Source organism: Molossus molossus, unplaced genomic scaffold (assembly GCF_014108415.1).
Source record: "Molossus molossus isolate mMolMol1 unplaced genomic scaffold, mMolMol1.p scaffold_m16_p_12, whole genome shotgun sequence".
NCBI lineage: Eukaryota > Metazoa > Chordata > Mammalia > Chiroptera > Molossidae > Molossus > Molossus molossus.
Window position 1 is genome coordinate 30,913,923 of NW_023425347.1, and position 288,358 is coordinate 31,202,280.

The window sequence follows — 288,358 nt, forward strand, 5'->3', positions numbered from 1 at the left end:
ACTGTTGCTACAGTGTGCAGAAGGGGTATGATAAATTTATTTATTTTAATGAATAAATAACAAATATAAAATTTGTTTTACTAATAAAAATTTTGCCTTTGCTGCAATTATCTTGAGTAGAGGACAGTTATATAATGGAAATTTAAAGCACTAATTCTTGAAAGTTGTACGTATATTTGAAATTAATGGTATTATTAAAAAGAAGCCTTTTTTTTCTATAAATTTTACATAGTAGGTTTTCTGTTTTAAAATATGGTGTGCTTTTGAGATGCAAATTAGTGCCATCTTCACAATAGAATTTGTAGTTCTAAGTATGTAGAGATCAGTAGGATAACAAATCATAGTAGGCTATCTTGTTGTCTACAATTTCCTGGCATAAAGGTAGTGCTGGCTAAGTTATTCCTTGGTTTCTATCTGGTCTTTTTCCCTGATGAACTGTGCTGTTGAAAGGTATGAATTGATGAGGACTTACTTTACCTGGAAGGCTAATGATTTGCCCCTTGCTTCTCTTGCTTGGGTCCCATACTTCATCTTGCTTGTCTTTCTTGGAAGTTCTTCCCTCAATAGTAAGAGCCCCCTAATCCAATCTATATATAATACTATTCCCAAGAGAAGTAAGTTCTAAAAGGGGAAAGTTATTGGAAAAAAAAAAAAAAGAGATATCATCAGGTTAATAAAATTGTTGCTCCTATTCAACACTTGTAATCAAATCTTTGTCTTAGCAGTTCCAGCTTTATGTTGAGTTGCTTAACTGTGCCCTTAGAATCTCTTTTCCATGTTATCCTTTTCCTACACTGAATTTTTTTGCTGGGTTGAATTTTGGAAGTGGGAGCAGAAGATAGAGAGAGTCCTGTGTATATTGAGGTAAGGAGGAAAGCTTTGGCAACCCACGAGGACAATAGCTATCTGCCAAGATAGTCTAGGTAGGATTTTTAATTTGTGTGTATATGAATTGCTTTATTTAACCAAGGCTGGCTGAGAATATGCTGATTCAGAAAATAATTTATAGTATGCTAGCCATTTACTTATATTGCATAAAATTGAAGATCTTCTCAATGCACATAAAAGCACTCTGTAGTTTTCAGTTTTTATATATGTTTAATGACTTACAATCAAGAAGCTCTTTTTATGATAGTTTTATAAAAGTACAGTCCCTTAAAAATTTACCTTATTATAAACTCATATATCATTACAAATATTTAGTTTTATAGTAATATTCAAATATGGTTATTGTTCACATTGTTTTTCGTTACTGAAATGATAATGTCTTGTTTGAATATTATTTTTATGTATTATATCTTTCAGTTGAATTTGTTGTATTCATATTTGCTTAGGTTGGTCTGATTTATGACAAATATTTGGACATATGTGTAATTCATTGAATCTTGAATTATAGAGGAGGAATCATAAAGGCTTTTCTAATCCTGATTGCCCACTTAAAACAGAAACTCATCTTCAACCAAGTTTTGATATTCAGATCTTATAATTGCTGCTTTATTGTAGCCATTGGTAGGGAATGTATTCTTTTTAGGGATTCCATTCTACATTGGTAGGAATGTATTCTTTTTAGGGATTCCATTCTACATTGGTAGGAATGTATTCTTTTTAGGGATTCCATTCTATTTCTGAATAGTTGTAACTATTTGAAAATTATACCTTGAATCTCTCTCACTGTGTTACCTCAACTGTTTATCATAATTTTGTTCTTTTAGAACTAGACATTCTTCTATAAAAATGTTCTTCAGTGGTTTGAAGACAGATGTTGTGGGTCTCACATCTTATTTATGTCAAGAAAACCCAGTTTTTTATTTATTTTTTAATTGTTAGTCATGTTACAGGATTTCTCTATCATCATCACTTAATGGACATGTTTGGCTTTCTTGGCTTTAAAAGTTTTTTTTTTTAATATATATACATATATTTTTATTTTTGTTACAGATGTTTCTCCTTTTCCCCCCATTGACAGCCTCCTCCCCATTACCCCCCAACCCCTACTCCACCCCATCATTGTTGTCTGTGTCCATTGGTTATGCATACATGCATATAAGTTCTTTGGTTTATCTCTTCCCTCCCCCCTCAACCCCCTCTTCTGAGGTCTGTCATCTGTACCCTACTACTATGTCTCTGGGTCTATTTTGTTCATCAGCTTATTTTGTTCATTATATTCCACAAATAAGTGAGATCATGTGATATTTGTCTTTTATTGATTGGCTTATTTTGCTAAGCATAATACTCTCTTGGTCCCTCCATGTCATCTCAAAGGATAAGAGATCTTTCTTACAGCTGCATAGTACTCCATTGTGTATATGTACCACAACTTTTTTATTCATTTGTCTATTGATGGACACTTGGGCTGTTTCTAGATCTTAGCTATTGTAAATAGTGGTACATATATTTACAATAGGGGTACATATATTCTTTCTGATTGGTGTTTCAGGCTTCTTAGGGTATATTCCTAGAAGTGGGAAAATGGCACTTCAATTTTTAATTTTTTGAGAAAACACTATGGTGTTTTCCATAGTGGCTGCACCAGTCTGCATTCCCACCAGCAGTGTACTAGAGTCCCCTTTTCTCCACACCCTCACCAACACTTGTTGTTTGATGATTTGTTGATGGCGACCATTCTGGCAGGTGTGAGGTGATACCTCATAGTTGTTTTAATTTGCATCTCGCTGATGATTAGTGACTTTGAGCATTTTTTCATATGTGTCTTGGCCATTTGTATGTGTCTTGGTCCTGTTTTGAGAGGTGTCTCTTTAGGTCCTCTGCCCATTTCCTAATTGGGTTCTTTGTCTTCCTTTTGTTGAGTTATATGAGTACTCTATATATTTTGGAGATTAACCCCTTATCTGATGTATCATTGGCTATTATGGTCTCCCATATAGTGGGTTCCATTTCCATTTTTTAAAATTTTTATCCTCACCCAAGGACATTCTTCCATTTTTTGTTCAGATGGAGTGGAAAGGAGAGAGAGGAAGAGAGAGAGAAACATCGACGTGAAAGGGACACATGGAGTGGCTGCCTCCTGCAGGGCCCAACCAGGGCCAGGGACAAACTGCAACTGAAGTATGTGCCCTTAGCAGGAACTGAACCCGGGTCTCTCTGGACCTCAGTTCGACGCTCTAACCACTGAGCCAAACCGGCCAGGGCTCCCTTTCCATTTTGATGGTTATTTCTTTGGCTGTGCAGAAGCTTTTTAGTTTGATGTAGTTCCACGTGTTCATTTTTTCCTTTGTTTGTTTTGCCTTAGGCGTTGTATCAGAGAAAATTCTGCTGCGTATGATGTCTGAAATTTTGTTGCCTATATTTGTTTGTAGGTTTTTTATAGATTCATGAGTCACAGTTAAGTCTTTTGTCCATTTTGAATTTATTATTGTGTATGGTGTAAGTTGGTGGTGTTGTTCATGGTCATTTTTTTGCATGTAGCTGACTAATTTTCTCAGCACCATTTATTGAAGAGACTGTCTTGACTCCACTGTATGCTCTTGCCACTTTTGTCAAATATTAATTGAGCATATTGTCTTGGGTTCATTTCTGGGTTCTCTATTCTGTTCCATTGATCTATCTACCTGTTTTTGTACCAGTACCAGGCTGTTTTGATTATTATGGCTTTGTAGCATAACCTGATATCTGGTATTGTGATCCCTCCTACTTTGTTCTTCTTTTTCAACATTGCTGTGGCTATTTGGGATCTATTTTGGTTTCATATAAACTTTGGGAGTGTTTGTTCTAGTTCTGTGAAATATGTTGTTGGTATTTTGATGGGGATTGCATTGAGGCTATATATTGCTTTGGGTAGTATGGACATTTTAATGATGTTAATTCTTTCAATCTATGAACATGGTATATACTTTCACTTTTTTATATCTTCCTCTATTTCTTTTTTCAATGACCTGTAGTTTTCTGTGAAGAGATCCTTTACTTCTTTGGTTAAGTTTATTCCTAGGTATCTTAATTTTTTTTTTTGCTGCAGTGGTAAATGGGATTTTTTTTTTTAGTTTCTCTTTCTGTGTGTTCATCGTTGGTGTATAAGAATGTTGTCAATTTCTTGTCGTTAATTTTTTATCCTGCTATTTTGCCCAATTTATTTATTAGCTCTAGTAGATTTTTGATGGAGTCTTTAGGGTTTTCTGTGTACAATATCATGTCATCTGCAAATAAGGACAGTTTCACTTTTTCCTTTCCAATTTGGATCCTTTTTATTTTTCTTTCTTGTCTAATTGCTGTGGCTAAGATTTACAGTACTATGATAAATAAGAGTGGCAAAAGTGGGCATCCCTGTCTTGTTCCTGTTCTTAAGGCAAATGCTTTTAGTTTTTGCCTATTGAGTATGATGGTGGCTGTAGGTTTTTCATATATGGCTTTTATTATGTTGAGATATGATCCCTCTATTTCCATATTGCTGAGTGTTTTTATCAGAAATGGGTGCTGGATTTTGTCGAATGCTTTTTTAGCACCTATTGCTATGATTATATGGTTCTTATCTTTCATTTTGTTTATGTGGTATATCACTTTGATTGATTTGCAAATATTGTACCAGACTTGCGTCCCTTGGATGAATCCCACTTGATCATGGTGAATAATTTTTTTTAATGTATTGCTGGATCTGATTTGCTAGTATTTTGTTTAGGATTTTGGCATCTATGTTCATCAGGGATATTGGCGTGTAGTTTTCTCTTTTTGTAGTGTCTTTATCTGGTTTTGGAATTAGAATTATGCTGGCCTCATAAAATGAGTTTGGAAGTATTCCTTCTTAGATTTTTTTTTTTGAATAGTTTAAGGAGAATGGGTGTTAGGTCTTTGAATGTTCGGTAGAACTCCCCCATGAAGCCATCCGGGCCTGGGCTTTTGTTTGTTGGGAGTTTCTTGATTACATCTTCAATTTCTATTGTTGTTATTGGTCTGTTCAAGTTTTCTATCTCTTTCTGGTTCAGTGTTGGGAGACTGTGTTTTCTAGAAATTTGTCCATTTCGCCTAGATTGTCCAATTTGTTGGCGTATAATTGTTCATAGTATTTTTAACTATCCTTTGTATTTCTGTGGACGCTCATTCCACTGAGCCACACTGACCAGGCTGTTCTTTTTAATTTTTAAAAAATGCTAGTATTACCCATTAAATTGATTTTATCACTCCCTGATGGATTTCAACCTGTAGTTTGGAAAACACTGTTCTAGTTTGCTCATGCTGCAGGACTGACAGCTGGATGTTAGGATAATCACTGCTAAAACAGGTTTTACCTTTATCACCTCAAAGAGAATATCCTGATGGTGATTACCAAAGGAAAGTTAACAGGATTATCAAGTTGTGGGTGGTGAATGCCATAAAACTAAAATACACGTAACTTGTATTTTTATCCTTAGGTGGCTACAGACAAGGTTGCAGAAAAGTTGAGTTCTACTCTCTCATGGGTGAAGAACACAGTATCATATACAGTCAGTCAGATGGCCAGTCAGGTGGCAAGTCCATCTGCTTCATTACACACTACATCCTCATCTACCACACTATCAACGCCAACCCTTTCACCATCTTCTCCGTCACAGCTGAGCCCAGACGACTTAGAACTCCTGGCTAAACTGGAGGAACAAAATAGGTAAGTGAGGTTGCTTGGTTTTTCTCTCCAATTATCATACAAACTCAACCATTGATATATGTATATATGTCACTATCAAATTTTAAATATTTACTCATATTAAGAATGTTTATTTTCTTGTGTTTGGCTCATTGTTTTATCAAAATTACTTAAAAGTATTAAAGTCTTTTTTGGAGTTGGTCTTAAAACAACTGTTGGACTGAAACTTTTTTTTTTTTTGGCTCACATTGCTTTATATGTTTCTTTTCTTTATTTTATTATTATTTTTCCATTACCATTTTATATACTCTTCCACCTCCACCCACTACTCTCCCTGTATATTTATTTTCTTAGTATAGAATATTCCCTAAATTCTTTCTGAATTTTAGAAAAGAAACTAAAGGCCAATAAAACCACCATTTTTGTTTTAAACTCTCTAAATAGTCCCCTTTGATTAAGTTGTAAAATAATTTAATCAGGATGGATGTCTGATTTGTGTTTTAGAGTGGGAAATGTCTTCATAAATTTAGTCATTGAAGGCAGAGTATCCTTTTCTGTTGATGGATATGAAATAGTTGTTCGCTTTTCTAGGAATGTGTGCTCTGGACCCTGTGTGCCCTTTTACTATATTATTGAAAGCTCTTTAGGGTATCAGTTACAAAAGAATTATTGGAAGAGCAACTTTTTGTGTTTAGTCAAGGTATATATCACCACTCACTTTAAAGTGTTATAGCAGAGATAATTTCTGACAGCTTTTTTGATATATAATTGACATGATAATAAGGTATATAATTTGATAGGTTTAACATATGTATATTCCATGAAATTATCACCAAAATCAAGAAAATGAACATTATTTCCTTTCCCATCCCCAGGAAGCCATTGATCTGTTTTCAAACTAGATTAATTTGTATTTTCTAGAATTTAATAGAAATGAAACCATGCACTATGTACTCTTTTTTTAAATGGATTATTTTACTCAGCATAATTATTTTGAGATTCACCCATGTTGTAGCACACAAATAGTTCATTTTTATTGTTTAGTAGTATTCCATTGTATAGGTATATCATAGTTTACATACTCATTTGTTGTTATGAAATGCTATAAACATTTGTGTACAGATTGCTTTGTTTAGAATGGACATTTTAATGATGTTAATTCTTGCTATTCATGAACACAGTATATGCTTCCACTTATTTGTATCTTCTTCAATTTTTTTCTTCAGTGTCTTACAGTTTTCAGAGTCCAGGTCTTTTATATCCTTGGTTAAATTTATCACCAGGTATTTTTTTAAATGGAATTGTTTTCTTACTTTCCCTTTCATGATAGTTCATTATTGATGTATAAAAATACAGCCAATTTCTGTATATTTATTTTGTATCCTGCTACTTTACTGAATTTATTAGTTCTAGTAGGTTTTTGGTGGAATCTTTAGTGTTCTCTATATACAGTATCATGTCATCTGCAAATAGTGACAGTTTTACTTTTTTCTTTCCAATTTGGATGCCTTTTATTTCTTCTTCTTGTCTGATTGCTGTGGCTGGAACTTCCAGTATTATGTTTGAATAAGAGTGGTGAATGTCGACATCCTGTCTTGTTCCTGATCTTAATGGAAATGCTTTTCATTTTTGCCCATTTAGTATAATGTTGACTGTGGGTTTGTGATATATAGCCTTTATTACACTGAGGTTTGCTCCCTCTATTCCCACTTTGCTGAGAGTTTTTATAATAAATAAGTGCTAGATTTTATCAAATGCTTTTTCTGCATCTGTTGATAAGATCATGTAATTTTTATCTTTCATTTTGTTTATGTGGTGTATCACGTTTATTGATTTGCAGATACTGTATCAACCCTGAATTCCCAGAATAAATGCCACTTGATCATGGTGTATGATTTTTTTAAAAAATATATCTTTTTATTTTATTTTATTTTATTTTTTTGAGAGAGAGGAAGGGAGGAGAGATAGAAACATCAGTGTGAGAGAGAAACATTGATTGGCTGCCTCCTGCACACCCCCTTCTGAAGGTCGAGCCTGCAACCCAGGCATGTGCCCCACCAAGAATGGAACCGGGTCCTCTCCGTCCATTGGAGCCACACCGGCTGGACTATGATCTTTTCAAAGAATTGCCAGATCTGGTTTGCTAATATTTTGTTGAGGATTTTAGCATCTATATTCATTAGGGATATTGGCCTATAATTTTCTTTCCCCCCCTTTATAACAAGTTTTATAAACCTATCAAGCCATTTTTCATTAAATAGTAAGATTCTCATTGAAAACAAGCTTCAAGTTTACAAGTTAGAAGAGTGCTCCATCTTTCCCAACAGCTTGATGCTGCCCCCTAGTGCTTTGTTCCTCTTGAAGTTTTATTGAGTTGAGCTTCACCTTCCCTTTCTTCACCTTTTCCTAAAACAAGATCTATTTATATTATGATTGGATTCCTTAGCGCTATATGTCTAGTCTACTGGGCATTTCCTCCAGCTGCTGGTTAGTGTTTCTAATAAGATAGACGTAGTCATTTTGAATTGGTTAATTTTGATTGCTTTTAGCCCCTAGTTTTCCAAATAGGTGGTGAGTTTTGTGTGGAGATAAAAGAGTATAATGCCAAATTTCCTTGCAAGAGTATATAGGGGATTTTTCAAAGCTAGAAGAGGGATATACGTTAGTGGTGTAGCTATGAAATTAGCTTTGTATATGAATAACAGCAATTTTATTAATTTAATCTGTGATTTGTCTTGAAAAGAGTGATAAAAATTTGCTTTCTAGCCCACGCTGGTGGAGCATCATAATGTTCACCAAAAGGTGATGGGTTCAATTCCCAGTCAGGTCACTTTACCTAGGTTTTGGGTTCGATCCCAGGTTGGGGCAGAGGCAACCAGTTGATGTTTCTCTTTTTTGTAATGTCTTTATCTGATTTTTGAATTAGGATAATCCTAGCCTCATAAAATGAGCTTGGGAGTCTTTCTTACTCTTGAATTTTTTGGAACAGTTTGAGAAGGATAGGTTTTAGTTCTTTGAATGTATGATAAAATTCACCTGTGAAGCCATCCATTCTAGGACTTTTTTTGTTGGAAGTTATTTTTATTGCCACTTCAATTTTTTAGTTATAATTGGTCTATTCAGATTTTCTGATTCTTCCTGATTTAGTTTTGGAAGATTATACATTTGCAGGAATTTATCCATTTCGTCCAGATTGTTTAATTTGTTGGCATATAGTTATGTGTAATTTTTTCTTACAATCCTTCACATTTCTTTGGTGTCAGTTATTCTCTTTTATTTCTGATTTTATATATTTGGTTCCTCTTTTTTCTTGATGAGTCTGGTTAAAGGTTTGTCAATCTTATTTATTTTGTCTAAGAACCAGCTCTTGGTTTCATTGATCTCTTGTATTATTGTTATTTTTTATTGTTTACTTCTGTTCTGATCTTTATTATTTCCTTTCTACTTCTCACTTTGGGCTTTGTTGTTTTACTCTAGTTCCTCTGAGTATAATGTTAGATTGTTTATTTGAGATTTTTCTTGTTTCTTGAGGTAGGACTGTAATGCTATGAATTTCCCTTTCAGGACTGCTTTTGCTGTGTCCCATAAGCTTTGGGTTGTTGTGTTCTCATTTTCATTTGATTTCTTCCTTCGTCTCATTGTTAACCCATTCATTGTTTAGTAACATGTTATTTAGCCTCCATGTCTTTGTGTATTTTTCAGTTTATTTCTCGGGATTGATATGTAATTTCGTACCATTATGGTCAGAGAAAGTGCTTGATGTGACTTCAGTCTCTTAAATTTATTGAGCCTTTTTTTGTGTCCTAACATGTTTTGTGTCCTAACATTTTCTATCCTGAAACATGTGCACCTGAAACAATGTATATTCTGCTGCTTTGGAATGAAATACTCTGAAGATATCAATTAAATCCATCCAATCTAGTATGTCATTTTAAGGCCACTGTTTCCTTGTTGATTTTCTATCTTGAAGATCTACTGATGTCAATGGGGTGTTAAAATCTCCTGCTATTACTATATTACTGTCAGTCTCTTCCTATATGTCCATCAAGATTTGCTTTATATACTTAGGTGCTCCTGTGTTGGACGCATAAATGTTTAACCTCTTGTTGGATTGCTCCCTTTATAAATCATTATGTAGTGTAATTGTTTCATATCATTTGTTGAAAAGACTATTCTTTCTCCACTTAATTACTTTTGCATTTTTGTAAAAAATCAGTTGTCCATGTATATATTGACCTGTTTCTGTACTCAGTTCTGTTCTATTGATCTATTTGTGTATCTTAATGCCAATATTATACTGTCTTGATTATTGGAACTTTATAATAAGTTTTAAAATCACATAGTCTTAATTCTCCATCTTTGTTCTTTCATTTTGATTATTTTTGGTTCTTAGCATTCCCATATGAATTTTATATCAAGTTGTTAATTTCTACAAAAATACTTGCTGAGATTGTGATTGGAATTATATTGAATCCCTGACAATACTGCCTTCCACCTATGAACACAACCTATTTTTTATTATTACTTGTGCATGATATTATTTCTGTAAGTTTAATATTTTATTGTTCATTGCTAGCATATAGAAATGCAATTGTTTCTCTTTTATTAATCATGTATCCTGCTGCCTTGTTAAACTCACGTTATTCTGGTAGGTTTTTTGTTCTTGTTGTTTTACATTTTATTAGATTTTCTATATAGATGAGCATGTTGACAGTGAGTGAAATCACTTTTACTTTTTTCTTTTCAAACTGGATGCCTTTGATCTCTTTTTTTTTTGCCTTATTGCAATGGGCTATTTGTACCTACAATAACAGAGTATAAATGGTGAACAGACATCCTTTTTGTTAGGGATAGGGTTAGGATTTTATGTGTATGAAGGTATTGGTTTTTCCTTCTTGCTTATTATGTCTGAAAGATTTTGAGCAAAATCTGTTTGTTTTTTTTTTTATCCTCACCTGAGGACATTTTTTCTTTTCTTTTTTTTTTTTTTTGTTTGTTCAGATAGAGTGGGAGGGAGAGAGAGAGAAACATTGATGTGAAAGGGACACATCGAGTGGCTGCTACCCGCACAACCCAACCAGGGCCGGGGACAAACTGAAACCGAGGTACGCGGCCTTAACGGAAACTGAACCTGGGTCTCTCTGGACCGCAGGCTGATGCCCTAACCGCTGAGCCAAACTGGCCAGGGCTGAGCAAAATCTTTTGTGTGAGGTTTTGAGAGGAGATAGTCTTCTAACATAGTATGTAGATTGGCAAAGTTTTTTGGATAAGATAAATTTGGAAGAGGGTTTTAAAAGAGCAAAGTAGGCCCTGGCCGGTTTGGCTCAGCGGTTAGAGCATCAGCCTGTGGTCCAGAGAGACCGTGGTTCGGTTCCCGCTAAGGGCATGCGTGGTTCGGTTCCCGCTAAGGGCATGTACCTTGGTTGCAGTTTGTCCCCGGCCCTGGTTGGTCGCGTGGGTGGCAGCCACTCGATGTGTCCCTTTCTTTTTTTTCTTTTTATTTTTTTATCCTCACCCGAGGACATTTTTCCATTTTTTGTTCAGATAGAGTGGGGGGGGAGAGAGAGGAACAGAGAGAGAGAAACATCGATGTGAAAGGGACACATCGAGTGGCTGCCACCCGCACAACCAACCAGGGCCGGGGACAAACTGCAACCGAGGTACGCGCCCTTAGCGGGAACCGAACCCGGGTCTCTCAGGACCGCAGGCCGACGCTCTAACCGCTGAGCCAAACCGGCCAGGGCTCGATGTGTCCCTTTCACATCGATGTTTCTCTCTCTCTCTCTCTCTCCCTCCCACTCTATCTGAACAAAAAATGGAAAAATGTCCTCGGGTGAGGATTTTAAAAAAAAAAAGAGCAAAGTAGAACATTAGGTTATATGAAGACAGTTATGAACAAATACATCCTCAGAGAAAATCAAATGACAAGGACTATTATAAAGAATAAAAGGAGGGCCCTGGCCGGTTTGGCTCAGCAGTTAGATCATCTGCCTGCGGACCAAAGACTCACGGGTTTGATTACAGTCAAGGGCAAGTACCTTCGGTTGCGTTCAATCCCCGGCCCTGGGGTAGTGTGGGAGGCAACCTATCAATGTGTCTCTCTGGCACCTATATTTATATCTGTCTCTCTCCCACCCTCCTTCTTTTCCTTCCTCCCACTCTATCTGAAAATCAATAGTAAAATACCATCGGGTGAGGATTAAAAAAATAAATAAATAAAAGGAGCAGGAGCTTGTCACTTTTTCTTCTTAAGTAGAATTTCTAAAAAAATATGTAGTTTTTTTTTTTTTTGTGGTACATGCCTCTAGAGGGAGCTGAACCTGGGACTCTCTGGTCTGCAGGCCAACGCTCAACTGCTGAGCCAAACTGGCCAGGGCAAAAATATGCAGTTTTTTGAGTTTGAATTTTAAATCTTTCTCTCTCTCCCTCTTCCCCCACCTCCTTTTTCCCTCTTCCTCCTCTTCTCAATTATTGAAACCCAGAATCCATGGGAAGGATTTTTGTGTGGAGAATAGGTGAATGTAGTGACATCATTTTTGCCTTAGGAGAATAATCATAGTGCGAAAACACATCTTTCTGGCTGTAGTAAAAAATTAAATGACGGAGCATTTCAAATTTTGCTCCCTGGCATATGTTGTCAGTTTTACACAAATAAACTCTTTTAAAAATTATTTTTTTAAAAAATGACAAACACTAAGATCTAGCTTTCCTCCCCTTGTACTCCCCTACCAATGTATTAAGTCCAAGGAAAAAGTGTAAGAATAATTACTTAAATTTTTTCTGAGCATTTCTGTGGTTTGTAATGTAGATATGCAAATTTTATATGTAAATATTATGAGACACCACTACTACTTTTAACAGGGAGATGCTTGTTTTTAGTTTTTTTCCTTCTCTTCCCTACATGTAGATGAGTCTCTGATTATATTACTTAACTCTCTTTGATTCAGGAAATATAAAAATGGCAGTATTTTAGAAAATTAAAATAAGAGAAACATGAAAATATCAGATTCTATAAAGATACTTTTTCCCATAATTTTACTGCAGTTGTCACTTTTGAAAAATGAGTGCATGTGGCAGTCCCAGAAAGATGTGAAGAAATAGTTCAATACAGTGTCAAAGATCTGTTTGATGAAGGTTAATAATTCATAGCCTTAGAGTTGAAATGGGACAGCTATTTTTTTCTATGTGTTAAATGTGCTTTTATTTTTCAAAATACAAAGGATTTGTATTTTCGAGTTTGGCAGAGATGAATTTCAGAAGGTATGGTTCAAGTGTAAAAGCAGTGCATTTTCATTAAGGAGGTGAATGTTGCTGATGTAAATTTTGAGTGGGCCATTATTTGCATAGTTTAAAACTTTGGCAATGTGACCATGTTTGTTTCATTTTACATTCTATTATTTGAATCAGATTTTGCTTTTTAGCAGATTTTGAGGGGTGAGATAGGAGGATGAGGAAATGAGAAGGGCTGTTTTAAACTAAAGTAAATGCATTTTATTTTTTGATATGGTAAACAGGAATGTTTGAAACTTTAATTTACATATCTTTGTACTATCCATTATGGTAGCCACTAGCCATATGTGGCAAATGAGCACCTGAAATTTGACTGATCTAAATTGTGATATGCTCTAAGTAAAATATGCACCAGATTTTGAAGAGTTGATTTAAAAATAGAAAAGCTCATTAATTAAAATTTGTCATTACATGTTAAAGTGTTATGGTGTTTATATTTGATGAAATGTCCAAATTAATTGCACCTGTTTCTTTTTGCTTTAAATGCAGCTACTAGAACATTTAAAATTATATAAGAGTTTTGCGTTATATTTCTGTTGGACAATCCTGACTTAGATAATCTTTAATCTAATATTTATACTTTTACTGCCACAGCATTGCTACCTCAGTTTTCCTGAGGATTTGATCTGTAATATAGCCACGAACATTAAGGACGTAAAAAGCAGACATTTTTAAGTCTCTGTGTTAAAAATTCATGTATTTTTAATCATAGGAGAGGCCTTTAGATCTTCGCTCAAACTCTATTCTTTTTCTTTTCACTGAGGATTGTTTAAAATTTTTTATCAATTGTCTGATTTCCAGAGGAATTTGATGATATAATTAATTAAAATAATTTATTGTACTACTGTTTTAGCTGCAACTAGCATAGCTTCAAATCATCTCTTTTTAAATGAAAGAGTCCAGGAAGTTAATTCTGCCTGGAACTGTTTGTCTGGAATGTCTGTATAAAGTAAACTCCAAACCATCAGTTTCTGATCAGAATATTTGGGAGGGGGCTGTGAGACTCATTTATTTACCTTCTCTAATATCTCTTCTTAAAGAAACAAAACCAAAAGAAAAACCCTGGTGCTTTCAGAACTGGAGAGATCCCTGTCTCTTCTTTTGTTAATCCTCACCTGGGATGTTTTTTCATTGATTTTTTTTTTTAGAGAGAGTGGGAGGGAGGGAGAGAGAGATTCATCAGTGTGAGGGAGACACATCGATTGGTTGCTTCCCTCACCCAGGGCCCAGCGTGTGCCTTTGACCAGGAAACCCTTGACCCTTCAATGTGAGTGCCTACCCTCTAATCACCAAGCCACACCTGTCAGGGGCTAGGCATTCTCTACTGAGTTGTCTCTGAATTATTTCCTCTGCTAATTCCTTGTGCTTCTCTTCATTCTCTTTTCTTTGTTTCTGTTGCTCTGAGACCCGAATTTGTGCTTGGTGATGTTGATGAGAAAGTGTGAGTGACTCCTCTCTGAGTCAGGCATGTATTTTGTTGCTACTGATTTGCCTTTCTTTGGCCTAGCTGGTTGCTCTTTATCCCCCAGCATATTCATATCCTGTTTCTCTGGTGTAATGTTACAAGAGATGTTTGAACCCCATTTTGAAAAGTTATTCCCTCTTTCATCACCACCAAACCAGTATTATATGAAATGTTGACGGGTCTTCTTGAAAAGTTGCTCCCTCTGTAGTAGTATACCAGTGTATTTAGCTTTCCAAGTGTTTTCTCCTGGAGCAGTTTTCTTCCTTAGCTTTCTTAGATTCTTCTTTAGCTCTTTATAAATTATCTTAGCAGTTTACACATTACCAAATGTCATGTTGACCTCTTGTTTATCCTTCTCTCTTAAGTTCTGGAATTTATAGGAAAACATTATGCTGAGTACAATAGAATCTTTTAAAAGTTTACTATCAACTCTTCATAAATAATTGCCACATTTCTATTTGTAGGCTTCACCTCCCTTCTGAGCTTCAGACTCATCTTTTCTTTTTTTTTAAATTTTTTAAAAAGTTTTTTTTATCCTCACCTGAGGACATTTTTGCATTTATCTTCAGATAGAGCAAGATGAAGAGAGGGATGAAGAGAGAGGGAGAGAAACATCGATGTGAGAGAGACACATCAAGTGGTTGCCACCCACATGACCCCAATGGGGCCTGGGCACAAACTGCAACCGAGGTACATGCCCTTAGCGGGAACCGAACTCAGGACTCTCTGGTCTGCAGGCCGACACTCTAACCTCTGAGCCAAACTGGCCATGGCCAGACTCATCTTTTTATTCCCCAAGCACTTCAAATCCAAATACCCAAAAGAGAACTCACTCTTTTTCCTCCCCTTTTTTATATTTTTCAATCATAGTATTGTAGAAAGAGAGGCTTTTTCTTTGATGTTTATCACAAGCTGCTCTTTTTACCCCTATGCCCATCATGAAGGGCACACTCTGCCATTTTCCTTATGTAGGGCATCCATTTGGTGAGGAGAAGATTCAATTCCCAATAGCAAAGATATGGCAAAGGTACTTTGTCTAAGACAAGACCCAGACTACTGTGTGAGTGTTGGCATATTCCTTTGTTAGCAATTTAGTCTTGAGTCCTGTCCATCAGAGAACTGGAAATATTTTTCTCTCCGCCAAGTTATCTAAGCTTCTGAAAGCAACTAATCCTAGACTTCATTCTTAATACTATTTGAAGTCCACTCAATAATTGGCTGTAGCACCCCCGTCTCAGATAATGTGGGATTGTAGCTATTTTGAATGCTATCCTTAGAGCTAGAGCTACTTTAACAGAAACTTAGAATTACTTAGTTATGAGACTGAGGATTACATATTCCCCAGTTAAGAGACCAATCTCTGATGTCTTAGTCTGGGAGTATTCTAAGAGGGTCAATACACTTTGGTTTCTGAATTGTTGTATAATAGTGGCAGATAAGAAATGGCCAGGAGGGCACACAAACCGATGGAAATGCCTTTGATTGTAGCATACAATATTCCTGCTGGGCCAGCATTTTTTCTGTTAATCTGATAAATTTCTTCTTGTATTAGTTATAAGGAGATTATGATAGGGCAGGAAGGTAGATTATTGCAATAAATCCATGCAACCTGGTGAACCCACCTGTTCTGAGAAGAGAAAAATAAGTAAGTCTTAAATAGACTTCTCAATAACCTGCAGACCTATGTGTAATTCTAAATTACCATTTTCCCAGTTGCCAGCCTTAAGTCTTTAGAGCTTGTTGACTTTTTCAGGCAGTGTGCACCCTCCACTACCATGTCAGAAAATTTTAATTATCTTGACACTAGGTGGCAATCTATTTAAGTGTCTTCCTGAGTTATTTCATCAGAGCTTTTAGCAGTAAGGAATAAAAATATGTGATTCTAAATACATATTCTATAAACTATTATTATGTTTATAGAATGTCTCATCATAAATATAAATATGAATATGTTTATCTGTATTCTTAGTGAATATGTGAATCTTTCTCTGCATACCATGACTAAGTAGCTCAGTGGGGAGATATTTTATTGTATCAGTTCAAGATTTAACATCTACTGGAAAATGTTCTAACTCAGACTGGACTTCTTTATATCTATAGCATTGAAAAAAAATTCTGAAGGTTTTCATTAGAAAATTCTAAAATTTGCTAGAATGACCAACACATTTGAAAAGGAAGGAATGAAGTAATGTTTATACCTTTCTTCTTTACAAAATAGATACACTTACTATGTAAAAAAAAACCAGTCCTTTACAAAGTAATAGTTCTGGTTTTTTAAAAAGTTCTTAAGGGCTTCCAGTATAAAAAGCAGTAATTTCTTACCTGTTCTCACTACCTGTAGTGTCACTAGCCAGAGAAATTTATTATACATTTTTATAAAGTTGATAGATAATTTGTAATCAGAGAAATGCACAGTTCTTTCTTGTTTTTACTTTTTCAGAAATTCACAGTTCTTAAATGTACAGTTTTAGTTTTGACAAGTATATACATCTGTCCATTAAGATGTAGACAATTTCTATCATCTCAAAAAATTCCCATCATTCCAGACAATTCACTTGTGCCCTTTCTAGCAACCTCACTCCCAGAAACCTTTTTCAGATTTTTATTGCCAGACAGATTTTGCCTGCTTTTTTTATGTAACAGCTTTATTGAGCTATAATTCATATACCATACAATTCACCCATCTAAAGTGTACATTTTAGTGATTTTTCACATATTCAGAATTGTTAAAACATCGCCACAATTTTAGAACCTTTTCATCACCTTTAAAAGAAACTATTAGCAGTCACTGCCTTTCCCTCCTGCTCCCTTCACTCCCACTTTAGTCCTCAGCAACAGCTAATCTATTTTCTGTATTCTAGAGATTTCATGTAAATGAAATCACATGTTCACTTTCGTGACTGGCTTCCTTCGTCCATGTTGTAGCATGTATCAGTGTTCATTTTTATGACTGAATAATATTTCATTCTGTGGATATACCAATGTTTTTTTTTTATCCATTTGATAGTTGATGAACATTCCAGTGTTTCCACTTTTTGCCTATTATGAATAATGCTGTCATAAACATTCACTGTGTAAGTTTTATATGGGCATAGATTTTAATTTCTCTTGGATATATATGTAGGAATGGAATTAATTGCTGGTTCATTTGGTAATTCTGTGTTTAACCATTTGAGGAATTGCCAGACTGTTTTCTGAAGTGGTTTTACCATTTTTACATTCCCATCAGCAATGTCTAAGAGTTCCTGTGTCTCCTTATCTTCACTCGCACTTATTATTGTTTGTCTTTGGTCATAGCCATCCTAGTGGTTGGGAAGTAGTGGCTCATTATGGTTTTGATTTGCATTTTCCTAATGACTAGTGATGTTGAGCATATTTTTATGTGCTTATTACTACTTTATATCTCTTTGGAGAAGTGTTTATTCTGATTCTTTGCCCATTTTTAAATTGGGTTGTCTTTTTATTATTGAATTATAAGAGTTCTTTATATATTCTAGGTACAGGTCTTATGTGTTGCAAATATTTTTTTCCCATTCTGTGGGGTTTTCTTTTCACTTTTTGATGGCATCCGGTGAGGTATAAAACATTTTTAATTCTGATGAAGTTCACTTTATATATCTTTTTATTTTGTCACTTGTGCTTTTGGTATCACATTTAAGAAGACTTTACCTAATCCAAGCTCATGAGGATTTACTTCTGTATTATGCTTGTTCTTGAACGTCATATAAGTGGAAACATATAGTATGTACTCTTTTGCATCTGGCTTCTTTCACTCAACTTGATGTTTATAAGATTCATCCACATTAGTGTATGTATCAGCAGTTTGTTTATTTTTGATAAATTGATAGTAGTATTGAGTTTATTTTTATTTGATGAGTAGTATTGCAGTGAATGAATATATCACAACTTCATTATTTATTTTCTGGCTGTTGAGGTTGTTTCTGTGTTTTGCCTATTAAGAATAAAACGTCTATGGACTTCAACTGCAAGTCTTTTTGTGGACACGTTTTCATTTCTGTTGCTGGGTCATATGAAAATGTATTTAAACTTTATAAAGAATTGCCAAACAGTTCTTCAAATTCTTCAAAGTGGTTGAACTGTTATATACTCTTGATGTCAGTATTTGAGTTACAATTGTTCCCATCCTGGGCAACACTTGGTGTGTCATTCTAATGTGTCCATAGTGTGATTTTAACTTGCATTTCCTGATTACTGATGATGTTGAACGCTCAATTGCTTCTTGGCCACTTGATTATCCTGTTTTGGAAATTGTGTCAGTTTAAGTCTTTTACTCATTTAAAAATTGTGTTATTTGCCTTCTTAATTATTGATTTTAAGGGTTCTTCATATATTCTGGATACTAGTCTTTTGTCAGTAATATATGTTGAAAAAATGTTTTTTCAGTTATGGCTTACCTTTTTATTTTCTTAATGGTATCTTTTGAAGGCTAGAGCATTTTAAGTTTGAAGTCCAATTTATTTTTTAATCATTTTTTCTTTTATGGTTAATATTTCTTTTTGTTCCATTAACAAATTTTGCCTACTCCAAGGTTGTGAAGACTTTTTCCTGTTTTCTTCAAGGTCTTTTACAGTTTAGCTTTTATATTCAGCTCCTATTGTCCATTTTGAGTCATTTTTATATATCATGTGAGTTAAGACAGGGACAATATCTTTAATAATGTGATGCCTTTACTTGGAATATTTCCTTTGTAAATATTTCTCACAATTTTGTATGTTTGTATATGTTATTTCAGTTTTCCTCTGAAGGTGAACTGCTTAGCCTTCTTCTCTAACCCACCCATGAGTTTCACTTGGCATTTCCTATTCATCCTTAAAGTTGCAATTTGGCAATGTGAGACCATTCTGACTCTCTAAAAGCCTTCTGTTTAGGTACCTTTTTATTTATACTACCATTGTATCTCAAACTTATGTTTAGCTTAGGAGCCATCATTATGTTCTTTTAAAGTGAATGTCTCTCTGTTGATGGCAATGATACAGTTAATTATTTGGCAGATAGCAAGCATTCAATGAATAATTAAGTGAAACGAAGAACTTAGGTTCAGGTTATTTTAGTAAAATTTGTTTCTCTATTCCATTTGGAATTTATAGGGTTTAGAGTCATATATAAAATTACTTACGTACAATGATTTTTCCATAAGATATATTATGGACTTACTGAAATAATATCCATGGGGAAAAATACTTAAAGTAAAACATCTTTAATTATGTTTTTCTAATAAAGAATATTTATGGCAATATTTGACCCTTAATTTGACTGCTTTCTACATTTTTCTGTTTCTAGCAATATTGGGAACATCTCATTTAAATTATTGTTGCCATGAAAATGTATTATATTATTCCGTGAATAAAGGTAGTAGTTGTTCAATTTATATTATTGTTATTGAACATGACATCTTGAATTCGAAGGCTTTTTAACATGAGGGTTTTCATTTTACATCAATTCAGTCAATATTTTATGTTATTTACACTGAGCTAAAATGCTTTTAGAGATATCAAGATGAGTAAGATATAAATCTGTTTCTCAAAGGGTATTTCTTTCTATAATCTGGTAAATAGTATAATTTTTTTCTTTATTTACTTGAGAGGGAGAGGGAGAGGGAGAGAGAGAGAAACATCGATGAGAGAGAACATCACTTTGCTGCCTCTTGCATGCCTCCCACTGGGGATTGGGCCCACAACCTGGACATGTGCCCTGACCGGAAATTGAACCAGTGACCTCCTGGTGCATGGGTTTGATGTTCAACTACTGAGCCACACTGGCTGGGCTGTATTAGTCTTTAGTATATCATAAATTAGTATTGGGAGCATTTCTTGTACCTTTAGCATACAACTTTTTTTTTAAATGTGTTTGAGCCCAGCCAGTATAGCTCAGTGGTTGAGCATTGACCCATGCACCAGGAGGTCACCGGTTCGATTCCCAGTCAAGGTATATGCCCAGGTTGTGGGCCTGATCCCCAGTCAGGGGCATGCAGGAGGCAGCCAATCGATGTTTCTATCTCTCCCCCCTCTCCCTTCCTCTCTCTCTAAAATCAATAAAGAAAAAAAATTTTAATAAAAAAATGTAGCCCTGGCTGGTTTGGTTCAGCGGTTAGAGCGTGAGCCTGCAGTCCAGAGAGACCCGGGTTCGGTTCCCGCTAAGGGCATGTACCTTGGTTGCAGTTTGTCCCCAGCCCTGGTTGGTTGTTTGGGTGGCAGCCACTCGATGTGTCCCTTTCACGATGATGTTTCTCTCTCTCTCTCTTTTCCTCTCCCTCCCTCCCGCTCTACCTGAACAAAAAATGGAAAAATGTCCTTGGGTAAGGATAAAAAAATAAATAAATAAATAAATAAAAATGTATTTAAATTATCTTATTAAATTTGGTACAATAATTCAAAAAACAACATTCATAAATACAATAACATATTTTAATAGTAATCTTTCAACTATAATGCATGTGGATAACAAGTTTGTACTCATACAAAGGTGTTAATTAGTGAACAGCGAACCTTTGCCAATTATTGACCCAGTCTTCTCTAATTATTATATGAATCATTCTGATGAAGTCTAGTTTATAACTAATGATATACTTTTTTTTTTTTTTTTTATCCTCACCCGAGGACATTTTTCCATTTTTTGTTCAGGTAGAGTGGGGGAGGAGAGAGAGGAACAGAGAGAGAGAGAGAAACATCGATGTGAAAGGGACACATCGAGTGGCTGCCACCCGCACAACCGACCAGGGTCGGGGACAAACTGCAACCGAGGTACATGCCCTTAGCGGGAACCGAACCCGGGTCTCTCAGGACCGCAGGCCGACGCTCTAACCGCTGAGCCAAACTGGCCAGGGCGATACACTTTTTTTGTTTTGTTAATCCTCACCTGAGGATTTTTTTTTATTGATTTTTGTTTTAGAGCATAAATGAGGGAGGGAGAAAGAGAGGAAGGGAGGGAGAACATACAACTTTCTGAAGAAGTTCTGGAAGTGAGGAGTAACCATGTTCAATACACAAATAGATGTTTTAGGACCCTAATTAGAATGACATACAATTTACATCTTTATAATGATAGAGCCTCATTTTCCAATCTTTCTTTATAGTCTGTGTATATGTGAAAGAGATAATGGATTTGTTATTGTGATGAGTCCTGGAATGGATCTCTAAAATTATTTTAATCCATCTTTCTACAGATAAGGAAGAGACCTAATACAGGGTTGCAAACTCAAAGGCCAACAGGACTTTCTGAATGAAGAGGTCTCAGTTTGACAGTGTGAGCCCACTGATAAATAACAGCTGTTAGTTGGCCTGAGTTTTTGGGAGATTGAGTTTATTAAAGCTCCTGCTCCCTACACCCTGTTGTTCATATGTAGGATTATAGGCCCGATTTTGCCTTATTTTATAAGAGAATCCAGAATTATACATACATACAAATGTATATGTATATAAACAAAAAATCAAATCTTCCAATTTTATTATTAGTATTATTCAGGTATTTTTTTTTGTTGTTGTTTTATAAAAAATTGCATGGGCCAAACAAAACACTTTTTGTTTTAGGCAGATTAGTTATACATGGGTGAAGCAAAATGAAAAAAGAGAAGGGATTTGGTTAATTTGTGTTTTTTTCTTACTTTTTTTTTTATAGCCCTGGACACATTGTAAACATAATAGGATTAGTTCTTCGATAGAATTTGTTATAGCTCTTGCAAGTATAGTTTTGTTATGTTTTTTTCTGAAGTCCTTCCAACCACTTTTCCCACCAGATTTCCTCTAATTAGAATTTTAATTGGAGATGAAGGGAAATTATGATGCAATTTATGGGACTAAAATATTTAACATAATTTGCTATTTCAATTTTTTTTTTAATCCTCACCTGAGGACATTTTTCCATTGATTTATTTAGATAGAGTGGAAGGGAGGGAGGGAGAGACAGAGAAACATCGATGTGAGAGAGACACACTGGCTGGCTGCCTCCTGCATGACCCCGACTAGAGCTGGGTATGTGCCCTTGACCAGGAATAGAACCTGTGACCTTTTGGTCTAAAGGCTGAGTCTCTAACAGCTGAGCCAAACCAGCCAGTGCTACTATTTCAATTTGTGAAATTACTATGCTTAGATGAAAAATACAGCAGTAATTTTATAGATGCCAAATATTATTAAAACTATGCATATTTTAAAACTATGGCTAAATTACTATAGTGCAACTCTAAGTATCATCATTACTTCATCTAGTATCACTGTGAGATTACATCTTGAGCAATTTTTAATTATGTTTTAGATTGTTAGAGACGGATAGTAAGTCTTTAAGATCTGTAAATGGGTCAAGAAGAAACAGTGGCTCCTCCCTTGTATCAAGTTCATCAGCCTCTAGCAACCTCAGCCACCTTGAAGAAGATTCTTGGATACTTTGGGGAAGAGTTGTTAATGAATGGGAAGATGTGCGAAAAAAGAAGGAAAAGCAAGTTAAGGTATTCATATTCTGTGTTGAAGTTCTTCCTCTTATCTCAAAAGGCATTAGGTATGAATTGATAGAAGATTAAAAATAAGGTACGAGTACTTTCCAAGTACTGTAATAAGGAAGTATCCTCTAGATGTTTTTATTTATTTGTGCCCACAGTTTTGATTTGTAGATATCAGTTGTTGTAGAAGTCTCCTAATTGTAGAAATATATGGGTGAAAATTATTTTAGAAATTAAATTCTATCATTTTATAAAATCAGAGTTGAAGTGATAGCCTATATCCTAGAATTATTAATATACCTTTTTTTTTGTTCCCTGATGACAACCCTCTATAAGATGATGGTTACTGTATTATAATTCACAGCTCTGCAGATTATCAAATCTTTAGTAACCTTTAGAGAGCATACTTTGAGTGAGATTATAAGAATTTATAACACTGTAGCCTCTCCTCCCTGACCAAAACAGGATACACTCAAGGGCCAAATCTTTGTTTTGGTTAAAAGGTTCCCTAGTCTTATTATAAAAGTAGTAGGTTTGTGAATTATAAATTTGATAAAGTCTTTTATTCAACTCCACTCCCCAATAAGTCTTCTTTAGCTTTCAAGGTCGGACACTTAAATAATTCATTTAAATTTTTGTACTTTTATTTTTAGGAACTTGTTCGTAAAGGGATACCCCACCATTTTAGAGCAATAGTTTGGCAACTTTTATGCAGTGCACAAAGTATGCCAATTAAGGATCAGTATTCAGAACTCCTGAAAATGACTTCGCCTTGTGAAAAATTGATCCGAAGGGACATTGCTAGAACTTATCCTGAACACAATTTTTTTAAGGAAAAAGATAGCTTTGGACAGGAGGTTTTATTTAATGTAATGAAGGTAAGTTCTATTATTTATTTTTGAAATGAAGTGAATTCTCAGAAGGTTGAAATTATACATTTTTCACAATGAAGCATGAACGCACCCCAAAAATCAGTTTTTTGGCAATAAATTTGGCTACATAAGCATAATTTTTGCTTTAATTTTGATGCTACATTACAGTCTAGTTTAGAGAACTTATTAGAAGATTCATTACACTGCTCAGTACTAGTTGGCCAAAATCAAATAACCTAAAAATTACTATACATTGAGAGATTCTCTATGAAAATGAATACTTCACCTTCTATGAGTTTCACTATCTGGGAGAAGATGTTTCTACTTGCTATGGTCAGTGTTGTTAAGAGCTCTTAGCCCTTGAAAGTGTGTAGCATTGTAATTTTTTCTTTAATATTGCCTTTTCCTTTTGCATAGTTTTTCCCCCTTCCAGCTACCTCTGTGAAATACTGATTTATTGTTAAAACATTTCAATTTTGCCAGCACTTTCTTTACCTTAACCTACTCTGGTTTTATCTTTATCATATTAAATGATTTTTTTTCTTTCTTTTTTTGGTTAATCCTCACCGGAGGACATTTTTCCATTGATTTTTAGATACAGTAGGAGGGAGGGAGAAAGAGACACACACACACACATTGATTGGTTGCTTTCCTCATGACCCTGACCAGGGCCAGAGATTGAACATGCAACCCAGGTCTGTGCCCTTGTCCGGGAATCAAACCTGTGCTTTTCCAGTTTTCAGGCCTATGTTCTAACCACTGACCCAAGCCGGGCAGGGCCATATTAAATTATTTTAAAGTGCTGTTAACTTTCCCGAGTACAAACTTCTTTATATTTTTGTTCTTAGGAGCTGTTAGTTTCTAACTGGGAAATTGTCAAAAGAAAATTTTATGTAGTAAATCATTTGCTTTTTAAATATTTATAGGATAACATCTACAACAAGCAAGTAAGAGCTTTTCTGAAAAATAAATGGTCTTTAATTTACTTGTTTCACTATGTTTAGGTTTTTAGAGAAGGTATGTTAAAGTATTTTGAACAATATTTTTTACTTTTTAGGCTTATTCTTTAGTGGATCGTGAGGTTGGTTACTGTCAAGGAAGTGCTTTTATAGTTGGATTGCTGCTTATGCAGGTAAGTTAGTACAAATATTAAATGTCCAATTAAGTTCTTTTTTTAAAACATTTTTTTTTAACTTTTTGTTCTTTATTGATTTTAGAGAGAGAGAAAGGGAGAGGGAGATAGAAACATGGATGAGAGAGAACATCGATTGGCCGTCTCTTGATGTTCTCTCTCATCCATGTTTCTATCTCTCTCTCCCTTCCTCGCTCTCTCTCAAATCAATAAGGAAAAAAAAATATATTAAAAACAAAACAAAACAATACCACAATTCTTGTTGTTATAGTTAATCTTTGCCCTTGACCAGGAATTGAACCAGAGACCCTTTGGTCCACAGGCCAACACTCTTAACCATTGAGTCAAACTGACCAGGGCAAATATCATAATATTTTAAACCTCCCCCAATTTTTTTTTCAATGCTATTACAGAGGGATAGGGGTAAAACCTTTTTTGATATGTTCATAAGAGAAGAAATTCTTATAAGATAAAAAAAAAGGAAGATTAATTGATTGATTCACACTGAAACTGGTGTGAGGGTTTGGGGGAGAAGTGGGAAGGGGAAGGTATAGTGGTAGGAGATGGGGTTGGAGAAGTAGTAAGAGGTCATGTCATATAAGACCTATAAGGATTTTGGCTTTTGAGGATATGTTTTGTTTTCAGCAGTGGAGTAAAATGATTAAAATTATGATGTGAAAGGATCACTCTGGCAGGTCTATGATGTATGGAGAACAGATTGTTGGGAAGGAAGTGCAAGGGAGGCAGCAAAGTGACCAGTGAGGAAGCTCCTGCAGTTGTCCAGACAATGGACTATTCCCTTGATGGTGGTTTGGACTAGGTGTTATGATGAGAAGTGATCGGTTCTTTAAATATTTTTAATAAAGAGCCAGCAGAATTTGCTGATAGATTGGATGTAGTGTAAAAGACAAAGGAAGATGTCCAGGCTGATAGAAAAGAGACTAAAATAAAAATGGGTACAGATGTGCAGGTACAATGGTCGATGTGGTGATGTGAGAATGGGATAATTATCTTTTAATTGCTTCTGTTTAAAAAAAATGAAATAGCAAACAAGGTTATTAACCTTGAGATGAATGGGGAGGAGATTTTGGAAGCTTGAGGACAGGGAAGAAAATTTGCAATGGTCTAGACTCTAGAATGAGAGTGATTGAATTACAGAAATAAAATATACCAGACAGCATTAAAGATCCACTAAGATTAGTGATCCTAAATTAAGTGAGACCAGCAAGCATGGATAAGTGTTTTTATTTTACCCAGACACTTTCCGCTGCTAAATGTAGTTTTAGAGTTGGATTTATCCAAAGGTAGAATTTTGCAGTTGGAATTATAACTGAGAGAGAAAGATAAAGTGATTGTGGATTTAAATGAGTGAATACATGTAACAGTGAAAACTGATCAATGGAGAGGTTAAATAATTTACAGAAGGTCATATAGCTGTTAGTGGGATTTGAACCTTAGATGGTGTGGCTCTAGAGCCTGAGCTAGTAACCGCCTGCCAAGATCATTTGAGCAAGGAAGTCAGAGATGTGCTAGGCCAGGGAATTAATCCATACGAAAACGAGTGGGGTTTGAGGGGATGACCCAGAGCTTTGTAGATGCTGCAGAAAAGAGGAGACATGGGTAATGTCTGCTGGTATGGGTTTCAAGCAGAATGGGAGTTAATCTGAAGAAGTGGCAATGAGGTTCAAGAAGGGACACACCTCTCTCCCCCAGGCTTCTTCCAGTACTTTGGGAGAGAAAACAGCCCCGTCAAGGGAGAGTCAGGTTTTGGTGTCAAACTGTTCTTAGGGAAAAGCCAGATTTCAGTTAGAGGAAGAAGGTGAAAGAACATTTGATAAAGAGATTGAGGATATAGTTAGGATATTTTATTGATGGCAGATTATGAGTTCCAGAAAGTGCTGCGGAAGAGGTTTTGGGAAGTTTGAGAGTGGGATTAGGTTAGGGGAGCCGTAGAATTACATAGGATGAGAATTCAGGGATGTCAAGTTTTTGTAGTGACTGACTGAAATCAGTGGGGCTGTAGGGCTTAAGAGGACTAATGAGGATGGTTTCCAAGGCAGAATTGTGGGTATGTGCATTATGAGGAAGGAAGGAAGGAAGGAAGGAAGGAAGGAAGGAGGGAGGGAGGGAGGGAGGGAAGGAAGGAAGGAGGGAAGGAGGGAGGGAGGGAAGGAGGGAGGGAGGGAAGGAGGGAGGGAGGTACAGGTTGTGCCAAGAGAATCTCTTGGCTCCTGTAATGGTTGTGTCAAGGCCAGGAAAAATGTGGTGTTATTAGAAGCAGTCTCAGTAAGGAGAATGCCTAGAGATTCTTTGAGGTTTTCTCTTTTGAAACACACTAGTATAATATGAGTGAATGAGCATTAGAAAATTTTATCTTTTTGAGAAAGATGACTTAATAATTTAAATAAATGTTATTTGCTTAAATATTATGAATATCTGTGCAGCTCTTTACAGAGCTTTTAAATTTATTCTTGTTTGGTTAATTTTCCAGTGAGGTACACATAAAATGTGAAGTTGATAGCATTAAACCCCAATTACAGATTCTTTGGAAACTTATTTTACAAGTTTTTGTAACACACCTTATCATTTCTGCTCTGAACCTTTAAAAGGCTTTCCATCTCACTTAAGGTAAAAGTTCAAATCCTTACAGTGGCCTCCAAAGTCCTGTGTTCCCTGTTATTTCTCCTCTACAACCTAATTACCACTTGTAACATTATTCCTAACTTTGTAGTCCCCTATATGCTGTTCCTTGAGCATGCTGATCTTGATTCCATTTCAAGTCCTTTGTATTATTCTCCCAGGACTGTTTTCTCAGTTGTTCTCTTCCTTTCTTCAGTATTCTGCTCAAATGTTATCTTATCAAGGCACTTTTCCCTGGCCTACCTACGTAAATAGCATCTCCCCAGCATTCCCCGTTACTTTACTTTGTTTTATTTTTGTAGTTCTCATCACCACCTCACTTATATTAATTGATTTCTTCCATGTATTGTCTCTCTCCCCCCACTAGAAAGAACAAATTCCTTGCCCTGGCTGGTTTGACTCAGCAGTTAGAGCGTCGGCATGCGGTCCAGAGAGACCCGGGTTCGGTTCCCACTAAGGGCGCATACCTTGGTTGCAGTTTGTCCCCAGCCCTAGTTGGTCATGCGGATGGCAGCCATTCGATGTGTCCCTTTCACATCAATGTTTCTCTCTCTCTCTCCCTCCCACTCTACCTGAACAAAAAATGGAAAAATGTTCTTGGGTGAGGATAAAAAATAATAATAATAATAAAAAATAAAATTGGTAAAGAAAAAATATTAAAAGAATTAAAAAAAAAGAACAAATTCCTTGAGGGTAGAGATTGTGATTATTTTGTTCACTGGTATATACCCAAAGAGAGAGAAGTATCTGGCTCTAAATGAATATTTGTTGGTAGAATTAATGAATTAGGCAAGTAAGACTATTAGTTTCAGAGATTGTTTAGATTTGTCTAACTTTCATTCACTGTGATAGACTGGAAGATTAAAACCTTCTGATTTCTAGTCTGTTACTCTTAACATTGTATCACATGGCCACTCAAAATAGTGTTTATCATTGGATGGGTACTTAGTTTAAATATACTTTAGCTTATTAGTGTATCACAGAACATTAACCTATGTTGCTTTTTTTCTCCTAATATAGATGCCAGAAGAAGAAGCTTTCTGTGTATTTGTTAAATTAATGCAAGATTATAGACTTCGTGAACTTTTTAAACCAAGTATGGCAGAATTGGGCCTTTGTATGTACCAGTTTGAATGCATGATACAGGTAAAAGTGTAGTGTTTTAAAAAAAGGCATATTGCCTTTATATTTTTGTCATCTTGGTTTGAGTGACACCTGAGCAAATTTAATGTTAAAAGCATTACAGCAATTGAAAACAAAAATAGTGTTTTAATCACATGATCATTTGTTGATTTATTAACACACAATTTAGACCTACTTTCCATTTAGGCACTATCTGCAGATATCTGTACTATTGCAGTCTGAAAATTGACTGCAGTTTTCATATTCAGACCTTCAGCATATGTGCTAAATGTATCATAACCCCATTGCCTACATGCATGCGTTTCCTTATTATGCCCTATTATATCCTATTATTGTTATGTAAACTATACTCTCTTACAGTAGCCCATGACATTATGGCGCTGACATCAGTTCACTTCCTTTGAGATTGCCTCTTCTGTCTCTTCCAATCCTCTCCCCTGCCTTTCCCTCCCTTTTTGTTTTCATTTTTTAATCTTCACCCGAGGACATTTTTCTATTTATCATCAGATAGAGTGGAAGGGAGGGGGAGGGGGGGAGACCGAGAGAGAGAGAGAGAGAGAGAGAGAGAAAGAGAGAAGCATCGATGTGAGAGGGACACATTGACCGGTTGCCTCCTGCATGACCTGACCAGGGCCGGGACGAACCGCAACCAAGGTATGTGCCCTTGACCAGAATCGAACCCCTAACTCACTGGTCCATAGGCCAATGCTCTAACCACTGCTCAGGGACCCTGCCTTTCCCTTTTATCTCAATTTTTAAAAACAATAATGTGTCCATCCTTTTCTTTTACTAGTTTATGACTCAAAGCCTAGTGACTACTTGGGGGTAAAAAGGAGAGGAATCAAAATTAAGTGAAAAATACCTTTGAAATATTTTATCTTTCTGGATTTAATTTTGATTTATATATATATATATATATATATATATATATATATATATAAAATCTTCTCAACTGAGGATATGTTTATTGATTTGAGAGAGAGAGGAAGGGAGATAGAGAGAGAGAAAAACAGTGATGTGAGAGAGAAACATAGATCAGTTGCCTCCCATATGTGCCCTGACCAGGGATTGAACCTGCAACCTTTTGGTGTATGGGATGATATTCCAACCAACTGAGACTCCTGGCCAGGGCTAATTTTTATATTTTACGTGTAAAAATATGTTTACTATATTGTCCTGTAAAATAATGGTGTAGGTATTCTCATTTACTTAAATGTCAAATTAGATAAGCAGAATTTAAGAATATAGGTTAATGATTGAGCTAGCATGAGAGCCATTTTTACCAGTCTCCTTTTCTCTGGTAACCTTACCCACAGGAAAAATTTTTAAATATCTGTTTTTATTGATTTTAGAGAGGGAGAGAGAAAACATCAATGTGAGTGAAACATGGATTGGCTGCTTCCTGCATGCCCCCTACTGGGAATTGAGCCCTCCACCCGGCATGTGCCCTGACCAGCAGTTGAACCCCATAATCTCTTGGTGCATGGGACAATGCTCAACTAACTGAGCCACAGGGGCCAGGGCACCCACAGGAATTTTCAAGTCCTCTATCTTTTTCTGTGTGTGATGAGAGGAAGGGAATATGAAAAAGGTTTTTACATTGAAAAGATGAAGTAGGTCTTGAGATGATTCTTAAATTCCTTTTCTAAAATAGTAAGCTTGTTTGGTATCAACCCTTAAATGCTCTTGGTTTATTTTCTGTTAATGTGTCGTTTATGTTTTGAATTACTAGAGTTTCTGAAGCATCTGTATTGTTGGTGAGAAGGTAGGCAGATAAAGTGAACAATGGTAGCTAGCACCTGAAAGTATTTAAAAATAGCATTTCTTTCCTTTTTAAAAATTTTTTGAAAAAGTACAGTTTATAGAAAATATCAGACACCCATCTACCACCTATCAACAAGGTTAAATAAATATAAAAGTTTTACTTACTTGCTTTAATTTTTCTTTTTATTAATAAATCAAATGTTATAGATACAGCCAAAGTCCTAACTCCACTTTCCCTTCTCAGGTAGTAACCGTTATCCTGAACATACCAATTTCTACATCTTAACTTTTCTGTATGATGCCTGATCTTATCTTGTGTTTGGTATAGGCTAATTTAGTGTATATGAAATGATCTGGTTTAAAATAATCAGCTTTACTTACTATATTTTAACTAATCATTTTCTTCTCTTTAGGAACATCTTCCAGAGCTCTTTGTACATTTTCAGTCTCAGAGTTTTCATACCTCAATGTATGCATCATCGTGGTTTCTGACTATCTTTCTAACAACTTTTCCACTACCAATTGCGACAAGGATATTTGATATCTTTATGTCTGAGGTAAGCTAATGGGCATACTGAGCTAGAGTAGAACAGTGAGAACAATAAAGGAGACTCATGTGTCCCATGCTAAACTGCTTCCATGGATTATTTCATTTAAACCTGTAACACCCCTATCAGGTGCCATTCATTTCCCCATTTCATAGATGAGGAAGTCAAGACTTACAGAAATGTTAAGTAACTAGCTTATCTATGGACACATAGCACATAAGTAGGTATAATAATCAGGATTCAAATCTAGGCAGTCAAAATCTGGAGCCTACACTCTTTTTTTTTCTTTTTAAACTTATCTTTATTGTTGAATGTATTACAGATGTCCTCCCCACCTTTTTTCGCCCCCATTAACCCGCTCCTCCCCACTTCCACCACACTCCTGCTTTCCCTACACAATTGTCTGTGTCCATTGGTTATGCATATATGTATAGAAGTTCTGTGGTTTATATCTTCTTGCCCACCCACCCTGCCATTTGAGGTTCCTCAGTCTAACAACCAATTTGTACTTAATTCCTTCACTTTTTCACCCATCCCCTCAACCCCCTACCATCTGGCAACCAACAAAAAGTTCTCATATCCATGAGTCTGTATTCTGCTTGCTCATTTTGTTTGTAGATTAAATTGCTGATAGATGTGTATTTATTGCCATTTTACTGTTTATATATTTTTTTCTTCTTCTTCAAGAAGACCCTTCAACATTTTATATAATACTGGTTTGGTGTTGATGAACTCTTTTAGCTTTTTCTTGCCTGGGAAACTCTTTTATATGTCCATTGATTCTAAATGATAGCTTTGCAGGATAGAGTAATCTTGGTCATAGGTCCTTTCTCTCTCTTTTTTTTTTGTTTTGTTGTTCAGATAGAGTGGGAGGGTGAGGGAGAGAGAGAAACATTGATGTGAAAGGTACACATCGAGTGGCTGCCACCCACACAACCCAACCAGGGCTGGGGACAAACTGCAACCAAGGTACATGCTCTTAGCGGGAACTGAACCCGGGTCTCTCTGGACCACAGGTCGATGCTCTCACCGCTGAGCCAAACTGGCCAGGGCTGTAGGTCCTTTCTTTTCATCACTTTGAATATCTCTTGCCACTACTTTCTGGCCTGCAAAGTTTCTTTTGAGAAATCAACTAACAGTCTTATGGGAGCTCCTTTGTAGGTAACAAACTGCTTTTCTCTTGCTGCTTTTAAGATTCTCTATTTGTCTTGAACCTTCTGCATTTTGATGATGATGTGTCTTGGTGTTGACCTCTTTTGGTTCATCTTGTTTGGGACTCTCTGTTTCCTGGACTTGTATGTCTGTTTTCTTCACCAAGTTAGGGAAGTTTTCTGTCATTATTTTTTCAATTAGGTTTTCAATTTCTTGCTTTCTGTCTTCTCCTTCTGGCACCCCCATGATGTGAATGTTGGTATGTTTGAAGTTGTCCCAGAAGCTCCTTATAATATCCTCATTTTTTTGGATTCATTTTTCTGATTGGGTGTTTTTTGCTTTTTTTGCTCTTGAGGTCCTTACTAAATTTCTTGAAATTCTCACTAAGTTTCTTGAGCATCCTTATAAACAGTGTTTTGAACTCTGCATCTGTTAGATTGCTTATCTCTGTTTCATGTAGTTCTTTTCCTGGAATTTTGTTCTATTTCATTTGGGACATGTTTCTTTGTCTCCTCATTTTGGCTGCCTCCCTGTGTTTGTTTCTATGTATTAGGTAGAGTTCCTATGTCTCCTAGGCTTTGTAGGATGGCTTATTATAGTAGGTATCCTGTAGGGCCCAGTAGCACAGCCTCTCTGATCACCCCAGCTGGGCCCTTGAGGTGCACTCCTTATGTGGACTGTCCACCTTTCTTGTAATTGAGTCTTGATTGCGGTTGGCATGTCAGTGGGAGGGAGGGATTTACTCAGGTGATCAGCTGCAAGGACTAGCTGTGTCCACTGACCACTGACCTCTGACTACCTTGGAGGATCAGCTGTGCAGGGGCCCACCACACAGAGCAATACTTACTTCAACAGGGCTCTGGTACCCACTGAGTCCATTCCTTGAGTGTATCACTTGTGGAGGTGGTTGGGTTGTGGTGCTTTGATGTGTTCTGGAGCTGTCCACTGGATGTGCTGGCTCTGGGGCAAGGTCAGCCACTGCCTGTGTTCTACCCAGAGCCACCAGGCATAAGCTACAAAGTCACCTGCAGATGGCTGCTTCTTGTGCTGGGCTTGGCCCAGGCAAAGCCAACCGGTGAACCAAGGCTGGCTGCTTCTAGTGCTAGGCCTGGGGCCACTTAGTGAGAGAGGTATGGGGCTCGCTGAGGCCAGATGCTGTTTGTTTGAGAGAATTTTGGAAAATCTGAAGCAGATCCAACACAGACCAATCCTATGGTAATGCCACTGGAAACAGGTTGGGTGGGCCTGAAAGTTGGGTGGGGCAGAGCCTCAGGAAATCATCAGGGTGGAGCAAACAGTGTGAGCCAGGTTGCTGGAGTCCCAGATATGGCGCCATCTACCTGACTTGGAGCCTATACTCTTAAACCTCTATATCACTTCCTGATTGATTTAATGAGAATTAGTGAGAGATAAAATTTGCCGTACAGTCAATATGTTCTAATGCATCTGTTATCCATAGAGCAAGAAGTAATGAATCTAATTAACCTAACTAAATTTCTTCTATTCCAGGAACACATTACGGGTAGCCCCTTTAATTGTCATTGACATGTAGTAGTGATCCTTTGTCTTATATATTTTGGATAAGAAAGTAGGAAGGTAAGGATAGGTGATTAGTGCTAGATAGCACCTGAAAGTAATATTAATATTTTAAATTACATCTTAATCAAACCTAATGTTAATTGTTATTAATTACATCTTTAGAAGATTAATTTGTATTACTTAGCTAAATTAGTTTAGTCTGGAGCTGGCAAACTATGATTTGGGTACTGGTTTACATGCCATATCTGTTCTACTTGTTTTTGTAAATAAAATTTTATTGGAACACAGCCATGCCCTTTTGGTGATGTGTTGTATATGTCTGCTTTTGTGCTACAGTGGCAGAGTTGAGTATTTGTGACAGTGACCATATGGTCCACAAAACCTAAAATATTTACTATCTGACCTTATGGAAAATGTTTGCCAACTTCTAACAGAAGCAGTTTAGATCCCTAAGTGTTTGCCTTATTATTCTTTTGAATGATTAGTTTGTGTTGATGGAAGAGTAAGACAAATTTGGCTTTATATAATTTGTTTCCCCAGGGTTTAGAAATAGTGTTTCGAGTAGGATTAGCACTTCTTCAAATGAATCAGGCAGAACTGATGCAACTTGACATGGAAGGGATGTTACAGGTACGTCAGTTCATGATTTCTTGAATGCCTTTAGAGTTTATTATTAATTAGTAAATAATAAAGGGCACTAAGTAGTTCTTATGTTTTTCTTTTATTGTTTTTAGCACTTTCAGAAGGTCATCCCACATCAGTTTGATGGAAGTCCAGACAAATTAATCCAGGCAGCTTACCAAGTCAAGTATAACTCAAAAAAAATGAAAAAGTAAGTATTTTATATTTTGGTTTTTAGTAATAGGGGTTGTTGGAGCATATAGGAAATTAAATAGAAGTGGTAAAACATTTTAATGATAAATGCAGTTTTTCTCTTCAGTTTATACAACTGTAGTATTTTAGTTGGTGGTAATGATTTTATTTATTTATTTAAATTTTATGTAATTTTTTTTTTTTTTTTATCACCATTTATCCCCTCTATGCCCTCTTTCACCTCCCTGTCCTTTCCCACCCCCCCATAATCACCACTCTGTTAGTCTGGTGGAAATGGTTTTTGTTTGTGTTTTTTAAAACATTTTTTAATTTTTCAATTATAGTTGAAATACAAGATTATATTAGTTTCAGATGTTAGATTTTGTAACAGTTACTAAATGATCATCTCCCCAAATGTCATACCTATCTGACACCATACCTAGTTATTAGAATATTACTGACTATATTTCCAATGCTGTACGTTACATCCCCATAACTATATTATAATGACTAATTTATACTTATAAATTTCTTCACCTTTTTCACCCATTCCCCTAAACACTCTTCCATCTGGCAACCATCAAAATGTTCTTTGTATCTATTTCTGTTCTGCTTGTTCATTTATTTTAATTTTTAGATTCAGTTGTTGATAGGTATATATTTATTGCTATTTTATTCATATTTTTATCTTTTTCTTAAAGAAGACCCTTTAACACAGTGGTTCTCAACCTTTCCAATGCTGCGACCCTTGAATACAGTTCTTCATGTTGTATGTGGGCGTATCTGCATGTGGGTGGACCTGCCTAGAGACGGATAGAGGAGCGGTGTCTCGGTTCCTAAGACCATCAGAAATATGTGTTTTCTGATGGCCTTACACAACCCCTGTGAAAGGGTCATTCGACCCCCAAAGGGGTCATGACCCACAGGTTGAGAACCATTGCTTTAACATTTTGTGTAATACTGGTTTGGTGGCAGTGAACTCCTTTTTCTTTTTCTTTTTCTTGTCTGGGAAACTCTTTATCAGCCATTTGATTCTAAATGATAGCTTTGCTTGTAGAGCAATCTTGGTTGTAGGTCCTTGCATTTCATCACTTTGAATATTTCTTTCCATTCCCTTCTGCCCTGCAAAGTTTGTGTTGAGAAATCAGTTGACAGTCTTATGATCACTCCCTTGTAGGTAACTAACTGCTTTTCTCTTGCTGCTTTTAAGATTCCCTCTTTGTTTTTAATCTTTGGCATTTTATTTATGATGTGTCGTGGTGTGGACCTCTTCGGATTCATCTTGTTTGGGATACTCTGTGCTTCCTGGACTTGTATGTCTATTTCTTTCATCAGGTAAGGAAAGTTTTCTGTCATTATTTTTTCAAATAGGTTTTCAATTTCTTGCTCCCTCTCATCTCCTTCTGACATCCCCGTGATGTGAATGTTGCTATGCTTGAAATTGTCCCAGAGGCTTCTTACACTATTTTCATATTTTTGTATTCTTCTTTTTTCTGTTCTGATTGGGTGCTTTTTGCTTCCTCATATTCCAAACCACTAATTTGATTCTTGGCATCCTCTACTCTACTGTTGATTCCTTGTAAATTACTCTTCATTTCAGTTAGTACATCTTACATTTCCGACTGGTTATTATGTTTTCTAAGTCTTTTTTCATGCTGTTGAAGTTGTCCCTAAGTTCTTTGAAGTTCTCAGTAAGTTTCTTAAGCATCCTTATAACCATTGTTTTGAATTCAGATCAGGTAGTTTGCTTGCTTTCATTTCATTTAGTTGTTTTTCTGAAGATTTCTCCTGTTCTTTCAGTTGTGACATGTTTCTTTTTCCATATTTTGGTTGCTTTCCTGTATTTGTTCTATGTATAGGTAGAACTGCTGTTTCTCCCAGACTTGTAGAGTGGCCTGGAGTACTAGGTGTCCTATAGGATCCAGTGGCGCAGCCTCCCCAGTCTCCTGAGCTGGGCACTCCAGGTGTGGCCCTATTTGGGCTGTGTGCACTGTCCTGTTGTAGTTGAGCCTTGATCACTGTTGGCATTACTGGCAAGGACTGATCCCCAGGTTAATCAGCTGTGAGGACCAGCTGCGACTACAGCCTAATAACTGCTGCGCAGGACTTGCTTCAGTGGGGCTTTTGTGCTCACCGAGTCCTCCCCTTGAGTGTGTTGCTCAAGAGATGGTAAAGTTGTAATCTGGCTGGGTCTGAAGCTGTCCACCAGGTGCACTGGCTCTGAGGCCTCCTGGGAGGAGCAAAGTCAGCCACTCCCAGTGCCCTGCCTGAGGCTCATCTGACCCAAGCCACTGATTGATCTGCAGATGGCTGCTACTTGTGATGGGCTTGGAGATACCCAGGAGAGGCCAAGCTGTGAACCAAGGCGGGACTGCCAGTAGTCCCAGTCCTGGGGCCACTTAGCAAGAGGTACAGAGCATGTTGAGGCCAGCTGCTGCTTGTTTGAGAGATTTTAAGAAAGTCTGAAGCATGAGGCAAGAGAGGCCAGCTCTGTGGAAAAGCCACTGGAAATGGCTTGGATGAGCCCACAAGTTGGATGGGGCAGGGTCATAGGGAATCGCTGGGAATCACCGGGGCAGGGTCATAGGGAATCGCTGGGAATCTCCAGGGCAGGGCAAACAGTGTGAGCCATTTCCATAGAGTCTCAGATATGGTGCCCCCCTGTCGTTGCTGTGGTGGGGAGGGCTCAGCAAAGGAATAATGGCCTCTGCCAGCACTTTTCTCTGGGAGAAAGCTGCCCCCCCAACTCTTGCCTGATGCCAGACAATTTAGTTCTCCCCCATATGTCCCTAGTTCCTTTCAGGCTGCTGCCCCAGTGCTAGAGCTCAGAGGGAGTGAGTCCGAGTAAATTTGTGGGCAGGACCTTTAAAAGGAACTGCCTGGGACTCCAACAGCTTCTTTATCACTCAGCCACAATCCCTGCTGGTTTTTACTGCCCGAAGTTATAAGGACTTCTCTTCTCGGCACTGGAACCCTGGGCTGAGGGGTCTAGTGTGGGGCTGGGAACCCTTGCTCCTCAGGGGGACCTCCACAGCCAGGATATCCCTCCTGATTAAAAACTGCCGTATGTGGCTGTAGGACCAGCCTGTTCAGTGCGGCATCTTTAATTCCCTAGTTGTAGGACTTCCATTCAGCTAGATTTCAAATGGTGTTGGATGATGGTTGTTCTGAAGATTAGTTGTGTTTTTGATGTGGTTATGGGAGGATTTTAGTACAGCATTTACCTATGCTGCCATTTTGACTGGAAGCCCCTGGTCCATGGTGGAAATGGTTTCAGTGTAACAAATTTAATATTAGAATCTCATACTGCTCTTTTTTTTTTTTTATCCTCACCCGAGGACATTTCTCCATTGTACAGATAGAGTGGGAGGGAGAGAGAGGAACAGAGAGAGAAACATCGATATGAAAGGGACATATCGAGTGGTTGCCACCCGCACGACCCAACCAGGGCCGGGGACAAACTGCAACCGAGGTACATGCCCTTAGCGGGAACCGAACCCGGGTCTTTCTGGACCGCAGGCTGACACTCTAACTGCTGAGCCAAACCGGCCAGGGCTCATACTGCTCTTAATAGCAATGCATGGGACCATAGTGGATTACCTTTAAAACTCCCCCTTCCCATTCCACATGGGTTAGAATTAGGAACCTGGTAAGTATATATGTGTGAATATGCTATTATTTTAAAAACCACTTTTATGGTGTGGTCCAGTTCACTGACATTCTTTTCCTCTCTGTTGACCCCAGAGTGTCATTTAAATTAAAGGTTAGCATAATAGCAAGAAAGGCATGAAATATGGATTAAGAACTTACATTTTTATTTATTTTATGTTACTTTCTAGTGAAACTTTTCTTGCTATGTATTTCATAGAAGATCAAGATAAGCAGTCAGCTCGTAAATACTAATTTTTGAAATATGCTAAAAGTGTTAATTAAGAATGACAACTCTGCCCTGGCTGGTTTGATTCAGTAGTTAGAGCATCGGCCCTCAGAACAAAGAGTCACAGGTTCAATTTCTGGTCAAGGGCATGTACCTGGGTTGCAGGTTTGATCCCCGGCCCTGATCGGGGTTGTATGGGAGGCAACCAATTTACATGTCTCTCTCACATTGATGTTTGTCTCTCTTTCGTCTCTCCCTCCCTCCCTTCCACTCCATCTAAAAATTAATGGAAAAATATCCTTGGGTGAGGATTAACACAGCAAAGAATGACAGCTCTTATTCTTCTAGATTTTAGTACTTAAATAAATCTTAGCCTGAAGTCATAGTTAGCATTCCTGACATTAGTCTCTATGGTCATAAAATGCTTTCAAATGATAGCAGTACTGTATGCTAACAGTTCTCAATATCTTGGCTGCTGCAACATGAAACTACATTAACATGGAGAACATACTTTTATGGATGTTCCTACTCCAGAAAGTATATTAGAATGCAAATGAGAATTATGTTATTAAAAATCATTGCAAAAAATAAAGTTAGTTGCAAAATTAAGTCAGTGTATGAGCTTCACCTATTACTATTAATAAATTACTTGTGAAATTCCTAATAACCACATTACACCATCATGTTGAGACATTATAAACCAAAAAGCTGATTTGTTCTGTAACTGATAAAAACCGTAAGGGGCCCTCTCAATTTCCTCTGCCTCTTGGGAAAACCATGATTAAATCACACTAGCCAGAAAGAAAATTTATTTTACTTTAGTAAAGGCGTATAGAGAACAAGATAACAGATTATCCTTTTAGATCTTATTTATCACAAGTATAATTCCATTTCTGAAATTTCAGTTATCCTACTTATCAAACTTCTGACCCTCTAGATCTTTTACTCACTCATATCATTTCTGTTATGCTTTGTCAAGGTCATCACTAGGTGGTAACTAATAACTTTCCTCTGGTCTGAATAAGTATACATCCTCTGATGTTTTGTACCCTATACCATGTAGCCAAGTGTTGGAGAAAATTGCAGGTAGCGAGATTCTGACAGTAAGGTGTGTCTACAGTGCCAACCCATGTATATTATTATTGACCTTGATTATTAATTCTCCCATCCCCCATGCTGATTATTTCAGACCTTACTATTCTTCTCAAAATCCCATCCCTATTTTGCTCTATCCATCTAACTCTTCAGCAGATTACCTTAATTCTTAATTCATCAGCCTTTATTTTAAAAAATTCTGAACTTTTTTCCCCTGTAACTTTCACCTTATAGACTTAGCATATTTATTTTCTCTCCTTTTCTGAATACAGTATTTCTGTGCCTTTATAACACTAAATCAGAATACAGTACAAGATGTTATCTATTCCCATCTCTTCCAGGTCCTTGCTTCATTAATTGTTTCTTCTGTCTTTTATCTTCAGCCCCTCTTTGTTTTTCATTTTCTTCAGTATATGAAGGCATTTTTGAGTTCTGACTTAAAAGCAACAAAAACAAAACCTTCCTCAATATAATGTTCTGTTCTCCTTTTGTGAAACTTGACTGTGAAGGAAAGAATAGTTTAATAGTTTATACTCATTAGCTCCAGATCATATTTCTGTACCCCCCCTTTTTTTCAAATGTGACATTTTTCAAGCATACAGAAAAATAGAGAGACTAGAATAATAAAGAAATATCCATATGCTTATCTAGATTTAAGGGTTATGTCATATTTCCTTCATGTATTCTTTCTTAGGTATTTCAAAGTAAATTATAGAAACCATGATATTTACTCCTTAATGCTTCAGTATTCATCCTATAAGATAAAGGCATTTGCCTCCCTTACGACATTGCTTTCACCACTTAATAATTCCACGATACTGTCTAATACCCAGTCTGTGTTCATATTTCTCCAATTGTGCCAAATATGTCTTTAAAATTTTTTTTTTCTTTATTGATTTTAGAGAGAGAGGAAGGGGAAGAGAGAGAGAGAGATAAACATTGATTGGCCTCCTCCTGATTGCCCCCCCACTGGGGATCTGGCCCACGACCCGGGCATGTGCCCTGACTGGGAATCAAACCGGCCACCTCTGGGTGAATGGGTTGATGCTGAACCATTGAGCCACACTGGCTGGGCCCAAATATGTCTTTTAACATTAACTTCATTTCATTAAGCTATGTTCTTATATTTCTTTGAATTTAGATCAGCACTGCCCATTCCAAATCCTCTTTTTAATATACTGATTTGTAGAAGGGAGCAAGTTAGTTTTATGGAGAATATCTGTCTAGTCTTAAGGATTTGTCTGATCATCCTCATTATCTCATTTAACTTCTGTGTTCCTTGTATTTTCTGTAAACTAGAAGCTAAATTTAAAGGCTTAATTAGATTAAGCGAGGCATTTTGGGCAAGAATACTTAATAGGTGGTATTGTGTACTTCATTCATACTCACTTAAAGAAATGTATAATGTCTGTCTGTCCCACTATTATTACTGATGCATTGACTGATGACTGGATTAAGTAATGACAATCAGATTTTTAATTTTTATTTCAAAGTTATGTTTTTTGCCTTTTAACCATTGAACCATTGAATAATCTATATTTGATATTTGGGCACCATGAGAATATATAGTTCATCATGACCTTCCACCTAATTGCTTTGGCATCCATTTGGCAATGATACTTTTCATGTTTAAGTTACTGCCTTTGGAATAGCAAACTCATGATTTTTGAATACATTTATTAGTTGGCTTTATTGATTAACACTTTCTTCATTAACTGGAACTAACTGCACCTTACTGGAAACAGAAATAAGTGCTTCATTGTTCCCCTTTTATTACCAATATCCAGAAAAGGAAGTTATTAACAGAAGTGATGGATTTTTTTGTTTTTTTTTTTTTTTTGGTACATGCCTCTAGCGGGAATCGAACCCGAGACTCTCTGGTCCACAGGCCTACACTCCAATCATTGAGCCAAACCGGCCAGGGCTGAAGTGATGTTCTTTTAAATTATTATTATTATTATTATTATTATTATTATTTAGCAGGGACATTGTTAAGGACTTACAAAATTATATTCGGTATGTTTTAACCTAACATAGCATTATTTTTGTTGTTCATATAGACTCAATTTTGGCTGCAGGAGCCTTTAAAAAGACTCCTATGTCTTTTTAAAACATGATTCTAGCCCTGGTCAGTTTGGCTCAGCAGTTAGAGTGTCGGCCTGAGGTCCCGAGAGACCCGGTTCGGTTCCCACTAGGGGCATGTACCTCGGTTGCAGTTTGTCCCCAGCCCTGGTTGGTCGTGCGGGTGGCAGCCACTTGATGTGTCCCTTTCACGTTGATGTTTCTCTCTCTCTCTCTGTTCCTCTCTCTTCCACTCTACCTGAACAAAAAAATGGAAAAATGTCCTCGGGTGAGGATGAAAAAAAACAAACATGATTCTATTAGTCCCTAAGCACTTTCTTGTTATAGGAACAAAAGATGTCCCAGCCTCATTATGTATATTGGTTCCTTTTAGTGAGGAGTAGTATTTAGAGGACAAAATCAGGTGTGAGAGGTGCTCACTATTATTTAGGGTATCATAGCTTTGAGGATCTTTCAGTGGACAGAGGTTCAGTGTATATATTGGGGAACAACATAACTTCATAGCAATGTCTGAACCATTTCTTAACCCTTTGTAATCTGTTATTTCCTCTTACACTTCTACTAAAACCACTCATTTTGAATTCTTTTTACCCGTTTAAGAAATATTTTTTGTGTACTCAGTACATGCTGACATTGTTCTAAGTGCCGGAAATAAAATATTGAACCAAATAAACAAAATCCCTGCTTTCACAGTGTGTGTATGATGAGACAGAAATTAAAATTACATGTCAAGTGGTGATAAGTGCTATAAAGAAAGATAATCTGTATTAGGAGACCGGAGAGTAACAGGTGGGTAGATGCTATTTTTCTTTTTAGTAGGATGGTGGGCAAAGGCCTTTCTTAAATGGTGGCATTTATGAAGAAACCTAAAAAAGTAAGAGGCAAGCCATGCAGATAACTGAAAGAGTTTTTCAGATATGAGAGGACAACTGTACAAAGATCTCGAGGCAGAAGTATGCTTGGCATATTTGACAAATACCATTGTAGCCAAGATAGTGGGAGAAGAGTGGGCCAAGAGAACAGAGCGGGGGAAGATGAGATGGAGAGGTAACAGGGTTTTACAGCCCTTGGGACAGACTTTTGTTGTTGTGGGTTTTTTTTTTTTCCTTCATTGATTTTAGAGAGAAAGGAAGGGAGAGGTAGAGAGATAGAAACATCGATGAGAGAGAACATCTATTGGCCACCTCCTGCATACCCCCCACTAGGATTTGGCTCACAACCTGGGCGTGTGCCCTGTTTGGGGATCGAACTGACAACCTCTTGGTGCATACATCGATACTCAACCACTGAGCCACACCGGCTGGGCCAGAATTTTGTTTTTTTTTGAGTATGGGCAGAGGAAGAATTTACTTTTTTTTTTTAATCCTCATCCGAGGATATGTTTCCATTTATCTTCAGATAGAGTTGGGGGGGGGGGGCGGGCGGCAGAGAGAGAGAGACAGAAATATCGATGTGAAAGAGACACATAAATTGGTTGCTTCCTGCGCGATCCTGAACATGGCCGGGGACCACACTGCAGCAAAGGTGCCTACCTTTGACCTGAATTGAACCCGCGACTCTTTGGTCCATGGGCCAACGCTCTAATCGCGTAGCCAATCTGGCCAATGCAGAATTTACATTTTAACAAAACCACCTTGGCTGCTGTGTGGAGAAGGTAGGGTCAGGGTAGACTCAGGGAAAGGAGTAGACTATTAAAAGAATTCAGACTAAAAGAATAATGAAACTTTAGATGAGGTGTTAAGAAATAATTATTTCCCAGTTGCAAATCAAATATATGTTTTTTATTCCTAATCATACTTGATATATTAACTTTGGGTATGGGTGATCATTTCCTCTTTATTTATTTATTTTTTTCCTATCCTCACTCGAGGACATTTTTCCATTTTTTGTTCAGATAGAGTGGGAAGAAGAGAGAGGAACAGAGAGAGAGAGAGACATCGATGTGAAAGGGACACATTGAGTGGTTGCCACCTGCACGACCCAACCAGGGCCAGGGACAAACCGCAACCGAGGCACATGCCTTTAGTGGGAACCGAACCCGGGCCTCCCTGGACCGCAGGCTGATGCTCTACTGCTGAGCCAAACCGGCCAGGGCTCCTCTTTATTTTTTATTAAATTTATTGGGGTAACGTTGGTTAATAACATGTTTCAGGTATACAATTTCATAAGGTGTCATCTGTATATTGCATTGTATGTTCACCACCCAAAGTCTAGTCTCTTTCTGTCACCATATAGTTTACCCCTTTATACCGTCTTCATCTTTCTCCCATCCTCTTTCCCTGATGTTGTCTGTGTCTGTGAGTTTATTTTGTTTGTTTGCTGCTTTCTGTTTGATGTTCCATATATGAGTGAAATCATATGGTTCTTGTTCTTTTCCTGACTCATTTCACTTAGCATGGTGTTCTCAAGATACATCCATGTTATCACAAATGACAATATTTTATCATTTTTTTTTATGACTAAGTAGTAGTCTATCGTATATACGTACATCTTCTTCATCCAATCGTTTGTTGAAGGACACTTAGGTTGTTTCCATAGCTTGGCTTTTATGAATAATGGTACATTGAACATAAGGGTATATATATCCTTAAGAATAAGTGTTTTCAGAATTTATGGGTAGATTCCCAAAAGACAGATTTCTGGGTCATATGGTAACTCTAGTCTTAATTTTGTTGTTGTTAATCCTTACCTGAGGATATTTTGTCATTGATTTTTAGGTAGAGTGGAGGGAGAGAGGGAGAGAGAGAGAAAGAATCATTGACATGAGAGAGACACATTGATCAGTTGCCTCTTACACGCTCCCCAACCGGGGATTGAACCTGGAACCTAGGTATGTTTCCTGGCTGGGAATCAAACCTGCAACCTTCTGGTGCATGGGACAACGCTCCAAACAACTGAGTCACACCAGTCAGGGCTACCATAATGTTTTGATTATTGTAGCTTTGTAATACAATTTGAAATAGAAGTGTGATATCTCTGGCTTGGTTCTTTTCTCAGGATTACTTTGACTTTTTGAGGTCTTTTGTAGTTCAATACAATTTTGAGGATTTTTTTTGTTTCATTTGTTTGAAAATGCCATTGGAATTTTGATGGGGATTGCATTAACTCTGTATATTGCTTTGAGTAATATGGTCATTTTAGCTATGTTAATTCTTTCAATCCATGAACACAGAATATCTTTCCATTTATTTGTGTCTGCTTCAATTTTTGTTAATAGTATTTTATAGTTTTCAGTGTATAGGTTCCTCACTTCCTTTGTTAGGTTTATTATTAGGTATTTTATCCTTTTTGTTGCAGTCATAAATGGGATTCATTTTCTTTTCTGATAGTTCATTGTTAGTATATAGGAACACAGTAGATTTTTGTACATTGATTTTGTATTTTGCATCTTTACTGTATTTGTTTATTGTTTCTAATAGTCTCTTGGTACAGTCCTTAGGGTTTTCTATATAGAGAGAATTATGTCATCTGCATATAGTGACAGTTTTACTTCTTTATTCCCAAATTGAATGCCTTTTATTTCTTTCTCTTTTCTGATTGCTCTGGCTAGGACTTACAGTACTATGTTGAATAACAGTGCAAGAACAACTGTTGTCTTGTTCCTGAACTTAGAGGAAAAACTTTCAGTTTTTCCCCATTGAGTATGATATTATTAGAGGGTTTGTCATATATGGCCTTTATTATATTGAGGTACTTTCCTTCTATATCCATCTTATTGAGTGTTTTAATCATAAATGGATGTTGTGTCTTGTCTACAGATGCTTTTTTCTGTGTCCATTGATGAGATCATATGATTTTTTTTTTTTTTTAATTTTTTTTTTTATCCTCACCCGAGGACATTTTTCCATTTTTTGTTCAGGTAGAGCGGGAGGGAGAGAGAGAGAGAAACATCGACGTGAAGGGACACATCGAGTGGCTGCCACCCGCACGACCAACCAGGGCCGGGGACAAACTGCATCCGAGGTACGTGCCCTTAGCGGGAACCGAACCCGGGTCTCTCTGTACCGCAGGCCGACGCTCCAACCGCTGAGCCAAACTGGCCAGGGCGAGATCATATGATTTTTATCTTTTATTTTGTTAATACAGTATACACATTGAACCATCCTTGCATCTCTGAAAAGAACTCCACTTGATCAAGATGTATTATCTTTTTAATGTACTGTATTCAATTTGCTAGTATTTTGTTAGGCTTTTTGTATCTATGTTCATCAGAAATATTGACCTGTAAGACTTTTTTTGGAAGTTTTTGATGACTGTTTCAATTTCCTTTTTATTGATTGGTCTATTTAGGTTTGCCAGTTCTTTAGGGTTCAGTAAAGGAAGGTTATATATGTCTAACTATTTGTCCATTTCTTCTAGGTTATCGAATTTGGTGGCACATAGCCTTTCATAGTATTCTTGTATAATCCTTTGTATTTCTGTGTGGTCCTTTGTAATATCTCCTTTTTCATTTCTGATTTTGTTTATTTGAGTCTTTTTTCGTTTTTGCTTGGAGAATCTAGCTAGAGGTTTGTCAATTTTATTATCTTTTCAAAGAACCAGCTCCTTCTTTCATTAATTTTTCTAGTTTGTTTTTTGTTCTTTATTAGTTTTAATTCTGCTCTGATTTGGGGCTTTGTTATTTTTTTTCTGGTTCTTTAAGGTGAAGTGTTAGATTGTTAATTTGAGATTTTTCTTGTTTCTTGAGGTAGACCTGTAATGCTCTGAATTTCCCTCTTAGTACTGCTTTTGTTGCATCTTCCAAATTTTGAAATGTCCTATTGTCATTTTCATTAGTTTATATGTATCTGTTTGTCTCTTTTAAAATTTTTTCTTTCACTCAACAGTTGTTCAGTAGCATGTTTAATCTCCATATATTTGTGGTTTTCTCAGCTTTTTTCTTATGGATGATTTTGAATTTTATACCACTGTGGTCAGAAAATGTGCTTGGTGTGATTTCAGTTCTCTTAAATTAATTGAGACTAGTTTTGTGTCCCAACATATGGTCTGTCCTTGAGAATGTTCCATGTACACTAAAGAATGTATATTCTGTTGTCTTGGGATGGAAAACTGTAAATATTGATCATGTTTATTTGGCTTAATGTATCATTTAAGACCCCTTTAAAAATGTTTTATCATATACACACAAAAGAATATTTATAACATGTTTGATAAACACAAAGAATATGTACAATAAGTTTTTAAGTTATAAAGTACAACAGTAAAACATGCTTATGAACCCTTCACATAACCTAAGTGCCCTGCTGCAAGAGATGATCACTATTCTGAATTTGGGATTTATCATTTATTTTCTTGCTTTTTAAAAATAGTCTCACTACATATATAAGTAGTTATGCTTATTTTTGAGTGTTACAAAAATTGTATCATGCTATATATATATATATATAGTCATCTGTGACTTGTGTTTATTGATAGACACTATGATGGTCCAATCTATTAGATTTTTTTTAAATCCTCACCTAAGGATACTTTTTTTTCTCTTTATCTTCAAATAGAGTGGGGTGGAGGGAGACAGATCGACATGAGAGAGACACATCAATTTGTTGCCTCCTGCCATGACCCCTATTAGGGCTGGGACTGAACCACAACTGAGGCACGTGTGCTCGACCAGAATCGAACCTGCAACTCTCTGGTCCACGGGCTGACGCTCTAACCACTGAGCAAAACTGGCCAGGGCTATTAGATTTTTTTATGTTGCTATAGTTAATTTTCACTGCTGTATAATTTGCCATTGAGTAAACCTGCTATAATGTATCCATTTTCTTTTCTTTTTTGTATCCTCACTCCAGGACATTTTTGCAGATAGAGTGGGAGGGAGAGAGGGAAGAAGAGAGAGAGAGAGAGAGAAACATCAATGTGAGAGAGACACATTGACTGGTTGCCACCCACACAACCCCAGCTGGGGCCAGGAACAAACTGCAACCGAGGTACGTGCCCTTAGCGGGAACCGAACCTGGGTCTCTATGATCCGCGGGCTGATGCTCTTAACTGCTGAGCCAAGCTGGCCAGGGCATGTATCCATTTTCTTGATGGTCATGTCAGGCATTTGTTTGTTTGTTTGCTGTTATGCTATTTAAATATGAATATATGTGTGATAATTTTTCATTATACATATTTAGGAATAGGATTCCTAGACTGCAGAGTAGATCATGCTTAACATTATAAAATTTGTTGTAGTACTACTACATTATAATCACCCCCAGCAATGTATAAACGTTTTCATTGTTCTACTTCATCAGCAATACTTATTATTCTTAATTTTCGCTAAACTATTGAGTATAAAATATGGTATCTCATTTTGGACTTAATTTGCATTTCCCTAATTATTAATGAGACTAAGCATCTTTTCATATGTTAATTGGCTATATGTTTTTCCTCCTTTTTCTGTTGCAGTATCTACTTCTTACTACTATTTAGGGGTTAGTAGCTGTTTATATATATTTTGGTTAGTAATCCTTTATCAGTATTAAAAGGTGAGTATCTTTTACTCTTGGAATATGTTCCAAAGTTAGACTTGGCTTTGAAAAAGGTTCAGGCTTCCTGTAGATTGATGGGTGGCAGAATAAAAAAATAAATAACTTGTTACAATTACAGTTTGGTAGTGCCAGTATATGAGGTTCTTAATATGTAAGAGATGCCTAATCTGTATGTCTTTAAACTTCATACATAGTCTATTCGGGGTCAGTAAAGTATTCAAGACATGAAAGCTATATTTTTTATTTCCATCTCTATTCTTTCCTCACATTTATCTGCCTGATAATATTCCTATGGTTGAGATATCTTGGTTCTCCTTTCCATCTCCCCTTTCACAGTTCGCCTACTGCCACTTTATAAAAGAAAGGCCAATGTGTCACACTCCAAATCTTACAATGATATATTACTGCAGGGTCAAAAATCATTGGGGAACCAAACAAAAGGGAAAATTTTAGAATGCCTTTCTCCACAGGGAGTGTCACCTGAGATAGCAAAGCAAGAAAAATTGAATGGAGCAGATTCTTATTTCATCCAGCTGACATATGTTTGGCAGGACTGCCTTATCTTTAGTATAATTGAATACTTCAAACCTTGAACAGAAAGAAATATTATAGTAATAACACTGTCCAATTTAAATTGCATCAAATTTAAAATATATAATATCATAAACTACAGAAAGACTGCTTTATCTTTCTTACAATTAGAACTGAAAATAGAATGGTGATCCTGGGGGCAAATATTAACGTATATTTTATTTGAGTTGAAAATGAAGGCAGACTTTCATGATAGGAAACAAGTATAATTTGACTCATTGGTTTAATAGCAATGACTGCCTTTGCCACTTAGGTTATAGAATAGACATTATTCATAAATTAAATAAGATTAAGTCTCATTTAAAGTTTAGTGGAAAAAATTTAGAGCACATATAAATTACATTCTTTGCAAATATATACATTTCAGGTAAAATATTATAGTCTTAAAATGTATTGGAAAACATTCTTTTAGCAGGTACACGAAGAGAAAAATTGGAAAACCATTGACATGGTTGGGTCAGGGGATGGCAGAGGCTGAAGATTCAGGTCGTTTTCTGAAGAAGATGGTACCAGTTTACTTTTTTAAAGAACTTATGTTTCTATTGCTGGGGTTTAAATGATGACCACAACAGGAAGTCCCTCCTGTGGGAAACGTAAAGAAGTGCAAGAAACGGACACAATAAATATACCATATAACATCCATCAGTGAAAGTGCTGTCAAGGAAAAATAAAGCAGGATGAAGGACACAGAGCATTGGGATACTATTTTAGATAGAGTATTCAAGGATAGGGTACACAAACAAATGAGGTGCCATTTGAGCAGACACCTGAAGTGAAAGAGGGAAACGCGTGATTATCTGGGGGAAGTGTATTTCACACTGAGAGAACAGTTAATATAGTGACTGAGGCAAGAATATGATTGGTATGTTTAAAGAACAGCAAAAGGCTCGGCCCGTGTAGCTCAGTGGTTGAGCGTCGACCCATGCACCAAAAGGTCACCGGTTCAATTCCTGGTCAGGGCACATGCCCAGGTTGTGGCATGCAGGAGGCGGCCAGTTGATGTTCTCTCTCATCGATGTTTCTATCTCTTTCTCCCTCTCCTTTCCTCTCTCTCTAAAAAAAAAAAAAAAAAATCACTAAAGAAAAATATTTAAAGAACAGTAAAAGGCCAGTGTGACTAAGTTTAGGCAAATGGGAGTGTAGTGGGCAATGAGGGGGGGTGGATATTAGGGTCTTCAAATCCGTGCTGTGCTATATGGTAACCACTGCATACATGTAGGTATTTAAATTAAATACAATTAAAGATTCACTTCAGCCCTGTCTGGTTTGGCTCAGCGGTTAGAGCGTCCACCTGTGGTCCAGAGAGACCCGGGTTCGGTTGCCACTAATGGCACGTACCTCGGTTGCAGTTTGTCCCTGGCTCTGGTTGGGTCATGCAGGAGGCAGCCACTTGATGTGTCCCTTTCACATGGATGTTTCTCTTTCTCTCTCTCTCTGTTCCTCTCTCTCCTTCCCACTCTATCTGAACAATAAATGGAAAAATGTCCTCGGGTGAGGATTAAAAAAAAAAAAGAAAAAAAATTTACTTCATCACTTATGTCAGACACACTTCAAATGCTTATTCGTAGATAATGACTACTATATTGGACAGCACACATTTAGAACATTTTCAAAGGTTCTATTGGACATTGTTGGCTTCCTCGGGGATCAGAGTTATATTGTAGGTCTGAGGGGAAACCATTAGAGAATTTTGATAAAAGTGACATCATCTGGTTTTAAAAGTTTCACTAGTTTTGCTGTTTAGAAGGGTAACTAGAGCTTTTTTAGAAGGATAACTAGGTGAAGAGAAGGGGGGGGCATTTAAGGTGATTAGTCTTACCCTTTGAATCTTTGTTGTTGTTTTGTAATTTTTATTTTGGTATACTTTTAAACTTTTTAAAAAGTTACAAATATAGTACCAGGAACACCTGTATACCATTTATCCAAACTCACCCGTTGTTTACATTTTGCCCCATTTGTTTTATTATCCTGTCTCCTTCCATATATCAGAAAGGTAAGTTGTATGTGTGTGCAAATGTATGTAAGTAAAATCCATATCTATTTTTTGTTGGGGGAATCCATTTGAGAATAACTTGAGATACTGTGCCTTTTATCCTTAGATACTTGAATGTGTACTTCCTAAGAACATGGACATTTTTTTAAAAATATGACCCAGTAGTTAATCAAAATCAGGAATGATCATAGATACAATACTATTATCTAATCTAAAGTGCATGTTCAAATTTACCACTTGTCTTAATAATATACTTTATAACTGTCTATTCCTCTCACCTACCCCAGCTCCTACCTTTACCCACTCTCCACCCCTTTACCCCCTGTAGTGGATCCAGACCAGGGTCATGTATTGCATTTAGTTGTTGTGTCACTTTGATTTCCTTTAATATGAAACACTCTGAATCTTTCTTTGTGTTTCTTGACATTGATATATTTGAAGAGTACAGGAAATTCCACAGTTTTTTTTTCTTTCAGTGTTTTCTCATGATTCAGACTGTACATTTTTTGGTATGCCAATGATGTTGTATCTTCTCAGTTCACCAAACAAGGGGTATATGATATCAATATGTCTTTTCAAGGACAAATGGAATGTTTTCCTAGAGACCATAGACAAATGGAATGTTTTCCTAGAGACCATACATTAGACCACAAATGAAGTCTCAATAGATTTAAAAAGATATATCATACAAAGTGTCTTTCCAGCTACAAGAAGATGAAAGTAGAAATCAATAACAGAAGTAAAACTGGAAATTTCACCATTTTTTTGGAAATTAAATAACACACTCTTAAATAACCAATGGATCAAAAGAGAAATCACAAGGGAAATTAAAAAATACTTAATGATGAATGAAAAAAACCCACAACATACCAAAACTCATGCAATGTAATGAAAGCAGTGCTAAAGGAGAAATTTATAGCTATAAATGCTTATGCTAAAAAACAAGAAAGATCTCTGGTCAACAACCTAATTTACAACTTAGGAAACTAGAAAAAGAAGAACAAGCTAAACCCAAAGCTAGCAGAAGGAAGGAAATAAAGATTAGAGCAGAGATAAAATAGAGAATAGAAAAACAATAGAGAAAACAAAACTAAAAGTTGATTCTTTGAAAAGATCAACAGAACACAGGGAGAATACTATATGAATGAGAAGACAGAGATCAGGGTGATGAAACTACAAGCCAAGGAACTCCAAAAATTGCCAGCAAATCACTAGAAACTAGACAAGAGGCATGGAACGTATTGGACCTCACAGCCCTCAAACCCTGCTTTGGCTGGTGTGGCTTAGTGGTTGAGCATTGTCCCATGCACCTAAAGGTCACCAGTTGTATTCCCAGTCAGGGCACATGCTCAGGATGCAGGCTCTATCCCTGGTCAGGAGTGTGCAGGAGGCAGCTAACGGATGTTTCACTCTCACATACATCAGTGTTTCTTTCTCCTTCTCCCTCTCTCTCTAAAAGTCAATGAAAAATATTTTTTAAAAAGAAAAGAAAATTAGACTCTTACATATGTTGTCTACAAGGGACTCTCGTCAGATCAAAATACAAAGAAGGACCCAGCCTAGCCGGTGTGGCTCAGTGGATTGAGTGTCGTCCCATGGACTGAGAGTTCCTGGTTCGATTCCCAGTCAGAGCATTTGCCCAGGTTGCAGACTCGATCTCTGGTAGGATGCATGCAGGAGGCAGCCAATTGAGGTTTCGCTCTCACATTGATATTTCTCTCTCTCTCCCTGTTTCTCTAAAAAACCAATAAAAACATTTTTAAAAACAAAGGACTCAGCAATTCCACTTCTGGTTATTTATCTGAGGAAGCCTAGGATACTGGTTTGTGGAGATGTGTGCATCCATATGTTTATTGCAGTGTTGTTTGCAGTAGCCAAGATATGGAGGCAGCCTAGGTGTCCTCATTAAATGAATGGACGGAGAAGAGATAGTGCATATATACAATGGAATATTACTCAGCCATAGAGAAGAATGAAATTTTGCCATCTGTGTTGGCACATGTGAACTTAGAGGGTATTGTGGTGTGTGAGGTGGGTCAGACAGAAAAAGAAATACAATGAGATTTCATTCGTGTGTAGAATCTGAAAGACAGGATGGGCAAAAAAAGCAGAGGAAAAATCATAGATTCATAGAAAATGTTGATGGTTGCCAGATGGGAGAGGGTTGGATGAAAAGGGAAGGAATTAGGAGGTACAAATTAGTAGTTACAGAATTAACTACTGGGGACGTAGACTCTAGCATAGGGAATATAGTCAGTGATGCTGTGACAACTATGTATGGTGTCAGATAGGTACCAGATTTATCAGGGTGATTACTTCATAAGTTATATAAATATCTACTATGTTGTACACCTGAAACTAATATTATATGTCAATTATAATTGAAAAATAAAAAATTATAATAAAAAAGAACACGAAAGCTGGAGAACTTATACTTATTTCAAACTTGCTGCCCAGCCCTGGCCAGTTTGACTCAGTGGTTAGAGGGTCGGCCTGCAGACCAATGAGTCCCAGGTTCAATTCCGGTCAAGGGCACGTACCTCAGTTGCGGTTTGTCCCCAGCCCTGGTTGGGGTCATGCGGGAGGCAGCCACTCGATGTTTCCCTTTCACATTGATGTTTCTCTCTCTCTCTCTCTGTTCCTCTCTCTCCTCCCACTCTATCTGAACAAAATTGGAAAATGTCCTCGGGTGAGGACTAAAAAAAACAAAAAACTTGCTGCCCAGATGGTATGGCTCAGGAGTTGAGCATCGACCCATGCATCAAGAGGTCACTAGTTCAATTCCCAGTCAGGGTCCATGCCCAGGTTACAGGGCTCAATCCTCAGTGGGGAATATGCAAGAGGCAGTCGATTGATGTTTCTGTTTATCAATGTTTCACTCTCTTCCTCTCCCTTCTCTCTCTAAAAAAATCAATGAAAACATTTTAAAAATTAAAAAACAACAAAAAACACTTGCTGCAAAGTTACAGTAATTAAAACATTTGGTACTAGAATAAAGACAGATATATAGGCCAATGGAGTAGAATAGATAGCCCAGAAACAAACCCTCGCATATATTCACATGCAAAAGAATGAAGTTGAACCCTTACCTAACACCATATGCAAAATTGAAATAAAAATGGATCAAAGATCTCAATGTAAGAATTTAAACTATAAAAGTCTTCGTTGAAAACATTGGGCAGAAGCTTCATTACATTAGATTTGGTGATGATTTCTTGGGTATGACACCCAATGCACAAAGAAAAAATAGACAAATTGGATTTCATGGATTTTTAAAATTTTGTGCAACCTAAGACACTTTTTTGTGTGTGTAATTTTTTAAATTTCATTTTTGTTAAGATTTTTCTCCTTTATTTTTTTTTCCATTGACACCTTCCTCCCCATCCTTCCCACCCCATCCCTGACTTTGTTTTCCGTGTCCATCGGATATGCGTACATACATATACGTTCTGTGGTTTATCTCTTCCCTCCCCCCACGACCCCCTCTCCTGAGAGTTGTCAGTCTGTACCCTACTTCCACTTCTCTGGGTCTACCCTATTCCTCAGACTGTTCTCTTCATTATATTCCACAAATAAGTGAAATCATGAGGTATCTGTCTTTTTCTGCTTGGCTTGTTTTGCTTAGGAAAATACTTTCCAGGTCCCTTCATGTCGTCTCAAAGGAGAAGAGATCTTTCTTACAGCTGTATAGTACTCCATTGTGTATATGTATCACAGCTTTTTTATCCATTTGTCTACTGATGGATACTTGGGCTGTTTTCAGATCTTAGCTATTGTAAATAGTGCTGCTGTGAACACAGGGGTACATATATTTTTTCTGATTGGTGTTTCAGGCTTTTTAAGGTATTCCTAGAAGTGGCATCACTGGGTCAAATGGCAATTCAATTTTTAATTTTTTGAGAAAACACCATATTGTTTTCCATAGTGACTGCACAAGTCTGCATTCCCACCAGCAGTGTACTAGAGTCCCCTTTTGTCCACACCCTCGCCAACACTTGTTGCTTGATGATTTGTTGATGGCAGCCATTCTGACAGGTGTGAGGTGATACCTCATTATTGTTTTAATTTGCATCTCTCTGATGATTAGTGATGTTGAGCATTTCTTCATGTCTCTTGGCCAATTGTATGTCCTGTTTGAAGAGGTGTCTGTTTAGCACCTCTGCCCATTTTTTAATTGGTTTCTTTGTCTTCCTTTTGTTGAGTTGTATGTGTACTCTATGTATTTTGGAAATTAACCCCTTATCTGATGTATCATTGGCTGTTATGGTCTCCATATAGTGCGTTCCCTTTCCATTTTGATGGTTGTTTCTTTTGCTGTGCAGAAGCTTTTGAGTTTGATGTAGTCCCATGTGTTCATTTTTTCCTTTGTTTCTGTTGCGTCAGGTGATGTATCAGTGAAAATTTTGCTGCATATGATGTCCGGAATTTTGTTGCCTACATTTTCTTCTAAGATTTTTATGGATTCATGGGTCACATTTAAGTTTTTTATCCATTTTGAATTTATTCTTGTGTATAATGTAAGTTGATGGTCTACTTTCATTTTTTTGCATGTAGCTGTCCAATTTCCCAACACTATTTATTAAAGAGGCTGTCTTTACTCCATTGTATGCTCTTGCCTCCTTTGTCAAATATTAATTGAGCATAATGTCTTGGGTCCATTTCTGGGTTCTCTGTTCTGTTCCACTGGTCTATATGCCTGTTCTTGTGCCAGTACCAGGCTGTTTTGATTACAGTCGCTTTGTAGTATAACCTGATATCTGGTATTGTGATCCCACCTACTTTGTCCTTTTTCAAGATTGCTGTGGCTATTCAGGGTCTTTTTCAGTTCCATATGAACTTTTGAAGTATTTGTTGTAGTTCTGTGAAATATGTTGTTGGTATTATGATGGGGGTTGCATTGAATCTGTAGATTGCTTCGGGTAATATGGACATTTTAATGATGTTAATTCTTATAATCCATGAACAAGGTATGTGCTTCCACTCTTTTATATCTTCCTCTATTTCTTTTTTCAATGTCCTGTAGTTTTCTGCAAATAGGTCCTTTACTTCTTTGGTTAAGTTTTTTCCTAGGTATCTTAATTTTTTTGCTGTGATGGTTAATGGGATTTTTTCAGTTTCTCTTTCTGTGAGTTCATCATTGGTATATAAGAATGCCACTGATTTCTTGACGTTAATTTTGTATCCTGCTACTTTGCCAAATTCATTTATTAAGTCTAGTAGATTTTTGATGGAGTCTTTAGGGTTTTCTATGTATCATATCATGTCATTTGCGAATAATGACAGTTTCACGTCCTCCTTTCCAATTTGGATCCCTTTTACTTTTTACTTCATGTCTGATTGCTGTGGCTAAGACTTCCAGTACTATGTTGAATAAGAGTGGCGAAAGTGGGCATCCCTGTTCTTGTTCCTGTTCTTAAGGGAAATGCTTTGAGTTTCTGCCCATTGAGTGTGCTGTTGGCTGTAGGTCTTTTATATATGGCCTTTATTATGTCAAGATATGATCCCTCTATTTTCACATTGATGAGCGTTTTTATCAGAAATGGATGCTGGATTTTGTTGAATGCTTTTTCAGCATCTATTGATATGATCATGTGGTTTTTATTCTTCATTTCATTTATGTGGTGTATCACATTTGTTGATTTGCGAATATTGTACCAGCCTTGTATCCCTGGGATGAATCCCACTTGGTCATGGTGAATAATTTTTTTGATTATTGCTGGATCTAATTTGCTAGTATTTTGTTCAGGATTTTGACATCTATGTTCATCAGGGATATTGGCCTGTAGATTTCTTTCTTTGTAGTGTCTTTTTCTGGTTTTGGAATTAGAATTATGCTGGCCTCATAAAACGAGTTTGAAGTCTTTTCTTCTTGGATTTTTTGAAATAGTTTGAAGAGAATGGGTGTTAGTTCTGTTTTGAATGATTGGTAAAACTCCCCCGTGAAGCCATCCAGGCCTGGGCTTTTGTTTGCTGGGAGAGTCTTGATTACCTCTTCAATGTCCTTAGTTGTTATTGGTCTGTTCAAGTTTTCTATCTCTTCCCGGTCCAGTTTTGGGAGACACTGTGTTTCTAGAAATTTTTTCAATATAATTGTTCATAGTAGTTGTTAACGATCTTTTGTATTTCTGTGGTATCAGTTGTTACTTCCCTTTCATTTCTGATTTTGTGTATTTGGGTTCTCTTTGTTTCTAGGTGAGTCTAGCTAAGAGTCCATCAATCTTGTTTATCTTTTCAAAAAGACAGCTCTTTGTTTCATTGATTCTTTGAATTGTTTTTTGTTCTCTATGTCATTTATTTCTGCTCTGATCTTTACTATTTCCTTCCTTCTACTTGCTCTGGGGTTTTCTTTTTGTTTGCTTTCTTGTTCTTTAAGTTGTGAGGTTAGATAGTCTGTTAGAAATTTTTCTTGTTTCTGGAGGTAGGCCTGTAGTGCTATGAACTTCACTCTCAGAACTGCTTTCACTGTATCCCATAGATTTTGTGTTGTGTGTTCATTTTCATTGGTTTTCAGGAAGTTTTTAATTTCTTCCTTGATCTCCTTGGTAACCCATTCATTGTTTAATAACATGCTATTTAGCCTCCATGTGTTCCAATGTCTTTGCGTGTTTTTGTTGCAATTGATTTCTAATTTCATGCCATTGTGATCTGAGAAGATGCTTGACATGATTTCAGTCTTCTTGAACTTGTAGAGACTTAGTTTGTGTCCTAACATGTGGTCTATCTTTGAACATGTCCCATGTGCATTTGAGAAGAATATGAATTCTATAGTTTTGGGGTGTAATTCTCTGTAAATATCTATTAAATCCAATTGGTCTAGTGCTTCATTTAGAGTCTGTGTTTCCTTGCTAATTTTTTGTCTAGAGGATGTATCCAGTGATGTCAGCGGAGTGTTGAAATCCCCTGCTATGATTTTATTGCTGTTGATTTCTCCTTGGAGGTCCTCCAGAAGATTTTTAATATATTTTGGTGCTCTTACATTGGGTGCATATATGTTTATCAAGGTTATATCTTCCTGTTGGATAGATCCTTTCAATATTTTGTAGTGGCCTTCTTTGTCTCTTGTTATGGCCTTCATTTTGAAATCTATTTGATCAGATATGAGTGTTGCTACCCCAGCTTTTTTTTCTTTTCCGTTTGCTTGGAAGATGTTTTTCCATCCCTTCTATTTCAACCTATGTGAGTCTTTTGTTGTGAGGTGGTTCTCTTGTAAACAATATATAGATGAGTCATGCTTTCTTATCCAATCAGCGACTCTGTGTCTTTTTATTCAATCCATTTACATTTAAGGTGATTACTGATATGTACTCATTTATTGCCATTTTTGTTTAGTGTGCTTATATTTTTCTTTCTATTTTTTCTGCTAATTACAGCAGTCCTTTTAACATTTCTTGCAGTGCTGGTTTGGTGCGAATGTATTCCCTTAGCCTTTTTTTGTCTGGTAAGCTCTTTATTTGACTTTCTATTTTGAATGATAGCCTTGCTGGATAGAGTAGTCTTAGATTCAGAGCCTTATTTTTCATGACATTGATTACTTCGTGCCATTCTCTTCTGGCCTGTAGTGTTTCTGTTGAGAAGTTAGCTGAGAGCCTTATAGGCGTTCCTTTGTAGGTAACCTGTTACTTATGTCTTGCTGCTTTTAGGATTCTCTCTTTGTCTTTTGATTTTTGGCATTTTAATTACTATGTGTCTTGGTGTGGGCCTGTTGGGTTCTTCTTAGTTGTGGCTCTCTGTCCTTCTTGAACTTGAATGCCTCCTTCCTTCACTAAATTAGGGAAGTTTTCTGTCACTATTTCTTCAAATATATTCTCTAAGCCTTGCCCATTTTCTTCCTCTTCGGGGACTCCTATGATAGAATATTATTACATTTCCAGTTGTCCCACAGTTCTCTTAAGCTGTCTTCCTGTTTTTTAATCGTTTTTTCCTTTTGGTTTTCTGATTGGTTGATTTTTTTTTCTACCCTGTCTTTTAATTCACCGATCTGGTTTTCACCTTTCTCTACTCTGCTGTTTAGACCTTTCAATGTGTTCTTTATTTCTGCTATGTCATTTATGATTTCTTCATGGTGGTTTTTAATTTCTAATTGGTTGATTTTCAACATTTCTATGTCTTTATTCATGCTGTTGAGCTTCCTCAAGATCTTGGCTCTGAATTCTAGTTCTGTTAACTTGTTTAACTGCACCTCATTTATCTCATCTTCAGTAGAGGTCTCTTGTTCTTTCATTTGTCATTTGTTTCTTTGTTTCACCATTTTGGCCAGCTCAGTGGGCTTTGGAGCCTGCCAAATTTTCCCTGTGGGTGTTGGTGTGCTCCTGTTTGTGGTTCACTCTACTGGGTTTGGATGAGCCTGTGAGGACCCATGTTAAACACCACTGTCAAGTCTTACTTTCTTGGGTAGAGTTGCAAGCCCAGGAATGGTTCAGTTATTCTCTAGCTTTTTACCTGGAGGGTATTAGTCGAGGTTACTTGAAGAACCTTGGGTTCTCAGTTGAATGAAAAACTCCCTCAGGTGTTCAGCTTAAGGGGATTTCCACAGGGGGGGGGCAGATGCTGGTTGTTAATGAGCCTCAATTTGCATTTCAATGGCCCACCAGGGTGGGCTTGAGTCTTCAATGGAGGGGCCGCCACCTCTCCCCAGAGCCCTGGGAAAGAGTAAGATGGCCACTATCCTGTGTGGCCGCAACTCAGCAAAAGCTCTGAGTGCCCTCCAAATCCCGAGTGTCCCCACACAGTTCCAGTCCAGTCCATCCTCTCTCTGTCAGAGCCCAAGGTGAGTGGCTGTGGCTATTTTAGGGTCTGTCCCGGCTCTGCACTGTGGTGCTGCTTGGGAGTTTAACCCAAGGGCACTGCTCACAGCTAAGACCGCTGCTGTCTGTGGGCTCCCAGCCCCCCTCTCGCTCCTCCACAATCCTACCAGGATCGATTTAGTGTCCCTGGTTATATGGTCCTTGCAAGCTGCTTTTCAGTTGCTCTGTTCCTACGTGTTGTCTTTATTTTAGTTGTAATTCCAATTTGGTCCTGGGATATGGTCTGTATAGCTTCCATTCACTCTGCCGCCATTTTGGAATCCTCTTTAAGATACTTTCATCAGTAAATAGGCAACCCAGAGAATAGAAGACAATATTTTCAAATTATATATTTGATAAGGGATTAATATGCAGGATATATAGAGAACTAAAACTCAACAACAACAAAAAACAAACATCAGATTTAAAAAATGGGCACAGGACTTGACTATATATGTTGTCTACAAGAGACCCACCTCAGAACAAAGGATACACGGACTGAAAGTGAAGGAATGGGAAAAAATATTACATGCATTTGGAAATGAAAAAAAAAAATCTGGGGTAGCAATACTTCTGTCAGATAAAACAGACTTCAAAACAAATGTCCTAATAAGACAAAAAGGTCACTGCATAATACTAAAGTAATCAATCTAACGAGGATATAATCCTTGTAAACATATGCACCCAACATAGGAGCACCTAACTACATAAAAATAATTTTTTTTGTGGACATTAAGTGGGAGATTGTTATCAATATAGTCATAGTAGGGGATTTTATCACCCCACTAACATCAGTGGATCTTTCAGACAAAAAGTCAACAAGGTGACAGTGACCTTAAATGACACACTAGATCAGATGGATTTAATTGATATTTACAGGACATTTCATCCCGAAGCAGCAGCATATACATCTTTCTCAATTGCAGATAGAACATTCTCAAAGATAGACCATACGTTAGTACACAAAATAGGTCTTAATAAATTCAAGAAGACTGTAATCCTATGAAGCAGCTTCTCTGACCACAGTGATATGAAACTAGAAATCAGTTACAATAAAAAAAAAACTGAAAAACATTCAAACACATGGAAGCTAAATAACATGTTATTGAACAATGAGTGGGTTAGCAATGAGATCAAGGAAGAAATAAAAAATTACCTGGAGACAAATGAAAATGTACAAAACAACCCCAATCTGTGGGACACATCAAAAGCAGTCCTAAGAGGGAAGTTCATAGCATTACAAGCCTACCTCAAGAAGTAAGAACAACCTCAAACAGTCTACCCTATACCTAAAATAACTTGAAAAAGAACAACAAACAAAGCCAGAGTAAGTAGAAGGAAAAAAATAATATTAGGGCAGAAATAAGTGACATAGAGACTAAAAAATACTACAAAACATCAGTGAAACTAAAAGCTGGTTCTTTGAAAAGATAAACAAGATTGACAAGCCTTTAACAGATTCATCAAGAAAAAAGTAAGAGGAACCAAATATATAAAATCAGAAATGAAAGAGGGGAAGTCTGACACCAAAGAAATACAAAGATTGTAAGAGAATATTATGAACAAGTACAGTGCCAACAAATTGGACAACCCAGGCAAATTGGATAAATTTCTAGAAACATACAATCTTCCAAAACTGAATCAGGAAGAATCAGAAAATTTGAGTAGACAAATTACAACTAATGAAAACGAAGTAGTAATAAAAAATAAACAAACTAACAAAAAAACTCTCAGCAAACAAAAGTCCTGGACTGTATGGCTTCACAAGTGAATTTTACCAAACATTCAAAGAAGAACTAACACCAGTCTTCCTCAAACTATTCCAAACAATGCAAGAGGAGGGAAGACTTCCAAGCTCTTTTTACAAGGCCAACATTATCCTAATTCCAAAACCAGTTAAAGACACTACAAAGGAAGAAAATTAATAGGCCAATATCCCTGATGAACATAGATGCTAAAATCCTCAACAAAATATTAGCAAACTGGATCCAGTAATACATTAGAAAGATCAAACACCATGATCAAGTGAGATTTATTTCAGGGATGCAAGGTTGGTACAATATTTGCAAATCAATAAACGTGATACAGCCCTGGCCGGTTTGGCTGAGTGGTAGAGCGTCAGCCCATGAACCAATGAGTTGTGGGTTCAATTCCGGCCAAGGGCACTTACCTTGGTTGTGGTTCATCCCTGACCCTGATCAGGGTTGTGCAGGAGGCAACCAGTCAATGTGTCCCTCTCAATGTTTCTCTCTCTCTCCTTTTCTCTCCCTCTCTCTCCCTCCCACTCTATCTGAAAATAAATGTTAAAATATCCTCAGGTAAGGATTAAAAGAATAATAATAAGAAAAAACAATAAATAAATGTGATACATCACATAAACAAAATAAAGGATAAAAATCATGTTATCACATCAATAGATAGAAAAAGCATTTGATAAAATACAGCACTCATTTATGATAAAACCTGTCAGCAATGTGAGAATAGAGGGATCATACCTCAACATAACGAAGGCCATATATGACAAACCTACAGCCAACATCATACTCAATGGGCAAAAACTACAAGTGTTATCCTTAAGATCAGGAACAAGACAGGGATGCCTGCTTTCACCACTCTTATTCAACATAATACTGGAAGTCCTGGCTGCAACAGTCAGAGAATAAGAAGAAATAAAAGGCATCCAAATAGGAAAGGACGAAGTAAAACAGTCATTATTCACAGATGACATGATACTGTATATAGAAAACCTAAAGACTCCACCAAAAAACTAGTAGATCTAATAAGTGAATTCAACAAAGTAGCATGATACAAAATTAATATTCAGAAATTGGAATTTTTTACACAATAATGAACTATCAGAAAGGGAAACTAAGAAAAAATTCTATTAACTATTGCAACAATAAAGGCACCTAGGAATAAATTTAACCAAGGGAGTAGAAAGACCTGTACTCAGAAAATTATAAGATACTGAAGAAAGAAATTGAGGAAGATAGAAACAAGTGGAATCATATACCATGTTCATGGATAGGAAAAATTAACATCATTAAAATGTCTATACTTCCCAAAGCAATCTACAGATTTAGTGCAATTCCTATTAAAATACCAATTGCATATCTCACAGGTCTAAATAAATATTCCAAAAATGTATATTGGAACCAAAAAAGACCCCGAATAACCTCAGCAATCTTGAGAAAGAAGAACAAAGTTGGAGGTATCACATCCCCTGATATCAAACTATACTACAAAGCCATAGTAATCAAAACAGCATGATACTGGCACAAAAACAGACATAAGATCAATGGAACAGAATAGAGAGCAGAATGGACAGAATAGAACAGAATGGACATACATAGACCTACACCTTTATGGTCAATTAATATTTGATAAAGAAGGCAAGAACATACAGTGGGGTAAAAACAGCCTCTTCAATAAATTGTGTTGGGAAAATTGGACAGATACATGCAAAAAAATTAAACTAGACCACCAGCCTACACCATATACAAGAATTAACTCAAGCCCTAGCTGGTGTTGCTCAGTGGTTAGAGTAGCAGTCCACACACCAAAGGGTCACAGGTTCAATTTCAGTCAAGGGCACGTACCTGGGTTGCAGGTTTGATCCCCAGCCCCAGTTGAGGCACGTGTGGGAGGTAACTAATCGATGTATCTCTCACACATTGATGTTTCTCTCTCTCTCTCTCTCTCCCTCTCTTCTACTCTCTTGAAAAATCAGTGGAAAAAATACCCTTGAGTGAGAATTGACCAAAAAATAATAATAATAATAAACTCAAAATGTAAAAGAAATGTGAGCCGTGAAACCATAAAAATCCTAGGAGGAAACATAGGCAGTAAAATTTCAGACATTTCTCATAGCAATATTTTTTGTGATGTATCTCCTTGGGCAAGGGAAACAAAAGAAAAAATAAACAAATGGGGCTTCATCAAACTAAAAAGCTTTTGTACAGCAAAAGAAACCATCAACAAAATGAAAAGGGAACCCACTGAATGGGAAATATATAAAGAATTTATACAATTCAATTCTTTTTTTTTTTTTTTTAACTTTTACCTGAGGATATTTTTCCATTGATTTTCAGATAGAGTGGGAGCAAGGGAGAAAGAGAAACATCGATGTGAGAGAGACACATTGATTGGTTGCCTCCCGCACTACCTTGACCAGGGCTGGGGATCGAAACGCAGCCGAGGCCTGGGTCCTTGACTGGAATCGAACCTACAACTCTTTGGTCTACAGGCTGATGCTCTATAAACACTGAGCAAAACTGGCCAGGGCTACAATTCAACTCTTAAAAAACAAACAATCCAGCTTAAAAAATGAGGAAAGGTCCTGAATAGACATTTCTTCAAAGAGAATACATAGATGGCCAATGGACATAGGGCAAAGAACTTCAATAGGCATTTGTCCAAAGAAGATATATAAATGGGCAATTAAATAAGCACATAAAGATGCTTGTCCTGGCTGGAGTGGCGTAGTTGGTTGGGTGTCACCTATGCACCAAAAGGTTGCCAGTTTGATTTCTGGTCAGAGCGTGTGCCCAGGTTGCAGGCTCGATCCCTGGTAGCGGGTGTGCAGGGGGCAAACAATTGATATTTTGCTGTCACATTGATGTTTCTCTCTCTCCCTCTAAAAATCAATTAAAAACCTTTAAAAAATGAAAACTAAAAGAATAAAATTTTAAAAATAAAGATGCTCACCATCACTGATCATTATGGAAATGTAAATTAAAACTACAGTGCAAGCCTGGCTGGTGTGGCTCACTGGTTGAGCATCAACCCATGCACCAAGTGGTCGCTGGTTCGATTCCCGGTCAGGGCACATGCCCAAGTTGTGGGCCAAATCCCTGGTGGGGGGCATGCAGGAGGTGGCCAGTCGATGTTCTCTCTCATCGATGCTTCTATCTTTCCCTATCCCTTCCTCTCTCTCTAAAATCAATGAAGAAAAAAAATGTTTTTTTTTTAAATAAAATTAAACTATAGTTAGATACCACCTCACCCCTATTAGGATGGCTTCTATCACAAAAACAGAAAATAAAGTATATTGCTGCTGATGTGGAGAAATAGTAACCCTTCTGTAGTATTGCTGAGGATGAAAAATGATAAGGCTGCTATGGAAAAGAGTATGATGGTTACTCAAAAAATTAAAAATAGAATTACTGTATAATCTAGCAATTCCACTCCTGGGTATGTATACAAAAAAAAAAGTTTCAAAAAGATATTTTTACACCTATAGTCACGGCAGCATTATTCATATTAGCTAAAACATGGAAATAGCTGGTGTTCTTTGATAAATGGATCGGCAAAGTGTGGTGTATGAATATGATGAAATTCATTGTATTTACCACAAATACAAGACAATTCAGTCTTAAAAAGGAAGGTGATTCTGACATAGGTATATATGGATGCACCTTGGGGACATTATGCTAAAAGTGATAAGTCAGTCACAATAGGACAAATACTATATGATTCCTCTTCTATGAGATACTTAGTATTGTTATAATCATAGAAACAATGTAATATGGTGGTTGTCAGGGTCTAAGGAGAGGGGATAATGGGATTTTATTGTTTCATGGGGAGAGTTTCAGTTTTATAAGATGAAAAGCGCTATGGACATGTTGGTGGTGATGGCTGTACATTATGAATGTATTTAATACTACTGAACTGCGTATTTAACAGTAGTAAGATGATAATAAATTTTATGTTTTATGTATTTTACCTCAATAAAAAATTACTTTGTGGTAGATGAGATTTTATATATATATAGTATATAACACGTTTTTATATTTTGAAAGAGAATTTAATTTTTAAAAGCAGCTATAAGTCATTTGGGGCCTGGTCTTGTTAATATTTGGAATCATTAAACTTGATATTAACATTTTTGGTCAAGAGCAAGATATAAAAATAACTTGTTGGGACTAATTTTTATGTCCTATAAATTTTGTTTTTTAAACCCTAACTCGAGGACATTTTTCCATTTATCTTCAGATAGAGTGGGGGGGGGAATGAGAGAGAGAGAGAGAGAGAGAAACATTGACATGAGAGGCACACATCAACTGGTTGTCTCCCGCACCACACTGACCAAGCTTGGGGATGAACTGCAACTGAGGTACATGCCCTTGACTGGAATCAGACCCACAACTCATTGGTCCGTGGGCCAGCGCCTTAACAGCTGAGCCAAACCGGTCAGGTCATAAAATTATTTTTCAGAAATTTATAGGACATTGCCTGGCCCTGGTTGGGGTCGTGCGGGAGGCAACCAGTCAATGTGTCTCTCTCACATCGATGTTTCTCTCTCTCTCCCTCCCTCCCTGCCACTCTATCTGAAGATAAATGGAAAAATGTCCTCGGGTGAGGATAAAAAATAATAATAGTAATTTCACACTTACAGTAGAGTTGCAAAAATAGTATATCTCATTTGTCATTTCTTATTTTCTTACAGTGTTTTCTTGTATTTCATGACCTTGCTTTTTTCTGAGCTGATTATTCTGTAGAATGTCCTTCAGTTTGGGTTTGTTTGATGATTTCTCTTGATGACACTGAGGATATGCCTTACTGGAAAGGATACCACAGAAGTGGGGTGCCCTTCACAAGTACATACTAACAAGGGTGCTTGATGTCAAGGTTACTGGTTATGTTAACCTTGATCAATTGGCTCAGATGTCTGCTAGGATTCAGTACTATAAATTTACTGTTTTTCCCTTTGTAATTGCTAAATATTTTGGGAAAGTTGCTTTGAGACTATGCTTAAACTTTTATTCAGTAATTTTAGAATCCATTGATTTTTCTTGCCTGTGGCAGTTACTATTGTGGAATTCTAATGGTGATTTTTATATTTGTCTCATTCCTTCTATGATTATTAATTTGAATTATTTTGTTAGATATAGTTATCCCTTTTTTCCCCATTATAGATATGTTAGTTTTTTGTTTTGTTTTATCCTCACCCGAGGATATTTTTCCATTTTTTGTACAGATAGAGTGGGAGGGAGAGAGAGGAAGGGAGAGAGAGAGAGAGAGAGAGAGAGAAACATCGATGTGAAGAGACACATCGAGTGGCTGCTACCCGCACGACCAACCAGGGCCGGGGACAAACTGCAACCGAAGTACGTGCCCTTAGCGGGAACCGAACCCGGGTCTCTCCGGACCGCAGGCCGACGCTCTAACCGCTGAGCCAAACCGGCCAGGGCTGTTAGTCAGTTTTAATACAGTCATGCCTCACAAAACGATGTTTTTAGTCAACAATGGACAAAACATATGAAGGTTGTCCCATAAGGTTATAATGGGGCTGACAAATTCCTATCATCTAGTGATGTTGTAGCCATAGTAATGTCATAGTGCAGTGCATCACCCATGTGTTTGTGGATGCTGAAATAAACAAATCTAATGCTGCCAGTCTTATCAAAGTAGAGCACATACATTTATGTACAGTGCGTAATACTTGATAATGATAAATAATTGTTACTGGTTTATAATTTGCTTTACTATTCTTTTAATCATTATTTTAGAAAATATGCTTTCTACTTATAAAAAAGAAAACATGCCATGTTATGCTTCATAGGCCTCTGTAGCAACCTCATTCATCTTTTGTTTATTGCTTATCTTTTTTTTTTTTTATCCTCACCGGAGGACATTTTTCTATTCTTTGTTCAGATAGAGTGGGAGGGAAAGAGAGGAAGAGAGAGAGAGAGAGAAACATTGACGTGAAAGGGACACATTGAGTGGTCGCCACCCGCACGACTCAACCAGGGCCGGGGACAAACTGCAACCGAGTACATACCCTTACGGGGAACCGAACCCGGGTCTCTCCAGACCACAGGCCAACGCTCTAACCGCTGAGCCAAACCGGCTAGGGCTATTACTTGTCTTGATTGCATCACTTATCTTGTGCTTGATTTAATCTTGTGTTGTTTTGTTCTCCATGGCTCCTGAGCTTTTAGCACAATGACAAAATTGCTTAAAAATGCATTGCTCAGCCCTGGCTGGTTTTGCTCAGTGGTTAGCGCGTCGGCCCACGGACCAGAGTCATAGGTTTGATTCTGGTCAAGGGCACTTAACATCGTTTGCGGTTCGTCCCTGGCCCTGGTTGTGGTCGTGCGGGAGGCAACCAGTCGATTTGTCTCTCTCGTGGATGTTTCTCTCTCTCTTCCCCTTCCTCCCACTCTATCTGAAGATAAATAGAAAAATATCCTTGGGTGAGGATTTAAAAAAAAAAATGCATTGCTTAGAATGGATCCCTGTTGGGAAGCTTTCTTTGTTTGTTTATTTTGTTAAGATCTCTTTTGTTGAACTCTACAGATGTATTTTAATTTGAGGGGATGGGGAAGATGGGTAGTTTTGTAAGTTTAGGGATGAATAAAATCTGTACACTTAGTTCTCTTTTTGGTGCCTTATGTATTTTACTTTCTAAAGCAGCGATTTCCTATCGTGTGCCACAAGACTTTTTTTTTAACTATATCTTTTTTGTTCTTTTTTTTATTTCTTTTTTTTCTTTATTGTTGAATGTATTACAGATGTTCCTCATTTTTTCCCCATTGACCCCCTCCTCCCCATTTCCACCTCCCTCCTGCCTTTTCCCACACTGTTGTCTGTGTCCATTGGTTATGCATATAAGTTCTTTCTTCTCACCCCCCAACCCCCTTCTCTTTGAGGTTTGTCAGTCTAGCAACTAATTTGTTCTTAATCCCGTCACCTTTTTCACCCATTCCCCCAACCCCCTCCCATCTGGCAACCAACAGAATGTTCTCTGTATCTATGAAAATGTTTCTGTTCTGCCTGTTCATTTTGTTTATAGATTCTATTGCCGATAGATATGTATTCATTGCCATTGTGTTTGTTCATATATTTAATATTTTTCCTCAAAAAAACCTTCAACATTTCATATAATAACGGTTTGGTGGTGATGAACTCCTTTAACTTTTTCTTGTCTGGGCAAGTGTTTATATGGCCACTGATTCTAAATGACAGCTTTGCAGGATAGAGTAATCTTGGTTGTAAGTTCTTTCTTTTCATCACTTTAAATATTTCTTGCCACTCTCTTCTGGCCTGCAAAGTTTCTTTTGAGAAATCAGCTGACAGTCTTATGGGAACTCCCTTGTAGGTAACTAACTGCTTTTCTCTTGCTGCTTTTAAGATTCTCTCTTTGTCTTGAACCTTTTGCATTTTGATGATGATATGTCTTGGTGTGGCCCTCTTGGGACTTGTTTGGGACTCTCTGTGCTTCCTGGACTTGTATGTCTGCTTCCTTCACCAAGTTAGGAAAGTTTTCTGCCATTATTGTTTCAAATAGGTTTTTAACTTCTTGTTCTCTCTCTTCTCCTTCTGGCACCCCCAAGATGCGAATGTTGGCACGCTTGAAGTTGTCCCAGAGGCTCCTTACACTATCCTCACTTTTTTGGATTCTTTTTTCTTTTTGCTGTTCTGATTGGGCGTTTTTTGCTTCTTGTATTCCAAATCAATGGTTTGCTTCTTGGCTTTACCTACTCTACTATTGAATCTGTGTAAATTATTCTTTATTTCAGTTAATGCCTCCTTCATTTCTGACTGTGCATCCATCATTTCTGACTGGTCCTTTTTTATGCTCTTGAGGCCCTCACTAAGTTCGCTGAGGTTTTCTCTATGTTCATTGAGCATCATTATAAGCAGTATTTTGAACTCAGCATCTGTTAGGTTGCTTATCTCCATTTCACTTAGTTTTTTTCCTGGAGTTTTGTTCTGTTCTTTCATTTGGGACCGGTTTCTTTGTCTCCTCATTTTGGCTGCCGCCCTGTGTTTGTTTCTGTGTATTACTTAACGAGAGGTATGGGCTATCTGAGACCAGATGCTGCTTGTTTGAAAGAATTTAGGAAAACCTGAAGCAGGATTCAAGACAGATCAATCCTATGGTTAAGCAACTGGCAACAGCTTGGGTGGGCCTGAAAGTTGGGTGGGGCAGGGCCTCAGGGAATCACCAGGGTGGGGCAACCAGTGTGAGCTAAGTTGCTGGAGTCCCAGATATGGCGGCTGTCTGCCACCCCAGGGAAGGGCTCACCAAAGGAACAAAGGCCTCCTACAGCACATCTGTCCTGGAGAAGGCTACCTCTCCAGCCCTCGCTCCAATGCCAAACAGATCAGTTCTTCCCTGTATGTCTCTGGCGCCCCTCGAGCTGCCTCCCCTCCAAGCCTAGAGGGAGTAAGTCCGATTAAGTCTGTGCACTGGCCCTTTAAGAGGAGCTGTTTGGGGCTCCAGCTGCCTCAGCCTCCCTGAGCCTCAGTTCCTGCTGGTTTTTCCAGCCAGAAGTTATGGGGAGTTCTCTTCCTGGCACTGGAACCCTGAGCGGGATGCCTGGTGTGGGACAGGGACCCCTTAGTCCTCAGGGAGGACCTTCTCAGCCGAGGTGTCCTCCTGATTTTTATCCGCCACATATGGGTGTGGGACCAGCCCGCAGCCTCTGCCCCTCCTACCTGTCTCGATTCAGCTGCTTCTTTAATTCTGTAGTTGTAGGACTTCCATTCAGCTGGATTTCAGGCAGTTTTGAATGATGGTTGTTCTGTAGTTTAGTTGTAACTTTCATGTGGTTGTGGGAGGATGAAATACCGCGTTTACCTATGCCACTATCTTGACCGGACCCACAAGATTTTTTAAAACATGCAGTGCCTGACTATTTAGTCAGGGGCACTGACCTCTTTTCCCTTAGACTGTCAAATTAAAAAATGACATCAGCTAACACAACACTAGCCATTCGGTATTAATGCTCTGTCTTGAACCATAAATATATAGGTCATATAATAGAGTTAACATCTTATTGATCATATCGCATAATAAGGTTGTGTCTGATTTATTAATTGTTGGTACCAGAAATCCTTATATACAAGTGTAAGCGCTTAATTTTTTAAAAAGTCACTCTTGAGCAAAAAGGGTAGATAATTGCTAGTCTTATTTAATTTGTAAATCAACCAAAATTATACTTTGTTTGGGTCAGATCAGCAAAAAATGGTTTTTTTGGTGTTCCACAGAATTTTAGTAATTTGTTTGTGTGTGCTATGAGATGAAAAAGGTTGAAAATTGCTGTTCTAAAGTTTACTTTAGTATGGTTCTTATTTTTGTTTTTTGTGAAGTAATTTTTTGTAAGAATTTAATGCAACTATATGGATGGTTTTTCTCATTAAATATCTTTATAATATAAGTTGGGGGAGCCTAATGAAATTATATTTTGTGTTAATATATAGTTTTAAATTTTATAATTTAATAAATACTTTTGAATGAAAACACACCTTTATTTTCTTCTTATTCTTAGGCTTGAAAAGGAATACACTACAATAAAAACTAAAGAAATGGAAGAGCAAGTTGAAATTAAAGTAAGCATCGCAGGACTTTTAAAAGTCCTGAACAATTATTTGGCAATAGATGTTAGGTTATGTTAATATGTTTGTTACCTACTTATAGCACATTTAGCAATGACGTTTGTATTTATTGATGGATAAATTTATTTGTTGTCCCACTAATTATAGTTAAAATAGATATTTCAAAATCAGAATAATGTGACCAGAGTGTTTTTCATTCTAGTTTAAAAGAGAGTAGTTCTTCTTCCCTTTTTCTAGATGTGTTTGTTGGTCATCAGGAGAAAATACTTCTATGGGAAACATAATTATTCCATTTAAGGATATTTTTTAATGTTGTAGGGAGATAATCTATAGCACCCTGAAATTAACAGCAGTATAGTCTAAGGTGGACCAAATAGAGCAAATGATTGCACTAGAACTAATTATGGCTACTTTAGAGACGTAGGAAGCTTTGGCTATCAATTTTTTCATCACTGAGCAAAGGTTATACTTTTGAACCTATTCTCCAGAGAAACAGGTAGATTTTCAATTTAAAGGACATAAGTTTCAATATGTACCTTAAAATTTTTATTTGTATCCCCTGTGAGGCCAGTAATTCTTGAGGATCTTTGGTGTTGTTTGAGATGGGAGTTAAGGAACTTTTTTTGGCCTTTGTGCTGATATTTTAGGACGGGGATGATGAGTAGGAAGAGGAGTTAGTGAAGGAACTTAGTGACTGGCTGATCTAATTTCTTATCTCTTAATCCTCCTCCAAAAGAAACTAAAATTAAACAACATTTCTTGAGCTACTCAACTTTTTTTTTAAACTCTGTGTTTGAATGTGTCTAATTTTTTTTATTTGGACCTGGCAAGGCAGGCATTAGATGACCACCTTATTCACAATTAATTAGCCATGTATTAATTCAGCCTTGCTATAAAATACTACTACATTACTCATACCCTACACGTCCTTTTTGCAGGGTAATGGGTTCTAATAGTATTCCTTCTTGCCATGATCCTCCTCAAAAGCCTCCTGGGAGACAATGTCCCCTATTTTTTTTAATCCTCACTCAAGCATATTTTTTCATTGATTTTCATATAGATTAGGAGAGGGGGAGAGAGAGCAAGAGAAACATCGATGTAAGAAAGACACATCAACTGGTTGCCTCCTGCATGACCCCAACCAGGGTTAGGGATTGCAACTGAGGTACATGCCCTTGACCAGAATCGAACTCGAGACTCCCTGGTCCACGGGCTGATGCTCTAACCATTGAGCAAAACCAGCCAGGGCTCTCCCTTATTTTTCTGTGTGACCTCTCTTATCAACTCTGTCTCCCTTCTCTAGACATTTTGTTTCCATTTTGTCCTCTATTCTTATCAGTTGGAAATAGATACTTTTACATTTTTCAGACATAGACAGACAGACAGAAAGAAAGAAAATGATCCCTGTGGATGTTTATCCCTTTTTTTAAAATTCTGTCACCCAACTGCTGCTCTACCATTTGCTTTTCTTTTAGGTACCATGAGTAAGGGTAAAATTAATCATACCCTCCACTTCAACCTACTGAAAGTAAAAAGTACGTCATCCTGATGAGTGGGGAGAGAGTATGGGTTATCGCATACCAGGAATATTCGGAACTGCAAATCAAGAATCTGAGGATGGGAAGCCATCCTGTTCATTTCACCATGCTATGTTATTGCAGGGGGGGTGGTAAATCTCAGGTCTATGAACAATTCTTGCTTTTGGAGAAGTTTTTTTTCCCTAAGATTAAGTCACACACACACACACACACACACACACACACACACACATATATAATAACAACAAATGACCTTTTCAAAAAGGTCTTTAGCAGATTTTAGCCTATATTTGCAGTTTTTCTCAAATTTTATTTATTTTTTGGTGGGGGAAGTTATAGGTCAGTTACTTCACTGAATACTTTTGCTTGCCAGTTCCATGTGTCTTAGGCAAAAGCAGATGACATAACGTTATTTATAGAGAAGAATCTGGGGGAAAAAAGTTAAAATACTAGCGGAACGTATCAGGTAAATAAAGTATGCTGATCTCAAAGGTAGTCTGTTCCTTTTATAAAATCTTATTTACACATAGTTCTTTCTTACTCTTGTACCATACCCATCTCTTTTTCACTCCTCCTGCTCCCTGCCCCTGCCAAAAGACAGAGCCAAACAATTTTTGTGTGACGGCACTTTTTTTCACTTTAAGATTGGGTATGTCTGATTTTGACTTGATCCTGGCAACTCATCTCAGTCATAAGCAGATGACCATCTTGTTTATAGGATCAATCATGATCAAATGATCACCTTATTTACAATTAATTCACCATGTGTTATTTGAGCCTTTCTCTAAAATGGGCTATGCCACTTTCTTACTCTTTTCCCTTCTCTTTGAGGTCCCTTTTATGAGGGAATGAATTCTGTTAAAAAGTACTTTCTTACCTTGGTTCTCTTAAAAAGCCTTCAGGGATATAGTCTTATACTATTCTTTATACAAGCACATAGTATGATCATCAAATTATTTGATGTTTTAATATGGAAATAAAAAAATTACCCTTTGATATTGTGCAGTATTTTAAAGGATTCCACTATTTTTACTTTAATTAAAATTCTGAGACCTTTGGGTCGGTGACCTTTTATTCTAAGAATTTTATCTTTCAATCAACTCCCTGATCAAGATGGGACTTTTGTCCAGCCTGTGTGGTTGAGCGTCAACCCATGCACCAAGAGGTCACCTGTTTGATTCCCGATCAGGACACATGCCCAGGTTGTGGGCCCAATCCCCAGTGGGGGGTATGCAGGAGGCAGCCAGTCGATGTTCTCTTTCATCAATGTGTCTATCTCTCCCTCCCTCTCACTTCTCCTTCCTCTCAAATCAATAAAGGAAAAAAAAAAAAAGACAAAAATAAAGAGGTGACTTCTAAGTATTTTTCACCCCTTTTCTTTAAAAATATGTTTTTATTGATTTTTTAGAGAGTGAGATAAAAACATGGATGTGAGAGAGAAACATCAGCTGCCTCCTGCACACGCCCCTCTGGGAATCAAGCCCACAGCCCAGGAACATGTCCTGACCAGAAATCGAACTGGGACCTTTCAATCCATGGAAGGATGCTCAATCCACTGAGCCATACCAGCCGGGCTGTTCAGACAACTTTTAAGTTGAGACCAGAATTCCCTCTTAAAGTATACAGGCACTAATGTTCAATGCCAGTAGCACAGGCATGAAAAGAAAAACATTTCTAAAGATATGAAACTGCCAAATAGTCGTCATTTATACTCACTAACTTGTATTAATTTTTTTGTTTTGAATCTTTTTTTTTAATTTTATTTTTAATTTTATTTTTGTTACAGGCGTTTCTCCTTTTTTACCCCATTGACACCCTCCTGCCCATCCCCTCCGCTCCGTCTCCAGCTTTATTGTCCATGTCCATTTGCTGTGCATACATGCATATAAGTTCTGTGGTTTATCTCTTCCCTCCCCTCACCACCTCCTCTTCTGAGGGTTGTTGGTCTGTACCCTACTTCCATGTTTCTGGGTCTACCCTATTCCTCAGATTATTATGTTCAACAAATTACTTTTTTTTTATCCTCACCTGAGGACATTTTTCCATTTTTTGTTCAGATGGAGTGGGAGGGGAAAAGAGAGAGAGAGAAACATCGACGTGAAAGGGACACATCAAGTGGCTGCCACCCACACAACCCAACCAGGGCCGGGGACAAACTGCAACCGAGGTACATGCTTTAGCAGGAACCAAACCCAGGTTTCTCTGGACCGCAGGCCAATGCTCTAACCGCTGAGCAAAACTGGCCAGGGCCTCACCCCTTTTTCGAAAGTGTTGTTTTTGTTTTTTTAGAGAGAGGAAAGGAGAGAGAAATAGAAACATCGATGTGAGATAGAAACATCGAATCAGGCACAGGAATTGAATCTGGACCTCCCGGGCCATGGGACAACGCTCTATCCACTGAGCCACACCAGCCGGGCTATTTGTTATTTTTATAATAATACTTTCATATGGAGGATCTTACATTTTACTGTGTGAAATATTTTACTAATAGAAACATGTTTAGCAGTATCTTCTTCCAATCTATTGATGTTCCACCTGAGAGGAGGAGGTAAAAAATGTTAAAATTCGCCCTGACCTGTTTGGCTCAGCGGTTGAGTGTCGGCCTGTGGACCAGAGAGGTCCAGGTTCGGTTCCTGGTAGGGGCATGTACTACAAAAAAATAAAATAAAAAAAGTTAAAATTCTAGCTGATATTAGGTTAACCCACAAATCTTTAAAAAAGAAAAACCTTTGACCCCCCCTACTTTATTTAAGACAGACATATAAACTGATAATCTAATATCTGTATTTAAATTTGTTCTTTGGGGCATAGAGGTCTGCAAATGGGAGATAATAGAAATTCTGAGTTACTTTTAGTCAGAAATTAACCTTTTTTTAAAAATTTCAAAAATTAAGAAATATTTCAGATATGTTGAAAACCAGAGAATAATATATAAAAACACTGTGTATCCACTGCCTGCCATAAAAAAAAAAGAAATCATGACACATATCTAAATCATTCAGGAATTATTTTTAGCAATGTGAGGTATTAGTATTGACAATCACATTTATTCAATAGTTAATATATGACAGGTCATCTACATGCATTATCTCCATTCATTCTTAGAATAATATTTTCAAATGTTTCTTACCCCATCTTTTCATGAAGAAATTAAGCATCAGAGAGCTCAAATAATATGCTAATGGTCACATTGCTAGAAAATGGTGCAAATCAAGGACTTGAACTCTGATTTGTATTATTTTAAAGCCCATATATGTTCTTCAGTGTATATACTGTCTGCTTTTCAAGAGAGACTTTAATGTATTGGTAATTTAAGAAGGACTTGGATGCCCATTTTACTGTGGCGTTACAAAATTTTCATTAAAAAACTAGTGGCTGGCCCTGGCTGGTTTGGCTCAGCGGTTAGAGCATTTACCTGCGGTCCTAAGAGACCCGGGTTCGGTTCCCGCTAAGGGCACGTACCTCAGTTGCAGTTTGTCCCCGGCCCTGGTCGGTCATGCGGGTGGCAGCCACTCGATGGGTTCCTTTCACATCGATGTTTCTCTCTCTCTCTCTGTTCCTCTCTCTCCCTCCCACTCTACCTGAACAAAAAAAACAAAACAAAAAAAAAAACTAGTGGCTGAATAATATCTGGTGGGGGGTGCAATCGTATAATTTATTTAATGTCATTCATTTAACAGATATTTATAGTGCCTACTTACATGTCCAAGCTCTGTTCTAGACACTTGAGATATGTTTGTGAAATAGACCAATTCCTGCCCTCATGGAGTTTACATTCTACTACAGAAGTCAGACAATAAACAGAAAAGTAAAATGTACGGTATTTTAGATGACAATACGTGTTAAATAGGAGAATAAAAAATCTTTAGGGATAGAATGCAAAGTAGTAGTGTTTAGATTGAAAACTTGGAGAAATTGGCCAGATAACTTTTGAATACAGACCTGGAGGAAGTGAGGGATCTAGATAATATAGATATCTAGAAGGAGAGCTGAATCTGGTCAGGATTATGCCTGGTGAGGAATAGTAAGGAGGCAGGTCCTTGTGGATAGGATGGTATGAATGATAAGGAAAGTGATAGGAGATAAGATGTTGTACATTGCAGATAATATAGGGTGTTATTGATCTATGAAGACTTTGACTTTTACTCTGTTAAACAGTTGAGAGTTTTTAGTAGATAAGCACAAGATATGACTTAAGTTTTCAGTGTATCTTTCTGGCTCCTGTTTTGAGAGTAGGTTGTTGGGGGCAAGAACAAAGAAGCAGGGAGACTAAGAACAAGGATGGTGAAGTAGTACAGGCAAGAGGTGATGGTGGTTTGGACTGAGGTGGTAAGAAGTGATTGGATTCTGAGTAGATTTTAAAGATAAAGCTGAGAGATTGAATGTGGAGATATGAGAGGGACAGGAACCATTCATTTTGGCTTCAGCAATTACAAAATTGGAGTTCCCATTACCTGAGAGTGTAAGGACTACAGGAAAATCTGATTTGGGGAGGAATATCAGGAGCCTAATTTTGTGTATTTTTAAGTATGAGATGCCTAGGAGATGTTTGGGTAGCTCCTTGAATATTAGAGTTAGAGTTAAGAGAGGATAAGCACAATATAAATCTAAAATAAAGCCATGAGAGTGAATGAGATTACCGGGAATGTCAGTATCACTAAACACTTTTTAACTACTCTCCAGAGAAACGGGGAGATTTTCAATTTAAAGGGCATATAAATTCCTATATGTGTCTTAAAATTTATATTTGTACCCTCTGTAAGGCCAGAAATTCAGAAGTAGATCAAATAGAGAGTTCAAGAATTTGAATCTTAGAGTAAGCAACATTTAAACATTAGGGAAATGAAGATAAAGCAGCAAAGCAGGAGAATTCCAGGGAGGTATAGTGTCCTAGAAGTCAAGAGAAAAGAGTAGATAGTAGTTATGTTGAGTTTTTTGTTTGATTTTCTTTTTTTTTTTAAATATAGAAATAAACACGTGTGCTTTTTAAAAAATAAGCACATTGTTATGGTGATAAGTAGGAAAATTTTATGAGGTGTATGAATAATGGTATAATTGCTAGAGTCAAGAGGGTGTGGGATTTAGTGCATGGGTAAGAGATTTAACTTGGTCTACTAACATAGATAGTTAATCCACAATAACAGGAGAGAAAGTAAAATATATGGGCAAAAATGCAGGTACAATGTAGGATGTGGTTGTGGGAGCTTGTGAAGTTCTCTACTGCTGTAATGTTTTCATGAAATACTAAGCAAGATTATCATCTGATAGTGGGTTAGAGGATTGCTGTTCCTAGAACAGGAGTAAGTATGAAATAGTGATCGAAGAGAGTGGAAGAAGGAATGGATTAAGTAAATATATATTTAATACTAGGACACATTAAGAGTCCAAGTGAATATAGTGATTGTTCATTTAAATAAGCATCATGGTTATATTTTTTGTTGTTCATATTTACCAGCATAGGTCCAGACACAGAGTTGTCAGTATATTGAACCACAGTAGTGGTTTCATCAGACAAGTATACTAACTACTAAGAAAGAGATGGGGAAGGGGGAATAAAAGCAAGGGAGAGTCTATAATGATTGGAAATTAAACTTTGTAAAGAGAGAAGAGAGGACATCAGGGAGTGAAGAATGATGAAAAGTTGATAGGATCACTGAATTGTCCCTATGTGAAGGTGGATTGCTGAACTTGGGTTGTGTCATAAAATAAGTAAGTTGGAAAGAATAGGAGATGACAGTTGAAAAGTGGGTTCTTTGAAATCAAGATTTTCCTATTTTGGAATATTTGTTTCTCACTTTTACATTATTAAAAATATACTTATAGTTAACATCTTATATATATAGTTTTTTGGCACCTTGAATTTCCATAGCCAGTTGTAAAAAGTGGAACTATTGAATTACAAGATATTAGTATTTTTAAGATGTTTAATATGTGCTAAGTGAACTTCCTAAAGAATATTTCCAGAATATATTCTTCCATTTCACTAATACTTTGCCAACATTAAGTATTTCATTATTGCTGTCATTCTCAGTTTCATTTTTTCTTTTCTAATTTGGTAGGTCAAAAAGTCTTTTTTTTAATGTTTTTTAAAATATTTTTAAAAAATATGTATTTATTGCCCTGGCCGGTTTGGCTCAGCGGTTGGAGCGTCAGCCTGCCGTACAGAGAGACCCGGGTTCGGTTCCCGCTAAGGGCACGTGCCTCGGTTGCGGTTTGTCCCCGGCCCTGGTTGGTCATGCGGGTGGCGGCCACTCGATGTGTCCCTTCACGTCGATGTTTCTCTCTCTCTCTCTTCCTCTCTCTCCCTCCTGTTCTATCTGAACAAAAAATGGAAAAATGTCCTCGGGTGAGGATAAAAAAAAATATATATATATATATGTATTTATTGATTTTTTAGACAGGGAGAGAGAGATCCATCTGCTACCTCCTGCATGCCTCCTACTGGGGATCGAGTCCACAACCTGGGCATGTGCCCTGACTGGAATGGAACGGAGCCACATCAGTGGGGCAAAATGTTTTTTATTTTTTTTAAGTTTACATGTCTATTGGTGTTTCTCCTTGTGGTTTTCACTTAAAGGTTTAGAAAACATTCTTTTAATTAGTTCCAGAAAATGTGATTAAAAAGAAGGATGCTAAAAAATCATGAGAAATCAGGCAAGTGATAGATTTTGGTCATTAACTTTCTTATGTATCAGCAATAAACATTTCAAAAATATCTTTGAAGAAGTTTCATGTAAAGTAAAAATAAAAGCCTATCTAGAAATAACTTAAATGAAAAATAGGATAGCCCGGCTGGTGTGGTTCAGTGGTTGAGCGTCGGCCCATGCACTGGCTTGATTCTTGATCAGGGCACATGTCCAGGTTGTGGGCCCGATTCCAAGTTGGGGCATGCAGGAGGCGGCCAGTCGATGTCCTTTCTCATCGATGTTTCTCTTTCTCCTCTCCCTTGCTCTCTTTCTAAAATCAATAAAGAAAAGAAAAAAAAGAAAAAAAAAGGATAGAAACTAAGAAATAAACACTGTAAAGCTTTGCATACAGGTATTTTATTTTATCATCATTATTTTTTAATCCTCGAGGACATTTTTGCATTTATCTTTAGATAGAACGGGAGGGGGAGGGGAAGGAAGAGAGAGAGAGAGAAACATCTACGTGAGAGAGATACATCAACTGGTTGCCACCCACACGACCCCAACTGGGATCGGGGACAAACTGCAACCAAGGTATGTGCCCTTAGCGGGAATCGAACTGGGGACTCTGTGGTCCACGTGTTGACGCTCTAACTGCTGAGCCAAACTGGCCAGGGCTGCATACAGGTATTTTAAAAAGATGAAGGTAAAGACCTTAGCTGTTGTGGCTCAGTTGATTGAACGTAACCCCTTGGACTGAAAGGTCCCAGTTTGATTCCTGGTCAGGGAACATGCCCAGGTTGCGGGGCTCCATCCCCAGTGGGGGGCATTTAAGCCCATCAGTGTTTCTATCCCTCTCTCCTTTCTTCACTCTCTAAAAAACTCAATAAAAGCTTTTTTTTTTTTTTAAAGAGGTAAAGACAAAAATAACTACTGTTGTATAAACACATGAATTTTCCCATTTCCCACAAAATACACATTAACAAATCTAGTCAAATTTAATTCCTTGGAATATTCCAGAGAAATAAAAAAATCTAAAGAATTGCCCTGGCCATGCCCTGGCCGGTTTGGCTCAGCGGTTAGAGCGTCGGCCTGTGGCCCTGAGAGACCCGGGTTCGGTTCCCGCTAAGGGCATGTACCTCGGTTGCAGTTTGTCCCCGGCCCTGGTAGGTCGTGCGGGTGGCAGCTACTCAGTGTGTTCCTTTCCATCGATGTTTCTCTCTCTCTCTCTGTTCCTCTCTCTCCCTCCCACTCTACCTAAACAAAAAATGGAAAAATGTCCTCGGGTGAGGATAAAAAAAAAAGAATTGCCCTGGCCAGTTTGGCTCAGCAGTTGAGCGTTGGCCTGTGGACCAGAGAGTCCCGGTTTTGGTTCCTGCTAGGGGCATGTACCACAAAAAAACAAACAAACAAAAATCTAAAGAATAATTATAAAAAGACAAAAATAATAAAAAATATTTATGCCTAACTTTAAAAATATGAGTGATGCTCATCACTAACCAAATGTTTGATATATATTAAGCATTATGCTATCTCATTTAATTCTTTTAATATCATTGTAGGTGTTTTTACTCTTATTTTCTAGATGGGGAAATGAAGTCTAAGACATTGAATGACATACACAGGTATTAATTGTAGAGTAAGGATTAGAACCTAAATCTGCCTAACTTCAAAACCCAGTCTCTACTAATTTAGTACACTAGTAGTTAAGATTTGGGGAGGATAAACAAAACAGTATAACAGTGGTGGAAATTAGCTCTACCAGATATTAAAAGGCATTACAAAGCTATACAATTACCAAAATACTGTGATACTAGTCCAAAAAAAAAGACAAACACTTGACATTTAATAGGTAATCATGAAATAGTCTTTATTAATTGATAAAGTCGATTCTAGTTGCCAGTTCATAATGAAGTAAATATTACACAAATGAGGAATTCATGATTTATTTTAAAAGTGGTATTAAGACATTTGGGTAAATGTTTGGTGAATAATCAATTTAGATTTTTATTTATAGCAGAATTTCAAAAGATTTAAAGGGGATGGGAAAGCAAATTCAGGTTAATTTTTAAAAATTTTATTATTTTTAACATTATTTCTATTGTACAATTAATTTTATTCCCTCAATTGTCTGGTTGAACTTAACTTTCTAAATCTGTTAGGATAAACAAAATGTTATAATTTTATTTTGATGAAATATGTTGAGAATATTTTGAGAATCACATTTGTTGCTTTGACTTTCCAGACTTTAACAGCATTTAATTATTGCTTATTTGTGTAGACCACCATGATATTTTTAGTCTGTGATTACATATTTCAAATCATCTAAATATGTTTTAGTGAATAGAATAAGAAAATTCAATTTGCAGAGTACATTTGTCATAATTCTTAATATTTATTTGTTCTAATTTGTAGTCCACTTTATAAAGCACAATAACTCTTAGAGTTTTTTATTTTTTTGGTATGAGACTTTATATTCTATTTTAGTATTTACTGGCAAAATATTAGATTGAATTGACAGAAGAATTTTCTGAGGAAGACATTTTTAGCAGGAATTTAGAGGAAGAGTAGGGTTGGAAGATGGCTGGATTGAGTTGTGGAGCAAACTAGTACAAAAAGGTAAGAGGAGTTTCAAAATTAGAGTGATTACAAAATGGAGGGATAACATTTAGCAGGTTCTAAATTTATAAAGGGGATTAATATGAAATTATATTTGTGTTATATGCAAAAAGATTTTTTAAAACAGAATGTTTAAATTTAATACTTTATGACAGTAATTTGACAGGGTTTTAAGAGTCAGGCATTGAAAAATAGGTAAAGATTTAAAAAATCTGGTTATACCTTTTGAACCAGGAAAAAATGCTAGTAATTTGAGCTTTTAATGTTCTTACATTTAAAACACCTTATGATGAACAGTTCATTTGATGAAAACAGCTTATTATTTATATTTTCAGAATGTAAGAAATTTTGTAACTTGGCATATATAATGCACTATAAATTGAGATTGGTCTACTTTAAAACTGACAATTTAATATATATTCTGTGAGCATGCATTTTTCAGATTTCTTATTTTTTATTTGATAGACATTTGAATACTGTTTATGTAGATAGACTTTTTAGGAGATGAGTTAGAATCTTTTCTATCAAATAGGGATATTAAGACATAAGAAAATGTAGTATTGATTAAGAGTCATTATGTTAGGTACAGAAAAGAAGGGTTATTATGTACTGTAGCACATATTTAAATTCAACTACAGTTGAAATGATAAATGTGGTCATTTTCTTTGCCATCTATTTCTTACTCTGAATCTTAAAAAACTTGACAGGTGATAATATAACCATTTCTTAGACCCTTTTCTTATTTACAAAAGGTGGTACATTTTTAAGGACCATGATTTAGGTTTGGTTTGTTTTGTTTTTCTCTTGCAACCAATGCTTGCAACCAAACCTTTGTTTGTTTGTATGTTTCTTTTTTCTTTCTTTTTTCAGAGGTTACGCACAGAAAATAGACTTTTAAAACAACGCATTGAAACATTAGAAAAAGTAAGTAAATGACTACTTATACATGCTTCTGTTGAATACACAGTATTTTTTTCTATTTTATATTAAGGCTCAAGAAATCCAGCACATGTCTTTGAAGTTGTGGTATTGACTGCTCAGCTTGTCTAGCTTACTACTTAACTAAATAACTTGTTATTAGTAAAAATTGATCACTACTAGTTCTTGAACATTAAAGTTTTAATTTAGGTTATTATTATAGTAACATTTATTTTCTTTACTTACAATCTCTAAAATGTATGTTTTTTAGAGGTAATTTATTTGAGAATCTGTTCTGTATAGTATTTTAAAGATGAGTTTCAAATATTGCCCTGACTTTCTAGTCACATATTAAATGTGGCAATGATTCATACAAGACCTGGCTAGGATTGCTTTAAATTTAATCAAAATGACTGACTGATTTCTTATATCAAAATTCACCATGACTTTTAATACAGGGAAATCATGCTTAAATTTTTGGTTCTTAAAATTATTTTGATACCACTTGGTACCTATTCCTCTTTGTTTCATATAAAATAACCGAGAAAATGTGGAAACATTGCATTCTTTCTTATATTATGCTTTTGATATAATATCTTTTGTAGTCTTGTTTCTAATGCTATAAGAATGTATTGAGTAATAAAAGTAATAGTGTAAGACTTTTGGTTTAAAAAAATCTGAATTTACGAAGTATTTTGGTGTTTTGGGGGTTTTGTGTATTTTGTTTTTTTAAATAACTAAAGGTGAGAGAAAGTAGATTTAAAAGTACTCTTTACAATATTGCCAATTATCTTAAAATCTTCTCTGATAATCTATGGATTGACATTCAAGAAAGCAATAAATAAAAATGGAGTTTGCAAATTTGTCTTTTGTTTGAAAGTATTAATGGTTTTGTATTAAATAGCACTGAACAAGGACCAGGATGTAAATTACATGTCAGTTTTTGTTGTATGATAACTGCAGGTTCAGTACATTAAGTAAAAAATAGTTTTTCTGTATTTCCTTCATCTTATTGACATTGCTGTGATAATAATTCTTTTTGGGTAACTCTGCAATAAGGTTGAACTTAGTTGTTTTTGTTTTAATTATGCACTTTTTTCTTCACTGAATACTCAGTTTATAGTAAAATATACGTCTTAGGTGGTCTTTTATCTTTGAAGTGAGACATTTTCACAGAGAAAGCATTTCCATTTTATTGGACCTTCAGAATGATAAAGATGCTGTTAGGAAAGCACTACGCTTGGATTTTGATTCTAAAAACTAAGACCTATTTTAGATGGTCTATGTGTGTCCACTTAGAATTCTATAAATACGTATGTATCGATTAAAATATGCAACCAAAAAGTTTAATGTTATTGCTAGAGTGTATTATATTGAGCTCATTAATTTCTTGCTTTGTGTCTTTGGAAGTTGGGGTTGCACAAATTGCTGTCACACTTTGCAAGTGGAATTGCTTACTCAAATTCCTTCTCCCTTTCATATAGTGGTTTGACAATATGGCTAACTCTAAAAATAAAGATTTAAAAGTATGCTTTAAAAAAAAGATATTTGCTCGTCACAAATAATGAAAAACCTCTTGGAATTTGTGTTTAGTCTCTTGTGGAAGCACGTGATTTTCTGCAGTCTATTCTTATTTTAATATATATTTTCAAGGTTTAAGAATCAAAACACACTCAGTAAAAATAGTTTTAAAATCTACATGTCTGCTTTAATTACATGAAAAGTAGGTGGAATTTGGGTATGCATTGTTTCTTCTTATCCCTAATTTTATCATCTTTATTTTATTTCTTTCTCTTACATTTCTATCTGAATTTTTCCTTTTGTAGGAAAGTGCTTCCTTGGCAGATAGATTGATACAGGTATAGTGTTTTGTTGTTGTTGTTTTAAGCACTTTCTCTAACTTCTAAGGAAAGTCTTCAATCTAGAAATTTATATTTTAATGCATGCAATTTTACATGCATTTTCCCCAAAGTAATTTTTAGGTGGTATATATGGGTGTAAAATTATTTTTGATAATAGGGTGTTATCTTGGTTTATTAAAATAAGCACCTTTTGCACGTTTTAAAGCTAACCTTATTTTAAAGTATTACAAAATGGCAATCAGTGGATTGTATGAAATTAACTACTTATTCATTAAAATTTTAGTCCTGCATGTACAGTTCAATAATACTGCATGAATTGAATTTTTATTGACTGAAAGAAGAATTGTTCTTAAGATCTTTAGATGAATTTTTTATTTAGTTCCCCAAAATTTGCTGAAGCAATAATGAGCTGCTGGCTAACAATTGCTTAGGCTGTTCTGTTCTCTGAGGTGATTTTTTAAAAAATATGTCAAAGTAAATAACTAAACCTCACAAAGACAGTCTTTCTTGACTCTATCCTAAATTGCTTTACACACACAAAAATTATGTCCTAAGGGACAAGTGACAAGAGCCCAGGAGGCTGAGGAAAACTACCTCATAAAACGGGAACTGGCCACCATCAAACAGCAGAGTGATGAGGCCAGTGCTAAGCTGGAGCAGGCTGAAAATACCATCAGGAAGCTCCAGCACCAACAGCAATGGGTAAGGAGTCTGGGGGTACTTTTTCTCACCTTTCTCATCCCCTTTCCTTTAAACCTTTTTTAAAGCACAACTTCTGTGCTCTTGTTATAAATAATTTGGTTTTCTACTTTCAAGTCTTAGTCATTTTTATGTTCTGTAATATTTAGTGTGGTCTTATTGTGGCCTAAAGACTCCTTGGTCTAACATTATTTTCTGTCTACACAGTTTTGTTAGAAATAGATAATATTTTTATTTCTTTCATTATGTTCTCAGTCATAGAAAATAAGTGATGTATGTCAGACCTGCTTTTCAGGTTTTAGAAATGTTTCATAATGGGTATTTTGCCATGGGTAATTTTTAAATCATAACTTCAGCTAGTTTTTGTTAATGGTGCAGATAAAATATTATTTAGTGTAGAATATATATATATATATATATAATTATCTCACTTAAAGTTTTGGTGATTTATGTCTTATGAAATACTATAGCCTTAACTTTGTACATCAAGACATTAAATTATGGATTAAGGTATATGCTTATATTTTTTTTAAAAGAGAAGTTATCAGAGTAAAAAAGAATGAACTTACAAAGATAATGTTAACTTAGGATAATAAACAGCTATTGATTGTACAGCTGTCCTCAGCTATCTTTTGCCACTTAGACTTCATTTTCCATTGGCAAATTCAGGCTTAGTGTGATCTTAATCAAGAATATGAAAGTTTAAAAGAAAAGTTAACTATTAATCTTTGAAAAGATATTTCTTGTTTCAGTTTTCTGTTTTCAAGTAGGAGTTGGACAGTAACAGGGTAGGCATAAAAAAGTTGTGTTAAACCTAGAACTCTATATGGATCAGGAAGCAAAAACCAGAATAACTTCAAAGTAGACATTACTTTTATTTAGTAAAATTAAGAGACAACATCATCTAGGTACAAAAATCATAACTAGAAACCAAAAAAAAATTGATACTTGAAGAAAATATCAATTAATTATTTTCTATTATATTATGAAAGATGGTTAAGAAAAATGAATAAGAGAGTGGTAAAGAATGCTCAAAAGGGCCCCACCAGTGTGGCTCTGTGGATTGAGTGTCATCCCATGGACTGAGAGGTCTTGGATTGACTCCCGGTGAGGGGCACATGCCCAGGATACAGGCTCCATCTCCAGTAAGGGACGTGAGGGAGGCAACCGATTGATGTTTCTATCTCTCTTTCTCTCTCTAAAAAAATCAATAAAGCCCTGGCTGGTTTGGCGCAGCGGTTAGAGCGTCAACCTGCGGTCCAGAGAGACCTGGGTTCGGTTCCTGCTAAGGGCACGTGCCTTGGTTGCAGTTTGTCCCCGGTCCTGGTTGGTTGTGCGGGTGGCGGCCACTTGATGTGTCCCTTTCACATCGATGTTTCTGTCTCTCTCTCTCCCTCCCTCCCACTCTACCTGAACAAAAAATGGAAAGGTGTCCTCAGGTGAGGATAAAAAAACAAAATCAATAAAAACATATTTTTTAAAAAAAAAGAATACTCAGAAGATAGGAACTCAAATATTTTGTTCTGCCTTTGTATGAAATGCCAATAATACAAAAGCATAGCCCTGACCGGTTTGTCTCAGCAGTAGAGTGTTGGCCCGTGGACCAAAAAGTTGCAGGTTTGAGTTTGGTCAAGCAAGGCCCTGTACCTTGGTTGCAGTTAGTCCCTGACACTGATGGGGGCATGCAGGAGGCAGCCAGTTGATGTGTCTCTCTCACATCAATGCTTCTCTCTCTTTCTCCCTCTCACTTTATCTGAAGATAAATAGAAAAATATCCTCAGGTGAGGATTTAAAAAAATGATATAAAAGCATAAAAATAGAAAAAGCAGAATTGGGGGACAATGTTAGGAATTAAGCTGAACTGAGTTTTATCAGGGTAGTGTGATTTTGTTATAAGTATTATAACATTTAGCACAAGTTAGTCATATACATTAGAATCATGAATCACTAGTTTATTGTATTGTTTTTTAAATATTGAGATTTCTATGTAGAAAATATAGAATGTTGGTTCATAATGAAAAAGTCAAGTGGACAAGCAAAAATGGCCAGAATAAACTGAAGCTTTTGAAAATTAAGTGAAACAAAAAGAATCTTTGTGCTTTTTTTTTTCAAGGACAAGAGAGACCCACAATGTGAGGCTAAGATATAACAAGGAGGAAACAGATCCCTACTTCAATTTTGTTTTCATTTTTTTTTTCTCACTGAAGCATTCTCCTTTGGAATAAACTGTAACACAGACATATAAAGCAGAGATGTACAAAATAGGTGAAGGTAACAGAGCCTTGATTAAATTTACAATTTTAAAGCAAAGTACATATCCCTAGATGTTAAAACAATTTGCAAATGATCATAGAAATATTATTGTCTTTAAAGGATTTTAGAAAATAAGAGATACTAAAGGCTTTAGGGTTGACAGATACAGTAATAGTTAGAGATCTGAAAAGAGGATCAGTGACCTTGATGGTTTATTAAAAATTCTTAGAAGGTCTGGTTTGTGAGCAATTAGAAAGATAACTTTTACTCACTAAAAAGTTTACTTAAGTTTTTTAAGTAAACTTTAAAAAGCCAGTTTACTATGTTTAAGTCATGATGAAGTAACTTTGTTTCTGTAATAAGCAAAAATTATGTCATAAGTGCAATTTTACAAGTTGTTTGGTATGCTCTCATATCTTTCTAGTCAAGTAGGGATAGGTAAAAGTAGTAAACTTAAGTGGTTTTATAGCTGATTAACTATATCCAGAGGCTATTCATGAATGTTGACATAACAGAAGTCATTGCCTCTTAAAGCTGTGCCTCAAGTATTTTTTTTTTTATCCTCACCTGAGGACATTTTTCCATTTTTTGTTCAGATAGAGTGGGAGGAAGAGAGAGAGGAAGAGAGACAGAGAGAGAAACATCGACAGGGACACGTTGAGTGGCTGCCACCTGCACGACCAACCAGGGTTGGGGACAAACCGCAACCGAGGCACGTGCCCTTAGCGGGAACCGAACCTGGGTCTCTCTGGACCGCAGACCAATGCTCTAACCGCTGAGCCAAACTGGCTAGGGCCTGTGCCTCAAGTATTTTAATCTATTATTTCATCTTCATATGTGAGATATGTTTCAGAATTGTATAGAAGAAATATTTCAAAAATGTAGCTAATATATTGGATGATGAATCAGGATCCTAAAATATTAAGCAAGCTATTCAAAATAAGAAACTAAAATAAAAGATTATTTCACAGAAATAAGTAATGCTTTATATGTCAAAGACCTAACGTGATTTGGGAGGATGTGATGTTTGGATAGGCTAGCTTCATTAATGTGCCAGAGTAGAGTAGATGGGTTTTTTTGTTTGTTTGTTTTTATGTTCTTCTACCTAGGAATAAGGTTGTTCACAGAATCTCAGTGAATCTGAAGTGGTCTCAGTTATAAAAGTTAGGAGGAACAGAGGCCAAGTAGACAGTTATATGAGTGTTGTTAATGTAGATAGCATAATAGCTGATGAGGATAATTTTCTACCCTCAGTGAATTTCTAGGAGTGAAGGATGAAGGTGGTCTGCCGGTAACTGTTGGACACAAGATACTAATTGCACTGAGAGGAAAATTGTAAAACGATGAAACAGGTGTACCATGTAAACACTAAACAAAAAAAAGCTAGAGTTTCTGTATTAATGTCAGATAAAGTAGACTTCAAAACAAGGAACAGTTTCAGGAAAAAGAGGGACATTTTGTGATAGTAATAGGGTCACTTCACCAAGAAGATGTAACAATCTAATTTAGAATTGTATGTATTTAGGAATATATGTTTCCAAACATATCTGTTCCTAATAGAGGAGCGTGAAGCTGAACTAATAGAACTGAAAGGTGAAGTGGACAAATCCACAGTTGCAGTTGGAATCTTAATACCCCTTTCTCAGTAATTGATGAAACAAGGAGGTAGAAAATCAATATAGATATAGAAGATCTAGACAGTGTTGTCAACCAACTTGACCTTCTTGGTATTTTTGGAACACTTTACCAGAATACATATTTAGCACAATACTTACTCTTTTTAAACCCACGTGGAACATTTACAAAGATAGGACATATTCTGGGCCATAAAATAAACAAAATTTTCTTAAGTACTTGAAGAAGATACAGAGTCTCTTCTTTGACTCATAACAGCATTCAATTAGAAATTAATAATTTATATCTGGAAATTAAACAACATTTTTATCTATTGTCAAAGAGAAAATTTCAAAGGAAATTAGAATGTATTTTGAATTAAATGAAAATGAAGACACAACTTTATCAAAATTTGTGGGATTACCTAAAGCAGCACTTAGTAGAAAATTTATAGCATTGAATGCTTATATTAGGAAAGGAAATAAGTTTCAAACCAATCATCTAAGCTTTTACGTTAAGAAACTAGACGTATAAGAGCAAATTCAACCTAGAGCAAATTCAACCTAAAGCAAATAGAAGGATGAAATAATTAAAAGAGTAAAAATCAATGAAATTAAAACAATATAAAACAAAAATAGAGAAGATCTTTGAAAAGCGGATTCTTTGAAATGATCAGTGAAGTTAATAAACTTCCATCTAGACTGACTTAAAGAGAGGAGAAATAACCAGTGTCAGGGATGACGACTTATTACATATGCAGCCAAGTTTTCTTGTCTGATATTCTGAATTCGTCTGATTGTTTCCTCATGGTGTCATATTTTCTATAAACTAGATTCAGTTAAACATTTTAAACATTTAGATGATAGATAATGTTATGAACTTTATTTTGCTTTAAATCAGGAAGCACATAATATAGGTTGTTCTTACTAGTGATGCTGAGTTTGATTACCATGCTAACTTTGGTTCCCATAGACTTGTAAAAATATGGTTTCTTCTTTGCAACTATTAAGTAATCTATTGAGAAATATTTTTGTGCCAAGTAAATATCTTGTCCTCTATTCACTGACCTTTTACCTAATAGTTTTAGCATCCACTAATTGGATTTCAAAAATGGTGATTTTTATATTTTCTCATTTTTCCTACACTTACTAGCTAATGCTCCTCTGTAAAGAGACCTTCTTCTTTTTCCCCCTTTAATTTCTTTTACTTATTCACTATGGACTTTTTCATATCACTCCAGATACATGGACTTTTTGTTTGTTTAATGTTTTATATAATTTTTAATGGTTTGATGCTGCTAGTACAATCATATACCATAGGTTTTTTTACAGTAATATATCAGACTTTTCCAAAGCAGTTTTGAAAAGGTAAATTTTATTTTTAATTAATTTTAGGTATAGGTGTTTTTTAGAAAAAAATAAATAAAAACTGAAAAGCATTTCTGCTGTACAATTATTGAATAATTGTCTTGAACAGAGAATTGATTTTATTTTATGCTGGCCCTTGATCATTTTAACGTGGTATTGTTGGTTTTCAAAAATGATTCAGTTGATTTCTTTTTGAATTTAATATTTAGTAAATTATCTATACACTAAATATATGTATACATTAAATTAATATATATATACATACTAGTATTTAGTATACAGTATGTATATTAAATACTAAGTAAATATCAAATTTTAAATTAAGTAAATGTTAAACTAAGCATAAGATAAAACCGAGCATTAAGATTAAGCTATCCCTTTAAGTATTTGCTTTACATGTTCCATGTCAATTTTTCCAGGAAGACTATAGAAGTAGAAAGGATACAATAAATGATCCAATAGTATTTCATCAATAGTATTTCATATCTCTCCTGACTGCCCCTTTTGAATGTTTTATGTTGGACAATTTTTTCTGATGAAGTCGACTGTCTTAGAGTCTTGCTTGATCTATTTAAAAGTTTTTTGTCTACACATGACTGCTTATCATTCAGGTACCCTGAATAAATAGTTAAATAAATAAACTGAATAAGTAAATAAAGAAGGATTGTAATAGTTAAAGCTGCCTAATGCTAAAATGATTACCTTTTGATGTTCTTGGGACCTTTGTACTAGGAAGTGCTTAAGGGGAAGCTAGGCAAGATTTCTTCTGACCTTCCTTTTGTGTCCTATAATTCTAAAAGAAAATATGAAAGAATTATCTGATACATTTAAGAACTAAAGATTTGATATGAGAAATAAAAACTGTTCTTAGATTAAACTCATGAATAAACTTTATTAAACTAAAATCTACCTGTTTGCCAGTGGAAGTTGTGAAATGTTCTAGATAATTCATTTTAGAAAATGTGTTTGTTCAGCAGCATTTGGGAATTGCCCTACACCTGATTTATCTTGTGGTTTTGTTTTTCTTTATGAATATTGAAGTTAATGTTTAACATCTCTTCCTGTGTTGTAATACTGCTTAGCTTTACTTTAGTGATATTTTAAGAAAAGCCATTTAATTTGTAATTGTCAGTCAGTTGACATAAGTCTTTCTAAAAATCCAAAACAGAGTGATGACTTTACAGTCTGAGAGTTTGATAAACTCTTATGCTGTTGATCATTAGGCTCATAAATCTGGACAGAGGTTTTATTCCAAAACTAATTTTGACCTTAGTCTAAGATTAAATGTTTTCCATTCATATGTAATCACCTTTTCTTTTCAACTTTAAATAATAAATGAGGGTTCGCTATAACAGTAGTAACTGTTTTTTGTTTTGTTTTGTTTTGTTTTTTATCTTCACCTGAGGACATTTTTCCATTTTTTATTCAGATAGAGCGGGAGGGAGAGAGAGGATGAGAGAGAGAGAGAGAAACATCGACGCAAAAGGGACACATCGAGTGGCTGCCACCCGCACGACCCAACCAGGGCCGGGGACAAACTGCAACCGAAGTACGTGCCCTTAGTGGGAACCGAACCTGGGTCTCCCTGGACCGCAGGCCGACGCTCTAACCGCTGAGCCAAACTGGCCAGGGTGGTAGTAACTGTTTTAATATATTTTTAGCATTAAAAAAATCTTGCAGCCCTGGCCAGTTTGGCTCAGCGGTTAGAGCATCAGCCTGCGGTCCGGAGAGACTCGGGTTCGGTTCCCGCTAAGGGCACGTACTTCGGTTGCAGTTTGTCCCCGGCCCTGGTTGGTCGTGCGGGTGGCAGCCACTCGATGTGTCCCTTCTGCGTCAATGTTTCTCTCTCTCTCCCTTCCTCTCTCTCCCTCCCACTCTATCTGTACAAAAAATGGAAAAATATCCTCGGGTGAGGATAAAAAAAAAAAATCTTGCAAAAACAAAGTTTTTTTTATAATTTGTATTTATTAAATGGAAAATAGAGAATTCCCTTTATAAAATATAAAGTTATATATTCCTCCCTCCAAAAAAAATAAATAAATAAAAAAGAGTATATAAGTAACCAGAAATAAAGTTCCATCATAAAGGATGTATGTAATTTTTCAGATGTTGGGAAGAAATCATTTAAAAATGACGTATCACCTGGCTGGTGTGGCTCAGTGGCTGAGTGTCAACCCATGCACTAAGAGGTTGCAGTTTGTTTTCCTGTCAGGGCTCGATATCCAGTGAGAGGCATGCAGGAGGCAGCCGATTGATGTTTGTCTCTCATTGATGTTTCTATCTCTTCCTTTCCCTTCCTCTCTCTAAAAATAAATAAGAACATTTTTTAAAAATTTAAAATGATGTACCAATTAAAAAAAAAATTTCAGTGTGGCAAATATTTAAATAGCGCATACATATTGCTTCAGAATTTTTAAAAACACTATTTGGATCATGTAGGGAGGATTACAAACATTATATGGAGGTCATATGCTGAGGGGAAGAGCAAGAGACAACTTTTTAGTTAATTTTTTCTGCTGTAATTTTGTCTTGTGGTATAGAAACCTATTCTAGACTACTTGCAATGTGTAATAGTAGTTTTTTCAGAGGCTTTAGATGTGACAGTAGAAATGTACCATATTTCCACAGTATTATAAAATTTTTTTTGAAACAAATGGGTTTTACAGGTTATTTTTTGCAATATTTAATTCCTACTCCCTATGTTTAATATAAAGTATATAATAGAGGGGATTTGTTGTTACTGTTTTTTAAACCAAGAGTTAACTAATTTATACTGTTTGCTCACCTACTATGAAAAGCACAATTTAGTTCTGACAGTACAGTGAGTGGTAAATCAAACTCTCCCTGGCATTACTTTTATAATGTATATAGAGATAGACATTTAAAAAAAGTAATTGCACAATTAATTATTTAATTAGCATTGTGGTAAATGCTACAAAAGGGAACAATACTTGGTTTCATGAAATGTGTGAGTTCCTGAAGAGGCCATACAATTGTCAGGTCTTAAACTTAGTTGCTTAGTGTGTGATTAAATTTAGAGACTATTTGATACATCTGTGTAGACGATCCTTCTTCCAGTTTGGATTTTTAAAATTGATAGTACAAGAAACCTCTTTAAATTCAAATATTTACTGCTCACTGTATCACTCATATATCCTTCTAACATTGAATGTGAGAATTCATTCTTTTGTTTTACTCAGGACACAAGCAAGAAAGATTACGAAAGGCTTTCTAGCTTATCTTTACCTTTGTAACTTTTGCAACACCAGAATAGCATATAGGATTGAAAATCAGAGATTCCACCTACTTAACCTTTTTTTCCCCCGTCAATTTCATTAAAATGGGATTGCTGGTATCACAGGAACATTGAGAGATTCACTGACAAAAGTGAACTTGATGTAAGTATAGGGAAGTCAGTCATTATGTATAGATTTTTAAATAACTGACCCCTTGCTGACTTATCAGCCATCATAATTGTGGCAGTTGTCATTTGGTAAAACTAATTGTATATTTGTCCAGGTTACTAATTTGAATATGAATATACTCTTCTAAGAATTTCTTATTACAAGAACAGTACGTGAGATGTTTACATTTTTTTTAGATGCTCAGTTTTTAAACTTTATAGCATTAATTCTTAGAACAGTACATATAAAAACAACATATCAAGCTCTTTAAAATAATACAGGGATGGGCAAAAATAGGTTTACAGTTCATACGGAAAATAATGCAGTAATTAACAATACAAAAATAAACTCTTTTACATACTTACAACTGTAAACCTACTTTTGCCCATCCCTATATTATTTCGATCCTTATATGGCTTAAAGGCTAAGAAGGTAGGCTCTGTACTTTATATTCCTGATTAACAGAACTGCTGATTGCTATCACATGTACCTCGGTTGCAGGTTTGATCCCCAGCCACTGTCAGAGTTGGGCGGGAGGGAACCAGTAGATGTGTTTCTCTCACATTGATGTTTCTCTCTCTCTCCCCCTTTCTCCCTCCCACTATAGCTGAAAAACAATGGAAAATATCCACAGGCAAGGATACAAAAAGAAGAAGAGGTGAAGGTTAAAATGAACATACAAAGCACTTAGCATTTGTGTGACATATAATACTTACTAGATATCATCATCATCATCAACTTTAGAACCTGTTTTATAAATAATATTTTCCCCTGTGTGGGAAAAACAAACAGGTAGTTTATAGTCCACAGCAGCATCTTTTAACATAGCCACTTTGATGCCAATCCTGCCATTCACTGGTTGTGTGCCCTCTGTGCTACAGTTTGTCCTGTGTATAAGAGAGGGTTGTCAAAACTTAAGTGGGTTGTTGTACTCTAGAATAATGCCTAGTACATAGTAAGTGCTCAATCAGTTATTAGGATTAGTATTAACATTATTCCATTATTATGATTCTACCAGCTTGCTTGGCCAAAAGCATAGATATAGATAGACTGCTAGTAATAAAATACCAGTTTACAGAGTTAAAACTGATAAGGTAAACATTTTTTAAAAAATTCTCACCCGAGGACATTCCCCCATTTATCTTTTGATAGAGTGGGAGGGAGAAACAGAGAAACATCAGTGTGAGAGAGATACATCAACTGGTTGCCTCCCACGCAACCCTGACCAAGGCTGGGGATGAACCTCAACCAAGGTACATGACCTTGACCGGAATCGAACCAGAGACTCATTGGTCCGCGGGCCAAGGCTCTACTGCTGAGCCAAACTGGCCAGGGCAATAGGGTAAATTTTTAGTAAACCAAACATGACAGAAGTATCACAAGGATCACTTTCCTAACAAAATTTAGATCTGCAAAAGTTTCAATGGGGAAAAATTTAAATGGTAGAAATAATGACCGAAAAAGAGAATTCAATTGCAGAAGCTCTAATGGGTCAAATTTGAAATGAACCCAAAACAAACAACAACAATAAAACCCCTGATCAATAAATTTAATTTTATTTGTAAAATCTGCCTTGTATTAATCAGTGTTCACCAGAGAAACAGAACCAATGGGACACATACACACACAGATTTATTGTAAGGAATTGGCTCACACCATTATGAAGGTGAGAGGTCGCACAGTCCGCCATCTGCAAACCAGAGACTTAGGAAAGTCAGTGGTATAATTCCTGTCTTAGTCCAGAGGCCTAAGATCTAGGGAAGCCTATGGTATAAATCCCAGAATCCCAGTCCAAAGGCAGGAGGAGCCCAGTGTACCAACTCAAGCAGGCAGAAAGGAAATGAATTTTACCTTTCTCCTCTTTTTGTTCTATGTAAGCCCTCAACAGATTGGATGATACCCTTTACACTGGGAATGGCAGTCTGGAATCTGAGTCATTTCATAGATTGAGAAGCAATGTTTAATCTGGGCACCCCATGGCCTAGTCAGGTTTACATAAAATTGACCCATCACAAGTCCAGTCCTTATCAACTTGGCACCCATGTGCATCTCCTTAAACTATAGTCTCCACATAAGACAATAACAAAAACAAGGTCATAATTCTGTCTAACATGATACAATTATGCTACATACAACCAAAAATGCACTAACGCCTTCCCCAGAAAAGGAGGTAAAGTCTTTGAGTGATGTTTTCTCTTCTCGATATCCTATAATTTAAATACTAGGGTGTAAAATTAACCATACTTATATAGTACTATGATATAAATTTAATGCATCTTATATCATTACATAAGGAAATAAGAGAAAAGAAAATAGGTAGACAGACAGATAGATATAGATACACACAAACATATTTCATAGCAAGATTACCATCCTTGTTTCTGTAACAAGTCACACAGTGGTAGTTAGTATTTATGACTGACTACTTTTTTCCACTACCCACTCTGTATTTCCTTTGCCTTCAACAGGTACCTTAGCTGGTCATGGTTCTTTGCTTGGTGGAGTGACCCAGACCTTCATTTCTGAAGGGTTTGGGTCCTCGATAATCCTTCCTAGATTGTGGTTTGTTGTAATTTTTCATTGACCTTAATCATGGGGCATGATAATACTAAGAGACACCCTAAAGGATCTCCTATATTCCAGACTTACTCTTCGTAATCTCTATTGTGGAATCGTAGTCCAATTCTTCTTGGTAGTCAGGACCAGCCACCCCAGCCAGCACCATAACTCCCTTCTTTGCCTATTAATTCAGAGGCATAAGGATCCTAAAGTGGCCAAGTGAGTCTTCATTTCCAGTTTAGTAAAATTATTGTTGTATCTCTTGGTGGAAACATTCCTCCCTCTGGAACTAAGATATCTAGATCAGCAGAGTATCAAGTCTCAAAGCAAATATTTTGCTGCTGAGTGACTAGGGTTTATAGTAAGTGGTGTCACTCCTATTTCCACTTCTTGATTCCTCTATCTGTGAATCCTTATTATGAGGGGCGGGGGCCCTTATATTGAATGCTGAGTCAAAGCATATTCATACTTCTCGAGAACCTTGCTCCAGCCCTGCAAGGTATTGCCACCTAGCTGGCACTGTAATTGAGTCTTAAAAAGGTCATCCCACTGTTCTGTCAAGCCATTTGGTTCAGGATGTTAAGGAACATGGTAAGACTAGTAAATTCCGTGAGCTTGGACCCGTCATTGCACTTTTTTTTTTTTTTTTAGCCTCTCCCGAGGACATTTTTGTGTTTATCTTCAGATAGAGCAGGTGAGAGATGGGGGGGGGGGGGGGGGGAGAGAGAGAGAAGCACCGATACGAGAGAGACACATTGACTGGCTGCCACCCACACGACCAAACAGGGCCAGGGACAAACTGCAACCGAAGTATGTGCCCTTAGCGGTAACCGAACCTGGGACTCTCTGGTCCACAGGCCGATGCTCTAACCGCTGAGCCATACTGACTAGGCTCATTGCACTTCTTTTGCTGTGAAGTGAATTTCTTGATCAGAAGCAATGCTGTTTGCAATACCATGCTGGTAGATGAGGGATTCTTTACGTCCATTAATGGTAGTTTTGATAGAAGCATTGCATGCAGGGAACCCACATCCATATCCAGAATTAGTGTCTATTTCATTAAGAACAAAATGCTATCCCTTCCATGATGGAAGAAATCTAGTATAATCAACCTGCTACCAGATAGCTGGCTGATCTCCCCAGGGAATGGTGTCATATCAGGGTCTCCGTGTTGGTCTCTGCTGCTGGCAGATTGAACATTCTGCAGTGGTCATGGCCTCGGTGAGTGGAAATTCATGTTGTTGAACCCATGAATAACCTCCACCCCTGTCACCATGGCCACTTTGTTCATAAGCCTGTTTTGGGGCAACAACAGGGGTGGCTGTTAAGGAGGCTGACTTGTACCCACAGAATGGGTCGTCTGTCCAATTGATTTTAAAATCCTCCCCTGTTGAGCTCACCTTTTGGTGAGCATTCACTTGGGACACACATTTCTTCATGTTTTTAGCCTATTCAGAAAGAACTATCCACTTACAGCTTCCCAAAATTTGTCACCAATTTTTTCCTTCTATCTTAAACTAAGGCATGTTCAGCATTTCTAATTCACTCACTGTGGGTCACCTATTGGTCCATGTTTTAGCCAACCATTCAGACAAATGCTAGGGCCTTTTCTAACTTGCCAGCTGCAATATTAAATGCGGAATCTCTGTTTAATGAGACAATATCAATGTTAAGAATTAATCCCAGTGAAAATACTTTTTGTTCAACAAAAGTATATGTGAATATAATTAGCCAGGGTGAAATTGGCTTGTGGAGTTAGATTCATTCTGAATACTTTTTTTTTTTTTTAGTACACGCCCTTGGCAGGAACCAAACCCGGAACTCTCTGGTCAGCAGGCCGTTGCTCCAACCGCTGAGCCAAACCAGCCAGGGCCATTCTGAATACTTTTAAAAAGTAGACCAATGTTTGCATAATTTTCAGTAACACATTTGCATTAATAAACACGGAATCAAAACTTCCTCAGGCTCGCCCTGGTCAGTTTGGCTCAGCAGTTAGAGCATTGGCCCTTGGACCAATGAGTCGCGGGTTTGATACTGGTCAAGGGCACGTACCTCGGTTGTGGTTCGTCCCCAGCCCTGGTCGGGATCATGCAGGAGGCAGCCAGTCGATGTGCCTCTCTCACGTGGATGCTCCTCTCTCTCTCTGTCCCTCTCTCCTCCCTCCCACTCTATCTGAAGATAAATGGAAAAATATCCTCGGGTGAGGAATTTTAAAAAGCAAACAAAAAACTTATTCAGGCTCAAAACAGTAGAGTCCATGTGGAAGAATTGTAAAAATGCCTTCTATTTCAATTTAGTGTGAAAGTTAACGAAATATTAAATAATGATACTCACTGTAACAGATATAACAGGAAGGGATATATGTAGGACTTTTGCAGTAGTCCAAAGAAAGAGATGAAGGCATGAATAAAAGACAGTGAAAGTAGAGAGGAACAAATTTAAGAGGTAGCTGAAAGAAAAATTACTCAGGTTCTGTGATTGAATGGAATGGGTTAAATATAAGAGAGAACGTTTTTCCTGGTCATGTTAGATGATGGGATTCTTAGCAAAATAATAATACATGAGGAGGGAAAGAATGGGGTGTTCAGTGTTGACATGTTGGATGTGAGGTGAATATGAGATCAACCATATTCAGAAGACCAATAGGAAGTTGTGAATATGGATCTAGCTTAATAGAAAGATCTGGGCTGGAAATATGGATTTGAGAATCATATCTGTTTATCTATCTATTCTGTCGCCCCTAGAGTTCCATCATTGTATGTTATCTCTCCTTTCTGCCTCTCTTTTCCTCAACCTTCCCTTTTTTGCTGTTTTATAGATACTTCCTTGGTCATTTTATAAATAGACTGTATAAAGATACCTGATATACATAGACAGTATCTTATACTGTCTATACATCAGACTATATAGACAATGGAGGAAATCACATAGGACAGATCTACAAAATAAGAAAATTAGTGGAAGGATTGAGAGAAAACATGATATTGAAACCCATAGATGCCTATCTGAAGTAGAATTGGTGGAGGAGACAGAGAAAATAGGCAGGAGAACCATGGAAGAGTAACATCCAAATTCTAAGGGAGGAGAAAGTTTTAAGAGTAGTCAGTTGATTGGTGAAGGTAAGATCTGAATAAAAGGGCTTTCATTGAGTTTTTATGTTGTTATTGGGTATTGATCTTATTAGGAATTAGAGCAGTTTTATCAAGGACTAACGCTAGTTTGTAGTGGGTTGAGAAACAAATGGGAAGTACGAAAGGAGAAATAACATGTAAACTATGGAATTTGGAATTTATCACTTGAACAATAAAGGACAATTAAAAGTTGCATTGAGTATTATTGAAAAAAACTCTCCCAATATTAGTAATACTGTTTTTTGTGCTTAGTGGGATCATTTGGTTTATACCAGATCAATGAGGCCATTCTCATATGGGCCACTTGAGTTTGATGTACTCCTGGGGATTTCCTAATATAGAAGAGTCGTGGCAAACAAATCTGAACTACAGTTCCTAGGGCTTTAGATTAAGGGAAAAAATCCTAGTATTATTTATAAAATAACTGTAATCTACATAAACAAAAATTATGGCACCTGCAGTTTGGTCATTCCAAAAGAGTGTCTTTCCCCTATTTGGTAAGGTAAGTATTTGCTAAAGTGATATACCTGTTGCAGCTGTACTACTTGCATTAAAATGTTTTAATAGTATCAGAAAATCACTGGGAGAAATAATGTATAATATATTGAATTTAAAAGTCTTCATTTGTTTAATAAGTGAACTGTTCATTTTTAAAAATGACATCATCGCCCTGGCTGGTTTAGCTCAGCGGTTAGAGTGTCAGCCCGCAGTCCAGAGAGACTCGGGTTCAGTTCCCGCTAAGGGCATGTACCTCGGTTGTAGTTTGTCCCTGGCCCTGGTTGGGGTCCTGTGTGTGGCAGCCAGTTGATGTGTCTCTCTCACATCAATGTTTCTCTCTCTTTCTCCCTCTTTCCCTCTTACTCTGTCTGAAGATGAATGCAAAAAAACCCACCAAAAACAAAAAATGTCCTCCAGAAGATAAAAAAAAAATGACATAATCTATTTGGGTAACTGGGGCAAGGGAGTACCATATGTTTTAATTAAGCACTTAATAGTTTTTTAATAGCATTTATTTATTTATTTATTTATTTATTTATTTAATTAATTAATTAATTTATTTAGGTAGGTACATGCCCCTAGTGGGAACCGAACCGGGGACTCTCTGATCCGCAGTCCTATGCTCTAACCTCTGAGCCAAACCAGACAGGGCTTTAATAGCATTTTAGTTTGACATCTGTTTTGTTCCTGATGTACTGAAGAATAAAAGTAACCATTCTTTCCTCATGCTAATTCAGTAGGAGGTTGTTTCATAAGACTATTTTGAAATTTTGAGTTGTCATTTTTTCTTTACTCCATTAAATGTGAAGTGATAGTTTCTTTTAGGAAGTCTTTTAGAGTGGTGAATCAGGTATCTTTTTGCTTTTTTTGGAACAACTTTTGTAGAGAAACTGGTTTAAAAAGGATTTCTTAAGTGGCTGCATTGCTCTTTACATTATAGAGTAGTGAAGGAAATGGGAAGGTTTCATGCTTCCATGGTTAATTTGTTCATGTAGCATCTCTGCTACATATATTTTTCTCTGCTTCCAGCAATCATTTTCATGCATATTTTAAAAAGAGATCTACATTTCACCCCAGCCTATTTGGCTTAGTGGTTAGAGCATTGACCCGCAGACCAAAGAGTCCCGGGGTTCGATTCTGGTTAAGAGCATGTACCGCGGTTGTGGTTTTGTCCCTGCCCTGGTCATGTCGTGCGGGGGCAACCAGTCGATGTGTCTCTCTCACATTGATGTTTCTCTCTCTCTCTCTCTCCCTCTCACTCTGCCTGAAAATGAATGGGAAAATACCCTCTGCTGAGGATTTAAAAAACAAAATCAAATGAGAGCATTTCTAAGAGAAAATACATTTTTGTTTTGCTGGGATTTAAGATGGTTCACATTATTGTGGATCCCTTGTTTTTATTTCTATTAGATTAAAATAGAATTTTCCGTAAATGTGTACTTGTCTTCTGTAGTCCTATCAGTGCTATCCAATAGCAATATACTGTGAGCCACATTAAAAGTAATTAATAATTACTGATAAAATGAATGTCTTTTGTTTAACTCAGTGTATTCAAAATATTATTTGAACAGGTAATCAATATAAAAGTTATTAATGAGATATTTTGCCTTTCGTATTTCATATTTTCAAAATCCAGTTTGTATTTTGCACTTACAACCTTTTTCAATTTGGCCTATCCACATTTCAAGTGTTCAGTAACCACATGTGGCTAATGACTATACTATTGTACAGTACAGGTCTGGATGGATAGATATAAATATATTTATTTTCTATAAATTGGATCTGATTAGTGTAATAACTAGTTACCAGCACCTAATAATGTGGTCATCTTTATGGATGTCAAAACTTTTTTATCCACTGGAAAGTTAATTTGAGGAGAAACGCTGAGAATATTGGGTAAATGGAACATTGATTGTCCTTAATAACTGTGCTGTGCGTTTGAATTACTTTCTATTGTATATACATGTTCATACTTCATGAAATTTTAGTATATGTCTGTACTTTTTAGCATAAATGCAGTTCCAACTACAATGAAGATTTTGTGCTACAGCTAGAAAAAGAATTGGTTCAAGCCCGTCTGAGTGAAGCTGAGTCTCAATGTGCACTAAAGGAGATGCAGGATAAAGTCCTGGATATGGAGAAGGTGAGAGCAACATAAATACTGTTACTCCCAAATTAGAGGGGACATGTGATAGATATTTGTTAACTACTATTGAGCAGTTAAATTGGACTTGGTGTCTCTACACGTTAGAATCATTACACATTAGTTACTGAGAGAGGAAAGGAAAAATAATAAGATTCCCAATTATTCTTTGTTGTTGCCATACTACTGAAAACCCTGTATTTAAGAGTGAAAATAGAGATTAGAGTTCTTTAAGAGGAAAACAGAATAATTTTGATATGAGTAATATTTAAATGTTGGCAAAGAGACACTTAGGGGATAGAAATTAACTGTTCTCCTCAAATACTATAATATCTTCATCTGTAAGAGGTTGTATGTGACTAATACATAAACATTTCAGGGAAAATTTCATCTGAGTATAACTGTTACAACTTTCCAAGCTACAATAAGCCACCTCAGGATATGTAGGAAGACCTTAGCCTGGGGTATGCTACAGAAGCTAACTTACTTCTTTTCAATCATTAAAGAACTTGAAGGGTTAGGCAGGTAGTGGAAATAGAAATGCTTTTGAGTTTCTTATAACTCTCAGACTTGAGAGTCTGTGTTCTAGATAACAAACTCTGTTTTCTCATCTATAAAATCATTGATGGCATGGGCTCTATGTTGAATTTGTTCCTTTCACCCCTGGGTAAGATCTGGCTGGCTATTGAATCAAAGCTCGTAAATAATGGATATGACAGACTTAAGTTGTTCTTACAATTTCTTAATGAAATAGAGCAGGATATAACTACAGTCAGTACTGGAATAATTTTGCTAGAAATCTGCTTGCGATTTTTTTTTTTTATCTTTATTGTTGAATGTAGAATGTATTACAGATGTTCCACATTTTTCCCCCATTGACCCCCTCCTTCCCACTCCCGCCCCCCTCCCACCTTTTCCCACACTATTGTCTGTGTCCATTGGTTATGCATATAAGTTCTTTGGTTTATTTCTCCCCCCCCCAACCCCTTTCCCTTTGAGTTTTGTAAGTCTAGCAATGAATTTGTACTTCTTAATCTCTTCACCTTTTTCACCCATTCCCCCAAACCCCCTCCCATCTGGCAACCAACAAAATGTTCTCTGTATCTATGAGAGTGTTTCTGTTCTACCTGTTCATTTTGTTTGTAGATTCCATTGTCGATAGATATGTATTCATTGCCATTTTGTTTGTTCATGTATTTTATCTTTTTCTTCAAAAAGACCCTTCATCATTTCATATAATAACGGTTTGGTGGTGATGAACTCCTTTAACTTTTTCTTGTCTGGGAAAATCTTTATATGGCCATCGATTCTAAATGACAGCTTTGCAGGATAGAGTAATTTTGGTTGTGGGTTCTTGCTTTTCATCACTATGAATATTTCTTGCCACTCCCTTCTGGCCTGCAAAGTTTCTTTTGAGAAATCAGCAGACAGCCTTATGGGAACTCCCTTGTAGGTAACTAGCTGCCTTTCTCTTGGTGCTTTTAAGATTCTCTCTTTGTCTTGAACCTTTTGCATGTTGATGATGATGTGTCTTGGTGTGGGCCTCTTGGGGTTCATCTTGTTTGGGACTCTCTGTGCTTCCTGGACTTGTATGTCTGTTTCCTTCACCAAGTTAGGAAAGTTTTCTGCCATTATTGTTTCAAACAGGTTTTCGATTTCTTGTTCTCTCTCTTCTCCTTCTGGCACCCCCAAGATGCAAATGTTGGCACGCTTGAAATTGTCCCAGAGGCTCCTTACACTATCCTCATTTTTTTGGATTCTTTTTTCTTTTTGCTGTTCTGATTGGGTGTTTTTTGCTTCCGTATATTCCAAATTGATGGTTTGCTTCTTGGATTTACGTACTGTACTATTGAAGCTGTGTAAATTATTTTTTATTTCAGTTAATGCCTCCTTCAATTTTGACTGTGCATCCATCATTTCTGACTGGTCCATTTTTATGCTCTTGAGGCCCTCACTAAGTTCATTGAGCATCCTTATAAGCAGTATTTTGAACTCAGCATCTATTAGGTTGCTTATCTCCATTTCACTTAGTTCTTTTCTTGGGGTTTTGTTCTGTTCTTTCATTTGGAACCTGTTTCTTTGTCTCCTCATTTTGGCTGCCTCTCTGTGTTTGTTTCTGTGTATTACTTAACGAGAGGTATGGGGCTAGCTGAGACCAGATGCTGCTCGTTTGAAAGAATTTAGGAAAAACCTGAAGCAGGATCCAAGACAGGCCAATCCTATGGTTAAGCAAGTGGCAACAGCTTGGGTGGGCCTGAAAGTTGGGTGGGGCGGGGCCTCGTGGAATCACCAGGGCAGGGCTAACAGTGTGATCCAGGTTGCTGGAGTCCCAGATATGGCGGCTGTGTGCCGCCCCAGGGAAGGGCTCACCAAAAGAACAAAGGCCTCTGATAGCACGTTTGTCCTGGAGAAAGCCCCCTCTCCAGCCCTCACTCCAGTGCCAAACAGCTCAGTTCTTCCCTGTATGTCTCTGGTGCCCCTCGAGCTGCCTCCCCTCCAAGCTTAGAAGGAGAGAGTCTGATAAGTTCGTGCGTGGGCCCTTTAAGGAGCTGCCTGGGGCTCCAGCCGCTTCAGCTTCCCTGAGCCCTCAGTTCCTGCTGGTTTTTCCAGCCAGAATTTATGGAGACTTCTCTTCCTGGCACTGGTACCCTGAGCGGGGCGTCTGGTGTGGGACAGGGATCCCTCAATCCTCAGGGAGGACCTTCCCAGCTGAGGTATCCGCCTGATTTTTATCCGCCAGAAGTGAGTGTGGGACCTGCCCGTCTTGCCACCGGCCCTCGCGCCTCTTCCCCTCTGCCCCTCCTGCCAGTCTGGATGTGGCTGCTGCTTTAATTCTGTAGTTGTAGGACTTCCATTCAGGATGATTTCAGGCGGTTTTGAATGATGGTTGTTCTGTAGTTTAGTTGTAACTTTGATATGTCTGCTTGCAATTTTTATATCACCTTGGAAATTTTGTTTTTCTATTTATTGAGAAAAAGGCCAACAAGAATGCTGTGAAAAATGGCTAACAGAATATTTGGTCTTTAACTTAAGAGTATTCTGGGTTTCATGATTTAGATAAGAATCTGGACCTCTCTGTTTTGAATTTTTGGTAGTAAGAAATGTTTGTTTTTTTTTTGTTTTTTCTTTTTTTAAATCCTCACTCGAGGACATTTTTCCATTTTTTGTACAGACAGAGTGGGAGGGAGAGAGAGGAAGAGAGAGAGAGAGAGAGAAACATCGACGTGAAAGGGACACATCGAGCGGCCGCCACCCGCACGACCAACCAGGGCCGGGGACAAACTGCAACCAAGGTACATGCCCCTAGCGGGAACCGAACCCGGGTCTCTCCGGACCGCAGGCGGACGCTCCAACCGCTGAGCCAAACCGGCCAGGGCAGTAAGAAATGTTTTGAGTCCAATTTAAAAATGAATTTCTTAAGGAGCTTTGTTGGTATTCCTGGTATAAAGTAGAAAGGAAATTGGAAGGTTTTGTGCTCCCTATGGTTAATGTCTTCATACAGGATTTTCTTTTTATGCATATGCAGTATATTTCTGGTTTTCAATAGAGAAAATAGTTAAAGCTCATCATAAAAATGTGTAGTTGGTGAGAATAACTTTATTCCATCATTAGAAACAGAAGATTTCATAGATTCAAGTTAATCTCATTAGTACCTCAAGTTTACCTAAGGAACTTTTACTGGACACCTAATTTAGGATCTCTTGGTCATTCCCCAGAGCACTTTAATACAGGGCTACTCTGTATTCTAAGGTTAGTTTTCAGTATGGTAGGACAGTAAGCTAGATTTGTACCCTTGAAACAAATATTTAGATCACCTTGGTATTAATTTTGTGACTATTGACATAAATAGTGACTAATGTACAGAGATTTTACACGTCTTTCCAAAGTGACATGCTAAGAAAATACAAAACAGATTTTAGACTATTCTTTTCCATAAATCTTCAAACTGTAAATGATATTTATGCTTCATTTGGAGTCCTAATCACAGGTTACTAAATATATTGCCATGTTGAAAAACATTTTTTTTTCCTTTTTTTTTTTTTCCCCCTTTATTGATTTTTAGAGTGAAAGGAAGGGAGAGAGAGAGAAACATTGATGAGAGAGAACATTGATTGGCTGCCTCCTCCATGCCCCCCACTGGGGATTTGGCCCACAACCTGGGCATGTGCCCTGATTGGGAATCGAACCCATGACCTCTTGGTACATGAGTTGACACACAACCATTGAGCCACACCGGCTGGGCTTAAAAACATTTTCATTTTTATTTTATTATTTTTTTAAAATCTTTATTGTTGAATGTATTACAGATGTTCCTCATTTGTCCCCCAATGACCCCCTCCTCCTCCTCCCTCCCGCCGCCCTCCCACCTTTTCCCACACTGTTGTCTCTGTCCATTGGTTATGCATATAAGTTTAATTTATTTCTTCCCACCCCCCCAATCCCTTTCCCTTTGAGGTTTATCAATCTAGCACTGAATTTGTACTTCTTAATCCCTTCACCTTTTTCACGCATTCCCCCAAACCTCCTCCCATCTGGCAACCAACAAAATGTTCTCTGTATCTATGAGAATGTTTCTGTTCTGCCTGTTCATTTTGTTTGTAGACGTCATTGTCGATAGATATGTATTCATTGCCATTTTGTTTGTTCATGTATTTTATCTTTTTCTTCAAAAAGACCCTTCATCATTTCATATAGTAACAGTTTGGTGGTGATGAACTACTTTAACTTTTTCTTGTCTGGGCAAGTGTTTATATGGCCATTGATTCTAAATGACAGCTTTTCAGGATAGAGTAATTAATCTTGGTTGTAGGTTCTTGCTTTTCATCACTATGAATATTTCTTGCCACTCCCTTCTGGCCTGCAAAGTTTCTTTTGAGAAATCAGCTGACAGTCTTATGGGAACTCCCTTATAGGTAACTAACTGCTTTTCTCTTGCTGCTTTTAAGATTCTCTCTTTGTCTTGAACCTTTTGCATGTTGATGATGATGTGTCTTGGTGTGGGCCTCTTAGGGTTCATCTTGTTTGGGACTCTCTGTGCTTCCTGGACTTGTATGTCTGTTTCCTTCACCAAGTTAGGAAAGTTTTCTGCCATTATTGTTTCAAACAGGTTTTCGATTTCTTATTCTCTCTCTTCTCCTTCTGGCACCCCCAAGATGCGAATGTTGGCACACTTGAAGTTGTCCCAGAGGCTCCTTACACTATCCTCATTTTTTTGGATTCTTTTTTCTTTTTGCTGTTCTGATTGGGCGTTTTTTGCTTCCTTATATTCCAGATCAAATGTTTGCATCTTGGATTTACGTACTCTACCATTGAAGCTGTGTAAATTATTCTTTATTTCAGTTAATGCCTCCTTCATTTCTGACTGTGCATCCATCATTTCTGACTGGTCCTTTTTTATGCTCTTGAGGCCCTCACTAAGTTCACTGAGGTTCTCATTAAGTTCATTGAGCATCCTTATAAGCAGTATTTTGAACTCAGCTTCTGTTAAGTTGTTTATCTCCATTTCACTTAGTTCTTTTCCTGGAGTTTTGTTCTGTTTTTTCATTTGGGACCTGTTTCTTTTTCTCCTCATTTTGGCTGCCTCTCTGTGTTTGTTTCTGTGTATTACTTAATGAGAGTTATGGGGCTGTCTGAGAGAAGATGCTGCTTGTTTGAAAGAATTTAGGAAAACCTGAAGCAGGATCCAAGACAGGCCAATCCTATGGTTAAGCAACTGGCAATAGCTGAAAGTTGGGTGGGGCGGGGCCTCAGGGAATCACTAGGGTGGGGCTACCAGTGTGAGCCAGGTTGCTGGAGTTCCAGATATGGTGACTGTCTGCTGCCCCAGGGAAGGGCTCACCAAAGGAACAAAGGCCTCTGACAGCTTGCCTGTCCCAGAGAAAGCCCCCTCTCCAGCCCTCGCTCCAATTCCAAACAGATCAGTTCTTCCCTGTATGTCTCTGGTGCCCCTTGAGCTGCCTCCCCTCCAAGCTTAGAGGGAGTGAGTCTGATAAGTTCGTGAGTGGGCCCTTTAAGGAGTGCCTGGGGCTCCAGTGGCATCTGCTTCCCTGAGCCTCAGTTCCCGCTGGATTTTCCAGCCAGAAGTTATGGGGACTTTTCTTCCTGGCACTGGAACCCTGAGCGGGGCGTCTGGTGTGGGACGGGGACCCCTCAGTCCTCAGGGAGGACCTCCCCAGCCGAGGTATCCTCCTGATTTTTATCCGCCACACATGGGTGTGGGACCAGCCCTTCTCGCCTCCGCCCCTCCTACCAGTCTCCATGTGGCTGCTGCTTTAATTCCATAGTTGTAGGACTTCCATTCAGGATGATTTCAGGTGGTTTTGATGATGGTTGTTCTGTAGTTTAGTTGTAACTTTGATGTGGTTGTGGGAAGACGCAATACCGCGTTTCTGAAAACATTTTAATCCTATTGCTTTGTGTCTTATTTTAAAAGCAGAGTTAGACTTTCTCTGTTCTCAAAATTAGTTGCTTACTCACACCTTTCTATGGGAATGTAAAACAGTGCAGCTGCTTTGGAAAAGTTTGACGGTTTCTTAAAAATTAAATGTGGAATTGTTATCTGATTTGGCAGTTCTGCTTCTTGATATATACTCAAAAGAATTAAAAACATAGGTCCACACAAAAACTTTATCCAACTAATCAAAGCAGCTTTATTTATAATAGCCAAAAAGTAGAAACAACACAAATTTCTGTCAGCTGATGAATGGATAAATAAAATATGGCATATCCATATAACAGAATATGATTTGGCAACAAAAAGGGATGAACCTTAAAAACATGCTAAGTAAAAGATGCTAATCATAAAAGGCCACATGTTGTATGATTCCTTTTATATGAAATATCCTGAACAGGCAAATCCATGGAGACAGAAAGGAGATTAAGGGTTGCCAAAGGCTGGGGGCAGGGGAGATGTGGAGTTATTGGTCATAGGTTTCTTTTTGGGGTAATTAACATGTTTTGAAATTAGATCATTATGATGGTTACACAACCCTGTGAATACTCTTAAAAACCACTGACCTAGTATACATTAAAGGGTAAGTTTTATGGTTTGTGAATTATATCTCAATAAAATTGTATAAAATTAAGTATAATTACATATGGGACAAAATAGCTCTTATTTTATGTGCTTTATTTATTTTATTTTTTAAATTTAAAAATCCCAAATTCAATTGTCTCTTGCTTTAGAGAAACAACTCCTTTCCTGATGAGAATAACATTGCAAGGCTTCAGGAAGAACTCATTGCTGTAAAACTGAGAGAAGCAGAAGCCATTATGGGTTTGAAAGAACTTAGACAACAAGTCAGAGATTTAGAGGAGCACTGGCAGGTATATCAATATGTTTTGTGTGCTTTTTAAAAAGAGGGTAAAACCTGAATATTCAATTTGTGTGAATTCGAGGTAGTTGATGACCAACACTAGGATAGGAGTTTAAAGTACAAAAAACACTGTATAACATACACAACTGATAGCATTTATAAATTGAAAGTACCTTTAATTGTTTCTCTCTTTTTAACTCTTACAATTAAATAAAACATAAGATAGAGATCAAGTCATATTTTTGTTATACCATTGTATTTATATAATTTTTTCTAAAAAACTGTTAGGAAATAATCATTTATTTAGTACATATTTCTTCTGTTGATATTATATCCATTTTTCAGTATGAAATAGTAAAAGGCTGACACCAATAGAAATTTGTAACTTCTTTTGAAAATTTGTATCTCACAAAATAAATCAGATGTTTAGCTAATTATATGCTAACTAATTTATTCACATATGAGGGAAACTGTTGACATGGAACAAAAAACCAGATTCTTGCCCTGGCCAGTTTGGCTCAGCGGTTAGAGTGTCGGCCCGCGGACCACAGTCTTGGGTTCAATTCCAGTCAAGGGCACATACTTCAGTTGCAGTTCGTTCCCTGACCCTGGTGCAGGAAGCAACCAATTGAAGTGTTTCTCTCACATTGATGTTTCTCTCTCTCTCCCTCCTTCTATCCCACGCTATCTGAAGATATATAGAAAAATATTCTTGGGTGAGGATTTTAAAAAAACAGATTCTCTATGACAGAGGTAGAGAGGGAAGAAAACAAAAACTAAACAGTTTTTCAGAGTAGTGATCTTGGTTTGAATTTGGGGTAGGTGATGCATCTAGCAAAGACAGAAATTAGTCCTTGATATTGCCATGGAATTTTTTTTTTTTTTTTTGGCAAAGTATCAGGCAGCAATAAACTAAAAATTAAAAACAAACAAATCTATACCTTCACTACGGGTATTTTGAGAACACCGCTCTTAATTTCTAATATTGTTCCTTTATCTCATAAATAGCTCCATTTTTTCCTTTTCTTGGGTTTTCATTAAAAATAATGTGAAAATCTCATTAAAAATTAGAGTAAAATTGCATTATTTACAATAATTAATTCACATATAAGAATTGAACTACATTTGTGTTTTCCCAAATCAGCAACTTACTGGCAGTGAGATCTGCAGTGTGACCTTTCTGAAGTTATCACAATTTCATTGTCCTGGGTAATGAAGATAATAGTGCCTAACATATTAGATTTTCCAGGGATTAAATAAAGCAATGTGTATAAAGTGCTTAACATAGTACTGGATCGGAAATAATTGCTTAATAAAGTTAGATTTTATTTTGATATTGGGAATTTTTGTTGCAATATAATTTTTTTGTGTTTTAGCGCCACTTAGCTCGTACTACTGGGAGATGGAAAGACCCACCAAAGAAAAATGCTGTGAATGAGTTACAAGATGAATTGATGACCATTCGACTCAGAGAAGCAGAAACACAGGCAGAAATAAGAGAAATAAAACAAAGGATGATGGAAATGGAAACACAGGTATGATGGGAAGCACAATAGCGTTAGAAAATATCATTAGCAAATCAAAAGTTAATGCACAGATTGTATCATCCCTAGAATATATCTAAAAGGTGAATCTATGAAACTGTCTAGACTTTGTAGCCCAAATAAAAAGGGCTAAAATTGTGTGTTTTGATATCAGAGATTTAATGTCTTTGACCCATTCATAATGCTGCATTTGATTTTGTTACCTTATTACACAACTTGGAAAAAAAAAATTCATCTAGAGCAAAGTTTCTCAACCTCAACACTATTAACATTTTGGACCAGATAAGTCTTTATTATGGGCACTGATGCTGTGCATTTTAGAATGTTTAGTAGCGACCCTGGCCTATACCCACTAGATACCAGTGTCTCCCCATCCCCCCCACATTGTAATGACCAAAATTGTATCCACACATTGCCAAATGTCCTTGACAAAATTCCCTGGTAAGGAACCACTGTTACAGAATATAATGTGAATAATGCTTCCTATAGTTATGTAATGTGGTGATTCTGAGCAGTCAATTCCAGAATTATACTTCTTTCTTCTGAAGTCCCCCTTTTTCTAATTCTATCTTAAATGCATTTAAGATCTGAAAAAGTTGTTTTATGAAATCCTTTTGTATTATAAAGATACATTTGGCCCTGGCCGGTTTTGCTCAGTGGTTAGAGCATCAGCCTGTGGTCCACAGAGACCCAGGTTTGGTTCCTGCTAGGGGTGCATACCTTGGTTGCAGTTTGTCCCCAGCCCTGGTTGGGTCGTGCAGGTGGCAGCCATTCAATGTGTCCCTTTCACGTCAATATTTCTCTCTCTCTCTCTTTTCCTCTCTCTCCCTCTCACTCTATCTGAACAAAAAATGGAAAAGTGTCCTCTGGTGAAGATAGAAAAAAAAAAGATACATTTGGTATTTATGTGGACCATATTCTCTATTGTCTGTAATGTTATTTCATTTTCAAAATACTTTTTCAGTCAGTAGGGGGCATAGTTAACTCATGTATCATTCTGTATACCTATGTGCAAAAAACAATCATTCCAACTTGAACAGGAGTATATAAATCCTTTAAAATAAGTAAATTTTGTTTTACATTGTTCAAAGTTACTTTCTTGTATTTTTTAATATAGTAATTAAAAATAACAGTAAGATTATGTAAAGTAGGAATCTAGCTTTTATAATGGGAAGTTTTGTTTTTATAATCAAATTTTATCTCAGTATTGATATTAAAGATACAAACACAGCTTTTAAGCCACATTCAGGATTTATTTCAGAGTGGGTGTAGGTGAATGAATCAAATTCAGTAAACACGTTTTTGAGAACTTAGGAATACAAAGTACTGTCCAGCCATTAAGAACTTATTCTTGAGGAATCAGGCATTCACAAATTATATTTAATATAATTTACTATCTGAGATGATGGATGTTAACTAAATATTGTGGTAATCACTTCATAATATATGTAAGTCAGGTCATTATGCTGTACACTTTATTTTAATTTTTATTTATCCTCACCCAAGGATATATTTTTCCATGGATTCTTAGAGAGAGTGGAAGGGGGGATGGAGGGAAGGGGAAGAGAAAGAAAAAGAAACATTGATGTGAGAGAGACACATCAGTTGGTTGCCTCCCACGTGTGTACCCTTGACTGGGAATCAAACCTGTGACCCTTCAGTACATGGGCTAATGCTCTAACCATTGAGCAACACTGGCCAGGGCTATGCTGTACACTTTAGATTTATACAGTGCTATATGTCAATTATATCTTAATGCAACTGGAAAAATATATAATCAGAAATATGGTAATTAGAGAGTTAAATAGAAATTGCTATGGAGAATAGGAGAGGAAAATTAGTTCCAACTAGGTGGTTTTGGGAGGGGCTCCCTAAGGAATTTGTATTTTGAATTGTACCTGACTAATGAGTGTGATTTTGGATGGATTTTGCTGGAAGAGACATAGTTCTTAAGTGCCACTGCTTGTACTGGAGATGATTCATGAAGTTTTCAAATTGCAAAATGATGAAAATAAATAAAAATAGTTTGGTGTAATAGTAATGCTATATTAGCCATTCAAAGAGTTTTATATCAAACACCCATGTATCCAGCATCCAGGTTAAAACATGTGTCCCGGTTGATGCATTTGGCTCCAGTTCCTTCATTTGTAATGACTTTTAGAGAAGTCCACCTAGTGCGTATATCTTAGTTCATTGAACCACACTCATCTTTGTACCAATTTTGCTTTTACAAATAGTTCTGGTCTAAAGATTCTTGCACATTTTCTTGTGTCTATCTCTAAGAGTCCCTTTAATATAGGGATTATTATTATTATTTTTATTTTTGCCATGAATTCCTTTTTCAGTCTGAAGCCTGTGGAGCCCTTCTCAAAATAATGTTTTTAATGCATAAAATAAAATATATGGGATTGTAAAGCAAACCAGTTACATTGAAATACTTTTATTAAAGTGCTAAAAGGCAAACAAGTTTGTGACAGAACATTGACACAGATGTATACCACACATTCCCATTGCTGGATTCAGGTTTTTAATTCTTGAGATTTTTTTATACCTAAGTTAGATTATACTACAGTTTCCTTTTTGGGGAGACTCTTTCCTGATTTTTATCCCACGGTGCATGAGTTGCATTGTATTTTATCTTTTTCTGTTCTCAGAAATTTTATGTAAGATTGGAATATTCATTACTTTAATAGTTGCTGGAATTTACTTGTTTAAACAGTCTTGTTTTGTGAATATAGTTGCTCTTGATCCTTATTGTTGAAGGGTTACAGATCTTTTCAGGCTTTCTGTGTCTTCTTGAGTCTGGTTTATAAGATAAGGCAAACTTCAAGAAAATAAGAAACAAATAAACACTATCAGGAATAAAAAAGAGGCATAAATACAGGGTGGGGCAAAAAGAGGTTTACAATTGTTCATATGGAAAATAATACAATAATTAATAAATAATAATATAAGAATAAACTGTGTTTTGCATACTCACAACTGTAAATCTACTCTTGCTCCATCCTGTATAGATCCAGTGAAAATACTTTTCAAAAATATTCTCAAAACAACTTTAAGTGGTAAATTTGAAATTTTAGATGAAATTGAAAGTCTCTTGGGAAATATGATATGAATTGAGTGTTTTTTTGCTTTGTTTTTTTCTCTGAGTTTCTTAGATCTGTGGATTTGTGTCTGCCATTAAATTTGGAAAATTCTGGGTCATCACTTCTCCAAATATTTTTTTCTGTTTCATACTGTCTTCTTTTGGGATTTCGGTTTCACATCTATTAGATTGTTTGATGTCCAGCAACTCTTGAATGCTCTGTTCTTTTTCTCCCCGTTATTTTTTCTCTTTGTGTTTCAGTTTCTGTTGGGTTATTACTAAGTTCATAGATTTTTCCTCCACTTCGTGAGTTGTCTGATGAGCTATTGATGGCATTCTTCACATCTGTTAGTGTGTTATCATTTCTAGCACTTCTGTGATTCTTAGAGTTTTCATTTCTTTACTGATATTACCTGTCTGATCTTGCATGTTTTTCACCTTTCCCTTAGAGCCTTTAGCTGATATTAACTGTGATCACAGTTACTTTAAATTACGTTAGATCATTTCAAAGTCCGCATCATATGTGAGGCTGGTTCTGTTGACTGCTTTGTCTCTTGGTAGTGTTTTGTTTTTTCTTACCTTTTACTGTGCTTTGTAATTTTTTCTGTTGAAAACTGAACATCTTGTGTAGGACAGTAGACTAAGGTAAATAGTTTTTATGCCTGGATATGCGCACACCTTTTTTCTGGTAGGACTTTAATGTGGGGGATTTGAGTTAATATAGTCAGGAGTTGGGCTGGGTTTGAGGTTTGTTGTTTCTGTGGTTACCCTCATTATACCACAGGCTTCAAATTCCCCTAGCAATATCTTATTTTTAGATTGGGGACTGGTTCGCCAAAGTGTTTTCTCAATGTCTTTAGGTCTTCCCTTTGCACAGCACTTCAGAAAGGGTCGGTCTTCAGCAGTATTCCACTGTTACCTGTTATAGGAAGTTGGCAGGGCAGAAAACGCCTCTGCTGTATTATTCTGATAAAGCCTGTCTTAGGATGCACTGTCCCTGGATCTGGCCTTCTTTGTGCTCCTGCCCTACTATAGTCCTAGGCCCAAAATATAGTCCTGCCCCTTCCTCAGGTACAAAGGTTTCCCTAGTGCTGCAAGGAGGTTAGTATTCCAAGCATATTAAACCATTAATTCCCTAGAGGAGGCAAGCAAAAGTTAGTGCCCCTCCTATTTTTAAAAAAAAAAAATTTTCTTTATGATTTTAGAGAGAGAGGAAGGGAGAGGGGAAGAGAGATAGAAACATCGATGAGAGAGAACATAGATTGACCTCCTCCTGCATGCCCCCCCACTGGGAATTGGGGCCATAAGCTGGGCATGTGCCCTGACCAGGAATGAAACCAGTGATCTCTTGGTGCGTGGGTCGACACTCAATCAGTGAGCCACACCAGCCAGGCGTGCCCCTCCTATATTGGCTGCTATTGCCCCCCTTCCTCAGGCCTGTACCTTGGCCTCTCTTTCTCAAGACTCTCATCAGTCTTTTTTGTGTATACCTGTTGGGCCCATGAAGAAGAAGTTTGTGAACTCTGCTGCTCCACACTGTCTAACCAGCCTCCATTTGGCCTCCACCAATTTGTTATTTATTCTAACTGAAATATGCTTGACAGCTTCTGGCTGCCTCTGCCCTTGTGTCTCCTTAGATTTGGGACTAGTTGGTTACCCTGTGACCTCACTTCTTTGGGTTCAACAAAAGTCATGAACTTAGAGTTTGACTGTTTTTCTCTTTTTAATTGAAAGGGTAGGCACAAGGCTCTTTTTGACTCTCTACATCCCTGACCAGAAATCAAAAGTCTTTATTATGATATTTGAAATTGTTTTATCTTGTAATTTTTATATCTTCCTTTTCTCTGCTTATTCCTTCTTCATTGCTTTTTATTGGCTTAGTTTAGTTTTTCTCTCTCTTTCTCTCTACTACTTTGACTTTCATAATTTCTTTTCTTTTCTATTAGTTTATATATACTATTAAAAACTTAAAAATGCTTACCTGACTGAACAAAGCCTAAAGTTAGTAACTTTTTCCATTTTCCTTCCAAACTGTGTTAAGGGCCTGAGAAGAACTTCATGTGCTCTTCTTTCATCTTCAAATCTTACATTTTACTGTTATTGTACATATTGTATAAAAAACATTTTACTGTTTTTTATACATCCAAATTACTAGATGTTATTGTTGTTTTATGCAGTCTGTGCTTATTTGAATTTGTCTACCTATTTGCCAGTTTTTTGCTTTCTATTCTTTTATTTAAGTTTCTTTCCAATTTCAGTCATATATTATAAACTCTCACTTTTTGAAAAGAAATATGCTTTCTCTCACTCTTGTATAATAGTTTAGCTGAGCCCTGGCCGGTTTGGCTCAGCGGTTGGAGCATTGGCCTGAGGACTAGAGAGTCCTGGGTTCAGTTCCTGCTAGGGGCATATACAAAAAAAAAAAAAAGTTTAGCTGAGTATATTATTGTAGAATGAAACTTATTTTTTTAAGCACTACATATTTTTCCAGTTGATATATCTGCCAGGTGTTTCACTTTCCCACTTCACAGATACTCAGGTTTTCCCTTGAGTATTCCAAGCTTTGTTACATTGGTGAGGATTTATTTGTCCTGTTTGGGACTAGATGTGCTTCCTGAACTTCATGTGGATTTATATGTGGTTTCTTTTTTTTCAGTTGTAAAATATTCTCAGCCATCTTTCTTTAAATGTGTATTTTTTTTTTTCTTTATTGATTTTTAGAGAGGAAGGGAGAGGGAAAGAGAGATAGAAACATCAATTAGAACATCAATTGGCTGCCTCCTGCATGCCCCTGCTAGAGATTGGGCCCACAACCTGGGCATGTGCCTGACCGGAAATTAGACAGTCAACCTCTTCGTGCATGGGTCAGCGCTCAACTACTAAGCCACACCTACTGGGCAAAATTCTCAACTATTATCATCTTTTAGACCAGTGATTTTCAACCAGTGTACTGCAAGAATTTTTAAAACATGTGATACCTATTTAGTCAGGAGCACTGACCTCTTTTCCTGTAGCTTGTCAAATAAAAAAATGACAAGAGCCAGCATAACAATAGCTATCCAGTGTGAATGAATCAAAATTATACCTATTTTTTTTGTCAGATTGGCAAAAAATATAACATATTTTTGGGTGTGCAGATGAATTTTAGTAATTAGCTTATGTGTGCCATGAGTGTTGAAAATTGCTGTCTTACACCATCAATCCTCACCACCTTTTCCCCCCTTTTTTAATTAATTAATTTTTGTTACAGATGTTTCTCCTTTTCCCCCCATTGACACCCTCCTCCTGATCCCCCCTACCCCCCAGCATTGTTGTCTATGTGCATTGGTTACACACACATGCATATAAGTTTTTTGGTTTATCTCTTCCCTCCTGTTTTATCTCTGCCCCCTCTTCTGAGGTTTGTCAGTCTGTACCCTACTTCTGTGTCTCTGGGTCTGTTTTGTTCATTATATTCCATAAATAAGTGAGATCATGTGATATTTGTCTTTCTCTGATTGGTTTATTTTGCTTAGCATAATAACTCTCCAGGTCTCTCCATGTTGTCTCAAAGGATAATAGAGCTTTCTTTCTTACAGCTACATAGTATTCCATCGTGTATATGTACCACAGCTTTTGTATCCACTCATCTATTGATGGACACTTGGGTTGTTTCCAGATCTATTTTATCCTAAAACCCCTTTTAGGCAGTTTTTTTTGTACTTTCTTATTCTCTTTTCTATGTCTCTTGACTTCTGGGACACTAATTGTTTTTTAAATGTATTTAATCTATTTAGCTTTTTTTTTTATCCTCACTCGAGGACATTTTTTCAATATTTTGTTCAGATAGAGAGGGAGGGAGAGAGAGAGAGAGAAACATCGACATGAAAGGGACACATCAGGTGGTTGCCACCCACACGACCAACCAGGGCCAGGGACAAACTGCAACTGAGGTACGTGCCCTTAGTGGGAACCGAACCTGGGTTTCTCTGGACCACAGGCCGACACTCTAACTGCTGAGCCAAACCAGCCAGGGCTATTTAACTTTTTATTGAATCTATAATATCAGTGGATATATTAATTTTAAAAACTGTGTATTTGACAAATTTTTTTACTGACTTGTGCTTTGCTTTTGTTTTTGCTTCCTCTTTTTATGTCTAATAACTTTGAATATAAACTATTTTATATGAAGTCCCTGTGATTTTATTGTCTAGAGTCCTAAAAATCTATTCTTATTCTTTCAGCTACTATTTCTCATTCATAGGCAATGTTTGGGCTTTATGTGTAAGTGTTTTGTAATTTTGGATCATGGAATTGTAATCAGTTGTTCAGGGAGGAGTTTTTTCTGTGGGAATTCTTTGCAGCTTATCTTGAAGATTTGTTCCTCTGAGGTGGAGTTGTTTTAATGGTAGAAGGCAAGGCAGTAGAAAGAGGTTGTAGAACATCTTGAATACAATACTAAGAGTTTACTGTAATTTTGTAGACAGACAGTATTAGTTGAAAATGAGAAAAAAGAGCCTTGCAGCTGGCCGTGACCGCGGGTCAGGGGATTTGGGCCATGAAGCTGCTAAGCAGAGCCGGGTCCTTCTCGAGATTTTATTCCCTCAAAGTTGCTCCCAAAGTGAAAGCCACGAGCGCCCTTGCTGGAGTACTTTCCAGCCTCAGGACCTTGAGTTTACCAAACTACTGAATGGTTTAGTGATTGTTTCTTTGGAAAACTATGCTCCAGCATCCAGAATGGCTTGTTCATTAAAGCAAGGAGTAGGTACGAGGACGCGAACAACTTTGGAACCTCTCATCTGCTTTGTCTGGCGTCCAGTCTGACTACGAAAGGAACATTATCTTTTAAGATAACCCGTGGAATTGAAGCAGTTGCTGGTAAATTAAGTGTGACTTCAACAAGGTAAAACATGGCCTACACTGTGGAATGCCTGCGGAATGACATTGAAATTCTAATGGAGTTCCTGCTCAATGTCACCACAGCACCTGAATTTCATCATTGGGAGGTAGCTTCCCTTCAGCCTCAGCTAAGGATTGACAAAGCTGTGGCTTTTCAGAATCCACAGGCTCGTATCATTGAAAATTTGCAAGCTGCAGCTTACCGAAATGCCTTGGCTAATTCCTTGTATTGTCCTGATTATAGGATTGGGAAAGTGACACCAGATGAGTTACATCACTATGTTCAGAACCATTTTACAAGTGCAAGAATCGCTTTGATTGGACTTGGTGTGAGTCACCCTGTTCTGAAGCAAGTTGCTGAACGATTCCTGAACATGCGGGGTGGGCTTGGTTTATCTCATGCAAAGGCCAGGTTCCGAGGAGGTGAAATTCGAGAACAGAATGGAGACAGTCTCATCCACACTGCTTTTGTAGCAGAAGGTGCTGACACAGGAAGCGCAGAAGCAAATGCATTCATTGTTCTCCAGCATGTCCTCAGTGCTGCGCCCCATGTCAAGAGGGGCGGCAATGCCACTAGCCCTCTGTACCAAGCTGTTGCCAAGGAGATCTACCAACCATTTGACGTTTCCGCATTTAATGCCGATTACTTGGATTCTGGACTCTTTGGGATTTACACCATCTCGCAGGCTGCAGCTGTCGGAGATGTTATCAAGGCTGCCTTACAACCATGTAAAAGCTATTGCTCAAGGAAACCTTTCCAGTACAGATGTCCAGGCTGCCAAGAACAAGCTGAAAGCTTGGTACCTCATGTCAGTGGAGTCTTCCAAAGGTTTCCTGGATGAAGTCGGATCTCAGGCTCTCATTGCTGGTTCGTTCGTGCCACCAACCACAGTCCTTCAGCAGATTGACTCAGTAGCTGATACTGATGTTGTAAATGCTGCAAAGAAGTTTATTTCTGGCCAGAAGTCAATGGCAGCAAGTGGAAATTTGAGGCATACCCCTTTCGTTGATGAGCTGTAAACCTGAAACACATTGCAGGGAGAGCTGGATGTTTTCTCAACCAGAGCAGCAAACACACGAAAGTCACGATGCATCTATAATATAACATTTGTCTTTGTTTTCAATGAGGTGAAATATCTTAAGAAGTATAAATGCAGGTAATTGTTCCCTGCTGACCTAAAGTCAATAAAACAGTCTGTTCTCTTGCAAAAAAAAAGAAAGAAAATGAGAAAAAAGAGAGTAATATAGAGGCTGGTCTTGTAAGGAGGCATTTCTTCTGTGACAGAAAGATAAATAAAAATGAAGGTGAAGAAACCTGGAAGTGGGAGAAAGTAATCTGGAAGTGGGAGAAAGTTTTGGAACTTAAATCTACTAGATGATCCAGATTTTTTATTAAGACTGGAGGCAGACCCTGACCAGTTGGCTCAGTGGTGCAAGCATCAGCCTGCAGACCAAAGGGTCTCATATTTGATTCCCTTCAAGGGCATATACCTGGGGTGTAGGTTTGATCCCCAGCCCTAGTTGGGGTTGTTCTGGAGGCAACCAATCCTTGTATCTCTCTCAGATCGATGTTTATCTCTCTTTCTCTCCCTCCCTCTCTTTATCAAAAATCAATGGAAAGATATCTTCAGGTGAGAATTAACAAAAAGCAAAACAAAAAAAAAAACTGAAGGCAGGGTAGTTTTGAAAGAGTGAGGTAGAATAGCTATAGTGATAGCAACAACTGAGCGTTCATTAAGTAACGGTTAAATTTTAGGCATTGCGTGAGACTCCTTTCATAAATTTTTCTCATGTAATTCTCACAACACACAGCCTTGAAAGGCAAATGGTAATATCTGTGCTTATCTCAATGTACTGAAATTTGATGGGATGAGATAACTTGACCAAGGTTGAAGAACTGTTAAATGAGGAGCCAGATTTTACTTGTCTTTGGTTATGAAAATTTCTATTGTTTCTTTCAAGCCCCTGATAGAATAATTTGGAGTTGAGAAAATTAAGGCTGGGTCAAGCCTGAAAAATTATCTGAAGTCAGTTGATGCCAGGTCTTTGTGGGTTTGTGTGTGTGTGTGTGTGTGTTTTTTTGGCATGTTCTATAATTATAATACACTAAGCAGCTAGTGTGTATTGCGTTCTTACTCTATATTAAGCTTGTTACATGTATTATATCATAATTCTGAAGACAATCAAATGAGAAATAGATGGTGTTTTTTTAGTTTAAAAAAATTTATTTTAGATAGAGGAAGGGGGATGGGCATCAGAGAGAGAGAAATATCAGTATGAGAGACACATCAGTTGGTTGCTTCCTGCAGGCACCCTGACCAAGCGCGGTAATATTTTTATATACACTTGTCAAATGATGAAATAGAGACTCAGATATATTAATTAGTTAGCTTAATCACCAAATAGTAAGCCAGAATTCAAAATCAGTCCGTGCACCATGGAATATACTGTTCTGTGCATTGGAAGAATATAGACATGCACGTGACACATTTTGTTACATCATATTTACAGTCCAGTAAATGGTAATGGTACCTTCAGTCAGTCTGTGTTATCTTCTGAGAATTGGAAAGAGGAACTAAATTTATCCTCTTCCTGTATCTACCCACTTTGTATCATGTTGCCTTATTTAAGAAATTAATACCTTCAAGTTCTATATGACCATCCTTATAGTTTATAGGTATTTATGTATAAATGATAACTTGAGCTATAATAAGAGTTTCTAACATGGACCTTATGTATTCTTTCAGATGATTTAATTTTTAAAGTAGTTTTATAAATCTTTTTTTTTTTTTTTTAGTTTTTAGGTATTTGTTGAATAAAATTGATCTATAGTAAATAATACCAACATTTTTTATTATATTGTATAAGCATGAAATGGGCAGGTAGAAATTTGTAAATTCTTTTAGGTCTTTTATCTGTAAAATCTGAATATTTGTATTTTTTATTATTAGAACCAGATCAACAGTAACCATCTTCGAAGAGCAGAACAAGAGGTGACCAGTCTACAGGAGAAGGTGCAGTATCTTTCTGCGCAGAACAAAGGACTACTTACTCAATTAAGTGAAGCAAAGCGCAAACAAGCAGAGATTGAATGCAAGGTAAATGTATCAAGTAGCTAGTTTGTTTTTGTCAATATAAAAATGCCTTTTTTATTTTATCTCATCATTGATCCTATTATTTTAAAACCAAATAAAACCATAAGAAGCGAATTTTATTTCTCACTTTTTCTGAACTTGGTTTGATGGTTGCTTTTAGACCAGGTTAGGGCATCTTGCTTTTGGGTGGATTACAGGCAGGATACCTCATTTTCAACCACTTGGTTAAATGCCTGTGCATGAAATTAAAGGGTTGACACTGTTACCTTTTTACAATTTTTCTTTGGACCTGTAGCCCCCCTTTAAAACCAAAGCTTTAAAGGTCTCAACCGTAAAGATAGGTAGGTAATTTAGAGAGGTTAGAGCAACTGTGCTTTGATAGGTATCTTTTTCGTGGGCAATGAATATTGACATGTTTTGTGAATAGAGCAGGGAGCAAAAGAAGTGTATGTGTGCCAATGAGTTGGGAAAACTGTGCACATTTCTCATTATTATTTTAATAAGTTTTTTTTTTTTGTAAAGTGTTTGGATTCATAAAACATGAAAAAGTATTTGAATGCAAGTACATTTTTTCCTGAAATAAATTTACAGTATAGCAGTGCTAAAAGAGAGAGGAGATGGGAGGTGGGGTGGGAGGAGAGGGTGTGTGTGTGAAATAACTGAAGAGATGATTGTGCTCTGAGCATTAGAATGCATTACTAAGGACAAGTTATGGGATTTAAAAAATAAACTAGACATCCATCTTTCCATGGTGAGATAGTAGGAATGATGCCCTTTAAAGATTCCAGCCCTATTATTCTATGATAAGAAATAAGACTTTCAAATGGCACATATAAAGCTGTAATTCCATCAACTTGTTCTAGTGTCATTAAAAACCAAGAGTGAAGCTTGAGTGGTTTATCAGTGTCACTGAAATCCAGAGATGAAATTACATCCTAATTAATATGCATGACTGTTACAATTTACACTGACAGAAATCTGTAGGCAGTACTAAAATTTGTACTAATTTAAGAGGAGTCCCTCTTGAAGGATATAACTAGACTAATTTAGAAATAAAATTATATAGCATGAGGTTTGATTTGTTATACTAATTTTGATTTGTTATGCTAATATCTGATTGAGTTTTTATTCTGCCATATTGTCTGTGCTGACTTATTTTTAATAAAGAACTAAATGTAATCTTTTTCATTATTGGTATAAATTTTCTTTAAAATGTGTTGATAACACTATTAATTGGATTTAATATTACTCCTCAGATGCCCTATCACCTTTTAATCAAAGTAAAGTGTTCTTTGGAAATAAATATTTAGGGAGTTTGCAGATAAAAATAATTGTTTTCTTTGAATTTAAGCAGTAGACTCAGGTTAAGAATTCTAGATAATTATAAGAATGGTTTTGAGATTTTAAAAAATTTTGATTGTTCATTAATACCTCTGTGATGTATGTTACAGATGCTGACTCTAATATCTCCCCTGTGTTTAAGTTGTATATTGATTTAATTAATCTTTTCCATTTCATGGCTGTGCTGTAGTATACTTAACTAGGTAGGCCCTTATTGATGGGAACATGGGTTGTTCCTAGTGCTTTGCTACTATAAACAGAGTATAGTGAATATCCTAGTAACATACATAATTGTAGATGTATAGAAATATATCTATACATTCTTTTTTTTTTCTAAAGGAGGGTTTAAAATTTTTCTTTATTAATTTTAGAGAGAGAGGAAGGGAGAGGGAGAAAGAGAAACATCGATGAGAGAGAACATCGATTGGCCACCTCCTGCATGCCGTCCACTGGGGATTTGGCCCACAACTTGGGCATGTGCCCTGACCGGGAATCAAACCAGTGACCTGTTGGTGCATGGGTTGATGCTCAACCACTGCGCCACACTTCTAGGATAAATTCCTGTAAATGTTATTGTTTGATCAATGGGTAAACATATTTGTACTTTTCATAAATTTTGTCAAATTACCCTCCTTAGGGTTGCACGATTTTCTACTTTGACCAGCAGGGCATTATAGTATTTGTTTCTTCATCATGTTACTTACAAAGTGTGTAGGCAAATCTTTTTGTTTTAAAATAGATGTAATTTACATATTCTAAGATAGTGATTCTCAAATAGGGTTGGGATGAGGTGAGATTATGAGACTTCAAAGAATGATGGCATCTACTCATTAGTAATGATATACTATGGACTGGGAGTTAAGGGGAAGGGGTAATTACGATGTAGTGCTAGAAGGTGGTATCAGAGTTGGGACCTACAGAGTAAGAAAGAATCAGCCTTATGAAGAGCTGGGGGAAGATCCCTGCATGAAATGGGTCACAGAGTTCAAAAGCAGGAAAGAACTTGATTGCTGAGTCTCATACATAATGAAAAGCTTAATAAGATAAAGTCAGGAGGTAGGCCTACCATGTAAATTGTTATAGCCCATGGTAATGACTTTGGGTTTTACTCTCAAGTACTATGGGAGGCCAGTGAGTAGGAAAGCAATATATGTGTGGGGTTTTTGGGTTTGGGTTTTTTTTTTTCTGTTTTACTATTTTGCTTCAGATTTTTTTCACTTTTGATTTTGAAATAATTTTTATTTTTAAAGAAAAGTAGCAAAGGTAGTACAGAGAATTCTCTTTAATCAACTCCTCCTAATGCTAACATCTTACATAACCATGGTACACATATAGGTACTGAGAAATGAATGTTGATACATTGTTAGTACTAAACTACAGATTTTATTTTCCCATCATGTTTCAGTATTCTCTGACCTGTGACAGTTTCTCAGTGTTTTCTTGTCTTTCATTACATTGACTAGTGAACACTGATCAGGTATTTTGTAGAATATCTCTCAATTTGGTACTGTCTGATGTATTCTCATGCTTAGACTGAAGTATTTTAGGAAAGAATACAGATAAATTGTCCTTCTAATCCCATCATATGGGGCATGTTGTACTGATATGTATTACTTCCAGTGCTGCTAACCTTGGTCATTTGATTAAGTTGGTGTCTGCCAGCTTTCTCCACTACAAATGTATTTCCTCTCAGACTCTGTTGATGGCAAGCAAGTTATTTAGTCTAGCCCGTAGTCTACGCTGGGGCAGGAGCATTAAGCTACACCTCCTGAATGAAAGCATATCAAAGAATGTGTGGGCATATGTTAAAACCACGACAGTAATTAAATATTTGGAGGGAACTATTTTGAGGCTCTGCAAATATTCTTTAAGTTTCAGCAACTAATTTTAGCATTTATTAGGGGATGTTGCTTGTAGCAATTACTGTAATTATTTTTTAAAGAACCACATGCCATTGTATGTAGAAATAGGTTTGAGGTAGGGTTGGAGAGGGATTTGCTGAGATCATCAGGTAATACTAGTACAGGACAGCCCTGGCCAGTTTGGCTCAGCAGTTGGAGCATTGGTCTGTGGACCAGAGGGTCCCAGGTTCCGTTCCTGCTAGGGGCACATACCAAAAAAAAAAAAAAAATAATAATAATAATAATAATAATAATACAGGACTGAGATTCTAGCTTTAGCTTAGGAATTGGCAGTTAAATAAAGAGAAATTGATCAATTCAAGATCTACTTTTCTAGAGAACAATAAGACTTGGTGATTAGATAGATTGGAGAGGGGGAAATTAATGCTTACTTTTAAAAAAAGATGTTTTCATTGATTTTAGAGAGAGGAAGAGGGGGGAGAGAGAGAGAGAAACATCTATCTATTGGCTGCTTCCTGCACACTCCCTCCTGTACAACTCAGGTATGTGCCCTGACCAGGAATCGAACCGGTAACCTTTTGGTACATGGGGCGATGCTCAACCTACTGAGCCACACCGGCCAAGGTGATGCCTAAATTTTTGTTTTTATACTTGATAGAGATATATATATATATATATATATATATATATATATATATATATATATTTCTTTATTGGTATTAGAGAGAGAGGAAGGGAGAGGGATAAAGAGAGAAAAATACCAATGAGGGAGAACATCGATTGGCTGACTCCTGCATGCCCCCACTTGGGATCAGACCCACAACCTGAGCATGTGCCCTGACCAGGAGCCAGCGACCTCTTGGTGCATAGGTCAGTTCTCAACCACTGAGCCACACTGGCTGGGCTTGATTGATTTTTTTATACAAGATTAACTAAAATTAGTAGAGCATAAATGTATTAGTTATCTGTTGGTATTTAACAAATTACTTCTAAAATTTAGTTACTTGAAATGGCAATAAGCGCCAAAATTCCAAAGTTTCTGTGGGTCAGAAATTCAGGAGCAGCTTAGCTAAGTGGTTCTGTTTTACTCTCTTGAGGCTGCAGCCATCTGAAGATTTAACTTAAGCAGAACGATAGGTGTTTTAGGTGGCTTACTCACATCATTGCAGGGTGGAACTGGCTGTTGGAGAGTTCACTGTATTGTCCTCAAGGGGCTTTCTCTTAGTTAAGGATATAAACAAGTAAACATACAACGAGAATTCAGTATGAATAGTGCTATGATTGAGGGGGCATATAGGACACTATAATGGAAGTTTAGTGTAAGAATTATGGTTAAGGAAGGCCAACTAAGTAATGATTACGCTGAGACCTTAAGGATATATAGGAGTTAGTCAAGGAAAGGCAACAGAATTCACTAGGCAAAGGGAATAGCATGTGTGAAGAGCAGAAGTGAAAAGGAAGTTATTTGAACTAAAAGAAGTTAATTCCAGCTAGAGAGGAGGGTAGTGAGGAATACTGGTAAGATATGAAGCAAGAGTAGTAAACGGGACCCCAGTCATTTTGAGTGTTGGACACCAGTATAAGGACCTGGAACATTATCTAAAGATCTATGGAGTGCCATTAAAATGTTTTAATTAAGGACCCTGGCCTATTTGGCTCAGCGGTTAGAGCATCTGCCCGCAGACTGGAGTCGCGGGTTTGATTCTGGTCAAAGGCACATCTGGTTGCGGTTTGGTCCCCAGCCCTGGTTGGGGTTGTGTGGGAGGCAACCAATCGGTGTGTCTCTCTCACATCTATGTTTCTTTCTCTCTCCCTCCCTTCCACTCTATCTGAAAAAATAAAAATGGAAAAATATCCTTAGGTGAGGATTAAAAAAAATTTTTTTAAGAAAAAAATGTTTTAAATAAGGGAATGACAGACCAGATTTGAATTTTATTAAACATAGACACTGTGCTGGAGCCAACTAGTAAAGGCTTGCAAGAACCAATTGTTAAATTTTTAAGAATTTTGTGACACATTTGTTAAACAGCCATATTAAAATTTTTATTTAATATAAACAAATTATGGTAGAACAAAGGTAATAAGCACTCAAACTTCATCATTTCCTAATTATTTTGCATTTTACTGTTTTCTGTGCTTTTGAGGTTATTTACCTCTTGTAGCTGTTGGAAATTCCATTCAATAGTGTGTTAGTGCACTTTTCTTCCAAACTCTGTATATCAGGCATGTTATGTTGGTAGCTTGAAAGGAGCCATAGTAGAAGTATTTATACCATGTAAATTGGCAAGCCTACATATCAGGGCTTGATTTATTGTTTAGTTGATTGTATAGAGAGGGGTTAGCAACCTATAACCCATAGCCCAAGTCTGTCTGGCTCCCTGTTTTTATAAATAAAGTTTTATTGGAATACAGCTTTGTTCATTCATTTATGTACTGTCTATGGCCATTTTCACAGTCCAGTAGCAGATAGAATAGTTGTGATAGACTGTATGGCCCTCAGATCTAAAATATTTACTGTCTGAGCCATTAAAGGAAAAGTTTTTGACTCCTGCTCTAGGCTAATAGACTAATAATGCAAATTAAAGCCTAAAAGTGTGTTGTATATTCAGCCTTTACATTGTGAATAGCACAAAATATTAAGGAAGTTTTCTCATATTTAATTACTATTATCATAATCAGCAAAAAACTTGCTCATTGACAAATGAATGAAATTCTAATATGTCTTTTTCATTTCACTTTCATCTTCTCTCTAACATAAATAAAAAATACTTAGCCAGTGTTCATATTAAAACTTCATTTATTCCTCAGTTTCAACCATAGGTGTCTAATGGATACAAGAATGGCAAAAATAAGTGAAAGCATTCTGTGAGAATATATTGACTATATAGAATTTATAATAATGAGTATTATATCTTATTATCTGAGTGTATTGTACTATACATTCTTTATATCAGTTTATATTGAAATATATAATAAACTTATGCATAAACATGTACACATGGATATATGCACATGCATGTGAACACACATACACACATACACACACACAAATACCCCTACCTCAGAGCTGGTTGTTAAACATTTATTAGCACAGCATTGGGTACAGGGACTACATGTTCTGGCCATATGCAAATTTACAAAATATTTAAAGCAGTATTTGCTTGAAGTAAAGTACCAATATCATATCTGAGGAACAATAATAAATATAAATTTTTAAATTATTTTTTTAAACCTCACCCAAGGATATGGTTTTTTAAAAATTGATTTTGGAGAGAGAGAGAGCAAGAGAGGGAGAGAAACATTGATGTGAGAGAGAATCATTGATCAGTTGCTTCCTGCACAGGCCCTACTGAGGATTGAACCCACAACCTGGGTATGTACCCTGTTTGAGAATTGAACCCACAACCCTTTGGTGCACAGGATGATGTTTTAACCAACCAAACCACACTAGCCAGGGCAAGAATAAATATAATTTTTTCTTTAAAAGCTTAATTATTATACTTTTACTAAAGTTTAGTAAATTTTTTAAATCCTCACCTGAGGATTTATTTATTTTATCCTCACCCGAGGACATTTTTGCATTCATCTTCAGATAGTGCGGGAGGGAGAGAGGGAGGAAGAGAGAGAGAAACATCACTGTGAGAGAGACACATCAACTGGCTGCCACCCACACGACCCCAACCGGGGCTAAGGACAAACTGCAACTGAGGTATGTGCCCTTACTGGGAACTGAACCCGGGACTCTCTGGTCTGTGGGCCAATGCTTCCAACCGCTGAGCCAAACCGACCAGAGCCACCAGAAGATATTTTTTCCATTTATCTTCAGACAGAGTGGGAGAGAGAGAGACAGAGAGACATCAACGTAAGAGAGACACATTGATTGGCTGCTTCCCATACAACCCCGACCTGGGCGGGGACCGATCCGCAATTGAGGTACGTGCCCTTGACAGAAATCAAGTCCGCAGGCTGAGACTCTAGTCCACAGGCTGATGTTCTAACCACCAGGGCTAACTTTAGTAATTTAAAAAAATTTGATATTATAATAATATCAATATTATAAGCTCACCATGCTTACACATTTTTGATAAGTGATTGATAAATTTCAACGGAAGTTAATGGAGGAGCAAAATATTTTTGCATGCCCTTTTCTCTACCATATTTTCTTGTTTCTGGATCAGTATTATTTAGCATGGATATTGTAGAATGTGGTTTTAGAGTTTTTCCTTTGTGAAATTTTGAGGTGGAGGGGTAAATATACAAAATTGTGATATAATCTAATTTTTATTATTCTTTGTAGTATAATGTAAATATTTGTTAACATCTATTGCTTCAGAAAACATATAACTTTAAAAATATTATCTAGCTAACATACTTTTAGTATTCTTATTCTTTATTAATCTGTTATCCTAGTGAAATGTTTGAAAGTTCTCAATAATTGTTCTTTCATTAAAAACTTAACTTCCACAGTCACCAATAATTTTAATAAAGTTAAATTTTAATTTAAATATTTTGAGCAATATTAATTTATATGAATGATATTTTTAATATTTAAAGATGGAATGCCATTCTATATATTCTTCATTTCATATCAAGTTTAGGAGATAATGGCTTTTTTTCCTCATTTAATGGGCTTGTTATTTTCTAAATTTTGAGACAGGTTATAGTGTTTATGTTTTTTTATTAGTTTGGTATTATACAGTTTATTACTGGTTTGTTTTGTTTGCCACCCTAGAACAAGGAAGAAGTGATGGCTGTGAGACTCCGGGAGGCAGATAGCATAGCTGCTGTGGCTGAACTACAACAACACATTGCAGAGCTTGAAATCCAGGTACCATGCGAAAATAATAAAGTACACATAAAAATAATGCAATAGTTTCTTCTTCCCTCTGCACCTGAACAATGACTTATATCTTCATTCTAAAAATGACTGTGATTCTGTTTTCAACACTTATTCATTTCCAAGCCCATTCTTTTTATTGTGGTAAAATACACATAACACATTTTAAAATGTATAGTTCTGAGACATTAAATACATTTACATTGTTGTGCAACCAGACTCTAGAACTCTTGTCACCTTGCAAAACTGAAACTCTATACCCATTAAACAACTCCCCATTCCCTTCTTCCCCCAGCCCCTGGAAAGCACCCATTCTACTTCCTGTCTCTGAATTTGAATACTTTGGGTACCTCATATAAGTAAAATCATGTAGTATTTGTCTTTTTGTGACTGGCTTCTTGCACTTAGCATAATGCCATTTTCATCCATGTTGTAATATGTGTCAGAATTTCTTTCCTTTTTAAGGCTGACTAGTATTCCATTGTATGTGCGTGCCACATTTTGTTTATCCATTTATCCATTGATGAATACTTGGGTTGCTTTCACCTTTTGGCTATTATGAGTAATGCTACTATGAACATGGTGTACAAATATCTGTTTGAGTCCCTGCTTTCATTTCTTTGGGGTATATACCCATAAGTGGAATTGCCAGATTGTGTGGCAAGTCTGTGTTTAATTATTTGAGAAATTGCTGTTTTTCACAGCAGCTGCAGTATTTTACGTTCCCACCAGCAATGCACACATTTCTTCACATCCTCACCAGCACTTATTAATTTTGTTTCCTTTTTTTCTTTTCTTTTTTCTTTTCTTTTTAATTAGGAAGGAGGGAGAGAGTGAGAGACAGAGACAGAGAGACATTGATGTGAGAGACACATCGACTAGTTGCCTCTCACGTGACCCCAACTAGGGCTGGGGATGAACTGCAACTGAGGTACGTGCCCTTGGCCAAAATCAAACCCAGGTCTCATTGGTCTGCGGGCCGACGTTTTAACTGCTGAGCCAAAAGAGCCAGGGCTTGTTTTCTTTTTTTTCAGTAACAGCCATCCTAATGGGTGTGCCTTGGTATCTCACTGTGGTTTTAATTCACATTTCCCTAATGATTAGTAATACTGAGCATCTTTCATGTGCTTATTTGCCTTTTGTATATCTTCTTTTTTTTTTTTTTATCCTCACCCGAGGATATTTTCCATTTTTTGTACAGATAGAGTGGGAGGGAGAGAGAGGAAGGAGAGAGAGAGAGAAACATCGACGTGAAGGGACACATCGAGTGGCTGCCTCCCGCACAACCAACCAGGGCCGGGGACAAACTGCAACCGAAGTACGTGCCCTTAGCGGGAACCGAACCCGGGTCTCTCCGGACCGCAGGCCGATGCTCTAACCGCTGAGCCAAACTGGCCAGGGCTTGTATATCTTCTTTAGAGAAATGTCTGTTCATGTCTTTGCCCATTTCTTGATGAGGTTGTTCTTGTGTTTTAGAAGTTCTTTAAAGTATATTCTCAGTGTCAGTCCCCTATTGGATATGTGATTTATAAACATTTTCTCTCATTTCATGGGTTGCCTTTTTGTTCTCTTATTTCCTTTTGATGTGCAAAAGTTTTTTTTTAAGTCCAACTTAGTGTTTTTTCCTTTGTTGCCTGCACTCCAAGTCCATTTTTGAATGATAATTTATTGCATTTCTATATTGTCAAAAGGAAATTCAAAGCTTTAAAAAGAAATGTGTTTTGTCACTTCTTTGTCCTACTTCTTATTGTACAATATAAGGTAATACATTTCCAATATAGGCAAAGTATTATGTTTAAAATCTTATTTCTTTCACAGTTTTTTTATGTTCTTTTCCAAGTCACAAATACAGTTTCTCTACAATATCTAAAATTTTCTCTTTTTTGTTATTTATTTATTTATTTATTTATCCTCACCCGAGGACATTTTTCATTTTTTGTTCAGATAGAGTGGGAAGGAGAGAGAGGAAGAGAGAGAGAGAGTGAAACATCGACGAAACATCGACGTGAAAGGTACACGTCGAGCGGCTGCCACCCACACGACCCAACCAGGGCCGGGAACAAACTGCAACCGAGATACGCGCCCTTAGCAGGAACCGAACCCAGGTCTTTCTGGACCGCAGGCCGATGCTCTTAACCACTGAGCCAAACTGAATCCTTTTGTCCTTAAATGTCAATTAAAATTCAGTTAATTTCTAAGACTTACATATTATAACCTCATCTTTTGATCTGGGTCAAAAGTAATCACAACACATTATAATTTGTGTAAGTTTATAAAAAGGTACCCTTTATGTTCTGTTGATAATATTCCCCATATAGTAGTACATATTCAGAAAAACGTACGAGGCATAATATATTTGTAATCACCTATTTAAGTCATGCTATCATATGCAGTTCTAGTTTAATATGTATTGTTTTTACATCAAGAAAATTATAAAATGTTTTATACACGTCAGTCACAAAATAGCAAGATTTAAATCACTCTTGTTGATTCTGAAATATTTATTAAAATGAAAAACTTAGTATAATACATATTTTGTTTAAAATGAAATATAACATTTTACTTTTGAAAAATAGAACAGAAAATGCATGAAATTTTTACTAACAATAGCATCAAATGTCACTTAAGTGCTCACTGGAATCCTAATTGCCAAATCCATTGGTATTTTTTCAGTATTTATCTTGCTTGAACTTAACTCATTTGTCGTCATTGACTTAACTCTTATCCTCTTTACATTCTCTCCTCCTGTGGCTTTCCTAATACCACTCACTTTTGACTTTAAACTGTTGTTTTTAGTCTTCTCTATCAATTCTGAATCTTTGTATTCTTCCAAAAATGCAAATTTTGGGTGTTTTAAAATCTGTATTCAAATGAAGTCTCACTTACATGTCTTCAAGAGCCATCTGTACAAGTGAAACCTAATATATCTCCAGCCCTATCATGTTTTCCCTAACCAGTAATTTTTAAACCTTTTAAAAAAAATTAATAACACAATATACAGAGAAGTTTGTAAACAAAGCAAAATTTATATATTACCTATATGACCACTATAGAGAATATTGCTTATACCCCAGAAGTCTACCTAACCACATGCTACTGCCTTATCCTGAATTTTAGGTAACCTAAAATTTATGGTGATTACCATAAAACTACTTATAGTTGTATTATCTTTGTATGCATTTCTGATCCACACAGTTTAGTTTTCCCTGTTTCTGAATATGGTATAATCAAATCAAATATTTTCATTTTGTCTCTATCTTTGTTCAACATTATTTTAAGAGTCATCATTTTATTTTTGTACATGTTCCATTTTATTAACGCATCACAGTGTATTTATCCATTATAATATTAGTGGTTATTTGGGACTTTTCTGATTGGGACTGTTATGAACAAAGCTGTGATTATGAGCAATCTTGTGCATCATGCTGATCACCTGTACACGAGTTCCTCTACATGTATATGAAGGTATGGAATGGCTGGGTCAGAGAGCATGTAAACCTTCAACTTTATTTTCTAAAATGCACCAGATTAAACTCCCAACAGCACCAAATGAAAGTTCTTGTTGTTCCACATCCTCCCCTAACACTATAGAGTGGGAGGGAGGGAGGGAGAGAGGAAGAGAGAGAGAGAGAGAAAAACATCGATGTGAGAGAGAAACATCGATGTGAGAGAGACACATCAACTGGCTGCCACCCACATGATCCCAACTGGGGCCGGGGACAAACTGCAACCGGGAACGAACCCGGGTCTCTCTGGTCCATGGGCTGACACTCTAACCGCTGAGCTAAACTGGCCAGGGCTTGTGTATATTTTTCTATCGCGCTTTTTCTTATGGATGTGTACTTCTTTATTGATGTTACATTTGGCAGATTTCTATTCTCATTCTGCGATTTGTCTCTTGTTGTTGTTTTTAAATTTATTGTATCTTTTGATGAATACACCAATAGTTTTAAAGGACAGTAGACAGCTCTACCTGGAAATTGTAAACACTTCAAATCGCCATGTTTAAAATCAAATGTGTTCCTATTTCAACCAAAATATTTTCTTTTTTTGTATATTAAGTCTTGATCAGTGGTATTATATATTATTGAATTATTCAACCTAATAGGAATTTCACTTAATGCTTTTCTTACCCTCTACCATATATATCAGGGCTGTTACATAAAGTGTGCAAGTTTTAAACTTTACCTGATAATACCCAATTATTTTACCAAGTGCTTGTGCTAGTTAACATTTCTACCAACATTTTCCATCTTCACCTACTCTAGTAGATTTGCCTTCATGTAATTTTTTTTTTCTTAAGAGAGTGCAGAGCCCAGCAAGTGTAGCTCAGATGACTGGGCATTGTCCCATGCACAGGTCACCAGTTCAATTCCCAGTCAGGGTACATGCCCGGTTTGCAGGCTCAATCCACAATACAGGTTGTGCAGGAGGCAGCCAATAGATGTTTCTCTCTCATTCATTCATTCTTTCTCTTTCTCTCTCTCTCTCTCTCTCTCTCTCTCTCTCTCTCTCCTCCCTCTAATAAATGAAAACATATTTTTTTAAAATAGAGAGAGTCCTCCTGTTGCTCATAGGGAAGAAGGACACACCACATTTTATTTTTAATCCTCACCTGAGGATATGTTTATTGATTTGAGAGAGAGAGAGAAACGTCAGTGTGAGAGAGAAACATTAATTGGTTGCCTTCTGTAGGTATCCCAACCTGGGATCGAAACTGCAACCTAGGTATGTGCCCTGACCGGAAATCAAACCCACAACCTGTTGGTGTGCAGGACAACTCTCCACCCACCTGAGCCACCTGGCCCAAGGTTTCAAATAATTCTTAATAATTCATACAAATTAAAGTGTCTTGTCCAACTCTTTATTTCCTTCAAAAGAGAAAAGTTCTATATAAATGTAAAACTAAATCAAAGGTAATTTTCTATTTTAAAGAATAGTTTATTGGTTTTTAGAGAAAGGGGAAGGGAGAAGGAGAGAGAGAAACATGGATGTGAGAGCACAACATCATTTGGCTGCTTCCTGCACACCCCCTACTGGGGATGGAGCCCCCAAGCCTAGCATGTGCTGTGGACTGGGAATCAAACCAGAAACCTCCTGGTGCACGGGATAACACCCAACCAACTGAGCCACACTGACCAGGGCATAACGGTTAAGAAACCTTCCTTAGCCTTTCTGTACCCCTGCCATTCCTTTCATTCATCTGCCCTTCACAACTGTCTGGTAACTTCCTATCCAGTTTCCTTTTCTCTACCCTTGGCTCCTCCACAAAGCTACCAGAGTTATCTTTCTAAAACATAAACTTCTATTGACTGCTTTTTACCTATCAAATCACATCAGAGCTCCTCGGCATAAAATGTTTATCTTTTCATTATTGCCCAACCTATATTTCTAGCTTCATTTCTCACCATTACCTCCCTGTTACTTTCTCCCCATCCCCTACACACATACACTCTCTTTTCAAAATGTTCACATTCTTTCAAAATTCTGTACCATTCAACACACTGCTATGTCTTCATAAATTGTATTTTTCCGTGCCCCCTAGTCCTCTGCTTCTGAGGTATTTCTGCTTACGGAGTTCTCCTTGGCTAGTTTGCTGTTAGTGTACTTAGTAAATGGATTTTCAGTAAACATCTTGATTCAACTTTTACTTGTTTATGTACTTACTACATGCAGATTAAGATCCATAAATAGAGTTTTTGTTAAAACCTGAAACTCCTTTTTCATTTCTAAGAATAATATATTTTAAGTTATTCTTAGTCAAGGAAATATCTTAGATCACTTTCACATTCCACTAGGGGGAGAACTCAACTTAGACAAACATTTTTGTACTTCAGATCTCTTCAGACCAACCCTTTTAATTACTGTTACTCTCTTATGAATAAAATCTTTCAAACTCTTCACTTAATACATTATATTATTATATCATCTGTTATTTGTTATAATCAAAGACTGCTTTTTAATGTAGTTATGAAAATTTTGTAAATGTCATTTTAAAATGAGAAGATACATTAGATGAAGAAATACTCATTTTTATAAACACTGGCATTATGTTAGATATACTTATGAGGCTGAAGTATACTAAATTGTTTTAAAAGATTTTTTAGTCAACTTGACACTCTTATGATTTAAAGTTCATAATCTCACTCTGGTCAGTTTGGCTCAGCATCTAGAGCGTCGGCCTGTGGATCAGAGAGTCCCAGGTTCGGTTCCCATAAGAGTACGTACCTAGGTTGCGATTTGTTCCAGCCTCAGTTGGGGTTGTGCAGGTGGCAACCAGTTGATGTGTCTCTCTCACGTCGATGTTTCTCTCTCTCTTCCTCCCTTTCTGCCTCCAACTCTACCTGAAAATAAATGCAAAAATGTCCTTGGGTGAGGATAAAAAATTAAATAAATAAAATAAAGGTCATAATCTTCCCCATGTTATTGTTCTGAGATAACTACATCTGTAATATATTTAAATATACATTATTCTTTTTTAAAATACATTTATTTATTTTTGTTACAGATGTTTCTTCTTTTTTCCCCATTGACACCCTCTTCCCCTCTTCTGTTCTCTCCCCCCCATATACATTATTCTTTATGATAATGCCTCCTTGCCTCCCCCCCCCACACCACCACTGTCTTTGGAGGAACTGTTTTATATTAGAGTCTCATGATGAATCTAACCTTTTCTAAGTGTAACAGCTTCCAAATTTTGGCCATTTCCCTAGAACTGTTTGTAAAAGTTATTACCAAGGTTTCTTCCTTCCTTCTCAAACAGAATGATACTTATTGATGGATTTTAGTCACCATTCTGTAGTTCTTATTTGGGTTGAACTCTAAAGTTTCACTGTATATCATTTTAATATTTTGTGACAATTCAGAGTTACCATTATGAATTTTAAATACTGCATAATCCTCTTACCTCATTTAGGCCTTCATGTTGGTTTTTTTTAGATAAAGCTTCTTTGGTCAAATTCCTATGTAAAATGATATTTCCATTCTAATCACTGTACTCTTATGCTGCTTTATATTTCTTCAAAACAAATATTTTTTTGCCATAAATGATACATTTTTGTTTTTGTGTACATTCCCCACCAGAATGGAAGCTCCATAAGAGAGGAATTATGCCTGTCTTATTTTATTTCTGTATTCCTCCCTGCTTGGTATATAATGCATGGCACATAGCCATCACTCAAACATTTGTATTTGAAGAAATTAAACAAATACAATAATTCATGCATTTGTTATTTCTACAATAAGTGATTTTTAATGTATGTAATTTGAGTATTCAAGTGTTTAAAATTCAGAAGTTATCACTATATTCATGGATGTATCAATTTACATACATTTGTTTATCAATAGATCACTAGTTGTTAGGAATGATTAAATGAATTCAGACTCAGCCTAAATGCATTTATCATTATACAGAAGATGTTACTGAGCCTGGGTCCCTCCTTTGAAATGTCACTGGCTAGAATCTAAACCTCTGAAAATTCAGGTACATTTATTTTAGGTGTTAATGGCTTTAATTACATGTAAGATAATGGCAATTATCTTTTAAAGGAGAAATTTATTTTTTTTCTTGCTATCTGCACATATTCAATGCAAGTTAATTTTCTGGTTGAATGGAATTTCCTTAAGTAGGCTGCAAAACAATATATAATATACCCTGATCAGAATAAAAAGCTTTAAGAACTGTCCTTATTATTTGGAACAAGAATATTTTAGAACTCTAAACGACACTGTGGTCACAATTTTTGTCTTTTTATTTTCTTATAATTGTTAGAGATTCTGTTTTGGTTAATAGTATAGATTTTGAAGTCAAACCTCTTACTGTCTTTGACAAGTTAGTTTATTTATTTTTTTCTTTATTGATTTTAGAGAGAGGAAGAGGGAGAGAGAGAGATAGAAACATTGATGAGAGAGAACATCAATTGGCCACTTCCTGCATGCCCCCCACTGGGGATCGGACCCACAACCTGGGCATGTGCCCTGACCGGGAATTGAACCAGCGACCTCTTGGTGCATGGGGTTGATGCTCAACCACTGAGCCACACTAGCCGGGCAAGTTAGCTTATTTTTTATTTACTCATTCAAAACTAGGAATTCTAACAATCCATAGTAGAGTTGTTGGGATCAAGCGAGAAAGCTTGTGTAAAGTGTTCTTTCTTTCCTAACTAGTCCCCAGAGAAAAAGCTCATAGATGACCCAATATAAAAAAACCACACTCAACAGTGTAGGGGATTCCAAAAATTACTATCAAACTGGAAAGTGCAGAAAGTACTTGAGTTCCCTTTAAGATAGTTTTTATCCACCCTAGATAATGAATTTATTTTTTTGCAAGAATTAAGAATTGCTTTGACTTTTTGTTTTTTCCTAAAATGTATACTTGAGTGAACTTATTTCTGTTCACTGTAAGCCCTATTATTTAACTTACTGTTTATTTTTTTTATGTATTTTCCATTTGGGGGAACATAGACTTTATTACTTATAACATTAATTCTTCCAGGAAACTAATAATAAAAGTATTAATAGCTAGCATTATTGATTGCTTAAAACACACCAGGCGATATTCTTAGCCACTTAAGTATATTCAGTTATTTAGTCTTCACAGCAACTATATGACAGTAGGTATTGTTAATATCTCCATTTTATAGTTAATGAGACTGAAGCATAGAGAAGATTTTAAAATGAGATTTTATTGTTTTTTGTGAGAACCCGTTCTGTAACTAAATTCTTACCGGGGTTAAAATAAAATGTTTTTCTTTAATATTAAAAATACTGTCCTGGTAGTTTCATGAATTTTCTTAATAGCATATCAACTGCCTCCTATAACTCTGCTTACTATATAGTTCCTACCAGTTCCCTGTTCATCACTTAACATCTTTTAATAGCTCCCCATGGTTTTCAGGACAAAGTTCAAATTCTGGCTCTCCTCACAAGATCCTTACTGCTCTGATTCTTGCCTCCCTTTTCAGCTTCATTCTCTACTTTTCTCAGCATATACCTGTACTTGAGCCACAAAAAATTAGATAAGAATCCTTCAAATCTGTCATCTGATTCACTGTGTTTTTCTTCTCTTCTCTTTTGAATTTATTTCAAAAAGGTCAGCTTAAGTTTGACCTGCTGTGATCAGTCTTCCATGATGATGCCAACTCAGCCAATTTTGTTGTCGCTGCTCCTCTAACACTGTAATAAACCTCTCTTATACCATCTCATACTGTTTTCATCATTCTCATTTACAAGTGCAGATGTAAAGAAGATTAAATTATGAATTTAATGGAATATTGGTTTCAAGTTAACAAATATTTATGGAGCACCTACTATGTGCCAGTTACTATTCTAAACACTTTAGAAGAATTAGCAAACAAAACACAAAAATCCCTTTCCTTATCAAGCTTATTATGGTAGAGGGAGAAGTCAGATGGACAAAATAAATGAACCATATAGTGTGTAATTTAGAAGACGATGAATACAATGGAGAAAAAAGGTAGGAAAGGAAGATGATTGAGGTGTTGCAGGTAGGGTACTATTGCTATTTTAAATAATGTGGCCAGGAAGAGCTCATTAGAACCTGATATAAACAAAAGTTTGAAGCAGGTAAGTCATGCTGGTTTGGGGGGGAATTCTCCGAGAAGGGAATAGTCAGGGCAAAGGGCCTAAGGCCTAGAGTTTGAGTAGAGTCCCTGGGTGGAGTAAGAGGGGAAGTAGAGGAGGTCTGAGAGGTAAATAGGGCAGATTATACAGGGCCTAAGAATGTAGGCCTTTCTCTGAGTACGATGGGAAGTCATTGGAGAGTTTTGAGCTCTGAGTGATCAGTTAGATGACATTTAACCTATTAAAAAGATCGAATTGATCTCAGAAAACAAGCTTACAAGAATTCATGGTATTTAGATGGGAGGAAACAGTGGAAGATCTACATGTTACATAATAGTTGAGGACTTTTTTTACATTAATATTAAATAGAACTCTCCATTTTGCAGGTGGTGGAACAAAACACAGAAAAATTAATTTTGCTCAGTTAAAGAAAAAAATGGGAATTGAACCCCAGCCTTCTAATATTTAACCTCAAATTGAGTTATATTTTGGTTATTATAAAGATAAATATATTTATGTGTCATGACCATATTAAAAGCTTCTGTGGGCTAAGCATATCTGTGAAATTAATTCTGCTTTGTTATAAATAATGGAAAGTTTTTCATTTAAAACAGTTTAGTTCTACTCAAATCCAGCTTTTTGTTCTTTTCCTGGTACCCAGTCACATTTACCCACTTTGGTTAGTTTGCCCAGCAGATAACCTCTAGGGATGCCTCAGATGGGCAATACCCCAACCACTCTTGGCTTAAAAACACCCACTCAGAATTCTGTTCTGACATAAAGTGAGGGAGTGAGGTTTAAATCAGTGTGCCCAGATCAGTATGCAGTTTTGACAGAAATGGAGAGGAAGTGATAAAATCTTTACTATTGAACTTTAAAATAGTATATGTTTTAATAATGTTACATTACCATGACATTTCTAAGGGGTGGAATTTATCATAAAACTTTGTGATCAAATCGTGCTTTCCAACTTCCTGAGCTGTTTGTTCGTTTCACAACAGGTGGTAGTTTATATGCCAATCTGGCTAACAAACTTTTTTTGGAAGATTTCCACCCCCCCACCCTTGAAGTACAGTGCTTTCCATTTTGAGCAACTTAGTTGAATATTAAAATATTTTTATTTTCCCATAACAGCTTTTTCAAAATGTTAAGCATTTTTAAATTAGAAAAATATCTATTCTGTAATCTTATCTAGTCTTAACACTAATTCTCAACAAAGGAAGTAAGGTATATATAATATTTTACTTAGCTTGCCATTTAGTCATTTGGTATTATAAAATTCAGTTACAATTTTTTTACTGCCTGGCTGGTGTGGCTCAGTGGTTGAGTGTTCACCCATGCACCAAGAGGTCACTGGTTTGACTCCCAGTCAGGGCACATGCCCAAATTGTGGGCCCAATTCCCAGTGAAGGACGTGTAGGAGGTGACCTATCGATGTTCTCTTTCATTGATGTTTCTCTCTCTCCCTCTCCTTCCCTCTCTCTCTAAAATAAAAATAAATAAAAATTTATACTAATGTACTTAAAGATGATTCTTTAGTATCCAACTTTAACATGCGATTAAATATAAAGGGATTAAGTATCTAGAGGTTTTTAAAGATATTGCTGTATCTAGAAATGAAGGCTATCATTCAGATACCCCAAACCAACTCATGGTAGCATCTGAAGAATTAGTAAAAGGAGGTTAGACTCTTAAGTATCATAATATCAGTTATTGTCTTGGTGTTATTAAAAATTAGTTTATGTATACCTAGCATGCAGATCTTGGTTTCTAATACCATTTCCAATAAAAGAAACCAAGGCTTCTCAGATAAATAGCTGATTCCAGGACTGGGACAGGAAATATATAAGATGAGCCTGAAGGATCTTATAATGCCAGAAACTAAAGAAGTACTCAAAAACAAACAAGATTCTACATTGATAGAAGAATGTTAAAGAGACAGGAGCCAATTAAAAGAGCTCCCAGCCATCGAAGGTGGAACAATATTTAAAGTAGTGGTGGATTATAACTCAAGAGTATAAAATAAATATCTATGAGTCCATACTGATATAAATAATGGTAAATAAATTAATAAATGAGGGAGAAAAGAGAAATCTCTGTACAGAAGAATTCCAGATACTCTGCCCTCAAGGAGGGGAAGCATATATTCCTACTCAAGTGTGGGCTATGCACAATGGCTTCCCTCCAAAGGGCACAGAATGGGAGGGGCAGGAAAAAAAGAACTCGTAACTTTACAGTGGAGAAACCTGACAAACACTACTTCACTCAGATTATTAAGGTCAACATTAACAGTTATAAATCACATTATTAGTATATACTCATGATAAGATGTGACAAAAATGGCACTTTACCTCTCTGGTCTTCCAATAACCCCAAACCCCAATCTTACCATGAGAAAAATATCAGACAAATTTTTATAGTGGGGCATCCTACAAAATGCCTGACCAGAACTCCTCAAAGCTGTCAAGGTAATAAAAAACAGGCAGTCTGAAAAGCTATCACAGCCAAGAGCAGCCTAAGAACACATCACAACTAAATGTAATGTGGTGTCCTGCATAGGATCCTGGAACAGAAGCAGGACATTAAATTAAAAAAAAAAAAACAAAAAAAAAAACACAAGTAAATCTGAATAAAGTATGGACGTCAGTTAGTAAAACTGTATCAATATTGGTTCCTTAATTGTAACAAATTGACCATACTAATGGAAAATGTTAATAATAGGGGAAACAGTGCCAGAGGGTAAATAGGAACTATCTTACCAATTTTTCTATAAATCGAAAACTATTCTTTAAAAAAAGTATTATAAAAAATGGTCTGTGTAATTCCATGGTTTTGGGGAACCCCTAGAATTATATAGAATTTTAAGTATTGGTCACAAAATTGATCCGTTTCCAATTAAACTATAATTTATAAAAAATATTTTCTAGATTTTGGACCTTGTACAAATGTTAATTGTTTATATGTGCATTTAGCTGGTCATATAAGAAACATCACTTTAAAACTCTGTGTGGCCCTGGCCAGTTTGGCTCAGCGGTTAGAGCGTCGGCCTACGGTCTGGAGAGACCCGGGTTCGGTTCCCGCTAAGGGCACGTACTTCGGTTGCAGTTTGACCCCGGCCCTGGTTGGTCGTGCGGGTGGCAGCCACTCGATGTGTCCCTTCACGTGGATGTTTCTGTCTGTCTCTCCCTTCCTCTCTCTCCCTCCCACTCTATCTGTACAAAAAATGGAAAAATATCCTCGGGTGAGGATAAAAAAAAAAACTCTGTGTGTGTGTGTGTGTGTGTTCTGAAAAGGAATTAAATCAGTCTTAGCATTGAGGGAAAAAAATTGTTTTATTTTCTTCATACTTTTCAATTTAACTTATTACTTTCTTAAAAATAGTTGTATCTATTGTGTACTTACTAAAACAAAGAATATTCAAAGCTTTGTATCCATGACTTTTGTATCCATGCCAAGATTTTTATTAGGGCTACATGACTATTTTGATTAATAAATTAATTGATTAATTTTAAATTTATTGGGATGACATTGGTTAATAAGATTATATAGGTTTCGAGTGTGCATTTCTACGATACATCATCTGTAGCATTGTGTACCCACCAACCAAAGTCAAATCATCTGTCACTGTATAATTGGCCCCCTTTAGTCTTTACTACCCCTCAACCCCCTTCCTTCTGATAACCAGGAGGTCTGTGTCTATGAGTTTTAGTTTTATATCCCACATATGAGAGAAATCATATAGTTCCTAGCTTTTTCTGTCTGACTTATTTTGCTTAATATTATATTCTCAAGGTACATCCATGTTGTTGCAAATGGCAGTATTTCATCTTTTGTTATGGCTGAGTAGCATTCCATTGTAAATATGTACCACATCTATCAAAGGACACTTTGGTTGTTTCTATGTCTTGGCCACTATGAATAATGGACATAGGGGTACACATATCTTTGTAAATAAATGTTTTCAAATTTTTCCAGTAGATACCCAGAAGAGGGATTGTTGAATCATATGGTAGCTGTATTCTTAATTTTTGAGGAACCTCCATACTGTTTTCCATAGTGGCTGTTCCACTTTACATTCCCACCAGCAGTAAATGAGGGTTTCTTTTTCTCCACAACCTCTCCAGCACTTGTAGTTACTTATCTTGTTGATAATAGCTATTCTAAGGTGTGAGGTGGTATCTCATTGTAGTTTTGATTTTCATTTTCCTAATAGCTACTGAAGTTGAGCATATTTTCATATATCTGTTGGACATGACTTTAAATTACAGGAAACTGTTTTAGAAATTTACCAGTAGTACATGATATGAGTATGATTTGTTTTTAGATGTTTTAAATGAGTCACCTTGAAGTCATGAGAGGCTATCATTTACCACATTTACTATTCTGATTAATTTGTTTTAGGGCAAAGTACAAAGTAATAACTTAAAAGCTTAGAGGCTGCTATTGATATTTGAGTAAAGTTATGTTGATTAATCATGGTGATTACTTATCACCTGTCATGAATTTACTCAAATCATTAGGTTTTCTCCTACTATAATAATTTCATATGCAGTTATAATTTTCTTAATAAGTTTGCTTTAATATATGAATTGAAAATATCAAGTTAGGATTTAGAAATTGGGCCCCTGCTGCAAGTTAATATGGTTGCTTCTGTGACCGTTGAACATAATTTCATAATATAGCCTTGAAAAAAAGTATTATTTAACCTTTAAAACAGTCAAGATATTGTCTTTTTATGGTCTCTAAAATAGTTTAACTTTTACAGAGACAGGTTGGATATATCCTTATGTAGCATAATCTCTTTGTTATATTTTTCATCTCTGAGTATAATTTAAAATATTTTTAAAATATAAGCTTTACACTTGCATGTGAGACTAAGCAACCTGCATTGTGTCATGACCCTTCTAATACCACAGACCTTCTGTAATACTACTCAAGTGAAAAACCCACATCCTATGTATAACCTTAGATTTATTTTGAAATCTCTATGAAGAGAGCATAGAGAGATTACTAATTGTTTCTGTTATTTCCTTTAAGGGTGTGATGTCTGTTTGTAAACTGTGTTTTAAGTTGTCAGGCTCAAAATGTCAAAGTATATTAAGTACTGGTTTCCTATTCTAAATTTATTATAAAATTTATTAACTAATTATAAGTTTCAATTGAGAAAAGGGTGATATGTTACACATCTGTAGAACATTCAAGAAAGAAAAAAGCAGTGGTACTTCTGGTAACCAGTGCTTTTAGTACTACTAGGCAATACAGTACTCGTTATCCATTGCAAATTTAAACAATAAGCCACCATTTTTTGTTTTATTCCTGTTATTGTTTTTATTATTTCCTTCCTTCTACTTTAGATTTATTTTATGTTTTTTATATAACTTCTTAAGATAGATCAGGCATCCTACATAGTTTTTATTATTTAAAAACATTGGCACCCGGCCCCTGTGACTCAGTGGAGTGAGCATCATCCCATGACTATTCAATTCCTGGTCAGGGCACATGCCTAAGTGGCAGGCTCAATCTCAGTCAGGGGAGTGCAGGAGGCATCCGATCAATGTTCTCTCTCATCAATGTTTCTCTCTCCCTTCCTCTCTCTCTCTAAAAAAAATCAATAAAAACATATTTAGAAAACAAAACATTGGCAACTACTCATCAATAGAAGAATGTTTAAACCATAGTTAATCCATCCTTGGAATAATCTATATCTTTAAGAAAGAATAAAGAAAGCTCTGTAAGACATATTAAAAAAGAAAAACAAATTATAAATAGGATGTATGTCATAATTCCATTTTTGTGTGTTTAAAAATGTGTGTATGTATTATGTGTATATACATGTGTGTGTATATTATGTATAAGTATTTACATTGGAATGTCAGCTGTGATACCTATCAAAACTGTTTACAGTATTTCCTCTGTGCTTGGTGGGAAAGGACTTGGTACAAAAGAGTAAGAATCAGGATTCCTTTTTTTTTTACTCCGGAGAGAGAAAGCATTTTTTTTTTTTTTTTTAATCCTCACCCAAGCATATTTTTCTCATTAATTTTTAAGAGAGAGTAGAAAATAGGGGGCGGGAGAGAAGCACTGATATGAGACACACACTGATTGGTTGCCTCCCACACGCACCCCAACCAGGGCTGGGGATCGAACCTGCAATCCAGGTCTGTGCTCTTGACCAGTAATTGAACCCATGATCCTTTGGTCTGAGGGCCGGCACTCTAACCACTGAGCCACACCCACCAGGATCGGGGGATACTTTTTTAAATTTATTTTTAAAGAGATAGAGAAACATTGATATGAGAAAAACATTGAACAATTGGCTCCCATACACACCCCAGCTGGGGATTGGACCTGCAATCTAAGCAGAATCAAACCTGCATGCAACCTTTTGGTGTATGGGATGATGCTCCAACCAACAGAGCCACCCATCCAGGGCAGGAGTTTACTTTCTATACTATATGAATCTACATGATTACCATTGTAATTTTTAAAATGTATATACATCTGCATAATTTTTAAAGTAAATATTCTTAGAATGGAAATAAGAATTAGTAGTTCCAAATAATTATAGAAAATAGCAACAAAGAAACCTTAAGTGGTCAACCTAGCAAAAGTGCCACACTCCTCTAGCCTTAAAGGCCCTGAGTTGTCTGACTCCTGCCTACTTCTCTGATTGCATCATAAACAACACACCTCTTCACTTTATGCTCAACAACGCCAACCATCTTTTTGTTTCTTTTTTTTTTTTTTTTTCCTTTTATTCTCACCCAAGGATATTTTTCCATTTTTTGTACAGATAGAGTGGGAAGGAGAGAGAGGAAGGGAGAGAGAGAGAGAAACATCGATGTGAAGGGACACATCGAGTGGCTGCCACCCGCACGACCAACCAGGGCCAGAGACAAACTGCAACCGAAGTACGTGCCCTTAGCGGGAACTGAACCCGGGTCTCTCCGGACCACAGGCCGATGCTTTAACCGCTGAGCCAAACTGGCCAGGACCTTTTTGTTTCTTGAATGAAAACCATTCATTTCTACATTGCCTTTTGCTCTTGTTCTTTCTTACATTTAGAATACTATGCTTGCTGATCTTCCCAGTGCTGGTCCCATCATTTATATCTCAACTTAAAAGTCACCAACGGCCCTAGCTGGTTTGGCTCAGCGGTTAGAGCGTCGGCCTGTGGTCCAGAGAGACCCCGGTTTGGTTCCCACTAAGGGCATGTACCTAGGTTGCGGTTTGTCCCCAGCCCTGGTTGGGCCGTGCGGGTGGCAACCACTCAATGTGTCCCTTTCACGTAGATGTCTGTCTGTCTGTCTCTCTGTCTCTCTCTCTCTCTCTCTCTGTCTGTCTCTCTCTCTCTCTTTCCTTTCTCTCTCTCTCTCCCTCCTTCCCTCTCTCTCCCTCCCATGCTATCTGAACAAAAACTGAAAAAATGTCCTCGGGTTAGGATGAAAAAAAGTCACCAATGCATAGAGATATTCCATGGCCACCTTTGTAAAGCAGTCTCCTCACATTGTTACTCTCTATTTCATCGTCATGTTTTTTATTTTAATATCTGTTATCAGTGCCTGTAACTGTCTTCACTTTAAAAATTAACTCATACCTTGCCCTGGCCGGTTTGGCTCAGCGGTTAGAGCGTCCAGAGAGACCCGGGTTCGGTTCCCGCTAAGGGCACATACCTTGGTTGCAGTTTGTCCCTGGCCCTGGTTGGGTTGTGCAGGTGGCAGCCACTCAACGTGTCCCTTTCACGTCGATGTTTCTATCTCTCTCTGCCCCACTCTATCTGAATAAAAATGGGAAAATGTCCTCGGGTGAGGATAAAAAAATAAAATAATAAAATAAAAATTAACTCATACCCAAATATAACATATTAGAACCTTGTCTTTATTTACTGCTGTATTATACCTTGTGCCCTGGCATATAGCAGGTGCTCAAAATATAATTGCTGAATGAAATTTAAAGGGCAGAAAACAGCCATGTATAAAAGAGATTGATATTCTGTGCCATAAGAGCAGGTAGCAGGTTGTGTAGTTTATATGTAAATATTTATTTATTTAAACAAATGCTGCCCCAGAGATAGATTTAAACTCATCCCATAATTTTCTACCCTAGCCAACTAACAAAATAGTAAAAAATACTTTCCAATTAAATGCAGCCTGGGAGGAAAAAAAGCATAGCCTAATGCTATAAACTTTAAAAATGACAGTTAAGGAAAGAAATTGGTCATTCTACAGCAGAGATGCCGACCACGGCTTGACTGCTGACCTCAACTGTCTCTCTCCCCCAAAGATTTGTTTATATCCCAAATGTGGAAAGAAGGAAAATGAGTATGTAATTTCCTGACTGAGGATTGTAGAAACTTCTGGAAAGAACAACCCAGAGAAAGAAATTAAAAATTTTCACTAAAGTAAAAAGACCCTGGGACAACACAGTGAATTTGGGAAATGATCTGAATTCTAAAACCCAGGTTTTTACATATCTCCCCAATTAGGTTATACAAGATATTTAACAAAATCACAGGAGAACATGTGGAGCCCTTGTTTAGCCAGGTTCTTCCTTTCCCTGTGCTATCCCTCAGGCTTTAGAAAAGTGAGAATAAACTTGAGTTTGGAGGGCCAAGAAAATATTTTTTAAATATGGTGGAAAGAGCATTAATAAGTAACCCATTCATTAGAGCATTTGCAGTATTGAGACAATCACCTAGCCATGAGCACGATGAAAAGAAATGGCACAGCACCTAGATTTATATTATTAGAGCAGAGTAAGAAAAAGAAATACCATTCAAAGAGATTCCAACCAAAAAGAAAGGTAATTCAAGGATGAGAGGAAATAATTGCTTCATGCTATGAAACAACTAAGCATGAGTCAGTAAAATTAAGTTATCAAAAGATAAGATGATAAAAAAATATAATGATGCCCTGGCCAGTTTGGCTCAGCGGTTGAGCGTTGGCCTATGGACCAGAGAGTCCTGGGTTCGGTTCCCACTAGGGGCACGTTACCCCCCCCCCCCACAAATATATATATATAAAATGAGGTAAGAAGGAAGATTATACCACTAAGGAAACAATTTTTTACAAAATATTTTTTCAGTGATAGAAATAGAAGAGATAGAGATAGAAACATCGGTGAGAGAACATCAATTGGCCGCCTCCTACATGCCCCCTACTGGGGATTGGGCCCACAACCTGGGCATGTGCCCTGACCAGAAATTGAACCAGCAACCTCTTGGTGCATGGGTTGATGCTTAACCAGTGAACTTTACCAGTGGGGCCACTAAGGAAACAAATTGAAGTCTAATGCGTAATTGCCAAAACCACAAAAGAAAAGTCTATTCAATAGACAGTGCTAAAAGTGGATTTAAGGCATGGAAGTAAAACGAGATAAATGGCTGCAGAGATTAAGAATGCAAAAAAAGGCCCTGGCCGGTTTGGCTCAGCGGTTAGAGCGTCGGCCTGTGGTCCGGAGAGACCCGGGTTCGGTTCCCACTAAGGGCATGTACTTTGGTTGCAGTTTGTCCCCGGCCCTGGTTGGTCGTGCGGGTGGCAGCCACTCGATGTGTCCCTTCACGTCGATGTTTCTGTCTCTCTCTCTCTTCCTCTCTCTCCCTCCCACTCTATCTGTACAAAAAATGGAAAAATATCCTCAGGTGAGGATAAAAAAAAAAAAAAAAGAATGCAAAAAAAGGACCTGGCTGGTGTGGCTCAGTGGATTGAGCATCGTCCCATGGACTGAGAGGTCCTGATTCAATTCCCTGACAGGGCATATGCCTGGGTTGGGAGCTTGACCCCAGTAGGGGGTGTGTAGGAGGCAGCTGATAGATGTTTCTCTCTCATTGATGTTTCTATCTCTCTCTCCCTTCCTCTCTCTCTAAAAAAAATCAATCAAAGTGTATTTTAAATATATATATATTATACTTGAAAAAAGAAATCTTGAGCCTTGGCTGATTGTTTCAGTGGTTAGAGCATCGGCCTGCAGACCAAAGAGTCAGGAGTTTGATTCCAGTCAAGGGCCCGTACCTTGATTGTGGTTCGGTCCCCTGCCCTGGTTGGGGTTGTGCAGGAGGCAACCAATCAGTGTGTCTCTACCACATCAGTGTTTCTCTCTCTCTCTCTCTCTCTTCTCCTCCCCTCCCTCCCTCCCTATCTGAACATAGATCATAAATGGAAAAGTATCCTCGGATGAGGATTTAAAAAAACAATCTTGGTAAGAATCCAGAGTATGGAAACAGTAGAAGTAGACCATAATAATCATCAAGCTGGGTGAAGAGGACTAGGGAAATAACAGTGATGGGTAGTAAAATGACAATGAAGTGATGTTTATATAGATTTAGAAAGGCCTTTTGGAATTAATTCTTCAAAGGTCTTAGTATCCCAAGGCAGCATTCCCCAAAGATTTTATCAGGTCTTAACTCAGCCTAGCATGACGGTATTTATTGTTAGTAAATGGGATATATCGCCATCTATCCTTTCCTCATAGGAAAAAAGTGAGGCAAAGCTTTTTTACACTACACAAGAGCACCTATTTGGAGTTTAACTTTGTGATATCAGAAAACAAAATAAGCCCTGGCCGGTTTGGTTCAGGGGTCGGAGCACTGGCCTGCGGACCGGAGAGTCCTGGGTTCGGTTCCTGCTAGGGGCACGTACCAAAATAAATAAATAAATAAAATAAAATAGTGCACCCTTCAATAGTTTAGTTGGTAGTGTAAAAAAAAAAAAAAGCCAAGAAACAAAAGTGAAGATGAATATTTCACTGAGATATAACCTTCATGACATGGAGGTTACCTGGCATTTTGTTGGGATGGTAATTTTTCTATTTTAACTTGTATAATACACAGTAGACTTGGACTCCTCAAAAACATTAATAATGTCATAAGAAAAAAAAGGCAGAGGGACTATTGTAGGTTAAAAGATATTAAAATATAATTACAGCTATCACCCTGGCCGGTTTGGCTCAGCGGTTGGAGCGTTGGCCTGCCATCTGGAGAGACCCGGGTTGGGTTCCCGCTAAGGGCGTGTACCTCGGTTGCGGTTTGTCCCCAGCCCTGGTTGGGTCATGCGGGTGGCAACCACTCAGTGTGTCCCTTTCACGTCGATGTTTCTCTCTCTCTCTCCCTCCCACTCTATCTGAACAAAATATCAAAAAATGTCCTCGGGTGTGGATAAAAAATAATAATAATAATAATTACAGCTATCCAGAATATGAATCACATTTTCTTTAGCTGCAGAGTTTTTTAGCTGTGAACACTGTCGGTGAGCAAGATGAAGCTTAATGAGTGGCTGTTTGATGCTTTCTTTTATAAGTCCTCTCTTTCTTAGAGATTTCTTTTTGACTTGCCTATGCTTTTCCCAGAATTTAAAGTCATCTGCCTACTTTTAAGAATATTTTTTTGGAGAGACAAATGACAGGCTAAAAGGCTCTTGTGTATGTTTAAAGTGATGTCAAATATGGAGAGAGTTCTTTGGACCTCATAGTTAAACCTGTAAGCTAGTCTCTTAATAAGAAGCATAAATGTCTTAGTCTACCCTTACTTCCTTCAACCACCCATTAAATATACATTATATTAGTTTTATTTCACTGCCTACTTGGTTTGAAAAGGGGAATAAAATGAGTGCTTTCTTGGAGTTTTGTTGGGATGGGACATTTTTCTATTTTAACTTGTATAATGCACAATTTTTAGACTTAGATTCTTCAAAAATATTAACAATGTAATAAAAAAAAGACAGAAGGGACTATTGTGGGTTAAAAGAAACTAATGAGATATAATAACCAAGTGTAACCATAAACTTTGGTTCAATTCTGGACAGTGATAAACATTTTGGGCCCTTTTAGGGAAATTTGAATAGGACCTACATGTTCAGTGAGTATACTGTGGAATTACTATTAATTTAGGTGTTATAATGGCATTTGGTTGTATATTTCCTTATTCTTAGGAGATATATACTGAAATATATAGTTATGAAATGCCTTATCTGTAATTTACATTCAAATGGTTGAGAAGATACACATAAACAGAAAAAAATAAAGCAAATGTGCCCTGGCCGGTTTGGCTCAGCAGTTAGAGCATCGGCCGGTGGACCGGGGAGTCCCAGGTTCAATTCCCGCTAAGGGCATGTACCTTGGTTGCAGTTTGTTCCTGGCCCCGGTTGGGGTTGTGCGGGTGGCAACCCAATTGATGTGTCTCTCTCACATCAATGTTTCTCTCTCCCTCTTCCTCCCTCTCTCCCTCCCGCTCTATCTGAAGATAAATGCAAAAATATGCTTGGGCAAGGATAAAAAAAGAAAAGAAAAGAAAAGAAAAGAAAAGAAAAGAAAAGAAAAGAAAGCAAATGTGACAAAATAGTAATTGGTGAATACAGCTGAAGGGTATATAGGTATTGTTGTACTATTATTTTAGATCTTCTGTAAATTTGAAAATTGTGAAAACTAAAAGGCTAGAGAAAAATTTTATAAGATGTAAATAATATACAAGATGCTTTGATATTTGCCTCCTGATCTAGGGTGCTTGCTACTATCTCATCTGTATATTTAGTACATTAACTAGGTTCTAACTGGTAAAATACTCTTTAAAAAAACAAAAACTTCTAAGCCAAGTAGAGAGTATTAAAAAGCCTATGGCTTGTAACAATGACTTTGAAAATCTGCTATCTTCCTGTCTAAGGAAGTAGCCTTCCTGTGGCAAGATAGGGTAAGTATAACCAGCATTAAAACATAGATAAAGAAACAAATAAACAAGAATGGATTTCTAGGCATGCCTATTACAATATCACTTTAAAAATGAAGCTGAGTAAATTCGTAGTTTTAAACAAAATTGGCCCCTGCTTCTTCTTCTCTTACCTCCACAATATTTTTTAAGATTATACACTACTAAATCCCACTTCTTCCCAAACACTTATTCAAAGCAATTTAACAACATATTCAATCTAGGTTTGGGTGCAAAATAACATGTAAAAACATGCTGCTTAGAGCTATCGAGAAAACACTTTACATTTTCTCTTCAATCTTCTAGGTCAAGGAACCACCACATGTAATTATTCAACTTTCTAAATAGTATGTTGAGGTACAGGAGATGTAGTTGAAGATATCTCTGATTAAAATGTCCACTTTCTATTGTGACCATTTACACACTGCACAAATATGTAGTCACTAATTTTTCCTGCTGACTACAGCATTTATTGATTTTTCAAGCAACTGTAACAGAATATGTGGCCCATTCTGGGCTCATTCCCCCTCTACTTCATCCTTTCCCTATTTACAGCTCCTGTGGTTGCAGGGAGAAAACAGGTGAGTGTATGTGCCTGAAGTCATTCATAAACAGTGGAGGTAGTCAAACACCAGAATCACTGCTCTTAGTGAAATATTCATCTCTACATATTTATGTGTTATATTAAAGAACATAGCTTTTTTTATTATATCAGCCTGTTACCTAATAAAAAATTTAGAGAATTGGACTTCATATTTCCCTTGTTCATTGCCATATCTCCTTCTACATATAGATGCTTTTAAGTTTTTAAAGAATCATTTTGCTGGTCTCCAAATATTTGGTTTTTCTTCATTCTTTAGAACAGTTATCTTAGTTTTCAGTCATAGAAGTCATATGTGTGGAATTTTCTCAGATCCTAAACATTTTATTTAGTTCCTCATCATATATTACTAGACTTTAAAAAATAATATTTTCTGTTTGAGAGCTAGGTTAACCAAGAAAGGGATTTGAGCTCAGAATTGAACCAAGCTCTGTAGAGAGGGAACTGACCAGCTGAAACTGACATAGAGATAATGTGAAGTGAAACTGATAGCAGAATTGAAAGAAATTAATTTAAGAACCTTGACAGTTTTTCTCTGTTTTTGTTTTATAATATATCCTTTCTGGAAATGTAGAAACTATTTGTAAATAAGGTTATGACTCTTGGTCATTTACCACATTTACCACTGTGGTCATAGTCAAAAGAAATATTTCTCTTTTTTATATGTAAAATTATACTAAGTAATTTTTTTAATGAGTGTAAACTCATAAAATATTTGAGATCCTTAGGAAATAGGATTAAACAATTTATAATTGGCATATAAATATAATTTTGAGTTTATGTGTTTTTAAAAAGTTAATTTTCAAAGGTGGTTCGAAAAAGGGCATTTCAACTATAGGTCTACACATTGGCTACATCATAATCACCACTTGTGTGTCTTTCAAAGGGTGCTGATTTCCAGGCCCCATTCCCAGATATTTAGAATTCCATAGGTCAGAAATGGGTTCTTTTAATCTGTATGTTTACAAAACTACCAAAGTAATTTTTCTCCATAATCATCTTTGGGAATTACTGTTTTAGGCATTTCTTAGATTATATTGTTTATATTTTTGTATTTGTTTACTTAGACATATTTTAAAATAGGATGTTTTTGCTGATGACAGAAAACCAAACCCTGAATTTATTTATGGCTTATTAATAATAAAAGGGATTTATTGGCTCGTGTACCTGAAAAGTTTAAAAGTAGGATATGCTTCAAGAAATTTGATGTGGGTTCCAATTTGTTGCATTGGACCATGATTCTCAAGGCTCTGCCCTTACCATTTTTCTCCTCAGGAGGTTTTCCTTATTGTATTAAAATGGCTAACAGGTGAGCTTTATACCCATATATTATAATGTCCAGAAAAATAAACTGAACCTCATAATTTTCAGCAAAAGATTTTGAAAATCACACTATTTTCTCACCCCCTGAATCATTCACTATGCAGCACAGATGTGATTATCCTGTTTGGTTTAAACCCTGCCAGTCAGGGCCTACCAGTGGTGTTAAGGATGGGGATAATTCCAATCCTAACACCACTACATGATGAGGGAGAGAATGGATCTTGAAGTAACAATCATAAAATATACTGCAAAATATTACAGAGATGAACTATAACTCAGTTCTCTATAATTATATTCTATTTTAATGAGATATCAATTTATATGATTTAATTATATTGCTTTTTAGTTTAATAAGTTTCCAGTAAAATGTGAAGAAAGTAGTATACATTCCTAGTGCAAAAGATAGATTTTTAAATGAAGAATCACTAATCTTTGGGGGAGATATATATATAGATATATATATATATATTTTTTTTTTTTTTCTTCACATCAATAAATGAAGTACAGTGTGGACCAAATGCTCATTTTTTAGCTGACAGGAGGGAGAGACGATGAATTGTTTTGTGTGTGTGTGTGTGTGTGTGGTTTTTTTTTTTTTTTTTCTTTAATGATTTTAGAGAGAAAGGAAGGAGAGGGAGAGAGAGAAACATTGATGAGAGAGAACATTGATTGGCTGCCCCCACAAGCCCCCCACTGGGCATCGGGCCCACAACCTGGGCATGTGCCTTGACTGGGAATTGAAACAGTGACCTCTTTCTTAGTGCATGGGTTGAGACGCTCAACCACTGAGCTATACCAGCCAGGCAACAGTGAATTGTTTTTATTGATGACTTCTTCCTCCTAGTATTTTACTGTGAAAAATTTCAAACATACATAAGTTGAAAGAATTGGATGGTGAACACCATAAACTCCACCACCATTATAAAACTAATATTTTGATGTGTGTTATCTGTTGCCTTACCAGAAACTCACCTATCCACCATTTTAGCTACCTTATTTTGTTATGCATTTCAGAGTAACTTAAACTTGTTATACTTGATCCCTAGTCGCTTAAATGTGCATATTAATAACTTTAGTTATGGATGGCCTTTGACTAAGAGGCTCATATACAAAGTTCAGTAGTTTAAGGGCTTAATATGAATTAGGTTATTATAGATATTATCCTGGTAATTGCTAAAATATTCAAAGATAGGTCTAAGAGTGAATCATTTAAACTTTTTTCAAATGTTACTTTATGCCTTTTTAATATAAAGTTTCTTTTATTGTATTTATGGTCTGCTCAGTGAAATTACAGAATACTAAAATTGTTGATGTGTTGGAGCTTTTTAAGTTTGTAACTTACCTAATTGGTTTTGCTTAGGAAATTGGCTAACTGGCAATCTGTTGTTGTCATCAGCTAGACCTGCCCCCCCCACACAAAAAAACTCAAGAAAATGCAGGTTCCTGGTAAATTTATTAGTGTAGCTGACATTTTCCCATCTGCTTATCAGAAAGAACCATGTGGACATTGCTTGAAAATAGAAAGTTTAAAAATACTTGCAAAAAATTTTAAATATTAGATAATTGAATGAACTGTCTTACAAGTGAAATTAAATTGATATCCAATTCATAGAATATAATAATTAGACTTGGGGGGTTATTGTAAATATATAGCTATTCAGTTTTAATTTAAAGAAGATTCTTAAGACTTTGAATTAGCATATTTAAATGAAGCCTATTTGTAGAACATAAAAATGCTAGACTTTTAGATAAAAAGTTATTTATACATTTTAATTTATTAAATAGCATTTAGAACATCTCTCACTTTTCACTTCTATTTTTGAAGTAGCAGCTGTATTCACTTTAAGCAGACTGTTGAATCAGAATACCCCCATGCAGAGCTTTCCAACTGGTTTGTCTGTCACACTGATGTGCTGCTAAAGTGTGACAAGTGTGCTGGGATGGTGATTGTCTTGGCCTGGGTCACCCTTCCTCTTTCCTTAGTTTAGCCAGTGTGCCTTACAAGTTGGTATGTGTGTGTGTGTGTGGGGGGGGGGGGTTGTGTGTGTGTGTGTCCAGAGAAACAGTGGTTTAATGAGCATCATAGTCAGACTTTTGGTATGTAAAATTTTTGCAGAAGAAACCAAATATTAAGCTTTATAAAGTTATATTTAAATCTTAAAAGAGCAGCCCTGGCCGGTTTTGCTCAGCGGTTAGAGCATCGGCCCGTGGTCCAGAGAGACCAGGGTTCGGTTCCCGCTAGGGGCACGTACCTCGGTTGCAGTTTGTCCCCGGCCCTGGTTGGGTTGTGCAGGTGGCAGCCACTCGATGTGTCCCTTTCACGTCGATGTTTCTCTCTCTCTCTCTCTCTCCCCCTCTCACTCTATCTGAACAAGAAATGGAAAGATGTCCTCGGGTGAGGATTTAAAAAAAAAATCTTAAAAGAACAATTATATTCAGTTGGAGTTAATCAAATATACTAAATTTTTATCTGAAATTCTGCCTTTTTTTTTTTTTTTTTTTACAATTAATGGAAATTCAAGGAACATCTGGGCTTTTTAGTTTTAAAATCTAAGAGGGCTTCTTTTATTTCCACAGGCATCTTTCAGAAATACTGTTTTAAAGTTAGATACTCCATTTTTTATTGTAAAATTTCTTAACTGCCTCATTTTTCATTAAATACTGCCTTTCCTCCAAAGAAATCAAGGTGCTGTAACAGAGTTTTTAGCTAAACTCTACTAAACATTTGGAAGAAACAGCTCTTTGGAGTCATTGGTTGCTTTTTGTAAAAACAAATTTAATGGTTCCTATCGTGACAAACCTTTTTTCATGCGAGTTTCTCTATAGAAAAGAATTGGTATTAATTATTGTTACTGGTTATTCTACATTCTTTACACTTGAAGTATTTCTGCATTCTTGAACTTCTGTCTTACAACATTAGCACTTACCTTGGGTTTTGTCATTTTATTTGCCGTGACACTTTTATTGTATCCCAGATGATATGACTGCTATGGTATGTCCAAAATCCTCAAGAACTTTGCCTTCATTGAGAACCAGATTTAAAGATACTTTTCCCTAAGCCTGATCCAAATCACAAATATCGCCTTTCTATCTTATCCTGAAGGAATTTTTTCTAGTAGTAGATTACACTTTCTATTTAATCAACCATTTCAAGGGAATTAATATGATGTGATACTAAAATTAAAAACCATCAAAAAGGATGGCCAAACACATATATCAACATGAGTAATTTTCTTCAAAATAGTCCCCTTTAGAAGTGTATCTACTTACTCAGTTGCTGCTGCCATTTCTCATGCTACATATAGTACTTGGAAAATACATTGTATAAAAAGAATGGCTTTATTTATTTTACATCAATGAATAGTCTCCATCTATATATTATTTTTCTCTTTCCTACATTCTTTCTGCTCACTTCACTCACTCACTACTTAATCCCTTCTACTTGACATCATCCTTTCCCACTTTGGGATTTACAGGACTGAGGTGGAGTAAATCTGTAGCCAAGGAAACTTTTAGGATGAGATAGTCATGAAACAGACTGAGTTTGGGAGGTGAATTAAATCACTACATACAATGATGCTTTTAGGAGTTGGGGCTTAAGCCCTTTGGGAAACCTCAATGGAGAAGGTTTGATAAATGCTCAAAATATTTTTGTTATTATGGTTGCAAGCGACAGAAACCCATACACAGACTGGTTCATATAAATGAAAAAACAGGTAGGAAAGGCTTTAGAGATTATATAATTATGACTCTGACTTGGTATCTCTGCTCTTTTGTTGGTTCTACCCTTCTCAGGCCGACATACTAGTATTTTAACTAAAGTTTCAAAGTGTATTAATTTTCTTAAATGAGGTCTGATGGCTAAAATTCATAGGTATCTTTTGTATATATTTAAGAAGCCTAGCATATTTGGAATATAGTAATTGTTAAATTCAATCTTTGCTTAGGTGATTTATATGATATTCATGTATTTAAGTATATAAGAAGAGTTTTAGAGCCTGTAGAACCTATAGTTGTTTTTTTACAGCTAAACAAATATTAGTTAAATCAGATTGCTTCAGCAGACCATATCCAATAAAAGGTTTTTAAGGCAGGTTGCCAAAAAGAACAAAAAAGCAATAAAGGGAGGGGCTATAGCAGTGATTTTTCAGCCCGTGTGCCATGGCACACCAGTGTGCCGTAAGCATTTTTAAAACATGCAGTACCTTGACTATTTAGTCAGGGCACGGCATCTTTCCCCTTAGATTGTCAAATTAAAAAATGGCAACAGCCAACACAATAGCTGTCCAGTATGAATGAATCAAAATGATGCCTATTTTTCATCATATTGGCAAAGAATATAATTTGTGTGTGTGTGTGTGTGTGTGTGTATGTATGTGTTGCAGAATTTTAGTAATTTATATGTGCCATGAAATGACAAGGTTGAAAATCGCTGGCTTATAGGAATAACTTGATGAAAGGACTTAAGGAACAGACGGTACATAAGAATTCAGTCGAGGTGGCAAGGACAATTAGTGCAGACGAGTAATCATGTTGGAGTGGTGCCCTGACTCCACAGGGAGATACCCATTCTGTTGCTGGATCAGTTCTAGTTAGTTCCTCTTTCTGCCAAGGATGTTAGGACAGGGTGTGTAGAAGGAAAGTAGAAGGTAGAGTTGGCTACAGTCAGGATCAAACCAGGCGATGTTCAAGCTCACTTACTATGAATGAAAAGATAGCAGTAGGTACCTCCACACTGGAAAATTCTCTTTACTGCAACCCTCTGCTCTGAAGGTAATTGTACAGGACCTAAGGCACATTTTAAAACCTACTTTAAAGAAAACACCCTATAAATATTTAGATAGCACTAAGATAACTTTTACAGGACTTTTAATGCTCTCCCAAATCTAAATGTATGTCTTGCTGCTCTGCACATACTGATACTGAATGATCTTCAAGTTGTATTCTTGACAGATAATACAAACGTAGAACAGTGTGTACAGTATCTACAGTACAAGTAAAAGTATGTGTATATATACATGTATGTTTGATTATATATGTATAAAATGTCATGGGACGACTACACTAAAAAACTGTTAACAGTGGTTGTCTCCATGGAAGGAAATAGTGGTTGGTGACTCAAAAGCACCCAGTACTTTTCTGGTTTCAGGAGTTACTCAGTAGTTTAAGTAGATGTCTCTGGATCAGAGCTTCTTAATGTTTTACATATCACATGTGGCTTCCTAATTACAAATGATCCAGAGATAAAAAAAACAATTCTGTTTTCACTCTCTAGTACGCCATTTATCTTAAAAGTTCACATTTGTTTTCAGGTGGTATAAGAAAAAGGCAGCTCCTCCCCTTCCCAATCTACAGGGTATCCCAAAATAGTGTGTACACAACTTTGAAAAATTATAAAGCCAATTGTTTATTAAAATACATTTCATTTTTAAAATGTAATAGAATCTTCAGATACCCTGTATACATTTTGGGGTGAGCACTCCGTATATCACTGGAAAATGGTCCCTACACAGTTCTGAAACTAGTTATTAAGAGTGGAGCACATTTAATCAGCTATATCTAGGACTCCCAGCACATATTCCTGAGCTAATTGAACAGAAGACATTCAGAACTCTTCTCCCCTTTTAAGGGATTTGAAGAACCTTATTTTCCCTCTCCTGCTCTGTTCCCCAAGCAAAAGCAGATTCCCAGTGTAGCTCTAGGAGGCTCACCACCTTCTAAGCATTGAATCTCTTACAAAGCGATCATTTGCCTTCAAAATAACAAGATAAATGGCTGAAAATTTAGGGTAATTTTTTTGCTACTTGACCCAATTAACTATTGATTTGTAAGAATCTCTCAGAGGTATGTTTTATAAATTATATTTATTGTAAACAGCTTCATTAAGCATTGTTTAGAAATATTCAATATAGTTTACTATAAATTATTTTTCAGACACGGTTTGAGAACAAATTTGTTCAGAATTTAGCCAGTGAAAGTTTGTTCAGAATTTAGCCAATGAAAGGATGTGCCATTATGCTGTCCTATGTTTTCAAATATTTAAGTACATGCTGTGAAAATTGTCTTTTGTTTTTGTTTTGTTGTTGTCACAAAACAGAAAGAAGAAGGAAAGCTTCAAGGACAGCTTAACAAGTCTGATTCTAACCAGTATATTAGGGAACTGAAAGATCAGATAGCAGAGCTGAATCATGAGGTAAGTGATAAATTCTGATCTTCACATATTTCTTTCTTCCTTCCTCTGTATTGTAACAGCACTTTATTACTGGTTATGATGAACTCTTTCATGATAAGTGTTTTCTGTAAATCCTTGATTGTAATTATATTTGAGAAGACTGTCTTCTTTTTAATAAGATCTTTTTCTGTTCCAATATTGAGGATTTATTTTTCTTAAACCTCTTTAATCATGATCTAAAATAGTCAATTAATATTTACATGAAAATTTTTTTATTGTGTTCCAAAAACCCTAGTTTGTCTAAGTGTCAAAGTGACTTCAATTAAACTAATTTTTTATATTAATGGATTTGTTGTATTTACCGTTGTGGCTAGAAGGAAGTCATTTTATTCTTCTCTTCTTTTTCCCTGCATGGTGCTATTACTGAGATTGCAAAAAAGGATACTTGCCTAATATCAGTTAACAGATTTCTTAGTATCTCAACACTTTTAAACTGACACTACCTTGAATCTGTGAGATTCAACTCATGAAATTCAGATAGGGTACTGTATTAAGTAATTTAAATTATTTAAACTAATATGTTCTGATTAGGGAAATACATTTTGTTAATGTGGCTGTAGGTCAATTTCCTTGTCCTCTATTATTTTTTAATGATAAATAGCTTCCTAAACATGAATAAAAAAGCACATTTCTCATCTTGTCTTGAATTATTTGTACAATAATGTTTATTCACAATGATGATATTTGAATGCATAACACAAACCACTATGTTAAGAAAAAAACTCTAGTTGGCCACTAAATTAATTTAAACCTCAAAGGAAAAAGTTTAGACATTACCCTTTTCTGGTGTTGCACTCTTCAGTTAAAGTCTGAGTGTTTTGAGTAATATCTCCTGGAGGTTGTCAATCTAAGTCAATTCTGAATGAAGAAACAAAACAAAAATAATAAATCTTAGATATAGTTTAATTTGTCCTAAAATTTTGGGAATCATTCCTATAAATATTGGTTTTTTAGCCATGGTTACATTCGAGGGATTCGGGATTATGTATAATTTTTATTTATTTGTATGCATTTTTTATAATCTCTTCTGATCTAATAGCTAAGGATGAAAAGACAAGTTGCAAATAAACATGTTCTAGAAATCCTTATTCTTTTGAGAACCCAAACATTATTCCTTGCGTTCAAAAGGTTTTTCAAGGAAATTATGACTAAAATAAAACCATCTCCCATTTATAATTTTGACTTCTAGTGATAAGGAAGCTTTCATATTGCTGAATTGAGAAAATTATATGTGGATTGATTTTATTTCTAAGACTAGCCTAAAAATCAGTCAGCAAATATTAAATTTGCCTGTCATGTACCTTGACTAAAAACAATGATATTCTTCTCATCAGGACAGGCAGAAAATAGTTCAGAGGAGGTTTAACTTTAATATCAGTTTTTCATGTGTGGCCTGTGAAAGCCATCTTTACAAATATGCAAAGAAAATTAATCAATGGTAGAATTTTCTACTGTTAAAGAACTAGATTGTGCAAATACAGTTTGTGGTGAAATGGTAATTGTGCGATTCAAAGTAAGTAGGCCAGAGTCCTGGGCAGGCCCTATTCGGAAAACATGGTAGAGTAGAAAATGAGTATAGCTGGGGACCGTAAGAGGTCAGAGGGAGGGTGAGTACAGAGTTGGGAGTTTAGAGAAGGCCAGATTCCATTAAAAATTAATGTGACTAAATTGTGTAGGAAATAGGGTGGATTGAATAGAGCCAGCTTAGGGTGAATCTTCAAAGCTAGAAGAGATTAAATTTACTAAATAGTATGAAATCAGTATAGGTCTTCAATTGGAAATTCCTTTTGGTTGTTTTCTGAACAGATTTTAATATATTTACCTGTTTAAAAGTTTTATGACTAACGAAAGGATAAATGAAAAGAAGTGAAAGTTTAAACCAAGATACTGGTTGTAGTAGACTTATGAAAATTACTGTTAGGCCAGCTTCTTAGGAGGGTTAATTAAATAAGGTCACTTTTTATTCTACTGATTATTTATTTATTTATTTACTTATTTTCAGTTACAGTTCATAAATAGTATTATATTAGTTTCAGGTGTACAATATAGTGATTAGACGTTTATATAACTTACAAAGTGATCACCCCCTTCTTGTAATATAGCACTTCACAGTGGAAAAAAAAAAGTATACAAAATCAGTTTAAAATTTCCAACTTGCCCTGGCCTGTGTAGCTCAGTTGGTTGAGCATTGTCTTATGCACAAAAAGGTCTAAATTCAATAAATAAGATATTTTTAAAAGTTTACAATTTAACTTTTGCCTGTATGGTAGAATTTGCCAAAATCTTTGGCTTTCAACATAAAAATTAACTTTCAAGTATTAATAAAATGAGCATGTGATTGTTAATAGTCACTTTGTTACCTGCTTTTTGTACTTCTCTAAATGTTGAAGGAAATGTTGAAACAAACGGTGCAGATACATCATTATTGTACATGTTATAACAACTATGACCACTTAGAATAGTCAGCTGTATGAAATAATAAAGAGAATTAAGCAGGTTATTTTTTGTGGATGGCCGATTTTATTGTTGATCTATAAAATAACAGTAATACCGGCCACTGTGGCTCACTGGTTGAGCATCGACCCATGCACCAAGAAGTCACAGGTTCAATTCCCGGTCAGGGCACATGCCCAAGTTGTGGGCCCGATCCCCATTGGGGACATGCAGGAGGAGGCCAGTTGATGTTTCTATCTCTCTCTCTCTCGCTCCCTTCCTCTGTCTTTAAAATCAATAAAGAAATATATTTTTTAAAAAAACAAGCCCTGGCCAGTTTGGCTCAGTGCTTAGAGCGTCGGCCTGCGGACCAGAGAGTCCTGGGTTCGGTTCCCGCTAAGGGCACGTAACTTGGTTGCAGTTTGTCCCCAGCACTGTTGGGGTCATGTGGGTGTCTCTCTCATATCAATGTTTCTCTCTTCCTCTCTTTCTCCCTCCAAATCTTTCTGAAGATAAATGCAAAAAAGTGTCCTCAGATGAGGATAAAAAAAAGAATAATAGTTACTATCTATTGAGTACCCTCTATAAGCCAAACATTGTGTCAAATGCTTTCTATTTACTATTTCTAACCCTCTTTCATAATAATCCCACATGGATATAGAAACAAACTCACAATAATGAAGTAACTGGCCCAGGGTTATAAAGTAGTAAATGATCAAGCCAGGATTAAATTCAGTTCGGCCTGTTCTTTTCAGTGCTGCTTGTAGAGACATTAGACAACGTCATCAGGGGTAAGTAAGCTGTAACAGCATCTCAGCTGGGTTTTGAAAAATGAAGAATATTTTCGGGCAGATTAGGCATCAGGAACATTTAAATAAACAAAATTGTACGTGCCAAGAATGAATAAGCCATCTACTTTTGCAACATAGTTCTGTCTTCTTACAGCTGCTGACCACTAAAGGCAAAGAATATTTTCTAAATAGCAGGAAAGGGAGGCAGGGGGTCGAAAGTTACTCTCATTTATAAGCCAAAGGAAATGTACACAGAAATCATCTAGGTATAGACATAGTGAGAAGTGTAATCCTATAGTTCAGCCAAATTACCAGTCGACTAAGCTTCTCTGGGTCCTTTGAAGCCTTGTTACCATTTACAGTATTGTTTCTTGGGAAAATGCATACTAAACAACTGATTTGAAAATGTTTTTGAAATACAGACTATATGTTTTCACTTGTTCTTCATGGTGATTTGTTCTGATGGATGTTCTAGGAATAGGTAAATTTATTTCAGAATAGAGAAGTTAGCTTAGCTCTGGCTGGTTTGGCTCAGCAGTTAGAGCATTGGCCCACAGACCAAAGGGTCATGGGTTTGATTCCAGATCAAGGGCATGTACCTGGGCTGCAGGTTCAATCCCTGGGGTTGTGCAGGAGGCAATCAATCAATGTGTCTCTCTCACATCAATGTTTCTCTCTCTCCCCCACCCCTCCACTCTATCTAAAAATCAATGGAAAAATATCCTCAAGTGAGGATTAACAAACAAAAAAAGATAGTTCCCTTATGCTAAAAATTAAGTATTTTTCATTAAACTGTTTTGATTAATTTTTATGCTATCTTAATAAGACAATTTTAATGTGCTTCATGTTCTTGAAATCTTACAAAAGTAATTCTAGTTCTATTTGCTTAATAGCTTTTCTTTTTTTCCCTGGTTATAAAACTTCTCTTCAGCTAGTCTTCAGTTGGTTATTCAAGTTGATTGTTATATTTTAGTTGTAATTTCAGTTTGGTCCTTGGAGGAAGTGAGTGTAACATCCACCTTATCTGCCACCATCTTGGATGTCCTAGCTTTTCTTCCTTTTTTAAAAAATAAATTTTTATCTTTCAATTACAGTTGACATATAATATTATGTTAGTATCAGGTGTACAACATAGTGATTAGACATTTACATAACTTACAAAGTGATCATCCCAATAAATCTAATACCCATCTGACACATACGTAGTTATTACATTATTATTGACTATATTCTCTATATTGTACTTTATATCCCTGTGACTGTTTTTATAACTGGCAATTTGCAATGTATAGTCATGATTCTTTCTCCCTTTTTACCTGTCCCAGTAATCCCTTTGCCCCATCTGGCAACCATCATAATGTTCTCTGTATCTATAAGTTTGTTTCTGTTTTGTTTGTTTGTTTATTTATTTATTTTTAGGTTTCACATATAAGTGAAACAATATGTATTTGTTTTTCTCTGGCTGACTTATTAACATAACATAATACCCTCTAGGTCCTTCCAAGTTGTCACAAATGGCAAGATTCTACTGTGTGTGTGTGTGTGTGTGTGTGTGTGTGTGTGGCTGAGAAAGATTCCGTTGTATATATGTACCACATCTTCTTTACCCATTTGTCTGTTGATGGATGCTTAGGTTGCTTCCATATCCTGGCTATTGTAAATAATGCTAAAATGAACATAGGGATGCATATGTCATTTTGATTTAGTGTTTTGGGTTTCTTCAGATAAATACCCAGAAGTGGAATTGCTGGGTCCTTTTTTTGTCTCTTGTTACAGCCTTTGTTTTTTTTTTTTGTTTGTTTTGTTTTATCCTCACCTGAGGACATTTTTCTATTTTTTGTACAGATAAAGTGGGAGGGAGGGAGAGGAAAAGAGAGAGAGAGAAACATCGACGTGAAAGGGACACATTGAGTGGCTGCCACCTGCACGACCAACCAGGGCCGAGGACAAACTGCAACTGAGGTACGTGCCCTTAGTGGGAACCGAACCCGGGTCTCTCTAGACCGCAGACCAACGCTCTAACCGCTGAGCCAAACCGGCCAGGGCACAGCCTTTGTTTTAAACTCTGTTTTGCACAAGTGGCTGAAGTCTTCCATGCCTGACCCTCCTTTCCCTAGCCTCCTTAAAAATTGTGAAGGGAAAGTAAAACATCTTATCTTTTCTATAATTATTAGTAATTCTGTTTATATTTTGATTTCTTTGTGATCTGGTTTTGTTTATTTGTATGTTTTATATGTGGTGTAGTGTTTTGTATTGTTTTTTTTTACCTCTGAAGGTATTGTTAATTTTAATATTTAATTGGCTTATATAAATTAAGAAATATAGTAAAAGCTAACCCCTTATTTTCAGGATAATGTGATCTAGGAAAATATTTAATATTAAAACTAATTTAAGTTTGGTTTGAATAAACACGTATTTTAAATTTATTAATTTAAATATAATATTTTTGTTCTACCTGGGTTTACTAAAATAAGTTCATAAAAATCTCATAGGAGTTAAGAGCTAATAAATTAAATAGATATAAATAAAAGTTTTTATATCAAACTTTTTAGTAATGATTATATATTATATAACACACACACACACACACACACACACACATATGTGCCTAAACATAGTGTCCCAGAATAGTTTGGTAAACTTGAAACTTTAGAGTTTAACTAAGTTAAGTTAGATAAAACTTATTAAATATCAAGAGTAAGTGACTTAAGGTCAAGATGGCGGCGTGGGTAAACGTGGTATCGCGTCCTCCCACAACCACATCAAAGTTACAACTAAACTACAGAACAACCATCATTTAAAACCGCCTGAAATCAAGCTGAATGGAAGTCCTACAACTACGGAATTAAAGAAGCAGCCACATCGAGACTGGTAGGAAGGGTGGAGGCAGACAGGGCTGGTCCCACACCCACGTGTGGCGGATAAAAAACAGGAGGACACCTCAGCTGAGAAGGTCCTCCCTGAGATCAGAGGGGTCCCCATTCCACACCAGGTGCCCCGTTCAGGGATCCAGTGCCTGGAAGAGAAGTCCCCATAACTTCTGGCTGGAAAAACCAGTGGGAACTGAGGCTGAGGCGGCTGGAGCCCCTCTTAAAGGGCCCATGCATGGACTTATCGGACTGACTTCCTCCAAGCTTGGAGGGGAGGCAGTTCGAGGGCGCCAGAGACATACAGGGAAGAACTGAGCTGTTTGGCATTGGAGCGTGGGCTGGAGAGGGGGCTTTCTTTGGGACAAACGTGCTGTTCTAGGCCTATGTTCCTTTGGTGAGCCCTTCCCTGGGGCGGCAGACAGCCGCCATATCTGGGACTCCAGCAACTTGGCTCATACTGGTTGCCCCACCCTGGTGATTCCCTGAGGCCCTGCCCCATCCAACTTTCAGGCCCACCCAAGCTGTTGCCAGTTGCTAAACCACAGGATTGGCCTGTCTTGGATCCTGCTTCAGGTTTTCCTAAATTCTTTCAAACAAGCAGCATCTGGTCTCAGATAGCCCCATACCTCTAGTTAAGTAATACACAGAAACAAACACAGGGAGGCAGCCAAAATGAGGAGACAAAAAACAGGTCCCAAATGAAAGAACAGAACAAAACTCCAGGAAAAGAACTAAGTGAAATGGAGATAAGCAACCTAACAGATGCTGAGTTCAAAATACTGCTTATAAGGATGCTAATAAACTTAGTGAGGGCCTCAAGAGCATTAAAAAAGACCAGTCAGAAATGAAGGAGGCACTAACTGAAATAAAGAATAATTTACACAGATTCAATAGTAGAGTAGGTAAAGCCGAGAAGCAAACCATCGATTTGGAATCTAAGGAAGCAAAAGATACCCAATCAGAACAGCAAAAAGGAAAAAGAATACAAAAAAATGAGGATAGTGTAAGGAGCCTCTGGGACAACTTCAAGCGTGCCAACATTCGCATCTTGGGGGTGCTGGAAAGAGAAGAGAGAGAACCAGAAATTGAAAACCTATTTGAAACAGTGACAGAAAACTTCCCTAACTTGGTGAAGGAAACAGACATGCAAGTCCAGGAAGCACAGAGAGTCCCAAACAAGATGAACCCCAAGAGGCCCCCACAAAGACACATCATCATCAAAATGCAAAAGGTTCAAGACAAGGAGAGAATCTTAAAAGCAGCAAGAGAAAAGCACTTAGTTACCTACAAGGGAGTTCCCATAAGACTGTCGGCTGATTTCTCAAAAGAAACTTTGCAGGCCAGAAGGGAGTGGCAAGAAATATTCAGAGTGATGAAAAGCAAGAACCTACAATCAAGATTACTCTATCCTGCAAAGCTGTCATTTAGAGTCGATGGCCATATAAAGACTTTCCCAGACAGCCCTGGCCGGTTTGGCTCAGCGGTTAGAGTGTAGGCCTGCGGTCTGGAGAGACCCGGGTTCGGTTCCCGCTAAGGGCATGTACCTTGGTTGCAGTTTGTCCCCGGCCCTGGTTGGTCGTGCAGGTGGCAGCCACTCGATGTGTTCCTTTCACATCGATGTTTCTCTCTCTCTCTCTGTTCCTCTCTCTCCCTCCCACTCTACCTGAACAAAAAATGGAAAAATGTCCTCGGGTGAGGATAAAAAAAAAAAAGACTTTCCCAGACAAGAAAAGTTAAAGGAGTTCATCACCACCAAACCGTTATTATATGAAATATTGAAGGGTCTTCTTGAAGAAAAAGATAAAAAATATGAACAAACAAAATGGCAATGAATACATAGCTGTCGACAATGGAATCTATAAACAAAATGAACAGGCAAAACAGAAACATTATGATAGATACAGAGAACGTTTTGTTAGTTGCCAGATGGGAGGGGGTTTGGGGGAATGGGTGAAAAAGGTGAAGGGATTAAAAAGAATAAATTGGTTGCTAAACTGACAAACCTCAAAGGGAAGGGAGGATTGGGTGGTGGGAAGAAATAAACCAAAGAACTTATATGCATAACCAATGGACACAGACAACAGTGTGGGAAAAGGCAGGAGTGGGGAGGAGGGGGTCAATGGGGGAAAAATGAGGAACATCTGTAATACATTCAACAATAAAGATTTATTTTATTTTATTTTATTTTATTTTTTTATCCTCACCCGAGGATATTTTTCCATTTTTTGTACAGATAGAGTGGGAGGGAGAGAGAGGAAGGGAGAGAGAGAGACAAACATCGACATGAAGGGACACATCGAGTGGCTGCCACCCGCACGACCAACCAGGGCCGGGGACAAACTGCAACCGAAGTACGTGCCCTTAGCGGGAACCGAACCCGGGTCTCTCCGGACCGCAGGCTGACGCTCTAACCGCTGAGCCAAACTGGCCAGGGCAACAACAATAAAGATTTTAAAAAAAGAGTAAGTTTACCTACCTTTGGCTTCTTATTACAGAGAAACTAAAAGATAAATTTGGATTGTTAATGGACGTGTCTTGTACTTTATTTTTAAAATATTTCTCAAAATGGGGGCACATCTATAATACTTTCAACAAGAAAGATAACAAAATAAAAAATATTTCCCCCTAAAAAAGTCTATTTTGTCTGAAATGAGTATTGCTACCCTGGCTTTTTTTCATTTACATTTTCATAAAATATCTTTTTTCATCCCTTTACTTTCAGTCTGTGTCTGTCTTTCAATCTGAAGTGAGTACAGTATCTTGTAGACAGAGTCTCTTGTAAGGGTCTTGTTTTCTTATCCATTCAGCCACCCTATGTCTTTTTTTTTATTTCTTTTTTTTTCTTTATTGATTTTTAGCGGGAGAGGACGGGAGAGAGAGAGAGAAACATCAATGAGAGAGACCACTGACTAGCTGCCTCCTGCATGCCCCCACTGGGGATTTGGCCCACAACCTGGTCATGTGCCCTGAACAGGAATCCAACCGGTGACCTCTTGATGCATGGGTCAACGCTCAACCGCTGAGCCACACTGGCCGGTCACTCTGGCTTTTAATTGGTGCACTTAATCCATTTGTATTTAAAGTAATTGTTCATAGATACAGTTGTCCCTCCCCACTTCCCACTTCAACTTTCTTTGAAAAAAACTGTGATAGAGTGAAGCCACTGAAGTCGAAGTGGGAAGTGGTGAGGGACAATTCTATATAAATCAAGAATCCTTTTTCATGGAAATTCATTTATCACGGTAGAGTCTGGAGCAGATAAACTGCGATAAACGAGGGCTTACTATATGTATTTATTGCCATTTTATTCTTTTTTTTTTTTTTCTTTGCAAATAAGTTATTTGGTTCATCTCATTCATCCCCACTCCTCCCTACTCTGAGGTTTGTCAGTCTGAACCATACTCTATAAATAAATGAGATCATGTGGTATTTGTCTTTCTCTGTTTGGCTTATTTTGCTTAGCATAATTCTCTCAAGGTTCCTCCATGTTGTCTCAAAGGATAAGAGATCTTTCTTTCTTACAGCTGCATAGTATTCCATTGTGTATATGTACCACAGCTTTTTTCATCCATTCATCTATTAATGGACACTTGGACTGTTTCTAAATCTTAGCAATTGTAAACAGTGCTGCTATGAACATAGGGGTACATATATTCTTTCTGATTGGTGTTTCAGGCTTCTTAGGATATATTCCTAAAAGTGGGATCACTGGGTCAAATGGCAATTCAATTTTTAATTTTTTGAGGAAACACCATACTGTTTTCCATAGTGGCTACACCAGTCTGCGTTCCCACCAGCAGTATACTAGAGTCCCCTTTTCTCCACACCCTCGCCAGCACTTGTTGTATGATGATTTGTTGATGGCAGCCATTCTGACAGGTGTGAGGTGATACCTCATCGTTGTTTTAATTTGTATCTCTCTGATGAGCCATTTTATTCATATTTTTTATCTTTTTCTTCTTCTTCTTAAAGAAGACATTTAACATTTCTTGAAATACTGGTTTGGTGGTGATGAACTCTTTGAGCTTTTTCTTGTCTGGGAAGCTCTTTATTTGTCCTTCAATTTTAAATGATAGTCTTGCTGGTTAGAGTAATCTTGGTTGTAGGTCCTTGCTTTTTATTACTCTGAATATTTCATGCCACTCTCTTCTGGCCTGCAAAGTTTCTATTGAGAAATCAGTTGACAGTCTTGTGGGAGCTCCCTTGTAGGTAACTAACTGCTTTTCTCTTACTTCTTTTAAGATTCTCTTTCTGTCTTTAATTTGGCATTTTAATTATGATGTGTCTTGGTGAGGGCCTCTTTGGGTTTATCATGTTTGGGATTCTCTGTACTTCCTGGACTTGTATGTCTATTTCATTTACCAGGTTAGGGAAGCTCTCTGTAATTATTTTTTTAAACAGGTTTTCAATTCCTTGCTTTCTGTTTTCTCTTTCTGGTATTCCTATGATGTGAATGTTGGTACACTTGATGTTGTCCCAGAGGCCCCTTAAACTATTCTCATATTTTTTATTCTATTTTTTTTTTCTGTACTGATTGGGTGTTTTCTGCTACCTGTCTTTCAAATCCCTGATTATATCCTCTGCTTCATCTCATTTACTGTTGATCCCCTCCAGTGTGTTCTTCATTTTAATTATTTTTTTTATTTCTGACCCTTTTTTGATGTTTTCTATCTCAATTTTTCTGTTTCCTATCTCTTTGTTTAAAAAGTTCTCACATACAATAGTTTGGGGAAAGCAGGAGGGAGGTGAGAGTGGGGAAGAGGGGGTCAATGGGGGAAAAGGGAGTACATCTGTAATACTTTCAACAATAAAGATTTTTAAAAATAAAAAGCTTTCTCCCTGGTCGGGTTGGCTCAGCAGTTGGTCAAAGGCACATACCTCAATTGCATTTAGGTCCCTGGCTCTGGTCAGTGTTGTGTAGGAGGCAATCCATGTGTCTCTCTCACATTGATCTTTCTCTCTCTCTCCTTCCCTCCCTCCCACTGTATCTGAAGATAAATGGAAAAATATCCTCAGGTGAGGATTAAAAAAATAATCATAATAAAAAATAAAATAAAAAGTTCTCACTGAGTTAATCTATTCCATTCATGGAGCATCCTTATAACCAGTGTTTTGAACTCTTCATCTGATAGATTGCTTGTTTCCATTTTGTCTAGTTCTTTTTCTAGAGTTCTTTGTTGTTGTTTTTTCCATTTGTGATGTGTTTCTTTGTCTCCTCATTTTGGCTGACTCCCTGTGTTTGTTTCTATGTATAAGGTAGATCTGCTATGTTTCCTAGTCTTGGCAAACTCGCCTTATATAGTAAGTGTCCTGTGGGGCCCAGTGGCATAGTCTCCCTGTTCACCTGAGATGGGTGCTCCAGGTGTGTTCCTTGTGTGGGTTGTGTGTGTTCTCCTGTTGTGGTTGAACCTTGATTGCTATAGGCATATCAGTGAGAGGATTGACCCTCAGGCTGATTGGCTGTGAGAAATGGCTATAACTACAGTGGAGGGAGAGATGTTGTATAGGGGCTAACTCCATGCAGCAGGATTCACTTTAGCAGGGCTGCCAAGCCCACCTTTTGGGTATGTTGTTTGTGGAGGTGGTTTGGTGCTGCACTGATGTGGTCTGAAGCTGGCCACTGGATGTGTTGTTTCTGGGACCTCTTGGGAGGGCTCTGGTGCTAGCCAAGGTCAGTTACTGGTATGAGCTACAAAGTGATCTGCAAATGGTTGCCACTTGTGCTGAGCTTGGAAGTCCCTGAGAGAGGCTACGCTGGGAACCAAGGCTGCCTGCCACTAGTGCCAGGCTTGGGGCCGCTTAGCAAGTATGGGGCACATGGAGGCCAGACACTGCTTCTTTGGGGTTTATAAGCCTTTGAGAGATTTTAAGGAAGTCTTCAGTGGAAAATAACACAGGTTGTTTGTATGGAAAAGCCATTATAATGGCTTGGGTGAGCTTGAAAGTTTGATGTGGCTTGGTCTCACCAGGGTACAGCAAACCAGGTTGATGGAGACTCAGACTTGACACCTGCCTGTGCCCACCAGCATTTGCCAGCACTTCCATCTGGGAGAAAGCAGCCCCTCCAGCCCAGGCCCTGAAGCCAGACAATTAAGTTCCTTTCCGTATGTTCCTGGCACTTTGAGCTGCTACCTCAGTGTTGAAGCTCGGAGAGAGTGAGTTGATTAGTGAGTAAGTCTGTGTGTAAGCCCTTTAAGAGGAACACTTGGAACTCTAGCAGCTCTTCCTTCCACCCAGCCACTGTGTTTCACAGACAGAAGGTATGGGCACTTCTCTTCCTGACACTGCAATCCTGGGCTGGAAGCCTGGTGTGGGGCTGGCACCCCTCACTCCTGGGGTTAGGGATGGGGGCAGGACCTCTTCAACCTGGGTATCAGGCCTGCTCATTCTGCATCCCTACCCTTCCTACTGATCTCTAGGTGGCTTCTTCAGTATATCCTCAGTTATGGGACTTCTGTTCAGCTAGTCTTTAGGTGGTTCTCAATGATGGTTCTGTGATTTAATTGTAATTTTGATGTTCTCATGGGAGGAGGTCAATTCAGACTCTGCCATCTTGACCGGAAGACCAGAATCTTTTCTATATATAGCAAATTTTTATTGTTTTTATTAAGTTTTCTGTGTGGTAGTTGCTAAACCAAGTGTAGATCTTTTGGATAATCATCTTAATCTTCACAATTATCCTGTGAAAATTATTATTTCCATTTTATAGGCTCAGAGAGGCTAAATAATTTGTCCACAATTACATAACTAGTAAGTGGCAGAAGCTGGAATTCAGGATCAAGACTTTCAGTCTGATCACAATGAATTAAACTAGAATTAAGTAAAATAAAAAACAAACTGTATTTAAAAAACAAACAAACAAAAAGCTTTAAAGCATTTTTATTCTTTTTTTTTTTTTATCCTCACCCAAGGACATTTTTTTTTTTTGCATTTATCTTCAGATAGAGTAGGAGGGAGAGAAGAAGGAAAAGAGAGAGAGAGAGAAACATCAATAAGAGAGAGACACATCGAGTGATTGCCACCCACACGAACCCAACCGGGGCCAGGGACAAACTGCAATCAGGGTACGTGCCCCTAGCGGGAACCGAACCCAGGACTATGGTCTGCGGGCCAGTGCTCCAACCGCTGAGCCAAACCAGCCAGAGCACATTTTTGTTCTTTAATACCCTGCCTTGTTCCATACTGGCTAAGGAAAGTTTGCATGTGATGCAAAGTAACAAACTACAATTTTGTGAGAAAAAGGAAAGAAAACTGGAGGAATATAATGTGGAGCCATGAATAAGACCAAAATATGAAATGCGTACCACAGAGTATCTATATATTTCTTGGAATTGGACCTCAAACTTGGCTCTAAGGTTTTTAGCTATCAACATGTAGGGGAAACCTGATCATTTTAAACATTTTAGAGTTGTTTATGTGATAAAAAGCCATTGGTTAGAGGAGTTACATCTATTCCGGTACTAAAACTAAACACTGGTTTCTTCATTCCTTTTCCATAAAGGAGACCTAGTATGAATTCACCAGCTATTATCCTTAACATTCTATAATAGAATGGATTCATAATTATAAAAATTAAATAATTTAAAAAACAGAAACTCTTACAGAAGCACAGAAACTTTTCTATAGAAGTGTAATACAGAAAAGTGCCCAGGTGACAAGTTTACAGCTAAGTAAATTATCACAAAGTCATCACAACCATGTAACTACCACCTGAGACCAAGAAATAGACCCAAGCCCCATTCATACTTTCTCCCAGTCTCTACTCACTCCCTCCTCTTTAAAGATAACCATGCTCTCTATTTCTAATACAGTGTTTAAGTTTTTGAATTTTATATAAATGGCTTCTTATAGTATAGTATATGTTTTGAGTCTTGCTTCTTTTGCTCAAAATTTTTGTGAGATTTACCCATGTTATTATTTTTTAAATCCTCACTGGAGGATATTTTTTCATTTATCTTCAGATAGAGTGGCAGGGAGAGAGAGAGAGAAATATCAGTGTGAGAGAGACACATTCATTGGTTGCCTCCCACACAACCTAACCAAGTCTGGGGACCAAACCACAACCGAGGTACATGCTCTTGACCTGAATCGAACCCATGACTCTTTGGTCCACAACTGATGCTCTAACCACTGAGCCAAACCGGCCAGGGCTGACCATGTTATTTTTAAATATAGCTGTAGGTTATTCATTCCCATTGCTGTACAATTTTCCTCTGTATAAGTATATGATTTATTTGTTTATTCTTTTGATGAATAGTTGAATTATTTCTAGTTTGGTCTGTTAAGAACATTGCTTCAAATGGTTTATGCCAATTTATACTCCTGTGAGCAATGGAGACAATTCTATTCTATATACTTATTCATCAGTATGTGGAATTGTCAGTCCTTATCTAATTTTAGTCATTCTTTGGCTGTGAAGGGGTTTCTCATTATGGTTTTAATGTATATTTCCCTAATTACAAATAAGATCGAATACCTTCCCCCACCTCACCCCCAACATCTAGAACAGTGTTGGCATGTACTAGGTACTCCGTGAAAATGTTTTTATTACTAAATAACTGTGAAAGGCTTTGCTGATAAGGTAACATGTAAACTATGATCTAAATGCTAAGAAGCTTCCTGATGTGCAAAAATCAGTGGAAAGAACATTCCGGGCCACAAAAAAGAAGTGACACAAAGACTCTAGAAGAAAATGAAAATGAAACAGGCTTGTTGAGAAACCATACTAATGTGGCTGGAGTGTAGTAGAGGGTGGGAAAAATGGTATGAGATAACATTACAGAAGTAGACTGGGTCATAGTGCATTGTAAGCCAGAATAGATAGTTTGGGTTTTATTCTTGGCTTAGTGGGAAGCCTTTGGATATTTTCAAACAAGGAGTGATGTGATCTGATTTGCCCTGCCTGCTGTATGGTGACTTGATTGTAGGAGAGCAAGAATGGAAACAGGGAAATTCATTTGGAGGCTGTTAATATAATCCAGGTAAGAGCAAAGGTGGCTTAGAAGGATGGGAGAAGTGGAAATGTTAGCAACGTGAATGAATTAGAGATATATTTTAGAGGTAAAGAACTTGGTGATGGATTGATTGTATGAGGTACATAAGAGAAAGCAGTCGGTGACTCCAGAGACTTGTGGCTTGACAATTGAGTGAATGGTTGGTGCCATTTATTGAGGTTGGGGAAGTGTAGAAGATCAAGAACCCTTTTTTATGTTAAGGTTGAGATTTCTGTTTAATAGTAAAATGAAAATATCAGATGGGTAATGGATATGTGATTATGAGGTTCTAAAAAGAGTCCAGGGCTAAAAATAGGTTTAGTTGTCATTGGCATATAAGTGGCATATATATATGTAAATAAAGGGGGTCCAGGACAAGTTTGTGGCATTCCTGACCTTTAAGGTCCAGAGAGTCAGCAAAGGAGACCAAAACCATCCGTGGGATAGCAAGGGAACTGGCGGGTGTGGAGGCACAGGAGTCCCCAGCAAAGAGACTTTCAAGAAGGGAGCATTTCAACATAGTTTGTTTGTTTTATTTATTTATTTATTTATTTTTATCCTCACCCGAGGACATTTTTTCATTTATCTTCAGATAGGGAGGGAGAGAGGGAGGAAGAGAGAGAGAAACATCGAGTGGTCGCCACCCACACAACCCCAACCAGGGCCGGGGACAAACTGCAACTGAGGTACGTTCTCCTAGTGAGAACCAAACCTGGGACTCTCTAGTCCTCAAGCTGACACTCTAACCGCTGAGCCAAACAGGCCAGTGTGACGTAGTTTGTTTTTGTTTTTTTCAAATTCTCACCCAAGGACACTTTTTCATTTATTTTCAGATAGAGTAGGAGGGAAAGGAGGGAGGGGGGAAGAGAGAGAGAGACAGACAGACAGACATTGATTGGTTGCCTCCCGCACGACCTCAACCAGGGCTGGGGACCAAACCACAACCAAGGTAGTGCCCTTGACCAGAATCAAACACGAAACCCTTTGGTCCTTGGGCCAGCGTTCTAACCACTGAGCAAAACCAGCCAGGGCTCAACATAGTTATTTTTTTTCATCCTCACCTGAGGACATTTTTCCATTTTTTGTTCAGACAGAGTGGGAGGGAGATAGAGAGACATCGACGTGAAAGGGACACACCGAGTGGCTGCCACCTGCATGACCAACCAGGGCCGGAGACAAATTACAACCAAGGTCTTTCTGGACCGCAGGCCAACGCTCTAACTGCTGAGCCAAACTGGCCAGGGCTCAACATAGTTATTTTAATTAGACTTTACTTCCTGATCTTTCTGAAGAACAAATTTATTTTAAAAGATTTATTCAGCATTTTTCACCATTTATCAGAGAATGATGGGTGATTTATGAAAGAATTTGAAAGAAGGTATATGGTCTGTCACTAAACAATTACTGAGAGCCCTTCCTGAAGAAATTAGAGAAATGTAAGCTATTTCAGGACAAGGTTGGCAAAAATGAAAAAGAGAACTATTATAGGATGCAGTAAACAATAAACAACCCAGGTAGGTAAAACCAACCTTCTTTCTAAAGACAGCCATTGTGACTCTAGTACACTGCTGGTGGGAATGCAGACTGGTGCAGCCACTATGGAAAACAATATGGTGTTACCTCAAAAAATTAAAAATTGAACTGCCATTTGACCCAGTGATCCCACTTCTAGGAATATACCCTAAGAAGCCTGATACACCAATCAGAAAGAATACATGTACCCCCATGTTCGTAGCAGGACTATTTACAATAGCTAAGATCTGGAAACAGCCCAAATGTTCATCAGTAGACGAATGGATTAAAAAAGCAGTGGTACATATACACAGTGGAGTACTATGCAGCTGTAAGAAAGAAAGATCTCTTATCCTTTGAGATGACATGGAGGGACCTGGAAAGTATTATCCTAAGTGAAACAAGCCAAACGGAGAAAGACAAGTATCATATGATCTCACTTATTTGTGGAATATAATGAACATAACAGTCTGAGGAATGGGGTAGAACCAGAGACGTGGAAGTGGGGTACAGACTGATAATCCCCAGAAGAGGGGGTGGTGGGGGAGAGATAAACCACAGAACCTATATGCATGTGTGAATGAACAATGGACATGGACAACAAAGCTGGGGACAGGGCATGGAGGGAGAGGGAGGGGGGAATTAGTGGGAGAAAAAGGGAAACATCTGTAACAAAAATAAAAAATTAATAAAATAATAATAATAAAATAAATAAATAAAGATAGCCATTGTGCTGGTTTCCAGTACCCAGAAGGTCCTCTGTCACAAGACTCTGCTATTATTTCTATCAGCCAATTATGAAATTAGGAGTTTGAGTGAAGAAAAGGAAATCTGAACAAAGTTCTTACTAAAGTTTTGGCTTAGAAAATATACACGTACTCTTTAAACTTTTAAATTCTGATAACTGTTTATGTATACATCAGCTTGGATTTAATTAAATATCTACCAAAATATTTTAATGTTCTAAATATTCTTAATATGTTTAATATGTATACTCTTTTTCTCATTTTGTTATTAAATTGGAATTTTTGAAATAAGGAACTTTAAGAATAAAATGATAGGCTGCTCTTTTTTCTCTTACCCTTATATTCTTCAGCTTAAAAGTAGTGAATAAAATTATTTAAACTTGAATTTTTAAAAGAAGCTTTTAAAAGATTTGTTCAATATTGATCTTCATCTAGGCATTAAAACCAGAATATTAAAGAGAGAAAAGAATTTAGACATTTGGCTCTAAAGTTATTGGCAGCTATTTTTTCTATTTAAAACTAAATGATACTGTTATTGTGTTTTAACTGAATGCTTATTCTATACTGACTGTTTCTATCAGTCTTTATTTTCTTTGAAATCTTGTAATGCTCCAAGTATATTACCTAGTTCACAGAGTGGTAACCTGGAATAGAGTTGACATTCTTACAAACTGCACTGATAGCAACCGTCTACGTCTGAAGGCAGATATAAGAATCAAAAATAGCCCTGGCCGGTTTGGCTCAGCGGTTAGAGCGACGGCCTGCGGTCCGGAGAGACCCGGGTTCGGTTCCCGCTAAGGGCACGTACTTCGGTTGCAGTTTGTCCCCGGCCCTGGTTGGTCGTGCGGGTGGCAGCCACTTGATGTGTCCCTTTCACATCGATGTTTCTCTCTCTCTCTCTCTTCCTCTCTCTCCCTCCCACTCTATCTGTACAAAAAATGGAGAAATGTCCTCGGGTGAGGATTAAAAAAATAAATAAATAAATAAATAAAATATGCTTTTTAAAAAAAAAAAAAAAAAAAGAATCAAAAATAATGTTTTTCTCCCTGGCCGGTTTGGCTCAGCGGTTAGAGCGTTGGCCTGGGGTCCTGAGAGATCTGGGTTTGGTTCCCACTAAGGGCATGTACCTCAGTTGCAGTTTGTCTCTGGCCCTGGTTGGGTCGTGCGGGTGGCAGCTACTCGTTATGTCCCTTTCATGTCGATGTTTCTCTCTCTCTCTCTCTCTCTCTCTCTCTCTCTCTCTCTCTCCCTCTCTCTCCTTCCCACTCTATCTGAACAAAAAAATTGAAAAATGTCCTCAGGTGAGGATAAAATAATAACAATAATAATGTTTTCTAATTGTACTAATGCCTGCTGATAATTGAAATTATAGTTTTACAATTATTTAAGAAAAATTTCAATGCATGAATGTTTTTACAAAAAAGGTGCTTAGTTCTTCAGTGTGGCAGGTTCTTAATAAAATAAATTATCCCTTAAATTTATTGTTTCTCTAGTTAGAGAAATATGAAGTACCTGCCATGCAGGAGCTCGCAAAGCCTGAGTGCAAGTAGTGTTTTTCTTTGCTGTCCAAAAAGGTCCCATGTAGATAATGAGAGGTCTTATTTGTATAACTACAAAAATTGTTTTAAGGCTCTTGAATGAAATGTTTAGCACTTTTTAAATTTTGCAGCCTCCACTTATGGAGAAAAAATTTATTTTAATTATTTAGTTAAATGAGTGTTAACTATTTCTCTTCCTCTTATATGTTCCATTTTTTGTTGGATAAGCAATTATCATATTTGACCCTAGTCATAAGATAAAAGTTAATGTACAATGTACAGTATTTTATGTCTGGAATAATATCACTATGTAAAAGACTTAAAGCAGAGATTTCAGATTTAAGCCAGACATGTTCATACAATTTATCTAGTTTTTCACTTGATAAATGAGGAAGCTGAGGGCCCAAAAGTTAAGGGACTTACCCAGAATTGCGCAGCTAGCTAGTGGCAGAGACGGAACTGCTGCCCAGGCATTCTGGCTTCTGATCTGCTATATCCCACGGCCCTACCACAGTCCTGCTGACCCACTTAACTTCACATGTCAGAGATAGTAGGAAGTCTGTAAGTGTTTAATTGAATTAAATTAATTCTATCAGATGAGAACCCAAAGTCTAGTGACTAGAAATCTACTCTCATCTAGTATTTTTACTTTTCTTTCAGCATCAGGTTCTGGACTTCTTTTCCATCTGAGACTGGGGAATGGGTCTGACTTGTTCCTTCAAATTCTGCTTCAGTTTTCAGTGGCTGCTCCTAAGATATTAGCTTTTAAATATTAGATGATTTTCTGAAAATAGAGTCAATTGAGATTTTCAAGCCAAATTTGATATTTCCAAAAGCAGAAAACTAGATAAAAATAGTCAACCCAATTTCATATATACCTATTATTTTAAAAAATACAAGCTTACCAATAACATAAATTAGCTCAACTATTCAGTGCATTCTATTTTAGGAGTTTGTTATTTAACTGGTGGCCAAACTTCCAGCAATTGTTTCCAGATTAATTTTTTTAATCTCCAAAGCTATATATCTTCCCATTCATTCTTTACCTTCAAAAGAATGTATAATGTACCACATTCAGAGAAAGCTAAAATAATCTAACACAGAATATGTTACTTTTATTTAAGACTTTTAGACCACTTTCTAGTTTTCTACCATATTCATAAAAAAGAGGGTGTTCTACCCAATTATTTATATCTATGTATTCTATTACTACTATAGGTAAAAAAGAGTTTTAAATTTCTTAATGAAAATATGTGTTTCTAATGATGATAGTTTCATTAAGAAACTGGCATTGAATAATGAGAATATGACACAAAAGATAAGAGAGGGTAGGGTGAGATAACAAAATCACTTAGAAAATAAAAAACAAAGTAAGGTAAGGAATTAGAACCTGGTAAAGATAAGATACCAAGGAAGGAAGCCTCTTCGAAAAACTGACTAAAGTAGTATATGCCTCGAGAAGGTTTGTTAAGGAATTTCTAGGATAAAACCTGAGTGAGCAGCCAACTTAGAGAATGCAGAATTAGTCGGAAACTAGGGATTTGGATCTGGTACTCAGAATTAAAGGACCCAATAAATATCCTCAGGAGATAATGCCACCCTGGCCAGGGAACAGAACCAGTCAGAATTGTAAAGTCAGCCTTGGTTTTAAGTTGTTTCAGATGGGATTTTTTCTGATATTGTGCCAGACATTATTGAAAGTACAGTGTAGTCGTACTCTCAAAGAATTTACAGTCGAATGTGGAAAAGTGTAACAGGTAATTTGATAAAGACTATGTAGTTGGTACTAATAGTGAGTATTTAATAGTTCAGAAATAGGAGATAACATAGCATTTAATTTCATTTATTTTTATTAATGGTTCTTGTACTCTCCTTGATGCCTAGGAACAATCTAAACTGAATTCCTTAATGGCAAATATTGTGTTTTATTCAGCCTTATATTCCTTAGAATCTTTCAGAAGTCCTCAGTACTGTGAACCCACGAATTTAATCGGTTCTCTTGGTGTTCAAATTGTCCTGAATTTGACCATTGGGAACTCTTTCAAACTAGCACAAATATCTTTTTTTCTATAACTTCACTAGTCTGAGCATTTCTGTGTTTTCTGGCACTAGGTGGCAAATTTTTAATAGTACTTTACCTCAAATGAATATAGCTAGGTATTCAATAGTACAGTAATGAAACCATGCTTATTATTACTGATCTATAAATTGCTTATTAAGATCTAACCGGTTTGGTTCAGTGGTTAGAGAGTCAGCCTTTGGACTGAAGGGTCACAGGTTTGATTCCCCATCAAGGGCACATACCTGGGTCACAGGTTTGATTCCCAACTCCGGGGCTGTGTGGGAGGCAATCAATCCATGTATCTCTCTCACAGTGATGTTTCTCTCTCTTTCTCCCTCCCTCCCTCCCTTCCTTTTTAAAAATCAATGGAAAAATAGCATCAGGTGAGGATTAACAACAACAACAAAAAATTGCTTATTAAGTGATCCCAACAATTATTCTATGACAATTAGATTGGAAACATAAGTCATAAGAAACCACTTCAAGGGAAACTAGGTATCAAATAACCACTTGTGTTATGAGAAATAAAGGCAGATGATAATAACCATTTTAAAAAGGAAATGGAGCTAACTATAAAGCCCATAGCAACAGGTTTTATAATTACTTATAGTAGTTCTTAAGCAGATTTAATTCAGTAAAGGTGGAAATATTACTACTTCTTTTTTTGGCATTCCCATGAATAGACTAATAGCATACTCTTAGCTCTTACTAATAGTATGTGCTTGAAGATTTCATTCAAGCACATGGGTACTGATATGGGCAGCCACAGTAAGCTACAGTTTTAAAATCCAGTGAACTCACTCATGTATTCAAGTTTCAAAACTTGAATATTCATTTTTAAAATTTATTTATTCAAAAGCTGATTATCCCTACTCTGCATCAAACTCTTCACTTTCTCCTTTCATCATCATGCCAGTATGAACTTGTAAACACACCCATAGAATGGAGAAGAAAGGGAAAAGTAGATATCCATACAATGTGTTGGGTTCATAATAGCAGTTCTGAGCTTTCATTTGTTGGTTTTGTTTCTGGATGTTTGTCTGTTCTCCATCTTACTACATGTGGTTGAGAAACTATCATCATTAGAACAGTAGAAGTTAAGAGTCAGGAGACCTGGATTCTAAGCCTAGTTCTGCCATTGATTAACTGTGACCTTGGGATGCCAATTAGTATTCCTTCAGTCAGTGAACATTTGAATATCTTTTAGCTCCCAGGCATCCTCAGGCCATGCCTCAGTTTCTGCATTCCAAAAGTTATAGTAAATGATCTTTAAAGTCTACTCCATCCCAGTCCTGTGCTAGATGTATAAAATTAGTACCCAATTGTTAAGGAATTCAGACTGGGAGGGAGAGGCAGTAAGTGTGGGCAGTGCTGTTGGTAGAATCACATGGCACCATGGCCTAGAAACATATCAAAAAGTCTCTTGGTGTTTATTGAAGAAGAGAGCCAGCAAAAGGAGAGTAGAAGGGTCTTTGGAGAGAGGCCATCATATGCAAAGGTTTTGAGGCAAGTTATGAGCTCACAAAGGAGACTGAGAAAGAGCAACTATAAAAAGTAGGAGGGAACCCTGACTGGTATGGCTCAGCAGTTAGAGCATCTGCCCTCAGACTAAAGGGTCTCGGGTTCTATTACCAGTGAAGGGCACATACCTGGTTGCAGGTTTGATCCTTGGCCGCAGTCGGGGTAATGCAGGAGGCAACCAGTGTGTCTCTCTCACATTGATGTTTCTCTCCCTCCCTCCCTCCCATTGTATCTGAAAATCAATGGAAAAAATATCCTTATTTGAGGATTTAAATAAGTAAGTAAGTAAATAAATACATACATACTTAAAGAGAGGGAAATCAGTAGAGAGAGGCATCTCTAAGTGAGAGAGAGACTTTCTCTGATCAGTTTGCTTTTAATGTGTGGTACTAAAAATAGCATTTGTAGAAATTGATGGCTGAGGGTAAAGCCTTCTTAATCAGACTAGAGGAAATTCATAAAATATCATCTTTTTTATTTATTGTGTTTTGAATTATATTCTTTTTAAAGCCTGGTCTAAATTATTCATCTCAGAGCCAATTTGAATTTTTTCAATCTAATTTAGATATTCTTTTGCTATTATTCACCAAGCTACTCAATACTTAACACTTGATTTTTAGCATTATATATTCCTAAATATGAGTCCAGTTTCTTCAACAATGCCAGGATTTTGGAATATAGTCAGTCATTTGAAAAACTTTATTTTTTGCATCAAGTAATTCAATTTTTAAATGCTAGTGTTTTTGTTTTGTTTTTTTAGTGAAGGTAGACTTTTCTTTTTAATTTTTAAGACTTTATTTTTAATTAAATAATTTATTTTTGTTACAGATGTTTCTAACAAAGCTGGGACAGGGCGTGGAGGGAGGGACATGGGGAAATGCTAGTGTTTTCAAGAAATGATAACATAATATTTAAACTAGCAACATTTGAAAATGTGTTCCACAAATTACTGTCAATTAAAAGAGATTTGATAAAAGATGTATAGCTAGCTTTCTCAGATTTACAAATACTAAAATTTTACATTGTTGTTGGAAGTCTTCAGTTCTTCAGTGCAGTAAATCATGTGCTTTTCATGGGCCATATCTTACAGATGCAGTTGGACATGAGATAATCAGATTTTTACTCCCCACAAACTGGACAGCTGAAATGTCATGTCAATAGTACGTGTCAAAGACTTAGTGCTGTTTTGCTGCCTGTCTGATTTAAGTTGTTGTGGTCAGTCTGAGGAACCTGTGATATGATAAGATAGCATTCATTAGGTCATGTGGTTTGCAAGTGCCCAATCTTACCTAAGCAGCCTGTGAGCACTCAGAATGAGGAAGAGGGGGATCCTGACCCTGTCTGTTTGAAAGCTTATTTTGTGTTCAGTGACAAAATGTGACATTTGTTTGGTTTATATATATATATAATATTTTTTAAATTATTTTTTCATCAGGAGTTTTAGTTTCTGAAAAAAAGTGAATACTACAAATGCATTCATCTTCTTTTACTTAATACTTCAATCTAAAGCATTAAAGTGGTTTTTTTTTTTAGCATTAAAACCTTTATTGCAAATATTTTCTGCCTATTTAAAATGAAGCTGTAGACAGTAGCCACCATTTCTTTTTCTGATAAAGAAAAAACTGGATGTTGAAAATTAACATTGTTGGTGAATTGTTTAAATTCAATTAAATTTTCCACATTTCCTAAATAGAAAATTATTTATTTCCAATCTGGCAATATCGCCATTGGAAATATACACACAAAATATCTATACACACACACACACATATCTTTATTGACATATAATTTACATGCAATATAGTTCACCCATTTATTTCATTTTTGTTAATCCTTACCCGAGGATATTTTTTCATTTAATTTTAGATAAGTGGAAGGAAGGGCAGGGGTGGAGGACAGCGATGTGAGAGAGGCACATTGATTGGTTGCCTCCCAAATGACCCTGATAGGGGCCAGGTATATGCCCTTGACTGGAAATCAAACCCGAGACCCTTCGTCCTTGGGCCGATGCTCTAACCACTGAGAAAACCAGCCAGGGCACAGTTCACCCATTTAAAGTGTACAATTCAGTGGTTTTTAGTATATTCACATTTTTACCACTCTAAAGATTAACCCCATTTCCATTAACAGTCATTCCTCATTTCCCCCAAGTCCCCTTCACCCAGCCCTAGGCAACCACTAATCTACTTTTATATAGATTCCACTATTCTAGACATTTCATTTAAATAGAATTATATACTGTGTCGTCATCTGTGATTGGTTTCTTTTACTTAGCATATGTTTTCAAAGTTCATCCATGTTATAACATGTATCAGTACTTCACTCTTTTTTATTGCCTAATACTATTTCATCATATGAATATACCACATTTTATCTATATATCAGTTGGTGGACTTTTTAGTTGTTTCCATTTTCTAGCTATTATAAATAATGCTGCTGTGAGCATTCATGTAATTCATGTACAGGTTTCTTTGTAAGCATGTTTTCATTTGTCTTGAAAAAAAAAAAAAAAAAAAATATATATATATATATATATATATATATATATATATATTTTTATCCTCACCCGAGGACATTTTTCCATTTTTTGTTCAGAGAGAGCGGGAGGGAGAGAGAGAGAGAGAAACATCTTCGTGAAGGGACACATCGAGTGGCTGCCACCCGCACGACCAACCAGGGCCGGGGACAAACTGCAACCGAGGTACGTGCCCTTAGCGGGAACCGAACCCGGGTCTCTCTGTACCGCAGGCCGACTCTCCAACCGCTGAGCCAAACTGGCCAGGGCTGTCTTGAATATATTTTTAATGCAGTTGCTGGGTCACATGGTAACTCTGCTTAACCATTTCAGGAACTGCCATATTATTTTTCAGAGCAGCTATATCATTGTACATTTCTACCCAGCTGTGTATGAAGGTTCCAATTTCTCTACATCTTTACCAATACTTAGTATCTCTCTTTTTTATTGAAGCCATCCTAGTAAGTGTGAATGTTACCTCAACTAGGTTTTTATTTTTATTTTATTTTATTTTTTTATCTTTATTGTTGAATGTATTACAGATGTTCCTCATTTTCACTCCCATTGACACCCTCCTCCCCACTCCCACCCTCCTCCTGCTTTTCCCCACACTGTTGTCTGTGTCCATTGGTTATGCATATATGCATATAAGTTCTTTCGTTTATCTTTTCTCACCCCCCAACTCCCCTTCCCTTTGAGATTTGTCAGTCTAGCAACCAATTTGTACTTCTTAATTCCTTCACCTTTTTCACCCATTGCCCCAACCCCCCTTCCATCTAGCAACCAACAAAATTTTCTCTATATCTGTGAGATTGTTTCTGTTCTACTTGTTCATTTTGTTTGTAGATTCAATTGTTGATAGTTTTATATTCATTGCCATTTTGTTTGTTCATATTTTATATCTTTTTCTTCAAGAGGACCCTTCATCATTTCATATAATAATGGTTTGGTGGTGATGAACTCCTTTAGCTTTTACTTGTCTGGGAAACTCTTTATATGGCCATCTATTCTAAATGACAGCTTTGCAGGATAGAGTAATCTTGGTTGTAGGTTCTTGCTTTTCATCACTGTGAATATTTCTTGCCACTCACTTCTGGCCTGCAAAGTTTCTTTTGAGAAATCAGCTGACAGTCTTATGGGAACTCCCTTGTAGGTAACTAAGTGCTTTTCTCTTGCTGCTTTTAAGATTCTCTCCTTGTCTTGAACCTTTTGCATTTTGATGATGATGTGTCTTTGTGTGGGCCTCTTGGGGTTCATCTTGTTTGGGACTCTCTGTGCTTCCTGGACTTGTATGTCTGTTTCCTTCACCAAGTTAGGGAAGTTTTCTGTCACTGTTTCAAATAGGTTTTCAATTTCTGGTTCTCTCTCTTCTCTTTCCAGCACCCCCAAGATGCGAATGTTGGCACGCTTGAAGTTGTTCCAGAGGCTCCTTACACTATCCTCATTTTTTTGTATTCTTTTTTCTTTTTGCTGTTCTGATTGGGTGTCTTTTGCTTCCTTAGATTCCAAATCAATGGTTTGCTTCTTGGCTTTACCTACTCTACTATTGAATCTGTGTAAATTAGTCTTTATTTCAGTTAGTGCCGCCTTCATATCTGACTGTGCATCCTTCATTTCTGGCTGGTCCTTTTTTATGCTCTTGAGGCCCTTACTAAGTTTATTGAGGTTCTCACTAAGTTTATTAGCATCCTTATAAGCAGTATTTTGAACTCAGCATCTGTTAAGTTGCTTATCTCCATTTCGCTTAGTTCTTTTCCTGGAGTTTTGTTCTGTTCATTCATTTGGGACCTGTTTTTTGTCTCCTCATTTTGGCTGCCTCCCTGTGTTTGTTTCTGTGTATTACTTAACTAGAGGTATGGGGCTATCTGAGACCAGATGCTGCTTGTTTGAAAGAATTTAGGAAATCCTGAAGCAGGATCCAAGACAGGCCAATCCTATGGTTAAGCAACTGGCAACAGCTTGGGTGGGCTTGAAAGGTGGATGGGGCGGGGCCTCAGGGAATCACCAGGGCAGGGCAAACAGTGTGAGCCAAGTTGCTGGGGTCCCAGATATGGCGGCTGTGTGCCGCCCCAGGGAAGGGCTCACCAAAGGAACAAAGGCCTCTGACAGCATGTCTGTCCAGGAGAAAGCCCCCTCTCCAGCCCTCACTCCAGTGTCAAACAGCTCAGTTCTTCCCTGTATGTCTCTGGCACCCCTGGAGCTGCCTCCTCTACAAGCTTAGAGGGAGTGAGTCTGATAAGTCCACGCGCGGGCCCTTTAAGAGGAGCTGCCTAAGGCTCCCCAAGCTGCAGCCTCCCTGAGCCTCAGTTCCCACTGGTTTTTCCAGCCAGAAGTTATGGGGACTGCTCTTCCTGGCACTGGAACCCTAAACAGGGCGCCTGGTGTGAAACAAGGACTCTTCAGTCCTCAGGGAGGACCTTCCCAGCCTAGGTGTCCCCCTGATTTTTATCTACCACACATGGGTGTGGGACCAGCCTGTCGTGCCTTCACCCCTCCTATCAGTCTCCATGCGGCTGCTTCTTTAATTCCGTAGTTGTAGGACTTCCATTCAGCTCAATTTCAGGCGGTTCTGAATAATGGTTGTTCTATAGTTTAGTTGTAACTTTGTTGTGGTTGTGGGGGGATGCAACACTGCGTTTACCTACGCCACCACCTTGACCGGAAGTCTATTTTTATTTTTTATTGATTGACTTTAGAGAGAGAGGAAGGGAGAGGGAGAGAGATAGAAGCATCGATTAGAGAGAACATGGATTGGTTGCCTCCTGCATGTCCCCCACTGGGGATTTGGCCCACAACCTGGGCATGTACCCTGACTGGGAATCAAACCGGGAACCTCTTGGTGCATGGTTTGATGCTCAGCCACTGAGCCACACAGCCAGGCTCAACTAGGTTTTGATTTGTATTCTGATGGCTAATGATATTGGGCATTTTTTCATGTGCTTATTGGCCATTTATATCTTTAGAGAAATATTTATTCAAATCTTTTGCTTATGTCATATTTAATTATTTGTCTTTATAATTAGGTTGTAAGAGTTCTTTATATATTTTAAATTCATGTCCTTTATCAGGTAAATGATTTAAAATTTGGTTAAGTGATTGGATGGTCTGATTTAGCTTTAGAGAGGAATAATTAATTCATTTTACAAGAATTCAATCCAGATTAAAAAAGAAGTATTTACATGAGGATGTTTTGCTAAAGGTCTGAATTTTTTCAGTGCTTCAGCTAAAGGTTAAATCAAAAATGTACGTAGTACTTTGATGTAGCTTTAAAAGTTCAGAGTGAAACAAGTGTGAAGTGATTTATTTCCTGTAATTGGTCATAAATTTACATAGAACCTCATATATTCCTAACCTCATCAACCATTGACATTAGACTACCATCTAAATAATGTTAATGGTTTCAATTTTATCAAGATATGTCAGTTGCCAGGAAGAGGACAATGGCAGTTTCATTTTGTTTGACCCAGTATACTAGATAAATCTAAGTATGCACCATAGAAAGACTAAGAGTTCTTTGTAACCCCTCTCTCCTTCTCTAGTGACAAATGCATAATATAAATTTCTTCAATTTAACTTTTCTTTCCACCTTTTTCACTTATTAATGTGCATACATATTTTTCTTTGCTTCTAAAAATGTGAGTTTTAACTATTGCATTTTATATATTTAGCATAGAATCTATACTTTTAAATTTTGTAAGTGTTTAATCTGTTTTTAAAAAATGATTTACTTAGATTAAAGCCAGCAACACCTTTTAAGTACTGTAGGTCTGAATTTTGGCTCTTGTCTATGTCATATAACGATCAAAAAGTCATGACCTCCAATTGATCACTTTTATTGGTTTCCTGTTCTGATTCACTGGAAATCTTTTGGTTTGTATGCTTGTTGCTAGTTTTAATGTTTGCCATGAGCATAATTCTGTTTTTAAAGAAGCTGAAAATTGAGAATAAATTTAGCATATCATTTCCCATTTGCATTTGTTTTAAAATTTGAAAACTAAGAAAACTATTCTGTAAAGAATTCAATAAAATAACTGATTAAACTTTCTGGGGGAAAATAAAGCCTCTATAACTTAGAAACAAATCTATGTGATTATTGGACTATGTCCATCTTCCTATATGAAGTATAATGTTCAGTTATTTAAAATTTTATATAATGTTCATCTCTTACAGAAAAGTTACATTTAGCTTTAAAAGTTATGTAGCTCTGTGCTTTACAGATTGATTATACAAACCCAAATGTACAGAAAGGAGCTCTTATAATCTGATATGACTCAGTCTTGGAAACTTACTGCAACTGTTTTGCACTTCACTTGGTGGTATCACATGACTCACTTCAGTGGTTCAAGCCCTGTCTAGTAGTGATCAAAGTTCATTTGGTTAGGGGTTTTTTTTGGTGTGTGGATGATTTTTTTCCACTTTGTTGTGGATTGATAGTCTTTCAAAATACTCAGTGCACTCCTTCTTCTTATTCTTTTGAATCTGAGAAAGTGGTAGTTACACCATGCAATATCTAATCACACGTAGGGGGAAAAAATGTTAACTTGAAATAACACGCATGGAAGTACTTTTAACTGTAAAGCATCATGTAAATCTGAGGGTTTTTTTTTTTTTTAATTTTTCAATTACAGTTTGCATTCAGTATTACTTTGTATTAGTTTCAGGTGTACAGCACAGTGGTTAGATAATCATATTTTACAAACTGTTCCCCGTGATATTTCTACTCTCCACCTGGCACCATACGTAGTTATTACAATATTATTGACTGTATTTCCTATTCTGTACTTTACATTCCCGTGACTGTTTTGTAACTACCAATCTGTACTTCTCAGTCCCTTCACCTTTCACACAGTTCCCAATCCCCTTCCCCTCTGGCAACCATCAGTCTGTTCTCTGTATCTATGAATCTGTCTCTGTTTTGTTTGTCTTTTTATATTGTTGTTTAGATTCCACATATAAATGAAATCCTATGGTATTTGTCTTTCTCTGACTTACTTATTTCACTTATCATAATATCTAAGGACTTATTATTAATTCTATTATCTCAATATGTTAGAATTGAGGAAGAATAATATGTGTGTCTCTTTAAAACCAATTGTAAAAATCAACCCTAACTTTTTCAAGTTACCAGTATTCTGTAATGTGCTGAAAGAAAGCAAACACATAGAGAACATCTGTCCCCTATCCACGTGGAGAAATAGCTCAAGTGATCAAATTTTTTTAGTACCATTTCTCTATTATTTGTTAAGAAGTTGTATTTAAAGTCTATAAATCTCCAAAACTATGACGCTTCTCTGTTTTACAAAATAAAATTTTATCTCAATCTTTAGTGGTTTAGTTTAGCTAATGAACAAGACAAATGAAAAATTTTTAAAACACTTATGTATCCTTAAGGGTTATGAAGTCCTTTGGGAATATTCATCCCTGCAGGTTCTCCCTGCTTTAAAATTTTAATGATAATATTTCTGTGAAATGGCTATAATAGTTGTTAATGCTTTTTTTTAGTGTTTGAATTTTTACTATCATGCAGTTAGGAACTCTGCTGTTTCCTGTCAAAACCTACGTTCATCAGACTATGAACATCATAGTTTCCTGTTTTCTTATTAACTCTACTGCATTTTGTGCTTTATTCTGTAAAGTTATATAATATCTTAGCTTATCACTTTCCTTTTCTAATTACCAAATGTTTTCTTAGGTCAGCATTGTTTAACCTGTGCCGAGAAATCCTAAAGTCTCATCTCTTTGTTGATAGTGAAAGGTTATGATTTTGTTAACTTTTTAAGTTGTAATGAGTATGTCAGAATGTCTTCAGTATTATTTAAATAAATTCTACATATTTTTACTTTGTTTTTACTCTTAATGCATACATGATGAAGCAGTCCACATCAGGTAAGAAACAGTACATTATTTGGATCTTGCATATATATTAGAATTCCTCTCTGTCTGCTTATTAATATTTCTATTCAGCATTTAAGAGGATGGGATGAATAATCAGTACCTGAGAGCTTTTTTTCAAGAATTCTGCCATCTTTTCAAAGTGTAGTTCATCAACATTTCTTTTGTTCCAGCTCTTGTCAAGTCAGAATGCTAAGTTCTGAGATACAAAAATGATTAAGAAACAATCCCCACCAGCAGGGGCTAACAGAAGAGAGAGGACATATGTACACCAATTAGTCACTCCGTATTTTTCCACACAGTGCTAATTTAGATTTTTAATTCCAGCATTAAATCAAATAATTTGGAAAAAACTTATCTATAAATAATACACTCAAATATACATGTGTGTGTCAGTCAATAAAACATATTAAAGGACTTATGAAATTATTTATGACTGTTTATTTAAAATGTTACAAAGTTATAAAAGACTATTAAGATGCAAATATTCTAAACTATTAATATCAAAATAATACTAGAAAACAAAAAAAGGTTTTTAAAAGTAAAGGAAGCAGTATTGTTTTGTTTTACATTGTTATTGGGTTATTTGAGGATTTTGTTTTGGTGAGTGTATGTACTTTACCATCAAATGATCAAGCTACAAATAAATTTAGCAGCACAATTTAGAGGTTTTATTGATGACCTTATTCTTGGAATACAGCTGAACAAATAACTGAAACTAAGAAACTCGGTATGCACGATGGGAAGTGTTTATTTTTTAGATTTGTATCCTGCCTTGTTTCCCACAAATTTTTGAGGCAATTTGCATGAATACTTATAATACAAAAATAACTTAATATTAGGTTAATCATATTAAATGAAATTCCTGATACTTGACTTTCATTTATAAAAAATAGCAATAGTGCCCTGGCCAGTTTGGCTCAGCGGTTAGAGCGTCAGCCTGCAGACCAGAGTCCCTGGTTCGGTTCTCGCTAAGGGCACGTACCTCAGTTGCAGTTTTTCCCCGGCCACAGTTGGGGTCATGTGGGTGTCAACCAATCGATGTGTCTCTCTCACATCAATGTTTCTTTCTCTCTCTTCCCCCCTTTCTTCCTCCCGCTGTATCTGAAGATAAATACAAAAATGTCCTCAGGAGAGGATAAAAAAAAATAGCAATAGTGTGTGGTTCAATATAATAGCTAAAAGAATTAGTTCTAAGACAAATCTAGTAAAATCAGAGTTCATATTATCACCCCAAAAATGTATACAGTGTCAGATGGAAACGAGGTAGCAGCAGCCAAGCTGTGGAGTTGTGTGTTTGCAGTGGCCTCTGGGCTGCTGGGCTGCGAACCACGGGGCCCACGACGGGCAGGCAGCCCAGCGATGTTGACGGCTGCTGACTGACCAGGGTGGGAGTTGCTGAAGGTTGGAATGGCTGTGGCAATTTCTTAAAATGGGACAGTGGAGTTTGCTGCATCATTTGACTCTTCCTTCACGATTTCTCTGTCGTGATGCTGTTTGATAGCATTTTACCCACAGTAGAACTTCTTTCAGAATTGGAGTCAGTCCTCTCAAACCCTGCCACTGCTTTATCAGCTAAGTTTATGTAATATTCTAAACCTTTTGTTGTCATTTAGCATTTTTAGGGGATATTTCAGCTCATGAAACCACTTTCTTGGCTCATCCATAAGAAGCAACTCCTCATTTCTTAAAATTTTCTTATGAGATTACAGTTACATCTTCAGGCTCCACGTTCAATTCTAGTTTTCTAGCTATTTCTACCATATCTGCATTTGCTTCCTCCATTGAAGTCATGAATTGCTCAAAGTCTTCCATGAGGTTTAGAGTTAATTTCTTCTAAATGCCTGTTAATATTGAAATTTTGATCTCTTCCCATGAATCATGAGTGTTCTTAATGGCATCTAGAAGGTTTTCAATTTATTTTGCCCAGATTCATCAGAGGAATCACTATCTATGGCATGCATAGCTTTATAAAATGTATCTCTTAAATAAGAAGGCTTGAAAGTCAAAATTCCTCCTTGATTCATGGGCTCCAGAATGGATGTTATGTCAGCAGGCATGAAAACAACATTAATCTCGTCATACATCTCCATCAGAGCTCTTGGGTGACCAGATAGAGTGTCAGTGAGCAGTAATACTTTGAAAGGAATATTTTTTTCTGAGCACAGGCAGAGTAGATATAGCATAATTCTTTTTTTTTTTTTCAATCTCACCTGAGGGCATTTGTCCATTTTTTGTTCAGATAAAGCAGGAGGGAGAGAGAGAGAGAAACATCGACGTGAAAGAAACACATTGAGTGGCTGCCACCTGCACGACCCAACCAGGGTAGGGGACAAACTGCAACCGAGGTACACGCCCTTAGCAGGAACCGAACCTGGATCTCTCTGGACTGCAAGCCAACACTGTAACCGCTGCGCCAAACCGGCCAGGGCTAGCATAATTCTTAAAGGCTCTAGGATTTTCAGATGCTAAATGAGCACTGGCTTGAACTTAAAGTCACTGGCTGCATCAGCCCCTAAAAAGAGAGTCAGCCTGTCCTTTGAAATTTTTGAAGACATTGACTTCTCTCTAGCTATGAAAGTCCTTTCTATATGGCATCTTCTTAGAATATAAGGTGGTTTTGTCTACATAGAAAATCTGTCATTTATGCTCAGCTGGTGTGGCTCAGTGGATTGAGCATCATCCCATGGACTGAGAGGTTCTGGTTCAATTACAGGTCAAGGCACATGCCAGGGTTACAGGCTCAATCTCCAGTAGGGGATGTGCAGGAGGCAGCCAATCGATGTTTCTCTCTCACGTCGATGTTTCTCTCTCCCTTCCTCTCTCTCTAAAAAAAATATCAATAAAAACATTTTTTTAAAAAAAATGAAAATCTGTCATGTAGTGTAGCCACCTTCATTATCTTAGCTAGATCTTCTGGATAACTTGCTACAGCTTCTACATCGGCACTTGCGGCTTCGCTTTGCACTTTTATGTTATGGAGATGGCTTCTTTTCTTAAATTTCATGAAGCAACCTGTATTAGCTTCAATCTTTTCTGCAGCTTCCTCAGCTCTCTCAGTCTTCATAGAATTGAAAAGAGTTAGGGTCTTGCTCTGGATTAGGCTTTGGCTTAAGGGAATGTTGTGGCTGGTTGGTCTTCTATCCAGACCACTAAAACTTTCTCCATATCAGCAGTAAGTCTGTTTGACTTTCTTATCTGTGTATTCACTGGAGTAGCACTTTTAATTTCCTTCAAGAACTTTTCCTTTGCATTCAACAACCTTGCTAATTATTTGGCACAAGTAAGCCTAGCTTTTGGCCTGTATTGACTTTCAACATAGCTTCCTCACTAAGCTTAATCATTTTTAGCTTTCGAGTTAAAGCAAGAGCCATGCAACTCTTCTTTCACTTGAACACTGAGATGCCATTATAGGGTTATTTTATTTTTTTAATCCTTACCTGAGGATATTTTTCCATTTATTTTCAGACAGAGTGGGAGGGAAAGAGAGAGGGAGGGAGGGAGGGAGGGAGAGAGAGAGAGAGAGAGAGAGAGAGAGAGAGAGAGAGAGAAAGAAAGAAAGAAAGAAAGAAAGAAAGAAAGAAAGAAAGAAAGAAAGAAAGAAAGAAAGAAGAGACACATCAATTTGTTGCCTTCTACACGACCCTGACCAGGGCTGGGAACTGAACCGCAACCAAGATACTTGCCTTTGACCAGAATCAAACCTGCGACTCTTTTTGGTCCATGGGCTGACACTCTAACCACTGAGCCAAACCAGCCAGGGCCATTGTAGGTTTATTTATTTATATTGATTTTTAGAGAGAGAGGAAGGAGAGAGGGCAAGAGAGATAGAAACATTGTTGAGAGAAAACATCAACTAGCCGCCTCCTGCATGCCCCCTACTGGGGATTTTGCCCACAACCTGGGCATGTGCCCTGACTGGGAATCGAACCAGCAAACTCTTGGTGTATGGGTCGACACTCAACCACTGAGCCACACTGGCCAGGCCATTGTAGGTTTATTAATTGGCCTAATTTCAATATTGTTGTGTCTCATAGAATAAGGAAGCCTGAAGAGGGACAGAGAGGTGGTGGAGGGGGGTGGACATGACCAGTTGGTGCATCAGTCACAACATACAACATTTGCTGATTATGGACATGGTTCATGGCTCCCCGAAATAATTACTATAGTGACATCAAAAATTACTGATCACAGATCACTATAACAAATACACAGCCATGCGTCACTTAACAATGGGGATACCTCTGAGAAATGTGTCATTAGGCTATTTTGTCATTATGTGATCATGTAATCCACTTACACAAATCTAAATGGTATAACCTACTACACACCTAAGCAATATGATATGGCCTGTTGCTCCTAAGCTACAAGCCTGTACAGCATGTTACTATACTGAATACCATACACAATTGTAACACAAGGTAAGCACTTATGTATCTAAACATATCTTAAAATAGAAAAAGTACAGTAAAAATGCAGTATAAAAGATAAAAAGTGGTACACTTATATAGGATACTTACCATGAATGGAGCTTGCTGGACAGGAAGTTGCTCTGGGTGCGTCAGTGAGTGAGTGGTATGTAAATGTAAAGGCCTAGGGGATTATACTACTGTAAACTTTATAAACACTGTACACCAGCATTACCACAAATACACGAGTATTGCATTGTACTACAGTTTTACAATGACTACAATGTCATTGAGTGATAGGAATTTTCAGCTCCATCTTATGGGACCAGCTTTCATATGCAGTATGTATTTGTAGCACCTGACTGTAATAAAAAAGTTTGACATGTGAGAATTACCAAATGTGATGCAGATACACAGAGTGAGCAAATGCTGCTGGAAAAAATGGTGGTGATTGATTTGCTCAATGCAGAGTTGCCACAAACCTTCAATTTGTAAAAATTGCAATACTTTTGAGAGCAGTAAAGCAAAGCACAATAAAACAACTTATGCCTGCATAATGATTTTGGTTATGTTAGTATCCAGCATCAACATCATTAGTTTACATTTACATAATTAAGTCTATATAAAGTCACAGTGGAACATCAAGCGCACAGATGCTTAAGTGTGCAACTTCCTAGGCCTCTCTTGAGTGGAGACCAAAGACAGTCCAGAGAAGTCTTATTTTTCACAAGTTTTCAAGACGGTCTTATCAGGGAAGTTTGGAAAATAATATGGGTTTTTTGGGGGGAGGGAGTAGTAATTTATTTTTCTGATTCTATTTTAAACAGCTTTATGGAGATAAAATGTATGTTTTTGTAATATTTCTGTCATGCCGAAAAGAAACCTCATGTCTATTTTCAGTCACTCCCTTTCTCCTCCCTTCTCCCCCAGTCCTAGGCATCCACTGATCTACTTCCTGTCTCTATAGACTTCCCTGTTCTGGATGTTTCATATCAGTGGAATCGTATAATAGGTCATCTTTTGTATCTGGAGTCTGACTCACTTAATGTTTTTGAGGTTCATCCATGTATCAGTACTTTATTCCCTTTTACTGCCAAATAGCATTTACTTGTATGGAAATAATGTCTTAATGTGATTATTTTACCTGATACATTTATTCAAATGATTGTCTTAGTTTTTTCATTTTCTCTTTTGGTGTATTTTCTTATGAAAATAAGAAATAACTCTCCTCTAGTACCATGTAAATTCCCTGGTATGTGTTCATTTCTTCTGTTCAAACAATTTAGTTGTACTATGGATCTCTCCTTGTTGAAGAACTCTTTCCTCTGACCTGCTCCAGTCTACTTCAGTGAGGTCTGGGTGCCCCCAGGCCTGCTGGATAGCTGTCACCTTGGGAGCCTTTTTGGTATCTTAGGGATTCCGTTTGCCTCACTTTTGTATTGGACTTCCTTTTTCCTGGATCAAAAACAAAGGATGTCATTTTCTTTCTTGATGTACTTCAATTTGGTGGAGCAAGTAACCTGTCTTTCTGGGGGAGAAAAAAAAAAGATTTATGGGAGATAAACTGTAAAAAGGTTTTATTTGATTTCAGTTCTTGTGATTCACCCAAAAGAGGGTTTTCTTTTGCAGGGGGAAAGGGAGTTAGTCCTTTGCAGCTTTTAATTCATATTTTAACCTCACACTTAACTGATAGTTCGAGTGAGTATAAAAAATATCTTTATAAAGCCCTGGCCGGTTTGGCTCAGCGGTTAGAGCGTCGGCCTGCGGTCCTGAGAGACCCGGGTTCGGTTCCCGCTAAGGGCACGTACCTCGGTTGCAGTTTGTCCCCGGCCCTGGTCGGTTGTGCGGGTGGCAACCACTCGATGTGTCCCTTCACATCGATGTTTCTCTCTCTCTGTTCCTCTCTCTCTCTCCCACACTACCTGAACAAAAAAAAATATATATATATCTTTATAAAAACATTTAATACAATTTTTTTCTTTATTATTTTAAGAGAGAGAGGAAGGGAAAGGGAGAGATAGAAACATTGATGAGAGAGACATCGATTGGCCGCCTCCTGCATGCCCCACACTGGGGATTTGGCCCACAGCCTGGGCATGTGCCCTTACTGGGAATCGAACTGGCAACCTCTTGGTGCATGGGTCGATGCTCAACCACTGAGCCACACCACCTGGGCAATATAATTATTTTTTTAATGTAGATTAGAAATTATTTTTTCTCAAATTTGAAGGCACTGCTCTATAATTGAGAAGTCTGATACCATTCTGAGTCTTAATAAAATGTTTTTGTTTTGAGCTGGATGCTTTATCCTTTTCTTTGTGGCCACTGTCCTGCAATTTCACTGTGCCGTGACATGGTGTACCTCTCCTTTCATTGTCTGGGATGCTTCATAGGCTTTTTCAGTCTCAAAGCTTATGTTTCTCATGTCAGAGAAATGTATGTCTAAGATCTCTTTTTATTTGTTTGTTTTGTTTTTAAGATCCCTTTTTAGAATATCCTGTTCTTTTTACATGAATGCAGTGTCTTCAGAGAGAATAAATGGTTCTTTTTCTTTTCAGGTTTTCTTTTCCCCAGATAGTCACTTTCCTCCTAGTTGCCTTTTTTTCTGGCTTCTCTCAGATGTTTTCCTCAAATATCTGGTAACGTTTAACTCTCTCTCAAACTTCAATACTGGAGAACTGACAAAGCTGACAGGAAGTTCGAAAGGGCTGGGTAGAGCTTGCTGACTATTGCTCTCTGGTAGGGTGATCTTGCTGAGACCCTTCTTTGGGGAATCCTGAGATTCCCCAAAGAAGAATCACTTTACTTAAAATTCCAGAGAGTCCTGGTGCCTCTTGTTTTCTTGGTGAATCTCAAAAGTATTTCTAGACATATTCAGTGACTTTAAAAACTATGTCTAGCCTGGCTGGTGTGGCTCAATGGTTGAGCGTCAACCCATGCATCAAGAGGTCGCCGGTTCAATTCCTGGTCAGGGTACATGCCCAGGTTGTGGGTCCAATCCCCAGTGTGGGGCATGCAGGAGGTAGCCAATTGATGTTCTCTCTCATCGATGTTTCTATCTCTCCCTCTTCCTTCCTCTCTCTCTAAAATCAATAAAGAAAAAAAATAAAATGAAAATAAAAACGATGTCTAATTTCACCTGGAAAAACAATACTTTTTTTTTTCTTTTTCATGACCTGAGTTTATTACTAGTATACAAAGTTGTTGTTAATGTCATGAAGTTATTTTTATAGTCTTAAACCAAAAATTGGAAAAGACAAGTGGGCCTCAAAAGGGTATGCTAAAGTATATATGTATCCTTTCAAGACAGAGTCAGTAGCTTTTGTCAGATTCCTAATCCCTTGTTTGACCCAAAAGAGATATCAAACAAAACCAAGCAAATGAACTAACAAAACATTTCCTAGAGCAGTGGTCCTTACCCTGGGATTGTGTGTGTCAAAACTGTTCAGTTTTGTTGAATACACAATCCTAGACCCTACCAGGAGAAAGTTTGAGGAAAAATGTTTACACTGACTGCTCCTAGCTGGATGATGGAGTTGGCCCAGTTGGTTGTACTGCTGAAAGACGGTGTCCGTGTTTATACACCAGCCACACACAGGAGATGCTTATAGTTCAGAAGCACTTTTGTCCTGAGTAATTAAGTGTTCCATTTCAGTAAGTCAGCTCCTTTCTGACTCGGCCCCATTTGGTTGGAATAGAGGATCTACAACAGTGATTCTCAAACTGAGGATATCAAAATCTCCTGAGATGCTTGTTAAAAATGTAGATTCTGGGATTTCTCTCCCCGATTTCGATTTCTTAGATCTGGGAAGCAATTCTACATTTTATTTTTAATAGAGGATCTACAACAGTGATTCTCAAACTGAGGATATCAAAATCTCCTGAGATGCTTGTTAAAAATGTAGATTCTGGGATTTCTCTCCCCGATTTCGATTTCTTAGATCTGGGAAGCAATTCTACATTTTATTTTTAAATTTTTTTCTTTATTGATTTTAGAGAGAGAGGGAGAGAGAGAAACAACAATGAGAGAGAACATCGATTGACACCTCCTACATGCCCCCCACTGGGCCCACATCCTGAGCATGTGTCCTGATCGAGAATCGAACCAGCAACCTCTTGGTGCATGGGTCGACTCTCAACCACTGAACCACACCAGCCGGGCGCAATTCTACATATTTTAATAGGTATCCTTGGTTATTCTGATGCAGATAATTAGTGGACCGTATTTTGAGACATGCTAATCTAAGTGTGCTACTGATAATATCCCTGAAAGTGTTTTGGGGGAGGATTGGGCTGAGAAGGTTAATTCTGTGCTTCTCGTTATTGTTTAAATATTAGTTCCTAAACGTATAATAATATGGATAAGCAGTACAGCTTATACCTAGGCAACCAAGACTGTGTACTGTAAAGGGCCCAGCTCTGGTCTTCTTCCAGGCAAATCCCACTTCACAGGAAGAGGAATCCCAGAGCACATCCCCCCCTGAAGTCCAGCCCCTTCCAGACCAGACTCTGGGTGCTCAGCACCCTTGCCCAGTGTCTACTTTCCTCCTAGGTTCAGGGGATAACTAAGTAATAGCTTCCGTTTTACCGAATAGTCTCATACCTTCAACTTTTCCTTTGTTCACCAAAAGTCCCTCTATGCCTTTGCTATTCTATATTAGCAGTTCTCAAGTAAAGACGCACTCATTGCATCTCCTTTGACATTGAGGAAGTGACTCCTCAACTTATACTTAGTTTTATATAATGTTTGAGATTGCTTATTAACATCTGATATGAGGCTGCAGTGTTTTAATTGCAATAAATTTTGTTGGAGCAGAGGAAAGCTACAACTTTCCAAACAACTGGGAAGTTGTGGTTCCTCTGTTGTACTCCTTTATAACAGGCAGGAAGAAGGAAGACACGTGTTCCATATTATTTCTTCAAAAGGGTCTGGGGAAAAGAGAGAAAGGAAGAGATTAACTGACATAATTTAACACTTGGAGCTATAAATCATGTGTTGCAATGTGGTGATAGGATGTTGCATCAGAACATGGCAGTTGTAATGCAGTGGGTATCACTACCACGCAGTCTGTGTGGTGCTCTCGCCCTTTCCGTAAAGATTCAGCTCCCAGTTTGTATCCCTTCTGCCCTGCCAAGGAGAATGGTGTTATTTCAGTTTCCTTGTACCTCATGATAATTTTGTTCTCCTGGTTTAGGGCACAGGAATTTCTTTATGGGTGAAAGTTTGCCTGAGGCAGACATCATTGTACTGGGTCCCAGCACCCGTTTTGTTTCCTATTGTCACATACCAGCGGGGAAGTGTTAAGGTTTCTTCACATCTTCCTGGAAGTCTGTAGGGAAAGCTGGGAGGTGTTAATCGCAAAGCTGTAATGTCTTTACTCTTAGAACCGTTAGTTTTGAAAGTATATGTAATATTTCCTGAATATTTCACATTGCCTTTATCTCAAGATTTGAAAGATAGTCAGTGACCAGGACTTTGTCCCTGAGAAACAAAATTGAAGATTGATAGAAATGATAAGGGTAGGAGAATGGAGTATATTTCAGCAAAATTATTGATAAACCAGATAGTTGTTTTTATTGTTGTTTTGCATTTTTTAACACATGACGATATCACAATTAAATTTTATATTTAAAACATAAACTCTTGAGGACAGGGCTAATGTCTTAATCACATGGTAGTGCAAGTAGAAGCATCCATGGTGGTGGGTTTGGGAATTTGAAGGAACTTAAGCAAAGAAGTGACAGATGATGAAAAATAACCTTAAATTCTGATAAAATTGGTTTTGCACAATGTGATTTAGATATGTGACAGTGAGTTTTTCAGTACTGAAATCTAGAATTAGTCAGACTTGCCCACCCAGTAAAATGTAGCATTTGATCTCCATAACTCTTCCCCTTTGAGGGTCCTGCCCTATAAAACCCAGGAATAGAGAAACAGAGCCTCCTCCCAAAGATGGAAAGGAAGGCAAAGAGCTGAGCAATACGTGCAGTTCCTCTCCCCTACTTGATGACAGAGAAATTGCTCCTTCTTCCTGGGAAGGAGCAGGGGAAAGAAGGCAAAGATGTCATGCACTGCTGGTATTCCCTACACAGAAGGAAGGAACCTTGGTGGGAAGAAGCATCCCTGCCCTTATGGAGTGACAGTGGTATGCTGGTTCTTAGGATGCTGTGACAGGACATTGAAACAAATTTTAAGCCCCAGCCGGTTGGCACAGCAATTGGAGCATCAGCCTGCGGACCAGAGAGTCCCGGGTTCGGTTCCTGCTAGGGGCACGTACAAAAAAAAAACAAAAGCAAATTTTAATGATTTATAAATCATTTTAATCATTCACTGAATTAAGGAGACATGTTCTTTTTTTAAAATTTTTTTTCCTTTATTGATTTTAGAGAGAGAGAAAGTGAAAGAGAGAGAGAGATAGAAACATCAATGAGAGAGAACATCGATTGGCCACCTCCCGTATGCCCCCCACTGGAGGTCAGGCCCACAGTCTGGGCATGTGTCCTGGCTGGGAATTGAACCGGCGACCTCTTTTTTTTTTTAATCCTCCACCCGAGGATATTTTTCCATTTTTTTGTACAGATAGAGTGGGAGGGAGAGAGAGGAAGGGAGAGAGAGTGAGAAACATCGACGTGAAGGGACACATCAAGTGGCTGCCACCCGCACAACCAACCAGGGCCGGGGACAAACTGCAACCGAAGTACGCGCCCTTAGTGGGAACCGAACCCGGGTCTCTCTGTACCGCAGGCCAACGCTCTAACCGCTGAGCCAAACCGGCCAGGGCGAACCGGCGACCTCTTGATGCATGGGTCGATACTCAACCACTGAGCCACACCGGCCAGACAGGAGACATATTCTTAAAAGACTGTGTGTGATAGTTTGGAGTATGGTCTTTAAGTCCATATTGTCTAGAGATGCACACTGAAATATTTACAGGTGAACTGATAGGATGTCTAAGATCTACCTCAAAATAATCCCAGGACTGGAAAGGTATAATGTAATAAGTAAGATTATCCATACGGTGTTAGTTGATGAAATTAGGTGATGGGTACATTCGGTTTTTTGTGTTACCTCTAGTTAAAAAACGAAGTTCAATTTGAATATAAACTTCACTGTTAGCTATGTGTCCTCAGCAATATGCTCAACCTGAGTCTCTATTTCCTAATCTCTGAAATGAAGATAATCAAATGCACCATATGTAGGACTGTTGTGATGATTCGATTAAAATAACAAGTTATGTGCCCATTACATAACACACAGGAATCAGTCAAAAATTAGAGGTTACTATTATATTGATAAATGGAAAACAATCAAGGTATCGTCTTCCTTAAACATGAAATGTTTGCTTCTTGGTAGGGGTGTGTATGTATTGCCCCCAGTTGAGTGTATTAACTTGGATTTTGTTTTGACAGCTCAGGTGCCTAAAAGGCCAGAGGGGCTTCTCAGGCCAACCCCCTTTTGATGGAATCCACATTGTCAACCATTTAATAGGAGATGACGAGTCATCGCATTCCTCTGATGAAGATTTTATAGAGAATTCCTTACGGGAGAGTGGCATCGGTTTTCCTTTGCACAGAAAATCTGGGGCAATGTCTTTGGACCCTGCTGTGGCCGATGGTAGTGAAAGTGAAACAGAAGACAGTGTGGTGGAGACCAGAGAGAGTCAGCAAGTGGCTCAAAAGGAACAGCCCCCCAAAAAAAGGGAGTCATACTCAACTACTGTCTGACCACCACTGTGACCTAGACTGTGGATTTTTTTTAAGGGATCAGTTATATGATTAAGGGTTTTGGGGACATATCTGTTTCATATGTACATATATGTATTTTTCAATCTTATCTGCCTTTTCATCTTTGCCAAACCTTGACCACTGACTGACCGTTGCCATCAAGTAGATTGGAATATGGTTAATGTGAGAAATAAGGTTCTAACAGTATTACTGAATATTAATGTTTCTTGTGTAGAAAATGTTAATTATATCTATATGTGGGAACCATTTTGAAGTTCAGAACTATGGAAAATTTAATTTTCTTCAGACAAAACTGCTCTTGTGCAATATTTTATGCTTAGTAAACAAATTGTATATTTATATTTATCAATTTGTTTTCAGGGCAGCTGTCTCCAAACATTTGACCAAGACATACATTTGATTTATCTTGTGTTTTTGTGTTTGGGGGACTTTTATTTTCAGTTGAAATTACTGCTTTATTAGTGGGCCACTGAAAGTTCCCAAACACAGCATCTTTTTTTCTATGTAACTTTTTTAAATACTAATTAATGGTTATCTGGCTTGAGAGTTTTAAGTTTTGTTTGAATTTCAGATTTTTATGTGCATATATTTTCATATATTGCTTATGAGTCAGAGCAGAAAGTTAACTACAAATATATTGTTTTTTGTACATAATTTATAAATCTGCATCACCCAATATTGAACATCATTTTATATGGAGAATGTACATGTTGCGAAATGACTGCCTCCAGCATTCTGACAGGACTTCTGTAAATACAGTTAAAAGGAAATTGAAAATAAAACCAAACACTAATATTTTAATAGCTTTAGTATTTTGCTTAGCATTAAACACTAGCTGATTTATAACTAATTCTTGCTCAAAAACACTGTTGGTGAGATATTTTAACCTCGTGTGTATGAAACTAATAAATTGTCCATGATTAAAAATGTTACAGCACACATTACTTAGTGCTAATATTCTACTTAATATAAATTAAGCAATGGACTTAAGTCCAAGATACACAACAGTAATATCTGCAAATAATCTATGGACATTATGTTCAGATTCTCTAATTACTAATCTATAGATAAAGCCATAAAAATTCTTTCCTACCAATTCTCCCCCCCCCCCCTTTTTTTATCATTCAGACTATATTTCATAGGAAACTGAATATCTATCATTGATAAATTGGAGGAAACACCCAGATTATACTTACATTATGGAAAGATAACAAGAATGTGTTGACTGGATGCTTTCCACTCTCATTTTCATCAGCTGCCTATGGAAAAAATAGCCTTCGAGGATGAGGGGAAGGTTGACTTCAGTATATATGGAGATATAATTTTGCACAATATGTTACATGCAGAATAATATATATATATATATATATATATTACAGAATGGAGTAGAAGAGACAAATATAGTTTTCTGTCTAAAACCAGGAGCTAAGCTGTATGCATCTCCATGAACTAGGCTTCTCCAGCAAGCCCTTTGTAGCTATTTGCTTGAGAAGCGAGACTGAAAACACGCCTGCTGTGTCCATGGCACCAGGCTAAGTTCTAGTGGTTAAGTAATTGACCTGTGGTCACGTGTTAGTAAGTGGCAAAGCCAAGATTTTCATTCAGATCTCTCTGACACCAAACGGTCTGAAAAGGTTCAGCGAATGATTTTCTCAATTCCCTGCTTTTCTGACAATTAATGTGATTTTTTAAAGAAGTTAAATCACATTTCACAGCCTGTGGGAGTATAGATAGTACTCCTAGAATCACCTGACTGGTGCTTTTGGGGTCCGTTACTGTCAGCCTAGAGGCTGTTGATGCCCAAGTGAAATGAGATGATTCATGGCCACATGATTGCTTTGACACCCACATCAAGAAATCTGAATGATCTAGACCAGAGGTCAGCAACGACACCCATGAGCCAATTCCAGCCAGCTGCCTATCTTTACATGACCTACAAGCAAAGAGTGTTTTTTACATATTCAAATAGTTGAAGGAAAAAATCAAAAGAATTTGTCACATGAAAATCATATAAAATACATATTTCAATATTGATAAAGTTTTATTGGATACCCATGCTTATCCATTATATATTGTCTATGGCTGCTTTTGTGTTACAGTGGCAAAGCTGAGTAGCCTAAATTATCTAACTTTCTGGCTCTTCAGAGAAAAAGTTCACTGACCCTTGATTTAGATACTCTAAAATGTAAGCTTACTTCAATTTGTCTTGGTAGAACATCAGACCATTTGCTTTCGCTGTTGAGTTCATAGTTTGGAAACCTAAAATTTCCTGGTGGATCTTGTATTCAGAACTATTCAAAATGGAAAGTGTGACAGCTGTTTTATATCATGAAGTCTTTGACACCAAAGACAAATTTGGAAGGATATCTGTACCTTTGGAAATGGACAAAGAAAGAATTCCAGCACTTTCTTTAAAGTATGTAAGATTGACCTTTAGGGTATGCTTCGTTGAGTTAAGGTTATAATTTGACTTTAAAAGAAAGAATATCTTTCTGTAATCATGTTTGAATTCTAAACTTTGAAAGATATTGTTAGAGCATTTCCTAAGTACTGTTTCTGGTTAGGAATTAGGTATTAAAAGAATCATGGTAAGCAAACTTTAATCCATTGATACTCTTGGAATTTGGATAATGAAAAACAAGAAGCAATCTTCTCATTCAAGATCTTTTATTCAAATACTCCTGAAAAGAGTTTAAAATCTTCCTGACATTTAGGATGCAATAGGATACTATGCTCTGATTACATTCCATTTCATTCAAATTAAGACAGAGGCATTGGACAATGTTTTCTTGATTTTAATTAGTTCCGGTATTTTGACATTTAGATGTTATTCAGTTAAACAGAACTGAGGAATTTGGGGGCAGGGAGGAAGTGAATGAAATAAATTTTTAAAACTCACAGTAAAAAAATTTTTTAAATGTATTCCCTTGGCCTAGTCACCTTCCTGGTGTAATCCTGGGTCAGAAAGCTAAGAGTGAAGTTCACAGATGATCTGAATAAAATGGAAATTGCATTGAGGTGGTAAAACAGAACTTTTAGATCAAGAAAATGTCTCAACGGCCTTTTAAAAATTAGTGGTAAATTTTTCATCCTGGTAAAAGAAGTCAAAGATGTAACTTGACACAGTTTCTACCTGTTTTATTGATAAATATTAGTCAGTCAATATTCGATGAGTAATTGAGACAGCAAATCCCTGCTAACTGGCTGCCTGTTTTGGAAGAAAAAAGCAACAACTTTTTCTTGGCTTGTGTTGTATCTTGTTACTCACCAGACAGAACCTCTGATTGAAAACAAGGCCTACAGCCTTTTAAGAATTTTATTTATGACCTAAGAAATTACTTGGTTCCTCATTATCCTTTATCTTTTATAGGATGCACTATAATTTTCAGATTCAAATAAGAAAAGCATATGAATTGTGTTTTTGATAAAGCCCTTTTATGGCCAGCTTGATTATTGTAGTACCAGGCATCAACTGCTAACATTTCAGAAATCAATGATTTACTTTTATTAAAACAATGAGCTTTAGCAAGAAAGTTATTGCTGCTCTATCATTAATAAAACAGTAAGTTTTAAAAAATAATTTAAATTCATTCATTCTACTGAAATTAAAAGTTCTGGTTTAAAGTGGAGTGGATGCTATTTATAATTCAAGTTTTTACATCACATCCATTGATCTACCTGTCCCTTCTTTTCACTCCAAAGAAGAGATGATAGAATAACACATTAGGTATACTATAGAGATGCAAACTTACAATGTATTTTATTTTACTGTTGGAATTTCTTATTGTAACATTGTATGATGACCTGGAATATTTACTTGTGCCTTTGCTTTAAACAATTAAAAGTTTTTCATTTTATAAGAATTTTTGTTTCCTTAAGCTATTCAACTTAAAAGGGGAGATGCATCAAAGTATTTTAAAAATCTACTAGAGAAGTGCTACACTCATCCATAGATAGCTGGTTGGAGAAGGAATCCATCAAATACCATGAATAACCAAGGCAATGAGGCTGCTCAGAAAGAAAATGAAAAATCTCCAGAAAATAAAGACACGCAAATATGTGATTTAAATGACAGAGGATTCAAGATTGCAGTTCTTAAAAAAAAAAAAAAAGATACAAAACACTAAACAAATGTGTGGCCTAACATCAGATACTCATTAGTGAGGTTTGTGCTCCATGGGTACAGGGACCATATCCATCTAGTCCACCCATGTGTAATTAGTACCAGACAGGCTGGGATGTGATATTTTTCCATTTAATGGAAGGCCAGATATTTAGATTTGCCGTTTCCTTCAGGAGCATACTAATTTTTTAAAAATATTTATGGCAATACAGTTGTCCCTCACCACTTCGTGCTTGGACTTCCGCGGCTTCACTCGATCGCGGTTTTTTCCGGAAGTCCAAGCACGAAGTGGCAGGGACGACTGTGTATAAAGAACCCTACTTGGTGGAAATTCATTTATCGCAGTAGAGTCTGGAACTGACTAACGGCGATAAACAAAGGCCGACTGTATTTTCACCTCGTATTTTAGTTAATTATCAACTAATTCAATAAATGTATTCAAACATATATAATCTGAATATACACATAGAGGCTGTTATAAAAAGAAATGCTTGCCTTCTGCATCTTTATCACAACATTAATGTCATTTAGTTCAGAAGCAGTAGTTCACTGTATAATCTGCTCTATTCCCAAAAGGATTTAAGGTACTTTATAAAGGTACATGAAATATGACAAGATAGTTATAATCCAGGGTTTCTCCACCTTGGCACTATTGACATTTGGGGCAAGTGACTGTCGTGTACCTTGTGGGGTGTTTAGAGCATTCCTGGCCTCGACCCACTAGCTGACAGTAGCACCCCCTCGTGTTGTGACAACCGCAGATGTCTTCCTCCAGTCATTGCTAAATGTCCTTGGTAGGGAAAGACTGAAAATGAAAAATTGCCCCTGGTTGAGAATCTCTGATATAAACTTAGAAGTGGGTCAAAAAACAAAGGACCACTAGGACCAGATCTAAAAATACATATACCTATTAAAGATGGATCACTAATTTGGAGTCAGTGAGAAAAAAAAAAAAACCTGAACCACAATGAGGTGCTACTTCCCACTTACTAGGATAGCTATTCAACACAAACAAACAAAACAAGTGTTGATAAGGAAAAGTTGGTCAAGGAAAAATTGGAACCTTGTACATTTCGGCTGAGAATGTAAAGTGGGGCATCCAGTGTTCCTCAAAAAAGCTAAACATAGTATTACCATATGATCCAGCAAGTCCACCTCTGGATACATACTCAGAAGAAAGCAGGGACTCAGATATCTGCACACCAGTGTTCATAACAGCATTACAAGAGACAAAAGGTAAAAACTACAAGTGATCAACAGATGAATGGATAAATAAAAGGTGATATTAAAAAAAAAAAAAAAGATGGTGATATATACAGGATGGGGCAAAAGGTGTAGTATAGTTGTGAGTATGCAAAACAAAGTTTATTCTTGTATTATTATTTACTAATTATTGTATTATTTTCCATACAAACAACTGCAAACCTCCTTTTGGCCCACGCAGTACATATAATGGAATAAATTCAACTGTAAAAAGGAAATTCTGATACATGCTACAATATGGATGAATCTTGAAAACATGCTAAGTGAAATAAGCCAGACGTAGTATGGTTTCACTGAATAGAAAATTTATAGAAATACAGTATAGTAGATATTACTATAGAGCTGCTTTTGGGGATGATGAAAAAGTTCTGGAAATGGGTGGTGATGATGGTTGCATAAAAAAATGTATTTAATGCCACTGAATTGTACGCTTAAACGGTAAAAAAAAAAAAAAAAGTATGTTCAAACAAAGATATATAGAAGGAAAAAAACAAAACCTAAAAGTTATAAAATTTACCCATTGTTTTTGCCCATGAAATAAAGCCAGTTTTTTAAGGTTTAGAATTCTGGCACTAGATCAAGACCCAAGCTTTGTGTTGATGAAACCTGGACAGGTCACAGAAGAACATGGCCTCGTTGCTGCTCCTTGTTCCCCAGACGCCGACCCAAGGCCTTGCCTCTCCTGGAAATGCCTCTACCACATTCCTACAAGGTTAGCTCCCGCCTCTTCCTGGACTCTGCTCAAGTGTCTCCTGCACAGGAGCCTTTTCTGACCCTCCTTTTTAAAAAGCCCCTTCCCAGCTCTATATTTCTCCACAGCATCGATAACTGTCTGACAGCCTGTACATTTTATATTTTTATTAGTTTTTGTTCGTCTACCCACACTAGAATGCAAGCTTTATGATTTTTGTCTCTACCCCCAGAATTCAGAACAGTGCCTTAGCTCACAACAAATATTTGTTGAATGAGTGAAAGAATAGTTAAATAAATCACTCCACCTCAGTTTATTCACTAGTAAAATGGAATAAACAACATCTGTGAAGTACAAATGTCAGTGGAAAACCCAGATTCTCAATGCACCAGAGTTGTCTAATTACTAAACACTGCTTTGGCACAAGGCATCCATCAGCAACTGCTGAAATGGCAAAGATGAACCAGACCAAATTCTGTCTTCACACATGAATGTGAGATACAAGGGAACCGATACAGTGCTATGGCAATTCAGAGATTACATCCAGCTTGGGTCAAGGACCTCCTTTGGACCCTTCCCTGTTCCCTGCCCATCCAAAAGCTCTGCCCTGCACCAGGACAGGGACCATGATCCCTGTCACAGCTGTTCTGTGTGCCCCATTGTCTCCTATCCAATGACCTGCTCTTACATAGATGCTAATGTCCCGTGATTTGGGTGTATGGCTACATCTCTCTCTCTGTCACTCTAGATTTTACCACAGATGCCTAGAAATAAAGCATCTTATACCAGTGTGTAGGATTTCAGCCCCAGAGAACCTTTCGATATCCTCCTGAATGGATTCTTAGAAGGTAGCTTCTACTGTGTCCTCACCCTCTCGCCACCCAGGGCTGACCACTTTTCCAGAGACTGGAAAGGGGTCTTCTCTGAGGCTGTGCTCAGTAACAAGAAAGAGCAGGGCAGGTGGAAAGAAACTAGTTGACTTTAAAGATACTGTGTCTCTGGTGTTTTTTTAAAAAGGAAATGCATGCTGTACACATGAGAGACTCCAAGACCGAGAGATGCTGTGGCAGTTGAGATGCACCTGGGAGCTCCTAACTGTTCCTGCCCCGGCTTCAAGCGTGCGGCCGGCAGCCATTGCCCACAGCCCCACACAGCAGACTGGAGCAGCCCGTGAGGTCACCGTGCCTGGCATCAGGGGCTCTTCCTCTCCAGGCAGAGGCTTTCCTGGTCTATGGTGTCACCTCTGCCCTTCCCACCCCAGGACTGGACTAGGTGCCCCTCCTTGGTGTTTGCTGTACTTCTCCCTTCAAGGCACAATTGTGTGGACCTACCAAGCTGACTAAGCTCACTTCCCGGTGGGTAGAACAGACATCTATTCCCCTCGGCCTTGCATTGTCTCTTCTGTTTTGTGTCTCGAGTTCCAGCCGCTGCCCTTGTGCCCTTCACTGGAGCTCAGCAGTGGACTCCATTTACAAAGAGAGAGTTTTAAAACCTTTGGTGTGTGAATGAAGGTTTGTCTCTGCAGCCTCCTTACTACCAGATAAGCTTCTGGGCAGGCTTTGGCTGCTCAGCCGAAAGGAGTCTTTGAGCCACATCCCTCTCCCCCACCTCCTGGGCCAGGCTGAGCTGCTGCCGGAACTGCAAAAGCAAACTTCCAGGAGAGGAGGTGGAAAACCAAACAATGGGGAGTCATGGTATAAAGCATAAATGTATAAATATAAAGAAAAATGTCATGCATTTTGCCCCGGTTAAGTCTTAGTCATTCAAAGACTAAGGCCAGGTCCAGCTGCCCTTTTCTGGCAAAATGCCTTCCAGTTGTGTTCTTTGGAGGGATGTTCCTGGCTGGCAGTCCCCTGGCCAGTGCTGGGATTTGAGTAATCACAGGCCCAAGTGGGGTGTGTGGGAAGGTGTGTTGTTTGGTCTGGCTGACAGCCCTTGACACTCTGTAGCTATTTTAAACAGATCCCGCAGCCTTTCATTTGCTTCACTAATTTCTCTAAAATAGAATTGTTTATTTGTGGGTCAAAATTGGAGAAGCTTCTTGTTCATCACCAAACCGCTCTTTGGCAAGACGGGAGACGTGCGTGTACCAGAGCCCAAAAGGGTTTGGCACAATCAATGTTAGCTAAAAGAGAAACCGTGCATTGTTCCTCTGCATCCCCTGAACCAGTACAGGCCAGTCAGTACACAGCCATTGGTTTGAGTATTTCTTCTCCTGCCTTGACTTCTCATCTGCTCTCCAGTTCTATGTTTCCACTGTCTACATGGTATTTTTGCATAAATGAATTGCTTGAGGTGATAACATGACAGTGTCTATTTCCTCATTTCTGCCAGTGTTGGGAATTATTCTAGCTGTTGTTGTTATCACATATCTTAAACCTCAGTAATACTTTCAACAATAAAGATAAATTAAATATATATACAACTATATCCTTCTTAGTATATGACAGAATTGTACAACCATCACCACTACTGATACCAGTTCACACCATTCACAGCAATATCATAATACTTTCATCACCCCAAGAAGAAACTCCATATCCATTAGCAGTCACTCTCCACTCTTTCTTCCATACCCCCCAACCCCACTTTCACTGTTACTAGGCAAATACTAATCTACTTTGCTTCTATGGATTTGCCCATTCAGGACATTTCATATAAATGGAATTGTATATTTTACCTTTGTTTTTCACTTAACATAATGTTTTTGAGACTCATTCATGTTGTGGCATGTATTAGTCCTTCATTCCTTTTTCAATAATATTCCAGTATATGGGTATTCCACATTTTGTTCATTCATTCATCAATTGATAAACATTTGAGTTGATACTAGTTTTCTGCTGTCATGAATGATACTGCTATGAACACTCGTGTACATGTTTACATGTGGACATAGGTTTTCCATTCTCTTGGATATACACTTAGGAGAATTTCTGGATCATATGGTAATTTTGTTTAACATTTTGAGGAACTACCAAACTATTTTAAGTGTCTGCAGTACTTTATAACACAACCAACAATGTAAGAGGGTTTCAATTTCTCCATACCCTTATCAACACTTATTATTGTCTGTCCTTTTTATTTTAGGCATTCTAGTAGGTGTGAAGTGGTATCTCATTATGATTTTATTTTGCATTTCTATAATGACTAATAATGTCAACCATCTTTTCATGTGCTTATTGACTCTTTGTATAAATTCTTTGGAAATGTCTATTTATTTTTATTTTATTATTATTATTTTGTTTACTGAATGGGAAGAAAAAGTTTTATTCAAACTGTACCCAGTCATGACTACACACGAATCATTTGTGGAACTATGATTCCTGGGCTCACCTAGTATATCAAAATCTCTGAATATGATGCTCCAGGATCAGTACTTTTTTAAAAACTTATCTTTATTGTTGAATGTATTACAGATGTCCTCCCTTTTTCCACTATTGACTCCCTCCTCCCAACTCCTGCCTTCCCCACACTATTATCTGTGTCCATTCATTATGCATATATGTATATAAGTTCTTTTGTTTATCTCTTCCTGCCCCCCTATCCCATTCTCTTTGAGTTTCCTCAGTCTAACAACCAATTTGTACTTCTTAATCCCTTCACCTTTTTTTTTTTAATCCTCACCCGAGGACATTTTTCCATTTTTTGTTTAGATGGAGTGGGAAGGAGAGAGAGAGAGAGAGAGGGAGAGAGAGAGAGAGAGAAACATCGACGTGAAAGGGACACATCGAGTGGCTGCCACCTGCACAACCCAACGAGGGCCGGGGACAAACTGCAACCGAGGTACATGCCCTTAGCGGGAACTGAACCCAGGTCTCTCCGGACCACAGGCCAACACTCTAACTGCTGAGCCAAACCGGCCAGGGTGCCCCCTTCACCTTTTTTACCCATACTCCCAACACGCCTCCCATCTGGCAACCATCGAAAGTTCTATCTATGAGTCTGTTTCTGTTCTGCTTGTTCATTTTGTTTATAGATTCAACTGTTGATAGATATGTATTTATTTCCATTTAATTGTTCATACTTTTGATCTTTTACTTCAAGAAGACCCTTCAACATTTCATATAATACTGCTTTGGTGGTGATGAACTCCTTTAGTTTTTACTTGTCTGGTAAACTCTGTGTATGTCCATCAGTTCTAAATGATAGCTTTGCAGGATAGAGTGATCTTGGTTGTAGGTCCTTGCTTTTCAACACTTTGCAAATTTCTTGTCACCCACTTCTGGCCTGCAAAGTTTTTTTTTTTTTTTTGAGAAATCAGCTGATAATCAGCTCCATTGTAGGTAACTAACTGCTTTTCTCTTGCTGCTTTTAAGATTCTCTCTTCATCTTGAACCTTTTGCATTTTGATGATGATGTGCCTTGGTGTGGGCCTCTTGGGATTCATCTTGTTTGGGACTCTCTGTGCTTCCTGGACTTGTATGTCTGTTTTCTTCACTAAGTTAGGGAATTTTTCTGTCATTGTTGTTTCAAATAGGTTTTCAATTTCTTGCTCTCTCTCTTTTCTCCTTCTGGCACCCCGGGGCATAATGCAAATGTTGGTATGCTTGAAGTTGTCCCAGAGGCTCCTTACACTATCCTCACTTTTTTAAATTTTTCTTTTCTTTTTGCTGTTTTGGTCGGATGTTTTTTGCTTCCTTATATTCCAAATCAATGGTTTGCTTCTTGGCTTCACCTACTCTGCTATTGATTCCCTGTAAAGTATTCTTTATTTCAGTTAGTGCCTCCTTCATTTCTGACTGTGCATCCTTCATTTTTGACTGGCCCCTTTTTATGCTCTTGAGGTCCTAAATTTATTATAACAACTGTTTTGAACTCTGCATCTGTTAAAATTGCTTATCTCCATTTTCTTTAGTTCTTTTCCTGGAGTTCTGTTTTTCCATTTGGGACATGTTTCTTTTTCTCCTCATTTTGGCTGCCTCCCTGTGTTTGTTTCTATGTATTAGGTAGAGTTCCTATGTCTCCTAGGCTTTGTAGGGTGACCTGTTATAGTAGGTATCCTGTAGAGCCCAGTGGCACAGCCTCCCTGATCACCCCAGCTGTGCCCTCAAGGTATACCCCTCATGTGGACACCCTTCTGTAGTAATTGAGTCTTGATTGCTGTTGGCATGTCAATGGGAGATATCTACTCAGGTTGATCAGCTGCAAGGACTAGCTGTGCCCACTGACCACTAACCTCTGACTACCTTGGAGGATCAGCTGTGCAGGGTCCACCACCCAGAGCAATACTTACTTCAGCAGGGCTCTGGTACCCACTGAGTCCATTCCTTGAGTGTGTCACTTATGGAGGTGGTTGGGTGGTGGTGCTTCAATGTGGTCTGAAGCTGTCCACTGGGTGTGCTGGCTCTGGGGCAAGGTCAACCACTGCCTGTGTTTTACCTGGGCCACCAGACAGAAGCTACAAAGCCATCTGCAGATGGCTACTTCTTGTGCTGGGCTTGGAGGTTGCCAGGCAAAGCCAAGTTGTGAACCGAGGCTGGCTGCTTCTAGTGCTGGGCCTGGGGCCACTTAGTGAGGGGTATGAGGCTTGCTGAGGCCAGATGCTGTTTGTTTGAGAGAATTTAGGAAAATCTGAAGCAGGAGCCAAGGCAGGCCAATCCTATGGTAAAGCCACTGGAAACAGCTTGGGTGGGCCTGAAATTTGGGTGGGGCAGGGCCTCAGGGAATCACCAGGGTGGAGCAACCAGGGTGAGCCAGGTTGCTGGAGCCCCAGATATGGTGTCTGTCTGTTGGCCCCAATGGGGAAACACTCACCAAAGGAACAAGGGTCTCCACCAGCACTTCTGTCTGGGAGAAAGCTGTCTCTCAAGCTCTCACCACAATGCCAAACAACTCAGTTCTTCCCGTATGTGTCTGGTGCCTTTCAAGCTGCCTCCCCCACGCTGGAGCCAGTCTCAATGTGGTTTCTTCTTTAATTTTTTATTTGTAGGACTTCCATTCAGCTCAGTTTCAGGTGGTTTTGAATGATGGTTGTTCTGTAGCTTAGTTGTAATTTTGATGTACTTGTGGGAGGAGGTGATACCACATTTACCTATGCTGCCATCTTTACCTGAAATGTCTGTTTAAATCTTGTCCATTTTTTAAATTGTTTTATATTGTTGAACTGTGAGAATTCTTTGTATACAAGTCCTTCATCAGATACATGATTTGCAAAAATTTCTCCTATTTCATGAGCTATCTTTTCACTTTCTTTTTTTCTTTATTGATTTGAGAGAGAGAGAAAGGGAGAGGGAGAGAGAGATAGAAACATTGATGAGAGAGAACATCAACTGGCCGCCTCCTGTATACCCCCAGATGAGGATTGGGCCCACAACTTGGGCATGTACCCTGACCAGGAAATGAACCAGCAACCTCTTGGTGCATGGGTCAACGCTCAACCACTGAGCCACACCAACTAGGCTATCTTTTCACTTTCTTAATGGTGTCCTTTGAAGCACAAAAGTGTTTACTTTTGATTAAGTCTATTTTGTGTATTTTTATTTCGGTTGCTTGTGCGTTTGGTTATTACCTAAGAAACTATTGCTTAATTTAAAGTCACTGTGTTTTCTTCTAGAAGTGTTATAGTTTTAACTCTTACATTTAGGTTGATGATCCATTTTTTAATATAGTGTAAGGTAGGGGCCAAGTACTTTATAAATCTTTTATTTTGGAATAATTATAGATTTACAGAAAAGTTACAAAGATTGTACAGAGTGTCCATACACCCTTCACCTAGCTTGCCTAATGTCTAACAAAACTACAGTATACTTGTCAAAATAAGAAATTATTAATGGTACTATAGTTTTAACTAAACTACAGACTTTATTCAGATCCCATTAGTTTTTCCACTAATTCATTTCTTTCTACTCCAGGATCTAATCCAGGATACCACATTGCATTTAGCTAGGTACTTTTTATATATTAAATTATTTAAACCTTACAACAATATAAATATCTTTCCTTTACAAATAAGAACATTAAGGCATTGGAAAGCTTAAGTAACTTGTCCAAGATTATGTAGCCAGTAAGTGATGGACTCGCTCTTATCTTCTTCATTAATCCCACATTCTAGGTAAATTATACTATATCTGGTAGCCTCCCAAAGAAGAAACATGGGAGTTAAATGTTGTGATACATTTTTTTATTCTTTTTTGGGGGGAAATGTTTTTATTCTATTTTACTGATCGTTTGGGCAGTATGGCAGAGACTGTTAGACATACACCAATAGCTTTGTCTTCTGAAATTTCACAGTGATGCCCCTTCATAGGGTGTTTTTCCACTCATTGTGTTGGGCCTTCCCGGGATCCTTTCAATAGGGAGACTTATGTCCTTTAGATTTGGAAATATTTTTACTATTCCTGTGATAATTTCCTTTCTCTTTCTGTTAGTGAGATGTTGGGGCTGGGGCCCCTGGATTTCCACTCCTCTAATTTTCTTGTCTTTTTCTCTCCTGTTTTTATTATTTGTTTATTTCATTTTTCAACATTGGGAATATACATACACATCGTTATGCGACTGGATTTCTTTTTACCTTATCCTTTTTTATATATTTTAAGGGCTATACATCCTATGAACATCCGTTTTTTTATCCTCACCCAAGGACATTTTTGCATTTACCATCAGATAGAGAGGGAGGAAGAGAGAGAGAGAAACATCGATGTGAGAGAGACACATTGAGTGGTCGCCACCCACACAACCCCAACCGGGGCCGGGGACAAACTGCAACCAAGGTATGTGCCCTTAGCAGGAACCGAACCCGGGACTCTCTGGTCCGTGGGCTGACGCTCTAAACGCTGAGCCTAACCGGCCAGGGCTGAACATCCTTTTTTACATTTAACCAACATTCTATTGTCGGGCATGTGTTCCCTGTCATTGCCATGAAACCGCTTAAAGTAAGTGGTGACACACATCTTTCTTTTTCCTTATGATATATGATGAAAAGAAGAAGTCTCAGACCAGTGGGGGTGTGTATTTTTAATACATTTTTTCTGATACATATTGCTAATATACCCTCCAATTTAACATTCCCATTAGTAATAAAAAATGTTATTTTTCCTTTAGAGTATACTTTTGGAAACAAATGATCTAATTGAAACTGAAGATGTATATTTATTATAAATGGAAACTTGTGATATTAAGTACATTTGAGGGAATTTTTCTCTCTAATCTGAGAGATAGCTTTGTATATTATCATATTCATGTATATTCTTCATATATTTTCACCATTATGCTCTCAACCATCCTCAGAATAAATACTCTGGCTTACATATAGACTTACCTTTTGTCTGGCTGCACTAAGTGCATCCCTGTCCCAGAGCCGTGACGTGAGGCATTAGATTAGGGCAGTTGGGGCACTGAGAGTTTTCAAACACCCGGTGATTTCTCATTAGCTGAATTTAAAATAAGCTGCTTTAAACGTCAAAAACTCTTAACCAGTTTTCCCTGGAATCGTAAGTATCACCTTCTCCTTTTTTTTAATTTATTTTTTCCTTTATTGATTTTAGAGAGAGAGGAAGGGAGAGGGAGAGAGAGATAGAAACACTGATGAGAGAGTACATCGATTGGCCGCCTCCTCCATGCCCCGCACTGGGAATCAGGCCCACAACCTGGGCATGTGCCCTGACTGGGAATCAAACCGGCAACCTCTTGGTGCATGGGTTGACACTCAACCACTGAGCCACACCAGCCAGACTCACCTTTATACATGATTTATCAAGGACTGCTTGGTAGCCAAGAAAACCTTAGTAGGATTAGTGTAAAACCCAAATTTGGAATGGCCACCTAACATTTATAAAATTAAAAACCTTCTGTAATTTTTCTTTGCCTCAATAGCTGTTGCTAAGAAGAGCCTTTTATTTATAGAGACATTCTGCAATATTTATAAAATAAATTATATGATGCCCTGGCTGGTTTTCTCAGTGGTTAGAGCATCAGCCTGTGGACCAAATGGTTGCAGGTTCAATTCCAGTCAAGGGCATATACTTGGGTTGTAGGTTCGATTCCCAGCACGGTCGTGTGGGAAGCAACCAATTGATGTGTCTCCGTCACATCAATGTTTCTCTCTCTCTCCCTCCCTCCCTTCCACTCTATCAAAAAATCAATGGAAAAATATTTTCAGATGAGGATTAACAAAAAAGAAAAAAAAAGATACAATGTTTAGGATTTACTTCAAAATAGTCCGATGGAGGAGGGGAGTAGTGAGTTGAAAGATAAACGAAACAAGTTTAGTCATAGATTTACTGTTGAAGCTGGGTGATGGGTACATAGGGTACAGTTACTGTTCTATTTATGTATGTTTGATATTTTCCAGGAAAATAAAACAATAACAACTTCATTGCTATCAACTGGTGGAAAACCTGAATCAGATCATTAAATCTGACAAGTTGAACAGTCTCCAAGGCAAGATAACATCCCAGATGTGAGTTGGCTCATGGGAGGCCCACTTAACTCTACAAACCTTGCTCAATGGCCTCGATTTTTGTAGCTCTCAAGCTAATTTCTTGCCAGTTTCTAACTGGAGCTCAGTAATGGTCTCCCACTTTAAACGACTAATTAAAAAATACAAGTTTAATCAAGCACCTGAGGTGCTGGAAATATTCTAGATCTTGACTTGGGTGTATATCTATCAAAAAATTAACCAAGCCTGGCTGGTGTGGCTCAGTGGTTGGGCATCAACCCATGCACCAAGAGGTCGCTGGTTCAATTCTCGGTCAGGGCACATGCCCAGGTTGTGGGCCTGATCCCCAGTGCGGGGCATGAGGGAGGCAGCCAATGGATGTTCTCTCTCATCGGTGTTTCTGTCTCTCTCCCTCTCCCTTCCTCTCTCTAAAAATCAATAAAGAAAAAAAGTTAACCAAGCTCTACTCTTAGGATTTATGCACCTTTACTCTATGTATATAAACTATACATCGATAAAAGTTTATAAAAGAGAATAAAGTACCCAAGACTTTATTTCTAGAGCTATTTAAGCATTGTTGTGACCCTGGCCAGTTTGGCTCAGCGGTTAGAGCCTTGGTCCACAGACCAATGAGTCACGGGTTCTATTCCGGTCAAGGGCACATACCTTAGTTGTGATTCGTCCCTGGCCCTGGTTGGAGTCATGTGGGAGGCAGCCACTCGATGTGTCCCTTTCATGTTAATGCTTCTCTCTCTCTCTCTCTCTCTCTCTCTCTCTCTCTCTCTCTCTCCCTCCCCTCCCCTCCCCCCTTCTCTCTCCCTCCAACTCTATCTGAACAAGAAAATGGAGAAATGTCCTCAGGTGAGGATGAACTAAATAAATAAATAAATAATAAGAATTATTGTGAATTACAAGTTCTGATTCTTATAAACAAGAGCTATTGTTGACTTGTTCCCTCTATAGCCATGCCCCTGCCTGGCAGAGAGCAGTATTTATCTCATCCCAGCCTGAATAAAGAACCATCCAGTGTGTTAGTTTCTTGTAGGTGGACAGCATAACCAAAGAGTTAAGAGTCTGAGCTTTAATGTCAAATCCACTTAGGTTTGAATTCCATTAAGTAGCTATGTGACTTTGGGCAAAGTAACCTCTCTAAGCCTCAGTTTCTTCATCCATAAAACAGAAATAATAATAATAACACTACTTATCTCATAGTGTTGTTGTGTTCAATAAAATAATGTGGGAAAAGAACTTGGCACAATCTTATAGTCCACAACCAATAAAAATAAGTTATTAGCTTGACTGACACATTTCAAGCCTGGATTTCAGGCTAATACCATACATGGGGAATAGGCAGACTTTAGACATGACTTGTCTATTATATGACAACATTATACTTTTTATGGCTTTGAAATTCCTCAGCCTTTAGATCTGTTGGCAGGAATTAAGTATGGGCCAACTACACAGGTTCAACACAGATATACTCTGTCCTGCTGCCCCTACTAACGTTTGTATTAAATCTTTAAAAACCTGAGAGATATGGTTGCAGTTTGTCCCCAGCCCTGGTTGGTCATGCGGGAGGCAGCCACTCAATGTGTCCCTTTCACGTCGATCTCTTTCTCTCTCTCTCTCTCTCTCTCTCTCTCTCTCTCTCTCTCTCTCTCTCTCTCTTCCTCTCCCTCTCTCCCACTTTATCTGAACAAAAAATGGAAGAATGTCCTCGGGTGAGGATAAAAACAAAAAACAAAAAAACCCCTGAGAGATAGAAGTTTTTGTAGATGAATGAGACTACTCCTTTCTGTTGGGGAAAACAAAAATAAAAACAGAACAGCTAGCACTGTTCTATGCATATAACGATTCTTATCATCTCAGACTCAGAATGCCTGATCAAACCCTCTTGGCTAGTCACGGCCAGAAAGGTTAGATATTTGCAAAATAAATTTACATTTGGTAAGTATTTGGTAGGTATTTCTCACCTTTTAAGTGGTTCATAACATTATAACAATGCTATATAAGTAACTTTGTTTAATTACCTCCATGAATATCACAAATACTTTATCCGATAGAGTGTGGCAGGAAGTAGTACTACCCAAAATTATGACTTCTGGGGGTGTTGAGATTTTATTTTTGCCCTGGCTGGTTTGACTCAGCGATTGAAGCATCTGCCCACAAACCAAAGAGTCCCTGGTTCGATTCCTGTCAAGGATATGTGCCTCGGTTACGGTTTGGTCCCCAATCCTGACCAGGGTTGTGCGGGAGGCCACCAGTCAATGTGTCCCTCTTACATGGATGTCTCTCTCTCCCTCCCTCCCACTCTATCTGAAGATAAATGGAAGAGTATCCTGGGTGAGGATTTATTTATTTATTTATTTATTCATTTTAATTTATTTTTATATTTTTTTATCCTCACCCAAGGAGAATTTTTAAGCACTGTGTGAGACAAAAAAAGATCATTTTAGTTGGAATTATTTAGATGTTCATTGTACTATTTTTTAAACTATTCTGTATTGAAAAACATATAGTTGGAAAAAGTATTTTGGTCATGTTCTATGAAAATGACCCTTTAGGGTCTCATGTTGGGGCTATGCAGACTCAAAACAATTTCTTCAGGGAAAACTTACACCTGACTTTGATTTCCCCTTATAGGTGAGAAAAGCTTCTTATACAGCCCGCTGTCCTCGGCTTTCATAATAAGTCATAGCCTACCCTCGAATTGTCTAGTAAGGCATATGGTCTGAATTCAGACAACTCAGAGTAGCAGCATTCCAGGATTTATCTCGGAGTATAATCTCATCCTGTCATCCAATATTTATTTATTTATTTATTTATTTATTTATTTATTTATTTACTTACTTACTTACTTACTTATCCTCACCCAGGGACACTTTTTCCATTTTTTGTTCAGATAGATAGAGTGGGAGGGGGAGAGAGAGAGAAACATCAATGTGAAAGGGACACATCGAGTGGCTGCCACCCACACAACCCAACCAGGGCCGGGGACAAACTGCAACCAAGGTACGTGCCCTTAGCAGGAACCGAACCCAGATCTCTCTGGACGACAGGCCAATGCTCTAACCACTGAGCAAAACCGGCCAGGGCCCAATATTTATTTTAAATACTCAGTAGGAAGAAGCAATTTTCAGGGAGGATTATTTAAAGCACATGTCAGCTTATACACTTTTTCGGACAGTCTAGTCTAAAACATCCATGGATTAAACCAGATCAGCAGGCAGCTGGTACCTTGCTAGACAGTGCCAGAATTTCCCTAAGTATAATTTTTACCAAATTGTATTTTTATATGAATGTTAACAATGCATATTGAGTGTTGTGAGAAACAGCAATTTCTATTGCATTTCTTTCACACAATAATTACTTCCTAGGATCCCAGAGAGAAATACTGCATTTAATCTTGGTACCATGAATAGTTAACAGTAATAGTTAATCTCAACTTTGTGATGAGAAAGAAAAGAAGAAAGGGAGACAGAAAGAAAGGAGAGAGGGAGGGAGGGAAGGAAGGAAAGAACAAACATTTCCATCTACCCTCTCTGACTCTTTCCTCAGTGAATCCTAAGTAAAACAGAGAAATTTTCATTAGAGAAACGTGATGGAATGTCCCCAAATCAAATGCCTTTCTTCAATCCAAGCTTCAAAATGATTCCCAAACCACCAAAATATCTTTGAGCAAACAGCAGATCATAGCCTGGCTGGAGTGGCTCAGTGGACTGAGCATCATCCCATGGACTGAGGTCCCGGTTCGATTCCTGGTCAGGGTACATGCCCGGGTTGCAGGCTCGATCCCCAGTAGGGGACATGCAGGAGGCAGCCGATCAATGTTTCTTTCGCACATTGATATTTCTCTTTTTCTCTCTAAAAAATCAATAAAAACATATTTTTTAAAAAAGCAGATCACATTCTCCAGCAACTGGTAGAATATGTTGATGCTCCAAAATCCTAATCCCAGCCTCATATGACATGAGTTTCAGATCTGTAGCAGAAACTGTGCAGACTGGGTGTATTAGGGTTCTCCAGGGAAACAGAACCAATAGGTTATAGATATATAAGAGGGAGGTTTGTTACAGGAATTGGCTTACATGATTATGGTGACCAAGAAGTGCCACTATCTGCAAGCTGGAGAACCAGAAGTAAAATTCAGTCTGTGGTATATGAGGGCGGGGGTGGGGCAGCATTCACAGGCCAGAGAACCAGGAGTTCCAGTGTCCACAGGCAGGAGATGACAGGCATCCCAGATCAAGACGGGTGGTGGGGAATATGATTTACCTTTCCTCCACCTTTTGTTCTGTTAGGACCCTCAACTGATTGGATGAAGCCAGCCCTGATCCGGGCCCACACTGGTGAGGGCGGATCCTCATTACTCAGCCTATTGCTTCACATGTGAATGTCTTCTGGAAATACCCTCACAGACGCACTCAGAATGTTTCACCAGTGAGCTGGGTTTCCCTTTGCCCAGTCAAGCTGACACAAAATTAAGCATCACACTGGTTAAAAGAAAGTTCCCTGTAGGCCAGGCCAGATGACATCTCAGAGGCCTGGGATAGGAGAAAAATATTCTTCATTCATTCATTGTCTCCTTTATTCACCTTCCCTGCTATATTCACTTCCTGGTTGGTTGAAGGAAAGCAGAGACCCCGCCCCCCCCGCCCCCCCCATCCATCTCTGTACTCCATATATGGCATGGTACATGACATTCAACCAGTGTTCAGTAAATATTTGTTGAATTAAAATGAAGTGTACAATCGAGTCCACAAACCTCATCCTCCTGTGGGACCACTGGGCCAGCACTGAGCCTTTCCATCCTTCCAGCCTCAGTGGTGCTTTGCACTCAGCCTCTGCGCTGGTCACCAGGTTCCTCTCTGAGGCAGAGGTCATTCTGGTGCTGTCCCTTGTGTTTCCTTGTTGCCACCAGGACATTCTCTCCCCCACTAGTGAACAAAAGGACTGTGAGGTGCACAAGCAAATCCCTGATTTGCACAGAAGCCCTGTTCATTCTTTTATCAGACAGGAACTGGGGGGTTGAGGGTTATGTGTAGGGGTGTGTGTGTGTGTGTGTGGTCTGTGAGTGTGGTTTTTTTTTTTTTTTTTATCCTCACCCAAGGACATTTTTCGGTATTTTGTTCAGATAGAGTGGGAGGGCGAGAGAGAGAGAGAGAAACATTGACGTGAAAGGGACACATCAAGTGGTTGCCACCCGCACAACCCAACCAGGGCCAGGGACAAAATGCAACCAAGGTACATGCCCTGGGCAGGAACCGAACCCAGGTCTCTCTGGACCGCAGGCCAACACTCTAACCGCTGAGCCAGACCGGCCAGGGCAAATTTTTTTTTTTAATCCTCACCCGAGGACATTTTTAAATTTTTTGTTGTTGTTGTTCAAATAGAGCAGGAGGGAGAGAGAGGAAGAGAGAGAGAGAGAGAGAGAGAGAGACATCGACGTGAAAGGAACACATCGAGTGGCTGCCACCCGCATGACCCAACCAGGGTCGGGGACAAACTGCAACTGAGGTACGTGCCCTTAGTGGGAACCAAACCCTGGTCTCTCTGAACCGCAGGCTGATGCTCTAACTACTGAGCCAAACTGGCCAGGGTGAGTGTGTTTTAATTAAAGCTCAAATGAAAACTCATGGTGACCTCTACCGCTGAACTGGCCTTTACCCAACAACAGGAACAGTTAAGAATATTTCAGGAGGAGGCAGTGATCCTTTGATACTTCTCCACCAGCCTCAGCCTCAGCCTCGGCCTCAGTGATCTGCTCCATCTGATGAGGACATAGACCATGAGAGTTGGAAATGATCTTGGAAAGCCCAGAACCCAAGGACTCCTGGGATGGATGAGGCCTGTGAGTCAGGAAAGGAGCCTGAGTCTCTGAGGTGGTCAGTCAATTGGGGATGTGAGAAATTTATATGAAAATGCTTTCTGGCCAATCCTGGGTACTGCCTGGAATGTGCAAGCTACTGCTCCCACTGTGAGGCCTTGAGGCCAACCTCCTGGACCCTGCCTAGTGTCTGCACCAGTCTGACCTGGGTTTGAATCTGGACTCTGTTCCGCTCTGGTTGTGTGATTTCCATTGGCTGTTAATTGGGACAGTTAGAAATCATGTATGAAAGGGCCTTGAAGAGTGCTCGGCATATAGTGATAACACAGTAAATGCCTACTGGATGCTTCACTCTATTCACTTGTTGAATCTGTGCAATGCAACAGCCTACGACATAGGTGCTGATGTTGTAACCATGTTTACAGACAAGGAAACTGAGGTACAGAGAGGTTAAGGAACTTGTCTAAGAATAATAAATGACAGCCAGGATTTCCAGACTATCGGCATCTGGCTCAGAGTCCATGCCTTTAATAACTACATTTGACTGCTCCTCGGTTATTATGGTATTTAAATTTTTCCTTGGCATGGGTGTAATTATTACACTCATTTGGGAAAATAATTTGTCAATATGTGTTCATAAACTTTAAAAGGTTCTTACCCTTTAAAAACTAAAAACAAAAGGTTCTTACCCTTTGATGCAGGAATTCCACTTCGGGCAACCAATACTAAAGAAAGAATTATTCACACATAAAAACCCAAATACAGTGTTGTAAAAATCACAGCACCATTTATAGTAGGCAGAAAGAGAAACAATCCAACTATTCAGTAAAATGGTGATCAAAAATCATAACACATCATTTATGCCCGGCCAGTGTGGCTCAGTTGAGTATCGACCCATGCACCAAGAGGTCACTGGTTCGATTCCTGGTCAGGGCACATGCCCAGGTTGTGGGCCAGATCCCCAGTGGGGGGCATGCAGAAGGCAGCCAATCGATGTTCTCTCTCATCGATGTTTCTACCTCTCCCTCTTCCTTCCTCTCTCTCTCTAAAATCAATAAAGAAAAACATTTTTAAAAATAATGACATCATTTAAATGATCATAGTGTGCAAAATATAAATCTAGACTTTTTTTTAAGATTGGAAAAAATAGTACTCATGGTTAAACTAAGATGGTAGGATATGGAAGCATGTTTTAATTTTTCCTTTATCAACTTTCCACATGTTCTATTGTAGCTATGCTTTGTTCAGCAACTTATTCATCGAATGCCGTTTTCCAGGCTTCTGATAATGCCAGACAACCTCACGCTGCTGGGGTGACCGTTCCAAGTGTGCAGCAGGGGGCGAGGGGATGTGTTATGCTGTCCTCCCAGAGACTCGCCTCTGATGAAACCTTGGGGGTATTCACGTGGACTGATTCTCCCAGACTCACCGCTGGCTGAGGTTTCCAGGGGCCTCAACCTCCATCTTACCTCTGGGCAGAGGGTCAGGCATTCCCTCTAGAGGAGCTGTGTTTTGTGAGTAATTTTTAAAAGTTACAATACACAGGCTTTACTGTTTTAAAGTGAAGAGTTTCATCTGGAGTAGGGTAAAATGGTCACCAAACATCCTGGAGGAAATGATGAAAAGCTTAAAAGAAAAATAATTTTACATTTTCTCTCTCGTTACATTTTCCATTCACCAAGTAAAATCTACTCCTTTTTTTTTTCCATGAAAGTTCACCCTGGGTCTGTTTCTATGAAGAGTCATCTCATGCAGCCCACACATAAGATGACACTTTATTCAATCTGTTCTTAGGAACAATGTAAAAATATATATGGGCTGAGGTTAACAATTTTCTTATTTGAACTCTGAACAGTAAAGCTAACAGCCCCCTCCCTCTTCAGATGTTTGAAATCCTTTATGTAAAGTTTAATTTACAATTTCTATAGCAATAGAGTATATTTTATAATGTGTCAAAGTTTAAATATATCAGTCCGAAAATGTTTATTGAAAGAAAATAGTGTTTTTCTTCATGTTTGAAAGATTCCGAATATAATTATGATTGAGTCTTACTCATAGCGCAAGTCTTACATTAATTTGTTTATTTCCAAATTTCTTCTTTACCCCATTTCCCAATTTTTGCGTATGTTAGTAAAAAAGCATTACCCACTTTCCATAAATGATGATACCATCAAATCTTATTCTGACTTATAGTGTCATTTAAATTTTATTTTGATAGCCTGCTACTTATAAGAGTCGAATGGAGAAAATTATATTACCTAACATTTGAGTTGACATCACACAATTATCATAAATATATAATTCATTTCTGTCTGACTATACCCACAAAGACAAAAATTAAACAGCTTTTTATTTTTTATTTTGTTATCCTCACGTGAGGTTATTTTTCCATTTTTTATTCAGATAGAGTGGAAGGGGGAGAGAGGAAGAGAGAGAGAGACAGAAACATCGACGTGAAAGGGACACATCAAGTGGTTGCCACCCGCACGACCAACCAGGGCCAGGGATAAACTGCAACCGAGGTACATGCCCTTAGCGGGAACCGAACCCGAGTCTCTCCGGACCGCAGGCCAACACTCTAACTGCCAGTGCTTAAATAGCTTTTGATACCATGAGGACAAAACTATGGCAATAAGACAGAGTGTGGTCACTATCTAACAAATACTTTGTGTACATAAAAATAAAGACTTGTTCTATGTCTGGTCGTTAATAAAAATGTAACTTTTCCATAGTTAATTTTTATGATTTTGTTAAGTGATATGAATTCTTTTGGCTTATGCCTTACATAAACATGTTATCCCAAACACTTTTTCTGGTATGTATCAAAGGTCTTGAAAATATCCATTGTATGTGGACAAAGCTGTATCAGAAAACATTTTGTTGCATTTTTAAAATAGTAAAAAATGAAAACAAGCTAAATACTAAGACAGGTTGATTGAGTAAATTATAGTAATCTAGTTGATAGAATTTTTTTTTATAGCAATTGAGAATAATGAAAGAGAATATTAGAGCAAGGAAGATGATTGTCATGCTTTTTATTTAAATAAATGTTACTATAAAATAGTTTTTGTTCAATTAAAGATTTGAAAAAATAAAAGAAATATTATGTTCCTTCAAAAAAGCAGAATACACATTTGTACCTATATGATTACAATTATGGTGGTTTGCTTTTTTTTAAGAGGCAGAACAAAAATACTGGAAAGCTGTTTTACTGGGGTTTCTTCTTTTCTTTCTATATCAAATTATAGCTAATATAAATTTTTTTGTTGTTAATCCTCTCCTGAGGATATTTTTCCATTGATTTCTTTAGAGAGAGTGGAAGAAAGGGAGGGAGGAAGGAGAGAGAGAGAGAGAGAGAGAGAAACATCGATGTCACATCAATTGGTTGCCTTTCACATGACCCTGACCAGGGACAGGAATCAAACATGCAACCCAGATACATGCCTTTGACTGGGAATCGAACCCACAACCCTTCAGTCTACAGGCCAATGCTCTAACCACTGAGCCAAACCAGCCAGGGCAATATAACAAAAAATATATTTAAAAAATAAAGCACCACCTTCATATAGACAAAATCTCTTGTCTGGCTCACAGAGGAGTCTCATACCCAGTCCCATCCTGTCATTTTTTTTCTTTTTTCTTTTTACTGTGTTTATTATTTTTTTATTTTTTATTTTTTTCCATCCTCACCTGAGGACATTTTTCCATTTTTTACTCAGATAGACCGGGAAGGAGAGAGAGGAAGAGAGAGAAACCTCGATGTGAAAGGGACACATCGAGTGGCCGCCACCCACACGACCCAACCAGGGCCGGGGACAAACTGCAGCCAAGGTACATGCCCTTAGCGGGAACCGAACCCGGGGTTCTGTGGACCGCAGGCTGACGCTCTAACCGCTGAGCCAAACCGGCCAGGGCTTTACTGTGTTTATTAAACATTGATTTTACTTTTAGTGTGTCTTCCACAGCTACTCTTTAGCCAGTAGTTCATAATATTTGACACATGGAAGGCATTTCCTGTTTAAAGATGGGTAAATTAAGTCCTAAAACAAGATGGTTATTCATTTAACTTCCCATAAATAAATCCATAGAAATCTAGAAATAAAAGTAGATCTTTGGTTCATTTTTTCTGACCGTTTATTTTATTTTATATCCTCAACTGAGGTTTGTTCGTTTTTTTCCCATTGATTTTAGATAGAGTGGGAGGGAGGGAGAGAGAGCAAAACATTAATTGTGAGAGATACACATCAATTAGTTGCCCCCGGAGGGAGGCTGACCAAGGCCTGGGATCGAACCTGGGTTGTAGGTTTGTGCCCTTGACTGGAATTGAACCCAGGACCCTTCTGTCCGTGGGCCGATGCCCTAACCACTGAGCAAATAGTCCAGGGCTCTGCCGTTTGATTTAAAAAAAAACACAAAAAAACAAAAAACAAGTCCCTGAGAATTGTAATGAGGTTTACTTATCCAAAGTTAAATAAATTGTAGCAGGACATAGAACAAGTAGGTTAAACCTAGGACACCCTTACTGGGAACATTCTTCCATTCATGGTGCCCAGAGGAACCTGAGAAAGTGGAAATCAAAAAACTGCTCCACTGTCTTGCAAGGTAGGTAGGTATTCTGACTTACAGGTAAGAAACTGAGGCTCGGAAGTTGAGCTAACTTGGTCACAGGGGTAGTAACTGGCAGAACAGAGGTGGATACCCACAAAAGACTGTCTACAAAAAGCAGGGACTCTTTCCTCTCCTGGTAGGTAGCATCACTGTGAGGATCAAATGAGGCAAACATTACAGAAATGTATAGAGAGGGGGGCATTACCACTCTCTGGGGTTTCTAGATCACCTACTCTTCCTATGCCTCCCCCAAACAGAACAAAGATGGTAACTGTAAAGTTTTGTGAAAAAAAATAAACAAGAAAATTATATCCTGTTATAATTTTCTTTTTTTAAGTATCTCAGATCTTTTATTGTAAGGAAATTCTGATATATGAGATTCTGCTTGAAATAAATGGGCCACTGGCCAGAGTTTGGAAATTTTTGCCATATGAAGAAAGCTATTTGTTAGTTAATTAATAACAATTAGTAAATCTAACATCTTTTTTTTTTTTCTGGCGAAAATCAGTATTTATAGAAAATTATGCCACAAGCCCACATTCTGCTTATGATTAGATTTATTTCAGTTCCAAAGGAGTATATGGGGATAGGAATTCTTTCTAGCTTTTAAAATTTTGCATTGGGTGGGGGTTGTCTTACTCTCTTTACTCTCAGGTTAGTAGTAAATGAGAGGAAGTTTGGGGTAGTGGGAAGTCAGATTCATTCTATCATCATTTCCAGTTTGGGCTCCTGGCTGCTCTTTTGGAAAGTTTCTTAACCTCTCTAGGTACCCCTCTTCCTACTTTTCTCCTCTGCTCCCCCTAAGTGTGGGGATCACATTTCAACACTATACATGTATGAAATGACCTGATCTTGCTAAATATTTTTAATGTGTATTTATTTATTTATTTCAGTTGGCAATACAGCCACATGGTTCAAAACATAAAAAAGTGTGATTTGGTGTCATCTCCTTCCCACCTGCCTCTCCCTGGATGTTCTTGTCCCAGTCCCCAGTTTTATTTTGCGAACTCAGAGGTTGGAAAGGGCAAGCAAAGCAAACCAACTAGGTTTATCTGAATGAAATTGACTTATTCTAAGGTGCTATGCAAGGTGATTGTTTTTCCCTTTCATAGCCTGCCCATGTTTTCTGAGACCTTAGACAGCAACACTCAACTGAACTACTAAATAGTCACAATGCCTTTTTAAGAAATTTTAACTTTGAAGTTGCTAATGTGCAAAGGAAATGGTTCAGCCATTTCTGTAGAGCTTGATAATAAACTTTCTTTTGTCTCATTTATCATTTTCTTAAATTTTTTTGCCTTTTTTGCTTCACATAGGATAGAAGGAATAAGGGAAGGATTTGATTTGGACTGCTTTAAATTTTAGACCTTAGGCCAAGACAAAGCACACAAGAAATCAAAACTTAAAATGTATTTAATTTACCTTCAGCTAATTCAATATTTGTAATCCTTCTGATTGAGGGTGGTTACCTCTGCATTTACTTATAAAGGGAGTGTTGAGCAAATGAACAGTGGTGTGAAGAGGACAGCTAGGCACACACTTTAAGATGTGTGTTCAGTCCAGCACCTTTCACACAGTAGGTGTGCAGCCATTGCTGTATAAAACATAATTTATTAAAGCATGCTTGAAGCACTGCCATGGTAACCAAATATTTTCCATTTTCCACAAATCTTTAGATTTACAGTGCAAATTAAAAATCACTTTAAAAAACATTCTCTAGGAAAAGGGCTATAAGAGACTTTTTTTTCCATGACAACTTTGGATTCATTTAATACATGGTAGTTATTTTGCAAGCACTGAGGAGCATCACTCCCTTCTACAGATATCTAACACTGAGACGACTTGTACATGAAGCAGTGAGCAAAATCTAAGTCAATTCATGGAAAGCAATGTAATTACAGCGATATTCACCCTTGTCAGGAGAGAGTTTAAGCTTAAATATACACAACAGGCCACACTATAGATCATGACATACCGTCTAGGGTTGAACGTTGCTGCATTTGTTCAATTTATGGGCGAGATTTTAGTTTTTCCTAGTTCTATTAATAGAATTAATTAATGCCACTTATTCACTTACTCCGTCCACACACATTTGTTAAAAAGACTACCAGGGACGATGCTGTAGATCCAGATGCCCACGACACGGAACACACAATCCCGACGAAGATTTAATTTTCAATACTCATCAGGGCATTGCTTTTATGGTGCTTTACTGGCCCCCTTAGAACCAGGTGCCTGGGTAGGACCTCAGGCCGCGGCGGTGCCCGCGCCTGAGATACCGCTCTCCCTGGCACGCCCGGGCAGGGTGGGGTCAGCCGAGAAGTCACTGTGGCTGCCCCCGCGCACTCCCTCCCGCGCGGTCTTTAATTTCGCAGCTCAGACCACCGGAAATTAGCCGCCGGCTGAGCGGACCCAGCGCAGCGCGGGAGAGCGTGGCGTGGGGAGGGCGCGCCCGCCAGCCCAGCCGGGCGCCCGGGGGACGCGCCGCCAGCGCCCTCTCAGCCAGGGGCTCGGCGCTCGCCCACCTCTTCCAAATTTAACCATTACCTAAATCCGAAGGGAAATGAGCAAACCTCTCGGATTGGGTGTCAAGGTATTTTCAGCCTCGCTGGGCGTATTTATGCCGAAGTGTTTCCACAACAAGCTATTTCGGGGCCGCGGGGCAGGTTTCGCTCTGCGGACGCCGCGGCCACTCGCCGGGCTCCAGGCCGGCGGCACCGCGGGCGGGTGATTCACGGCCCCGACCCCAGGGCGGCGCAGCCCAAGCACGCGGTGGGGTTGAGGGGGATGTCCCGGGCCAGACGGGCCGGGACGCCTCCTTGGAGATGGGCACTTCCACTCCCGGCACTCCAGTCAATCTGTGTCCTGAATCTGTGACTTCTTCTTGCTGCGGAAGTCTCCCAGGAGCCAAGAATAGTTCATTTTCTTTCGAGTCATTTCTAGTGTCTGGGTCCTCCAGATCTCCCCGCCCCCACCGACCCACAGAAAAAAAACGGGGAGGGCCGCCAGGGAGGGAAGCTTGAAAGACCGGGTCCCCTGTCCACCTAGCCCCTTGCGCAAAGGAGGAGTGCACCCCGCCGCCCGACTCGGGGGTGGGGAGGCAGGTCTGAGAGGGCTAGGCGAGCTACTCCTTAACGCTCAGGAAGTGAAGCTTGTGGTTTTGGGGGCTGAGCTCGGAAGAAGATTAAAAAAGAGAGAGACACACACACAACGCGGCCTGTCCCGAAAGCAACTCAGTTTGAAAACTCTCCGAGCGCGGTGCCCGCGCCTTGACCCCGCAGGTAGGTCCGCTGCGCCTGTTTTGCACCTCCTTCCCTGGCGGGGGCGACCTCGAAAACAGGCGGGCACAGGCACTGCGGGGGCGAACGGAGGGTGCTGCTAGGTGCTGTGGGCAGCTGTGCGGGAACGAGGATAGCTCTATCCGCTGGGTCCCGGCGCCACCCGCACCGCGGAGCTGGTGATCTGGAGCAGGGGACGCGCTCCAGGACGTTTGGTGGTTCTGCGGGGGTGCAGTATCCACCCAGGAAAGAAATATCTGGTGGGCAGGCGGCGGCAGCTGGGCTCTGGAGCCTGCCCCTGCGTGCCTCCAGCTCCCGCCTTCCCAGGCCCTGACCGTGAACAGAGGCCCTGTGGACCCGCGTGCGCTGAGAGGGCGGCCCCGCCCCCTGGCTGCCAGCTGCTAAGCGAGGTCGCCTTCCCACGCGCTCAGCGCTGGGCCCTACCACCCCCTTACCCACTCCACCCTCCCAGGAACTCTCAGAACCAGCCAGGATGCGAGAGAGGCGCGAGGCTGTGGCCCCGGTGGGGAGGCGGCCTCCGCTCCCGCCTGATTCCTAGCAGTCCTAGTCAGTCCAGACGGTGGACGTGGACAGCTCAACCCCTGCCACCGACCCCCGCTTTTCGGCTCTGCGCCAACGGTACCCAAGACGAAGCAGGGCCCTCGGGACCTTTTCACCTCGTTTTCCTTTTCCTCTGAGTTTCATGGTTGTTTAAGGAATTGTTTTTTGTGTTCGTAGTGTCTAATTATATGGCCGAGGCGCAGGGAAAACTGAAGCAACGAAACTTCACCTTAGGTTAGCCAAGTTCCCCGAAGCCTCCTGAAGTTCCGACCCTTGGGGCAGACCCGAATGGGGGCGGGAAGCACCTTCACCCCTAGGGGGCCTTCTGGCGCTTAGGACGCGGGAAACATCGCTTGGGTATCCATTACACGTCCCAGCCGTCTTTTCTCCCAAGCCTGTCCCCGCTCCTCTCCCGGGGGAGGGGACACGGTGGGACGTGGAATACCTTCCTGGGATGAGTCCCCTAGAATCCTTTTTGAGCCCGAAACGCCAATGGGCAGACTTAGACCGTGTCCTGCATGCTGCCATGGGAGCCGCGCGGCTCCTAGTCTGGTATTCTAAGCCTCGAGAAGCCGAAAGACAAGGGGTCCTGTCACGGCCCAGATTCCCCAGGACCCCTGTTTCTGAACTAGCCAAGAGCAGCTCGAAGGGCCTGCAGCTCGCTTGTGAACGCTCCAGCCCCCATCGCCTTCTCCCCGGGAGGAAGGCAGATTCTTTTCCCCAGACCTCCTAGCCACCCTAGTCCCGCCCCTGGAGAGAGACCCAAGCAGAGCAGGAGGCACTACCCCGCCTCCCCGGCGGGCTCAGGTTTCGACCCCGGGATTAGGTGAACAGATTGGGGGGTTAATGAGAGCGACAGAGCGGGCAGTGAGCTCTCTCCCGGGCCCGCGCCCGGACCTCGGCTCTCCGGCTACCGCTAGAGCAGCCTGCGTTCTCCCGCGTCCGCTGAACTGTTGGATTTCCGCGCACTCCTGGACACCCACCGTGCGCTTCCAGCCAGCGCGCACAGATAGGGCTCGACTTCCCCAGGACAAGGTTTTTGGTGAGCAGAGTGGACAGTGTTTTTTTCCAGATACTTGGTTTGGTCTGGGGTGTCTCGCCCAGGACCCTGCCTGCTCCCGCAGCACCCACTTCTCCAGGTCAACTTTTTCCCCGCGTGGGGCACGAGTGTGGGACGAGAGAGAACACCGGGATGCGACTTCCTCCCAGGGCCGGGGTCGGTCCTCTGCCACTCCCCCCGCGTGACATCTTTTCCCTCAACTCTCCTACCTTCTTTCTCCGGCCTCTGCTACCCCCAGTCCCAATGCTGCGGTCCCCCACCCCCCATCCTGCCTAGTGTGCCCCGCCCCTGCTCCCCTTTCACTCCAGTTTGTAGCTGGCTCTTGGAAGGCTGGCTCCTTGCCTCTTCCGGGCCCCAGACCACCGACACATCCCCAGGCCCTAAATTTATACCCGCCCCCTTCCCTCTTCCCGGGCCCAAAAGCAGAGCCTAGCGGGCAGAAAATGATCGAATTGGAATAATTGGCCCGTTGTGTACTTAGAAGAGTTTGATTGCCCGAGCAAGTTTTGCTAGAGAAGGGGAGGGGCCGAGGGGCGTGGGCAAGGCAGAGGGAAGAGGCCTGAGCCCCGGCCCCGGGACGGGTTTTACCGCTGAGCTGTGGCGGCGACGGCGGCGGGCTCGCGCCACCTGTCCGAGTGCCACCTGGTGAGCGTGGTGTAGCGGGGCCAAACCCCTCCTCCCGAGAGCCGTACTCGCCCCTCCCCGGCCCGAGCTCTATCTCCGCCCGGCTGCCCATTCCCGGGCCCGGAGCGTGCTGACCCGATTTCCACCCGGTTCTTCCCTCGCAGGTCTCCGCCTAGCTGGGGCTAAGCAAGAACTCGATGTGACAGTGCGGTGACGGAGGCTCCGGGGACCCTTGGAACGGAGTGGGGAACCTGCCCCCTACCATCATGCCGCGTTCGTTTCTTGTTAAGAGCAAGAAGGCTCACAGTTACCACCAGCCTCGTTCCCCGGGACCCGACTATTCTCTCCAACTGGAGAATGTACTGGCGCCAGGCGGAGCAGGTGCGGGGCGCGCTCGGGCCGGGCGGGGCTGCTCCCGGGGACGTAGACTCTGAGCCCAGCCACACCGAACCCCAGGAACCGGGAAGGGAGGCCCGATGCCCTCTTTGCAGCATGTTTGGTTTTCTGTCATCCGTGTTTTCTCCCCGGCTTGTCAGCTAGGTATCACGACCTCTCTGCTCTCGCCCTCGGATCCGGGAGGGTTCCGGGTCAGGTCTGGGGAGAGAGGAGGACGCCCGGGTGCCACGGTCCGGGGAGTGCCACTTCAGAACCGTCGGGCCCAATATGCCCAGCCTGAGCACCTCCTGCCTCCTCTCCGCAGACAGCCCCTTGGGCGCAGTGGGGTCGAAGGCGGAGCCCCGGGGCCGTTTGTCCCCCCAGTCGCAGCTGACCGAGGCCCCTGACAGAGCCTCCGCGTCCCCCGGCAGCTGTGAGGGCAGTGTCTGCGATCGGAGCTCGGAATTTGAGGACTTCTGGAGGCCTCCGTCGCCCTCTGTGTCTCCAGGTAGGGACCGTTGGGAGCTCTGGGTTCCGGGAAGCAGGGACCTCTCAGCGAGGAATGAACCCGCGCAGCTTTGGGCCCAGAAATGTTGAATGGATGGCGGAGGGTCGTTCCTAGAGGATAGAACGTTTTCGTGGGGTGTAGGGCCCCAAGGGGGGAGGCATCCGGCTTCTCTGGACCAAGACAGTCGGCCTGCGGGATCCGATGCCTGGATCCGAGGAGGCGGGACCCGGGCTGTTCATCTCTACCTAATTCGTTTGCGCGGAGCGGGTGGGTGAGAGAAAATAAATGAGTCGTCTCAACTGACAGCAACGTCGACATTTCGTTTTCCGAGTTGATTGTTTAGAAAGAACTGGAATCCCAGATTCCAGACTCCCGAGTCTCAAACAATCAGAGACCTGGGCAGTCTGAGAGGAAAGTGTCGTTGCCTTTAAAACTTACTCTCACTTCCGCGGCGTGGGGCCTGGCAGAGCGGGGCGCCCGGCGGGAGGGACCCATTCTGGATGAAAATCTCGGCCCCTCTCTGGGTCTTCGCAGGCGCGGGTTGGGGACCTATTTTATTTTTCGTTCTGCCTGGTCGGTCCAGTTCTGAGGACTAGCAGGCTGGTTTCATTTTTAGCCAAAAGTCGATTTTTAAGAAAACTGAGTGAGAGCACGTTGGGTGGGGCGGGTCTAAGTTCAGGCGAGGGGAAGGAGAGCGCAGACCAGCCGGATCTGCCAAGAGCCGGTTATTTCCAGATTGCATTTATTAATTTAAAAAGACACCCCCAAACCCCACCCCGCACTCAGTGCGTTGACTTGGCTAAAGGTGTAGCTGCAGCGAGTGTCTGGGGGTGGGCCGAGGGCTCTTCTTGGCTGTTGGGGACACCGCCCCGCCAGGACTGGGCGCCGCCGGCTCCTCTCCGACAGAAACTCCGGGTGCAGCCTGTCTCTGAAGCGGCAAGCTGGGACTGGAGTCTGCAGTGTGTGAACAGATTTGTAAATCCGTATGCATTTAGAGAAAGTATGTGTTGGTTTTAGAAAGATTCGCGTTGGTTGGGGGATGCAGAAAGCTCCGAATTCGGAAAACTATTCCCCCTACAGTTGGTGGTTAAACCTTAATTGTAAATTGTTGTCTAAGAAATGTGGGTGTTGGTTTTTTGTTTTGTTTTGTTTTTGTTTTTCTGTCAAACTATGGTGGGAATGGGGAGTATTTGGCAGGCAGTTCAAGCCCCAAACCCCCTTCCCACTTCTCCTTTGTTACCTGCACTGTTTGAGCGTAAGGAATGTTAATGCCTTCCCACCCCCGCCCCCCAGGCAGGTACGTCTCGGGTAGGCCGGACCACATTTTATTGGTCCTCTTCCTCCCTCCCTATCGATCCCAGAAAAGAAAAGGGTCGGAGTGGAGACAATTAGGGGCCGGAGAGCGCCCGCGCTGGGCCCTCTGCCCAGCAGCGCTGTCCAGGCCCCGAACGGTGGCCGCCTTCTCCTCCCTCACAGCGCAGCTCCGAGCATTTATTAAGCACAGACCGCGTGGCGCGCCTTCTGTGGGACCACCAGGTGAGCTGGTCGAGCCAGGAAAGACCCTCATACCCTCATAACGGCGTGCGCGTCTGCTGTCCTGGCGCAGAATTTACCTGTCTCCTCACCCGATGTCATTTACATTTTCTGTTTGCTGCCTTCAGTGCCCCTCGAGGCCTCAGGGACCGGGCCCGCGTTTTATCCTGAGGATGTCCCTGGCACCTAGCGCGGCACCTGGCATACGGGGTGCTTTACAAAGGCTGGGTGCCTGGCAGTCTATTTTAAGCCTGACTGGACGCCCTCTTGTGTCTCTGCAGCCTCGGAGAAGTCGGTGTGCCCACCGCTGGACGAAGCTCAGCCCTTCCCCCTGTCCTTCAAGCCCTACTCGTGGAGCGGCCTGGCGGGTTCTGACCTGCGGAATTTGGTGCAGAGCTACCGACCATGCGCGGCCCTGGAGCGCGGCGCCGGCCTGGGCCTCTTCTGCGAGCGCACCCCGGAGCCAGGCCACCCCGCGGCGCTGTACGGCCCGGAGCGGACGGCGGGCGGCGCGGGGGCTGGGGCGCCCGGGGGAGGTAGCGCAGGAGGCGGCGCTGGCCTGGGGCTCTACGGCGACTTCGGGCCGGCAGCAGCGGGGCTGTACGAGCGGCCGTCGGTGGGCGGGCTGTACCCCGAGCGTGGCCACGGGCTGCACGAGGACAAGGGCGCCGGTGTCAAGGTGGAGTCGGAGCTGCTGTGCACCCGCCTGCTGCTGGGCGGCGGCTCCTACAAGTGCATCAAGTGCAGCAAGGTGAGGCCCCCGCGCGCCCGGCCTGGCGGGCCCAGCGTCCGCGCCCCCAACCCTCGTCCAGCCCACGTCCACGCCCCTTCTCCCTTCTCAGCGGCCTTCTCTCCGGCCCCACCCGCCTCAGGTGTTCTCCACGCCGCACGGGCTCGAGGTGCACGTGCGCAGGTCTCACAGTGGCACGAGACCCTTTGCGTGTGAGATATGCGGCAAGACGTTCGGGCACGCGGTGAGCCTGGAGCAGCACAAAGCCGTGCACTCACAGGTGAGCGGGCGTGGGGCGGGGCGCACGGCCTCGCGCGGGCCTGCTTGGGGTTTTGCATTGCGGAATCATGACCTGCTTTGTGCCGCGCCCGCCGCTTCCCACCTGGCGGCTTTCTCCTTGGACTTCCCCCGATTGCCCCCCGTCTCCCCCACCTTGCCCCCTTGCCTAGATGTAGGTGTGTAGAAAAAGGCGGGGTTGGCCGGCTCAGTCCTCGAGGCAACCCTAGAGTTTGATGTCACGTCATTGTGAGCCTCCAGAGTGTGATCCTGATCATGACTTTGGTTTTGAGGAGAGTTTGTATGCACTCTTGCTGCCGATGTATCGGCTAATCTGCATTGACCCCTCCCTACTGAAAAGGAGGGTTCTCAGGCCGTTTGGAGCATATTTGTCCTGCTGTGCTTCATTCATTCGTTTAAAATATTTGTTGCCCAACTTTCAGGTGCTAGGCATATTCGAATCCTATAACACACAGGGTCCCTGACAGGACGCCCCTACGGAGATTACAGTTTAGCTGAGAGACAGAAGGTAGATAAGCAAATTAGTGCACAAGTAACTGTGACAGGACAATGCTTACTTATAGGCACTTATTTACTAAAAAGAGTATTTCTCATCTCTCTCAACACCTACACTGGCTGGAGGGAGGGGGCATCTCAAGTGACTGAGGTCTAAGCCTCTTGTTGAGGAGGGTGGAGAAGTTATTGTAAATGGTGTCAAAAGAGCAGGGTGGAGATACATACGGTTTTGCCATGGGGTGTGGAGGGTTGTGGGTGAAAAGTGTTTTGGTAGAAAACAATGTTAAAAGGGGAGAGGATACTTGTGGGGAGGGTAGAGATGGGAAATAAATGGAGGAGAGAGGATATGGGGCAGGCTATTTGGAAAAGAGTCTGAAAGAAGGGAAAGCCCTGAGTGAGCTTCGTGGTAAGAATGGCAGCCTAGATGACTGCAATAGGAATGCCACATTTTTCTCTCCACAGGAAAGGAGCTTTGACTGTAAAATCTGTGGCAAGAGCTTCAAGAGGTCATCGACATTGTCCACACACCTTCTCATCCACTCAGACACCCGGCCCTACCCCTGTCAGTACTGTGGCAAGAGGTTCCATCAGAAGTCAGACATGAAAAAACACACCTTCATTCACACTGGTGAGCTAAGACCCTTGGCCTGTAGAAAACACCCAGTGAAGGAAGGGGGACAAGGGGCGTGTTCTTCCCCCTGAGACCAATATAATTCACCTTCTCTGGGATAATGTGGCACCAGAATGAGTGGCAAATGAGGCCTAATCACTGCAGTGTTAGAAAGAAAGGGAGGCAGATTCTCTTAGGTTTATTTACATACATGGTTTTCCCCAGAGGGCCTTAATTTGGAATTGTTTCTGAAGAACCACTCAGCAGGTCAGCTGCAGGTTCCCTATCCTTGCAAAGAACATTTTCCTCTAATTTAGCAGCTGCTCTAACTGCTGCCTGCTCAGGGTGAAATATGAAGCTCCAGGGTCTCTCCGAGCCAATGCTTAAATGTTTACCTAGAGGTTGAGTACTTTCTCTAGAGCTCCCACCCAGCCTTTTGGGGGAGGGACTTATGTGTGGTCTCTTGGCTGCATTTTTAGGAGTCTGAGAGCTTATTCTGAGTGAGGAAGAAATAACAATGGTAAATATTACTAAACTCTCTGCTAAGCACTTTGTAAATGCATAATCTCATTTTATGCTCACAACAACTCTGGGAGAAAGAGGCTATTCCGTATTCCATTTTAGAGATGAAGGAAGTGAGGCCCAGAAAGGTTAGTTAACCTGCCCAGGGTCACATTGCTAGCAAATGGCAGGGCCAGGACTTAAATTCAGTTCTGTCTGACCTCAAGTGTCTATGCTCTTGACCACTGTTTATTGTATTCTATTTATAGTGTCATGGGGGTTGGTAGATATAAAAAGCTTCTATTCACTTATTGCCCTTTTAAAAATATCATCAAGTTCATGACATAATGATAATTCTTTATCTGTTGCAATGCTTTATAATTTATAAAATACTTTTAAATCTATCACTTTATTTGATCCTTACTGCCTCCCCATAAAGTAGAAGGAGCTGAAATTACCATCCTGAAACTCAGAGAGATGGAATGATTTACCAAAGGTCATGGGACCATGATTTGCTCTGGCTTCCAATTCTGTACTCATTCCCTGATGTTTGGATTGTGCGTAGGTGGCAGTTTTAATGCCAGGAGCACTCTCTTTAATAGTCAACAAGACATTAGAACCAGAAATCTGACTATTTTGTTTCAGAATATGAATACTGATTTGAAACAAATTGCAATCTGTTCCAAACACTTACCATTAATGTTTATAAATATGCTTGAGCAGTGTAGATGCCCCATCATAAAATCCAGAAAATACCCTACTTTAACCATGCCCTCGTGCCTGAAATTTCCATGTAATTCACTCCTTTCAGTAGAGGTATTCAAGACGTTTATCAGAATGCAACTAGGATCTTGACTGAATGAAACATTAGGCCCTTATCAAACATTTACATTATAGCTAGAATTCGTTTCTCAGATTTGTTTGACCCTAACGAGATAGGATAAGTTTTGATGGGAGGTTCCTTATCAAGGAAATCTGAAGCATGAAGACAGAAAGGGGTGCAGCAATGGGGACAGAGGATTTCTTAAAAACAAACAAACAAAACCACATCTATTTTCCATTTGTTCCAGGGTCAAGCCCTATGCCATGCTAAGGCTATTTGGAAATCCATGCTATTTCCCCAAATATTAAAACAACTAATGAACCCAGGGCGGGGGTGTGGGGGGAGGGCAGGAGAAAGACCTTTTCAATCTGTTATTCATTAATCTATGGTAAAGAGTTGCTGGTATATAAAGACTCCTCTGATTAACTTCATAAAAAGAAAGTAAAATCAACATAGAAAAAGATCAACTACCCTAAGAAATACTTTGTGGCCCAAATGTGCATTTTTTAAATTAACACTTTGAGAAATGTCCATGCTTCAGATGCATTCGTTCTATTGTCCTTCAAGAGCAGGAAAGAAGACAGGCACACTGGGTCATACAAACCAACACCTGCTTGGAAACGCAGATTTGAAAACTTCCTCTGAATTAGAACAGTCACATGGTTTGAAGGACCGTCCCCCACCCCCATCCCCTCCTGTTGAACATCTGCTGTAGGCGCTCTCTGCTTCTCTCAAGTCAGGGGAGTCCTCCCAGGGTGGGTTCAGCTGCAGCCTGGGGAGGGCACGTGGCTTTTGCTGTTTCCGTTTAGCAGGAAACGGTTTGAGGCCTTTGGTTGGGAACCCCGACTCAGAAAGTCTCCCTTTCACCGGTGCACCCATGGCTTCCCGGGACTTGTGTTGCAACACGTCACCCTCCACGTTACTTGAAGGCCTTAGACTGGGGTGCTGCCAGCTGCCACCAAGAACATGTGGGTCACAGTGAGTCCCTCTCGGTTCATCACAGACTCATACTTTCCCCCTCCCCCCCTCCATTCCTGCAGGTGAGAAGCCCCACAAGTGCCAGGTGTGTGGCAAGGCATTCAGCCAGAGCTCCAACCTCATCACCCACAGCCGCAAGCACACAGGCTTCAAGCCCTTTGGCTGCGACTTGTGTGGGAAGGGCTTCCAAAGAAAGGTCGACCTCCGGCGGCACCGGGAGACACAGCACGGGCTCAAATGAGTGCCCTGGCTGTCCACAAGCAACAGTTACACAACACTAGGGAGGGCAGCCTCCCCACTGGCCACCACCCACTCTGACTTTTCAGGCCCCTCAATCTGCAGATCCCATCAGCCTGATCCTTCTTCACCTCACTTCCTGGAGCTGCCAGAGGGGATCATTACCTTTTCAAAGTTCATCCTGAAGTGGGAACCAAATGACTCACTATGCTTTGGACACATGTAATGTGCTCCTTTACACCTGAAGATTTGAGTCAAGAGGGGATCAGATAAAATCTTGGGCCCCTCAGTCCTTCCCATTCCCAGCCCTGCTCCAAAGACAGGAAGGTCCTTCAGGTTTCTTCCCTCATCCTCCTGACCTACCCCAGATACTTGTGTGGAAGAGGAGGAATCACCATTTACAAGGTAGACACACGCTAATGTTTTTTAATCTAGAATGGAGAATGAGTGTTATTTTTATATTTTTTCTTTTGGGGAGTCTGTTGACCCCTTTCTGTTGGGTGCTGCCTGTAAATCTCGGAGGAATCATTTCTCCCACTTGAAGACTGGTTCGGGAACTGATTTGGAGAGGCAGTTTCACACTTTTGAAATTACAAGATACACTTTACAGCCTGCCCCAAGAAAGAGTTGAAGAACAGTGGACTTGGTGATGAGAAGCGATCAGAGGCCTCCGTCAGAGGGGGTGAAAGCACAGAGCAGCGCCTTTGGACAAGATATCATCCATTTACTCAGCAAATGTTTGTTGATCACCGGTTACCATGGTACCAGGCCCTATGCTAGGTACGGGGAACCAGAGATTAAGGTCATGACCTCTGCCCTTAAGCTTCAAAAGCTAACATTCTCACTCCAAGTGTCTGGGTCTGTTCTTTCCCTCCAAAGGGATTCTGAGAAGACAAAAGGAATCTTGAACCTTCCCTTCTGACCCGCTGGATTTTATCAACCACATACAAAAAATAACTGAACAGATACTTCAAAGATGTGTGTGTATATTCAGTTTTTTATTATCAAGCTGATTTTTAAAGCTGTCTAAACTAGCAGGCATGTGGGAGTGAAGGCTCTGTCTTCAACTCTTTGCCCTTCCCTGTGTACCATCGAGGAAAACAAATCGTGGCATTTTCCTTTGATGGGGTTTATAAATGTCCTTTAGATCTTCTGGAGTGCATTATGTTTGTTAATACATATTTATTAGAGTGATGTTTTAAGTTAATAAAGTATTAAGTCTCTTACATATTGCTTTTTTATTTAGGCAGGGAATTTTTGAAAGACCTTTGTTTTAGTCTGTAGGGGGAGTTGGCCCTGAAAGAAACTACAGAAGTAGAGCAGACGAGCCAACATGCAGAAGAGGGTAGAATTCAGTTGCTCTGGTTTCCCGGTGCTTGCTTTCTTTTCTTCTGAGCCTCAGAGATCCTTATTTCTTCTTTCTTTCTTTCTTTTTTTGTTAATCTTCACAATGAGGCTATTTTTTCATTAATTTTTTTTTTATCCTCACCGAGGACATTTTTCGATATTTTGTTCAGATAGAGTGGGAGGGGGAGAGAGAGAAATATCGACGTGAAAGGGACACTTCGAGTGGTTGCCACCCCCACAACCCAACCAGGGCTGGGGACAAACTGCAGCCGAGGTACGTGCCCTTAGAGGAAACCAAACCCGGGTCTCTCTGGACCGCTGGCCAATGCTCTAGCTGCTAGCCAAACCGGCCAGGGCTCCATTAATTTTTTTTTTTTTAAGAGAGAGTATAAGGGAGGGAAGGAGGGAGAGAGATAGAAACAGCAATGTGAGAGACATCAATTAATTGCCTCCTGAATGACCCTGACCAGGCCGGGGATCAAACCCAAAACTGAGTTATGCGCTCTTGACTGGGAATCGAATTCAAGACCCTTCAGTCCGAGGGCCGATGCTCTAACTGCTGGGCCAAACCGGCCAGGGTGAGATCCTTATTTCTTAATAGAAAAGCTAGGTGCACAGTACTAAGCTCCTACCTTGTTGCGTTCCTGATGGTCGCATATGTACATAGGCTCTTCTGAGAGTTTTAGTTTTTAAAGACCAGAAGGCTCTGAGGTGAATAAAGAAATCACAAGCCTTAGGTCTAGAGATTGAGTCTTAGTCCCAGCACTGTCACCAACACGTTTCCTTGACTATAAAATGTAGATATGGTTGTAGAATACCACTATAACCCTGACTGCTTTGATTCTGTGGAGACTGGAAAGATAGCATCTGAGACTGGTTAGCTGCCTCGCCTAAGTTACAAATCTAAAGATGCATGAGGGGCAGTAAAATTGGGATCTGGGTTATTTCCGTCTCTATCCCACCTGTGGGAATTTCTTGCACAAATCAATTCCTTAAACCAGAATAAGCTCCTGGCCTAAATTCCAATTATCTGTGTTTTTTTCTAACATCTCCCAGCAAGGTATGCATGGCCCATGTTGACCACCAGCAGACTGTCCATTTCTATTCAAATCAACTTCACGCGTGTTGACTGAACACCTACTGTGTGCCTGGTGCTGTTCTCGGTGCTGGGATACCGCAGTGAGCACCATGTCCAGTGGATCTTCATTTGATCAATGCTGACTCTTCCAGAACAGCGCCTGGCACACAGTAGGAGATCAATACATATTTGCTGAGGTGTTAAGTGAAGAAGCAGACAAAACAAACCCCTTCTTGATCCTGGCTGGCTCTGCTCTGTACAGCACAAAGGGGAGAGAAACTGCGGGAAACAAACAACATATAGGACTCTGAGTTGGTGGGTCAGGGGGCTTTGACGCTACTTTTCTCCAGTTTCTCTGAAATCTCAGTCCTTGCCTAAATTTCAGTCCTTCCTCACTTGGTTTTCAACACCATGTCTTGCCATGTCAGCTTATTCTCATTCAAAACGCAAATTTGCTTGCTGTATAATGCAAGTTTAAGGTAATTTTCCAGAACTGATGGCTGAACAGTTGCAGCATCCAGAAACCTCTATCTAGTGTCCTGAGAAGCAAAGTTCCCAGTGAATAAAGATCATGAAACTTCCTTCCCACAGAATTCACCTTGTACACTGGTTGAGAATTTCCAACCTGGTTTGAAAAGTAAAGAAGTTGCATGGAGGGGTAAGTAGAACTGATTGAAATCTAGTTATCTGCCCTGTCCTGTTTACACCTTATGACATTTAAAACTTTTGGTTCATTTTTATAATCCTAGTTTATTCCATACATGAGTAGTTTTAATTTTTACATTAACAGTATACCTTTTTTGGAAAAAAAAGTATCTTGATATAACCCCAAAGCAGAATCAAAACAAATTACTGCGCCTGTTACCGTGTGAAATTTGAAGATTGCAAATATCTCTCTTAATGTTATTACTTGACTCTATTAAAAATAGATTGTGAATATTCCATGTCACATTATTCATGAGGCAGGCCCTATGTCTTTTGTCTGCCGGAGTAACAGTAGAAAGGGTAACAGGAGACACCAGAGCACACCTTTGTTTCTTTCACTAAATTTTTAATAACACCTCCAGCTAGCCAGTTGGTGAAGCTCAGCTCTTGCATAAAAGTGGAAAAGCACAGCTATCTCAGAGAAGACCAACTCTTTCAGTAGCTAATTTGAGTTTGCGTTCATCTACACCAGAGATGATTAAATTACCTATCAAGTGTGCTGAGCTATCAGGATTCAGGCCACGTAAAAGGTGAATTTCATCTGATTGATTTGAGACACGAATGGAACAATTGAGTTTTAAAAGCCCCGCCTTAATTAAAGGCACAGCAAAGTATCTCTCCTGGGCCAGTTCTTGACTGCAATTGCTCTTGAAAATTGGATGGCAATAGTGATTTGACCCAATTCATTTTATTGTGTGCCTGTTTGTTTAACTGGATTAACAGAAAGACATAAATTCAGTGGAAAGCCTAAAAGGACTTGTCTACATTTTACTGTGTATTTCTAGAGCTTTATTTAAATCTCTGCTGCTATATTATTTCTACAGTAAACAATTTTCAGCAAGTATAGTATACATTTATTTTAACACTATTTCATTTATTGAGTCAAATTTTAAAAATAAAAAAATGAAGAAATTTATGTCCAAACCCTTCTTGCTTAAAAGTTTGTTTCATTTTTCTGTGTTCATTCCCAATTTTTACCCACATGTGTGTATGTGCACATTTTATATTTTTACCCTGTGATCAAGGTATTTACAATTTATGCCTAGATAGCTGTTTTATTTATAATATGGACACATACTCAAAATTGAAATACAGGGTTGGCAAAAGTAGGTTTATAGTTGGAAAATAATACAATAATTAATAAATAATAATATAAGAATAAACTTTGTGTTTCAAAAGTAAACCTACTTTTGCCAATCCCTATATTTGTATTTCACAATGAGAATTTCTACAATTTTTATGGCTAACGTTTATTGAAATCTGAGTATTTCTTAGAAATTTTATCAGTCATAAAGATAAAGTCTTCTCTGAAGTTTTAAAGTTATTCACTTTTTATTTATTTTATTTTTGTATTTTATTTTATTATTATTATTTTTAAAAAGAACAGTTTTAGCTTCACAGCAAAATTGAATGGGAAGTATACAATTCCCATATATCCCCTTCACCCACACATGCACAACCTTCTCCTATCAACACCCTGTTCAAAAGTGGCACATTTGTATAATTGACGAATCTACATTGATACATCATAATCATTTAGAGTTCATAATTTACCTCCTGGTGTGGTACATTTTATGGATTTGGAGAAATGTGTAATGACCTGTATCCACCATAATAATGTCATATAGAGTGGTTTCACTGCCCTAAAAATCCCCTGTGCTCTGTCTATTCATCCTCCCCCGCCCCTCAACCTCTGTCAGCCTTTTTGTTTTTATTTTTAAAAAATTGCTTGAGGTACCAGTTCTGTTAGAATTCTATGCCTGTGCTGAACTGTTGTACTGTACTTTGACCATGATATAGTTCAGAAAAATTCTACTTATGTAAGGACTGCTGACATCTTTTATTTCTTTCCTCCCTTCCTTTCTCCAAATAATGGCAAGTCAGTGACCATATTGTGTAAAAAAAAGAGATTTTTTAAAAAAATTTCCTGAGATTTCCTTGATGGTCTGGTAATCGAAGATACTTCTGGACAAAAGATAAAATCTGGTAATACAGCCTTATGTAGTAAGGTTTTGCTCTGGACCCATACAGATGGAAGAAAATTTAAAAATGGTTCCTGCTCTCTGTTTACAGGTAATGGTCATACTTTCCACAGACCTCATATACGTAAACGACAGTCTTCCTGGGTACTCTTTACTGAAAGGCTGTATCACTCTTGAGTACCTTAATGCACATGTGGATCATTTCCTCTTTGCTGCACCCCTTCTTCAAGAATCTGCCCAGAGTTTAGTACCTGTCAACCATCAGTCTTTGTGGGAAGAGCAGCTCATCTAGTAAAAACCAATGTAGAGACTCCATTGTCTAGATTGAGGCAATTAGATTCTCTTTCCTGAGAATGGTAACCTTGAAATGCTGAGTTCATTAGATGATGATGAATCCTTAAGCTGAAAGATCATGTAGTGTTGTGACTAGATTCTTTTTTTTTTTTTTTTAATTTTTATTAATTTATTTTTTTTACAGATGTTTCTCCTTCCCTCCGCCATTGACACCCTCCTCTCTATCCTCCCCACCCCGTCCCCAGCTTTGTTGTCCATGTCCATCGGTTATGCGTACATGCATATAAGTTCTGTGGTTTAAAGTTATTCACTTTTTAAATAAAACATTTCAAGCATATGGGAAATTACAAAGAATAATACAATAACCACCATTCTGCCATACTTACTTCTGATTTCATTTTTGAAATAAAATATTAGAGTCATGGTTGAGTATCTTCTGGAAAATGTTTTTCCCTGACCCCGTTTCCTTTCCTCTCTCTGAGAGGCATCCACTACACCAAAATTGGTACATATTATTGACATGGATATTTTTATACCTTTACTTACATATAAGCAATCTATAACACTGTTTAGCATGTTTTAACTTAACACAAGAATTATCACAGTGTATATATTCTTCTACACTTTGCATTTTTTGGTTTTTGCTCAATACTTTGTTTCTGATATTTATTCATATTGGTACATGCAGTTTTGTTCATTTATTTTAACTGCTGCATGTAGAATTCTATTGTATGAATACTGGGTGAGTAGTTATGTATTCTGTTGGAAGAGTTTTGGTTATTTCCAATTTTCCCTATCTCAAACAATTCTGAAATGAGCAACCTTTTACCTATCTCCTTCTGAAGAGATTTCTTAGGGTATATTCCTGGAAATGCTGGATATTACCAGAATGTTCTCCAAAGTGATTGTATCCATTTACATTCCTACTGACAGTGCAGGAGAATTCCTGTTGCTCCACATCTTGCCAACAGTTGGCATTGTCAGACTTTTTAAATGTTTGCCAATCGGCCTTGGCCGGTTTGGTTCAGCAGTTAGAGCGTCGGCCTGCAGTCCAGAGAGACCCACTAAGGGTGCGTACCTCGATTGCAGGGGGGCCCTGGTTGGGTTGTGCGGGTGGCAGCCACTCAATGTGTTCTTTTCACATCGATGTTTCTCTCTCTCTCTCTTCCTCTCATTCCCTCCTGTTCTATCTGAACAAAAAATGGAAGAATGTCCTCCAGTGAGGATTAAAAAAAAAAATGTTTGCCAATTAGATGGATGTGAAATGCTATTGTAATTTGCATTTTCTGGTTGCTAGTGAGGTTGACTATCTTTTCATATGTTTATTGTCCTGATAGGTTTCCTTTTCTGTGAAATGCCTGTTCATGTACTTTGTCCATTTTTTGGTTAAGTTGCTTGCTTTTTATACATTTATTTTACAAAACATATTCAAAGTACTTACTGTTTTTGTGTTTTTTTTTTAATGAATTTTTATTTATTTTTTTGTTACAGATATTTTACCTTTTTACCCCATTGGCATCCCCCACCCCCATCCCCCTCCACCCTGTCCCCGGCTTAGTTGTCCATGTCCATTGGTCATGCATACATGCATATAAGTTCTGTGGTTTATCTCTTCCCACCCTCCCACCCCCCATCCCCTCTTCTGAGGGATGTCAGTCTGTGCCCTACTTCCATATGTCTGGGTCTACTGTATTCCTCAGACTGTTATGTTCATTATATTCTGTATATAAGTGAGATCATGTGGTATTTGTCTTTTTCTGCTTGGCTTCTTTCACTTAAGATAATACTTTCCAGGTCCCTCCATGTCGTCTCAAAGGATAAGAGATCTTTCTTTCTTACCGCTGCATAGTACCCCATTGTGTATATGTACCACAGCTTTTTTATCCATTCATCTACTGATGGACACTTGGGCTGTTTCCAGATCTTAGCTATTGTAAATAGTGCTGCTATGAACATGGGGGTACATATATTCTTTCTGATTGGTGTTTCAGGCTTCTGAGGGTATATTCCCAGCAGTGGGATCACTGGGTCAAATGGAAGTTCAATTTAAGTACTTACTGTTTTGTTAGTTAAATGTGTTGACACATCTCCCAGTCTGTAGCTTGTCTTTTCACTTTGCCTGAAGAGAGAATTTATTTGTTTATTTTGTTTTGTGTTATTGTGGTCAAATATATCAGTCTTTCCCTTAAGAAAACCTTCCTTAATTGGTGGTCATAAACTCATCCCTCATATTTTCCTCCAAAAGATGTTAAAATGCTTGCTTATAATATTATATTTTAATCTACTTTTGTGTATATAATGTGAAATAGGATTTAATTTAAAATTTTTTTCCTACATGGATAACGATTATTTATTGCAAATTATATCCTTTTCCCTCAGTTTGTAATGCTGCCTCTGTCATATGTCAAGTTTTTGTTTCTGTGTGATTTTTTTCTCTGGGCTTTTGATCTATTCCTCTGGTCATTTTGTCTGTCTCTATGTAAATGCCATAGTGTCTTAATAAAACTTATAATAAAATCTTAGTAGCTAGTAGGGAAGGCTTCCCTCTGACTTGTTTCAACCTCTTCAGCAATATCTTGGTTATGTCTGGCCCTTTGTTCCGGCTTGTGAAAGGCTCGGCTGGAATTTTTATTTGTATTTCATTTATTATTTTAAAAATTTTTTAATTAATTAATTTATTTTTGTTACAGATGTTTCTCTCCCCCTCACCCAGACATCCTCCTCCCTATCCCGCCCCCCTGCAAGCATTGTTGTCTATGTCCATTGGTTATGTATACATGCATATAAGTTCCTTGGTTTATCTCACCCCTCCCCCCTGCCCCCCTCCTCTGAGGTTTGTCATTCTGAACCATACCCCTTTCTATGTCTCTGGGTCTGTTTTGTTCATCAGATTTTTTTTGTTCATTATATTCCACAAATAAAGGAGATCATGTGGTATTTGTCTTTCTCTGATTGGCTTATTTCGCTTATCGTAATACTCTCCAGGTCCTACATTTATTATTTAATTGGAGAGAATTTAAATAATTTTGATATCGATTTTTCTCATCCATAAATATGGTATATTGTTCATTTATTTAGGTCTTTTTTTTTTTTTTAAATCCTCAACCGAGGACACTTTTCCATTTTTTGTTCAGATAGAATGGGACGGGGGGAGGGAGGGAGAGGGAGAGAGAAAGAGAGAGAGAGAGAGAAACATTGACATAAAAGGGACACATCGAGTGGCTGCCACCCATACGACCCAACCAGGGCCAGGGACAAACTTCAACCAAGGTACGCGCCCTTAGCGGGAACTGAACCCGGGTCTCTCTGGACCGCAGGCCGACGCTCTAACCGCTGAGCAAAACCGGCCAGGGCTATTTAGGTCTTCTTGTTTGTCTCTCAGTAACATTTTATAATTTTGGCCTAATTTTGTTTATTGCTTTTATGGTTTAGTCTGCTGCTGTTGTGTAGGAACAACATTGTCAGTTTTTTTTTTTGTTTTTTTGTTTTTGCATATTGGTTTTGTATCCGGCAACTTTGCTGCCCCTTCTTTTTGTTTGTTTCAGCTTATTTTATTTGTTTTATTTATTTATTTATTTATTTATTTATTTATTTATTTTTAATGAATTTTTATTTATTTTTTTTGTTACAGATATTTTAATTTTCAGCTTATTTTAGATTTTCTGTGTAAGATAATCATAAAATATGCAAACAATTACAGCTTTGTTTTGGTGTTTCCAATGTACCCTTCTTGACTTACTGTACTAACCAAGACTATAGTGAACAGGGAGAGAAAAGTAGGCATTCTTGTCTCATTCCTAACTTCCAGGGAAATGCCTTTATTTATTTATTTATTTATTTATTTATTTAATCAATCCTTACCTGAGGATATTTCTCCATTTATCTTCAGATAGAGTGAGAGGGAGGGAGGGAGAGAGAGAGAGAAACAGATGTGAGAGAGACACATGAATTGGTTGCCTCCTGTACAACCTTAACCAGGGCTGCGTACAAAACCACAACCAAGGTATGTGTCCTTGACTGGAATCAAACCCACAAGTCTTTGGTCTGTGGGACGACGCTCTAACCGCGGAGTCAAACTGGCCAGGGTAGAAATGCTTTTATTTTAAACCATCTATAATAGCCCCGGTGTGGCTCAGTGGACTGAGCATCATCCCTTGGACTGAGAGGTCCCAGTTCCATTCCATATCAGGGCACATGCCTGGGTTGCAGGCTCGATCCCCAGCAGGGGGTGTGTAGGACGTGTTTCTCGCATCAATGTCTCTCTCTCTCTCTCCCTTCCTCTTTCTCTAAAAAAAAAAATTAATAAAAACATATTAAAAATTTTTAACTAGCTATAAATTATATATTTTAGTGTGATTTTGGAGGTAAATTTTGGTATATAACCTTTAAAAAATAAGGTTAATTTCTGTTTCTATTTGGTAAACATTTCTGTTTGTGTGCATGGGTATTCAATTTTCTTGTATGATTTTTGGGTATCTGTTGAGGAAGTATGTTGTTTAATTTCTAAATCTTATAGATCTTATTCTTTAATTTGTAATTATGAGTAATGACATTTATAGATTTTTCTATTGTTAAATTATTTTTGCATTGCTCAGGGGAGCAAGCCCCAAGTTGGTCATATATAAAAACTACACTGCTGCTCTGGCTGGTTTAGCTCAGTGGTTAGAGTGTCAGCTTGTGGACCAAAGAGTTGCGGGTTCAATTCTGGTCAAGGGCACAGACCTCGGTTGCAGTTCCATCCCCCACCTTGGTCAGGTTGTGCAGGAGGCAACCAGTTGATGTCTCTTTCTCTCACTCCCTCTCTCTCCCACTCCATCTGAATATAAATGGAAAAAAATCCTGGGTGAGGATTAAAAAAAAAAAAAAAAAACTACATTGTTAATTTGGTTTGCTAAACTTAAGATTTTTGTATTTATGCTTATTAGTGAAACTAGCTTATAATCTTTCCTTTTTATTTTTTTGAGAGAGAGAGATTTGTTGCTCCACTTATTTATGCATTATGCATTGATTCTTGTATATGCCCTGACTGGGGATTGAACCTGTACCTCAATGTATCAGGACAACGCTCTAACCAACTGAACTACGGGGCCAGGGTGCTTATACTGTCCACATGTGGTTTTGATGTCAAGGTTTAACTCATATAAAAATGAATAGGGAAGCATTTTCTCTTTCTTCTGTTTTCTGGAATAACTTGTAAACTCTTGGAATTATATGTTCTTTGAGTGTTTGATAGAACTCATCTGGGCCTCTTTTTTTTTGGTCAAAGAATACAAAGGGAAGGGTACATTTTAAGCTTTCATGACTATAGGTCTATTTAGGTTTTTGCTTTCTTTATAAACCAACTATAATAGATTATATATTTTGGAAAATGTTCTGTTTCTTCTAAGTTTTCAGGTTAATTGCCAAGTATTTAAAAATTAGTATGAAATAGAATAAAATATCACCGTATTCTCTGATTTTAAAAATCTCTAGGGTTTCGCCCTGGCCTGTTTGGCTCAGCAGTTAGAGCGTCAGCCTGTGGTCCCGAGAGACCCGGGTTCGGTTCCCGCTAAGGTCACGTACCTCAGTTGCAGTTTGTCCCCGGCCCTGGTTGGGTCGTGCGGGTAGCAGCCACTCAGTGTGTCCCTTTCACGTTGATGTTTCTCTCTCTCTCTTCCTCTCTCTCCCTTCCACTCTATCTGAACAACAACAACAAAATGGAAAAATGTCCTTGGGTGAAGATTTAAAAAAAACCAAAACTCTACTGTTTCTGTAATTATGTTAAATATTTTATTGTAATATTGTTTATTTATGCCTTTATTTTTTTTCTTGATTAATTTTGCCAGAGGTCTCTATTTTGTTAGTTTTTACAGCGAGTTTACATTGTCATGTAATTCTTTTCTTTTTTTTTAAACCTCACCCACGGATACTTTTTTTCCATTTTTATCTTTAGATAGAGTGGGAGGGCAAGAGAGAGAGAGAGCGAGAGAGAGAAACATCGATGTGAGACAGACACACTGACTGGTTGCCTCCCACACAACCCCAACCAGGGCCGAGGATGAACTGCAACCGAGGTACATGCCCTTGGCTGGGATTGAATCTGTGGCTCTTTGGTCCACGGGGCTGAGGCTCTAACTGCTCAGCCAAACTGGCCGGGGCTGTCATTTATTTCTATATGTTATTTAATAAAATTTCTTACTTGACAGATGTATTCTTTAGAATTGCATTTAAAATTTTAATACTTTTCTAGTAATTTTTATTAATTAATTATAATTTAATGACATTTTGATGGGAGAATATGACCTGCATGATATTTATTCTCTGATATTTGTTGAGATTTATTTGTAGCCTTATCCATGGTCAATTTTTATAGAGAATGTGTGCTTGAAAAAAATGTCTGTTTTCTAATTGATGATGATAATATAGTTATTCCAACTTTCCAGCCCTGGCCGGTTTTGCTCAGCGGTTAGAGCGTCGGTCCATGGACTAGAGAGTCCCGGGTTGGGTGCCCACTAAGGGCACGTACCTCGGTTGCAGTTCCTCCCTGGCCCCTTTTGGGGTTGTGTGGGTGGCAACTAGTCGATGTGTCTCTCTCACATCGAAGTTTCTCTCTTTCTCTCTTCCTCCCTCTCTCCCTTCCGCTCTATCTGAAGATAAATGCAAAAATGTACTCGGATGAGGATTGAAAAAAAAAAAAGAGTAAGATACTACTTTACTCAGACAGCTGATTTTCCATTTTCTGGTATTCGAGGAAGGATCCTAATTTGCAAGGTTGTTTTTTTTTTTAAAAGAAAACCTTTATTAAAGTCCATTTTTGTTTTCATTTATCTTTATTGTTGAAAGTATTACAGATGTACCCCCTGTTCTCCCCTATTGACCACCCCCACCCTGCTCTGCCCCTCACTCCAGGCCTTCACTGTACTATAGTCCGTGTCCACGGGTTATGCATATATGCATATAAATTCTTTGGTTAATCTCTTCCCTCTCCCCTTTCTCCCCCTCCTGCTGAGATTTGTCAGTCTGTTCCCTGCTTCCATGTCTCTGGATCTATTTTGTTCATCAGTTGACTTTGTTTATTAGATGCCAAGTATAAGTGAGATCATTTAAGCCTGAATTTGTTGTAACTGCAGAGGAGAAACAAAAGCAGGAAGTTAGATTTGCTTCTTGATTCTGGTTTTACAAACTTCATTGAGAATTTTTTATTTTTGGTAAATTAGGAAGCACAGTTTCAATTCTGTCTTTTAACATGAATTAGACAATTTCCTAGGTTGCCTTTCCTGAGAAGTGGAATGATTGGCATGCCTCCGTAAGATTTTGCTGCTTCGGCAATGCCTTAGTTGCTCTTGGGGTAAGGAAGGCTGACTGTATATCTCCTGTGACTCTTTGGGAGAGCCAAGAACCATCCTTTCATAACCTTTTGGTAGATTTGTCCATACATCATCTCTTGGAAATACCTTCCCAGAGATTTCACACAAACTCAACTTCCTCCTTCTTTGTACTGAAACTACAGTTCAAGGGACTCTAATAAGCAAGAGTAACAACTTAACTCAGCTAAGACAGTCCCACCGCAGTCTCGTATTTTGACACGCCATCTTTCTGACTTATCTTTGCATGGTTATTGGTTACATCATGTGTTTGGGCACTATATATAAAATATATATAAAATTAAAAATTTTAAATAAAGATAGAATCAGATGAACTTCAATTTTCTTCAATCCAAAGGTCCTCTGATTTTAAGTCCTTCCTTTTTTTCTGAGAGTTTGCAGTCAAAACTAACAGCTATAGAGGTGTGTTGCAAGTGTGTCATTTCACTCAGGAAGGGGTTAACTTTGGGTAGCTATGGAAAAGAGACCCAGATTATTCCATTTCACCTACTGCCCCGGGATGGAAGTTTCGTGAGTAGCTCTTCCATCTGGAGATGTCTCTCTCCATCTGCGATTCAGAGAGGACAGGAATAAGCAATTGTAGTCAGTCGATGTTTATAAGTTTTTGTCAGTGGACTGTGGTTTCGTGTTTATACCACATGTAGATTATTACATTAAAAAATCAGATTATCACCAAGTCATACGACACTAAAACTTAATTTGTATTTGATGATTCACAGGTCAAGCCTCGGGTCATTGTCAGGTATGTAGAAGCACTGATCGAGACAGGGTTCTCTGGCCCTGGCTGGGTAGCTCAGTTGGTTAGAGTGTCGTTTCGATATGCCAATTGCAGGTTCTATCCCTGGTTAGAGCACATACAGGAAGCAACCAATGAATGCATAAATAAGTGGAACAACAAATTGATGTTTTTTCCCCTCTCCCCTTCCTCTCTCTTAAAAAATAAAATAAAAGTTATTTTAAAAAAAAGAGTTCTCTGGCTGACAGGCAGCTGGACATATATGCTGTTATCAGGCACATGAAATAGTGAATAGTAGCCTGACTGGTGTGGCTCAGTGGTTGAGCATCGACCCATGGACTGAGAGGTCCTGTTCAGGGCACATGCCCGGGTTGCAGGCTCGATCCTCAGTAGGGGGCTTGGAGGAAGAAGCTGATCAATGTTTCTCTCTCATTGATGTTTCTATTTCTCCCTTCCTCTCTCTAAAAATCCAATAAAAACATTTTTTTTTAAAGTTAAAAAGATATAGTGAGTCGTAGACTGGGAGACACATTGCAGTCCAAGCAATAGTGCGAGAGGTGTAGCTGATTCCAGGGCAACCTCAAACTTATACGTTGTGCATCAGTAAGGATCCCCTGGTGTCCACATGGAGATTTCTTTTTCACTTGTTCACTGTTGGTTCAAGACTGGGAAGTTCCAGGAATGGGAAGTGAGTCTGAAGTTTCCTAGGGAATAGCTTGGAGAAATAGAATAGTTTAGTGAAAAAGAACACTGAGCTCTGACACATAGTCTCTGTTAGGGTTCTCCAGAGGAACAGAACCAATATAATTTTATTTATTTATTTGTTAGTTAGTTAGTTAGTACAAGAAATGGGCTCATGTGACCATGGAGGCCGAGGAGTTCTAAGATCAGCAGTCAGCACGCTGGAGACCCAGGAAGAAGAGCCTTGGTGTTGTCCAGTCTGATTCCAAAGGCCTCAGGAGAGCTAACAGTAGAAGTCCTAATCTAAGAGCAAGAGAAAATCAATGTCACAGCTCATCAGTCAGGCAGAGAAAGTTCCCTTTTAGCCTTTTGATTCTATTCTATTGGTTTGGTCTTTAATTGATTGGGTGAGACCCACATACATTAGGAAGGAAAATCTGCTTTACTAGCCTACTGATTCAAATGTGAATCTCACCCTTAAACGCCCTTACAGACAACCCAGAATTATGTTTGACCAAATGTCTGAGTAGCCCACGACCCGTTAGGTTGACACACACAATTAAACTGCCAGTGTACTTGTCAGAATAACGACAAGTAACAACTTCAGAGTCCCAGTGGCTTACACAATACAGTTTACTTGTTCTACACGTCACAGTTGGTTGGGTGTGCTCAGGTTGCTGCCTTCACAGGTTATTAAGAGATCTCAGCTGCCTCCATCTCGTGGTGCTGCCATCTTCTAGAGCAGTGGTTTTCAACCTGTGGGTCGCGACCCCTTTGGGGGTCGAACGACTCTTTCACAGGGGTCACCTGAGACATAACAGTAGCAAAATTAGTTATGAAGTAGCAACAAAAATAATTTTATGGTTGGGGGGGTCACCACAACATGAGGAACTGTATTAAAGGGTCACAGCATTAGGAAGGTGGAGAATCACTCAACCAAGGTAGAGGTTTCTTGAAGTCCTCTGATGGACTATCTGCGTTTAGCTGGCTAATGAATGAAGATGGTGTATAGAAGATCATATGTGACTTTTATAAAGACAGACTGGGCAATGGATAGATCACTTCTACTCACATTTCATTGGCCAGAACAACAACAGAGGACCCCTATCTAACTGCAAAGGAGGTTGGGAAATGTAATTTTCCCTTGTGTCAAGCAAGAAATAGTGGGGCTGGTGAACATATAGCCAGTCTTTTCAGAACCCTAACTAGCTTTTAAACTTGGGCTTATTCCCTCTCTGAGCCTGTTCTTTCTTTATAAAGAGAGGAGGATGGACTAAATGCTCTCTAAGGGGTGTTCCAATGCTGACCATCTAAATTCTATAATTGTCAAAACCCTGGCTAGGCCCTGGACATGCTCTCTGGCTCCAAGAGGGAAGAACAATGATCAAGTTTCCCCCAAGGATTGTCTAGCCTACACCTGTCTATATCTGCAGCCTCTGGGAAGTTTATTTATTTCCTGAGGTTCCCAAGCATCACGATGGCCTTGTTTCCCAGGGCGTAGACTTACCCTAGGTCATGGTGCCAGCGCATCAACCCCCTTACTGGGTGTGTTGCAAATATTAATGTGGCCATAAAACTTCCTCCTTATGTTCTCTTCCAGTTCTCATGCTGTGAAAAGTGATGTCCCCTTGGGCTCCTTCCCTAAGATTCTAGGGTACCAACAGAGAGGGGCCACAGCTGTGTACCCCTCAGTTCCAGATAGCCCAGAAGAGGGCTTCACGAAAGGCTGGGCTGTGTCAGAGTGACTGTGTTCACAAGTTACCTTCTTTTCTATATTTTCTGATGATTTGTACTTTATTTGTTTCTTGTTTATTACATGACACTCCCCTCCCCTCCATTGGATGTTAGACTCTGCAGTTAGAGATCATATCTACTTTATTTACTACTGCATCCTCAGGGCCTGGAATAGTGCCTGGCATAAAGTAATTTTTTAAAATCCTCACCTGAGGATATTTTTTCTTTGATTTTTAGAGAGAGTAGAAGGGAGGAAGAGAGAGCGAGAAACACTGATGTGAGAAAGACATATTGATTGGTTGCCTCCCACACAACCCCGACCAGGGCCTGGGATCGAACCAGCAACCCAGGTATGTGCCCTTGACCAGGAATTAATCCTGTGATTCTTCAGTCTGCAGGCTGATGCTCTATAACTGCTAAGCCAAACCAGCCAGGACAAAGTCATTATTTTTTTTAATGAACATGACTTTAAATTGCTTAATTTCATCTACGTTCAGGGCAATAGGATTTCTTGGGGGAAATATGTTAGTAAATACATCCACATATTTACCTGCTCAGAAGTGTTTTCATTTTCATCTTACCTAAGTCTACTGTTGACACTAGGAATTTCAGAATAACAAGCAAGAGGCCACAGCCCGTCCCTCACGGTTTACCCTAAACTTGGGGCCCAGGAAGGTTAAAACTGAGAACACAAGCTCTGCTCTCCAGGCCAGGAAGCATCTGCTGTCGGCATTCCGTTGAGCTGCACTTTCTCCACATTCTCACAGTAGAGTACGTGCCAAACTGTACTTACATGGACGGCGGTCAGTTTCAGAGTCTGGGCAGGCATTTCGACACTGGAGAGTGTAGCTGTCTCTTTGCAGCCCCATGGCCCGTGGCATACAGGAATCAGCATTACTCCTTATTTGTGCATCAGATAAAACCTGGAAGTCCTGAAGCTCTTCCTGTCCCTGAGAAGAGGTGTGATCAATCTCTTCTTCATTTATGCTTTCAGTTTCACAGTAAAAATGGTCTCTTTGAAAAGTCTGATTTCCTTTACTCACCACCCCACCTTACAAACTGAACATAATTTGTGAGATAAATCTGCAGCAAAAATATATATGTCAAAAGCCTGGTGCAGAGTAGGCACTCAATAAATAGCCCTACCACTGTTAATATTTTCATCATTATTATTTTATATTAGTAAATGCCCCTTATGAAGACTTTACTCTGTGCGAAGAACTGTGCTAAGTGCTCTGCCTACATTTTCTCATTTAATCCTGACAATATTCCTGTGAAGTATTGAATTTCTCTCTCCAGAGAATCAGAACCAGGCAGCCTGGCTCTCAAGGCTGATCTCAGATTATTTGCACCCTTCATTCACACCAGCTCATGTCATTGGTTGATTTTACTTCTCAATTAGACAAATTCTGGAAACCAGATAATCTCACTATTAAATCACACACATTCAAATAAGAGGAGTATATTTCTTTTTTCAACAATTCACAAGGATATATAAGAAGTTAGCTATTCATTGCCAAGGGCTACAACTTCCGGTCCAAGACTATTCCATTGCTTGGTGCCCTTCGATGCCATCACCCAAGTTGTTTCCAACTGCCTGGTGGAGACCAGGCTTCTCTGTGTCTCTGAATAAGTACAATTGTATGAGACACCTGATCAAGCAATTCACTGATGTTCAGTAACTTTCAGATTTGAAAACCAGAAATGCAGTTTCGTTTTCTGGAAGCATTTGGTAAAGGAGATTACATATGCCATCTCTGATTGTGGACAGAATCTCATCACAGATATTGCTTATTCTCTCTTTGTTGTTAATCCTCACCCAAAGATATTTTTTCCATTGCTTTTTTAGAGAGAGTAGAAGGAAGGGAGGGAGTGAGAGAGAGAAACATCCATGTGAGAGACTCATTGATTGGTTGCCTTCTGCTCTTGCCCCAACTGAGGCTGGGAATTAAATCTGCAACCCAGGTATGTGCCCTTTACTGGGAATTGAACTTGAGACCATTTGGTGCCCAGGCCAATGCTCTAACCACTGAGCAACATTGGCCAGGGTGATTATTCTCTTTTTTATTGTGGTGGAACTCATGGAGTAATTTCCAATTCACTTAAAAATTTTTACTATGTAACATTTGTTATATAAAAAAGAATATATGTAATGTAATTATAAGTTATGAATATAATAACATTGAACAACCATGATCCCAGCCCAAGCTGAAAAACTAGAATGTTATTGTCCTGGCCAGTGTGGGTCAGTGGTTAGAACGTTGGCTCACGGACCAGAGAGTCCAGGTTCAGTTCCCGCTAAGGGCATGTACCTCAGGTGCGGTTCGTTCCTGGCTCCAGTTGGGGTTGTTGAGGTGGCAACCAGTCAATGTGTCTCTCTCACATCGATGTTTCTCTCTCTCTCTCTTCCTCCCTCTCCCCCTCCTGCTCTGTCTGAAAATAAATGCAAAAATGTCCTCGGGTGAGGATAAAAAAAAACTAGAATGTTATTAATAGCAATGATATTACCATACCCTGCCCTAGCCCATTCCCTTCAGCATCATTTTTGACTACTTCTTTCATTTGCATATTTTTTTAATAAGACTAGAAAGACCTAAAATATTTTGCGATTAAGAAAAAAAAAATCAGTTCTAGTTCTCTCCACAGACTTTGAAACAATAAGCATGATCTCCATGCAGGCACATCCCTCCCCAAACCCTTGCTTCCCGTACACTTAAATAGAGGCTACAATTATTACTTCTCTATTTAGAGATTATTGTGGTTTCAGTTTTCATTGTGTCCTTGTGGGTTTTTCTGTTTTGGTTGCCATTATAAATGTCTCTTTTATTCCCCCATGTGGTCACTTTCTTAAATACCTTGTTTAGCAGATCTTTAATGGAGTGTGGTTGGACTGCGTATCTGCCAGCCTCGGGGACATTCAGAGACTTTTGTTCCATTCCAAGTATAGAAAACATGTGATGATAATTTAGGCTCTGTGAACTGGGAGAAAGGAAGAGAACATTCATTTCTTACACTCCTATAATGTGCCAAGTTTTTTGCCTGTATTTTCCCAATCCCAAATTTCTATTAGATAATTGTCATTACGTCTGGATTACCGATAAGAAACCAAGAACTCAGAGAAGTGATTGCCCAGGGTCACACAGGTGTAAGTGGTGGGGCCACGGTTTGAATCCAGGTCTTCTGTGGGTCTGATGGGTGGGGAGACAGCTCGGCCTAATGAGTCAGGCAGTCTCATTCCTGCATAACTGATCCCACCCTCCTTCTTGTGGAAATGGTAATACCAGTCCTCTTCATTCACTTCACAGGGACTTTGTGGGCTTCGTGAGTAACACTGTCAGAGGAAAGATACTACAGCCATGGAAAGCACTGTTCATGCCCCTCTTCTGTGGCCAGGCAGGCGGTGAGTGAACACTTCGTTCTGGATCATCACTGTACGTGGAGACCGACAAAGCTGAACACCTCTCATTCAGACCTGATCCCAAAGCTCAGCCACCCCTCCACTTACCCATTTCCATTTACCAAATCTGCTCCCACAGACTCTGGCTTGTGTATCTGTCCCTTTCCTACCCCTCCAAATCCTCTCATCAAAATGATACAAAGAAACAAGACTCCTAGCACACAAACTCAGTGCCATTCCTGACTCGATATTTTTGGCCAAAGAATCTGAGTATCTCAAAAATGAAGATTCTTCTCCATCTTCTCCGCCTCTGGTACTAGGGTGGTTTTCTCATCTCCCGCTGCTCGGCCACGCAGTGAGAAACTGGGTGCGTGTTAGCGTTCTGAAGGTGGTTTGGAGATTTACTCCCACTGAGTTGATAAACTTCCTCCTTCTTAACGGTTTTCTCCACTCCAATCCTAATCGTCGCCTTCTTTCCAAATTCTCCACGTATGTTGCTCAGGAAGCACAAGTAGCTGTAAACCACAGAGGTTTGTTCTCACCAACTGCTGGATCCAACCTGTAGAAAGCTGGACAGAGTGTAGCCAACCCTTTCAGAAGCCCAGAGCAACTCCAGAGTGAAGAAAGTGAACTCAATTTGTATTGTGTAAACTGTACCCTGAACAGTCTCAGGAAGTATCACAGCTTCCTGATTGCAAACCCAGATAAAGTAAAAGGCCGCAGCTGCTAAGGACAAAAGCCACCAACCCCAAAAATGAAGAAAAATGACATCGCAAGGCTGCAGTTGTGAGAAAGTCCCATTAGGTACATCAGGGTCTAAAAGAGCATTCAGATGAAGAAATTAATTGGTCTTGTGTCTCACACAAATAAAGATCACCTGGAGCTTTGGAACTAGGGACAGAGGGAGATCTGAGTGCTCTGACTACCAACATTATGAAGTCGGTTTCTGCATAACTGTTCCACTGCAGAGCCCTCTGAATCGGATGAAGAATCACATCGGGGGTATGGGTTGAGATGATGGGAGCCTATAAGTGGGGACACTAAAGTGGAAAGTCTTACCCCTTAAAATCTCTTCCCCGCTTTCAGTGCCTGCTGTTAAATATAAAAGCTACTGTGTACTCTCGAGGAAGAGGAGGAGGAGGAGGAGGAGGAGGAGGAGGAGGAGGAGGAGGAGGAGGAGAAGAAAAGGCTCTTTACCTTGAAAAGGAGATGAGGATTGATTGCAAAGAGCGGAGTTCAAATTTCTTTGCTGACAGGTTGTGTGACTTTGGACAATTTAATCCTAGTTGCTTTATCTGTTAAATGAAAAGAATAATATTGTGAGGATAGAGCTGAAACAAGCAAAATGCTTCAACCAGAGCAGGTGTTCAACATATAATAGCTATTATACTATTACTATTACGGTTAACCAGTGGCTCTGAAATTGAACTAGCACCGAATTTGAAACATAACAGGGCTGAAATTCCTATTTCTGAAAACCCCTCCATGTCAGTAATTATCAACCGGTGAGCCACAAGAATTTTTAAAACATGAAATATGGGACTATTTAGTCAGGAGCACTGACTTCTTTCCCCTTAGATTGTCCAATAAAAAAATGACAACTGCCAACACAACAGCCATTTGGTGTGAATGAATCAAAATTATATCTTTTTGTTGCTGTTGTTAGATCGGCAAAAAACATACTTTTCGGTGTGCCACAGAATTACAGTAATTAGTTTATTTGTGCCATGAGATGAACAAGGTTGAAATTTGCTGCTCTAGGTTGAAGCAACTTAAATTCTGGGTAAAATATTTTTAGCTACATGTAAATACATCTAAAGTAAGGAATTTGTTGATTTCAAAACCAGTAGTGAAAGTAGGAAATCTGGTCAGGAAACAAATGCCAAGCCCGCTATCACCCTGAGGCTTTTTTCAAACTCCAGAGTCCTTCCTCCTTGAGGGCTTCATGAAGCAGAACATGGAGTCAAGAGTTAAAGCCTAGGCTGACCAACGAAAGAATCTAATAGGAAACCCACCCTATCATACCCCCAGCACAAGGGTGCAGAAGAAGTCTCACTGCGCAGAAGGAGATAATGAAGAAATGCTGTCTTCGCCTTAGTGGAGGTGGAGGGGGCAGAAATCTGCCCCGAGAATTCATAAATCATGTTGGTCATCCTCACATGTGTTTTTTTGTCAGAATTAATTTTAATTTAAATGGGGAATTTTAAGCTAAAATTTTAATTTAACTATTGTTTCATATTGGTAGCACCCCAGGCAACTGATAAAACAAATGTAAATTTCTCTGGAGGAATTTAATTCAGATTTCAAAGAATTCCTACAGGCTGAATTCCAAGGATAATGGGCAGCACATGAAAAGATGCTCAGCATCATTAATTATTAGAGAAATGCAAATTAAAACCACAATGTAGCCCTGGCTGGATGGCTCAGTTGATTGAAGTGTCATCCCATGTACCAAAAAGTTGTGGGTTCAATTCCCAGTTGGGGCACGAATGGGTGACAACTGATTGATATTTCTCTTTATCTCTCTCAAATCAATTTAAAAAAACACACACACACATATCCTCAGGTGAGGATTAAAAAAAGTAATTAAAAAAACATACAAATCTACCAGAATGGCTACAAGTAAAAAGCCTTATAATGCTACGTGCTAAGAAGGACATAAAGCAAATGGAATCCTCAATTACTGCTGGTGGGAATGTAAAATGGTACAACCACTTGGGAAAACCCTTTGGCAATATCTTAAAAAAACATAAGCATACACCTATCATATAATTCATCTATTCCATACCTAAATATTTACCCAAGAAAAATAAAAACACATGTCCATAACAACATGTACATGAATGTTCGTAGTAAGTTTATTTGTAATAGCCAAGAACTGGAAATGTCCAACAAGTAACAAACTAAACAAACTGTTATATTCATACAGAGTACTACTCTGCAAAAAAATAAATGAACTATTATTGACAGACCTGACAATGTGGATGAACTTCAGATTAATTTTGTTGAGAGAAAGAAATCAGACAAAAAAAACACAAAAAAAAACACCCACCAAAAACCAAAAAAACTTATACTGTATAATTACTTATGTATAAAATTCTAGAAAATGCAAATTAACCTATAATGATAGAAGGAAAATCGATGACAGAGGTCGTGGTAAGGAAGGACTGCAGAAAAGCATTAAAAAGGGGCATAAGGAAACTAAGATAACTTGTGTTTATTATCTTAGTTTTGGTGATGGTTTCATGAGCAAATGCATGCCAAAATTTATCAATGTACACTTTGAATATGTGCAGTTTGTTGTATGTTGATTATGCCTCAATAAAACTGCACACACACACACACACACACACACACACACACACACACAGAGTCATTGCATTAAAAAGAAACCAGACATAGCTGAAGAAAGAATTAGTAGACTGGATGTGAAGACATTACCCACATATACTAGAGTGAGATAAAAGAGGGACCTGTTATAAAGAGACTTGAGTGTGGACAACAGAGTTCCAGAAGGAGGCTATGAAAGAGCTGGTATTTCAAGAAGCCCAGTGAATCTCAAACAGCATATACGACAAGAAATTCTCCCCTAGACACATTATAAATAAAACAGCAGAATACAAATGTATGAGAGAGAGAATTTTAAATTAGCCAAAGAGAAAAGAAAAATCACTAAAAATGGACAATTAGACAAACAGTTCATAAGAGCAACTAAAAAAGAGAATACAATGTAAGAATTTCTTCAATGTGCCAAGAGAAAACAGCGATCAATCTAGAATTTCACATTCAATAAAGCTATATTTCAAGAAAGGGGATTCTATAAACTATTCCCAGGCAAACACGACAGAGAAAAACAATAAAAACAAAACCCCTCCTCCTCGATGACCTGAGAGAATGTATCACCCAGAAACACTCACTGAAGGAAATCCTCACAGATAGACTTAAGCAGAATAAAAAAATGAAAAGCCTGTGATGCAAGAAGGAATGTTGAACAAACATATGGTTAAATGTGAGGGCATATCTCAGCTTGTACTGACTATGGAACAACATACTGTAACAATGTCTACATTTTGGAGGGAAAATAGTCCAGGATTAATACTGTGCTTATACTGGAATTATAATTGTCCCAGGTCCTTGGTTATTTAGGAGCAAGGTAAAGATATTAACTTTAAACTCTAGGTTAAGTCTGTGTGCTAAACTATTTAGTTTAATCCCTGAAATAATCAACATAGTGCACATACTCTCTACTCAATAAGAGGGACATGAAATTAAGAAAAGAGAAACAATCAATTCAAGAGAAGGCAAAGCGAGAAAGAAAAAAAGGAACAGATAGTAACAGGATCTAGAGCATTTAAAACAGTGCCTGGTATATTATCATTATATTATATACATTCTATAATATACTTTATTATTATAACTGTTATTTCTATTTTGAGGAATCTCTCTATATCATTCATGACAAGGGCCCTTTATCAGGCAAATTCTAGTTCTGATAGTTCCTTGATGTTAACAAGTTGATAATACTAATTAAAAGACAGGCAGAGCCCTGGTGTAGCTAAATGGTTAGAGCGTCGGCCCTCAGACAGAAGGTTCTGGGGTTCAGTTCCCAGTCAAGGGCAAATACCTGGGTTCCAGATTCGATCCCCAGTCCCGGTCAGGGTGTGTGTGGAGGTAACCAATTGATGTGTCTCTCGCACACCTTTCTCTCTCTCTCTCTCTTCCCACCCTTTCCTTCCTTCTGCTCTCCCTTAAAAAAAAAAATCCTCAGGTGAGAACTAATAAATATAAAAATAAAAAACAGGCAGTAATCTGAAGGAAATAATTTGGCTTTTATGTCCTCATCTACAAAATGAGGGAGTTGAAGGGATTTGGAGGAGAAGTTCAAATCGGATGGTTCTGTATTTTTAAATTCTCATTAACCAAAAGAAAGAGGAAATCTGCTGACTCAGGCCACAAAAAAACCCAGTTCAGAAATGGTTTATCTGGGCGAGTGGCCATCGCACCACAGGCACTCACCAGTTCTGTTCCCACCCGGGGGAAGCAGTGGCTCTTCTCCCGGGGCGCAGCCGGATGGCATGGAGGCCACTGAGCAGGGACAGAGCAAAGCCCCCGCTCAGAAGAGACTTGTCAAAGCACTTTCCCAGCCTGGATGGAAGGTTCCAGAGGCTCTGGGAGCAGCTGGCAGGCTCCCAGCTCTACACCTCGGCCCTGGAGTTGGGCTGCCAGGCGATGGGAAGGGAGCAAACAAGCCCACTCTCTTTCTTCTGACCACACAGAGACGGTGTAAATGCACCCTGCCCCCCTAAATTTTTTAAATGTTGAGTTCCTTGAATCACCATGCCTGCCATCCCGTTGCGATATGACAATGTCTTCCAGACATCGGTGTTGCAGAGGGAACTCAGCGATGCAGATACACCTGGTCTGTGTCGTGGCTGCTGAAGAGGGAGAGAGCCCTTGGGAAGTTCCCTTGACTTAGGGTATGGTGTGGTTCCTTCTGTCCCCAAGTGGGTTTTTCTTTAAATTTAAAAAAAATTGAGTTTAGAGAGAGTAAGGGAGAGACACAAAGATTAGCTGCCTCCCGAATGTGTCCCGACTAGGGGTTGAACCCCAAATCTGGGTATGTGCTCTGACTGGGAATCGAACCTGACACCTTTTGATATCTGGATTGAAGCTCCAACTAACTAAGCCCCACTGGCCAGGGCAAGTGTGGTTTTATCTGATCTACCTTGAAAATACTCTGTTGACTGTTTTATCGGTAAAAATTCTGCTGAAGTAAAGTTCCTCCTCTGCAGCTTTTGAAGATGGGGTCTGCCCTGTCTGCAGTAGTGACATAAGCAAAAGGATGTGTGTATGAGGATGTTCACCAGAGCCTTGTTTACGACAGACATATCAGTAAAAACCCTTCTGTAGAGTCATGAGCACATCTATATATCGTAATACTAGGAATTTGACATGTAGCAAAGCAAGTCGCTGAGTGGTATGTAAAATATGATCATGTCATATGGTAATGATAATAATGTTAGTATATGCACGGAGAAAAATTGGAGGGACATGCACCGAAACGTTAACAATGATTACTTGGTATGGGGTGAAGTGGGATGGAATTTGGAGAGACTTCACTGTATATGTTGTATCTGCAATGTTTCAATTTTATAGACTTGGTATGGCTTTGGGATGAGAAGGAAAGGAAGAAGGGAGGAAGGAAAGAAAGAAAGGCAGTGTTAGAAACATTTCTCCATTCCTTGGGCCCTGGTCTGGATGTTGCAACCTCTCATTAGCCAAGGTGAGGATTTGGTGTTGAGTTGCATTCGTGGTCAAATGCTTTTTCCTCAAGACAGAGACACTTTCTTTCCATAGCTGCAGATCTTACCCCGCAGCATGCCACAGTGGTTTGTTGCCTTCAGTTATTGGTAAGAACCATCTCTTCTCATCAGGACATGTCACACCTATCGGCATTTATAGAGGAAAATACTTGAGGGATCTCACTGCAGTATTTGACCACTGAATTTGAAATTTATTTATATATAATTTTTAGTTAAATTGATAAAAACTCATATTTTTCTATCTTAGAGTTTAATTCTTAAACTCTAAGGCCCTGGCCGGTTAGCTCAGTAAGAGTGTTGTCCTGATACGCCAAGGATGAGGGTTTGATCTCTGGTCAGGGCACATACAAGAAGCAACCAATGAATGCACAATTAAGTGGAACAACAAATTGACCTCTCTCTTTCTCTCAAATCAATAAATGAAGTTAAAAATAAAAAAGTACTCAATATGGGAGGGTATTTATAGCAACAGAAAGAATGGAGAAGTTCAAGTTGCTGAGATTGAAATCTGATGTAGATCATCCATTCAAAACTTTAAGGTTCCTATGGCTCTTTAAATTTTAAACATGTCAAAAACATACAACTGGACATTTTGACCCCAAATATTGCCTCAGTTTCCTGGATGTTTCCAAGGGAGGGTATGTCCTTTTATTTTACATATAGAAACCCAGACTAACAAAACTTGGCATATTTTAATAGGTTGTTTGGTTTATAGCTTATTAATTCGCTCATTTAACAAACATCTATCATTATCATCATTAGTATTAAAAATAATAATTCTCATTTAATAGGTATTTACTGTTTGCTGATAGTTAATATCAGCTAACATTTAACTTTCACTTATGCCCTGCTGCTCTTTAATTAAGTGCCGTGCCTTTTTTTTTTTTTTTTTTTTTTTTGGCCTGGCATTGGGAAGGATACAAAGATAACCTGGACCCCAAAACCCTGAAGATATATAAATAATCCAAATTTGACTCTGTGCTCAAAAGGAGGGAGAGATAATGGGTTTTGTAGTTCCTAGACTAAATAAATGACTTCCCACCAAGGGAATTGAGGAAGCTTCATGAGGGAGTTGGCATCATATTTGAGTCTTTAAACAAAGGTTTTGGTCATCTGGAGAAAGAAGAGGGACATTCCTGATAAAGGCAGAGAGAGGAATGTACAGGGCATGTGCAGGGATTTTCTTGGGTGTACTGGGGCTGGAGCACGTGGTACATGAAGGGAGGACAGGAAAGAAGGCTAGAGCGTCAGCTGGCAAGAATATTCCAGTTATAAGGGCCAATGAATTGTTTATCCCAACAGCCTCATTTTACAGATGAAGGCACTAAGGCCCACAAAGGGAAGTCCCCTCAGTTATTCAGTGGTGAGATGTAATTAGACCTCAAGCCCTCCTGGCTTCCACACCTGAGCGTCCAGTTAGGCTGGGACAGATCACGGGTGCCTAGAATGCTGCGCTAGAGCTAGATGGTCATCTCAGTGCACAGGGGAGCCACTGAAAGTTTTGAGCAGGATGTGAGTAGCAAAGGTAAGGCAAGGGCTGAGATAAATTTGACGGTTTCTAGGCTAAGTAACTTGGGAGCTGGAAATTCTATTTTGGTAACTTTAATTCCACATAACATGGCTTTTGTTAACACGAAATCAGATCTACAAAAAGAATGATTAGCTCAATTAACAACAATAAGTTGTTCTCAGATAATTATTTGATTGAATGTAACCTCTTTTAAAAAGTCATGTCTTGCCCTGGCCGTTTTGGCTCAGCGGTTAGAGCGTCGGGCTGCAGTCCAGAGAGACCCGGGTTCGGTTCCCGCTGAGGGTACGTGCCTGGGTTGCAGTTTGTCCCTGGCCCTGGTTGGGGTTGTGTGAGTGGCAACCACTGGATGTGTCTCTCTCACATGGATGTTTCTCTGTCTTCCTTCTTCTCTCCCCCTCGCTCTATCTAAAGATAAATGCAAAAATGTCCTCGGGTGAGGATTAAAAAAAAAGTAAAATAATAATAATAAAAATAATAATGTAAAACCTCTAAAAAAATAAATAAAAGTCATGTCTTTAGGCCCTGGACAGGTAGTTCAGTTGGTTAGAGCATCATCTCAATATGCCAAGGTTGAGGGCTCAATCCCCCATCAGAACAAATACAAGAAGCAACCAATGAATGCATAAATAAATGGAACAACAAATCACTGGCCCCCCCAATTCCTCTCGCTTTCTAAAATCGATAATTAAAAAAAAAAAGTCATGTCTTTAGACAGACTGTGTTTAAGAGTACATTAAGGAGCCTGGCTGGTGTGGCTCAGTGAATTGAGCATCCTCCCATGGTCTGAGAGGTTCCAGTTCGATTCCAGGTCAGGGCACATGCCTGGGTTGGGGGCTCGATCCCTGGTAGGGGGTGTGCAGGAGGCAGCCCATCAATGTTTCTCTCTCATTGATGTTTCTCTCTCTTTCTCTCTTTCAAAAACAAAAACAAAAACAAAAATCAACTTTTTTTTTAAAAAAAAGAGTACATTAAGGAGGGTTGGAGAAAGTGGGCACTTTCCATAATGGATATCAGGCGCTCAGTGTGAGGCCTCTGGGTCTTCATTTTCGAACTTTGGGAGATGAAAACTCTGTCACTTAAGTCCTCTCCCCCATATACCTTCTCTTTTATTTTATTGTTTTTATTATTATTATTTGTTAATCCTAACCTGAGGATATTTTAAAAATATTTTTTATAGAGAGTGGTAGGGATAGAGAGAGGAGAGAGAGAGAGAGATATCAATATGAGAGACACACTGATTGGTTGCCTCCTGCACGCACGCAGACCAGGGATTGAACCTGCAACCCAGGTATGTGCCTTTGACTGGAAATCAAACCTGAGACCTTCTGGTGCTCTAACCACTGAACACACTGGCCAGGGCCCATACACCTTTTATTCTCTTTACATTTGACAAAGAGAATAAATAGTGGCTCTTTTTTTTTTTTTCTTAGTTTTTTTTTTTTAGTTTTTTACTAGAAGCCATTTTAGTTACATTTATTTTTAGTTTTGCTTTCCTCAAAAATATTATCTCTCAGTACCACCTATACTAACAGGGATCAACAAATAAAAAGGTTACCTTTGGTCACACACACACACAGCCTCCCAATCACAGTATGACTCTCATTCCCATCACCTGCAGAATTGCAGGCCAGAGCTGCACCTTACAATCACCTGAGCTCTCAAGGGGAGGCAAATAGTAGAGAGACTGTCTGGGTCTCAATCCCGGCTCTGCCATTCTTGAGTCCATGACTGTAAGATCTTGGGAAGTCATACAATGATTCTGAAGCTGATTCTCCGCTGAAGCTAGCTAATGATAACTCATCCTCGATTTGCACTGGTTGTTGGAATTGCTGGAATTGCTAGACAATGGGCCATAAGAGCCGACCAGTTAGCCAGGTAAGCATCTTGTTCACCACTAAGCTTTATGACCAGCTGCTCTGAGAGTTGACAGACGGTTCCTAAGAAACTAGTGCCCTTATTTTATTTTTAGTTAATCCTTACCCAAGATATCCCCCTCCCCCATTGAGTTTTAGAGAGAGTGGAAAGGAGGGAGGGAGAGAGAGAGAATTATCCATACACATGGACGAGCCGATCGATTTAAGCTGCAACCCAGGTACGTGCCCTTGACCAGGAATCAAACCCGCGACCCTCCCGTGCGCCGCGGACACTCCACCGCTGAGCCACAGCGGCGGCAGGAGCCCTTACTTTAGATGAGCTCTAGAACTAAAGTGTAACAGCCACTTCAAAGCATATTTCTCCAGGGTCAATTGTTTTGAGAGCATTACTTAGAGCCTTTAAGGAAGATGTGTATTTCCACCTCTCTGATTTATGTAAAACTATCCGCCCCAAACCAAAACAGACCCTCTCTCTCCCAGGCTGGCCTGCTTCCCAGCTGTTCGCGGGCCCCCGGGATTGTTAGAAGCTCCACTTGCTCGCAGGAGCCGGAGGAAAGTAAACAACTCAACCCGGCAGGCACCCCACCCACCATTTTATTTTCCTAAATCACTCCTTTAGCTAATATTTCAGGGAGAGACACGCGACACATCTGTCTCCAACCAAATATTTTCAGGCACTCAGATTCCAAGGTAAATATTTGCCAATGTGATGGCAGTAACATTGGTAGCATGAAACGGGGAGCCATTTATTAACTTTCAATCAGGGCGGGCACGCCCGCTCGGGTGCCTTGGCCCCGCCCCTTCCACTGGCCCCGCCCCTTCCACTGGCCCCGCCCCCTTGCTTCCGGTCTCGGTTTCCGCGTGTTCCGGGTCTGAGCGTTTCTGAGGCCCACGAAGGCAAAGCCCTGGGGAAGAAAACCACATGGGTTTTCGGAGTTGGTATCTTTCAAGAGCTCATTTCTTTTTCAATAGGTATTGCCTTTTTATGCTCAATGACTTGCCTTAAGGGTTTTGGCCAGACAAGGGTTAGGAAATCTCCCAGGAGGGCTCATGGTGACAGGCGTGTTTTGAGGTGGAAGGGCCAGGGAGATGCCTCCTAAAGCCTGTTCTATGACATAAATTGCTACCTTAAGAGACACTTGGCATTGGCCCAAGGTTTTGAGTTACAGTGAGTAAACAGTGTCCTGGGCTTTGTGTCTTAAGTCATTTGCTCTTCAGTTAGAATGAATATATTAGTATTAGCCTTTTTAAAAAAAATCCTCACCTGAGGATATGTTTTTATTGGTTTTAGAGCGAGAAGAAGGGAGCGGGGGAGAGAGAGAGAAACATCAATGCAAGAGAGACAAAGATTGGTTGCCTTTCTTGCACACCCCAACGAGGGACCCAGCCCACAGTCTTGAACTCGAGAACCTTCCATGTAAGGAAGGGCACTCCTACCAACTGAGCCACACTGGCCAAGGCTATTAGCCTTTTTCTTAAAGAGGCACATTTTATGTAGTAAGAAGAATAAAGGAGGATGAAGACAGGAGAATTGTGGCTAGGTTGAGTGTGCATTAGAAGCAAACTTCCTGCCTCATTCTTGTCAGGACTTCATCTTTTTGGGACCCTTTTGAGACTGCAAAAACTAAGGACCGTTTATTTCCCCAGGAAAAGATTTGTGAACACGGTATTTTGTCTATAATAAGAAGAGATTCGTGGATCCCCAGAACCCATCTATAGACTCCCATGGGGGAGCCATGAGCCCCAGGTTAGGAAACCTTGAAATTTAGGTACAGAATACCCTGATGCAGGACCAGGACATTCCTTGTCTTACCCAGGCAGGACTAGTGTGAAGAAAGTGAGGCACTCACCTTGGGCACAAACTATAGGGGACATCAAAAAGTTCAGAAATCAAGCCCTGGCCAGTTTGGCTCAGCGGTTAGAGCATTGCCCTTGGGCCAGAGGGACCCGGGTTCCCTTCCCATACAGGGCATGTACCTCGGTTGCAGTTTGTCCCCGGCCAGGTTGGAGTTGTGTGGGTGGCAGCCAGTCGATGTGTCTCTCTCACATTGATATTTCTCTCTCTTTCTCTTCTTCCCTCTTCCTTCCCTTTCTGTCTGAAGATGAATGCAAAATTGTTCTTGGGTGAGGATTAAAAAAAAGTGCAATAGGATTATTTGTTTCGAATACTGAGTCTTTTGTGCTCCCCACCTCCCTTTGATTTTGGACTAGACACTAATATCTTCTTTGCCTTACCCTAGCCCAAGCCCTACTTGTGTCCAGGATGCTGTTCAATTAAAAACCAAATGTAAGTGATCACTTGCTGTGTGGTAGGCCCTGAGCACCCCCTCCCCCTGTTTCCAGACAGCAAGGGTAGTGGGGAAAACTCTGGCCTGTCAAGAGTGTAGAGGTCTAGCCCTGGCTGATTTGGCTCAGCGGTTGGAGCGTCGGCCTGCGGACCAGAGAGTCCCAGGTTCAGTCCTGCTAGGGGCACGTAACAAAAACAAACAAACAAACAAAAAAAGTAGAGGTTCAGCCTTGGCTCTGCCATATCCTGCTGGATGACCTCGGCTAGGTCATTTAACTTTCCAGTTCTGCCAATCTATGGTTCTGTGACTTTGAAAGAGGCAACTAAGCCAAATTGTTCCAAATTGTTCCTTAGAGAACAGAGTCCTCAGGGAGCACCCAATTTCACTCCTCAGCTGTAAAGATTTCCTTGATGGAGAGACTTTGCATACTACAGCCTTTCATTTGTCTTAGAGTGAGAGCCCTGACCATGAAATATCTCCTGAACTTGAGTACTGATTGCTAGAATCAAAGATTTTGAGAGCTGAGAAGAGTAAAATGCATAGAGACAATTTTGTTTTAAGGGTAATGAGGCTTAGACAGGTGAAGAGTGTTGGCCAAGGTAGCACAGTGTCAGATTTAGAATGAAAACCCCAGTCTCTGATCGCCATCCAGTTTTCTTTCCACCTCACCATGCTGAGGTATGAGGCTGCCTTCTTACTTCCTTCCAGAGAATTTCCTAAAAGTACTTTGAATTCTCTCTTATAATGGTCTTGCTAGTCTTGCTAGTTTTCTCATTAAGATGCTGCCCCCAAACTACTCTGGAATTCACCTAACTCTTAGGGATTGGGAGCCAAAATTCTTGATCAGTGTCTTACCTTAAATGTCTTCTCTCTTCCAACCTCAACTTGGACCATGACATTTCTATGGGGATTTTTTTTTAACTGTGTGAAGTTTGAGAAGGATATATCTGCCAAGAAGACTCCTTGCAGTTAACTGGACACAAATTCACAACTAAAATCGAGCAGTCATTGTCAATAGAGGCCTCTCACACACTGCATTTCTATAAAAGGCGCAGAGCTGCCTGCCTCCTGTGCTGCGCTGCTGAGTCAACCCTTTTTGATGAGTTCCTGGTATCATCTTCCCACCAATGGGCCTGACACCTGCCCCATCCAATCTGCACAGCTATATCCTTATTTGCATCTATACTGACCAATCTGTGGCTCCATAACAACCAATCAGAATATGTGAAGCCAGTTAGGACAGTGACATTTTGACTAATCAGACTGTGTACATTTGGATTCCTTATTTGCATAAAAATGGACCTATCTGGAACCAGGGTGTGAACTTATAAAAAGTGACCTCCTGCCCTGGCCAGGTAGCTCAGTTGGTTAGAGCATTGTCCCAATATGCCAGAATTGTGGGTTTGATCTCTTGTCAGAGCGCTTAGAAGAAGTAACCAGTGAATGCATAAATAAGTAGAACAACAAATCAATCTCTCTCTCTCTCTCTTCCTCTTCCTCTAAAGAATCAATAAAAAAATTTTTTAAAGTGGCCTCCCCTTTGTCTTGGGGGAATGCACTTTTGGTTTTCACCAGAGCCTGAGTTTCCCTGGTTTGCAAACTGTTGAATAAAGTTTCTCTTCTTTCCACACCCCTGATTTGGGGCTTTTGTTGACATTAGATTGGTGGCAGCAAACTCTTATTGACAATTGCTACAAGGTATATAATCTTAGAAAGCTCATTTCCTCCTCGTTTCTTTTGAAATACATTTTTAAACATGGAGAGAACAGTGATTCATAACTCAATGTTGTAGGTACTGTTATTATTCCTATTTTACTGATGAAGAAACTGAAGAACAAAAAGGCTAACTAGTCCCAGGTCTCCCTGCTAAGTATCAGAACCAGGGTTCAAGTCCAGGCGTCCCGACACCAGGATCTGTGCTTTTAACCACTGGCTCGTTTGTAGGCCAGTTTGCCTCAGCTTGAGCAATTCCAGTGATGGGAAGCTGTCCTGAGAGACCCCTGTTCTGTTGGTGGGCAGCTTTATCAGTTAGACTGTTTTTCTTTTCCTTGATGGTACAAGCCATAGACTGTTATCCAAAAATGGTTTTCTAGTATCTTAATGAGAAGAAAGGTAAAAAGGAGAGTGAAGAACACAAAACAAAGCCCCTCACTCTGTCCGCCTCCATCGAACATTCCTGGCGTGCTTTCAGTTCTGCGGGTTTCCTGGACAGACACAAAGTTCCCTCTTTCAGTTATGTCTTCTGAAAGTAAAATCCCCACCCTGTGTGTTTATACCTTGTTCCAGGAAAGATTTAAGGTGGCCCAAGCGGATTATAAAATATAATTAAGCAGCATAAGTTGAAAGTATATGAACATGATCCAGTAATTTTACTTTTATGTTAAATTGTTTTTCAGAAATAGTGACAGGAGCTTATGAGGATAAACATTCAAGGATTTTTATTGTATTATTTTTTTAATTGTACAAAAAATTGTAGGCATTTTAAAGGTACATCAGTAAGGAAATTACTAAATAAATAATAAATAATGGAGTAATTTTACTTTGAAATACCCCATAACTGTTAAAACAAAAGGTAGCTTTTTATGTACTAACATGGGAAGATGTCTGTAACACAGTGTGGAATTTAATAAGTAATTTTTGTAACTATATTTGTAAAAAGAATATTTTTATATGGTGTGCACTGAAATATAGACTCCAAATTATTAACAGTGGTTACCCCAAAAGGCAGAAGTGATGATAGAAAAGAGTAAGAAAACTTTCAGTAAGTCAAGATCACCCCATTACCTTATAGGCAAATGACATGGATTTTCTGAGCACCTTGGCTCAGATTCAACACTTCCTAATGTTCAACTACTGTTTGTTGAATTGATTTGGAAGCTGGGTTGTATATTCAGTATGTATTGGTAATTTAAAGTTTATTGCTGTTAAAGTAAGGGATCATCTTTAAAAAAACTATTCCAAATCAGCCTCCCCCTGATAAATATCAATGTTGCTTCTCTGCTATTCAGACTACTTTTAAAAAATGGTGTATTGCAGTGACATTGGTTAACAAGACCATCCAGGTTTCAAGTGTACAACTCAACAAAACATCACCTGCATAGTGCATCTTGTGCCCATCACCCAAAGAAAAGTCTCTTTCCATCCCCATTAATCCCCCCCTTTGCCTTCCTCCCCTTTCCCTCTGGCTATCACCAAACTGTTGTCTGTGTCTATGTGCTATATCTATTTCTTTTTTTTTGCTTAATCCCTTTACTAGTTCTTTACCCAGCCCCCCAACCGTCTCTTCTCTGTATCTATGAGTATGTTTTTGTTTTGTTTGTTAAATTGTTTTGTTCTTTAGATTCTACATGTAAGTGAGATCATGTGGTATTTGTCTTTCTCTGACTAGCTTATTTCACTTTGCATAGTACCCTCTAGGTCCATCCATGCTGTGTTGCAAAAGGTAAGATTTTTTTTTTTTTTTTTTTTTTTTTTACAGCCGAGTAGTATTCCATTGTATATATATACCACAGCTCAGTAGATGGACACTTGGGCAGTTTCCAGATCTTGGCTATTGTGAATAATGCTGCAGTGAACATAGGCATGCATATATTCTTTTGACTTAGTATTTCGGGTTACTTCGGATATATTCCCAGAAGTAGAATTGCTGGGTCATAAGGCAGTTTCATTTTTAATTTTTTGAGGAAACTCCATACTGCTTTCCACAGTAGCTGCACCAATCTGCATTCCCACCAACAGTGCACAAGAGTTCCCTTTTCTCCACATCCTTGCCAGCATTTGTTGTTTGATTTATTGATGGTAGCCATTCTGACAGGCATATTCAGACTACTTTAAGCTACTCTTGACTATTTTCAGTGCATAGTATTGAGATAAAGTCCATATCTACTATGGAGAAAATCATTATTAACATTTAAAAATTGGTGCTCGCTGATCTATTATGTCATCTACATTGTCGTCCCAGTGGAAGTACAGCAGTCTAAAAAATATTTCAAAAATTCATTGAAGAAAATGAGGAAAATGAAAGTGTGGAGAAGAAAACAAAAGAAACTATAATCCCACACTGTCACTGTACTTTTTCCCATCTTTTTTTTTTTTCTTTCTATGTGCAGCACATTTTTTAGTAGATTTTAAAATTGTGATAAATATGTATAACATAAAATGTACCATTTTAACTTCATTTTAAATTGATGCCTTGGCCAGTTTGGCTTAGTGCTTAGAGCTTAGCCCAAAAACCAATGAGTCACGGGTTCGATTCCGGTCAAGGGCACGTACCTCGGTTTCGGTTCATCCCTGGCCCTGGTCGGGGTCATGCAGGAGGGCAACCAGTCAATGTGTCTCTCACATTGATGTCTCTCTCTTTCTTCCACGGTATCTGAAGATAAACAGAAAAATACCCTCCAGAGGATAAAAAAAAATTAAAATTAAATTGAAGTTATATATAACATTATATTAGTTTCAGATGTACAACATAATGATTTGATTTTTGTATACAGTGCAAAGTGATCACCACAATATGTCTAGTTACCATACAATTAACCTCCTTCACTCATTTTATTCACCCCCCCAACCCCTTTACCATCTGATAACCACCAATCTGTTCTCTGTATCTGTGAATTTTGTTTTACTTGTTCTTTTGTTTTTTAGATTCATGTATAAGTAAAATTATATGGGATTTGTCTTTCTCTGTCTGATTTATTTCACTTAGCATAATATTCTCAAGCCTCATCCATGTTGTTCTAAATGGCAAGATTTCCTTCTTTTTTATGGCTGAGTAGTATTCCATGGTGTGTGTATGTATAATTTGTGTGTGTTAATATATGATCTTCATCCATTTATAGACATTTAATTTGTCTTCATATCTTGGCTATTGTAAATAATGCTACAATGAACATAGGGATGCATACATCTTTTTGAATTAATATTTTTGTTTTATTCAGATAGATACCCAGAAGTGGAATAATTGGATCATGTGATTGTTCTGTCTTTAATTTTTTTGAGGGAACTCAATGCCGTTTTCTTTCTTTCTTTTTTTTTTTTTGATATTTTGTTCAGATAGAGTGGGGGAGAGAGAGAGAGAGAGAAACATCGACGGGAAAGGGACACATCAAGTGGTTGCTACCCTCACAACCCAACCAGGGCCAGGGACAAACTGCAACCGAGGTACATGCCCTTAGCGGGAACCAAACCTGGGTCTCTCCGGACCGCAGGCTGACGCTCTAACTGCTGAGCCAAACCGGCCAGGGCTCAATGCCATTTTCCATAGTTGCTGCATTCCCCCCGACAGCGTATGAGGGTTCCCTTTTATCCACATTCTCTCCCACACTTGTTATTTTTTGTCTTTTCCGATGACAGCCATTCTAACAGGTGTGAAGTGATATCTTATTGTGGTTTTGATTTGTATTTCCTGACAATTAGTGATGCTGAACATTGTCTCATGTGCCTATTGGCCATTTGTATAATTTCTTTGGGAACATGTCTATTTAGATATTCTGCCTATTTCTTAATCTGATTTTTGTTTTTACTATTGATGTTTGAGTTCTTCATATATTTTAGATATTAACTTCTTATCGATATATGATTTGTAAATACTTTCTCCAATTCAGTATGTTACCTTTTCATTTTGTTGATAGTTTCCTCTGCTGTGCAGAAGCTTTTTGATGTAATTCCACTGATTTATTTTTGCTTTTGTTGCTTTTGCTTTTGGATTTAGTTTTAAAAATTCAACACCAAGACCAGTGTCAAGGAGTTTACTGCCTATGTTTTCTTCTAAGACTTTTATGGTTTCAAGTATTACATTCCAGTCCTAAATCCATTTTGTGTTAATTTTTGTGTATGTGTATGGTGTAAGATAGTGGTCTAGTTTCATTCTTTTATATGTGGCTGTCCAGTTTTCCCAGCACCATTTTATTTATTTTCATTTTTATTGAATTTATTCAGGTGACAATGGTTAATAAAATTATATAGGTTTTAGATATACAGTTCTATAATACATCATCTGTATATTGTATTGTGTGTTAACCACCCCCAAGTCTTCTTCCAACACTATCTATTGAAGAGACTTTTCCCCCACATTGTATATTCTTGGCTCCTTTGTTGTAAATTAATTGACCATATATGTGTGGATTTATTTCTGGGCTCTCTATTCCTTTTTTTTTTTAATCCTCACCTGAGGACTTTTTTTTTTTTTTTTTTTTGTGGTATGTGCCCCTAGCGGGAACCGAACCTGGGACTCTCTGGTCCGCAGGCCGATGCTCAATCACTGAGCCAAACTGGCCAGGGCAGAGGACATTTTTTCATTGATTTTTAGATAGAGTGGAAGAGAAGAAGGGAGGGAGGGAGGGAGAGATACATCAATGTGAGAGAGACACATCAATTGGGTCAGGATCAAACCTGCAACCCAGGTACGTGCCCTTGACCAGAAATTGAACCTGAGACCCTTCAGTCCAAGGGCCTACGCGCTAACCACTGAGTCAAACTGATCAGGGTTGGGCTCTCTATTCTTTTCCATTGATCTTTGTCTCTCTTAATGCAAATACCATACTACAGTGATACTTCGGTTCTCGAACATAATTCATTCCAGGAGGACGGTCGAGAACCAAATTGTTCGAGAACCGAAGCAATGAAACCCAATAGGAAATAATGGAAACTGGATTAATTCGTTCCAAGCCCCAGAAAATGCCTATTTACTGGCCTAATTTGTATATAATATGTAGAAAAACATAAGTCTCAACAAGAAATAAAAGTGTACAGTATGTCTAAGGGTTAAATTCAGTGTAAAGCGTGACTCTCTCCACAAAGCGTGACTCTCTCTCTGCACTCACACTGATGACGCCAGCAAGGCGCGCTGGGCCGAATGAACGCCATTCGGCTCAACTCGGCTCATCTTGGAAGTTCGAGTTCCAAATATTTGTTCGGATTCCGAGACAAGAGTTTCTTGAATCTCCTGGTCGAATACCGATTTGGTCGAAATCCGAGGCGTTCGAGAACCGAGGTATCACTGTATTTTGATTACTGTAGCTTTAATATAGTTTGAAATCATGGAGCATAATACCCTTGTTTATCTCTCACAAGATTGCTTTGGCTATTTTTGGTCTTTTGTGGTTCCATACAAATTTTAGAATTGTTTGTTCTATTTCTGTGAAAAATGCCATTTGAATTTTGATAGGGATTGCATTGAATCTGTAGATTGCTTTTGGTAGTTGGATATTTTAACAATGTTAATTCTTTTTAAAATTCATTAATTTTTCAGTTACAGTTGACATACACTGTTATATTACTTTCAGCTATACAACATAGTGATTAGACATTTATATACTTTATGAAGTGATCACCCCAGTCAATGTTAATTCTTTTAAATTAACCCTTCAGGGTGAATTATAATGAGTATACTGGTCACGTAGTGTGATACTATTTATTTGTGAGACAAGAATATTATTTGCAAGGCCAAAGTGAAGACACTATTTTTTATCAGACATTAGGAAATTCATCTAGGAAAAAGCAGTACTAGCAGCACAAGAAACTGCTGGCTATGTATTTTAGTCCAATATGTTAGCGATGTTTTAACACTTCATCATTTTGGCTGATAAAATGCCATTTCCTTAAACTCTTTTTCATTTTACTACCATTGCTCATCTCCTTTATTGACTTTTTAAACTTTTTTCTTTTAATTTACCTTTATTGTTGAAAGTATTATAGATGTCCCTCCTCCCCGCCCCATTGACCCCCCTTCCCTGCTCCCACCTCCACCACCTCCACTGCACTATTGATTGTGTATATTGGTTATACATATATGCATATAGGTTCTTTGATTTCTCTCTTCCCGCCCCCCCTCCCCCATCCCCTTCCCTCTGAGGTTTGTCAGTCTGTTCCCTACTTTCCACATCTTTGGATCTATTGTGTTCATTGGTTTATTTTGTTCATTAGATTCCACAAATAAGTGAGATCATGTGACACTTGTCTTTCTCTGACTGGCTTATTTTGCTTAGCATAATACTCTCCAGGTTCCTCCATGCCTTCTCAAAGGGTAAGATATCTTTTTTGTTTGTTTGTTTGTTTTTACAGCTGCATAGTATTCCATTGTGTACATATACCACAGCTTTTTTATCCACTCATTTATTGATGGGCACTTGGGCTGTTTCCAGATCTTAGCTATTGTAAATAGCACTGCTATGAACATAGGGGTGCATATATTCTTTCTGATTAGTGTTTCAGGCTTCTTAGGAATATATTCCTAGAAGTGGGATCACTGGGTCAAGTGACAGTTCAATTTTTAATTTTTTGAGAAAACACCATACTATTTCCCATGGTGGGTGCACCAGTCTGCATTCCCACCAGCAGTGTACTAGAGTCCCCATTTCTCCACATCTTTGTCAACACTTGTTGTTTGTTGACTTTGTGGATAGTAGAACATTCTGGCAGGTGTGAGGTGATACCTCCCAGTCATTTTAATTTGCATCTCTGTGATGATTAGTGACCTTGAGCATTTTTTTCATATGTCTCTTGGCTGTTTGCATGTCCTCTTTGGAGAAGTGTCTGTTCAGGTCTTCTGCCCATTTTTAATTGGACTGTTTATCTTTCTTTGGTTGAGTTGTATGAGTACTTTGTATATTTTGTAAATTAACCCCTTATCCAATGTATCATTGGCAAATATGTTCTCTTATACAGTGGGTTCCCTTTCCATTTTGATGCTGGTTTCTTTTGCTGTGCAGAAGCTTTTTAGTTTGATGTTGTCCTATTTGTTTATTTTTTTCCTTTTTTCTCTTGTCCTATGTGATGTATTGGTGAAAATTCTGCTACCTGAGATATGAGTGTTTTCTGCCTACATTTTCTTCTAGCATTTTTATGGTTTCACAACTTACATTTAAGTATTTTATCCATTTTGAGTTTATTCTGTGTATAGTGTAAGTTGGTGGTCTAGTTTCCCTTATTGCTTTTTTAGAAGTAATGATTACAGTGAAAATGTACAGCTACCCACGATCAAACTAGAAGAGGGAAGCAGGGCTTAAATTAGTTAATACATTAGTATATTCCTTGGTGATTGCAGTTATTCTGGGTCACATTTCACGGATGTTGTTTAGACATTCATTGGATGGATTCAGGCCACACACTTCCTCTTCGGCTGCAGCTAATAAATTAACTGGCAGTGGGATCAAGTCCTCGTCCTCATTGGCAGGTGGGCCCTCCCTTGGAGCCTCTCTGCAATCCCTTCATTTATTGCTAATTGACTTCCTAATTCCCCACAGCAGCTGTTGTAAACCTCTTCCACTTTCCCCCATCCCCTTAATCTTCTCCCTGCTCTCCACACACTGAGTGGCAGGTGATCATGCACCTGTGATCAGTTCTCTTTCCCACTGCCTGTGGGTCCTCTGCCATCCTCCCTCATCTCCTGGGCCTTCATCCTTAGAACCCCTTGGCTCCTGGGGCCTGGCTTCTTCATTTACTCCCTTTCTCCCAGCTTCAATCTCTCCTCTTCACCCGTGAACAAGCTTAAATTTTCTTCAACCTATAGAAGCCTGACCATATGTCCCTTGAAGTTAATTCCTTTCTCTTTTCATTACTGGCAAGCTTTGTACTCCCCCCCCCCGCCCCCCTTATTACAAAGTAATGTTGTTGTAGTAGAAAAATTGCGAAGTACAAATAATTCAACATGTTTTATACACCCATAATCACACTTGTAGAGGTAACCACCAATGTTAACATGTTGGTGTATGTCCTTCCAATCTTATTTCTAAGCATATATAATACTCATTTATTTTGACATTGAGAGCTTCTGGACGTTCTTTTTTGTAACCTGACACTTCTTCTGTGTCAGTAAGTACGTATTCTTTTAAAACATGATTCTTAATCATTGCATTAAAGTTTCCATTGCATGGATGCTTTGTAACTTATTTAGCCATTTTAAGCCATAATTATCAAATTATTTCCAGTCATTTGCTATAATTAGCATTACAGTACAACCTTTGTTAATGAATCTTTGCACATGTTCCTGATTATTTCTTTAGTACAAATTTCTGAACGGAAATTTCTGAGTGCATATTTAAAGTATTTGGATGCCCGGCCAGTGTGGCTCAGTGGTTGAGTGTCAACCCATGCACCAAGAGGTCACCAGTTCGATTCCTGGTCAGGGCACATGCCCAGGTTGTGGGCCAAATCGCCAGTTGGGGGGGATGCAGAGGCAGCCAATTGATGTTCTCTCTCATCACTGTTTCTATCTCTCCCTCTCCCTTCCTCTTTCTCTAAAATCAATAAAGAAAAAAATTAAAAATAAATAATAAAATATTTGGATACATGTTTTGTTGCAAAATATAAACATTTTTGAAGACTAGATTACTGTCACCATGTCACCTTGAACTCTCATTCACTAAATTCCAACCAATCCAGGCCCTTCCACCATCACTGAAGCTGCTCTGTCAGAGGTCAAGGTCAACATCAATTACTAACCACGAGTCTTCTGAGGCCTTATCCTGCCTAATCCCTTGGCAGCAACAGCCACTTTGTCTTCTTTTAAAAAAGTTTTTTTCCTTCTGTTCACCTGAGACTTTCCACCTCTCTGTAACATATTTTCAGGCTCTTTCTGGTTTCTTGTCTCTGCCTGATCTTTTCCTTATTTTCTACCCTTACCACAGCTTTTCAACTATTGAATCAATGCCAATGCCACATAGATCTCAGCATAAACCTACCCTGATTTGGGGTCTGCTGGCCTCTCCAGCCTCACATCTCACCACCGTCCCCTGGTGCTTCCCCTTCTCCCTCTCCCTGCCCCTCGCACTGCTAGTGAGTCTGTGCCCGTGACTGTGCGGTGCTCTGTGCTCGGCACGTCCTCTCCCTTCTTCCCCAGACCCAGCTTTCCTTCTCTTCCAAGATCCACCTCCTTTGGAAAAATCCATGACACCCCTCCTCTGCCACTTGATGCCTCTCTGCCCCTTGGCCTGGCTGAGGAGACCCTCCTCTCCACTCTCCTGTTCTGCTTCTCTCCTTGGGCTGTTATAATAACTGTCTCCTCTCTGCGGGGAGCTCCTGGACAGCAGTCATGGTGACCTTGAGGATTATATCCCCAGAGTGTAACAGGGTACTTGTCATTTAAGACGACAAGTGTATGTTTTTCACCTTTTGCTCAAATCATACTATGATCTGTCCTCAGCCTTACTCTTGAGTCAGAGTTTGGGTGGGACCGACTTCCACCCACCCTAATCCTGCAGGGGGGAAGGGGGTCCTTACTGGCCATATTACCCTATTACAACACATGAAAGGAAACTTTTCTTTTTTTTAAATCCTCACCCAAGGACATTTTTCCATTTTTTTTGTTCAGATAGAGTGGGAGGGAGGGGGAGAGAGAGAGAGAGAGAGAGAGAGAGACAGAGAGACAGAGAGACAGAGAAACATCGGCATGGAAGGGACACATCGAGTGGCTGCCACCCGCATGACCAACCAGGGCTGGGGACAAACTGCAACCGAGGCACACGCCCCCAGCAGAAACCAAACCTGGGTCTCTCTGGACTGCAGGCCGAAACTCTAATCACTGAGCCAAACAGGCCAGAGCGAAACTTTTCTTTTTTTAAAGAAAAGCATTCTTGCTGTTCTGTGACAGCTATTAGAAGAGATGTGTGTCTCTTTATATGATGTGAACAGAGATTTAAGGTAGAATTGTATATCCATTTGCTAGCAGGAAGGGGTGTGGAACTGCCCGAGAGCTGTGTGTGGAAGACCGAGCAGAGACAGAGGAAATCAGCACATGCGTGTGCGTGTGTGTGTGTTATTAGATCAACAATCGCGTGTGTAATGTTTCTTATGTGCCAGGTGCTGTTCTATGTGCTTTATAAATATTAACTCATTTAATCATCATATCAATCTTATGAAGTAGATACTATTATCATCCCTATTTTGTGGCGGAGGAAAGCAATATGTAGAAAGGCTAAATAACTTGCCCGAGGTCACACAGCTCCTACGTGGGGATTTGAAGCTGGGCTTAGTCACCAGTCTTATGCTGTCTGTCATTGTACAGTGGCACCAAGGCTGGGCTGAGAGCAGGGCTTTCTCTGCAGCCCAACATCCATCCAGTGTGCCAGCCTTCCTTCACCGTGCTTGACCTCTAGGCGACTCCAGGTCCCGGCCTGGATGCTGAGCGAGGGAGTCACTCAGGTCGGCCTTATGCTTTCTTCCCCACGGCTAATTAACACGCAGCCTGTGGTTTCTGAGACTGCTTTTTTACACCAGAAAGCCAGATTTTTAAATGCTCTCTGCTCAGAAAAAGCTGGGCAGGAGTCTGTCTCTTCACGTGGTTTATTGGACCATGAAATATGAAGGTTGAAAGGGGCCCTTAATGATGATCCCCTCTGACCTTGTAAGTTACTGATGGGAAAACTGAGGCCCATTGCAGAGCTGTGGCTTGCTCAGGGTCAAAGGGAGAGCCAGGGATGCACCAGGACTGGTACCTTTCCCAGGATGCCCAGGTGTAGTATTTTTACCGTACTGGTGGTTTCCATTTGAGGAGACTTTCTAGAACTTAGAATGTTCCAGGCCAGGCTGAAAGTAAAGTGACAAAGTTTGGGTCCTGCACCACGGGGACCAGAAAGCAAAGGGCTTTCAGACAAAGACAAATACAGACTGGAGGCTCCACTGTCTGAGCCTCCTGAGTGAGGGTCCATTGTCTGATCATTCTGAGTGACACCTCCCAGGAAACCAGAGATCTTGATGGGCATGTCATGGTCACTTGGAGTCTTCATCTTCCTTGACACTGTTATTCATTCCCTCTTCCAAACTGTTTCTCTTCATGGCACCATGACCTCTTGGTTGTCTTCCTCTTCCTCGGGCTGTTCCTTCTCTGACACCTTTATGAGGTTCAAACCCACTTCTGTGTGAGTTCAGAGTCCGAGCTCTTACGCACTGTGCACATTGGTGATCAAGTAGGCATGATGGTCAACACCCATCCCTCCCCTTCAGGGGTACCTGGAGATAGTTTGTACCCAGAAGCCTCTGTACAGAGACACCTAAAGGCCGTCAGCCTCTGGGGAGATAGTGACAGACCCAACGTCTGGATCTTCAGACACTGTGAGCCTTTCACTCCCATGTGCCTGAGAGGGGCGCCGAGGCTCTGGTTTATGCTGAGGTCTGGTGGAGGCCGGCAAAGGCTTTGGGAAGTCTCGCCCAGCCTGGCCTTCCCCAAGCCTCCCTCAGGAAGCTGTGACTCCCCTTAGTCTCCCCCGGCCCCTCCCCCGTCCAGATCAGCCCTGGTTGCTGTGTTATTTCAGGACCTGCTGGCTAGAGCACACCTGTGGGACGGTCCTCTCTGGAGGCCCGGCAGCCTGGGCCAGCAGCCCTTTGACATCTGAGCTTTGGGTACTTCTTGGCAGTTTTGAGCACCTTGAAACTGGGGAGAGCACCATGGAACAGGGGTGGGGGACGAGGTTAAGGGACTGTTGGAATAAGGAGCTGTGTCCAGGGGTGAGACCAACTCACAGGGGTTGCTAGTGGTTCAGTCCACAGAAGTTTGCTGATGCTACTTAGGTAATGTTTGGTCTTGGAGTGCAGGGATGCCAGGCCCGAGAGAGGCAATGATAATAATAATAAAAACAGCTACTTTTCATCCAGATCATTTATATTTCAGAAGTCATACCCACTGTCACTTATTCCTCTAACAACTCTGAGAGCTATTGATAGTTGTGCTTTGTAGGTTAGACTGTAAAAAACAAAACAAAACAACAACCCTGAAGCTCAGAGAGTTTGCCCATAATCACTGAGGAAGTTGGGATTTGAACCCAAACCCAGATCTGTTTATCTCAAGCCCACAAAACTGCTAGGAAATACACATTCCATTCCCCCCATCCAGGAGCTCACAATCCTGTCTGCTGTCTGCACAGCCACTCAGCAGCATCTGTCATTGTCCGTTTCACTCTGTGCCGCGGGTATACAGAACATGGCAGTTCCAGCATGCATCGTGGTGTCTCTTATCTCCAGGACTTTATACATGCTGTTTGCTCTGCCCAGAATTCCTTCCACCCCTCCTTCCCCTGCTCACTCCCTTTCAATCTTCTGGTCTCAGCTTGCATGTCTCCGGCTCTGCAAGGCCAGAGCCCTCACACTGCCCTTGGATACAGGGCATTTGCTGGTTAGCTCTGCACGTCCATTTCCCCTCTCCTCTTGCAGGAAGTTCTTGGACTCCCCAGTTTGGAAGTTCACTCCCCTGTAGTTAGCCTCCTAGTTGATGTGACTGACACCCCTTGCCCCCAGTCCAGGCATGGGTCTGATGGTTTAAGCCAATCAGCGTGTCTCATCCTGCCTGTTACTGTGATCAGGTCAGGGATGGGGGTAAACTCAGAAACAATGAACCAAGGAGAAACGGGAGATTTCAAGAGTTACCAGAAGAGTCACCACCTTTTTGATGAGACTGGATGAGGAAGGACGTAGGTAGGCAGCCTGGCTGTGAGCACCCTGGAGCTTGGCAGAGGAGAGGCGTGAGAGTTGGCAGTCTCGTAGGAATACAGGCGAGGGGACTTAACCTCTATCATTAAAAATAGGATATTTGGTCCCCCATATTTATTATTTGTTTACTTACAACTCTCAGAACCTTGGAAAAGAAGAGGCTTCTTGGAGACCCAACAAAATTTTTGCGTGTGTGCACGCGCACACACACACACACACACACACACACAGTCTTGGGTCATTTAATATATACCTTGGATCATATTCATCTACCTTTTAAATAAATATTGCCTTTTAAAATCTGTCTTACAAATATTTTCCCAGATATTTTATTTCTCTGGCCTTTGTTTATGATACAAAAGTTGTAAACATTTATATAGTCAAATATATCTTTTTTAGAGCCTCCAAGTTTCCAGTCTTTGTTAGGAAGGTCTCCCCTATTCTCAGTTTACAGTATAGTCTCCAGAGTTTTCTTGCAATATTTTTTTTCGCTATTTTACTCTTGACTTTTATTATTATTATATTTTATCTATTTGGAGTTGTGTGTTCAGGGCACTGTGTTAATAGGCATTAGTCCCACTGTGAGCACTGCAACAGACCTAAAAAACAGTGGATTAATCAGAATAACATTTGTTTCTTTTTTTTTAAATCCTCACCTGAGGATATTTTTACATTTATCTTCAGACAGAGTGGGAGGGAGGGAGGGAGGGAGAGAGGGAGGAAGAGAGAGAGAGAGAGAGAAACATCGATGTGAGAGAGACATCGATTGGTTGCCACCTGGCATGGGATGAGGTACATGCCCTTGGCCGGAATCGAACCGGGGACTCCCTGGTCTGCAGG

At 38.6% G+C, this 288,358-nt stretch overlaps 2 protein-coding genes and 1 pseudogene across 13 annotated transcripts; all 3 read left to right on the forward strand.

Annotated features, from left to right (window-relative positions):
- Window positions 1-5,360: 5,360 nt before the first annotated feature.
- On the forward strand, window positions 5,361-203,262 carry EVI5 (ecotropic viral integration site 5). 11 transcript variants are annotated; one of them, XM_036255436.1, is made up of 20 exons: window positions 5,361-5,590; window positions 22,593-22,782; window positions 23,427-23,651; window positions 24,703-24,777; window positions 28,438-28,563; window positions 30,738-30,881; window positions 34,104-34,193; window positions 34,298-34,395; window positions 70,553-70,613; window positions 82,273-82,326; window positions 84,147-84,179; window positions 84,738-84,884; window positions 101,716-101,850; window positions 109,036-109,176; window positions 110,543-110,701; window positions 121,625-121,771; window positions 129,704-129,799; window positions 160,106-160,201; window positions 191,095-191,107; window positions 202,933-202,997. In XM_036255436.1, exons 1-20 carry the CDS (start codon window positions 5,442-5,444, stop codon window positions 202,980-202,982), a joined length of 2,229 nt encoding a protein of 742 aa, XP_036111329.1. In that variant the 5' UTR covers window positions 5,361-5,441; the 3' UTR covers window positions 202,983-202,997. The 11 variants fall into 11 exon arrangements, with proteins under 11 accessions (XP_036111329.1, XP_036111330.1, XP_036111322.1 ...); XM_036255437.1 differs by having other exon boundaries at window positions 191,098-191,107; XM_036255429.1 differs by lacking the exon at window positions 191,095-191,107 and having other exon boundaries at window positions 202,933-203,262.
- On the forward strand, window positions 118,283-119,824 carry LOC118626107 (annotated as a pseudogene).
- A 29,110-nt stretch (window positions 203,263-232,372) lies between the features above and the next one.
- On the forward strand, window positions 232,373-242,927 carry GFI1 (growth factor independent 1 transcriptional repressor). Of its 2 annotated transcripts, none has more exons than XM_036256116.1 (7): window positions 232,373-232,437; window positions 234,844-235,060; window positions 235,380-235,562; window positions 237,377-237,846; window positions 237,968-238,105; window positions 239,080-239,245; window positions 241,592-242,927. In XM_036256116.1, exons 2-7 carry the CDS (start codon window positions 234,946-234,948, stop codon window positions 241,768-241,770), a joined length of 1,251 nt encoding a protein of 416 aa, XP_036112009.1. In that variant the 5' UTR covers window positions 232,373-232,437; window positions 234,844-234,945; the 3' UTR covers window positions 241,771-242,927. The 2 variants fall into 2 exon arrangements, with proteins under 2 accessions (XP_036112009.1, XP_036112010.1); XM_036256117.1 differs by lacking the exon at window positions 232,373-232,437 and adding an exon at window positions 234,625-234,700.
- Window positions 242,928-288,358: the final 45,431 nt, after the last annotated feature.

Excerpts from the sequence above, each read along its gene's own strand:
- GFI1 (XM_036256116.1), top strand. The coding sequence starts at position 234,946 with ATGCCGCGTTCGTTTCTTGTTAAGAGCAAGAAGGCTCACAGTTACCAC. Across the intron at positions 235,061-235,379 it reads ACTGGCGCCAGGCGGAGCAG|ACAGCCCCTTGGGCGCAGTG; the intron begins GTGCGGGGCGCG and ends TCCTCTCCGCAG. Across the intron at positions 238,106-239,079 it reads ACAAAGCCGTGCACTCACAG|GAAAGGAGCTTTGACTGTAA; the intron begins GTGAGCGGGCGT and ends TTCTCTCCACAG.
- EVI5 (XM_036255429.1), top strand. The coding sequence starts at position 5,442 with ATGGCCAGTCAGGTGGCAAGTCCATCTGCTTCATTACACACTACATCC. Across the intron at positions 30,882-34,103 it reads TTGATATCTTTATGTCTGAG|GGTTTAGAAATAGTGTTTCG; the intron begins GTAAGCTAATGG and ends TTGTTTCCCCAG. Across the intron at positions 121,772-129,703 it reads AAGCAGAGATTGAATGCAAG|AACAAGGAAGAAGTGATGGC; the intron begins GTAAATGTATCA and ends TTGCCACCCTAG.